At 40.2% G+C, this 288,358-nt stretch overlaps 1 protein-coding gene and 2 pseudogenes across 3 annotated transcripts; 1 reads left to right on the top strand and 2 right to left on the bottom strand.

Annotated features, from left to right (window-relative positions):
* Window positions 1-56,361: 56,361 nt before the first annotated feature.
* Window positions 56,362-163,326, bottom strand: LOC142454698 (WAS/WASL-interacting protein family member 2-like; annotated as a pseudogene).
* Window positions 163,327-172,667: 9,341 nt separating this feature from the next.
* On the top strand, window positions 172,668-176,998 carry LOC142454697 (NEDD4-binding protein 1 pseudogene; annotated as a pseudogene).
* Window positions 176,999-188,567: 11,569 nt separating this feature from the next.
* On the bottom strand, window positions 188,568-286,397 carry CCDC50 (coiled-coil domain containing 50). 3 transcript variants are annotated; one of them, XR_012785719.1, is made up of 13 exons: window positions 286,019-286,397; window positions 235,510-235,572; window positions 230,667-230,793; window positions 224,614-224,704; window positions 213,250-213,364; window positions 206,104-206,622; window positions 203,367-203,482; window positions 202,694-202,738; window positions 202,477-202,581; window positions 200,823-200,902; window positions 197,311-197,417; window positions 194,948-195,481; window positions 188,568-194,888 (listed from the first exon to the last, which is right to left on the bottom strand). XR_012785719.1 is itself a non-coding variant. In XM_075556213.1 (12 exons), exons 1-12 carry the CDS (start codon window positions 286,065-286,067, stop codon window positions 195,462-195,464), a joined length of 1,437 nt encoding a protein of 478 aa, XP_075412328.1. In that variant the 5' UTR covers window positions 286,068-286,397; the 3' UTR covers window positions 188,568-195,461. The 3 variants fall into 3 exon arrangements, 2 of the variants coding, with proteins under 2 accessions (XP_075412328.1, XP_075412329.1); XM_075556213.1 differs by having other exon boundaries at window positions 188,568-195,481; XM_075556214.1 differs by lacking the exon at window positions 206,104-206,622 and having other exon boundaries at window positions 188,568-195,481.
* Between the last annotated feature and the right edge of the window lie 1,961 nt (window positions 286,398-288,358).

Here is a 288,358-nt window from a genome sequence, read left to right as displayed (position 1 = left end):
AAAAATAAAATAATATGTGAAAGGGATGAAAGAGCAGCCATCAGCATTTAGAGCTGTTTGATTTATGAAAAAATAAAATGAGGCCAGCAATCCATGAAAACCTGACCTGCCAGGAGCAGAAAGGTGGACTACAGGATCCAAAAGTTATATCAAAGATATTAAACCTAAAATGAAAAAAGGCATAATTAAGCAAAGGACACCATATCATTATATGAATTTTTTTCTTTTTAAAAATGTGTAGCCAGTGGTGCAGACGGGAACTGGAAACACAGGGAAGCCAGGGCAGATGATCCCCTCAGGAGCAGTGGTGTGAGTGGCGATACCGGAAGGGTAGAGAGAAAGAGAGGGTTGGAAAGGGGGAACCTATTTCAAGGAGCTACATGTGACCTCCTCCCTGGGGGATGGACAACAAAAAGTGGGGGAAAGGAGACATGGGACAGAGCAAGATATGACAAAATAACAATTTATAAATTATCAAAGGTTCATGAGGGAGGGGGTGGGGGAAGGGAATGATGAGGGCAACGAATGTACAAATATACTTTACACAATTGATGTATGTATGGATTGTAATAGGAGTTGTATGAGTCCCTAATAAAATGATTTAAAAAACTAAAAATAAATATGTGTAACCAGAGGGTGTTTTTATTTTACTTGTCTTACTCTACTTCATAATTAGTTACTTCATAATAATTGTTCCCATTTTGACACGAGTGCCTCAGAGGGTTGTTGCTATATAGTCTTGAGAGTCAAGGTGCTATCATTCGTCATTTACTTGATATATCTGATCGCAATTCTTCTTTTCACTCGTTATTGTGATTTGGAGGTTATAGAGAAAATTGGTTTTCCATTCAATAATTCACACACATTTTTATGACCTGATATTGATTGCAATCTCTGTGATGTAATATCATTCTTCCCATTTTTTCCCTGTGATTCCTGATCCCATTCATCATCCTTTCCTATGCCTTCTGGCTTCTGAGATTTATCCCTGGACAAATGCTGCTCTTTTGATCTTGTGAGGTTGATTATCCTGAGGAAGGTTTATCTCTTTGTTCTTACTGGTCACCTCATTGATCTGTTTATTGCTTTACTGAAAATTGAGCTGCAGGGGTGAGTTCAGTTTCAAGCCTAAGGTGTAGCTAAGTCCTTAGTCTTAAGGGTTCCACCAGTCTGTGTCAGACCAGTAAGCATGGTGCTTTAAATGATGTTGAGGGCTTCTTTGTCCTGTATTATTCTCCCGCTCAATCTAGGATCTCCTCTTGGGGTCACATTCAAAGTTGTCAGTAGTGGTAGCTGGACATCATCTAGTTGTTCTAATTCCAGGGTTGTAGAGACTACTGAAAATGAAGAATGACCATTAGGATTCCCAGGGACTATGTCAACTAGACATTCTTGGGAAAAGGCAGGGGTGGAGCGGAATTTATCAATTGCATTGCAGCCTGATGAGACCTCTTTGATGTCATTCGCCTTTTTGAATAAGAGAAAAAAACTGAGCAAGGTCGACTCCTCTTTGACCCTTCACCTTCTGCTGGAGCTGGATCTTACATCTGGTTCCTCAATCTCCTGTTGTGTCATCTGCTAATACCAGGAGCCTTCAGCAGACTACCAACAGTGGATTTATTCATTCAACTTATAACCTCTGGAATCACCAGCCAGTGGCCTCTGCTGCCCCTGCTTTGTCATCTACCCACCTGTTCATCAGCTTCATTGAGTTCAGGAGAAACTGGACTTGAACCAGACTGGACATACCTATTTCTACAACAGTGTAAGTTACCTCTTGACCTAAAACTTTCTATGTACAACACATACAACTGTGCATAAGTAAGTGTGGTGAAGAAGACTGATGGTGCCCAGCTATTCAGAGACATAGTGTCTGGGGACTTAAAGGCTTGAAAGTAAACAAGCGGCCATCGTGTCCAGAAGCAACAAAGCCCACATGGAAGCAGCACACCAACATGTGTGATCATGAAGGGCCGAGGGGACCAGGTTTCAAGCACCAAAGGAGGCAGGTGGGGGGAGGGTGGGAATCATATCATCGTGAATGAGGAGAACGCGTGATGGGGACCCAATGCCCATCTGTAGACAGCTGGACATCCCTTGCAGAGGGGTAGTAGGGATGAGATGAGTCACTCAGGGTTCAGTGTAGCAATAATGAAACTCACAACCTTCCTCTAGTTCTTAAACGCTTCCTCCCCTCCAACTATCATGATCCCAACAGTACCTTGCAAACCTGGTTAGACCAGAAGATGTACAGCAGTACAGTTGGGATCTGGAAACACAGGGAATCTAGGAAAGATGAACCCCCTCAGGACCAATGATGAGAGTGTCAATACCGGGAGGGAAGGGGGTGTAGAAAGGGGTAACCGACCTCGGGGATCTACATATAACCTCCTCTCTGGGGCATGGGCAACAGGAAAGTGGGTGAAGGGAGACTCCTGGCAGTGTAAGATAAGATAAAATAATAATTTATAAATTATTATAAGTTCTTGAGTGAGGGGGGACCTGGGAGGGAGGGGGAGGCAAAAAAGGAAAATGAGCTGATTCCAGGAACCCAAGTGGAAGGCGAATTTTGAGAATGATGAGGGAAACGAATATATAAGGGTGCTTTACTCAATTGATGTATGTATGGATTGTGATTAGTTGTATGAGCCCCAATAAAATGATTTATAAAAAATAAAAAAACACATACAACTGTTAGTGGCTTTTCTTCTCTGGAGAACCCAACAATATCAGATAAAAAAAGTGACGGATAATTACATCACTACATAGCTGCTAAATTACATGACACAGCTGCCAAATCATGGAGACTCCTGGCCCAGCCAGGTTGACACATAACACATCACAGTCATTGTTACTTTCACCTACCATTACTCAGCAGTTACTAAAGCTAGTGATGAATAAATAAAGCAAATCTATGAACTGCTTAAGACTGAAATTGACCAAACAAGCAATTAAGGTGCATTGATAATTATTGGTGCTTGATATGGGAAAGTTGAAAATACAGAGGAGCAATAGCTGGAAAATATTGCCTTGGTGATAGAAATAAAACTGGAAATCACATGATGAAAAATCTCAAGACCAGCAACTTTTCATTACAAGTATCTTTTCCCAACAACCCAAATGGCAACTATACACAGGGATATCACCAGATGGATTAGAGAAGACCAAGGGGAATGTCAGAATAGACTCTAGCTTGCTCTTCAATGTAGACTTGTTAAAGCGATACAACAAATAAGGAAGGAAAGGAGCTGAAGAGAAGATTTCAAAGGTCAGTTTGAGAAGACAAAGTATTATATTGAAATATGTAACGACCGATGGCTGGGGAATTAAACAGGTAGAACAGGTGTTACCCAAGCTGAAAGAACTGAAGAAAAAGTCAAGCCTTGAATTATAATATGGAAGAATTCCTTGGTCAAGATGTTGAATGACCCTCGGAGCATCGAACGAAGATGGAAGGAATAAACAGAATCGCTGGGACAAAAAGAAGTGGTTGACTTTCAATCATTTTAAGAAGTAACATATGACCAAAAACTAATGTTATAGGAACAAGCGCAAACTGCAATAAAACAAGAAATTCCCTGTCCTGGGATCTATTCCAACTCATAGCAACCCTACAGGATGGAGTAAAACTGTCCCTGTGAGTTTCCAAGATTGTAAATCTTTACAGAAGCAGAAAAGCTCACCTTTCTCCCATTTCTAATTGCTAACTTGAGGTCAGTAACCCATCTTGTAACCAAATATTCCATTAGGGATCCTTAAGCTACATAAAAGGCATTAACAAAACAGAGGCAAAGGAACTGACAGAATACCAATTGAAATGTTTCCACAAGCTGGTACGGAAGTGGAAGGGCTAAGTAGTATATGCCAAAGTTTATGGACAACTACCAAGCTTAATAGACCAGAAGGGATCCACATTTGTGCCCATTCCAAAGAGAGATGACCTAGTTGAATACAGAAACAATAAAAATATATCATAAATATTATATGCAAGTAAAATTTGCTGAAAATGATTCAGAACAACTGTGCAGTGCATCAGCAGAGCAAGGAGATGCCAGAAATCCAAGTCTGATTCAGATATCATTGCTGACATCAGAGTGATTCTGACTGAAAGAGGAACTACCATGAAAGTATTTCCTCTCAGTGTTGCTAGGGGCCTTTGAGTCATCTCTGACCCAGAAGTGACACTATGAACAACAGACCAAAACGCCACATGGACCTGTGCCAATTTCACCATTGTTTGTATACCTGAGCCCATCATTGCAGCCACTGCGTAAATCCATCTCGTTGATGGTCTTCCTCTTTTTCTATGCCCTTCCACTTTACCAAATATGATGTCTTTCTCCAAGGACTGGTCTCTCCTGACAATACATCCATAGTATGTCAGACAAAGTCGTTCCATCTTGCCTCTAAGGAGGAGGCTGGTTTTACTTCTCCCACTGCAGATCAGTGTCTCCTTTAGTAGTCCGCGGTACTTTCAATATGCATCTCCAGCACCACAATTCACATGCATTGATTCTTTCATGGTCTTACTTACTCAATGCTCAACTTTCACATACATACGATTCGAAGGAAAATATCATGGCTTGGGTCAAGTGCACCTTAGTCCTCAAAGTAACATGCTTGATTTTTGATACCCTAAAGAGATCTTCTGCAGAAGATTTACTTTACGCAGCATGTCTTTTGATTTCTTGACTGTTACTTCCATGAGCACTGATTGTGGATCCAAGCAAGACACACCATCCTTGACAACTTCAAAGTTTCTTCCACTTATCATGATGTTACTTATTAGACCAGCTGTGAGGATTTGGGTCTTGCTTACATTAAGTTGTAATCCATCCTGAAAGATCCAATCCTTGATGCTCATCAGTAAATACCTCAATTTCTCCTCACTCTTTACAAGCAAGGTTATCATCTGCACACCACAGGTTGTGAATAAGTTTTCCCCTTCTGATGCTGAGCTCTTCATCACAGAATCTAACTTTTCTGATGATTTTCTCAGTAAATCATCTTTAAAGGTTTGGAAAGAGAGAATGTCAGAGAGCAGATAATTTTGTTAACACACAAATCAGAGAATGAGTAACCAAGCAGTAAGGAGTATCTATATTAGCATGATTTAATGCTGATGCTTACTTCTGTTTTAGTGGCTAAGGAAAGGCATTGATCTCTGTGGATCATTACAACCTATGAATAAATATGGCAAAGTATATGAATTTCAGAATAGTTTATGTGTTCATGCCAAACTTGCTCATAGAGAAGAGGCTGTTGTTTGAACACAACAGGGGAATACTACATGTTTTAAAATGAGGAAATGTTTGCACCTGGTTTATATCCTTTCACTCTACTTATTCATTCTGTATGCTGAGCCAAAAATTTGAGAATTTTCCTATATGCAGAAAATCATGACATCAGTTTGGAGGAAGGCTAAATAACAATCTGGGATATGCAGATGCCACAATTTCATTTGCTGAAAGTGAGAACTCAAAAATCTGGCTATTAGCACCCAAAATGGTGGCTTTCAGTATGGATTGTAACTCAATAAAAGGAAAATCCAAATACTCACAAATGGAAAATGTGTTGAAGTCAAGGATATCATTTTTCATGAACCCACAATGCTCTTGGAAACTGAAATTGAGAAATATATAGGCATCTGGTTGGAAGCACATATGCTCTTTAAAGAGCTCCAAAAAAACCTCTTTAAAGGGTTGTAAAGTCAGAATGTCAGACAGATTATTTACAATTGCTGTTAATACATAATTTCAGATAATGTGTAGTTAATTAGTAAGTAGTATCCATAATAACATGATTTGGTGCAGATAGTGCCCTAGTATTCATGATATGGAGATTCTCTTTCCTTTAATGGCACATATTAAGTGAATATCAAGATTCACTCGATTAAGTAAATCTAATAAAAATTTAATAACTATCTTTAAAATGCTTATGAGAAAGGGGAAGACCATATGTCAGCATAACCAACAAAGAGATCACAAATGTCATTATAAATAAACTGAATTCTGTCTGGCAAAGTATTTTTCAAATAGTAAGGCTTTGTCCTTTAAAATTATGATTGTTAGTATAAAGTTATTCATCTCAATTCCCAGTAAATAGAACATTTCACAGCATGATAGAACTTTGCACATGCAAGCATTCAAATGCATGGCCTTCCACTTTCATAACCTTTTCAAACTTTGCTCTGCCTTTTCTGGAAAAAATAATAAATTTGTAAGGAACCCTCTCATCTGTATGAGTCTAATACAGTATTGTTAATATTTTACAACAACTACTTCTTTGTCAGTTTGTTCTACTGTGGTCACCTGTGTTGTCTGTCCCTATGACATGGGAAACCATGCCATGGTTATTTCAAGTGCCAGCAGGATCATCCACTGCAATCACGTTTCCAGAGTAGGACACAAGTTAGAAAAAAGCAATCTGGAGAGCTACCTCAGTCTTACAAGTCACAACTGAATATTGCTTGACTCATTGGATTTTGATTATTAATCTTAGGAGAGCTCAATGGCTGGAGGAGTACATGGTATTTGGTGAAACAGAGCCCCAATGAAGGTAAGAGGGACCCTCAGTAAGTTGGGTCTGCTCCGCAGCTGCAAGGATAAACTCAAACAAGCCAGCAAACGTAACGGTGATACTGCACCAGAAAATGTTTGGGTCTGTTGCACACAAGGTGCCTATGAATGCGAGGGGAGTCTACAGCAGCTATTTATTTTCTGTCAGTGTTTTACCAAGGCTTGTGGCTTGGTGATAAGATCTATTTTTCCTGCAAATTATGTAGTAGGCAAAAAATGGTCTCCCAAAGACTTTAAATCTGGAAGCTATAGATACGGTAAGTAGATTGCCTGGCATAGGAAACTTAAGCTAACATATGAAATTAATGAGATTGATAGTCAGCCCACATTGAGAAGGGGAGAATACTCTGTACCACCTGACCAAGCACAGAGTTATCACTAAGATTCGTATGAATGGAAGACAGAAACAAAAAGGTCAGTGACAGGGTTATGCAATGTGAAAAAGACTGAAGTAGCCATTGCTACATTCCAGTTGGGAGGGGGTTAAAGTCACAAAACTCAGCCAGAAAAAAGCAAGGAAAAAGATTACACTCTACAACCTTCAGAAAGGAGCATAGACCTGTCTGATTTTTGCTCAATGACACCTATTGCAGACCTCTGACCACCAGAGTGGTAAGTTAATAGATTTGTTTCATCAAGACATTAAATTTGAGGCAATTTGTTACAGCAGCCATAGTGAACTAAAACAATGAAGATTTTCATTCTCATTTCATGAACCCCTTTTTTGAAAATTCCAAATATCAATATTCTATTACTTTTTTTTAATGTTTCATGGTAAGCTTTCAAGATATGGTAGCTTAATGTACCACCAATTAACTAGGTCATAAATTCTGTACCTTATACAATAGGCAATCTCAACTGGAGTTCCAAACTCAGAATGCCAAGTGGCTGAAATGAAGGTGTTGGCCAGCATAGGTCTTTATTTGGAGACTGTGGTGACTAATTCACTTTCACGTTCATTTAGGTTGTTACAAGGTTTCAGTTCCTTGCAAGTGTAGGGCAGAGAGCACGATTTCTTTGCTGAGTCTCACCTGGAGAATAGCCTCTTAGCTCCCAAAGGTTGTCTGTAATTTTCTCATCAAGCCTCTTCAAGCAGCACTGATAGCTTGACTCCTTATATTTCAAACTCGTCTGTCATTAGCCAAGAGGATACTCTGCTTTTAAGGCCTCATGTGAATACATATGACCTACCTAGATACCATAGTTTTACACACATAATACATGCCTTCTATGTTGGTTTGCATTCTTTCTCTTCTCTGTCAAGGTATTTTTGTAAGCATCCTATGCTATTTTTTACAGCAACATGTAAAAGAGAAAGAGAGAGAGAGAGATGGCATAGCAGCCCTTACAGAAATATCTAGAGAAAAGAGGGAATAGTTGGTAAACAAATATTATTTGCATATAAATAAGATAATATCTCCATCTCAAGTCGTATAATACAAAAACCAAACACCAAACTCACTGCCATTGAGATAATCACAACTGAGAGTGACCCTGTGGACAGGGTGGAACTTCCCCTGGGGTTTCTGGACTTCTGCTCTTTACAGCAGTAGAAGGTGCCGTCTATCTTCTGCAGAGCAACTGGTCGTTTGGAACTGCTGAACGTGCAGGCATCCTTTCAGCACACAACCACTACACTGCCAGGGCCCTCACATCATACAAAGGCTTGTCGGCAATTCTTGACAATTGAATGAAAAGATAATGGAACTTTTCCATTTTAAGTCTCCAATATAACAAAGATGGAAGCGATGTCTCATTGTATTAACAGATTTAAGGGCTTAGGCTGGAACATAATCGGTGGGCCACTTTATGAAAGCTGCCTGCTACATTTATTTCATAATATTTTATTATTTTAAATATTAACTAGCAAATGCATTTAGTGCTGTGGTCTGAAAAGGCTTTGGTTTGTATTCTGGTACATTTACTTTATGAAGAGTAGGGTACTAGTAGTAAAAATAATATAGTATATTGTATTGTTGTTTTCAGTTTCCATTGAGTCAAGTCTGACTCACCAAATCGCTAAGCTTAACAGATTCAAAAATCACCAAATCCTACTTAATCTCCATGAATATAACTCTAGGTACCTAGCTAGATTCAGGGCGAGGGGTTGTCCCTCCCATGCCTGCAAAGCCCCCCTAGAAAAGGTGGGAAGGAACTCACGCGACCATTAGATGCTTATGAAGATCCCAAACGGAGCATGCTCATAGTCAATTCCCAGCCAGGTGGGAGGTACACCTGGCCGGCCCAAACTTGGCCCAGCCTCATGACCCCACCCAGGTAGGCTTAAACCAGCCAATCGGGCCAACCAAGACCATCAACTACACCTCCCCAGCCAGAGGTTTGAAATACCCTGGGATTGGGAAGGCCATTCACTTTTTACACTGTTCCCGGTCAATGGCGGGTCTGAGAACAGGGTCACACACGTGCCACCAGGGCGTGCCCCTCAGGACCTGCTTCGGGTCCACATGCACCTGCTCTGAGCCTGCTCTGGGCCCACAACGTCTTGATTCATGTGACCTGAGCCTCTAGGGTTCTTAAGCTTCTGGCCTCCTGGGATTTCTGCCCTCCCCCCAGTTCTGCACACGGGGGTGCTCTCTTCCATGTGGTTGTTCGTGCCAAGTTGTGAACCCCAGTGCGGCTTCAGCATGGCTTGGCATGCTTTCCAGAAACTGTGCACCCTTTGGAGAAGGTAACACCTGACACGTCCTGTTTCATAAAAGCCACTTGCATTACACAACGGGCTTCAGCATGAATTCTTTCTTCATGTAAAGCCAAGAACCGAGGTATTAGCCCCTCAGGAAACCTTATGTATCTATCTTTGATCCCATTGACTGACCTTTGATTAAATTATGTTAAGTTTTAGATGCTAAGAATACAGAGATGATTAAGGCGGCCATAGAAGGATCTAATAGAAGAATTAAAAGAAACATTGGTAAATTTGAAGAATGTATATGTATGGACTAGATGACTCTGATACAAGGCTGACTTGGATTATAGGATAGTTACGTAACCAGGGAAAAGAATTTCACACTCTGATTTTGTCATTTTGTGATTCTCTCAAAACTCATAAAATTCACCACCTTTGTATTAAAATGGGGAGGAAAAATATTAATGCATATACAAAGATGGCTTTTTGAAGATCAGATGAAATAATCTAAATTTAAAAGTTTATAAATTTAGAAAATACTATTTAAATATGTCATTTGCACAACTTCTTATTTGAAATTTTCTCTACCTCATTCAGCAATGAGTAAAGTGTGTTTAACAGATAGTGCAATCAGCGGCCATCACCTTTGTGAATTAGTAAATATATGCCTAACATTTCACTTTTTACCATGAACCTTTTCTCCAAGCAGGCGAAGTAATTTCCTGCCTGTTCACCACCACCACCATCACCACCAACACCACAACCACCACCAACACCACCTGGTTTGCCTTTAGGCTGTACAAGAATTTACTTGCTTAAATGCTTTCAGATGCAGGAAACATTTCTGGCAGGAGGGGTGATTCAAGGCCAGACAAGGGTGGATGATGCCAACACTACTGACAAGGAAATGCCATGCTTGCCAGAATCAGCTAGGAGAGTTCCCTGTAAGATAGTTAACAGAGTAGAGCGTGGGCAGATGGAAGACATAAAACTGTGCTCCTAAATACCCTACTATGTGCAAGGGGCCTGCAGAGCAGTTTGGAAGCTGCCCCATCTATATGGTCCAACCAAAGACATTAATGAAATGTTTGAGAATTATATATGAGAATCATATACTGGAGGCCCTCAAAAAAGAGGGCTCCTCAATTTATTGTGCATAGGAATTTGGTGGGGTTTGCATATTCTAGAGTTACACTCTGAAAAATTCTGGTGCCTTAGGTGTAGGCAATGGAGGCCTGGTGGTCAATGAGTAAGTGCTCAATTGCTTGAAGAAAAGGTAGGATGGGATTTTAGCCCACCCAGCAACTCAGCAGGAGAAAAGTATTGACAATTATCTCACATAAATTACACAGTTTAGGGCCTCCTACATAGGAGCCTTGGTGGCATAGTTGTTATACATGTAATGCTAACTGCAAGATCAACAGTTGGAAACCACCAGCACCCCCTCTGGAGAATGACAGAACTTTCTTCTCCCATAAAGTGTTACTTTCTCAGAAATTCACAGGGCAGAGCTATCCTGTTCTATGAGGTCTCTATGAGTTGACATAAACTCGACGGCAGTGAGTTTGGCTTGTGATTTTTGGAGGGCCTCCTGCAGAACAGGTCCACTCTGTCCTCTAGGGTTGCTGTGAGACAAAATTGGCTCAGGATATAAAAGATGTAGGTGAGTGAAAGGAAGATGAGCTCTAGAAATCTTTTTTTTGTTGTTGTTTTCTAAAATACTCAATAGCAAATCAAAAAAGATATATACTTTTCTTCTTTAAGCACATAATCAGCCACACTTTTTAGAAAACAAAATAGATCTTGAGATTTTAATCTTCATAAGTCAGTCTGTACATGGATGCCACATTTGTTACATGCTCATTAACATGTTTTAAACTTTCTATATCTTAGAAATTGTAGCTACTGATATTCTAATGGGGGATAGTATTTTGGCTATTCTACTTATTTTTATTTTCCATACTTCTGCCCTAGGGTATTCATACTGATGTTTGAAAATTCTCAGGTTCTAGGAGCAGTACTTAGTATTTTTTAATCTTTATATTGGAAGCACATAATCTGGGAATTAGGGCTACATGGAGAAGAATGTGGCCTCCAGACTGAAGGAGGGCTCATTAACCACCTGTGTTTGCAGACAGCGCAACCTTGTCTGTTGAAAGCGAAGAAGGCTCAAACAATTTACTAATGAACATCAAAGATGACAGCCTTCAGCAGTATTGAACACACCTCAACATAAAGAAAACAAAAATTTTCACAGTTGTACTAATAAACAACATTAGGGTAACTGGAGAACATTTTGAAGTTGACAATAATTTAATACTAGTTGCATCTGCCATCCATACCCATGGAAGTTACATGAAGAAATCAAATGACGCATTACACTAGGAAAGCCTTCTGCAGGAAACGTTGTCTTTTTTATGTGACTCAAACCAAAGGTGGCAACTTGAGGGCTCAAGTACACCTGACACAAGTCAGGGTATATTCCAATTGCCTCATATACAAGAGATAGCTGGACAATGATTAAAGATTACCGAAAAATTGATGCACTTGAGTTACTAGGTTGGTGAAGAATATTAAATATATCATGGACGGTCAGAGAGCAAACAAACCTGTCTTTAAAAAAGACAGTCCTTAGAATCTAGAATGACAAGACTTAATTTTATGGATTTTTGATATGTTATCAAGAGGCACCACTCCCTAGAGAAGGACATCATGATTGGCAAGTAGGAAGTCAGTGAAGAAGAAGTCCATCACTGAGCTTGATTGACACAGGGACTGAAGCCATGGACTCACACGTAGACTCATTTGTTAGAATAGTGCAGGCCTGGCCAGGGTTTCATTCTGTTGTATACATGCGCACTGTGACTCGGAACTGATCTGAAGTCAAGTGACAACACTACCAATATATCAGAAGATTAGAAGACTCTTACCCCACTCCAATGGCACATACATAATAAAACTGCCTTTTGATTTTAAAAAATATGCATCTTGGAAACCTAAAAAACAATACAGTCAAACGAGAGTTAATTAAACCAAGACTATATAATCAAGGAATAACATCTTTGGAGCATAATCAATTTTTACAAACAATATAATGATAATCTATGGGTATTTTCAAAGACTAACAAATTTTAATTCAATTTGAACAATTTGATGCTCTGTCACTTTTCAGATTCCCTGCAGAAAAGACTGTTATATTCTTTACAGAAAACTACAAGCAGGCAAAGAAAAACTTGAAAATCTTACATGTTCACAAAATTTGCTAGTGTCTTTTTTTCTCCAAAATATATTTCTCATTAAGATGCTTTTTGGTCCCTCCCATACTATGCTTTTATATACTTTACATAATTTTTGGTACAAAAATGGCTAACTATATATACACAAATGAATCTTAAAATATGGCAGACACATTTAGTCATAAGTTGTTATCACTTATAGCTAAAGTTTAAATTACTGATTCTAGTGATGGGGCTTTTTCAGTGATCTTGCCCTTTTCTTGGTAGAGGAGAATCTCTAATAAAATTGACCCAAAGTTTTATTACCCTCTACACCAAGGATGTCCAATCTATAGTGTCAGTTGGTTCCAAATCCTAATAACCCATTTTTTCAGAGTAGAACTGTGCATCTTAGGTTTTTCAATGACTGGATTTACAGAAATAGATAAATCACTAGGTCTTTATTCCTGGGTCTGGGTCAACACTAACTTCCAACCCACAAACAAACATGTTAATTGTGTGTGCCAATTAAATCTACAGGAGCACCGCCCTAAAGTTGGTAGAGAAGTTGTTATTTTTACTCATCTTTTCCAGTAGCTTCAATAAGTCTTCATAAGTGCTTGACGGCAACAAAGTTTGATGCCTTTTCCCAAGGGCTTAAGACCTGTGTCACACAGGGAAAGCAAGCTAGAAGAATCCTGGCGGTTTCTTGATTTTCTTACAGCAGCTCCTGTGGCTGTCCATCAGTACTATTGCATAAGGAAGACCTTGTGTATAGTGTGGCCCGTCCTCAAGTTCTCCTGAATATACACTTAAGTCTTTGGGAAAGAGCCAGTTAGTAGATATGAATTACTATAGTCTCTGTGGCCCCCAGGTAGTCTATCATATCACGCTAGATTACATGTATCGATTTCTTAAACAGTTTACTAAAATTGTTCCTGAGTTAATCTAATCAGCATGCACAACAGTTTGAGGTTGCCTCAGATAAGCAATCGTAGAGAATCCTATATCTTATTAGGCTTTTAAACTAGTTTATGCCCTTCGACCTTAGCTCTGGTTCATTTAAGAAAAGTCACTATTTGGTAGACTTCCTCAATGTTGTTGTTGTTCTTGTAAGAATCAGGGAGACATTCTTTTCGCTTTCTATGTCTTAACTTGAAACCACTTCAGAAAGCTTTATTTAATTTTTAAGTTTTCCAGTTAAACGTAGATGTAGTGGGTTACATGCTGGACTGCTAACCACAAGGTCAGCAGTTTGAATTCACCAGGAGAAAGATGAGAGTGTCTGCGCCCATAAAGGCTTGCGCCCTCAAAACCATATACAGGGTGGTTGTGAGTCAGAATCAACTCAATGGTGGTGGGTTCCAGTTTGGGCTTTTTTATACAATATCAACAATACATTAGAATATAATAATGTATAATATGCTTTTATAATATAACAATATATAATATACTTTTACTAAGGATGTGTGATAAAATGAAATTTCTTAATATGGCTCTTCTATCTTTGTCTCTGTAATGCCCACCAACTGTTTGGGTGGGACTATATAAATGTGGCATGTGAAATATGAATACAGGGATTGGTCAGTTTTAGTTGCAATTCCTCTGGCTAAAAGAGAACTATCTCAGGAGCAGGAGCAGACAGAATTCCATCAAGGGAGAAGAGCCACCAGAAGACACCTTGGAAATTCCTGCCTGTAGGGGCAGAGGGAGGCAGAAGATGCTGCCACTCCAAACCAGAGGCTGAGGCAAGGAGACCATGACACAGAGTAGAGGAACAATGTGGCAATGATGAGACTGTAAAGCAGAGCCTTGAATGGGCTTCCTGGACCCCAGAGGCAGAGGCCAAGGGACCACGTGGCTAAGAAGCCGAGGACCAGAGAGAGACACTTGGCTCCTGGCTGAGGAGCTGTGGATCAGTGACTATATCCTTAATACTTTCTGATTCTAACTTTTGGTAACATGTTAACATCCATAAATAGCCACCCACCCTCCCACCCCTAAACATGCTCCCTCCCCCCCAGCCAGCTTAATTGTGAATATTGTCTGTGAGTTCTTTGAGGACATTGCAACTGATTATGGAACCCGGCATCGAGGTAGAAGGTGGTTGGAGGAATAGGGTGAAAAAGGATAAAGTGTGGAGGCATGACTTACCTCTCTGCCTTGAAGCTATTGGCCTTGGGCTGTTGTGAAGAGGGATGCTCTCTCCCTTCTGAAGCTGGAGAAGGTCAGAAGTGGTCTCCATGCTGTTTTCTCCTAAAGATGCACCCTCTATTTCTATATTAAAAAAAAGATGCAAAATCACCACAATCCAGATCATGACACCCCAGAAAAATATACCAGAGAAGTTTTAAGAAGACAGTCTTTGGTAAATACATCAGAAAAAGTCGACCTGCATTGTCTTAGAATGATCACAGTCACATTGTTTCCCAAAGAGTTTTTCTGCAGAAAACTAATTTTCTTAATTAGGTTTTAACTCAAAGCTAAGACATAAAGATTCAGGTGGAGGCCACATGTGGGGCTGACTGGGGCGCACATCTGAACTTCCCACTCTCTTGGCTCAAAGTTGCTTTGATTAAGCATCTGAGTCACAGAAAAGCCTGAAAGTTTTGAGGAAGAAGTGAGCTGTTCTTGGATATAAAATGAGTCTATTTACCAGACTCAAATCCTGATAAAAGATTTGGAAATTTACCTGAATGAGGCAGTTTATTGTGCCAACCTGGTTGATAAACACGTATGGGGTTACTTGAAGGACGGAAGGATAAATGACTCAGTAAGCCTCGCCTTTCTAGTTCTCGGGTCTCTTGCTTTGCGATGGTCGGACCAGGGTGCAGCTGCCTTAGCCAATTCCTGCTTCGACTGGAAATGCTCTCTTCCTGAAAAACATCCCCAAGGAGAGACCGCATGGACCTACCCCGATGCAGACCTGGGTGCTGGAGCAGCCGCGTGGAGACCCCTGCCAGGGCTGAGATGCTTACACATTCACTGACTTGGCTTTCCTCCTGCAAATAGTGTCATTGCATCTGTTCTGTGAGATGGAGGAGGACTTTGTGGGTTGGTATTGGACATATGGGTTCATGTTGGACTTGTGGGTTTGGACAGCACTGAGTTGGGATGTTTTCTTTGCTGCACATTTAACCTTTATATAAAACTCTGTGTTGATCATCCAGATAAAATGTATTTAGTTAAAGGCCCTTATGGATTAAGACTAAAGGCAAAATAATATCCTTTTAAAGCAAAGGAAGGCTTCGTATTAACATTTGTAGTAAGAAAATTAGTTTGATACCATCATTCAGAACATAGTCCAATGAAACTATGGAACCATTCAAATTTTGGAAGATTTATTTATTTATTTTTTAGCCTCATTAAGATAGCAATTACTCCCTGGGAAGAAATGGTGTGTTAGTCTGGGTACTTTAGAGAAACAAATCCACAGAAACTCATGTATAAGAGAGAGTTTTATATAAAGGTTAAGTGCACAACAAGAAAACATCCCAACCCAGTGCTGCCCAAACCCACAAGTCCAACATTAATCCATATGTCCAACACTAATCCACAAAGTCCTCCTCCATCTCACAAAACAGACTTAAAGATGCCGACTGCAGGAGGAAAGCCAAGTCAGTGACTGTGTAAGCTTCTCAGCGCTGGCAGGGGTCTCCACACGGCAGCTCCAGCACCCAGGGCTGCATCGGGGCAGGTCCATGTGTCTTCTCCTTGGAGATGTCTTGCAGGAAGTCAGTCTTGCAAGCTGAAGCAGGGAACTGCTAAGGCAGCTGCACCCTGGTGCGACCACCACAAAGCAAGAGACCCAAGAACTAGAAAGGCGAGGCTCACTGAGCCATTTATCCCTCCACCCTTCAATTAATCCCACATGTTTATCAGCCAGGTTGGCACAATAAACTAACTACCTCAAATGGTGTAGGAAGTTTTTTGATCATTCTGCATTAAAGGTAGATGAGTATCACTAAAGGGGAATAAGCCTTGCAATACAGTGGCTACATTATGAAATAATTATTTTATGCTAATTAGACATAAATTAGACTCTATTTGATATCCATAAGTCTGATATGTTTTCTAAGTCATATAAGAGAAACAAACATTTAGTTGTGAAGTAAAATAAGTAGAGATATAAGCAAAACAGCAAAAGTATTTCTGAACAATATTATGTACTAAAGATAGTCTCAATTTAAATTTAATCTATAGATATTAATCTGAGAGTCCATTTAAATTGAGAGCCAGTTCTTTAAAGCCTAACAGCTGCCTGGATAGTAAAGAGAGCCTTTTCATAAGGATCAAAAAGTGGGAACCAACAACACTGAGCACGAGAAGACACTATTCTGAAATTGTGGTAATAATTGCACAACTCTTCTTTTTTTTCACCTTTTATTTTATTATTTTTTTTAATTTTAACAATTTATTAGGGGCTCATACAATTCTTATCACAGTTCATACATAAACATACATCAATTGTATAAAGCACATCTGTACAGTCTTTGCCCTAATCATTTTTTCTCCTCTTTTCTTTTTTTACATTTTATTAGGGACTCATACAACTCTTATCACCATCCATACATATACATACATCAATTGTATAAAGCACATCCATACATTCCCTGCCCCAATCATTCTCAAGGCATTTGCTCTCCACTTAAGCCCCTTGCATCAGGTCCTCTTTTTTTTTTTCGCCTCCCTCCCCTTTCTCCCCTCCCTCATGTGCCCTTGGTAATTTATACATCGTTGTTTTGTCATATCTTGCCCTATCCGGAGTCTCCCTTCCCCCCTTCTCTGCTGTCCCTCTCCCAGGGAAGAGGTCACATGTGGATCCTTGTAATCAGTTCCCCCTTTCCAACCCACTCACCCTCCACTCTCCCAGCATCGTCCCTCACACCCTTGGTCCTGAAGGTATCATCCACCCTGGATTCCCTGTACCTCCAGCCCTCATATGTACCAGTGTACAGCCTCTGCCCTATCCAGCCCTGCAAAGTAGACTTCGGATCATGGTAGTTGGGGGGGAGGAAGCATCCAGGATCTGGGGGAAAGCTGTGTTCTTAGTGTGACTGAATGATGTTTGTAGGATATGGGAAGTATATTCCAATAAGGTTATTTTCAGAAAGGTTTGCAAAGGCTTCTTTGATAATAAACCCAGACTTTTAATGCAAATGTTTGTGCTAAAGAGAGGAGTGGTGACGGCAGCAGGGTGGTCTTGCACCTATAAAAGATACCTTCCTGCATACGCCATTCGAGATTTATAACACTGAACGGCATCACAATTTCCAATAGTGGAATATTCACAAACGAATTGAGTAATGGAATGGGCATTTCGAGTGTCCTCAGTTATTTCTAAAACTATGTTCTTGTTAGGTGTGAGTGAGTTGTCTCATTCAGAGCAGCCTTTAGAAAAACAGGATGAAACTTTCCGTGGTTCTATGTCATCTTCCAACTCATAGTTACGTTTGAGCCAATTTTTGCAACCACTGTATCAATGTATCTCATTGGAGGTATTCTTTATTTGATGATGCTATCCTTTAGACAGCATGATGTCCTTCCAGATAACCTGCCCACTGTTTGAGAGATAAATTACAGCCATCCTCACTTCTAAAGGACATGCTGGTTGTACTTCTCCGAAGAGAAATTGTCCAATGTATACCCAGGAGTCCTTGCCATCACCATAATTCAAAGGCATTTCTATTTTTGTCTTTCTCATTTATCCAGTTTTTCCATGCATCGAGTTGATTGAAAATACCATGCCTTGGATTGGCACACTTCAGTCTAAAAAGTGACATCTTTGCTTCTTAATAATAGATTTTTTTTCAATGTAATAACTGGTTTGATTTCCTGACTTCTGCTTCTGTAGGCTTTGATTGTAAATCTAAGTAAAATGCAATTTTGACAACATGAATGCTTTCTTTGTTTATCATGATATTGCTTATTGGTCTGTTTATGAAGATTTAATTTCTTTATATTAAAACATAATCCATATTGAAAGCTGTGGTCTTTGGTCTTCCTCAGCAAGTACTTTAAGCTCTCTAAACTTTCAGCAAACAAGGTTGTGTCAACTCCCTGTGGGTTTCTGAGACTGTGAATCTTTATGGCTATAGAACGCCCCATCTTTCTCCAGGGCAACATCTGGGGGTTTCCAACTGCTGACCTCATAATTACCAGCCCAAGGTGAAACCCACTGTGTCACTGGAGTTCAAGCTAACCCGCATAGTATCTCTTTGCTCTGTTGGAATGATTTCTTGTGTGTACAGTTCCACGTAACATAATTTACTGTTCTGAAATTCCTATTCTTCATAATATGATCCCAAACTTGTTGTGGCCCACACAGTCTTTCCATAATCCAGAAAGCACAGGGAAACATTGTTCTGGTCTTGTCTGCTTTAGTGAAGATTCACCAGCAGTGATATTTTTTAGTTCCGATACTCTACAGAATCCGCCTTAAATTTCTTGCAATAATCTGGAGATGTAATGTAACCATTTTGAATTATATGAAGCAAAGCTTGATGTTCATGTGATAATGTAATTTTTTCATGGTTTCTACAGTCTATTGGGTCAATAGACTGTATCGATACTAGTATGGATTTCTTCCATTTAGCTCCCTTTCAAATTACTTCCCATAAATATCCGACTCTTTATAGAACTGTATCGATTTGTTAAAACAACTGAATTCATGTTCTGTCAATTCCTAAAGCCTTGTTTTTCACCTGCAGTGTAGCTGAGATTTCTTCCTTCAGTATCACTGTTTCCTGAGCAAATGCTACCTCCTGCAATGATATCCAATTATTTTTTTAAGTGGAGTAACTCTGTGTATTACTTCCATTACTTTTGATGCTTCCTCTGTCACTCAGGTTTTCACCAAAAGAATCCTTCAATGTTTCTTCTCTTCCTCCTCCTCCTCCTCCTCCTTCTCCTTTTTCATTAGTTAGGACTTAATACACATAACATAGCATTCATATTTCAATCATGTCATGTAAAATTTTACAATAGCTACCAAAAATCAGTTTCCAAACATTCTTTTTCTACATGGACTCCTTAACATTGTCTTCCTTTTACCCTCCCATCCCCCACTGTACCCCATCCTCCTGAACCCCTTATTCTACTTGATATCCCTGAAGGTTCATCATTCCTGGGTTTCATATACCAAATCATGGAAAAGCAAATAACACAGAGGGCGACCTCCATTGACATGACACCTCTGAGATAAACTCTACTATGAAAGAACAAAAAGCAAACAGAACAATGCAAACCAAAAGTACTGAAAATTTTGGAAACCAGTTGAGGTCCAACCTGCATCAGCGAGAATTCTACTGACAAAGTATTAGCTGTTCAGGAAAGGTTTATGCCTTTGATCTTCTATTTTCCTCCCTCCAACGCACTCTGTTTAGGGACCGCTTCCCTCTCATAGCTCAATTTTAGAAACGAGGAGTTCTCTAGAGTCTTATTTTCTCCGTAGTTGCACAAATGAATCTTGTGCTCACACTGTTATCAATCGTCTTCTGCACACTGGATTCTCACAATTTAGGCTCTGATACTGATCCCTCCTTTGACTTTGTGATTATATGGATTCCAATCCATCAGAGACTCATGATGGTGTGCTTCTTCCGTTTGGACTTAGTTGACATCTCACTTAGATGACTGCTTCTTTGAAGACAAGCCTGTAAGATCCCAGAAGCTATTGTATCTCATAGCCAGGCACCAGCCAGTTTCTTCGCCACATTTTGTTTTAGCACCCGTGTCTTCTGTGTTCCCTTCCTGGAGGTGAGCAACTAGCATGGCCATGATGTAAGTGTTGCTCATTTTTGAGTTATAGCAAGGATTTAGTGCAAAGCCAAAATCCATTCCTGGATTTATGCTTATTTTTTGTTCTATATTTTAATTTGCTTCAAATTTTAGTTAATACATATGACAAATCATTCCATAGTTCAACATCAAATAGAATTGTACAATTGCTTCCATAGTCAGTCTCCAGACATACTTTTAATTTCTGGACTTTCTCACATCATCTCCCTTTTATCTACCCTACCCCCAGACTACTACCTCCCCCTGAAAAAAATTTGTTCTATTTGCTTTCCCTATATGTTCAATGTCATCTGGGTTTCATTTACCAACAAACAGAAAAACAAATAACACAGTTTTAAGAGGGTGCCTTCAGAAGGCAACTCACCTCTGAGATACACCTTAATATGAACAAGCATAAGTAAAATAAAACAGAATTTTTGTCACATGTTTGGTGGAATAATGTGTATCTTAGGATACCTTACAGAATGTTGATGCAGCAAGACCTGTTTTGTCCACCAACCAAGAGTACACAGTACAACACTCGACACTGCTCTCTTCTGCTTACTCAGAAACCATGTATTTTCTGAGATAAGTCCTCAGCTTCCAAGTGTGCCTGAGGCAGGGTCCAGTTCATCCAGTGGAGTTTTCACATGGGGTCTCACCAATGCATCCTTTGGGGCATTCTGTGTGCCCTGAAGATCCAAAATTCAGTGTCCCCGCATTCCACAGCACCAAGCCTGGGTTTCCAGGATACACTCAGACTCCCTAGTTCAATTTCATCCAGCCGATGCATACCACTAAAGGAATGCCCCACCTAATGTCCCCAAATGCATCCTCAGTCACTCCTTGCCCCACTTGGTGGTCAGCCCTTCAGGCCTCCACTTACGCAATGACAGGTACAACGTAGCTATCGCTATGGCAAATGGAATTCTGCAGTGAGATTTTATATCATCTTCCCAATTGTCATATGAGGGAACAAAACCAATGCAGGACATTTCTGCAGGTCTCTGGAACATGGAAGGCCAACATTATCAATATTACATGTGGTGACAGGGCTATAAATCAAAGGTATTAAGCCTGACCTAGCATGCTATGATGGCTTTATACTCGGGTTAAAACAATCTCTATGTTGTCAGTAACTGAAAATAAGAGCTGCTCGCTAAACCAAGAACATTCCGGAAAGAAGAGGCAGTTGAAATATTATGAAAAGTTAAAAATAAATGACCTGTCATGAACTTATATTCTGTGTACCCCAAAAAATATATGTCAACTTGGCTAGGCAATGTTTCCCAGTGTTATGTGATTATTGTCCTTTTTGTGATATGTTATAAATCCCAGCTTCCATGCCTATGGGTTATTAGTCTATTGGGGAGAAAATTGTCTATTTTTCTTGTCAGTTTCCTTAAGTGAGCACTGAGTTGTAAAAATTTTGTACACAACAAAACAAGACTGCCCAGGTCCGTGCCATCCCCAGAACCATTGCTCCATGAGCCCATTATTGCAGCTACTGTGGCAATCTATCTCATTAAGTGCTTATCTCTTTCCCACGGTCTCTCTACATAATATCCTTTTCTAAGCACTCGTCTCTCTTGATTACATGTGTAAAATATGTGAGATGTATCTGGCCATCCGCATTTATACAAAGAGTTCTGGCTATACTTCTTCCAAAACAGATCTGTTGTTTTTTTCTTTCGAACGTCCAAAAGACTTTAATATTCTTGGCCCACACCATAATTAAATTCATTGATTTTTCTTTGGTCATCCTTATTCAAAGTCCAACTTACACATGCCTGTGAGGTGATTGAAAATATCATGTCTTGAGCAAAGCACACCTTAGCCTTCAAAGGAGCACCTGTGCTTTCAGTACTTCAACGAGGTCTTGCACATCAAATTTACCCAAAGTAATGCAAATTACTGTCAAGTGGACAAAAAAATCTGTGCTCTAAAAAGTATGGCTAGAGTGATCCTTAGAGGCAAGGATGGGGAGACTTCATCTTATATACTCTGGACGTGCTGTCAGGAGTGACCGGTTCCTGAAGAAAGACACCCTGGGTGGTAAAGTAGAGGAGCAGTGGAAAAGAGGAGTGCCCTCAATGAGATGGATTGACACAGAAGCTACATCGATGGACTCCGAGCATAGAAAATTGTGAAGATGGTGTATCACCTGGAAATGTCTCTTTCTGCTGTGCATAGGGGTCACCAAGAGTTAAACGAATTCAATGGCACCTAACAACGATGACGTGTTGTTTGATATCTTGACTGCTGTTTCCATGGCCATTGAATGTGGATCCATATAAGATGAAATCTTTGACAATTTTAGTATTTCCTCATTGTATCATGATGTTAACCATTGGTCTACTCTTGATCATTCTAGTTTTCTTTACATTGATTATGTAATCCATATTGAAGTCTGTAATCCTTGATTTTCATCAGTAAGTTGTTCAAGTCCTTTAATTTTTCAGCAAAAAAAGTTATGCTCTGCATATTGAAGGTTATTAACAAGACTTCCTCCAAACGTGATGCCACATTCTGACTCATACAGCTCAGCTTCTTTGATTATTTACTAAGAATACAGATTGAATAAATATAGTGAGAGGATCTAACCCTGGCATGCACTGTTCTTGATTTTAAACCATGCAGCATTCTCTCATGGTTTCTCATTCTTTCTTCATTTTTTCCAATCTCTCCCATTTGTACTGGAGATGTGTATTTTGTGCCTGTCCTACCATGGCTACACTAACCAAATCATGTAACTTGCATTCCATATTAGTAGAAGATACATTTTGCTCCAAAATGGAATTTGGGCTTAGATTTAATACCTTTGTGATAATATTTTTGGGTGTAAGTTCTTTTCTACGTGGTAAAGAAATACATTAGATGGCATGAGGTAGGATGTCATGCATTGGAGTGTGTTCCCCAAAAATATGTGTGAATTTAGCTAAGCCAGGAGAGTAAGAATCACCTCTTAACACCTGGTATACCTAGAAAGCTCAAGATTCTGTTTCCCAGATACGTGCAAACAACTCACAGGATTGCTTTTCCCTGGTAATACTTATTAGGCATTTTAATGTTAGAATAATGTGGATGCGGAAATGGCATGGGGGTCACATATGCCCTATACAAGGGGCAAGGAAAGCACTGCCAGCAGAATCAGCTGGTCAAAGACAATGCTGATGAGACTGGTGCCTTTTCCTATCCTGACACCAATCATCCCTCCTCTGGCATTCCACGTCCGTGGCTAGGTTCTATAATTCATTGAAATGGCCACGAAGAATTCACAGACAACGTTCATGATTCCAGGGGTCATTAGGGAAGTTAACAAACTACAATTCAGGTGAGAAATGCTCAGGATATAATTTTTTAGTGAGGACAGTTTGTTATTCCCCGTGCCCACACGAGGCCACTTTCTGTCCTTCAGCCTCTTGACCTGGCCTTGCTTAGGCACTGTTACAAAGCTCCCATAGGACTGCTAATAATTGCCCAAGGAGCACGATTCTCCTCTACAAGCCATAGCTCAAAGACACACAGCTTTGGCTCCATAGGTCAGCCAACCCAGCTACCCCAATGAAGTGCAGAGTTTTCCCAGTCCACTAGTCATCCTCCCACCTCAAATCACCCAGCTGTTTTTCCTCTGTGTGTTGGGAAGTCCACTGCACTGTCTCATGTTCTAACCCATGGTTTTGCTGTTGCTGCATCTCTGTTGTTCCTCTGGTATCCAATCTGACTTCCAGATCCAGGCAGTTCAATGTATAGTGATTTGGGGGTCTAAAGAAGGTGCTCCCCTCTTGGCTAGTCTATGTTGCTGGTAGTGAGCCCCGTTCCTGCTTCAGAGATTGCTCATGTGATTTCCTATACTGAGAATGAACCAATCAAGAAGAATTTCCTTGCATTCATAATAAAAGAGTCATTTCAAGATTTATCTTCAAGTACAATGCTGTTGGTGATAGAATTATATCTATGCACATTCATGGAAATCCAATCAATAAGATATTATTCAAATATATGCACCAACTACCAGAGCGAGTGATGAAGAAGTTGAAGAATTCTACTAATATCTTCATCTTAAACTGATCAAACATGCAATCAAGATGCATTGATAATCTTTCACTATTGGAATGCAAAAGTTGGAAACAAAGAGGAAGGCAGAGGTGATACGTTCTTGAGATTTTGTTATTTGAATAAACAATAGTGTTATTTGCATATATACCATGTGTTTGCTGCAATGACTCTGGGAAGTTACAGAGAATTACATAATCCCTGATCACAAAGAGTTGCTTTGGCTGGAAGGTGGATTTTAAAGATTGTAAGAAAAAACATGAAAATAGCTTCTACTGGAAACTATCATTTTTGGCCCCTTACAGAAATTATACCTCTCATGCCATCAGTAGTCATAAAATAAAATTTCATTTTCAGAGAGAATACAGTCCTGCTTTGTTGTCTGCCTGAATCATCTAGAAAGTTTTATTACTATTTATATTTGAAGACAATGATCATTTATGTGGCCTGAAACATGATGTCATATTTCTATAGAATTCACTGCTGCTAGTAACCAGATTAAGACTGATTTGTGTATCTCCCTACCTGCAATTCCTTACTCTTTCTTTGGAGCATATCTTACTTGAAAAATTAATTCTATAAAGGCTTAGATTTAGCCGAGCTCTGAACATTCTATTCATGATAAGGATGTTAGAGTCAATTTGTGGAAACAAGGCAGTTTTATAAATAAGAAGTTTGCGGGGTTTTTTTGGATCTGGTTCTTGAGATATGAGCTTTTCATATTCAAGTTGTCCCTGAATATTAAGAGTAAGAGTTTATAAATATTCCTTTTATGCTGAAATACAAAGGAACTGTAGACATTTAGGATGAATTTTTCAATCGATCAGTTAAAACTCAGTAAGATGCATTTAATTAATCTACTTTATTCACTGAGCAAGAGTTAATATAATTGTGATCACCAGCTAAAGAGGTAGAAGGATATTATAGATTACTTAGCAAAGTTTAAAACTGCCCATTTATTTATTTTTGGCAAGGAAACTAAGGTTCAGAGACACTCATTTAAATGATTTGTTTTTCAGGGTTAGGTAGCTACAAGAAAACACAAATTTAAACACATTTCTTTTTTAATATAATGTATATTGGTAGATAATTTTAATAACTTAAAATTCACACCTTAATATGGCTATTCAGTTTTAATTTTTTTGACAAAAATATAAGTTGTATAACACCCCCACCACCACCACCACCACCACTAAGAAGACCTGGTGAAACAATGATTAAACCTTTGATGCTAACTAAAATGTAGGTAGTTTGAACCTACTTGTTCCTCCAGGGGAGAAGAATCTGTCAGTCATCTTCTGTAAGATTTGTTATTGTTGTTGTTAGGTACCAACAAGTCAGTTCCTACCTATACCAACCCTATGCATAACAGAACAAAACACTGCTCAGCCCTTCACAATCCACACAATTGTTCCTATGGTCAAATTTTTGTTGCAGCCATGTGTCAGTCCATCTCCTTAAGGGTCTTCCTTTTTAACTGCTCCTTTATGTTACCAAAGCAAGATGTCTTTCTGTTGACACTGCTCTCTTCTTACAAGTCCAAAGTAAATAAGAGAAGTCTCCCTCTCCCTACCTCCAAGGAGTGCTCTAGTTGCGCCTCTTCCATGGAAGATTGGTTGATCTCTTTGGCAGTCCATGGTACTTTCCATATTTTTTGCCAACACCACAATTCAAATACACTGATTCTTTTTCTATAATCCTTGTTCATTGTCCAACTTCCAGATGCATATGAGGCAATTGAAAATACCATGACTTGGGTCAGTTGCACCATAATCCTCAAAGTAACATCCTTACTTTACAAGAGGTCTTGGGAAGCAGGTTTACACAGTGCAGCTCATCTTTGGATCTCTTCATTGCTGCTTCCATGAGTATTGAGTATTGATTATGGATCAATGTTAGACAGGGTTCTCTAGAGAAACAAAACCAAAATGCTAATAAATAAATATATATATAGTTACATATCTTTATATATATTTAGATAGACAGATAACATAAGAAATAAACAGTCAATTAATCTATAAAGCAATACAAATGGCTCAGTGCAACTCATTCCTGTGAGACACTGGCAGTCCTTCAAGTCTTGAGGGCCACTGGGTAGTCCTCTATAGAGCAATTCAGACTATAGGGCCATAGGCAGCAAACAATAAGGCAGATAGATCACCAACAGTCAGCCAGATGACAGGGTCCTACAGACCCCAGTTCAAGAGATGTACGTTCTAATAATGTGATGAAGCAGGTCTTGAAGGAACCTCAAATTACAGCGACACAGTAGACAGGTTAGGTGTCCCACAGGTAGTGTAGCTTGCATATTGAGACACAGAACAAGCAAGGCAGCCACACACTGGTCCGATGATCAAAGAACAAGAGACAAGAAAGGTGAGGCTCGCCAAGCCATTTATCTCTCTGCCCTTCAATTAATCCCACATGTGTTCATTGGCTGTGTTGGCACAATAAACATTAACTATCTCAGGATCTTATGAAGACAAAATCCTTAATAACATCAATCTTTTCTCCATCAGGATGTCATCTACTTGTCCATTTGTGAGGATTTTTGTTTTCTTTACATTGAGTTGTAATCCACATTGAAGGATACAATTCTTGATCTTTTTCAGCAAGTGTGTCAAGACCTTCTCACTTTCAGCAAGCAAGATTGTGTTATCTGCATATTGCAGGTTGTTAACAAGCTTTACTCCAATCCTGATGCCATAATATTCTTCACATAATCCAGCTTCTTTAATAATTTTCTCAGCATACAGATACATCTGAGAGGATACAGCACTAATGCACACTTTTCTTGATTTTAAAATATGCAGTATTTCATTATGTTCCACATAATCAAATGCCTTGGTATAGTCAATAAAATACAAGTAAATATCTTACTTCTATTCTCTGCTTTCAATCAAGAGTCACCTGGCATCAGCAATGTCCTTTGTTCCATGTTCTTATTTGAATGCAACTGGAACCTCTGGCAGCTTCATCATCAATGTACTGCTGCAAACTTTATTGCATGATCTTCAGCCACATTTTGCTTGCATGTGATATCAGTGACTCTGTTCTATAATTTGAGCATTCTATTGGGTAACATTTCTTTTGATGGGTACAAATATGGTTCTTTTTCAATCAGTTTGCCAAGTAGCTGTCTTCAACATTTTCTGTAATAGATGAATAAATGCTTCCAGTGCTTTGTATCAACTTGTTGAAACTTTTCAATTGGTATTCAATCAATTCCTGAAGATGTCTTTTTGAAGAATACCTTTGGTTCAGCTTGAACTTCTTCCTTCAGTTTCATGTTTTTAATGCTGACTCCTGAAATGGTTGAATGCAACGAGTTCTTTTTGAGATAGTGACGCCGTACTTTTCAATGTTCCTTGGTTGCTTTTGCAGCATTCACTATTTTGTACATAGAATCTTTCAATATTGAAACTTGAGGCTTGAATTTTGTCTTTCATCTTTCAGCTTAAGATATATTGAGCATGTTCTTCCATTTTGATATTCTAACTCTATTTATTTTAATTAAAATATTTTAGCTTGTTGTCTTAAACTGCCCTTTAATTTTTTTTCCCATTTAGCTCCATTTCATAGTGATCCTCATAGGACAGGTAGACAAGGTAGAACTGCCTCTGTTGATTTCAGAGACTGTAACTTGTTAGGTAACTAGAAAATCTGGTCTTTTTCTCTCATTGCTTGCCTTCTGGCTACCAGTCCAAAGCACATCCAACATACCAAACAGAGCTTCTTATCTGATGATTGTATATCCATAATACTCTGTACAGGTCTCTCTTGTTACACTTTCCATGTTATATTAAAAATCATTGGCTTTATGTAAAACATTGTCTCTCATCCTCTTTATATTTGTAAACCTCAATCTTTAAAAAAATCTTATTCATCTTTATATCCACAGAAGAGTGTTGTGTACAAATACACTATAAATCCTTGTTGAATGAAGAACTGAACCAACAAATATTGACATATGAGTCTGATTTTTGCTAAATTAATGCACTTTCTGTTTTATTTTATGAATTCCTTTTAAAAGGAACACATAAAGAAAGTGGCATATAGATATCTGGGATAATATAATTGGATAACCTGATTTTTACTCCATAGATGTGTGTCTCATTATAATACAAGGCACATATTATAATCAAGTACATATGAAAAAAATGATTCATAAAAACCACCACTGTTTGTATGTCAACTGAAATCTTAAATTATACCAGAGAATCAGATTTACTTAACTTTGCAATAATAATAGTAAATTGGCAGAACTTTAATTGTATGCTTAACTACCTAAAAGATATAAAATGTTTCCATGTCTAAATTGCTTATGTGGTGTATTGCTCTGATTTTTAGCAGTACTTTGTTTTAAAGCAAAGAAAAAGAACAAAGAAAAATGTAGAGAAACGCAAGATCAAATATATCCTTAATTCAGAAGATTTGGTACCCCAATATGTTATTCAAGGTCAACTTATTTATATATAAGAAACATGTTGCAAACAAATTATAAAGGTATAAATTATTTATAACACGTGCTGTGTTGATTACATCCAAAAATACTTCACGAATTTTGCCTTTAGCATTTAAACATCTGTTGGTATATCCAAAAGATCCCTTAGATACCACAATAAATTAAAATTATGTTCACTTTGAAAAGAGTCTTGAAAATGATATTTCTGCTAAGGTAAACTGTCTTTAAAAGTGTTTCTGAAAGCTTACAATTTCTTTGGCATTGACTGATTTTTGAGATTTGTGATTTCTCCCTCTTGGCATAAATACCGATTTTCAAAAGGCCTATTGAAAACTAAAAATTATCTATACAAGACATTGTTTAAAAATCTAAGCTTAATATCAGCAATATAGACTAACCAAAATTATTTTGTATCATCATGACTAATAAACTAGGTATTTCCAAAGAGCAATGCTGCATTAATGTGACTAATGAGTTATTATCCAGTATCATATAATACTAATATATTATAATTGATATTTTCTATAATGTGATTGACTAAGATGCCATGTATGATATCAAAAACAAGACTATGGTCCTTAATCAAAAGTCTATATGGGAACAATAATATTAGTGAGGCATACACATCTAAAGAATTATCAAGCATTTGAGATCAAAGGGTCACCATTTACCCAAAGACAAAATTCAGAAATGTTAGCTAAAAAGGAGGGATGAACACAGGAAGCACATGATGGAAGTAGTATAAATGATGTCACATTGAGGGACTACAATCAAGGAAATGAAAGAAAATGTATGAAGTGTTGAATGGAAAGGTAAACTGTAATTCTTTACCAAATTCATAATTATAAGGCAAACAAGCAATAATTTACAACCAATTCGCACTACATATAGTTTCCCTTTCCCCCCTCAAATGGTTCCTTAGTACCTATTGTTGACAGACACTGTGCTCAACAACAAAGTGGAGGAGAGTATTCAGATATGCTCTTTCCAAAATGAACGCAGTGTTTTTATATCAATGTAAAGGGAAAGAGCTTAGGGATGGAAAGAACACTACGTTTAGCTGAACTAAAACAGAGTAAGTATTTGGAGCAATTGAAATAATATACTAACTCTATATAAGTGGGGGAGGGTGGGGAAGGAACCAGCACCAAACTCTCCTCTACAGTAATACAGTTTTAAAATCGTTAAAATCATTAATCAAATATGTAACCAGAATGATCACTACTATTGTATATTGGTCTATGGGAGTACCCTTTCTTTTTATGAGGCTGGCATCTTTAAAATTCAATGAATAGACAAATTGAGGAGGTGGAATAAGATGGCGTCCAGTTAGATTTAAACACCCAGATCTCCTGATGACAGACCAGAAAATTGGAAGGTAAGATGAAGGAGCCTGGGAGCTACAACACTGCACGCTGCAGAGGAAACCTGTCTGTCCTCTACAGTGATTTTGCTGACTAGGACAATTCCACACAGCAACGGTGGAACCCTGCATTAAAAGAGCACCCAAACCTGCCCCTTTGGGGTAGGGTTTAAACCCTTCTGACCCCATGCTGAGGTTATCAGGGTTCAGCTATCTCTTTAATCTTTATTTTTTCCCCTTCTCTTCTTATCTCCATGGTCAGGCTTAGCAAATACAGTTGTTTTCCCCCTTTCTTTCTCTTTCTTTTCTTTTTCTTTCTCTTCTCTCTCTTTTTCTATTCTTTCATGTTTTGCTCCACGCCCTCTCTTTACTTACACATGCCACTGCTAGCTTCCAGCCTCCTACACTCTGCCTAGGGCAACTCTGTTCACCCAGGGGGGAGAGCTCCAGCCTGCCACCTGTAGAAATGTTGCACACGTTATAAGGCAGTGTTGCACATGGCATGGCATGGGGCTCAGCTATCTTTTTCTTCTTTTTTGCTTTTTCTACTTTTTTCCTTTTCTTATATGTCTTCTCTCTTTCCTGTCACAATCTCAGCAGATTCATTTTTTCATTTTTGATGTTTTCTTTTATTTACTTTTTTAAAATTTTTGTTTTGTGTTTGCATTTTCAATGTGTGTGTGTGTGTTAGCTTCATTTTATTTTTGCTCTTGTCTTTATTTTTTCCTTTCCCTCTTTTTCTTCTCTTCTTCCTCCCTTTCTTTTCATAAGCCACTACTGGCTTCCCGGCCACTCCCCACCACCTAGGGTAAGTCTGAAGGCCCTGTTGGGTGAGCTCCTTCCAGAACATGTTGGTTTTACATGCATCTGGGGAAATCCTGCCAGCTCTCCACCAAACCCGAAGCAGCTGGGGGTATCTACCCTTTAAGAAGCTGGGGGAACTCCTACCTGCATGCCAAGATCTGACAAGTGACTGGGAGAACTCCTGCCCGCCATATGTAGTGCTCTATGCTGCTACAGGAACATCTGCCCAACCTAAACAGTGATCTCTCTGACTAGGTTAATTCCACCTGCCATCCACAGAACTCTACACCCAGGCGGGTACTCCCACATGCTCCTCTTGTCACTCAAATTACAGAGGGAAACACCACACAAGATCCAAGATGCTCCAAACGCTATGAGACACATCTTTGTGACTTCCTAGGAGATTAACCAGGGAAACGCCATCCTCCTGGGCCCACAACCTCCTGAAGAGCGTCCATTGAGAGGACTATCCAACTAACATTCAAAATAATAGCATAATCATTGGTTAGGATAAGAGTGAAACCACAGGAAGATAGAGGCATAGCCTGACCCCTCAGTGCAGCGACCTGCAGGTAGTTTGTACAAGCACTCATATTAGTCACTCAAGAGAGAACACAGTGCTCTTTGAATCTGGAAGATGGGGCCGGGCTCCTCTAAAACAACATGTAAACAGTAACCAGCCCCCAAATCCTCAACAAAAATGCAGGAGAAATAAAAGACAATGCTAAAAGAAGTCATGGATCTAACGATGTGCATAGAAGAAGGAGACATTGACCTTTCAGAGAAATAAATCTTCAGAATGTTGCTTGGAGTCATACAGGATATGAGAGAAGCAATACCGAAAAGGGATCAAATGATAGAGGAGATGAATGCAACGTTCCAAAGGGAAATACACGATCTATGGGATGAAATAACAAAATCCAGTAGCAAATTAACACTTTGCCAGCAAAATTGAGGAGGGAGAGAATCGTACCAGTGACCTAGAGGATATTCAAACAGACTTCAACAAATAGGAAAAGCAGTCAAATAACAATCAGAAGAGCTGAAGAAAACCTGAGAGCCATGTTTGATGCTATGAAAAGGAACAATATTAGAATAATTTGATTACCAGAACAAGACACAACAAAGTAGTAAGCAGCAAAAATAGTGAGGGAATACTTAGAGGAAACTTCCCAAGCTTAATAAATGAAAATCAGGCAACCATTAAGGAGGCCAAAAGAACATCAGCCACACTCAGTCCCAGAAGAAGTCACAAACACACATTCCAGTTAAATTATCTAACTATGAGGAAAAGGAGAAAATCATAAGAGCACCTAGGGAAAAGCAAATAGTCACTTATAAAGGTACCCAAATAAGAATGTGTTCAGACTTATCAGCAGACACGATGAAGAAGAGGGAGTGGAGTAACATATTCCAAAAATTGAAGAAAAATAACACAAACCCAAGAATACTATATCTGGCCAAATTATCTATTAAGTTAGATAGAGAAGTAAGAGTCTTCCAAGACAAAGAAAAACCTCAAAGAATACATAAAAAGAAACCCAACCCTACAGAAGATTCTTGCTGCCCAGTAGGGGTAGATGGTCAACACTCACCAAGGGCAAATAAGAGACAATCACCTAGAATAACATGTGAGATGCATCCTGGAGATGCATCCTGGAGATGCATCCACTGCTATTTGATTCACAAGACTTTGCACTCGCCAGCCTGTGATATGCCTGCATTCTTCATCTTTGCTTATGACTATGTGAGTCTAAAGAGGGACCTATGGACTACTATTGGACTTAGGGTTTTGAGTTGGACTGGGCTGGGCTGTTTTCCTGATAAATAAAGCTTCTGATATAAAGCTCTTTCTCACACATATATGATGAGTGCCACTGGCTTTGTTTCTCTGGTCAAGGTCAACCCAGCCTGACACCGTATTCTAGGCAGCAGTCATTTGGAACTGGGTATAACTGATGTTGACAACAACAATGATAAATTAGTCATGTTTAGCTTGTTACTATACTTAAATTTTTAAATTTCGATTGGCTTTTGTTGTCTTTGCCATTGTGTTTAACCATCTCATGTGATATAGAATAGCTCCACAGGGATTACTTGCTATAATATTTTTGGAGCTCTGGTGTCCTGGTAGTTAGGTGCTGGGCTGCAATGCAAAAGGTTTGCAGTTGGAATCCATGAACCACTCTGCAGGAGAAAGGTGTGGCTTTTTACTCCAGTCAAGAGTTACAATTGGGAAGTTCAGGAGGGCAGTTCTACCCTGCCCTAGATAGGGCCACTATAAACAGGCATTAATTAAATGGTAGTGAGTTTGGTTTGGAGTTTAATATTTGTGAACACAGATGATCAAACGGGTCTTTTTACTGTGATGTAACTCAGTGGGTTTGCATTACTCACCTTTCACTTAGCAGCTTAGCTCTTACACGTTGCACTATCCGCTTTCCTGGTACAGATTCTTAAAATCTCCTAAACGAGCCCCTAATCAAATGTGTAAAAAAATCTCCTAAACATTATTGATTTTTTAATATTTTAACTGATTTTTCAACACTTTTATTGGCATCTATTTCACATAGTATACAATTCAATAGTTCAGTTACATCAAGCATCATCATCATCATCGTCAGTCATGTACAATCATCATCACAATAAGTGTTAGAACCTTTTTTCATTCTTGTACTCATCATTATTAGCTCATCATTTCACCTCAAATACCCCCCCCACCGCACCACACCCCCAGGAACCATCGATACCCTTTCTATCTCTGTAGATTTACATTTTATGGACTTCATATAAAGAAAAACATTTAGAAAAACTAACTACTGGTAACAGAATAACAAAGTAAAACCTTAATCACAAAAAAACATAAATACTAGAAAAAGGGTATCTCGATTTTCTTCCCAGTTTTATTCCCAAGTAACTTATATACCATGTAATTCAATCATTCAATTATATCATGGAGAAATCAAACCATGGAGAATTGTACAATCACCCTCACATGAATTTTAGCGCATTCCCCTACCCCCCATGGTCAAATTGCCTTTAAATTGATTCATGTAATCATAATTCTTTCTAGTGCTCTCTCCCCATTCTCGTCTTCCTTAATTACTCCTGAAATCCCCTTCCCCTCCCTATATTCCCTCCACTCCTGTATTCCCTTGTATCCCTTATTATCATGATGCATTCACTCATCCTGTGTCTCACAGCTGGAGACCCAATAAAAAACAAAATCGCACTAAAATAGTGAGGGTAAAAACATAATTGTGTACAGATGAAAATACTAATAATGTGCAAGAAGGCAAAGACCCTCCAAAACTAATCAAAAGGCTAGGGAAGCAATTTCTGTCATGGTACCAGTAAGAGATACTGGCACCTAAATCAAATTCAATAGGGTGGTCACCTGGCCAAGTTGTGAGTTCCTTCCAGCATCATCAAGATTACAGTGGTCAGATAGTAAGGCTGATGATGAGTCTTGCCTGAGGCTAAAGCAGATCTACCAATGGCTCCGTGTGACCAGGGACTCCGCCGATGGGCTTGGGGCTCTCGCTTTCCCCCATAGCCCTCCGCAAATTGGGCGTTCATAACTTTTGCTCGGATGCTTTTCTCCTCGTCATCTTCCAGTTTTGTGATTGTCATGTGTGGATCACACCAGCTAGTGTGCTTTTCTGTGTGGATTTAGCTGATTCCTTGCTTAGATGGCTGCTTGTTTGAATACAAGCTTTTAACACCCTAGACTAGTTCGACTGATAGGTGGGCACCATCTACTTTCTTTGCCACACTTTGCTATGGCACCTTTATCTTCAGTATCATTTCATGAAGGTGAATCTGTAGCAGAGCTATGATGTAAGAACTGATTGTTCTTAAGTTTGAGCTAGTATTTAGTGCGAGCCAAACATAAACTTCTGTCCATTTTACAAAACTATCTTTTTAAATACATGCAACTTTTAATTGGCTATGTCATTCTGATTATTTAATCTTAAAGAGACATTGCTCTCTTTTTCTAGTAATGTTCCTTTGTTATTTTGTACTGTAGTAATAAAGCTACATTATCTATCTTGAAGCTCGTGTTTATATGCTTTATCTTTCTATATTTTAATTCTTTCAATTGTTTTGTTTTCTCTTATAAAAAACAGAGTAGATACTTTTAGAACCAGTCTGAAGATCTTTGTCTTTTATTTGGAGTATACAGTCCCTTTAAATTTAGTGCAATTACTGACCTATTTTAGTTTATATCTAATATCTTTCTATTTTCTTTAGCCTCACAGATTACATATTGTGTTTTCTTCTTTTTTGTTTTCGATTAAATTCATTGTTTTAATTATACCATTTCATTTTATTATAGTATTATTTTAGTAGTAACCACAGACATAACAATATCAATTTTTAATACAAGTTGCTATTTTACTACTTTTCAAAAAATGCTATAATCTTAACCTTTTTAAAAACATTTTATTAGGGACTCATACATCTCTTATCACAATCCATATATACATCAATTGTGTAAAGCACATCTGTACATTCTTTACCCTCATCATTTTCAAAGCATTTGCTCTCCACTTAAGCCCTTTGCATCAGGTCCTCTTTTTTTCCCCTTTCCTCCCTGCTCCCCCCTCCCTCATGAGGCTTTGATAATTTATAAATTATTGTTTTGTCATATCTTGCCTTGTCCGGCATCTCCCTTCACCCCCTTCTCTGTTGTCCGTCCCCCAGGGAGGAGGTCACATGTAGATCCTTGTAATCGGTTTCCTCTTTCCAACCCACACTCCCTCTACCCTCCCAGTATCGCCCCTCACACCCCTGGTCCTGAAGGGATCATCCACCCTGGATTCCCTGTGCCTCCAATTCCTATCTGCACCAGTGTACATCCTCTGCTCTGTCCAGACTTGCAAGGGAGAATTCGGATCATGGTAGTGTTGGGGGTGGGGGGCAGGGAGAGGAAGCATTTAGGATCTGGGGGAAAGCTGTATTCTTCATCGGTGCTATAATCTTAACTTTTAAACTATATTTATACCTCCTTACCTTTTATTTTATCGTTGTCATACATTTTTATTTTTCATACACTTTAAACCACACAGACTATCACCGTGCTTGTGTTTATTTCTTTGAGCGGCCATCGTATCAATTTGCCAAAGTTTTAAGCGTTTCTACTATTATTTTGTTCTGTTTTACATTTCTTCTGTAAAGTCACTTGGGGTGATTTTCTTTTGCCTGTAAATATCTCTTTAACGATTATTTTAATGAAGACCTGCTAATGACAATTTCTCTCATAGGTTTATATTTACTTTTGCTCCTTTTTAAAGACTATGTTTAGTATAGAATTTCGAGTCCATAGTTACAGTCTCCTGACTTGACTTTTCCCCTGAGGAGTGAATCATTGCTCCTACTGCAGCTCTTTTAAAGCACTTTAATTCTAGCTCCTTTCAAGATTTTTGGCTTTATATTTAGTCATCAAAAGTTTTAAATAGTATGCCTAGGATTTTTCATAACTTTGGATCCTGCAGCATTTTTCCCACGAGTATCTTAAAATCCTCAGTAATTCTCTTAAAGATTATTTCTATGCCTTTTCCCTCTCTTTTATTTTTACAGTTTCCAATTACATTCATGATATTTCTTTTATGTCCATTGGCATCTCTTTCTTTTTTATGTATTTTCTATTATTTCTTACTTCATGCAGTAGTTTATTTTTTACAAATCTATCTTCCAAATATATTACAGCCAATAAGTATAGTATGGATGCCATACATATAGATTTAATTTTTTCTATAACTCACATTTAAAAATAATAAAAATGTAACTAGTGACATTAATTTATGTAGGTCACAAAAATAAAACAGAAACTAGTTATTCTTTCCAGTTCCGATTTAAATGTCTGACTCACAGACTTTTGACAACTATTAAATTTTATAATTCTAAGGTGTGGAGTAATATATTTTGCAGTAATAATCATTGGACTTAACATCAATTTGAAGGTGCTATGATTTTTCCCTCCATCACAAACCAGTTTTATTGAACCAGTTCTTAAATACACAGTATAGATTTTGACTATCTATTTTAGGTAATATAAAAAAGTTGTAAAGGGAGAAATTCAGCATTTCCTGGATGCTTTATATTAATTATAAGATTTAAATTTTATGCATTTTGAATTGCTTACAACAGAGTGATGAATGAATATACGACTTCAGGTTTAGGGGCTCTAACATTTTTATCCAATTAAGAGCACAGTAGGTTGGAAGTTCAAATGAGATGAAACTGGAGTAAATATGTTGCTGGGTAAAGATAATGGAAAAACACGGAGTAGAGAATTTTGCTAAACACATAGCTTAAGGATTGTGGTAGTTACATAATTTCATGTCAACTTGATAAATAGAATTTAGGGATGGAGTCTAGCCTGTCAATCGGGTAACAAGGTAACACCCACCAGGAGGATTCTATGAACTTCTTCTTTTACTCCTGGAAAGAGGAACCCACTTTCTCTCTGCTTCACATTCCTGTTGACAAACCACATGAAGCTATGCTGATGGAAACCAGAGCCCTGGAACTGGAGATGCCACATGGAGAACTATGCCAGTGCTGAGATGCTTCCACTGCCACTGGATCCACAAGACTTTCCACCTGCAGGCCTGCGATCTTTTTGAATTCAGTATCAGTGCATGTGCTGCGTAAGTCTAATGCGGAATTTATGCACTGGTATCAGGCATATGGACTAATATCAGACTTATGGATTTGATCTAGAACAGGCTAGAATTTTTCTTAATGCAATATTACACTTTGATTTATAGCTCTTTCATATACATACATGAATGTCTCTGGATTTATTTCTCTACTCAACCCGGCCTAACACAGGAGTGGGGAATTAAAGCCTATGTGAGACAACCATTCAATGACCTTGTCATATATGGCTCCATTACATGGTGACCAAGGAGGCCTGATGATGCTGATGCTGTGGATTAGGCATAAGCCTGATAACCCCAGGAGCTGCTGTTCAAACCCACCAGCTGCTCCATGGGAGAAGTATGAGACTGTCTGTCCTACAAAGATTTAAAGTCACACAAAACCTGTATGGGGTTGCTATGAGTCAGATTCTACCGGAGGTCAGTGAGCAGGTGTAGGAAGTGGCAATGCAAAGGAGTAGAAGACAAAAGGTCATTTATCTCAAAAGAACAGAGTTTTTAAACATGTAGTCAATACCACTATGTTGGTAAAAAATGCTAGTGTCATGACACTAAGGGAAACAGATTACAGTGTTGTAGGTTTAGAGAACATAATGATAAATGGAGAAAAGATTGGCGTTGTCAAATACTTCATTTTGCTTGGATCTACAATCAATGCTTATGGAAGTAGTAATAAAGAAATCAAACAATACATTGCATTGGACAAATCTTCTCCACAAGACCTTTTGATATGTTAAGAGTTAGGGTGATACTTTGAGGACTCAGGTATGAAATGACCCAAGATATGTTATTTTCAATTGCTTATATGCATGTAAAATTGGACAGTGAGTAAGGAAAACTTTAAGATGAACTGGTGCATTTGAATTATAGTGTTAGCTAGGAATAGTGAAAGTACCATAACTTCCAAGAGAAGATATATATGCATCTTGGAGGCATTAAAGTCTGTATGAGTCTACATTGGCTTTGTCAGAATGCCCCTTGGAAGTAAGGATGGTGAGACTTTGCCTGACATTCTTTGGACATAATATCAGGAGAGACAGCTCCCTGGAAGGGAACGCCCTGCTTAGTAAAGTAGAGAGTTAGTGAAAAAGAGGAAGATGTTCAATGAGATGGATGGATATAGAGGCTGCAGAATGGACTCAATTTGACAATCACTATGCGTTGGAACCAACTCAGTGGCACCTAACAGCCACAGCGACGGTAGGTTTAGCTGATTGCACAGTTGCCAACATAATTCCTGGTGACTATTGGTGTCAGAGCCTGGATTAGATGTAGTTTTTCAGGAGTCTAGACATAAATGAGGAACATCACAGAATAAATGTTGTTCTAGGTCTCTGTCTGCATATAGGAAATACTTTAGCCTCTATTGAATGCTGAGATCTTCTTAGACATCTTGAATAAATCTTTACAAATTATATAAATGTATATAATTGTATTGATATAAAACAACTACAATTGTTTTGTCCATTTGTATTTTGGATGGCAGCCCAGCTCATAATCACTATCCCCCCAGGTCTCCTTCCATTTGTATTTTAATCCCACTATTTATTAGTAGTATAACTATGATTTACAGACATGCTTACTAAGACAAAAAATAACTATCTATATTTGATACTCATTAAACTTTAACTTTGGTGTGTCTCATATAAACAACAAAGATCTTTGATAATATTAGATAATTTTCGCTCCCATTTTAGGATCAATTTCACTTTTATATTTTAATAAAGCATGTAGTTTTCACATGTGCCAAATGGGTCTCTTGTGCCTATTTGTTCATATTTTCTCAGTGTTCTTTTTTCTTTGCCCTTATCACCTCTGATGATATGGAATGAATCCATCTGTTTTACTCCAAATTTGGTTTAAATTTTTCCTGAAACATTATCTAGGCAATATCTTTTATAAAGGTAGTTAATATATGAAAAACATATCGATCAATGACAAAAAGTATTTTTAAATATATGAACACTTGCTAAATAAAAGAAAATATCAGAATCAACCATAAACAAATTTTAAATCTTTTTCTTGTTTCAACAAAAAGAGAGCTGACAGGGTAGAGATTATGTGTTGGGCTTCAGTCTGCATGATCAGCCATTTGAAACCACCAACAGCTCCTTTGGAGACAAATTGGGCTTTCTACTCCCATAAATAGTTACAGTCCCCGAAGCCAATAGGCAGTCGCTATGAAACAGCATTGATTCGATGGCAGTGAGTTTGTTTCAACAATTAGTTGACTACAATGTTCATTTCTTCTCTTCCCTTATCCTCTTTTAAATATTTGTTAAGATTGTGTGGGATTTAAAAAATTGTATTATTAATTTTACTTTTGGAATTGTTTTGCTTGTATATTCGATGTCATAATCGGAATTTGTGCCATAACTTTCTCTCCCTGTGGCTCTTAAACTTGCTTATCACAAATATTTGGAGTCATTTTCAAGGTTTTACTGTCTTTCAGAAGACTATAATGGTGGCATATGCAGAATATGCAGGTGGCATATTTTCTGAGCCAATACATTTTTGAAGATGGCTTTCTGTTGCCTCAATACAGAGGACTATTTGGCAGCAGGTGGAAAATCTTGGAGGACAATGAGTTCCTTCAAAATCAATGATAGTTTCTCCTAGCATCAAATACTTCTAAATGCCAGAGGATATCCTGAGGCTTTGGTCTTTTAAAATGATCAATGTTGCTTAAAGAAATCTTGATGTGACTATATTTCTCATTGTTTAAGCTTGATGATATAATTTTCTTTTGATCTGCTGTGGCACAGCTCATGTAAAAAAAATAAAGTTTTTTTCTCTTTTTTACTTCTGATCCTTTTAATTTAATATTTCACTAAAAAGTGTCCCAGATTTGCAGATTAGCTTCACAGTTTAAAATTTCCACAATTATAGTTTTCTCATATTGTAATGATTTTTTTCTTTCCAATATATTCTATAAGGTATTCTCAAATATGTACTTCATATTATTAATATATGTGTATACATTCTCATAATAAGCTTTAATTTTTACCATTGCAGTGATAATTTGCTTCTGCTTTTGTGGTTTAGTTTTTCTTCAAATCTTGCATATCTCATTCATTTCCTTTCTGTCTACTATTCAGTTGACTTTTACGATTTCTGCTCCTGAGCCATGAAGTTCCTTATCTAGTCTACTGAAGTTGTCACCAATTTTCTAAAAAATCTCCCTTGATTATAAATTTTTTTTCAAAGGCATTTGTGCATCTGACTTTTCCTTTAATTTCCTTTGATTAACATCTTTAAAAAGATCTTTATACACCCTCGGACAATATGAAATCTGTGAAAATTTCATATTTGTTAAAAGATGTGTGTTAATTGATGGCAATTTGTCATCTACTCTTCTATTGATGCCACTGTTAAATTCCATTTACATAGAGTGGATTGAGCTATATACCTTGTAGTCCCCACAAGCCTTTGAATCAGGGTATGTTTGCTCACTGGTTGTATGAGCTTCCTGTGTTCATCACAAAATGGTAATTTGGTCCCCTTTGGTTCTTCCATTTCTCATGGCCAGTGCTACCAGGGCTCATCATGCTTCTGCTTTGGCCTTTAGTGTTTTTTCAATAACTAATATATAATTCACAGATATGTATTGTCTCTTGTATGCCAAGTATTTTACTTGGTACTGAAATAAAGTCATGGTCAGAACCTAGAACTATTACTCACTGATTCACTGGAAAACTGTGCATGCATTTTTTGTGCCAATTCCTACTCTAGGCTCTATGGAGAGAAAGTAACGAAAAGCAAGATTCTTATTCCTAGTAAATGTGTTTAATTCGAGAAAGGTAATTAATTGCTTTACAAAAAGCATATGAAGGTAATTCGTATGGCTACAAATTAATAGATACATTCATTAAACAAAAGATAACAAACGTGAAGCTATTGTTTCTCAGCATAGCCTCCATTTAGGTTAATACCCTTCTAAACCATTTCTCTAACCTTTCCTCAAAGGATTCTGCACTCTGATTGACCACTAATCAAAATGGCACTGTGGCATCTCCAAGAGATTCAAATTGTGTTTCTTTTCAAAGTTCTTCAGTTTGGGGAACAAAGAGAAGTTCAAACGGGGGCAAGACTAGGGTTGTAGAGCTGACGAGGTAAGACATCCCACTGGAATTCTCAGAGGAAAGTCTTTGCTGTGTTCAAAGATGGAGCAGGTACCTTGTGGAGCTGCAAAAGTATTCCTACAACTTTCTCAGTCTTTTTCTCACCAACGAGGTTTTCAATTTTCTTAAATAACTTACTAACAGACCTCTGTAATTGTCCTGTTTCATTTGAGAAATTTTATCAAGAATCAAAAATAAAATCATGGCTAGCACATTCTCAGCTAATGTATATATCTTGAATTTAACTAGCCCAGTGGATCTTTTAGAAAGTCACTGTTTTCACTGGACTTCTTTTTAGGCCCCCTCAAGAGTTCACCTGGAACCCTGGTGCCACAGGGGGTCTTGCATTGAGCTGCTAATTCCAAGGAGAGTCTTTGGAACCTACCACTCACATATCAGAAGAAGTGTGAGGCTAACTACTTTCTTAAAGATTTAGTCTCATAGATCCAAAAGGGCAGTTCACCCTGTCCTGCCGGTTTACTATGAGTCGGAATCAGCACCATGGCAGTAAGAAGATCCCAAAGTTGGAATCAACTCATAGTCATGAGCATATTGTTTACTAAGAGGAAAAAATGCAGCCTTCCACTGATCACAGATATTTCTTTAAATATATGTTTGGAATAAGCCCATGCATCTATGAAGTAAAACTCCAGTAAGAATAATTTTTGACTGGTATAAAATTTTAACTGCTCTAATCTGGGGTGCAACTAGGTTTTCTCTGAGTATGGAATATTTTTGCAGAAATCTGAAGTATCATTAAGAGCAAGCCTATTAAAAAGATGACCATTGTAGGTACCAAAAATCCCAAACCAATCCCACTGTCAGTGAGTTGATTCTGGTTCATATCAACCCTATAAAGGCTTTCTACTACTGCAATCTTTTTTGGGAGAAGCTTCATCTTTCTCCTATGAAATAGCAGGTAGATTTGAACCTCTGACCTGTGGTTAGCACCTCAACACTTAATCCACTATGCAGGCAGCACTCTTTATTTTAGTTACATGAAATACCAAATGTAAAGTTCACGAGGCAAGTGAGGGAAATTGGTATAACCAGAATATGTTCTGAGTAAGTATAAAAATATCTCTTAATTATTGCTTAACAGATTGAAGAATTACTTCCTATCAAGTTTCATTCTCAGTGTTGTGCAAACTATTTCTTCATGAAACTTTCGAGGAGTATTTGAACATAATCTATCAGGTCCGTCTACCCAGATCACATTTTGACCCAGGGATGCTAAGCCCTTTAAAACAGTAATTTCAGTTTCTTCACATTGTTTCTCATCTCATGTGCTTTGCCACTTTATTTCCGCCTCTCAGCAATCTGCCTTTGCATCTCAGTCTGCTATCTCAGATTGCTGCTTAATCTCATCTTCGGATTTGTTTCATAGGTTCTATTCTTTACTAAATTATATTGAGAACAAATATCAGTAGCTCTGCTAAATTGATTCTTTTTCCTAATATAAATCTACAAATACATGTTCTTGTTCTACCTCCCTTTAAAATGATATGCAGTCCGTTCTTCTAAATCGCATGATTACTTTTATAGATTATCAGGCATACTAGCCTGAACATTAATCATGTAGAAACACAAAGAATGCAATTTTGATTTTAATTATTTCACCAGAGAATAAGATTCTATTCACTATTGGGGGTTGAATCTGATCCCATATCATGAGTTAGAGTCAAAGAAGCAACTAAAGTGTACAACATGTCTCCCTAATGAACTTGACAAGAGAGTTTCTTAGTGGTTTTGACAAATACTCAGGAATGTTTCCGTGTTTTTGTGTGTGAGCTCTCATGGCTTAGCGGGTTATGCACTGGCTTCATCAACATTTCAAACCACCAGCTGCTTCATGGGGTTTTCTATTTCTGTGTAAATTTGTTTTGGGGGTATATATGCTTTATCCTTTGGAAATAGATTATATTCCCATATGTGTGTCAGGTGGTTACAATAACCCTGGGCACTAGGAAAGGGTGCTTAAATTTTATTTCCTTTGACATTCCACATAGTAAGACATGTCAAATCGCTTTTAGGAGAAAAAATTAAAATAGAAATCCATACATGCAATGAGATGAACTGGAATAAACAAAGTATGTGGGACACGAATGACTCCTTGGACTATACCAAACCTATCAGAACTATTGTCACGTCTTCCCCATACAAATGTTCTGATTAGTACTCTACTATTATTTTAAATCACTGTGAATACTCTTATGCCCCCAGGCACTTTAATATCAGAAAGGAAAAATCCTGTACACCAAAAATGAAATTCCAGTCACAGAGAAGTTAATATTACCACATATATTCATTTTCAAGTGAAACATTCAATATCAAATAATTTTGGTTTATAAGAATTAACTTCCAAAAGAAAATAACTTCTGAAGCAGCCCATAAATAAGGTTAGGTTTTGGGGGGGATTTTAAAAAATCATTTTATTGGGGACTCGTACAGCTCTTATCACAATTCATACATCCATCCATTGTGTCAAGCACATTTGTATATATGCTACCATCATCATTTTCAAAACATTTTCTTTTACTTGAGCCCTTGTTATCAGCTCACCCCCCTCTCCCATATATATATATATATATATATATATATATATATATATATACACACACACACACACACATATTTTTCATGTGTTACACTTACCATTGTCTCCTTTCACCCAATTTTCTCTTGTCCATGCCCCTGGGAAGGACTTATATGTTGATCATTGTGATCAGTTCCCCTTTTCTCCCTATTCTGGATTTTTTCTTTTTAAAAATAAAATATTTTATCGGGGGCCTTATCACAATTCATACATACATGCACTGTGTCAAACACATCTGTATATATGTTGTCATCATCTTTTCCAGAACATTTTCTTTCTACTTCAGTCCCTGGCATCAGCTCCTCCTTTTTCCCCTCCGTCCCTCAATTTTCCCTTTATAATTTATAAATTATTCTCTTTTTTTCATGACTTCCACCAACTGCCGTGTTCTTTCACCCACTTTTCTACTATCCATCCCCCTGGAAGGGGGGCCACACATCAATTATTATGATTGGTTCCTCCTTACTACCCCCCATTCCTACTCCTACCCTTACCCTCTTAGTATCACTGCTCCCGTTATTGGTCCTGAGGGGTTTATCTGTTCTGGATTCCCTGTGTTGTGAGCACTTATCTGTACCAGTATACATGTTTTGGTCTAGCCAGATTTGTAAGATAGAATTGGGGTCATGGTAGTGGGTGGGGGGTGGGGTGAAGAGAAGCATTAAAGAACTAGAAGAAGGTTGTGTGTTTCGTCGGTGCTATACAGCACCCTTACTGGTTCTTCTCTTCCCTATAGCCCATTCTAACAGGGGGTGTCCAATTGACTACTAATGGGATTTGAGTCTCCACTCTGCCTTCCACCTCATTCCCATTGATATGATTTTTGTTTGTTTTGTTTTGGGTCTTTGATGCCTTATACCTGATCCCATCGACGCGTCATGATTACACAGACTGGTACGCTTCTTTCATGTGGGCTTTGTTGCTTTTCAGACAGATGGCTTCTTGTTTATCTTCAAGCCTTAAGATCTCATATGCTATAGCTTTTGATAGCTACACACCATCACCTTTCTTCACCACATTTGCTTATGCACCCATTTCATCTTCAGCAATCGTGCCAGGGAAGGTGAACATCACAGAGTGCCGTGTTAGTAGAACAAATTATTGTTGAATTGAGGGAGTAATTGAGTGGAGGCCCAATGTCCATCCACTGCTGCAATACTTTATAAATAAATATGTGTACATAGATCTATTCCTCTGTCACTATATATAAATGTATTTACATATATACATGCCTATATTTAGACTTCTATAATTGTCCTTTGCCTCCTCATTCTTTCCTCTAATTCCTTTTACTTTCCTCCTGCCCCACTATCATTTTCGGCCTTCATTTGGGTTTTGGTAATTCCTTTTGGCTACATTGTCCTTGATCAAGCCCCGCCCCCACCCCCCAAGCATTCTATGTCCTCCTCCTCTCAATTTTAGACCACTTATTTTTCCCTGTCCTTACATTTGTAGGCTCCCCTTCCTTTTCCCCATATCCCCCTCTCCCATGGTCCCTCCACCCCATCCCCACTCCTGAACCGTTGGTTCCATTGTTCTCTCCTCTGCATTGCTCATCCTGCCTATCTTGTCCAGACAGACAATAATATGAGCAACAACATCAAAAAAAAGACAGACAATAAATCAACAACAGCTAATGCAACAAAACCAAAAAAATAGAGAAAAAAAAGAAAGAAAAACAAAACCAACAGCAAAAACTGAAAAACTCTCAAACAGGTCTGTCCATTGACCGTTATGAGTGTTTTCCAGTTGAGTACGCTGGGGTGCCACACTCTGGCCCCACCGTCCATGTTTGGCGTTCCTCGGTGATTTAATTGCTTTGCTCCCCTTGCTGCTCTGCTATAAATGCTTAGTGTTCACCCCTGTGGGGTGGAATTGGATCGGACACATCTCTCACACCGCATCCCGAGTGCTGTCCTCCTTAGTGCTCTGTGTCATTGAGGGACATCATCATGTGTCATGATGGGGCCGGCCCTGTGATCCTTTCTGTGCATTGGCTGCTCTGAGCTGGAATATTGTCCTTGGGGCTTGGTGGGCCAGGATGTGTTCCATTCTCTCCTTCCGACTTCCTTTGCTCCTGATCAGACAAGCCCCACTTCCTGAGCTGCAGCTTCAGCGCTGTCCTCTAACGGGCACTCTTCGGGGGTGGGGGTAGGGTGTGCCCACGCAGTTGGGATTGGGAGCCTGCCCCGCAGACCGCTCTATTGGTTCCCTGCTTCATGCCTGTAGGTTCCATTTACGTCTTGATGTGCCAGGTTGAAGTCTGTTAGTACCTTGTTCAGCCGCTAGTCCTGTCTCTCTCTCTTCCCACCTGCCATGGTACCTGGACCTCAGCCCGGGAATGTATGTTTATACTAGCTTTTCCCTTATGCCCTTTTTTGCATTTTTTTTCTTATCTCAGTGGACTCATGTTGTACTTATCCCTCTGTTCTTGGCTTACTTTGTTTAACATAATTTCACCCAGATCTTCCCATGTGGTGCTGTGTTTCATGCGTTCACCCTGCTTTTTAGGGATGCATAGTACTACATTGTATGTATGTTTCTCGGTGTTTTGATCCGTTCATCTACTGATGGAAATTTGGGTTGTTTCCAACTCTTTGCAATTGTGAGCTGTGCTGCGATGAGCGCTGGAGCACAGATGTCTGGCCGTGGTTTGTTTCTTGCCTCTTCTGGGTATACGCCCAGTAGGGAGATTGCTGGGTTGTTTGGTAGCTCAATTTCCATCCATTTCAGATATCGCCAAATCGATTTCCATAAAGTCTGTACATACCTACAGGTTCACCAGCTGTTGATGAGAGTTCCTATCTCTCCACAGCCTCTTTAACACTCGTTATTTTCTGATTTTTTGAAGGGCTATCTTTGAGAGTGTTAGGTGTTATCTCAGAGTTGTTTTAATTTGCATTTCTCTTATGACTATGGATCTGGAACATTTTCTCATATGTTTGTTGGCCATTTGGATTTCTGCCCTTGAGAAACTTCTGTTCCGGTCCTTTGCCCACCTCCTCAATTGGTGTTTTTCTTCTTCTTATAAGTTAGCAGAATATTGTAGATTATAGTAATAAGGCCTTTGTCTGGTGTGTCATTGCTAAAGATGTTTTCCAAGTCTGTGGTTTCTCTCATTGCTCTCTAGGTGATATTTTTTTCAGTGTACACAAGTGTTTTATCTTCAGTATATCCCACTTGTCAATTTGTGCCTCCTCTGTGTTTGTGTCCTTCCCTATTTCTGATAGCCTATGTGTTCCCTGAGTCAACAGGTTTCCCTGAGTTAACAAGTTTGTCCCAATTTCCTTATTGATGGCCCTGATAGTTTGGGGTTTTACCTCTAGGTCTGTGATCCACCTTGAGTTTATTCTTGTGCATGGAGTGAGGTAAGGGTCTTGCTTCATTTTTTCTGCAGGTAAATATCCATATTTTTTCCAGCACCACTTATTGAAGAGAACATCGGCTTCCCAGTTGATATTTTGGGGCCCTTATCAATGATCAGTTGTCTGTATGCTGATGATTTCATTTCTGGGTTTTCAATCTTTTTCCATTGGTCTGAGTTTCTATCATTATATATATCATTATATATATCATTTTATATATATATATATGTTTTGACCACTGTGGCTGTATAATAGGTGCTAAAGTCAGGTAAAGCAAGCCCTCCAACTTTGTCCTTCTTCTTGAGAATTTCTCTGTTAATTCTGGGTTTCTTCCCTCTCCATATGAAGTTGGTAATCAGGTTTTCCAATTCTTTGAAGAAAGATGAAGGTATTTGTATCAGAATAGCGTTCAACTTATACAGTGCCTTAGGCAGAAGTGATATCTTTACTATATTGAGTCTTCTGATCCATTACATGGGATAGCCTTCCATTTGTTGAAGTCACTCTTGGTTTCTTGTAATAGTGTTCTGTAGTTTTCCTTGTAGAGATCTTTTGTTTTTATTAGTCAGGTATATCCCTAGATATTTCAATTTTTGCTTGGCTGTTGAAGGGTACTGCCTTTTTGATCCCCTCTTCCATGGTCTTGCCAGCTCTCTTCACCATATTTGCTTATGCACCCATTTTGTCTCAGCGATTGTGTCAGGATGGTGAGTATCACACAATGCCACATTATTAGGACAAACCACTTTGTACTGAGGCAAAATTTAAGTAGATGGCCAAAATCCACCTGCTGCTTCCTTGTTGCACATGTGTGTGTATATATAGTATATATATAAATTCATATATGCTTATATGAATATTTATAAAACATATACATATGCCTTCTATTAACTTTACCCATCTTTCACCTTTCAGTAACTCCTCTCAGATAAAATTCAACTGTTCAAACATGAGAGGAAACACTGCATACTCCTCACCATCAATTTTAGCACACTTGCTATTCTCTTGTACCAGTCATTATTGTCTCCCCTCCCCCTCTCCCCATCTCCTCCCATCCAATGGCCCCCAGGAATTATTGGTCCAGTTGCTGTCTCCATAAGGTTGCCTATCCTGAATATCTTGAATAGATAAACACCCAAGAAAACCACCCCAAACATACCGGTAATCACAAGTCTAACAGGAATCTCAACACAGAGCAAATGAATACCTCTTTGTTAACGAGACAGGACATGTTAAAAACCATCAGTCGAGTTCTGCTTACCTACCAACACATACACCCTTTTAGTCTTCAGCAATCATGTCCAAAAGGTGAGCATTCCTACTAGTCCACATTGTTATTGCCATGGTCATGGATAGAGATGTCTAGTGCTCCCCAACCCCCCACCAATTGTGACTTTAGTCTTTCAGTGTGGACCCCTTGTATGTAATCCATGACCAGTTTAGGTGAGATGCCAAGTGCTGCCCCCCAGGCCAGAGGTTTATATTCGAATTTCTTTGGAAATTTGTGGTTTCACACGCATCACTGCTCTGTTACCCTCCCATCTCGGTTTGACCCTAGGTGGGCATGCTATCCCCAAACTGTACTCAGGGAGGTCCTTTGCCGTATTGTCATCTAGGGAGAGGACATCAGGCCTGGAGCTGAAACCAGTCCTGCACTCATCTCTGGGAAGGAGCTGCTCTGAGCGGGACCAGCACCCTCATGAATTAGCACACCAGGATGAAGTCTACTCTCACGCTCCCTTTTCTGTGGAAATAGAACAAAGACACACACACAACCTTAGGTGGGGTAGTGTCCTGATGCTCCTAGCCCCTTCAAAGTCCTGGGCTGAGGAATTTAAATATTTAATGGTCATCCACAGCATCCACTTATTAAAAGGGTGGGGAGGAGAGTGAGAAAATACTGTGGAAACTATGTAAACATCTGTGGTAATCTCAGTTAATAATTTGAGCATAACCAATGAAACATGGATAAAGAAATGTTTAACTTGAGATAAGAGTTATCTAGTCCATTTAAGAGTTTATCGAGTCCATTTAAGATATTTTTTTATGTTAATAACTGAGAAGCTCTGATGGTGCACTTGTTAGTCGCTCAGTTACTAACTGCAAGTTCAATAGTTCAAACCCAGAAAGCAGCTGTTCAGTAGGAGAAAGAAGGCCCTCTGTTCCCACAAAGAAAACGGCGCAGAGAGAGTACTGTTACTCTGTCCTCTAGCGTTTCTCTGAGCGGCAGGCTTGGTTTTAGTTTGTATGGCAAATGCAAACTCTATACAATTGCCATGGAAACATTAAATCATGATTTATATTTATCTATATTCCCACTAAGGTGCTATAGGGCTTAGGTGATATATAAGGTAAAGTATATGAATTGGGCTGCTTACTTCAAAGTCAGTGGTTCAACCCACCAGCCCTCTTAGGAATACAGATGAAGCAGTATGCTCCTACGTATATGTAGAGCTTAGGAAACCCTAGAGAGTCATTCTACTCTGTCTTATGGGGTTGTTATAAATCAGAATTGCCACAGTAGCAATGGATATCTTAATACTAATGAAATATTTTGAGTTAGACTCAAATTGTATTGCATGATTTTTAAGTCCTTAAGAATATGAAACTTATTGAACTGGGTGATTATAAGAATCGTCTTATGCACAAATAAAAGATTGTTTACATTCTGTTTTTCTTTCCTTCCTTGGAAAACTTACAATAACAGTTGGTTTTAAATATCATTTAATTAATAAAAGTCTAAACTGAAATGCTGAATTAGTTCCATTTGATGACCAAGAATTATCTTGATCTACCAGTACTTTAAAATTTTCAGATAAAAGAGGAAGTATCATTTAATGCAGAATCATATATTTTTTAATTAGCACAGACTTTATTAAGTAAACTATATTGATATCCTAAGTCACAACCTTAGGTGTGAGGTAGGGTAGGAGAAGAGTGAGGAGCTTTTTATCAAAGGAAAGAATCTCTATCATAGCTGTCAACTAAAGTAATCGTTTGAATTCTATTTAGCAATTCCCTTTTGAAACACCCTCACTTCAAATCACTGCAGTAATATTTCTCACCAAACTGATTTTCCTTGATGAGATTCTCGTGCAGTGTGAAGGTATCTTGCTGCTACACCACCTGGGGCAGCTAATTCTTTGTCATACTTCAAAGCAGCAGCAAGAAAGGCTTGCTTGGATGACTGCCCAGGAAACCAAATAACAATTGTGCTTGTTTGCCACTAAGTCACATTCTTGCTTGTCCTTTAGATATGACAAGGATTTGGGGTGGGAGAATAGAAGCATGAATTTCCGATAATTTCTACAGCTGGTCAGAATATTTTTTTATTTGGGGCATCAACTATAAGATATTAAAAGTACCATTGATGTTAGACTTCATACATCCATTACACTATTGCTGTGTTAGTGCTCAGTTTCCTGTAACTTAAGAAGCATGATTGATACGGAGAGCACTTTGGTCACTGTTTATCTGCCACAAATGTCTACAGGATAGCAATACCTATTTCTTCCTAATTTTGTGGTTTCATATTTTTTGTTGTTGTTACAATTGTATACATTGAGTTTTCTTTGTATAGATACTTTTTAAAAGCCAAGACAATTAACCTACTTTAGTAGAATACATTTAGCATATAATTTTTGCCATGAATTTCTATTGGCTGATACAATAGCTTCAATGAAAGGCTGAAATATATCAAGAATTTGGGAGATAGTGCAGAAACAAGCAATGTGATCACAAGTAACAACAAAATCATTTGCCAGAATGCATACAATAAACAGAATGCCTACAATTTTGTTGTTGTAGTTGTTGCTGCTTCAAAACAAGCCAATAAAATGCACACATAACATTAAACATTACTAGTACTGACACATATTACCTTTCTCCAAACAAATATTAAGTACCCATTATTATTATTTAAGAATGCATGCTCTAATTTTTGAATGTGAACATGTTAGTATCTGTGTACCCAAAAATACCTGTTCTGCTTATGTTTAGTCTAGATTGATTTAATATTCTCAGGAAGAGGAAGACATAGAGCTTTGATATTTTCACAAAGGAAATCACCAAATTATACAATACAACCAGATAGCAAAATAAGACAGTGTCAGCCTAGTAAAAGCAATGTGACAAAAAAAAGCAAAGCAAATCTCTGTGTACATCATCAATGCACAGGGTACATCAATGTGGACTTTTTTACGGAATAAAGGAAAATTTTACTCCTCTTCCATAAGGTCTCCAAGCACAATCTCCTTATAGTTATAAAAGTCTGGTAAGCAATGAAAACTCCAGTTTTCCTGTGTAGACATCATCTTCTCATGCGGGGGATTAGACCCGCTATCCCGCATCAAGCTGGGTTCGAAATGAGGTGTGCGGATGAAAGGAAAAGAAAGATATGTACAAAGCATGGGATTGACAGTCTGAAGGACTGAGTGTCCTCTATATTCTGAACTTGGTTTTTATACTTTTCTTACAAGGGATTGGTTACAAAACAAACATTAAAGAACTTAAAAAAAAATTCCTAAACTCTTATCTATTCAAATGTTACTTAACCAGTCATACTTTCTTAACCTTAGAATAATAAAAGCACTAAGTTCAAAGACAATCACATGGATATGCAAGATTCAAGAGAGCCTTAAAGAGATCACAAATAACTGAGTTATCTCTCAATATTTTTAGCAGCAAAGTCACAAATAACAGTCATTTTTTAATGCTTTTGTCTGCAAAGACACAGAGGCACAGGGGACTAAATGGTCACCCATTAGTAAACACCTTAATCAGCGGATGCCTCCTACATCCTCTATCATGAGGATTAAAATACTACCTTTAGAAAGGGGAGTGACACTGTGATAGTTAGGTTTATTGTGCTAACTTGGTAAAAAGGAACATGTGGGATTAATCTGGTCACAGTTTGATTGGAGGGCAAAGAGATAAATGGCTCTGCAAGAGCCGCCCCCTTCTCACTGGCTCTCTGGTGAAGGGAGCAAGCTGGAGTGCACTTGCTGCTACTGTAGCTAGTTCTCTGCCTCAACCTGTGTGCTGCACTACCTGTAGACCAGGCAAACTGGTGAATCTTGTTACTAGAGCTTGAAGCTCTTTTAAGACTTGTTTCACCATGTTGCTGGTGTATATATCACTTGAGCTCGAGGCTCATGGATCCTGCAGTCTTGCATTGCCTGAGTTTGATATCCCATTCAGGCCTGCTTGGCTAAGCTTCTGAGTTACTGACTATTGGTGACCCTCCCTGCTGCTTGCTTCTTGTGGGCAGACTCTGCTTGCCTTGCCCCAGGGAGGACTCTGTGGTCTGCTTCCTGGACCTTGGACCTGGCAGTCCATGTGTGCTGAAGGCCTTCCAGTATATTAACTGTTACATGGAAGTGAGTTGAAAACTGAACCCTCTCTACTGATGTGTGGACTAATTAGCTGTTATATTCATTCTTGCTGTATAAACCTATCCGTGTGTGTGTGTGTGTGTGTGTGTGTGTATTCACAAGTGTTCTGGTTTTGTGTCTCTAGAGAACCCTGCCTCACACAAACACTCATCAGTATCATAGAATATTGAGCTGTGTTTTTCTTGTGGCCTGCCTTGATGAGAATCTGCTAGCCATCTTTCAAAATCACAAAGTCTGTAAGAAGCAATCCAATTCTCTCAGATCAGAATTAGCAGAGATTTGATGGGCTTCATCAATGAATGAGAATCACTGACCTATAGAGTTTGGTTATTCTCCTAAGTTACATGGGATAGAACTAGATCTCATCATGTGATGCTATTTCATTTACACTACTAGTTTGTCTAAGAAAGAGCCTTAGTTGGAACTAGAGATCCAACGTACTGGAATTCTCCTGGCCTTAGATTTGCCTTCAGAGAATCTGCTACACTATGTTGACATAAGTAAAGAGCTCAGGTTCAGCCAAAAACCACAGCTTCATTTATTTCAAATCAATAGCTCTGTAATTTGATGTTTTCAATTCCCCATCCATATCATTGGGATAATACTTCTTCATTTACCAGTCCCACAGAATTATAGCACAGATAAAATAAGCTGCTTAAATTAAATAATTTTGTACACTTCTGAAGAACTATCAATATATAATCAACTGTTCTCTTGTATGAGGTAGTTCAAACTATTAATGGCTATTTTATTAACAGATCCTTCCAATATCTAACTTTTAAAAAATAGATATCTCAATATCTATCTATTTTTAAAAGTATTTTTTAAAAAATACCTTTTATAACAAAATTTGATTCATGGCATTCCTTTCTAATTTCTCATCCCTAAAGAGTGCTATGAACTGATTACACTCTGCTTATCTGCACTCATGATCTGACTTTTAGAAGTGCGGGCAGAATATTCTTTGGGAGCACAGGAATAAGAGTTCACCTACCACACTTTGGACACAGCAATTCTGAGGAGGGTGCAAGACTTAGTAGTGTTTCCTGGTGTTGCATATACAGTGGGTAGAAGTCATAACCACTCAGTGGCACCTACCATCCTAACCACAACATCTAAATGGGTTCTCTTTTTACCCTGCTGCTTTACAGTGACTATTCACATGGTTAATGCGTCAGGTAGTTTTCTACATAAAGCTGATTGGGGTGAGAGGGGTGGGCAAACAAACAAATTTCTTTTCAGACTTAGAGACAGAACTTGTACCATCAATATCCATGTGGCACAGTCAAAAGGCTGAGGCGTCCCAGGGACGGCAGGTCTGAGACCAGGATGCTGTCAGCTCCAAGGAAACGCTGGGGCTTGGCTTTGCCTCCGGACACTTATTTTGATGCTCTGTTTGCATCAAAACAGAGGGGGGCGGGGGACACTTTGACAGCATTGTACAAAAGCCATCCATTCCCATTTCAAAAATCAATGGGAAGACTTCACAGTCACAGTTCAGTAAGTTGTCGGCATCTACCCTGGAACCCAGTTGCAGTATCAACTTTTATACCCTCTCCTCTTCTAAGGATGCCCTGTCTCAGCTCAGACACATCAGGCTCCTGGGAACCCTTCTCAGAGACCCCTGCTAGCAGATTTGAAAATTAGAATGATAAATAAGAGCGATGAGAACAAGTCTAGTGTCTGAGTTGATCAGGGTTTATCTCCAGGGTCAGTGTGGCCCCAGGGAAGAAAAAGGAGAGCAGGCGCTGTAGATCACTCACTCAGCCCAAGCCCTCTCTCACCTAGCAGTGGGCAGCCTTGGATTACACCTGGCACCACACACTGCTCCTCACTTAGCCTAGGATTCAAGAGATTGGAGAGGTCCTTCAGGTGTTTAAATCTGTGAAGTGACTGGGGCACATTTTTACCTACCTCCCCCCTCACCCCTCATCTACTTCAAGGACTAGCCAAGCTCTTGCACCAGGCTCTGAGGAGCCTCTGCTCCTGGCCACAGCTGTAGCAAACCCTCCCAGCTGGCATGTAGAATCCACCCACGAGAAGGGGAAGCCCCTTTCTCCTCATCCATGCTCTTCCAACCGAGGCTGGAAACCTGCTCTGTGTTCTGTAACAAGAGCCTGGAAGATGGAGACACGTACTGCAGAGTGCCAAGGAAGAGCTCTTAGACTGAGGCATATCTCCCCAAAGTCTTCACACTCCCTGGCATGGGGGGATCCCCGGGCACCCTCATACGCTGCTCCTCACTGTCTTTCCCTTGTCTACTCTGTGGTGTGTGGGCCCCTGTGGTCCCCTTAGGAAGGTGAGGGTACTGGAAGAACGAACAGAAGGAGCCTGTTCGGTCAGATGGGCCGTGAACTTCAGAACAAACAGTCACAGTTAGCCTTTTCCAACCCCACAGAGTCAGTCCCTTCCGTGAGGTACTGCTTTGTCATGCTGGAGCACCCACCAAGGGTTAGCGTTTTCTGGAATGGAAGGAAAGGGCCACTCCCTTTCCTTCCTAAGGTCAAGTTCTATCTTATCTCCCAGGGGAAATTTTTAGGATTTGTGACACAGGATGAAATGATGTCTCTCATAGCATCCCCCCCCCAAAAAATAAAGAGTAACTTTTCTCTTGAGGACATGGGGGCTCGGAGAAAGAAAAAGGCCTCTCAGCCTCAGCACCCTGAGGACACAGGACAGAGTCAAATGCTTCCTGGTCCCTTTGTTGTCAAGGGACTGAGTAGCTCCAGGAGTCCCAGTCTATTCCACGCTTTCTTTGTATTAGATGATTACTTCTTAGTGTTGCTATTCAACTTGCCCCTGGGACAGGGGGAGGAAACAATACCAAAATATACCCCTGCAACTGAAGCCGAGCCAGTTTGCACTGTGTTTCCAACCCTGACCTTTAAAACAGATCACACCCCAACTCCTTTCCCACTGCACCCCTGAAAGTCCTGACCATGCCAGCGTCCCGAAGGATGGAACAAGCTAGACCTCCACGCTTCCCCAAGTGGGTAGGAGGTGGTAGGAGTCCCACTCTCCACCTGCCCCAACAATGAGTTAGCTCATCACAAGAAGGCACCTTTCCCCAGGAAGAAAGGTGGAGACATGGAAGCTTCGTCCTTATCGGGCGAGCAGGGTCAAGTCCAGAGAGGAGATACATAGATGGAGGGGAGCTGGGGCATGCTTGGAGTCTAGGGGTTGGGTGCACTGGAGAACCCTTCAGGAACCCTGTCAGGAACTCTCTTGCGGATTTCAGGGAATAGGGAAGGGCCCCTGTGAGCCGAGGAGAAGGTCCGACCTTTTCCTGAAGCACAGGAGCCAGCGAGGCTTCACTTGAGAATGGGTGGCGGAGGTGGGACTCCACAGGCGGCTCAGTGGGTTTTGCTGGGCTAGGTTCTCTGAACATGTTTGTATTCCTCTGGAGCAGGACAATCTTCTACTGGATGGAAGGAGTACTTTGACTCTAAACCATCCAAGAAAGATGGGACAGTGCTGATAGAATCTTTGTGGTCTTTCCTCAGGGGTGGTGGCGGAGGGGGAGGTGGCCCAGCTGGCATCCTTGAGGGTCAAGGTGAAGGTTTTCTTCGATTCAGGGGCTCTGAGCCATGCATTCCGTAGTGGGAGGGGCATCCATGGCACCATTGCGAATCATAGATGGTGAGGGTGGAGGAGCTGAAGGCTCTTGGCTGGGAGAGGTGGCCTACTATCTGTAGAGAGGGGGAGACTGAGGTGAGTGGGAGGAGGCATTAGACCACGGATGGGCTCTAGAGTCTTCCTATGCAAAGAATTGGGTCTCTGTGGCAGCCCAGGGGCTGACTCATTAGTGTGACTGCAGGGTCCTTTGGGGACCCCTGGGAGGCTGGTAGATAAGGTGGTGGGCGTGGGGGCCAGAGACTGGCCACTTGGTCCTGCTCTGATATTAACAGGGGAATGAGGTGGTTCGACTGGGGGTGGAGCAGGAGGTTCCTCTCAGCCAGGGTGAAGCCTCTGTCCAGGTGTCGGTGGCAAACGTTTCTCTCTATTGCAGGCTGGGATTTTACTGCTGCGCACAGGCAGAGGTATAGGGGGTGCGTTGGCATGCCGCCCTGGGAAGGACAGAGGAGGGGCGGAGGAACTATGCTTCATGCCAGGACTGCTGGTGGAATTAGGCCAAGAGAGGTCCAGCAAGGAGAGTCGCTGCATCCTGGGCAGTTCAGGGAGTGAGGTTTGGCTGCTGTTTGTGTGGCCTTGAGGGCGAGTCACTGGCTGCAGACACTGGAGGCCTGGGGGCAGCCACTTGGGAACTGGGGACTTGCAGCGTTGGTTTACCCGCTAGGTTCTCTGTGAGGTCCTCGGCTCGGACAGGTCTGAGTTTTGGCCCTTCTCCTTGGAAGAGCGTTCCCTTGGACAGCAGGGCAGCCACTGCAGAGACATTACCACCACTAATTCCTTTGGGTGTCTCAAGGATGGGACCAATTCTGATCATTAATGTTGGTCACCTTCTTCAGTTTGGTCCCTTTGCAGATGTCCTGAAAGAGGGTACCTCTTCCCTGCTGCTCATCTCTGCTTTGGTTGGACTGTACTGTGTTTGCCAAAAATCCCCAACCCTGTCCTTGTGATGAAATGAGTTTCTGAGGTAGTTAGTTTATTGTGTCAACCTGGCCAATAAACACAGGTGTGATTAATTGAAGGGCAGAGAGGTAAATGGCTCAGTGAGTCTCACCTTTCTAGTTCTCTGGTCTCTTACTCTCTGATGGTTGGACCAGGGTGCAGCTGCTTTAGCCAGTTCCCTGCTTCAGCTGGCAAGGCTCACTTCCTACAAGACGTCCCCAAAAAGAAGCCACATGAACCTTCACCAATGCAGCCCTGGGTGCTGGAGCAACCATGTGGAGACCCCTGCCAGTGCTGAGATGCTTACATGTTCACCGATTCTGCTTTCCTCCTGCAGTCGACATCATTGCGTCTGTTTTGTGAGATGGAGGAGGACTTTTTGGATTGGTGTTGGACATATGGTTTAATAGGTTAATGTTGAACTTGTGGGCTTGGGCATAACTAGGTTGGGATGTTTTCTTGATGTGCACTTACCCTTTATATAAAACTCTCTCTTAGACATGAGTTTCTGTGGATTTGTTTCTCTAAAATACCCAGACTAACAGTTTTTTTATGTGCTATTTGCCAGGGTTCTCTGATTAAAAATGAGAGGTGGAGGAGGACCAAGTGGGGGTCATGGGGGAGGAGATATTGTCACCCTTGCCCCACTCCCTGTTGACACGTCTCTCTCTCCATTTTAATTTGCTGCTTTAGGTCACTCATCTACCTGGCCTGCTCTGAGAGCAAATCCTCTGCCACCTCCTCTCGGGCTTCCTCCTGTCCCGCTGGCCTCTCCCACAAGCTCCGTTTCCATAATGGACCTGCTCCCACCATGCCCAGTCTTTAAGAGCATTTTCCCATGGGATATTTCTAAACATTTCTTTCTCTATTGATATAAAAACTGCAGTATTCTGGGATTGGATTCTTCATAAAATAGAAACAGAGGAATGTGGAAGCAGGATTCTTAGGAATAAATAAAATTAAAGTCTAATCCTTTCCTGTCATACCACCAGTTTGGTAGGTGACATTAAAAGATCTTTCGCAGTTTCAGATCTTAGTAACTTCATTTGTAAAATGGAAAGGTTCAAATTTAGAATTATTACATTTTTACTTGCTATCTTGTATGATTTTTATATATTTGAGGAAAAGTATGGAAAATGCTTAAAATTATGCTACATAAATTGTATATGAAAGAACTTACAAAAATTCTCCCTTTTTAATACAACTCTCCTTGTAGTTACAGTCATTTTTTTAACTGTCAGTCCTTAGGCATGAAGATTAATAGTTGAATTATATTTTGTTTCCAAGAACTAATAGCCTCTTAATTGTTTCTAATGAGGCAGTTTAGAAGAGCTTCATGTTTTCCATACTGCAGCAATGTTTAGGATTCAGCCCTGTATTTCACACAAGGTTCTTAATCAGCTGGCAAACGAAATTATTTTTAAAATACCAAAGAAGTTTTGTCAGGTAATTATTTTCACCATATTCCTGTGGCTCAACTGTGGAAAACGGAGAGAGCAATCGAAAGACTTGTTCCCTTCTCAAAGGAATAGTTTCACACCAGAAATGAAATGAGCCCTTATATCTATAGGTCTTTGTCTAATTTTAAATGACAATCGTATAATGTAGAAAGAAACAAAATGTTGCCTTTGTGAGCCTGTGAAACAAACAAGGAACATGGAGTAGCTAGGCAATGAGAACATTTGTAAGGGCAAGTAGTCTCATTAATGAATCAAAACAGCAAATGATGCCAAAAACAATGCAAAGGGAAAATATCAACATTTCTAAGAAAGTCCTAAGTGATTGTCCTGGGAATAAGATAGAAGTAAAAGTAAGGAGGCCTAATTTCAGATCTTGTTTCAGAAATGTGGGGTTAATAGGAAATCATCTACCTTTTTCAACCTTTGTGCACACATTGATTCCCCACGTCTTAACCCACAGACACTTTACCTCCATTTACTCTCATCAGGTATGTCCCTCCTCAGTAAATCACAGAACCATTTCCAATTACTCATGACTGGAAGTCCTACGTGATGAGGTGCCTCTTGTCTCTGTATCCTCCGCCCTGCCTGAACGCGACACTTGTTAGCCTTAGTGTGTGTATGTGTTTTCTTTTTTAACTTCTTAAACTCATTCCTATAACAGGTCTGTTTATTTCCCCCACCTCCATCCCAATGAATCCTTTTCTCTAAGTTGGAAAAATGGCTGCCATCTTTATTTTTTCTATTTTTTTAAGCTCACACATCTTGATGGTTCTTTCCTCTATTTAAACTAAGTGTTTATTCTTAAGTATTCTTAACATATATGTAAGTATTATTTGTATTCTTAAACATATATGTAAGTATTTGTTTGTATCTCTGGTTTCACTCTCCATTCAAAAAGTATAACCTGGTTGAGGGCTGAAACTCTCTCAATCATGTTCATGACCTTCTCCCAGAGGCACAGAACACTCCCAACTCATGATGGAGAATGAACACATATTTGTAATTCACTATGGCAGCAGAAACAGATAGCCCCTGAGTTTTTTTTGGATCTGCCATTTTTACAGCTATTTATAAAAAAGAAGAAATCTTGTAAACAGCAATGCCGTTTCCATTCCTATTCATTCTCTAAATGAACTCTGTCAGGGTGTGTCATGCTCTCAGACTCCATCCCTGTGAACTACTAGTAATTATGTATTTTCTTTCCATAAAAATGCTGATTCCTATTTATTACCATTTTATAATAAATGCAGTGTGTTAGTCGGGTTACTTTAGAGAAACATCCACAGAAACTCATGTATAAGAGAGAATTTTATATAAAGGTTAAGTGTGCATCAAGGAAACATCCCAATCCAGTGCTGCCCAAGCCCATAAGTCCAACATTAACCCATTAAACTATATGTCCGACACCTATCCACAAACTCCTCCTCCATCTCACAAAACAGATGCGATGATGTTGACTGCAGGAGGAAAGCCAAATCAGTGAATGTTTAAGCATCTCAGCGCCGGCAGGGGTCTCCACACGGCTGCTCCAGCACCCAGGGCTGCATTGGGATAAGTCCATGCGGCTTCTCCTTGGGGATGTCTTGCAGGAAGTGAGCCTTGCCAGCTGAAGCAGGGAACTGGCTAAAGCAGCTGCACCCTGTTTCGACCATCACAAAGCAAGAGACCAGAGAACTAGAAAGGTGAGGTTCCCAGAGCCATTTATCTCTCTGCCCTTCAATTAACCCCACCTTTGTTTATCGGCCAGGTTGGCACAATAAACTAAGTACCTCATGCAGTTTATACAGAGCTTAAAATCTAGAAACACCAAGCTCAAAAGAAGATAAACGAAGATGAGAAAACTTTTGGAGCAACAGTTACTCGGATGTAGGAAAGAAGAACTAAAAACCATGCCAAGAAGGTGTTTCTGTGTCCTAGGGAGGTATGAGTTGGGCTGCTAATCACAAGGTTGGCAGTTCAAACCTTCTGCTCTGCAGAACAAGGGTGAGGCTATCTGTTCCCCAGACATTTACAACCTCTGAACTTCTGTGCATGAGTTGGGTCGACTCAATGGCATTGGGTTTGTTTTTGGCTTAATCACAATGACCATTGTTGGTGAAAGGGCTTAAAACCATCCTCCATGTGTTGCTTAAAGAAAGCTGATAATATTCTGTTGAGCTTATATTGATATACTATGAAGGAATGCTAACATTAGGCATTTACTGGTGGCTAGTAGCTTTTCACGTGGTGGGGATTTAATCTGTAATAGTACAAGAAATGAAAAGGGGAGGGGTAGGCTGGTGATTCGAATGGAATAGTGTTGAAAAGAGCACATACCTCTTTTCAAGTTCAACTGAAAAGTATAGATAATACACAGTGTCTTAGCCTTCCTTGGCTTTAGAACCGTGGCGCTCAGCCTTCCTAATGTCGCGACCCTTTAATGTATTTCCTCATATTGTGACCCCACAACCATAACATTATTTTTGTTGCCACATCATAACTGTAATTTTGCTACTGTTATGAATTGGGTCACCCTTATGAAAGGGTCATTTGACCCCCAAAGGGATTGCAACCCACAGTTTGAGAAGCGCTGCTTTAAAATTATATGTTCAATATAGATAAAAGAAATACAATGACAGTATTATTGGATAGGTGAATATATTCACACCCAATATTACTGTCAGACATCGTTGTCTTTATGCAGTTTATAAAATTAAAGCTGTTATCTCTGTCGAATATTTTCTTGACATCAAACTCTTTCCCTATAACACTGATCTATGCCGTCACTCAGAAGTTTGGAAAAGGTGGGCTACATCCCTGACAAGATTCCAGAGAACACTTCCTGGAGGAAATCATAAGGTATGACAGGAGTTATCAAACGACCTTTTTAGAAAAGTCTTTAGAAGAATGTAATTCCCAGGCTGTGGACAGAAACACAGGCAGATCTTCAAAGGCTCATAATACAGGGCTTTCCTGAGAGAACAAAAATAAGTTTGCTGAGATGTGGAAAGAAATATGGGTCACATATTATCCTTCAGGCTTATGAATCCATTTTGAACTTGGGAGCTTTCATGCTTCCACTGTCAAAATGTTCTTTGCTTGTGTGGAAACATCTTTGTCATCAGTCTACATCTTTATAACCCACTGTAGGCCCCTAAACAATAATAATACTGAAAATTTATATATTGCTCGTGTGAGAATGATACACTAGAGTGTTTACTATAAATGGTTTTTCTTCTGAGTATAATGCACATTTTATTATTTTCAGTCCTAAAATCACTATTTTTCCATAATAAGTATATTTAAGCTCTAAAACGACAAATTGTTTGCCCCAGTTTCTTTCTTTTATTTATTTTTGCCCGAGTTTCTACATGTCTACAGAGCATATCTCTTAATTCTTTACCACTCTGCCAGAGTGTCTAGCTTAGATTAATACATAGATACATAGTTATATAATTATCTTCCCATGAATATTTGTAGCCTCAGAAACCCTATAGAGGGTCTCTAATCAGAATCAATTCACTGGCAGGGATTTTAACTTAAAAGCTTCAGTCTTTCCCCCAAACATTAAACTATAATATCTAAAAATCCTCTTTTCCTATTAAGGTCAGCTAGGTCAATGTGTCATGGGGTTTTAGTAAGGATAAACTAAAAATACGATTGTAAAATCCTATGGAATTGCTGAACAAGGTGCTACCCCATGCCGAAGTGCATTCTAGAAATTAATAAATCAGAGAGACATCCTGTGTTTGTTTGTAGCGGAGATAGGAAGGGAGACAGAACAGTGATTAATTATGAATTGTTTCCCAGAGTAGGACATAAATCAAACCACAGTGCCAAAGCCAGATTTTAAATATTCATGAGGATGTGGGTGGCTACTGAGAATAGGTTCCACTCCGGAGAAAGGCATCCCTTGCCTCCTTGTCACAGGATGCACAACGCCGTCTCACAGACCACAATAACCAGCAAGAGGGAAACCCTGGGTCCGCTTTGGTAGTTTCTGCTCAGAAAATAGCAGCAGCAACTGAGAAAAATTGTTTGTTGTGATCTGTAAATTAATTTCCTGTGAATGCAACCGGGGAGAAGATGGAAGTAGTGTATAACAGTAGGCTTCTGAAATTCACAATTCTCATCCTTTGCTTTGCCTGTAAGGACTCTTTCTAAAGGAGGAGGGAAGACATGGGTAGTGGGGGAACAGAGCACTAACTCATCCAAGGAGAGGGTCTTGTTTATATCGCCACAGGAGAGAGAGAGAGGGACCAGACTTCTACTAGGAGCACCAAGATGTGACTCCAACATGCCTGCATGAAGCAACAAATCAATAGAGAGGTCTGCGGGGCTGAACCCAATCCCAGATACATGGACATTCCCTCCCCGGCAACCCCCACCTGAAGAATGCACTACAGAGGACAGCACTGAAGCTACAGCTCAGGGAGAGGGGCACATCTGATTAGAGCACACAGGAGCAAACAAAAAGAAAAAGAGAGAGTAGAACAAAACCTGGCCCAACAATCTTGGAATACAATATTCCTGGTCTGAGCAGCCAATGCACAGAGAGGACCATAGGGCCAGCCCCACCACAGTCAGTGAGATACAACATCCCTCATTGACCCATAGCACCACAAGGGACAACACTGGAGCCACGGTGCAGGAACTGTGCCTGATCTGACCCCACCACACTAAGGGTATGCCAATAAGGGGTACAAAGCCCAGAGAAATACCAAAAATAGACTCTAGGGCCAGGACGTGGCACCCCATTATACTCAACCTGAAAACACTCATGAAGGTCAAGAAGCAGACCTGGAACTATTTATAGGTTTATCTTTTTGTTGGTGGTTTTGTTATTGTTGTTATTTGTTTTTTGCATGTCTATCTAGATAAGATAGGCAGGAGAAAAAATCAGGAGGAGAAAACAATGGGACCAATGGTTCCAGAGTGACATAGGAGAGGGGGAGGCTAGGCAAAGGAAGGGGCGGGGGTGACAACAAAACCAGGGACAAGGGAACAAGTGGGCTAAAATCGATGGTGAGGAGGTTGTAAGACACCTGGTGGGCCTTGATCAAGTCCAATGCAGCTCAGAGTAATTACTGAAAACCCAATTAAGGCTGAACATGATACTAGGACAAGAGGAGAGTAAAAGGAAATACTGGAAAGAACTAGGAGACAAAGGACATTTATAGAGTTCTAAATACAGGCGTGTACATATGTAAATATACTTACATATAATCATAATGAAATAGATCTATGTGCATATATTTCAATGTTATTAAGGAAGTAGATGCCTCCAACCCCCCCGCCCCCCCAAGTAAGGAAGGCATCAGCCTCCCTGGGACCTGTCAAGAAAGATCCTAACTATCCCTGCACCCACTGCAAGGAATACCTGGAAAGGAAGGTCCATGCTGTCCCTCCTCCCTCTCACCCCCTAGCAAGAAAGGTCCGAGAAATTTTAATACCCTGGCAATGCAGGCTCTGGGCATCCTTACCCCCTTATGAGGTCAACTTCAGTAGCCATTGTCCCTTGGCAAAGAAAGCTGCTGTCCTTGATCCCTGACAAGGAAAACTCCAGCTATCCCCGTGACCACACAAAGAATGCCCTGGCCATCCTTACCCCCCTCACAAAAGGTCCCCATTGTCCCTGAGACTCAACAAGGAATGTCTCAGCTATACCCAGCATATTAGCTATCCTAGCAGAATGGCAAGAATAGCCCAGGATATGTCTGTAGTACTGAAAAGTAGGCTTTAGCTATTCCCACCCCCAGGAAAGCAGGCTCCAGGCATCCCCATGATCTGGCAAGGAAGGCCCCAAATGTTCCAAGACACAGAAAGGGAGGCCCCAATTCCCCCGGTAACCTGGCAAGGAAGGACACAGCTATCTACCAGACAAGAAAGACCATGACTATCCCTACACCCCCAACAATTAAGGCCCTGGACATCATAACAACCTGGTAAGCAAGTCCTGGGCATACCTGCACCCTGTCAAAGAAGGTTTGAGATGTGTCAAAGACACAGCAAGAAAGTTTATGGCTGTACCTGCCACAGTCCCCAGCAAGGAAGGCCCCAGGTGTCCTCAAGACCCAGAAAAGGAGACCCAGCATGTCCCAATGGCACAGCAAGTGGTCCTAAACTCCCCCCGCCTCCCCACCAGTTCAAGAAGGTCCTGGCCATCCCATCATCACAGCAAGTGTCAACAAACCCCCAAGTCCCAGCAGCCCACCCAACACTAATGGCTGTACTACAATGCTGAGGAAATAGTAGTCAATCATGGTACACACACACATACACACACACACACAGACATCAGGAAAAACAGCCAAAAACAACTGAACAGCACCCAGATCCAAAAGATTACTCTGAAGAGCACTGCCACTGAGACAATGCTGACACACAGCACTGCTGTGCAACAGAGTGAATTTCCCCAGTGAATTTCTGACGCTGAAACTCTTTATAGGAATAAAAAGCTCGGAATATTTCCAAAGGAGCAGCTGGCTGAGCAGCTGGTCTTTTTGAAATACTGACCTTGCATAGTAGCCCAATTTATAACCTCAACAGCGCCCTAACTATTCTCTGAACAGCAAGGGGAGCAGAGCAACAAAGTTTCCAGGGAATACCGAAAAAAGACTTTGGGGCCCGGGCTTGGCACCCCATCAGACTCGACCAAAAAATACTCCAAAAGGCCAACAAACAGTCCTTGAACTAACGACAGGCTTTTCTTTGCTTCTGTTGTTTTTGTCATTGGCTTTTTGTTGTTGTTTTGTTTTGTTTTGTTGCTTTGTTTTGCTCTGTCTTGTTTTTGGCATCTTATTATCTCCACAGGTTTGTGTAAATAAGATAGGCTGGATGAACAATCTAGGGGAGAAAACAATGGGGCCGATGGTTCTGGGGGACATGGCAGAGGGAGAGATTGGGGAAAAGGAAGTGGTGTTAACAAACCCAGGGACAAAGGAACAACAAGTGATCCAAATCGGTGGTAAGGAGGGTGTAGGAAGCCTGGTAGGGTATGACCAAGATTAATGTAACCGAGAAACATTACTGAAACCCAAATGAAGGCTAAGCATGATAGTGGGAGAAGAGGAAAATAGAAAATAGATGAAAGAACTAGGAGACATTTATAGAGGTCTAAATAAAGGCGTGTACATATGTAAATATATTCATGTATGAGGATGGGGAAATAGATCTATGTGCATATATTTATAGGCTTAGTATTAAGGTAGCAGATGGACATTAGGCCTCCATTCAAGTACTCCCTCAATGCAAGAATATTTTGTTCTATTAAACTGGCATTCTATGATGCTCACCTTCCCGACACGATCACTCAAGAAAAAGGGGTGCACAAGCTAATGTGGTGAAGAAAGCTGATGGTGCCTGGCTATCAAAATATATAGTGTCTGGGGTCTTAAAGGCTTGAAGGCATACAAGTGGCCATCTAGCTCAGAAGCAACAAAGCCCACATGGGGCACACCAGTCTGTGCGATCATGAGGTGTCGAAGGGATCAGGGATAAGGCATCATAACAAAACAAAAAAAAAACTTACCATAGTGAATGAAGGGGGAAGTGCAGAGAGGAGATCCAAAGCCCATTTGTTGGCCACTGGAGATCCCCTTACAGGGGGTCTAGGAGAGGAGATGAGTCAGTCAGGGTGCAATGTAGCACCGATGAAGAATACAGCTTTCCTCCAGTTCCCAAATGCTTCCTCCCACCCCCAACTATCACGATCCGAATTTTACCTTGCAAGTCTGGATAGAGCAGAGGATGTACACTGGTGCAGATAGGAGCTGGAGGCACAGGGAATCCAGGGCAGATGATACCTTCAGGACCAGGGGTGTGAGTGGCGATACTGGGAGGGTAGAGGGAGAGTGGGTTGGAAAGAGGAAACCGATTACAAGGATCTACATGTGACCTCCTCCCTGGGGGACAGGCAACAGAAAAGGGGGTGAAGGGAGACATCAGACAGGGCAAGATATGACAAAATAATGATTTATAAATTATCAAGGTCTCGTGAGGGAGGGGGGAGCGGGTAGGGGAATAAAAGAGGACTTGATGCAAAGGGCTTAAGTGGAGAGCAAATGCTTTGAAAAAGATGAGGGCAAAGAATGTACAGATGTACTTTACACAATTGATGTATATATGGATTGTGATAAGAGTTGTATGAGTCCCTAATAAAATGTTTTAAAAAAAACAGATCTGGTTCTAATTGTCAACTCCAGCTCTAATTCAGAATAAACTCTTAGTCATCGGGGAAAAAAAAAAGACTTGAAGCTAAACAAGCGACCATTTAGCAGGGAAGCAACAAAGCCCACACTGAAGAAGCACTCCAGCCTGTGTGATCATGAGGTGTCAACGAGATCAGGTATCAGGCATCAGAAGATCCAAACCAAACCATCTATTTATATGAACAAGGGGGGGTCATAAAGGAGACCCAGAGCCTATCTGTTGACAATTGGACATCTACTCACAGAAGGGTCACAAGAAAGGGACAATCCAGCCAGGGTGCAGCATAGCACCAATGAAACACACAACATTCCTCTGGTTCTTTAATGCTTGCCCCGCCCCCTCTCCCCCCCCCCAGCCCAAATATCATGACCACAGTTCTACCTTATAAATTCTGCTAGTATGCCGGTACAAATGAGAGCTATCGACACACAGAGTCCAGGACAGACAACCCCCTCAGGTACAGTATGGGAGTAGCAATATCATGAGGGCAGGAGAAGGTGGGGGGTGAAGGAGAAGAAGGGGGAACTGAGGGCAATGATCAATGTTTAATACACCCACACACCTGGAAGCACAAACAACAGAAACATGGGTGAAGGGAGGCAGCAGACTGTGTAAGATATGAAATTAATAATCATAAATAATTTATCAAGGGTTTATGAGGGTGGGGGAGGAATGGAAAAAAGAGAAGCTGATACCAAGGATTCAAGTAGAAAGAAAATTTTTTGAAAATGAGGGCAACATATGTACAAATGTGCTTGATACAGTTGATATATGGATTGTTAAAAGAGCAGTAAGGGCCCCCAATAAAATTTATATATATATATGAAATATATATAAATATAAATCTTTGTTTTCCATTATATTCTCTATCTAGGTCTATACATTTTTGAAGTGTTTAGTGTTTAGTATTTCCATATATCTAACCCTGTCCTGAAAAAGTCTGCCCACTTCAATTCACACCACACTAAAACAGCAGTCTGGGCATTTTAAGAGATTCAAATTGTGTTCATTTTCAAATAATTTTGTGGAACAGAAAAAGTTCAAAGGGGCAAGAAGAGGTCTATAGTGGAAAGGGTAAGGTTTCCAAATGGAATTCTCATTTGGTGGTTCTAGCTGCCCTTCAATATTGTCTTGATGGGGGAAATGTTTTTTCTAGTTCCTTGTAACTTTCCTGCCTTTTTACCAGTCCAAATTTCAGTTTTCTCCAGACTTTATAATAAAACCCCATGGCTGTATTGTGCCCTTCAAAAAACAACCAAAAAAATCAAACCCACTGTCATTGAGTCAATATTAACTCACAGCAGCTGCTCTGTGGATTTCCAGGACTGTAACTCTTTATGGCAGTAGAAAACCCAGTCTTTTCCCTGATGGAGCCACTGGTGGTTTCAAAAGCTGACCATGTGATGCAGATCACAGCTCAACATGTGAGCACTGACTGCCAGGGCTCTTATGTCTTTTCAAAGAAGCTATACAGATTAATCTCCAAATCTGTTGTTGTAACCTTCTAAGTAGACCTCTTTGACTTGAATCATACTGGCTCAGCAGATCCCCTCAGAAACCACTGTTTTTATTGGACCCTTTTTTGTGAAGGTATCCTGTTGAGATGAGTGAATTCTCAAGAAAACTTGTCTGCAGCTATCCACGGGTTTCACAGGCATGTTTAACACTATTTGGAGAGAAATGGAAGTGCATGTATGGAACACTAGAAGAAATAATTGTGACTTACCTTTGTCTTTCTATTTTTCAAAATAAGTACAAAATCCCAGAGAGCTTGATTTGAAAAAGATGTTCTTATGACACCAAATATACGATTGTTATTTTCTATACTTGAATAGAAGGTAACATGGAATGAACCTACATTGTATTACAAATATTCCTATATATATACATATTTTTTTTTTTCAAATTGCACACACTGCCTTGCTTGGGCAGCGAGAAAGAGAAAGGCTCAACAAAGTGGACTGACACAATGGCTGCAACAGTGAAATCAACATGAGAACACTGGGCCCAGGACTGGATGGTGTTTTGTTCTGTTGTGTACACGGTTGCTATAAGTAAGAACCAAGTCAATGGAACCTAACAACAGTAACAACACCATCTTTTTTTAAAGTGGGTTTTTCAAAGTGTTCTATTGAAATATAAGATAGAAAATAAAGTTGTTTTGATAAGTCCCCCCCTCCCTGTTTTAGCTTACAAAACTAACTGTATATTTTTCATTCCATTGACATGTGGTCTATAGGTTCACCTGCTGATTTTCTTCAGATTAGGATTATGCTTTGCCTATGCCTTTTTAATTTTTACATTCTGGGTTCCATCCTGAAAGATCATATATCATGTGACCTATGTACGTTCCTGTAGCAGCGGATCAAAAGGCAAGTGGGCAGGCAAATCTCCAGTTGTTTCTGATTAGCTATGGAATACAGACCATTGCCTAATTTATGACTGTATGGCTAAGCCTCAAGTCCCTCTATTGGGGATATAATCCCCTTCAATTGTAATATAGCAATAGCTTATCTCTGATAAAGAACATTAGAAACGTTTTTCTCAGGATTTTTAGAATATATAAGGTTAATAAACAAAATCTGTTGCATTTATATAAACCTGTAGCAAAGACATGGAAAATAAAATTTTAAGAAATTTAATTTACAGTAACTTACCAAATTATAAAATGCTTAAATAAAAAAATGATATGCAATATCTTTATACTGCACATTATAAGGAATTGAGGAAATTACCAAAACCCAAATAAATGAAATGATATTCCTTCTTTATGAGTTTGGATAATCAATATTAAAATATTAATTATATTCAAATGAGCCTCTAAATTCAGGGCTGCTGAAGCAAGATGTACAAAGTGACTTTGCCTTATTTATTTACTATTGCTATAACAGAACTATCGCAAATGGATGACTTTAATAAGCAGAATTTTATTTTCTCACACTTTTGGGTCTCAGATCTAGGGGAAATCTTTCTTTCTCTGTCAGCTCAAGACTCACTGACAGAGTCCATGTTTACTCATAGTGCCCCTACAGGACAGAGTAGAAATGCTCCCGTGGGTTTCTGAGACTGGAACTCTTTACAGAAATAGAACATCTCATCTTTCACCCTGAAAACACTTGGTGGTTTCAAACTGCTGACCTTATGCTTAGTAGCCCAACTCTTAACCACTATGCCAGTAGAGATCTTTGTCAGCTCTGAAGAAAAGCTGTATCTCTTTTGAGTTTCTGTTGATTTTCCTGTGGCTTGGCATCTATCTTCACCTATCTCAGCTTCTTTTGCTTGCTTGGTTAATTGCTTTCATAATTAAAAAAATATTGGCTTAAACCCCACAGGCAGTCATCTAAGCAGAGAAACAACAAAGCCCACATGGAAGAAGCATGCCAGCCAATGTGATCAGGAGTTGTCGAAGGGATCAGGTATCAGGCATCAAAGAACAAAAGTCATATCATTGTGAATGAGTGGAGTGCAGAGTGGGAATCCAAAGCTCATCTGTAGGCAACTGGACATCCTCTTACAGGGAGGAGACGGGCTAGTCAGTGTGCAATGTAGCAATGATGAAACATACAACTTTCCTCCAGTTCCTAAATGCTTCCACCACTCCACCACCCCGGCCCCAACTATCATGATCCAATTCTACCTTACAAATCCAGCTGGACCAGAGGATGTACACTGGTACAGATAGGAATTGGAAACACACGGGAATCCAGGAAAGATGATTCTTTAAGGACCAGTGGTGAGAATGGCGACACCAGGGGGGTGGAGGGAAGGTGAGGGAGAAGGGGGGAACAGATTATAAGGATCTACATATAACTTCCTCCTTGGGGTGGGGATGGACAGCAAAGTGTTTGAAGGGGGACATCAAATGGTGTAAGATATGACAAAATAATAATAATTTATAAATTATCAAGGGTTCATGGTGGAGGGGTGAGCAGGGAGGGAGGGGAAAAATGAGGAGCAGATACCAGAGGCTCAAGTAGAAAGCAAATGTTTTGCGAATGATAAGGGAAGCAAATGTACAGGACTGCTTGACACATGGATGTATATGTGGATTGTGGTAAGAGTTATAAGAGCCCCAATAAAATGATTTAATAATTTTAAAAACCTATACTGATTTTATCTCAGCAAAACAAAGATATCCCATTTTCCAAAAGGGATTATTTCCACAGGTATATAATTACGATTTACCACACATATTTTGGAGAGAGATATTCAATAGATAAAATTACATATATTTTACATAAAAAAAACTTGTGTCTATACTGCTACACTGAACCCTGAATGACTCATCTCCTCCCCACTAGCCTTCTGCAAGGGATCTCCAGTTGTCTTCAACTAGAACTACAGGAAGATTGAAACTTACAACCTTCCTCTAGTTCTTAAACGCTTCTTTCCCCAACTATCATGATCCTAATTTTACCTTGAAAACCTGGTTAGACCAGAGGATGCACAGCGTTACAGATGGGAACTGGAAACACAGGGAATCCAGGACAGATGAAACCCTCAAGACCAGTGGTGAGAGTGGCAATACCATGAGGGAAGTGGGGGTAGAAAGAGGGAACCTATCACAAGGATCCACATATAACCTCCTCCCTGGGGGACGGGCACCAGAAAAGTGGGTGAAGGGAGACGTTGGGGAGTGTAAGATAAGATAAATAACAATTTATAAATTATAAAGGGTTCATGAGGGAGGAGGGAGCAGGGAGGGAGGGGGAGGGAAAAAAGGGAAATGAGGAGCTGATTCCAGGAACCCAAGCAGAAAGTGAGTTTTGAGAATGATGACGGCAACGAATGTATAAGTGTGCTTTACACAATTGATGTATGTGTGGATTGTGATAAGAGTTGCATGAGCCCCAATAAAATGATTTTTAAAAAAGAAAAAACAACTTGTATCTAGAGTGAGTAATGTACATTTTAGAATGTACTCTATAGATAATAGAGGTATTTCATACATATATCCACATATACACACTTATAATACAATCTAGAATGCAATTAAGTACATGTAGCAATACTCAACATCTTTAGTAGCCAGGGTAATGAAAACCAAGATATAAGGAGCTGCTACAAACAATCCATTGGAATGGCTAAATCTTTGAGATGGACAATACCAAGTGCTGACTAGGACTTAGAGCAATTAAAACTCTCATAAATTCTTTGTGGAAATAGAGAATGGTATAAGCAATTATAGAACAGTTTTTGAGCATGTGTTTTTTTTAATTAAAACCCAGAATACATTTGCCATGTCTTTAATCAATTCCACTCCCAGGTTTAGTATGCAATCAAAACAATAAAACCAGAAGTCTATGAAAAGAGTACACATAAATATTCATCAAACCTTCCTATGTAAGGAGTGAGGAAATGAGGAAATCCAAATATTCATGATAGTTAATGGAAAAAGTAAATGCTCTTCATTTAATGGAATACTACTCAACAATATGAATGCATGAATTAGGAATATATGCTATAAAGATGAATAACAAAATAAATCCTCTGAATAAAAGATATTGAAACAAGAGATTATGACATGATAGGAATACCAACTAGTCCATAGTGACAAAGAACTGAGAAGTGGTTTTTGGAGGTTAAGGAAGAGGAAAGGATGATTGCAAAGGTAAATAAAAAATCTTTTAGGGATGATGGAAATATTCTATAACTTGATTACATTAGTTCTTTGTGACATAGCTGTCCAAATTTATTTAATTTTAAATTTGTAATGTATAATCTTTTCCTCCCCAAAAAGTAATAAGAAAACTTAAATATTCACAGACACACACGCAGGATTGTCATCATGGAAAACCCATATGGTGAAGAAAAACATGGATTACAAAATATTTTTCACTAAATTAAACTCATATACTAATTTGTTACCTGTCTGAGCTGGCTAGTTTGAGGCAAAGGATAAGATATCTGTTTGAGAAGAGTCCATGTCATAGCAATATAAATTCTGCTAAAATTGAAGCAAGAATGAATATCAAATTTATGTTGAAGCTTGAGTAGAAGAATGGTGAAATAATGAATGTTTTACAAAAAGTTTATGGGAACTATGTCCCCAAAGAAATAAACAGCTTGAAAATGGATAACATGTTTTAAGAATGGATGAGACAATGTTGAAGGTGATCCCCACAGTGATTCATCCACATTAATTTATGAGGAAATAATTCATCTTGTTCATGCGTTAATTGAAGAGGATCAAAGATTAACAGTAGAAACAATAGCCAACGCCACAGACATCTCAATTTTTTCAGCTTACACGGTCCTGCTTAAAAATTAAAGTTGAACAAAAGTTGGGTGCTAAGATCATTGCACCCAGATCACTTGCTACAAGAATAGAGCTGTTAGAGGCATTTAAACAAACAAAAAATGGGAACAAGACTTGAAGGATTTCTTCAAAGAATTATAGTATGGTTTCAAAGTATGAGCCTGAAGATACCATCAATGCAAAACAAAGTCAAGAACAAAGGTCAATGTATGTGTGTGTGTGTGTGTGTGTGTGTGTGTGTAAGGAACTTTACTTGTTGACTTTCTAGGACTTTCAGGGCCAAGAAAGATAAATCTGCTTATTATTAGAGTGTTTTGAGAAAGTCAGCTTCAGCTTTAGTAGAAGACACTTGAGAAAGCTTTAGCTGAGGGTCCACTACTGCAATATTGCTCCTGCTTGTTTTTTTCATCAAACAAGGGAACATTTGTGAGATGTTTGATGGGAAATCATTGGCATCCACCTTACAACCCAGATTTAGCTTTTTTTGATTTCATTTTTCGTTTCCTAATCTTAAAACCTCTTATTAACCACCTGCAATATGCAGATGACACACCTTGCTTGAAGAGTGAAGAGGACTTGAACCACTTGCTGATGAAGCTGAGAATGAAAGTCCCCAGCCCCGGACCAGTAGATAACATCATGGTCCACGGAGAAAAAGTTGAAGTTGCCAAGGACTTTGTCTTGCTTGAATCTGCAATCGATGCTCATGAAAACAGCAATCAAGAAATAAAATGACACATTGCTTTGGGGAAATCTGCTGCACTAGACCTCTTTAAATAATTGAAAAAGCAAGGGTGTTACCTCGGGGTCTAAGGTTCACCTGACCCAAGCCATGGCATTTTCAATCAATGTATATTCGTGTGAAAGTTGGACATTGAATAAGGAATGTAGAAGAAGAATACATTCATTTGAATTGTTGTGTTGGTGAAGAATATTAAAAGTACCATGGACCGCCAAAAGAACAAACAAATCTGTCTTGGAAAAAGTACAGGCAGAATGTCCCTTAAAGGCAAGGATTACAAGGCTTTGACTCACTTACTTTGGACATGTGATAAGGAGAGACTAGTCCTTGGAAAAGGTCATTGTGTTTGGTAAAGCACAGGGGCAGCAAAAAGAGGAAGACCCTGGACAAGATGGATGGACACAGTGGCTGCAACAGTGGAACAATTGTGGGAATGGTGCAGGACCAGGCAGTGTGTCTTTACATTGTACATAGGGACTATGTACATTGTTCACAGTCACTCTTTGCCATGAGTTGGAAGTGACTCGGTAGCACCTAACAACAACAACAACAATAATCTTTTAAAAATCTTTAAAATGTACTAATTTTTCTCCAGTTGCTAATGTAAAACAACCACCACCTCAAAACACTGCAAAAAGCCGGTTAAAGGCTCAGATTCCCCAGTTCTTTGAGGATGGACTGATGACGGGTATCATCACTTGCAGAATATCTTGAATGGTGGACTTTATAATGAGAAATAAAATTTATATTTTTATCCTTTAGTTCCAATTTTAGAAGTGTAGAAAATTTAGAAGCCTCTTCCCAATGCTTTTTGCCTTGTTTTACTACAAAAAACTTTCGGTAATTGTAATCATGTTTACTCTTAATAATGATATATGGTAGACAAATCTACTAGCTTATTAAAGATCAACAATTCTCATATCACCTGGAACATATGGAAATGGTATTTAAAAACATCTACTTGAAGGTATCTAAAATATTCTAAGTCCGTTACCTGAGAGGCTAAAGAATCAGAAAGAAGCTCAAAGTGGCAAACATTTTAAATATTCTTTTCTTTATTTTTATTGCCCTTTATACATTTAATATCTTCTCTTGAGACATTTTTTGATTTGCAAGTTGCCTCTGGGGACTTTGAAACCAAGTCTACTTTGACCAGTTAATTTACCTTAAAACTCCTAAAGGGGTGCATTGAAAAAACTGGAGCACGTGAACTGCCAAGTAGGTTAAAACAAAACCGAATTTATTGCTAAAGATTGGATTCTAATTCATACCAACTCTGTAAACTCAGTGCTGGCAGGAGCCTCCACACGGCTGCTCCAGCACCCAGGGCTGCATGGGGGTAGGTCCATGTGGCTTCTCCTCAGGAATATCTTGCAGGCTGGAGCAGGGAACTGGCTGAAGCAGCTGCACCCTGGTCCAACCATCACAAAGCAAGAGACCCAAGAATTTAGAAAGGCGAGGCTAACGAGTCATTTATCCCTCCGCCTTCAATTAACCCCATATATGTTTATCAGCCAGGTTGGCACAATAAACTAACTACCTCAAGATATTAATGAATGCCTCTGCTTGTTCATTTTCTTCCTTACATTTAATCTACCCTTCTCCAGAAAGCAGAGTCAGTCCACAGTCGTTCTCAGTATAATAGCTGTCAGAAAGGAATTTAATGCTAAGAGAATGTGCATTCTTTTAGAGTCCGTTCATCCGCAGTTTCATTCTTCAAAAAGAACTAATTTTCAGTTAAATGTTGAGCAAGAAAAAAGTCGTTAGTTCAAAAATTAAAATGTAGACCTTAGGCAATAATAAAATGCATTTTGCTCTGCTATTATGCTACCTTGACCAGTTATTTTTTCTGCCTGGAGTCCTGATTCTTCTGACAATTTAATCCAACAAGAATATCATGCCATAGAATGGCATGCCTTAAATGACAGGAGAAATATTAAAATGATGAGTCTATTTCTTGCATATCATAACACCTGCAGTACCATTGTAAGTCAAAAAGTATTGCTATAAAGTCATAGAAATATTTGTTAAAGAAAAATAGGAACATGTAATTTAAAAAAATCATTTTATCGGGGGTCTCTTCTAAATCTTGTAACCATCTATCATTCAATGGTATTAACCACATTTGTACATAAGTTGCCATCAAGATTTCCAAAACAATTTCTTTCTTCTTGATCCCTTGGTATCAGCTCCTCTTTCTTCCCCTCCCTCACCAAACCCACCCCAACCCTCATGAAAGCCTTGATCAATTACGGTATATATTATTACTGTTCTTTTGTGTCTTACACTCTCCTTGTCTCCCTTCACTCACCTTTCTGTTATTCAACCCCCTGTGGGGGGGCTAAATATCCAAACTTGTGATGGGTTCCCCATTTCTCCACCCCCACTCCCACCCTCCCCCACCCTGATGATATTGCTACTCCCACTACTATTCTTGAGGATTTTATCTGTCCTGAATTGCATTTGTGGAGACCACTTATCTGTGCCAATATGTGTCCTCTGATTTAGCCAGATTGGTAAGGTTGTGGTAATAAGGGGTGTAGGGGGAGTATTCAAGAACCAGAGGAATGATGTGTGTTTCCTCAGTGCTATACGGCACTCTGTTTGAATCATCCATTCCTTGTAACCCTTCTGTTGGGGGATGTCTAATTGTCTACAGATAGACTTTGGGTCTCCACTCCAACCTCCCTCTTTCACATCAATATAATTGTTTCAGATCTTTTACTACCTGATACTTGCAACACCTCGTGATCACATGAGGCAGGTGTGTTTCTTCCATGTGCTTTGCTGCTTCCGTGTTAGATGGCTGCGTGTTTAACTTCAAGCTTTAAGACCTCAGATGCTACATATTTTGGTAGCCCGGCACGATCAGTTCTCCTCATCATATTAACTTATGCACCCATTTTGTCTTCAATGATCATGTCAGGAAAGTGAGTATCAAAGAGTGCCAGGTTATTAGAACAAAGTGTTCTTGTGCTAAGGGAGCCCTTGAGTAGAAGCCCAAAGTCCACCTGCTATCTTAATACTTAACAAATAAATATATGTACATGGCCTCTATCCTTTTCATTATAAAGTAATATATTTACATATATACATGCCTGTAGCTATACGTCTATAAATAGCTTTTGCCTCCTACTTCTTTCCTCTATTTTCTTTCACCTTCCTCCTATCCCACTATCATGCTCACTCTCCACTGGCATTTGGCTCTCATTAATTCCTTTCGGATACAATACACTTGATCAAACCCCACCAGGCATTATACACCCTCATCATCATCAATTTTTAAGATGTCTTGTTTTCCCTTATCCCTGAGTTTGTTGGTTCCCCATTCCTCCACTTCTCCCATGTCCCCCGGAACTTCAAGTTCAGTTGTTTTCTCCCCAGGATTGTTCATCCTACCTATCTTATATAGATAGACACAGGGTGAAAGAAAAAGAAACAAACAAAAGAAAAGAAAAAAAGACTTTAAAAAATATATATAATTCCAGATCTGTCTGCTGACCCTTATGAATGTTTCCTGATCAAGTCTTATGAGGTGCCAAGCCTTGTCCCTTGAGTTAGAAATCTATGTTCAGGATTCCTAAGGGGCTAGGTGATTTTGCTCCTTGTTGTACTCTCTTTGTGTTTCACCTCTCTGTGCATGGGCAGACCGGGCACATGTTCTGCACAGTGTCTCCAGTGCTGTCCCCTGCAGCACTATGGGTTAGTGAGGGATTGTCACTGCTCATGGTGAGGCCAGGCCTACAGTGCTCTTGGTGCATTGGATACTCTGAGCATGATGTCACCTAGGGTCTTGGTCCACGATGAGGTCCAAGCCCTCTCTTTCTCTCTCCCTCTGTTTGTTCCTATGTGGTCAGGACAATACCATCTCTCTCCCCAGGTTGTATCTTCAGTGCTGTCCTCTGTATTACCTTCTTCTAGGGAGGGTATCAACGTAGCTCAGTTTTGGCCTGGCCCTGTCATCTTCTCTGTTACTCCCCTGCTCCCTGCCAGTGTATTGCTATGAAGGCTTGGCCCTCTGGGATAGGCTCTGGTCCATATCTCCCTTTCCTGTAGAGATATAAATAATACCCTCCCCATGGGTGTATTGGTGCCCTGTTCCCCCATTACCCTCCTGTTGTTCCCTCTCCACTCTCTTTTCACCTCCTTTTTAGTTGGCTGCCATGTGCATCCTGAGTTGGGCGAGATCCCTGTCAAAGTGCCTGGACCTAAACTCTGGATTTACACATTAAGTAGCTTATCCTCTTTGCCCATTGTACTTTTTGAATTTACCTCAGTGGATTGCTGCTGTACTTGTCGCTCTTGTGCTTGCTAACTTTCCTTAGCAAAATTTCCTCCAACTCTTCCCAAGAGACAAAGTACTTCATGCATCCATCGTTGCTTTTTAGGGCTGCATAGTACTCCATTGTATGTCTATACAAGAGTTGTTTTTTTAATACATTCGTAAGTTGATGTAAATTTAGATTGTTTCCAGGCCTTCAAGACTATGAACTGTGCCACAATGAACATTGGAACACAGAAATCTGTTCTTGATCTGTTTCTTACTTATTCTGGGTGTATGCCCAATAGGGCCACTGCTGGATCATATGGTAGCTTGATTTCCATTTGTTTTACGTATCACCAGATCAATTTCCATAGTGGCTGCACATACCTACAGGACTACCAACAGTAAATGAGAATTCCTATTTCACCACACCCTTTTCAGTGCTTGTTGATTTCAGATTTTTTAAATTGGGCTATCTTTGAGGGTGGTAGGTGGCATCTCGTACACATTTTAATTTGCATTTCCCTGATGGCTAATGATTGGGAATAATGTCTCATATGTTTATTGACCATTCGTATTTCTACCCTTGTGAAATTTCTGTTCAGGTCTTTTGCCCACTTCCTCAGTGGGCTCTTTGTTTTTTATCTTGTTGTAGGTGCTCAGAGTATTGCGTATTTTAGTAATAAGCCCTTTGTCTGATGTGCCATTGCCAAATATGCTTTCCCAGTCTATGGAGTCTCTGATTAGAAGTCTTCTGATGTGCACAGGTGTTTTTCCAGCACCATTTGTTGAAGAGGGTATCCAATTCCTGTTTGATGTTTTGGGGGCAGCTATTGAAGTTCAGTTGTCTGTATGCTGATGCTTTTATTTCTAGATTTTCTGTTGTTTTGCATTGGTCTGAATATCTGTCATTATACCAATACCATGCTGTTTTGACCACTGTGGATTTATAATAATTGTTAAAGTCAGGTAAAACAAGCCCCCCCTGCTTTGTCTTTCTTCTTGAGTTCTCCGCTAATTCTGGGCTTCTTCCCTCTCCATATGAACTTGGTAGTCAGTTTTTCCAATTCCTTGAAAAAAACCTGTTGGTATTTGTATTGGAATAGCATTAAATTTATATAGTAGGATTTATATAGGTAGGATTGACAGCTTTACTATATTGAGTCTTCAGATGCGTAAGGATGGGGCATTCTTCCATTTGTGGAGGTCACTTTTGGTTTCTTGTAATAGTGCTTTGTAGTTTATCTTGTACAAATCTGTTGGTTTTTTTTAAATCAGGTATGTCCCTAGCTACTTCAGTCTGTGTTTTGCTATTGTGAAGGGTACTGCATGTGTGACCTCCTCTTCCATACACTTGTCCAATGTATATAGCAACCCAATAGATTTCTGTTTGTTTACTTTGTATCCTGCAACTCCGCTGTATTCCCCTATCACTCCCAGCACTCCTTGTGATTTTCAATATGTAAAATCATATCATCTCAAATAATGATGATTTCGCCTCTTTTTCCCCAGATGAATTCATTTAATGTCTTTTCTTTTCCGTATGCTGTTAGCTAGGACTTCCTGTATGATAAAGTTGAATAAAAAAAGGGTCGCCCTTTTCAGAGGAAATGTTTTCATCTTTTCTCCATTTACTGCTACTTTGGCTGTTGGTTTTTCATATGTGGCTTGTATTATACAGAGGAATTGTCCTTCCATTCCTAACTTCTTGAGTGTCTAAAACAGGAATGGGTGTTGAATGTTGTCAAATGCTTTTTCTGCATCTATCAATAGTTATTATGCGGCTCTTATCTTCTATCTTGTCAATGTGGCAAATAATGCTGGTGACTTTAAGTTGTTGAACCATCCCTCCATCCCTGGGATGAAACCCACTTGGCCATGATGAATTATTCATCTGAGATAATTTTGCATTCTATTGGACATGTTTTGTTAAGGATTTCAGCATCAGTATTCATTAGAGATATGGGTCTATCGTTCTCAATTCTTGTTGCATCCTTGCCTTCTGAGCTAGTTAGTTTATTGTGCCAACCTGACTGATAAACACACGTGGGAATAATTGAAGGACAGAGAGATTAAAAAGATTGGTGAGTCTCGCCTTTCTTGTCTCTTGCTCTTTGGTCATTGGACCAGTGTGCAGCTGCCTTGTTTGTTCTTTGCCTCAATTTGCAAGCTACTTTACCTGTGGAACACCTAACCCGTGGACTGTATTGCTGTAATTTGAGGTTTCTTCTAGAATTGCTTCGCCACACCATTGGAATTTACATCTCTTGAGCTGGAGACTGTCGGACCCTATCATCTGGCTGACTGTTGGTGACCTGCCTTGCTGATTGCGGCCTGTGCCCAGATAGCCTGAATTGCTCTACAGAGGACTACCTGTCAGCCCTCTAGACTTGAAGGACTGCCAGTGTCTCACAACTATCTCATGGGAATGAGTTGTACTGAGCCATTTCTACTACTTTATAATTTAATTAACTTTAATTTTTATGTTATGTATCTATCTATCTGTTTGAATATATATAAAATTATTATCATTCTGGTTTTGTTTCTCTAGAAAACCCTGTCTAACACATTTGGTACCAGGAATGCTTCTAGAGAAATATAATCATAAATATGGGCTTCTTAAATTGGCTCTACAGCCTGATTAGTCTTAATAGCAATAATAATCCTACTTCAAAGCCCCAAAGCATGGATAAATCTGCTACTCTTATTAATCCATGGAATGAAATAGCAAAGCTAATTACAGTGGCAATAATGATAGATGAGGTGCTGGTTAAAGGAGAGGCTCTGAATAATCGTATGTTTGATTTTTTCCAGGAGTTTTGTCAGGATGACAAGTATAGGGAAGCTGATTGGCTGGTTCTTCTTATAATGGAAAGTGTGATTAAGGAGAGGGATGGTCTCAGAGCCTCAGAAGCGCGCCTCAGGGGCAGGCTAACAGATTTGAAAGCTTCTGTCTGTGCTGTTAAGGAGAGCCTTCTCTCCTCTAGTAAAAGAGCTGACATTGCTGAGAACCAGGTCCAGAGTCTCACTATGCGAGTGGGTGAATGACAACGGCAGCTGAATTGCAGATCTAGAGCAGTGTCGGATACCAAAATGAGGGCATTGATCAGAAAAAGTTGGGACCCTGAAACATGGGATGGGAACATATGGGCTGATGATCCAGAAGAGGAGGATACTGAGCCCCTAGAAACAATTGACCCACCCCAGTCAATAGATCCACCCCTCCCAGCTGAAGGTATTAATTCGCTATAATAAACCAATCCACACCTGAGAAGATTAGCCAAACTGTTCAAGCTGAAATGCCAGGTGGAATGCATCAGTAGCATTGCCTGAGGGAGATGCCTTACAAGATATTGCTGAGAACACCAGGGAACACCCTCACCACCCATTATTTCTGCTAGATCTGTCACTAAAATTAAGTCTCAGAAAGCTGCTAAAGCTGAGGTTGAGATGACTACCCAAGAAGAAGCACACTATACTCAAAAAGATCTGCTCAAGTGTTCTAATACGTACAAGCAGAAGCCTGGGGAATATCCCTAGGGATGGTTACTGAGGGTCTGGGATACTGGTGCATGAAATGTAATATGAGACCGGTCTGAGTTTCTGGATATGGGTCGCTAAGCACAGATTCTTCTTTCCATATCTCTACAAGAGAGGCTAACAGAGGATATCATTCTTTATTTGGTTGATTCGCTGAAGCATGGACTGCCAGCTGGCCTCGATGAGACCAACTTGAAGTACCTGACTTACCTTGATACTCTGTAGAGGAAGGCATCCAAAAGCTTAGGGAAATTGGTATGCTGGAATGGATCTGATAGGTAGCTAGCATTAGGACTGGGATGTCCATTGACACATGCTCAGGAGAGCCAGCATAGGACAAAGCTGAATTTTCCCGCCAGTGGGCACAGATGGGCGTTAAACCTGGAGCAGCCCACCTGGGCCAGGTGATTGCAATTCAGCCAATGGGACCGACCTGGGGTCGTTCACCACGCCTCCCCGGGAATCCTTTAAAAGGCAGGGACCGAGAGGGAGCGGGGTCGTCTTTGTGGAAGGAAAACTTGGGAGAGAGATCTTTGTGTGATGCCAAGCAGTCTCTGCCAGGCCGCATGGACAAAAGGAATCCTGTGGATGCCGTGTAAAACCTGAAGCTTCTTGGAACTCTCATTAAATTCACTTGGATCGCGAGCCAGGCTTCGGCGTGAATTCTTTCTCGTGCAGAGCTAAGGACCGAGGTATAAATCTAGCCTGGAGAGAGGGACCTTACAGATCTATCAGAATATTTCCATAGACTCAAAAAGGGGGTGTCCTGAGGACATACCCTTTACCACAACCATAAGGGACAAGTTTGTGAATTGGGCCCCAGCATCTCTTAAGACTCCTGTAATTGCTATTTTATGTGCACCAGGATTAACAGTGGGCACTGCCCTAAGCGAACTCTGACATTTGCCCACAATGGGGCTGGTTGGTCCCCGTGATGGTAGAGGGCAGGTGTCAGCACTGAATCAACAGAGACAGGGTGGGTGTGGTTATAATAGACAACAAGTTTTCAATAATAATCAAAGCAACCTGTCTCGTGTGGAATTATGGCATTGGCTACTTAGTCACGGTGTCCCTAGGAGTGAAATAGATGGGAAACCTACTAAATATTTACGTGATCTATACAGGCAGAAGAATGGTAGATCAGGTGAACAGCAGAATAGACAGTCATGGTCATTCAACCAATTCCCAGACCTGAGCCACTTTACAGGCCCACAACCCCTTGAATGAGGGGGAGGCCAGGTCCCTTTGAAGGAGGACCCTGCTACATCACCGAAGGTTTGTACTGTTAGTCTTTCTTCTAGCCTTCCCCCAAAGGGACCTGAGGGCTTTCACAATAGTGACTGTTCTTTGGGGAAAGGAAGTAATCACACTTTTCGGGGATTACTGGACACTGGCTTGGAACTGACACTAATTCCAGAAGACCCAAAGTGTTTTGAAGGCCCACCAGTCAGAGTGGGAGCTTATGGAGGTCAAGTTATCAATGGGGTTTTAGCTTAGGTATGCCTGCCTCACTGTGGGTCCAGTGGGCCCCCAGACCCATCCTCTGGTTATTTCCCCACTTCCAGAATGCATCATTGGAATAGACATACTTAGTAACTGGCATAACCCCCATATTGGTTCCCTGAAATGTGGAATAAGGGCTATCACTGTAGGGCAGGCCAAGTGGACACCATTTGAATGGCCATTGCCTAGGAAAATAGTAAACCAAAAGCAGTGCCATATTCCTGGAGGGATTGCAGAGATCAGTGCCACCATCAAAGACTTGAAAGATGCAGGGGTGGTGAATCCTACCCCATCCCCATTTAACTCACCTATTTGATCTGTAAAGAAGACAGATGGATCCTGGAGAATGACAGTGGATTATTGTAAACTTAACCAGATAGTGAATCCTACCACATCCCCGTTTAACTCACCTATTTGACCTATAAAGAAGAGAGATGGATCCTGGAAAATGACAGTGGATTATTGTAAACTTAACCAGATAGTGACTCCAATTGCAGCTGCCATTCCAGATGTGATTTCATTGCTTAAGAAAATTAACATTTCTCCTGGTACTTGATATGCAGCTATTGATCTGGCTAATGCCTTCTTCTCAATACCAGTCTGGAAGGACCACCAGAAGCAGTTAGCCTTCACCTGGCAGGGGCAGCAATACACTTTCACAACTCTCCCCCAGGGGTACATCAACTCTTCTTCCCGGTGCCATAATTTAGTCTGAAGGGACCTTGATTGTCTACTCCATAAAATGTCACACTGGTCTACTATTTGAAGACATAATGCTGATTGGACCTATTAAGGAGGATGTATCAGAGACTCTAGATTCATTGGTTCATCTGCATACAAGAGGTTGTGAAATTAACCCATGGAAGATTCATGCACCCTCCACATCAGTAAAATTTCTAGGGGTCCAGTGGCGTGGGGCATGTCAAGATATTCCTTCTAAAGTGAAGGATAAGCTATTGCATTTGTCCCAACCACGTGCCAATGACTTAAAAGGAGGCACAATGCCTAGTGGGCCTCTTTGGAATTTGGAGGTAACATATCCCTCTCTTGGGTGTTCTACTTTGACCTTTTTATCATGTTACAGGAAAAGCCTCCAATTTGAGTGGGACCCAGAATGAGAAAAAACTGTTTTTTCAGGTTCAGGTTTCTGTGTGAGCTGCTTTGCACTGAGACTATATGATCCAGCTGACCTGATGATGCTAGAGGTGTCAATTGTAGGTAAAGATGCAGTGTGGAATCTTTGGCAGAATCCTATTAGTGAATCACAGCACAGACCATTGGGATTTTGGAGTAAAGTCCTTCCATCCTCTGCAGACAACTACTCACTCTTTGAAAGACAGCTGTTGGCCTGTTACTGGACCTTGGTGGAGACTGAACGCCTCACTATGGTCCACCAAGTCACAATGAGGCCTGAACTATCTGTCATGAACTGGGCATTGTCTGACCCATTGAATCATAAAGTTGGACATGCGCAGTAACACTCCATTGTTAAATGGAAGTGGTATATATATGTGATCGGGTCAAAGCAGGACCTGGAGGGACAAGTAAGCTGCATGAAGAAGTGGCCCAAATGCCCAGTCTCCACTCCTGTCACATTACCTTCTTTCTCCCAGTCTGCACCTATGGCCTCCTGGGGAATTCCTTACCATACTTTAAATGAAGACCGAAAATGTCATGCTTGGTTTACGGATGGCTCTGCACGATATGCAGGTGCCACTCGTAAGTGGACAGCAGCAGCACTACAGCCCCTTTCTTGGATCTCCCTAAAGGACAGTGGTGAAGGGAAATCTTCCCAATGGGCAGAACTTCGAGCAGTGCACCTGGTCGTTCAGTTTACATATAAGGAAAAATGGCCAGATGTGAGACTGCATACTGATTCATGGGCTGTGGCTAATGGCTTAGCTGAATGGTCAGGGAATTGGAAGGAACATGATTGGAAAACTGGTGACAAGGAGGTGTGGGGAAGAGGTATGTGGATAGACCTCTCTGAATGGGCCAAGAAACTAAAGGTAATTGTATCTCAGGTGAAAGCTCACCAAAGGATTACCTCTGAAGAGGAGGACTTTAACAATCAAGTGGATAAGATGACACGCGCTGTGGAGACTGGTCCTCCTCTTTCCTCTGCCACCCCTGTTATCGCCCAATGGGCACATGAACAAAGTGGACATGGTGGCAGGGATGAAGGCTCTGCATGGGCACAGCAACATGGACTTCCACTCACCAAGGCTGACTTGGCCACTGCTACTGCTGAGTGTCCCACTTGCCAGCAGCAGAAACCAACATTAAGTCCAAGATATGGGACAATTCCTCGGGGAGATCAACCAGCAACTTGGTGGCAGGTTGATTACATAGGACCACTTCCATCATGGAGGGGACAGGTGTTTTGTTCTTACCGGAATAGACACCTACTCTGGATATGGATTTGCCTTCCCTGCACGTGATGCTTCTGCCAAAACTACTATTCGTGGACTTACAGAATGCCTCATCCACCGGCATGGCATCCCACATAGCATTGCTTCAGATCAAGGAACTCAGTTCACAGCAAATGCAGTGCGGCAATGGGCCCATTGCCATGGAATACACTGGTCGTATCATGTTCCTCATCATCCTGAAGCTGCCGGCTTGATGGAACGATGGAATGGGCTCCTAAAGCACAATTATGGCGCCAACTAGGTGGCAACAACTTGCGGGGGTGGGGCAATGTTCTCCAGGAAGCTGTATACGCTCTAAACCAGCAGCCAATATATGGTGCTGTGTCTCCAATAGCCAGAATTCATGGCTCCAGGAACCAAGGGGTGGAAGCTGGAGGGGCACCACTCACTATTACTCCTAGCGGTCCCCTTGCAGCATTTTTGCTTCCTGTCTCAGGAACCCTGTGCTCCTCAGGCCTGGAGGTCATGGATTCCACTGAACTGGCAGCTGAGAATGCCCCCTGGGCACTTTGGGCTTCTCATGCCTTTGGATCAACAGGTCAGGAAGGGTGTTACTGTACTGAGTGGTGTTATTGGTCCTCATTACCAAGGAGAAATTGGACTGGTGCTACATAATGGAGGTAAATAAGAATATGTCTGGAATCCAGGAGATCCCATAGACCGACTCTTAGTGCTACCATGCCCTGTGATTAAAGTAAATGGTAAATTACAGCAACCCAATCCTGACAGGACGTTTAATGACCCAGAGCCCTCAGGACTGAAGGTCTGGGTCACCCCACCAGGCCAAAAAACCACAGTCAGCTGAGGTGCTTGCTGAGGGCAAAGGTGATACAGAATGGGTAGTAGAAGGTAGTTCTACCTACCAGTTACAACCACATGATCAATTGCAAAAGCAAGGTTTGTAATTGTCAGTATATTTTAATTTTTTATTTGATCATTGCATATCTTTCCTTTGTTCATGTATAATATATCAGATACAATTGGACTCAGTGTGTTTTCAATTATATGTATGATAGATGTTTGATGATAAGTATAAGTGTGATATCATTAATGTCCAGAATTTATACATAGCTAAAGAATTGTGTACAGGTGCCAAGTTGTCAAGGGGTGATTGAGGTATTTAGTTTATTGTGCCAGCCTGGCCGATAAGCACATGTGGGATCATTGTAGTGTGTGTCTGTGTGTGTGTTCATTCTTCCCTTATTTTCAATGTGGAATTAATTTTATCTTAGGGGCTGTTCTCACTGTGTTGACTTCTTGGTGGGGTTGCTCTACATGGCGGTCTCCTATTTGTGTTCAATGCATGTTGTTTTTATGACCACAGGGGGTCAGTAAAAAATTTTTTGTAGATCTGGGTTTCTTTTAACATATTCTCTGAGTTTTTCCCAAGTTTTTCCTTGTCTGGGAAGACTCATAACTCTCCATTTCTCTTGATGGGTAGTTTGGTGGGGTAGAGAATTCTTGGGATGGCATTGTTCTCTTTCAACTTTTTTGAAGATGTTACTCCACTCTCTCCTCTTCGTGGTGCCTGCTGATAGATCTGAGCATATTATTATCTGAGTACCTTTATTGGTGACTACCTTTTTTCCCCCTTGTTGTTCTTGTGATTTTCTCCTTTTTCTGAAAATTGGATAATTTAACTACTATACGCCTTTTGCCTTATCCCTGAGATTCAGTTTAGCAGGTGCCCTCTCTGCTTCCTGAATGGTTGCCTGATTCTCATTCATTAAACTGGGGAAGTTCTCTTCCAGGAATTCACGTTATTTTTGAGATTGACTTCTTGGTTGTGTCTTATTCCAGTACTCCAATTATTTGAATGTTGTTCCTTTTCATGGCAGCACACATTGTTCTTAGATTTTCTTCAGCTTCTTTGATTAACTTGTTTGACTGTCTTCCCCCTTTGTTGAAGGCTACTTGGTTGTCCTCAAGGTCACTGGTATGATTCTCTGTTTTTTCTAGTCTATTAACTTTTTATTTGCGTTTATTACTTCACCCCTTATCTCTTGTATTTCACTTTGGTTTCTAGTCCCTTAACTCTTGTATTTACCTTTGGTGCATGCCCTTTATCTCCTCTTTCTTTTCTTCCTATTTCTCTATTGCTTCCCTCATATCCTGTATGACTCCAAGCAGCATTATGGAGATTTCTTTCCATGGTAGATCAGTATCATCTTCTATGTATGCCAATGGGTTCAGGATTTCTTCTAACACTGTCTTTTGTTTTTCCTCTTTTTTAGTTGAAGTTTTGGGACTTGTTGTTGTCTGCATGTCATTTTAGAGGAGCTCTGTGCCATTTTCAAGAAGGTCAAAGAGCACTAGACTCTGTCTTTGGGAGAGTCTTAGGGATGCTTCTGAGGACTGCCTGCAGCAAACTGTGCCAGGTGTCAGGCTACCCCTTTATTCTACTGTGGTTTCACACTCTCCCTAGGCAACCAGTATTCTGTTATTTTGAGGGCAAGTTGGATGGCCCTCTCAGGAGATGTTGGTAGGATAGTTGTGAGCTGCAAGGAGGGTGCTGCACTGGATGATCACAGGGGAAGCTGTGTCAATGTGGCCCACAGTGGCTTAGATCACTACATAAGGCAGGCATAATTCCCCCAGCTGCTTAGAGAGCCTTGGAGGGTGGCAGGAGCTCCCAATCTGCCTGGAGGGTGGGCAAAGTTGCCCTAAGGGGAGAGGAGCACCCTAGAGGCCAGCAGTGGAATGTGAAAGGAAAGAGAGAAAGAAAGAACAACAAAAACAGAGTCAGCTGCTACTGAGGTGGGAAAGAAAGACGAGAGAAAAAAAGAGTGGATAAATTAATGAGTCGTAACTGCCTGACAGTGGGGCTGGAGGGATTTACCCCCTGTACAAAGGCAGTGGCAGCTGTGGAGATGTTGAAGTAAAGCCCTTGGTGCAGCCACTGGAGACTAGTGCCAGCCAGGACTGTGGTGGGGCTAAAGTTATGCCACACCTCTTCTAAACTTAGTGGATCTGAGTCTACTGATCTTGATGATGTTCTTCTTGTGACCTGGAAGAGTGGAGTTTCCCTCTCAGTGGCTCCCATGCATTGGTTTCTCTGGAGGCCCTCCAGTGTGTGTTACTCAGTTACTCAGTGTGTGTCACCATCTTGCTGGAACTCTGAAAGGGTGAAGTTTTGTTTGCCATCATGTCCTCTATCATCCATACATACACTCTGAAAGCAGTGTTTCTATTTCTCTAGTCTTTCCCCCAGAGAATTCTACATGGTTTTTTTTTTATACCACATCAACAAGTAAGTTTTAGCATCTTCAAGGGACTCAAATTGTGATCATTTTTAGTTTTTTAAGAATTTGGGAAACAGAAAGAAATTTGAAGGGACAAAAGCAGACCTGTTGGATGCATGAGGCCAGTTTTCCTAAAAAAAAAAATTCTGATAGAATAGCTCTTGCTACCCTTGAAGAATTTTCAGGTGCATTGCCATGATGGAGGAAAAGAAATATTGGCATAATTTTCCTAGTTTTTTTCTCACCAGTGCAGTTTTCAATTTTATTCAAACTGTTTCATAATTAATAAACTTGCATGGCTGTCCAGTGTCCTTTGAGGATATTTATCAAAGATACTTCTTTGGAATACCCTTCCCCAACCCCCATCTCCCACTAAAAAAGAGAATCTCCTAAACCTCTGGGCTGATCTCTCTGCCTTGAACTTCATTTTGCTCTTGGGATCATCTAGTTTACTTGAAGACTCATCCTCAGCTACAATTATTTCCATAAATTTATCTTATCTTCTGTCACTTAAAATGCTGCTCTTCTTTTTTTTTACATTTTATTAGGGGCTCATACAACTCTTATCACAATCCATACATATACATACATCAATTGTATAAAGCACATACGCACATTCCCTGCCCCAATCATTCTCAAGGCATTTGCTCTCCACTTAAGCCCTTTGCATCAGGTCCTCTTTTTTTCCCCTCCCTCCCCGCTCCCCACTCCCTCATGTGCCCTTGGTAATTTATACATTGTTATTTTGTCATATCTTGCCCTATCCGGAGTCTCCCTTCCCCCACTTCTCTGCAGTCCATCTCTCAGGGAGGAGGTCACTTGTGGATCCTTGTAATCAGGTCCCCATTTCCAACCCACTCACCCTCCACTCTCCCAGCATCGCCCCTCACACCCTTGGTCCTGAAGGTATCATCCACCCTGGATTCCCTGTGCCTCCAACCCCCATATGCACCAGTGTACAACCTCTGCCCTATCCAGCCCTGCAAGGTAGAATTCGGATCATGGTAGTAGGGGAGAGGAAGCATCCAGGATCTGGGGGAAAGCTGTGTTCTTCATCGGTACTACCTCACACCCTGACTGACTCATCTCCTCTCCTAAACCCCTCTATGAGGGGATCTCCAGTGGCCGACACTTGGGCCTCCACTCTGCTCATCCCCCTTCATTCAATATGGTATATATATAGAGAGATATAGATATATACACACACACACACATATATATATACATATATATATATTTTTTGCATTATGCCTTATACCTGGTCCTTATACCTGCTGCTCTTCTATGAGTGCTTCTGCTTAATGGCTAGGCTTCAGTGACCTTGCCTTAAATGGAATGCGTGTAAGGTTCTGATTTTTGAAGCTGATGTACCATAAGGCAATAAACTAAAAAAAAATAAAGACAACTAACACTCTTAGTATGGTAGGATTGGAAATTATTAAGAATCTGGGTGTTTAATATCATTAAAGTTCTTAACTCATCCTAGGACCAACCACTTGAAGACACACTATTACATGAGTCAATTAAATATTGTCTTTTTTAAGCTACAATTTGTCAGGCGTTCTGAAATCTGAAGTCAGAATATACATCATAGACATGTTTGTCTTAGTTACTGAGATAGTTAATGTTTATTGTGCCAACATGGCCAATGAACATGGCCAATTGAAGGGCAGAGAGATAAATGGCTCAATGAGTTTCGCCTCTCTTGTCTCTTGCTCTTTGATCATCGGGTCAGTGTGCCACTGCCTTGTTCTGTGCCTCAATTTGCAAGCTACACTACCTGTGGGACACCTAACCCGTGGACTCTGTTGCTTTAATTTGAGGTTCCGTCAAGACTTCCTTTGCCATGCTACTGGAGTATACATCGCTTGAGCTGTCGGACCCTGTCATCTGGCTGACTGTTGGTGACCTGCCTTGCTCTTTGCTGCCTGTGCCAGGATAGCCTGAATTGGTCTACAGAGGACGACCTGGCAGCCCTCAATACGTGAAGGACTGCCAGTGGTTCACAGCTGTCTCATGGGAGTGAGTTGCACTGAGCCATTTGTACTGCTTTACAATTTTTTTTAGTTAGTTCAAGGACTGTTTTTTTGGGCTCCCCCTCCCCCCCTCAGTTCTTATCTGTACCAGTGTACATCCTCTGGTCTAGCCATATTTGTAAGGCAGAATTGGGTAGAATAAGATAGAATCATGATAGTAGGGGGGGAGGAAGCATTTAGGAACTAGAAGAAAGTTGCATGTTTCATCGTTGTTATATCGCACCCTGACTGGCTCGTCTCCTCCCCTACTTGCACTTATATATTTGTATGATACTTAAGATTTTACAAGTTCATGACCAAATGCAAAGTAAACCTCAAAATGACCCTACAGCAATAAGAAAGATGTAGTTGTGTCAGTGATTTATACATAAGAAAACTGAGATCTCAAAACATTGAAATAACTTTCATGTCTGAAAATGGTAAAATACATGTCTTTTATAGGGTTTAAAATTATTGACTGAATTTTTCAGATGTAATACTGTGATAGTTTGGGTATACTAGAGAAACAATCCACAAAAACTCACATGTGTGTAGTAAAGAGTTTCATGCACAGGAGGAATTGAACATTGAGAAAACATCCCAACCCAGTCCAGTCCAAGGCCATAAGTCTGATATTAGCCCATATGTCTATACCTATCTATAAAGTCCTCTTCAGACTCATGAAACATATGCAATGAAGCCAAATGCAGGAGAAGCCAGTGGGTAGAAAGTCTTTGCGTCCAGTGGCGATGTAAGCATCTCAGTGCCAACAGGGGTCCCTCTGTGGCTTCAGAGGTCCGGCTGCATCCATGTGGCTTGTCTTCTGCAATGTCTCCCAAGAAGTGGCAGAGAGAGAGAAGTGTCTTCCAACTCCAACAGGGAAGTACCAGATTTCCCAGAATTCTCAGAAGGCCACGCCCACACAGAAGTCCCATTGGCTATCTCCAGATTGACAGCCCAGAATCCACCCCTACACTCTCAATCCTTAAATTGACACCAGATTGGGTGACTACCACAAATACCATGCAGTATAACTTCTAAACATCAAGGATAATGATATGACAGAAGGTCTAAATGTCAAACAGAAACACATAAGTACAAATATTATAACTGATTGCTATCCACATCAATACATTTTCGAATAATTTCTAATTTGTTGATATAAATAGTGAGCCATTACTGAGAAAACAAGAATAGTCATTTTATCATCATTCTTTTTATAAAAAAAACAACAAAGTGATTGGGATAGAATTAACAGTGTTCTTTGACTTCCTGGGTTTGTCACCACAAATGACAGGCTTTCTTAGACCATAAAATTAACTTCCTCTATTTCCAATTGCCCAGCTGCACGACAAGACAACCTACCGATCTTGGCTAATTGGACAAAATAAGCTTGCTATAGTTTTCTTTGTTCCTCGATAGTGAGACAAGCTATGTGAAGTTTCTAAAGGGAAAACCTTGCTTGACAAGACTTACTCCTGACAAGCTGTCCAAACACTGTAAGACCATGCTTATAAAGAGTTATTATAAATGAAGATTGTCATCCTGATTCTCCTATGCAATCAGGAGACTGCTTCTGGTCATGGATCCTTGAGCTATATGTTTGAGTTTTTAAAAATATATATAATTAATGTCTTAAGTATGAGGAGCTTGGAGGGACTATTTAAACATCACTCTATAATTGTACCAAAATATCAGCCTTTAAGTACAATGGTTCCAGAATACATCTTCATTACTTTGCATATTATTATTAAACAAATATCCACACTATTCTAGGAACTGAATTTGGTAGAATAATTGTTTTTGTTCTGTACTTAAGTGGCTATTGATTTCTACATTGCACAAGGTCATAGTCAGGAAGACACAGAGATTAGCAAGTATTGTTTTTGTGTCCTGCTGTGCTTATTGTCCTAGGAGTGATTAGACATTCATGTAATAGTTATAGAATGAAGAAGAAAGTAATAAATTTTATAAACACAAAAGGAAATTTCAAGTCCAGGGCATTTGGAAGATTGATTACTCTTATCTTAGAAGCAGGTATTTACAGATTTAAGGAGTCTATATTTCACATTTTATACACACGCGGAAATCAGAGCCCAGAGAAGAAAAGTAATATTTTCTAGTTCACCTAGCTAATTAGTAACAGACCCAGGAATGACTAAAGTTAAATTCACTGAGTTCCAATCTTTTTATACTGATGAGAAGTAGATATTCACAACAGGTAAGCATAGCAATTAGCCTTAGGGCTCAAAAGAATTGAACACCTGGATGGATTTCATACCAGGCCAATCCTGTGCCACATTGACCATTCAAAGTCTTGGCCACCTTCTCCTGCAATGTCTAATTCTGACTGCACTAGTTGGATCTCTTTAGGGAAATAAACCAGGCGTTAAGAAAAGAAACAAAAGTTAATTCCAGGCTTCAATAATCTGCAAAAACATCTACCTCCTAAATTGTGTTGTAGCTTTTTGTGCTGAAGTTATTTTTCATCATCTACCTCTGTCCACATTTAATACCAGTGGCTTTTGTAGTGATAAATATCCGTACACCAGCCAGTCTGTTCCTGTTCTATTGTCCACATGGAACTTGCCTGTACTATTGGAGAGTGCCACATAGACAATTCATTTGAACCACAAACACAAAGTCTCTAAAACTTAGTTCCTTATCTCTCTGCCTTGACATGTGCCTATTGTTCTATTCCATCACTGTGCAATTAGATATATTAAAATATAAAATGATTTGTGAAGTCTCCTCCTTTATTGATAATTAAGTAGCTAGTCTTGTGTTATCTTCTATAAAAGCTTTCCTTTCCCATCTTTCTTTTATGTTACACTGGTTACTATATTTGATATATTTTTTCTTTTCCCCCAAAAAAGTTTTATTGACCTATAATTTATATATCATACAAATCAATAGTTCAGTCACATCAAGAAGAGTTGTACAATGATTACCACAATCAGTTTTAGAACTTATTTTTCATTCTTGTACTCATTGTTATTTGCTTCCCCTGCCCCCTTGCCATGTTTCCAAGAAACACTATCCAGTTACTGTCTCTATAGATTTACCTATCATGGATTTCAGATACAGAAAAACATTAAAAAATAAACTAACTAATAAGAATAACAAAGCAGTACTTGAGTAAGGGCCCACTTCCCATCTGTTTCCTTGATACTAAACCTATAAATATATATACATAGATCTACTTTCCCCTCATCATATATTAATATGTTTACATCTGTATGTGCCTGTATTTAGATCTCTATAAATGCCCTTTGCCTCCTAGTTCTTTCCTCTATTTCTTTGTACTTTCCTCTTGTCCCACTATCATGTACGGTGTTCATTTGGGTTTCAGGAATTCCTCTCGGTTACATTGTCCTTCATCCAGCCCTGCCAGACCTCCTACACCCTCCTTGTCACTGATTTTGGATCACGTGTTGTTCCTTTGTCCCTGGGTTTGTTAACAACCACTTCCTTTCCCCCACCTCCCCCTCTCCCATGTCCTCCCAAAACTGTCACCCCATTGTACTCTCTTCTGGTTTGTTTATCTCGCCTATCCCTTCCAGGTACACATGCAGTGACAGCAATATGCAACACCACAAGACCAAGTATAACAAAGCAACAATCGAAAATAAAGCAATAGCTACACAACAACAACAACTAAACCCCCTTTAAATAGATAAAGGTCTATTTGTTGTCCTTTAAAGGTACTTTCCAGATGATTCTGATGGGGTGCCATGCCCTGGCCCACATCTATTGCTGGCATCTCTTGGGGACTTAAAGACCTGAAGATAAACAAGCAGCCATCTAGCTGAGAAACAACAAAACCCACATGGAAGAAGTACACCAACCTGTAAGATCAGGAGGCATCAAAGGGATCAGGTCTCAGGCATCAAAGACCAAAAAAATCATAGCATTGTGAATGAGGGGGAGTGTGGAGTGGGGACCGAGGGCCCATCTGTTGGCAATTGGACATCCCTTGCAGAAGTGTCATGGGGAGGAGATGAGCCAGTAAGGGTGCAGTTTAGCAATGATGAAGCATGCAATTTTCCTCAGGTTCTTGAATGCTTTCTTCCCAACTATCATGATCCCAATTCTACCTCACAAATCCCCTTGACCGGAGGATGTGCATTGGTACAGATAGGAACGGGAAACAGGGAATCCAGGACAGATGAACCCCTCAGGACCAGTGTTGAGAGTGGCACTACCAGGAGGGTGGAGGGAAGGTGAGGGAGAAAGGGGAACCAATTATAAGGATCTACATATAACCTCTTCCCTGGGAGAAGAACAGTGGAGAGAAGTGGGTGAAGAGAGACATCAGATGGTGTAAGATATGACAAAATAATAATAATTTATGAATTATCAAGGGTGCAAGGGGGAGAGGGAGTGGGGAGGGAGGGGAAAATGAGGAGCTGATACCAAGGGCTCAAGTAGAAAGCAAATGGTTTGAGAATCATGAGGGAAACAAATGTACAAAAGTGCTTGACACAGTGGATATATGTACAGATTGTGATAAAAGTTGTACAAGCCCCCAATAAAATGATTTTTTAAAAGAAAAGAAAAACCTGCATTAAGAAAGAATAACAAAGTAAAACAGATACAAACCTCAATATTAAAGAAAGCAGAAAATAATTAAAAACTAGAGCAAATTTTAACACATCATCGGAAGATCAAATGAGAGGATGCTAAAATTTAACTTAACTGCATCTGCAAGAATCCACTTTCCAATGCATTATTTTTTAAGTGGTATGTTAGTTTACTGTAGCATCTTTAATAAAGTCCTACAAATGGCAGGACTTAAAACAATATAAATTTATTCTTTTTTTAACATTTTATTAGGGGCTCATACAACTCTTATCACAGTCCATATATATATACATACATCAGTTGTATAAAGCACATCTGTACATTCTTTGCCCTAATCATTTTCTTTTTTTTCTCCTCTTTTCTTTTTTTACATTTTATTAGGGACTCATACAACTCTTATCACAATCCATACATATACATACATCAATTGTATAAAGCACATCCATACATTCCCTGCCCCAATCATTCTCAAAGCATTTGCTCTCCACTTAAGCCCTCTGCATCAGGTCCTCTTTTTTTTTCCCCTCCCTCCCCGCTCCCCTCTCCCTCATGTGCCCTTGGTAATTTATACATCGTTATTTTGTCATATCTTGCCCTATCCAGAGTCTCCCTTCCCCCCCTTCTCTGCTGTCCCTCTCCCAGGGAGGAGGTCACATGTGGATCCTTGTAATCAGTTCCCCCTTTCCAACCCACTCTCCCAGCATCGCCCCTCACACCCTTGGTTCCAATGCATTCTGTGTGTTAGCAAAATTAGTCACATCCCTGGTCCACAGTCAGCAAGAATTCATGAGGTGCTTAACCCAATTGTTTTTCCCTTCCCCACTCCCTCTGTAAAACTGAAACAGCTTTGAAATGGGTCAAAAGACAACCTAAATTTTTCCTAGTCTTAAATATCTCTCACTTTTCTGTCTTTTAAAATAGTATTGGTCATGCTTTCTTTCTTACTCTTTTTTTATTTCAATCTTTATATTATTGTTATTTAATTCTTTCTGTTTCATTTTGTTTTCATGTTTCATGATTTGTGTAATGTTTCCCAGTTTATGACACAGAGAAGAGTGGATGCATAGAGACAGTAACTGATGGAAGGGTTTATCAGGGACTGGGGTGGGGAGAGTGAGGGAACTTGGTAAGCAAACAATGAATATGGGAGAGGGAAGGAAGCACTAGAATTTATGATGACAATGCATATACAACTCTTTTTAAAAGTAGCTCAACTATGGAAGTGTATGATAGGTGAATTTTATATCAAGAAAATTCTAAAAAGAAAAGGAAAGCAAGGCTTCTCAATGGTTACCAAGGGTCAATGAGGGAGAATTTTTCTTGTTTATTTTATGGGACATTGAGTTTGTGTTATTGTTGGTAGAATAATTTGGGAAAAGATATTATATGAAACCCAAGATTTATGAGCCTATAGAGATAGCAAGTAGAATAATGGTTTGGGAGGAGGGGTGTATACTGGGGGCACTGAGGCTTGAAAGGGAGACGATATCGAGGAGTCTGTGTAGAAAAGGAATGTTTGGAAACTGTGGTAGCAAACTCTGCCGGACGTGATTCAACTACAGAATGATAAGATATATGTATCATTTCCCAATTAACAATAAATTAATTTTTAAAAAACAAAATGAAGTAAAGTAATAATCCAACATTTTAAAATGGTTGCACAACAGAATATAATCAACTGCACTGAAGTATATATGTAGAAGTTGTTGGATGTTTTATTGTGTATATTTTTACCACAATTTTAAAATTTGCAGTAATAATGAGTACAAAGAAAAAGACAATGTTCTAAAACTGTTGGTAGTAATGATTGCAAAACTTCTTGACATAATTGAATTATGGAATTGTATGGTATGTAGAAAAAGTGCCAATAAAACTGTAAATAAATAAAAGCGTAACACCAAAAAACAAAAACTGTAGCAAAGAAGTAATAGTAGCTTAAAATCCAAAGGTGATTTGATGGAATTCCTTTTGTTTTGAAGCAGCATATAATCTATCAATAAATAAATAGATGCGTCAAAAGGGAGATCGAATGATAAGATATTACATTTGACCTCACTGTCTGCCATCATCGACTTTACAATTCTCTGTCTGATAACAAGGCTGTGCACAGCTCTCAACTACGATCCTATGACTAGAGGGGATTCATTGGAAGCTAAATCCGTGTGTGGACTCTACCAATGAATTTTGGACTTCCACTGTTAACCGCAACCTTCTGCAAACTAGGTGCTCACAAATTAAGCTCTGATACCATTCTATAGCCATGTCCCTGGATCTGGGCATCTTTCATTATAAAACAGTGGCTACCATTTTTCCTAAGGAATAGGTTGGTTTACTTTGTACACAGCGTCAGAAGCACCAGTCGCTAGAGAAGAAGGTTATGCTTGAAAATAAGGGAAACTTTCAATGAGGTTAATTAAGATTGTTACTCATAATACCACGAGTTGGAGTCAACCCCATTAAAATAACAACAACAAGAAGGGATCTCCTGCTTTTTCCCCCTCTTACATCCTTTATATTTTATAAAATGTATAGTTTAACTTGAACAAAGAAATTAGAAATTAAGCAAAAAAACGCACCATGATCGTTGTTCATGTAATTTTAGTGACTATATTCAGAAATGTATTTTCATTGTTTTACATTAAAGTAGTAATCACTACCTATATAATGAAAATTAAATTATATCTATGAAAGACATTTCTAAAAAAGTCAACAAAATTCACTTAATCTTCTTCCTGAGCACAGAGATAGATTAGATTATAACATTATCCAGCTTCCTCGGTGTTTAGATATGGCCGCATGACCATTTCTTGGACCATAAGCAAGAGTTATATGCTTCACCACTCGGCTTGTACACGTGCAATTTTCCAGGCAGCCTCTTTCCCTCTCTTCCTTGTTCCATGTTCTCTTCTGAATCCAGCTTGAAAATCTGGCAGCAATGTCTCAACATACTGTTGCATTTGTTTTCACTGATACTTATAATATTGTTTGATAATTTTTAAATAAAGGAAAACTCTGGAAGTCACAAGGAGATGCTACAGAATAATACATAATCAGGCTGTGTCCCTGGGTGAATATACAGAACAAGAAATACCTATTACTCTCCACCCTATAATTCCAATTAGAGTAGCATCTACATGGATTGCTGCATAAGTAAAAAATTGAGGTCTCTTGTGTTTGAATCATTATGCAATTTAGGGTCTATTTGTTGCAGCAGGCAGCCCATTTTACCACAGGTCAGCTTCGCAAATTAATCACTCAGAGTCGTGAGCTAGATTCCTCTAATACTACTCTATTGATGTCCCAGCAAAGTAAAGCTTTCTTTTTTTTCCCACTGTTAAGTTTTTGCAAGTCTTGGTGACCCTTGGACACTGTCCTCTATGTGAGTGGGTTATGCATTTTGGCCCCACCTTTTCTATATGAATATAGTAAATAGAGAAAGAGATGGGACGGTTTGGTTTGGTTTGGGTTTCAGCTAAGAACTCGCTATCACATTATCTTTGTGAGAACTCACTTTAGGCTTCAGATAAACAAAGAAGTTAGGGAAGGATGAGATCTCATAAATCCAACAAGAGAAGGAAAACTGAATATTGGTAAACACTGGCAATGACTACATCATAAAAATTACCAATTTCTTATATAATTTTCTAGGAAAATTCTAGACACATGCAAGCTTATTCACAGAATATTAATTAAATGAGGGTTAACTATAGAAAATGTTTGTAGACTATTCTATTTAATGTTTTTTTGCAGATTATTCTTTTTCATGTGCTTTTATTTTTTACTGTGATAAAATTGGTCATCTTTTTACACATAAAATTCAGTGGTTATTATATTCATGTTGTATACTATCATCACTGAATAACTCATGCGAGGATGACCCTCGAGAAACAGTAGTGCTCGTCAGAAACAGCACAGTTGTGTCAGACCACATGCTGAGTCCACGTAAACACCTCTCTTGTTTACCACATCCACCATCCCCTGAACTGGACCTGACCAAGGCCTAGGGAGATTTGCCCTCTGAATCAGAGGGGTAGTGAATGGATGGCTGCAGGGTCTGCCCTGTGCCTGGGATCCAGTATTCCTCAGTTTCCCTCTCAGGAAGCAAAGGAAGGAAATGGTGGAGGGGGTGGGGTGGGTGGGGCAGGAGGGCACCTTCCTGGGCGTTGAGGTCTTGGATGCCACACTCAGAGCGGTTGTTGAGCCCTTATTTGACCTCTTCTATTTTCAGAGTATATCTTGGAGATTCCGTCCTGTGAATCTGCACCAGAAAGGTGTGATCTCGTCTGTATACAAAATCTGGATGGTCCAGAAGCACAGTCAAGTCAGTTTCAACCCATAGCAGCCCTGTGTACAACAGAACCACACACTGCCTGGCCTTAAGTTCTCTGAGTAGCTCATAAATGTCTCTATTTCCAGCTTCATATATCACTCTAATATTCTATCTCCATATATTCACACATATGCCAACACACACAGCATATGGATTAAAACATAAGCACAGACTAGACAAATATATACAAAAATTGCTGTCTCCAATTTAGCAAACCCAGAATATTAAGATATGTTCTACGACCTGTGCATTTGGACACATTATGGCATCTTCCTTCAAAGAATCCACAATCTAGGAATAGGGAAGAACTCCCACTGATACAGAGTGCAGTATAATTTAACACTGTTGTGTTTGAGAACATAAAATTTTAAACTATTATAGAAATGTAAAAGCCCAAACCAAAGTCACTACAATTAAGTCAAGTATGACTCATAGTGACTCTATTACAGGGCTTGCAAGACTGTAAACCTTACTGCAAGAGCAAACAACCTTATCTTTGCCCCACAGGGAGACTAGTGGGTTTGAACTGCTGACCTTTTGGTTAGTAGTCCAGTGCATAGGCAACTGTATATTAAGATCTTGAAAGATGATCTGAGAAGTTTTCAGGTGGGACATACACTGCACATGAACAATATCTCCAATAGTAGAGAAGTGAGGAAAGGTATTTCAAACAGGGGAAGCAATGCAAGAAGAGATGTAAAGAGATGAAAATGCAGAACAAGTGCAGAAATCATGTCCAAATCACTCAGGGGTGAAGTAATAAGGGGGATTGTCATTGACTGAATATGTCAGTTCCATATTCTGATGAGACTTGGCTGTCTTTTGGAGATATTTGTAATTTATTCTCTGCATAATAGGAAGCCATTGATAGATGTGCTCAGAGAATCAACATTAAACAGCAATTTTGTGGTCTTTACTATGAGGCATTATTCTATGAAATTGAATATTCCTAATCTTATTTAAACCTTTCAATACACCTTATATTGTAAAGTTGAGTCAGAGATGCTCAGAAAAGATGACCTGAAAGGGTAATACAGCTTAAACATGTAGGGAGTCATCTAAAAAAGAAGTCTCCTGGTTTCTGGTTCAGGGTTAAGTTCCATTCCATCCACCATGATGAGTACTGAAGTTTAAAACATTACTTATCTATAATAGACTATTGCCACACACACACACACACACACAAATAAAACACCGATGTGAACTTCTTTGGGGAGGTGCCTTCAAAAAGAAGGCAAACCCCTGGATATAAGGAGTGCTTGAACAGAACAGGAGAATCAAAATGAAAGGGCAGATGGACTGGGTAGTGTGAGGATAGTACACAGACCACTGGACAGCTGGGTATTTTCCCTCTGGGAAAGTTCAATTTCAAACGAAATACATGTAAAGTGCATCTCATTATTATTTATTTGGTCAACTAGCTTAAGGGGAGAAAACGTAAAGCAGCAGTAGGATGTAAAAGCAGTGGAAAAGAAAGACTTCTAAACGAAATGGGAACTGTGATTCTTTTTTCTTCTCTATTCTTTTTTTTACTGAAAAGTCACATAAAAGCTTTCAGTGTTTTACATTTACAAATCCACCCACTTAAACCTGTTCAGAAACATCTGTTTTCTTATAAAATGGAAATGGCAAAAGAAAAAAAGGCAAACTAATAATAACATGTGGTGAAGAGAAAACTTTGCTGTTCGTGTTCTTTTATTTTCTAGGCTAAAAAAAGTAAAATGTGAGAAATATATATTCTTAAAATGAATCAGATGAGTATTGATTACTGGTACTTCCTTATTTATTAATATAGATACTGCATCAGTTTTTTGTATATAGCACTCTTTTTGAGATGTGGGTATCCTGAGTATTTTATCTCACTCTTTTAATTATTAAATTTGACCAAATAAAGAATAAATCTCAATTTCTTATAGTTCTAGTCATAAATAATTATATCTTTTACTTTAAGGATGAAATTATCTGAGGAATACTAAATAGCAACCTAGTACAATACGGTACCTTAACAAGACAATGATTTGCTAAGTTGTCCATATATTTGGGAACAGGAGGGCAACCGAGTAGCACCCACTCTACAGAGAAAAGCACAAAGTAGTCACTGAAAGGGTTATCACAAGACCTTCTTGGAAGATAGCACAGAAGAAGGATTGCCTGCATGAACAGCTTGCTGTGTAATTGCCAGATTTATGGGCGAGGAGGCCAAGTTGGGCGATGAGGATTCAAGACCATGTCTTGAGGCACCCCGCGGTTCTCTTGTCAGTTCTCCCACGGAGAAAGATGTTCTGATCATGAATGCATTCCCTTTTCACAGCACCCACGCTCACTTTTTCTCCCTTATCTGTGAAGGGGAAACTTCCAGCCATCCCCCCCTACCCCTGCTCCCTACTCCGTTCAGTGGCTCACCAGTGTGGGGCAGTGGCCCAAGACATTCTACCCCTCAAAAGAACCCCAAGGAGACCCCTGAAGGCCCTAGATGCTGGAACCCATGGTAACCGGTGGAGTGCAGAACCCACTGGGGATAATCCTTGGTGGCAGGGGTGCACATGGACTCTGCAGATAGATAGCCCCAGGTAGTTGGAGAGGGATCAAGTGCCAGGGAGACAGATGTGTGGCTGGAACCCGCAGCACAGCAGGTTCCAGAAGGTTGTTGGATTTGTTCCTATCTGCTTTTGACAAAGGAAACATAGAACTCCTTACCCCGCCAGAGAAAACAGAACCTGGTATTTCCGGGTTTCTCTGTGATGTTCTCCACACAGGCTATGTAGCCTATAAAACATGGACCCATACTACTTAGCTAGCTAGAAGCCCCATCTCCCCGGGGAATCCATTATAATTGCCCATTTCCACCCAAGGACAACACATAAAGGGTGGATAGTTCTGAGTTGTGCAGGAATCCACTGTTATAAGCAGAATAATGAAGAATTGCATTCTCCTTAAATTACACACAGGGGAGATAAGGGACTCTTTTAGAATCGATATTGGAGATTTCATTTTAACATTTTTAATATATGCTTCTTTATAGAATCAGGTCATTAAAGCCATAGAATTTTTTAAGATTCCATTTATTTCTTGCACATACAGTTTATTTGTTTCTCTATGTAAGAGTAAAGTTTGGCCAAATGTGGTAGTAAATATAGCCAACTCTTTTGAATGAAATCTTACTTTCAATATAAAGAAATACCTGTTTACTTGGAATTGTGTGAATATTTTTTACTCAAATTTTCTGCTAAAGTCTGTTCAAACTCAAGTAGTGTCTGTGTAATAAGAGAGTCTACATTAAACTCTAATAAGAGTTTGCTGCATGATCATGACAATGATAATGGCTTGTAATTTATCACACTTGCCATTGAAGAAGCTCTAGGATTTTGCAAACAGTCCTTTATAAATCTATTCTTTTAGCTCCTTTCCTCTTGAAAGTTTCCAAAACAATTTAAGAAATTATTCAGTAATGTGGGAAGGGAAACAGAAAGGCTTTCCAGCATTCAGTAAGGGGAAAGAATAAAAGATAAAGAAGAATCAAATTCTAGAGAACTGTCACATATATATATGTCACATATTCATGGTTTATTACAATGAAAATCACCTTAAAATATTTAGATCAAGCCCTCATTGTGGTCGTTACATAATTTAATCAGGTCACAGCCTGCTTGATGCCTCCTTGTGGGTGTGACCCTCTCGTGAGGATTCTGGGAGTTTTCCTTTCCTCCTCCCTGGAGGCAGGACACAATCTCTCTCTGCTACATATTCCTATTGACAAGCAAAATGGAGCCTCGCCGCTGGCAGCCAGAGCCCTGGAAATGCTTCCACTGCTACTGGACCCACAGGACTTTCCATCCCCTGGCCTGGGGGTGCATCTGGCATCGTTGCACATGCTGCATGAGTCTGAAGAGGAGTTAATGGGCTAATATCAGACTTTATGGGCTAATATTGAGCTTATGAACTTGATCTGAACTGGGCTGGGATGTTTTATTGATGTGTAATTACTTCGTGATATAAAGTCCTCTCATGTATATATGAGTGTCAATGAGTTTGCTTCTCCAGTCAACCTGGACTCATACACACATTTGAGAGGTCGAGTGGCCCTATCTAGTTTTCTTTCTCATCTGCTGTCCCTAGTGAGGTGTGGACTAGGCTGAGGATCTGTCTCTCAGAAACAAATGATGGCATTACTGCAGGCCAAATTCACTGCCATCCATTTGGAACTATAGTATCCTCATAGGACAGGGCAGAACTGCCCCATAGAATTCCCAAGGCTGTAAATATTTACATAATCACATTGCCTCATCTCTTCCCTAAAAAGCCATTGGTAGATTGAAAATGCCAACCTTGTGATTAGCAGCTGAGCACTTTAATTACTGCATTATCAGAGCTCTTTGTATTGCTTCAGTGATGTATAATTCCATATTTGAGACTGTTTTCCATGTACCTAGAATTCACATTATGTGTATTCCTTCTATGCATGATATCTTAAAACACTCAGAATTATCTGAATTTTTATATGAATCTATATCAATATTTATATATATTGATAAGAGTTGAGTATATATAAATATATTCATTAAGGTATATGTATTTGGTACTTGTGCATACACTTATGATATCAAAAAATTGTTCATTGTTTTTATAATCTCTTTCCATATCTATTTACATCTCTGAATTCTTTATGGATTTATAAGTACTTACATAGCACCATGATTTGACAGACACTAAGTTGCCTGTATCTTACTGTATGTTGCCCCAAATTCTAATCTTTAATCAAAAGTTATGAAGAATAATAAATATTATTTCAGACTATTTTTCATTATTGAGAAAGAATGATTTGTATACCAAGATTTAAGAAAGCAAAGAAACTGAAAAAATTAATAATAGATTAATTAATTGATTTTCAAAGAATTACATTAAAAAATGTTTATCAGTAGTCAATTTGACGCCCCCTGTCAAAAGGTCACAAGGAAGAGAAGAGCCGGTCAGGGTGTGGTATAGCACCGATGAAAAACACAACTTTCTTCTAGTTCTTTAATGCCCCCAACCATGACCCCAATTCTATCTCACAAATCTGGCTAGACCAGAACCTGTATACTGGTACAAATAAGAGCTCACAACACAGGAAATCCAGAATAGAGAAACCCCTCAGGACCAATAAGGGGAGCAGTGATACTAGGAGGGTAAGTGAGGTGGGAGTAAGGAGGAACCGGTCAGAGTGATCGACATATGGCCCCCAGCCCAGGGGGACAGAGTGCAGAAAAGTGGGTGAAATGAAACAGCTGTTGGTGTAAGACATGAAACAAAAAGAATAATTTCTAAGTTATCAAGGGAGTATGGGGGAGGGAGGGGAAAATGAGGAGCTGATGTCAGGGGCTCAAGTAGAAAGAAAATGTTTTGGAAAAGATGATAACAACATATGTACAGCTGTGTTTCAAAAAATGGATACATATGTGGATTGTGATAAGAGTTGTAAGAACCCCCAATAAAATAAAATTAAAATAAAAAAATCCACCATAGAGCTGTATAGAAACCACTTTGAATAACACTGTTTAAAGTGTTTGATTTCCATTAAAATATTATTTGAAGTTCCTATGCTAGAAATGGCTGTATGCTATGAAAGACTTTCTGATTATTTTAAAAGTAAATTTGGATAGAGTTGAAAGCTGCAGACTGTCACGAGGAAACAGTATCCAACATATATAGCCAAATTATGCAAACATTTGGCAAACATCTGTAGGTGAAGTGGGTTGTACAGAATAAAATGTCCTCTTAAATGGAGGACAGTTCCATTTGGAAATGCTATATATAGATAAAGAAACTTTTCTGAATGTATAGAAATAAAGCACCCACCATATATACTCATGTATAAGCTGGATTTTTTTCCAGCATATTTTTAATGCAGTTTTTCTGGTAAAAGGTGTCTAAGCTGATATTTGGGTCAGCTTATACTCGAGTATATATGATATGAGGATTTTTTAAATAATACTGTTCAATCTGTGTCATATTTAGAAGAAAGTTTATTTTATGTTCTGTGGAAATAAGAATCCCCTTGGGGGTAAAATATTCTACTTAAAAAAACAATTCAAAACTTAATACTTCTGGCAATCAGTCAAAATCTTTGGAAGTCATGATCCCAAAGAACATTTACTGTAGAGAACAGTAAAAAAATACTCTTATTAAAATTCAACAATTTAAAAGTGTGTTACCTAAAAAGAATTTGTATTTATAAATATAACCTTGTCTATAGGTTAGTGTGTTTGACAGGGTTCTCTAGCGAAACAAACTAGGACACATGATTATATATATATAAGGAGAGGATTATATAATGAGAATGAATTCAATTATTTAGTCCACACAGTGAACAGAGGGCTCAGTCCAACTAACTTTCATGGGAAAGTTAATATATTGAAGGCCCTTCCACTCACTCCAGCTTCTAGTGCAAGATCTAGAAAGCAGACAGAGAAGTAGCTGGTGGGAGGTACAGAGTCTCCCTGCAAGCAAGATGGTCAGAGTCAGGCCTGCAGGTATGAGACATAGCAAGGAGAGGCAGCAACAGCAAGAAACTAAGATGTCCAGGTGTAGCAGAGGTCAGCAGCACAGCAACATAGTGAAGCAAGTCTCAATGTAGAGATGCACAGCATGGTGACTGACACAATCCACCAGTTTCCACAGGTTGGTTCAGCTCACAGGTAGCGCTGAACAGCAAAATAAGGCAGCAGCAACTGTTTCCATCACCAGTGATTCTATCAGGGAGATGAGCACACAATGATATGATTTTTTTGTTCTTTGATGCCTGATAATTGATCCCTTCGGCACCTTGTGCTGGGCTTCTTCCATGTGGACTTTATTGCGTCTGAGCTAGATAGCCACTTTGTTACCTACAAGTCTTTATGTATTCCCTGCAGCATACTGTAAATGAGAATTTGTTCTGTTCTGATGCCACACTCTTCTTTATATAATCCAGATTTTCTATGATTTTCTAGCGTGCAGATTGAGTAAGTATGATGAAAGGATATTACCATATCCTATACCTTTCCTGATTTTAAAACATGCAGTATTCCCTTGCTTGTTCACACAACTGCCTTTTGATCCATATACAAGTTCCACATGAGCACAATGAAGCAGTCTGAAGCCCCCCTTCTTTTCAAAGCTACCCATAGTTTGCTGTGACCCACAGAGTCGACTGCCTTTGCATATAGTCCATAGAACACAGGTAAACATCTTTCTAGTATTCTCTGCTTTGCGTCAAGATCCATCTGACATCAGCAATAATATCCTCTGTTCCACATCGCTTCTGAATCCAGCCTGAATTCTGGCAGCTCCCTATCAATACATTGCTACAATTACTGTTGGATGATATTCAGCAAAATTTACTTCCATGTGATAGTAATGACATTGTCTATAATTTGACTATTCTGTGGAGCCACCTTTTTTTGGAATGTGTATTAATATGAATCTTTTCCAGTCAGTTGGCCCAGTAGCTGTTTTCTAAATTTCTGGGCATAGATGAGTGAGTGTTTCCAGTGTTCCATTGTTTCCTGGAGCCTCGTTTTAGGTTAATGCTTTTGGTGTAGCTTGAGCTTCTTCCTTCCTGTTCTACTTCCGGGAATAGTGGAGTGCCAACTAGTTCTGGTTGGTGAAGTGACTGTATTTTTCCCATCTTCTTTCGATGCTTCTTATGTCGTTCAATATTTTGCCCATAGAATCTTTCAATATTAAAATTTGAGGCTTGAATTTTCACTTGAGTCCCCTCAATTTAATATATGTTGAGGGTATTTTTCCTTTTTGGTTTTATAACTCTAAGTCTTTGCACATTTCATTATATTTGACTTTGTCTTCCTGAGTTGTCTTTGAAAATTTCTGTTCAGGTCTTTGACTTTATAAATTCTTTGATTTTCCTTAGCAACTACGGTGAACAGCAAGTTTCAGAGTCGATCCTGATTTGTTTTGATATTTTCTCTCTTTTTAATGACTTATTGCTCCCTTCATGCATGATGAAGAAATTCGTGATGACTCCCCATACCTCTTCATGCCTTCTGTCATTAGTGTTGAATGCAGCAAATCTGTTCTTGAAATGTTCTTGAAATTCTGGTTATATACCAAAGGTCATTTTTTGTTGTTGTTGTTTTAAATTTCTTCAGCTTCAACCTGAACTAGCACATGAGCAATTTTGTGGTCTGTTCTGTGGTTATTAGCACCTGGCCTAATTTTAGCTGCTGATATTGCATTTCTCCATCCTCTCAACACAGGTGCAGTCCTGTTTATTCTTTTGTATTCCATGTAGAGAAGGCCATGTATACAGTCTCCTTTTGTGTTGCTGAAGAAGGTACTTTTAAAAAATAAGTAAATCATTTTATTGGGGGCTTATACAACTCTTATCACAATCCACACACATCTATTGTGTCAAGCACTTTTGTACATTTGTTTCCCTCATCATTCTCAAAACATTTGCTTTCTACTTGAGCCCTTGGTATTAGCTCCTCATTTTTACCACACCCTCCCTTCTCCTCCCTCCCCCATGAATCCTTGACAATTTATAAATTATTATTTTGTCATATCTTACATCATCTGACGTCTCCCTTCACCCACTTCTCCACTGTCCAACTCCCAGGGAGGAGGTTATATGTAGATCCTTGTAATCTGATCCGCCTTTCTCCCTCACCTTCCCTCCACCCTCCCGGTATTGCCACTCTCACCACTGGTCCTGAGGGGTTTATCTGTCCTGGACTCCCTGTGTTTCCGGTTCCTATATGTACCAGTGTACATCCTCTGGCCCAGCTGGATTTGTAAGGTAGAATTGGGATCATAGTGGGGGGTGGGAGTGGGGAGGAAGCATTCAAGAACTAGAGGAAAGTTGTATGTTTCTTCATTGCTGCACTGTACCCTGACTGGCTCGTCTCCTCTCTGTGACCCTTCTGCAAGAGGATGTCCAATTGCTCACAGATGGGCCCTGGGTCCCTACTCTGCACTCCCCCTCATTCACAATGCTATGATTTTTTTGGTCTTTGATGCCTGATACCTGACCCCTTCAAGCCTCGTGATCTCACAGGCTGGTGCCCTTCTTCAATGTGGGCTTTGTTGCTTCTGAGCTAGATGGCTGCTTGTTTATCTTCAAGTCTTTAAGACCCCAGATGCTATATCTTTTGATAGCTGGGCACCATACGCTTTCTTCACCACATTTGCTTATGCACCCACTTTGTCTTCAGCGATCATACCAGGAAGGTAAATATGTTTTTATACAATGAGGGGGAAATAGATCTATGTACGTATATTTATAGGTTTAGTATTAAGGAAACAGATGGACAGTGGGCCCTTACTCAATTATTCCCTCAACACAAGAACACTTTGTTCTAACAATTAAGCAGTCTAAGAAGGTATTTTTTATTAACAATTCATTGGTCTTGCAAAATTCTATCAAGAAATATCCAGCTTCATTTCTATCACTGAGACCATATTGTCCAATGATTGTCCCTTCCTTTTTGTTTCCAACTTTTGCATCCCAATCATCAATAATTATCAACTCATATTGAGTACACATTTAATTAATTTCAGACTGAAGACACTGGTAGAATTCTTTAATTTCTTCATTACTAGCTTTAGTGGTTGGTGCCTAAACTCAAATAATTGTTGTATGGATTGAGCTTCCTTGAATGGGATATATACTATTCCATCCAAGATAGTATTGTATTTCAAGTAGATCTTGAAATATTCTTTTGGACGATTAATGTAATGTCATTCCTCTTGATGATGCCATTCCCACCATAGCCAACCATCTGATTGTATGACTTCCAATGGCCAATACCAGTCCATCTCAGCTCATTAATGCCTACAATACCAATCTTTATGTGTTGCATTTCATTTTATCTGACTTCCTAAATTCATACTCTGTACATTTCATGTTCCAGTCACTAGATTTTTGCAGTTATTTCTTCTTATGTTGAGTCATGCCCTCTGAGTCCCATCATTTATTCCAGAAGGGCTTAGTCTAACAGATGTCTCTCCTTTCATGTCATTATGGTGAGCTCTGCATTGCGACGACAGCTCTTTCTCAGTGATCTTTTGAGTGCCCTCTAACCAGAGTGCTCATTTTCTGGCATTATTTCCGACAAAGTTCTGAGTCTAGTCATTAGAACTGAGTATCCGACAATGCTACGCATCAGGTTTCCAGTGGCTAATTCCTCCAAAGTAGACAGCTGATTCCTTAGTTCTGTTCTAGTCTGGACGTTCTGCTGAACCCTCTGGTTTTGAAATACAAACCCTGCTGCATTTGAAATACAACGGACACAGCTTCCAGCAGCACAACAACCCACAAACCCAAACAAACTGCAACTCATCTTACTTCTTTTGTAGATTATTTTAAATCATTTCTGGTGTAATATGTTGTTGTTGCTAGGTACTGCCAGTCAGTCCCAACTCCTAATGACCCAATGAACAACATAACTAAATACTACCCAATCCAGTGCTATCCTTAAAATCTCCATTATTCTTGTGCCCACAGTTGCAGTCACTGTGTCACTCTGTCTACTTGACAGTCTTTTTTTCTCTGTCCATTCACTTTATCAAGCAGGATATCCTTCTCTAAAGGCAAGTCTTTCCAATAACCTGGGATTCATGTCTCATTCTCATTTATAAGGAGCATTCTGGCTGTACTTTAACAAGACAGGTACATATAAATGAATAAATAAATGGGTGAATAAGCAAAAAATAAACTTTGTATAATTGAGGTAACTACTATCTTTATTTACTTTTGCTGTTTGGGAATGCAGCAAAATGAATGCTTACAGCATATATATGTGACCACTAGGTTTTTTTTCAGAGACAATAAGTAGAAAAGTGTTCCTAGCATGTGCAGTTGGGGAGGGGTAGGGTAAAGGAGAGCTGATATCAAAGAGTTCAAGAAGGAAGAAAATGTTTTGAAATTGATAGTAGTAGCAATTGTGCAACACTGCTTGATGTGATTGAACTATGGAATGGTATGATATCTGTAAGAGCTCTTAATTAAATGGTTTTGGAAAAGACAAAATTGAACAGTAACTATTTTTCCAAGCTACTTTCGAATAATTTTAAACAAGTAAATTAGCATTCCCACTTTACCAAGTACATTGGTTGAAGGAAAATTAGCATGTTTTGCATGTAAATAAACTAGATAACTCTGGTTTGTGTGGATAAGCAAGAATATTTTTCAAGTGTTCTCAGGGGGAACAGTTGATCCACTTTAGGCATTCTATATAACAAACATACTTTAGATCCCCGGGTGTGAAAGAAAGGCTAAAACATGAGAAGCACTTTTGTTTACATATACTGACCACTTCCTTCAAGTCCCTGACCCATCTCTTGATGTTCAGGTGGTTCCACCTCATTGTCAGCAAAAGACGGAAGAAAAAAAGAAACTTTAAAATATTTTACTATAAATATATGCACACAATTTGAACAATGTAGACCTCTGGCGTTATATTATATACAATAATCATTTATTCTATGATACCACTAGGTTAAACTGTTTTGTTGTTTGTTTTGCTTTATATCTGAGGGACTAAACAACCTATACATTTAAAAATGTGTGCCAGAACATCAAGAAAGTTGGTAGAATTGGATACACATTATAATTATTGAAGTACAGTGATATATTTGACATGGATATTTTAGCATCCTCAGTAGAATTCCCTCTGTGTTATAGGGTCACTAAGAGATGGAATCAACTAGATGGCTGCAACTTAGAGCCAGAGTCTTTCTTAGTTATGCCCATCAAACTAATAACTGGGTGGGACCAGAAAAATTAGGTGTTATTTCCTCTTTTGCTGATAAATCTGGGGAAGAGAAGGTGTGGGACAATAATAGATTATATTATCAGTGTTAGTGATTGTTAACCAGATTCATTGTCATTGCAAAAACTTCAAACTCTAATATGAGGATTGGTCAAATTTTCCATCTTTCTGGCTATAAAGTGAGACATCTCAGAAGCAGCAATGGGGAAATCTTACTCCAAGAAAGAAGAGCCAGAAGTGGTGAATGTCCTATTGTCTACAATAGCCTGGTACAGCGAACCTCTTCAAACCAGAAAGCAGCTGTGCCACCAGTGGTTGTTAGCTGCAGTCAGGTTAGGTTCTGACTCCTAGTGACCCAATGAAGAACATAAAGAAATACGGCCCAGTTCAGCACCACCCTCCCAATAGTTGATATATCTATTGGAGCCCATTGTTGCAGCCATGTGTCAATCCATCTCATTGAAGTCTTTCTCGTTTTTCACTGCTCCTCTACTCTACCAAGCATGATGTCCTTCTCCAGGAACTTGTCTCTCCTAATAACATCTCCAAAGTACTCAAGACAAAACCTTGCCATCCTTACCCTTAAGCTGCATTCTGGCTGTACTTCTTCCAAGACAACTCTGATTGTTCTTTTAGGAGTCCGTGGTACCTTCAATTTTCTTTTCCAATGCCAGACAAGCTGGCAAAAGAGTGATACAGAAGTAGCAGCAGTAGAATCAAGAACCAGAGCACAAAAGAGAACAATGTGCTTCCTGCTTCACAGACTGAGTGAAGCTGGGTACTGTTGAGTAGGACACCCACTGGTAGTTTGGGGGTGCCTCCATGCACTTAACTGGTGGAGCCTGGTTTATTGATTCACAGAGTTAGACTTGAGTGCCTTCAATAGAGTGGTTTGCCCTTTGGGCATCTATGAACAGTGCTAAGGGTTTTGTAACATTCATGGATCAATTTAGTTTTATTAACATTCCACTATGAAGTCAGAGGACGTCAGCAGCCATCTCTATGCCATTCTGGTAATCATTTAACCATATCACAGTGAAAATAAAATAATAATTCTTAATTGACCTTTATGATATTTATTACTTTATTAAACAAATAATTATTGGGAATTAGCTATGTGCCAGGCCCCTATCTTAGTCTCGGAGAATATAGAACAGTAAACAAATAGATGAATTACCTATCTTAATCTACAAAGATTCTAATAGATAACCCTGCAAATAAATGTATGATTATACTCATGAATTATAATAAGATGAAGAAAAACACTTCAATGCATGGCAATGAGGTAAACAATTCTGTTAATTTAGCTCAATTGGTTTAAAAAAAAACTTGTGTTTTGCTTCTATTACTTCATCCAATAGGTCGTGCATTGCCCTTTGGTGCGTGTATTTCACCCCCTCTATCGTGGACTTCATCTCCTTTGTCATTGCCTCCTTGCTCTTCCTTGCTTCCATCATCTCCTTTTTTACTCCAAGCAGTCTTCTGAAGATTGCTTTTTGTGGCAGATCCACATCTGATCCTTCTATGAGTGTCATTAGCTCCTCTATTGTATGTTGTCTATCTTGCTTTCTTTTGAGGAATGGCTGATGTGGTCACTCTGTTCCTCGCAGGGAGGGCAGTTTCAAAGTCCTAGACCTCAGGCACAGGGCAGCTAGCATTGAAGGTAACTCTGGTGTGAGGTCTTGTGGCTAGCTCTTAGAGGCTCTCTGCAAGCCTTCAGATATGACCACTTGGTAGACAGCAGTCTGGGGAAATTACTGCTTGCTAGAGTACTGGGGTGCCAGAAGGGTGGCAGACACTATTCTTCTAGACCTGGCAAGAGATTAGGAGAGCCCACAGGCAGACACAGTGAATTTAAGAGGGTTTCAGTGTGTTCTCGAATTGCTTCATGGGTGAAAATCAAGGGGGAGGTCTGAACTGGACCCTAATACAGAGTCTATTTTTAGCACCCCACCTCCAAGTGTTGGCCTGATGACCTCTTAATTTTTTGGTCTAGCGTCAGGAACATAGGGCAGGTGATTCTACCTGGACACTATCTAAACTCCTCCCTCTTGTTATTTTACTTTCTAAGGAACTTTGGCTAGAACAAGAGCAACTTTTGCAATGAATGGCTTTTATCCCTCTATTATAAGATGTTCATTTGACCTTTTATATTTTTATCCCAAATGCTTCATTATTCTATAAGTGGTTTGATACACCATTATGTTGGCTATAAAATATTTCATCCTGGAATGTACCACTTGCCCTTTCCTTAATTATTTTCATATATTTTATTCATTCACTTCAATGGCTGGAATCATTTCTATGGAGAAATACTCCCAGATCACTTAAAATATTGAATTACTACACCCAGGACAGTGCATTGATAAGGAAAACATTTAAAACTTGAAACATTTAATCACTTTTTCCAGTTTCACTGGCATATAATTCACATATCATTTATTTCAATAGTTTAATCACATCAAGAAGAGTTGTACAATCATCACTGCAATCAGTTTGAACCATTTTCTTCATTCTTGTACTCATTGCTATTAGCTCCCCATATCCCCCCAACTTCCCCACCATACCTCCACCAAGGAACCATGAATCCAGAAACGTGTTTATTGACCTCCCCTATGCCTCCAGGTACGGATATAAATAAAGGGGGAGAATTAGGGAAGAAAAGTCATTGACAATAGAGGACAGTGACAAGACAGAGCTCTGGCATTGGCGGGCACCTCTTGGCCACAGGAGAAGAGGGTCAAGGTGTTGTTCCAAGGAAGTGACGCTTTAGTTAGTAGCTGAGCCCTTAGCTATTTGATCATTTGCTCCAAACGTGCCCTTTCAGGGTGCTTGAAGGTCATTAAATGTGATGATAGGCAGCAAAAATATGTTTCTGAACTACTAAAAAGACTAAATGCTAAAGACCTGAACCTAGGCAAAAACAAAAGGCAAGGTAAAATCACAGTGAGGAATGCTGTGTACGTACAAAAAAGAACTTCAGAAGGCTCAGTATTATGCTAGGAACAATAAAATTACTTTCTCTGAGTAGCAGAGCAGGTCACCCAGAGGATACATATACGAACTTCAGGTGATGTCAATTCGAAGGTAAGGCATAAGAGGATAGAAAACATTTTAAATACAAATTCTCAAGATTTTCAATATTGATATTTAATTCAAATAAGTCTAGAATAGTAGGTAGCTGGCCAAAATAAAATGCATATGATGTTTTTGATCTCTAAATTAGAGTCATTGGAAAGCAACCAAGTTCCAATTCTAGAAACTGGATGTGAATAAAATGAATGTGACTATTGAGTTCAGTACCAAAAAAAAAAAAAATGTAAAGATCATTCAAGAAAACACTTCAAAACATTCCAATTCTTGACTGATGGGTTAGTCTGAGTTGACTAGAGAAACAAATTCATAAACACTCTTCAGACTCATGACAACACATGCAATGATGTCCAGTGCAGGGACATTATAGGCCAGTGGGTGGAAAGCCTGGTGGATCCAATGGCAGTGGAAGTATGTCCATGCTGGCAGGGGTCTCCATGTGGCTTCTCCAGCTCCAAGACTCTAGCATAGCTCCATGTGTCTTGTCAGCAGAAGACAAGGCAGAGGCTGTGTGTATCTGACCTCCAGTCACCTATTTATCTCCATGGTGCCTTCAAATGAGGTCATCAAGATGCAAGCTGTTTGACAGGTTAGACTCCACCCCTTCTCAAATTGACACCAGATTATGTAACTACCACAACGGACAACTAAAATAGTTTCTGATTATACATGTGTCTATTTATTCAGCTGAATTCAAATCAGAGTGTTTTCTTTGAAGATAGATGATGATAGATAGATAGATAGATAGATAGATAGATAGATAGATAGATAGATAGAGATACCTGGGCAGGTTTTGCAAGTGATTATATACATAAGAACACAGAAAATATTATGTAAATGTGTGTGAATATAGCATTAGAGCTCATGATGACCAAACACAAAACCAAACCTACTGCTATTTCGAATCATGTAGTTTCCAACCTGTAAATCTTTGAGAACATAACCTAAGATTCTCCCACAGATATGTTGTTGTTATCATTGTTGTTAGGTGCTATCAATGTCAATTCTGACCCAAAGTACAGCAGAACAAAACACTCCCCAGCTCTGATCAATCTTTACAATTGTTCACATGCCTGTATGCATCATTGCACTTACACGTCAGTTCATCTTCTTGAGAGCATCCCTGTCACTGCCCCTCCACTTTAACCCACATCGAATAGCCTCTTTCCAAAAGCACAATAAGGAAAAACAGCATAAATTTATACAAAACCCATTATCCCCTGTGGCCAGCCAACATGGCCAGTTAACTGTGGAATAAACCCCTGGGAAGCAAAGCACAGGGAGAAAGCTGCTGCCAGCCTTGGGCATCATAAGAAATTCTCCCTCCACAGTGACAGTGTGTAGGACTGTGAGGTAACCCTTGGGAGTTCTGCATAAATAATCTTTAGTGAGATGAGGTCAGCGTTCAATGTGAAGTCTGTATTTGAAAATGTTGCCACTTTCCACTGACAATGACCAAGACAGAATTTACCAATTGAGGAAATGGCAACAGAACAGGATATTTCTTCTCAGTTATTGTTAGGTGCCATTGAGACCATTTCTTTTGTGACCTGTAAAGAGGACTGTTATCTTGGAAAATTTAACTTCCATTTCCTCACTTTAGTATCCTTAACTATAAAATTAGGAGGTTGGACTGGGTGACTTTAAGATCCCATAAAGTTCCAATCTTCTGTTATTTATATGAGCTCACCAGATAATGCACCTTGGTACTGAAGTACAAAAGTTAATGTCAACTGTATCCCAGGATGCCAGAGAAAATGAAAGCCATGAAAAAATGCTTATGAGTGGTATTTCATTATGGCTTACCTTTTTCTTCTCTCAAACAGTCAAAAATGATCACTGCCTAAACATTTTTATATCATTTCAGGTAAGATGTTACAAAATGCTATTAATTCTATCCAGTCACTTTTCTGAATTAGGAAACTGAAACAATAGTGTACATATTTTATTTGTGTTTCGTTTAGCCTTAAATATGTTGGTGTATAAATTTTAGAGAGAAAAATAACCTTCAAAACCTACAATTCATGTGTAAACATATCTCTGTAGAACTATTTAAATAAATGTACAGGTTGAAAAGATTCTATGAAACATCAAACCCTTAAACTTGCCTTTGTAGAAATAGCCCAACACCCAATACTATAAAATCAGGTAATAACTTATGATATAGCCAACAGGAGTGATTTGATCTCTAATTTAAAATAGAATTTATTCAGAAATAGTGCCTTGTGGAAGGACATGGTTTGAAAATAACAAATGCTATATGATTTATTCATGTATTTCCATATGTGGAAGAATTGACAACTTGTCCTCAAGTGTCATGGTTTAGTTATTCCAGAGACCTGAAATTTACATGGTCACCTTTTTCTTTATTTTCAAAAATACTTTTAAAAATAATTTAAAATCTGGCCAACACACATATTAAGATTTCTTATCAACCAATATTATTTGGGTGCATTTTACATTGTTGGTGTTTTAGAAGTCTGAGAGTAGGAGGGTGTGACATTTTCTACTTGATCCCTAGGTATCAGCTCCTCATTTTTCCCCTCTGCCCCCCCTCCCTCCCTCATGAACCCTTGATAATTTATAAACTACCTTTTCATGTCTTACACTGTTCGATGTCTCCCTTCACCCACTTTTCTGTTGTCCGTCCCCCAGGGAGGGGACTATACATAGATCATTGTGATAGGTTCCACTTTTCTCCCCCACTTTTCCTTAGCCTTCCAGTACCACTACTCTCAATATTGCTCCTGAGGGGTTTATCTGTCCTGGATTCCCAGTGTTTCCAGCTCTTATCTTTACCAATGTACAACCTCTGATCTAGCCTGATTTTTAAGGTAAAATTGGGATCATGATAGTGGGGGATAGAGGGGAAAGCATTAAAGAACTAGAGGAAAGTTGTATATTTCATTGGTGATATATTGCACCCTGACTGGCTCATCTCCTTCCTGTGACCCTTCTGTAAGAGGATGTCCAGTTGCCTACAGATGGGCTTTGGGTCTCCACTCCCCACTCCCCTCATTCACAATTATATGGGTTTTTTTGTTATTTGATGCCTGATACCTGATCCTATTGACATCTTGTGATCACACAGGCTGGTGTGCTTCTTCCATTTGAGCTTTGTTGCTTCTCAGCGAGATGGACACTTGTTTATCTTCAAGCTTTTAAGCCACCAGATGTTATATCTTTAGATAGTCAGGCACCATCGGCTTTCTTCACCACATTTGCTTATGCACTTGCTTTGTTTTCAGTAATCCTCTTGGGAAAGTGAGCATCACGGAATGCCAGGTTAATAGAACAAAGTGTTCTTGCATTGAGGGAGTACTTGAGTAGAGGCCTAGTGTCCATCTGCTACCCTAGGACTAAACCTATAAAGATACACACATACCGTATATACTCATATATAAGCCGAGTTTTTCAGCACAAAAAATGTGCTGAAAAACTGGGGTTTGGCTTATACGTGGGTCAGTGGTGTCCCAGCAAGGTATAACATCTCACTGGGGCCCCCCGAGGTAACAGGACAAGCGCCCGTTATCTCACAGGTGATTGTCATTTCTCAGCTGTTCATTCAAAGCCCCCTGACACTTCAGGACTTTGAATGTTTGTTTACTCACATCTAACCAATCAGAGCCATCCTAAGATGTGTATCTTTGAATAAACCTTTTAAAGACCATGTGCGAAGGATGTGGCATGAGTGGATGTCATCTGGTCAAGCCTGACTAACAAAAGGAGGAAATCTCATGAAGCCTGACATAGAGTTAATAGCAAAGTGGGTTCGAGATGCATGGGAAGACATTCCAGAAGACATGGTGTGACACGCCTTCCAGAAATGCAGTATTAGTAATGCTATGGATGGCAGTGAAGACTGTGATTTGTATGAAAATGACAGCAGTGATGGTGATGACGGCGATCTCAGTGAGGACAGCGTCTATGATGACCTCACACCAGCTGCAGCTCTGCATTGGGATACGGATGATGATGAGGAATCCAGTTTTGAAGGATTTTAACTCTTTACATTTTAGCTTGGTTGCTGATTAAGCTCAGGGAATAATACTCTTAAGGTATCATTGTTGAGACCTTATTGTTTTTGTTGAACCTATTTTCCACTTACTGTGCTGGTTTACTAATGTTAAATGACTTGTCCCTTTATTTATGTTTTTAATTAAAATAAATATTTAAATACATTATCCCACTGATGTCTCCATTTTTAGTAATTTTATTTTTATTTGTTCTAATTATTGAAACTCACTAATAGCTTCTGCATGTTACACCCTAGGCTTATCCTTGCCCAGGTATTAATTAGGTACCTTGGCTTATACCTGGGTCGGCTTATATTCAAGTATATACGGTATACCTATTTCCCCATCATCATATATAAATATATTTACACATGTACATGCCTGTACTTAGACCTCTGTAAGTATCTTTTGCCTCCTAGTCCTTTCCTCTATTTCCTAATTTACTTTCATCTGTCACACTATCATGTTCAGCCCTCATTTGGATTTCAGTAATTCCTCTTGGCTACATTGCACTTGACCCAGGCCTCGTACACTCTCCTTGCCATCTATTTTGGATCATTTGTTGTTCTCTTGTCCCTGGATATGTTAACACCCAATTCCTTTACTCCCGTCTCTCCCTCTCCCATGACCCCCCAGAACTGTCAGTCCGTTGTTTTCTCTAGATTGTTTATCCAGCCTATATTATCTAGATAGATCTGAAGATGTAATAATATGCACAAAAACAAAACAAAGCAACAAAAATAACGAAACAACAACAAAACGACCAAAAAAAGAGAGAAAACCTTGTAAATAGTTCAAGGGTGTTTTCCAGTTGAGTTTGATGGGTGCCACGCCCTGGCCCCAAAGTCTATTTTTGGTATTCCCTGGGGACTTCCTTGCTCTACTCACCTTGCTGTTCTGTTGCACATCCTTAATGTTTCTCCTCAGTGTGGTGAGATCAGATTGGGCATAATTCCCACACTGTGTCTCTTGTCTTGTCCCCCACAGCGCTATGGGTAATTGGGGGACATCATGTCTCGTAGTGAGGCCAGCCCTATGGTCCTCTCCGTGCTTTGGCTGCTCTGAATGGGAATTCAACCTCAGGGGTTGGTGAGCCAGGATGTGTTCCACTCTCTCTTCCTCTCCCTTCATTTTCTCCTGTGTGCTCTGATCAGACATGTCCCTCTCCCTGAGCTGTAGCTTCAGTGCTGTCCTCTGAAGTGAATTCTTCTGCTGGGAGGGGGGATGTCCACATAGTTGGGATTGAGTCCGGCCCCTTAGACCTCTCTATTGGTTCCCTGCTTCATGCCAGTGTATATTGCATTCACATCTTGGAGTACCATACTGAAGTCTAGTTCTTCTTTCGCTGTGGAGCTATAAACAATACCCTCCCCTTGGGTGGGTTAGTGCCCTGTTCACCCATTACCCATGCCTTTTTTTTTCTCATTTCCCCCTCACCCTTTTAGTTGTCTACCATGCTTCCCTAGATTTGCTCTGACCCTGCCATACTACCTGGACCTCACCCCAGGAACCCAGGAATGTTTGTATACAGTTTTCCCTATGCCCCTTTTACATTTTTAAGTTTACCTCAGTAGACTCATGTTGTACTTGCCCTTTTGTGCTTGGCTTACTTCGCTTAGCATAATTTCCTCCAGTTTTACCCATGCAGCAGTGTGCTTCATGTGTTCATCACTGCTTTTTAGGGATGCCGAGCAGTCTATTGTATGTATGTACTACAGGTTTTTAACCCATTCATCTGTTGATTGAAATGTGGGTCTTTCCAAGTCCGGGCAATTGTGAACTGTGCCACGGTGAAGATTAGAGCACAGATGTCTGGCCTAGGTTTGTTTCTTGCCTCTTCTGGGTCTATGCCCAGTAGGGGGATTATTGGGTTGTGTGGTAGCTCTATTTCCACCTGTTTTAGATATCACCAAATCAATTTCCATAGTAGATAGCTACAGGTCCACCAGAAGTGGATGAGCGTTCCAATCCTCCCCACAATTCCAGCCCCTCCAACACTTGCTGCTTTCTGATTTTTTTGAATTGGGCTATCTTTGAGGGTGTTAAGTGGTATCTCATTGTTGTTTTAATTTGTATTTCTCTTATGGCTAATTATCTGGAATATTTTCTCATATGTTTATTGGCCATATAACAGTTTTTAAAGAAGAATAGCAAAAAGGGTTATGAAAAATTTTGTCTAACACAATGGCAGTCATTTCTGCATAAATCATAGCATTTAACTCCAGCTGTGAAAAGCCTGTAGAGCAACATCTGACACCCACATTTTCTCTTCGTTGGTATTTCTGATATAATTCATATCAATATAAGATGATTCAAGTCATCAACATATGTGTGGGCCCACACTGTGTGCCACCCCAATTCTGGGTAAAAATGGAATATTATAATGATTATTTTGAGAAATGTGTCAGGTTAAAGAAAGAAGAATTAAGATCCTTCATCATGAATCCATATAGCACTTCCCATGTATCTTGCTTTTTTATAAATTCAATATAATTATTGACTTTCCTATGTCTGTTAATAAATTAGTTGAAATGACAGCTCAATGCATGGAATGGATCATTTAAATTCATGCCTTTATTTCCCTCAGTAACACTGAGAGTCAAGAATGATATTTAAAGGTTAAGAATGTTAACATTTCCTGAATCCGGAGGGATTTTATATTCAGTCGATGCCTAATATTATGTTTTTATCTAGCTATCCAGAAAAAAAATAAGATTTTAAAAATCCATTTGTACAATAACCTTCAGTTTTTATTTTTAATGACAGCGGTATCCTATAATCCTAAAGCTAAAGCCATTTTATATTGTATTAAAATCATAATAAAGTAAGGTTGGATCAGGACAGTACTTTTTTTTTTCAACTTTCTGTCTCTGATTTCCTCCCAAATTATCATTTTACATTTTGAACTGCATGCCAAGCCGCAACCAAACACTTAAAGTGCCAGTATTGAGCACCTTCATCCTTGAGAGTAATGAGTACAGGAAAAGCAGAATGGACAGCATGAATTTATTTATTATCACTTCTGTGGTTCTGAATGTAATGTTACTTTAATTATTGACATTTATTTGCCCATTAGTTTAACAAAACCAGCATGTATCTTATATGCTCATAAGCACCTCATATAGGCATTATTTTCCCTCAAATCCAGTCCACGAAACAGAGGTAGACATAAGGGAATCTGTAATAACACCAGAACCAAATCATCATCATCTCTTCTCACTGTACCCTATCAGGTTCTGGCGTCCTAATTCAAGCAGGGCCTTCTTCTTACTATTCTATATTGATCTTACACTTAATAAGATTATTCAGTGATGATATCTGTAATTATGTGTTAACATCAGAGGCCTCTAAGAGATCACTTGCTTCCACTGAAGTAGAGAGCAAGAAACAAATAAATGGGATAAATCACTCACCTATCAACTTACTGCTTAATGCCTTTCATTTCAGACTAAATTCAGTTTTATTCCATCTGCTCAAAATGAAACACACTGGGCAACTTGCCTTATTCGCACCAATGCTGCAGAGTTTGTGACCTGATGAGCTACATTGAGGTTGCGAATGTGACGTAGATTTAGCAACAGAATGTCATGCACACTTGGCTCTGTAAACAACTTTAGTGGCTTAGGCTGCTAGCTAAAAATAGAAGAAATAGAAACCATAGGGTGAAACCACCTCCTTAAAGTTTGGCTCTCCTCGTGAGAACGTGAATATCCTCCATTACAACACACTGTATCAGGATCTACATGTCAACATAATTCCTAAGTGATTCTTCTAGATCTTGCTCCAAATTCCCAGCAGGTGGTCAAATCAGAATAAACCAGTCCAAAGTCTTGATAGAAAGGCCTGAATTTCTCTAGGTCAGTGGTACTTCAATCACCTGAGGGCCATTTGGAAAATGCCAATGCCCAGGCTGTTCCTAGCCTCACACCCAGAGATTCTGATTTAATTTGTCTGGCATGCTGCCTGAGCAATGAGGATTTTATAACCTCCCTGAATAATTCTAATGTGCAGCCATTGTTGAGAAGTCTCTTAACACTGGCCACACATTAGACACTACTGGAAACATTTTAGACAGATGCCAACCTTCCATCCCAGATCCAACTAAATCATTGAGTCTGTGCATTGGTAGTTTTTAAAGCCCCACGGGTGATTTTGATGTGTAGTCAAATTTGAGAATTGCTGCTGTGGAATGTTTACAGCTGAATATGCGGTCTATAAATTCACATGGGGGAAAATTGTCACCTGAAAACTTGCTAGACTTGAAGAAGTGTAGGCTCACCTTGAAACCTCACGATTCAGAATCTACATTTTAACAAGAGCCTCAGAGGATAAGCATGCATATGAAAACGTGAGAAGTTTCATTCTGAAGTTCTTTAAATGGACCTCCAAGCAGGTTAACGTGGCACAAGTCTCTCATTTCTTCTTCTCATTTGACTCTCTTCTTAAGGTCCATGTAGAAATGCCCTATTGGTGAGGATCTTTACTGATTGAATTGTTTACTATGTATGGCTAATTACCACAATGTACAACATAGCCAGCTTTCCTCTACAACCCTGCTTATTACTGACAAGTCAATTTTGACTCATAGAAATGACATAGGACCCCCAAAAATGTAAAAAAAAAATTAAGAAAGAAATTATATAGGACAATGTAAAGCGGTTCCTTGGGGCTTCCAAATGGTCAGTAGAGCATGCTCAGAGGGGTTTAGGCAGAAAGCCCTGGGACTGTCCTTGTACAAGATTCCTGCCATGAAAATACATGGAGAGTGCAGCTCTACTCAGCAGCACATCCGGTCACCATCAGTTGAAATCCACAGTAACTGGAGTATTAGAGAAGGATCCATGAGTAAGTCAGGGCTACAACATTACCACAGTGCCTTTTCAGAGCCATGTCTATGGTAATTATTTGTCTTTTTCTTATCAGTTTTATGCTTCACTAGTTCAGGGCAGTCTTAAGTTGATGTGATATAACAAACCATCAGTTGAGTCTGATAAATAAGGATGTGCTACTTGGGTTCAAATTACCCTAGGAAAACCTTGCATCCGTGGTTGTCTGGGATGTAATATATTCTAACTGTCTTCCTTGACTAAATAAAGAAGGGAAAAACAAAAGAGAGCAAGTGGAAAAATACTTTTCCTGCTCCCAACAGTCTTAGAGGCGTCAATTATTTTGAGACATAACAAAAGCTGCAGTGCCAACTGTAACAGACTGTAGTAATCAGTATCTTGCTCTGCATTGGAAATTATGTCCAAGTTGATGGGCTATTTACAGACATATGTCTCAGAAGTTGTCCTAAAATTACTCTCATAAATATTATTGGAATATTCCGGAGCATTTTATGAATGTTGAGGAAGCCAATAGAAAAAGACATAGTGATGGAGACATTTTATTATCATGTCCCAGAAAGGACGGCTTCCTGGGAAATTTAATGATAAAGGATCCCTCTATTTCCTACTGAATGACTTTAGAATGGAGGGTTGAATAGTATGAATGGGATGAGTTATTTGATCTGCATAGCTAATAGTTAAAAGAAATAAATCAGGTATAGTTATATTATTTCTTTCTGACATCTGTATTTATTCTTGGTGATGCCATACAGCTGAAAATACTGATGAGTCCATCCTTCCTTTTCTACTTACTACAAAATAATTTTTAAATATTTCTGGAGTATTTAACGTTGATGGTTCCATAAAGATGTGAACTAAAGTTATAGGATTTAAGAAACTTACATACTGTCTTTTCAAACTTAAAAAGAAAAAGAAAATCCAAGTGTACCTTTTTCATTGGTTGCAGTGGCGTTAAAAAATGTCACCAATCACATTCTGAAAGAACACAACTTTTCCCAGCCTTGGGATTTTGTTTTAATTGGGGGTGGTGGCGGGTCTTTTTTCCTGGGATTTTAATTTTAAATTGTGTTAATTCCTCTAAAATATATCTGCCAGTTGTATTGTCAGAGAATTTGGCCAATGTTCTGGCCAATATTTATACCAGTGACTCTCAAACTTGGCTACATCCCGAAATTACCTGAATGCTTATAAATATATTGGTATCTGGGCCCCACCTTCAGAGATCCACACAGGTGGAAAAACAATGAATAGAACCAGGGAAAGTTCACAGTTAGATACAGGATCTTTTGGTATTTCACTGATATAGAGACCTTGATTGATTTAGAGACATATTCATGCAAGTGAATAGAGTGTGCCAAATATTTTTTTGACAATTACTTCTTTTGGAAAGCTTTAATTTTATCAGTATTGGTTCTCATTTGTAGTAATTACCAATTTTTCAGACGAACAAAACACCAAATTCATCAAAGGGGAGAAATCTGGTGTTCAGAATAATATCTAGTAAAGATTTGATTGTAGGATGGATAGGTATGAAAAGGGATGGGTCGGAAACTTTTGGTGACTGCCTCTGGAGTACAGACTATCTGTTTAAAATATTAGTTTAATGGAATGTGCCTCCCCAATTATAAATGTAGACTCATGTGAGAAACACTAAACTCTAACAATAACAATAATATCAATGTTAACATATGTGTTGTGTGGTTGAGTTAATCATACTGTTGACACTGACATATTTAAAATGACATATACTCATTATAACAGCTACTGCTGCTTCTGTTATGAACACATGGTTTTTGCCATGTCTACCTCCATCACTTGTAGAAACCGCTTAAGGATTGAAATGCATTGCTTACTTTTGGCTCAAAAAGTGCGTGAAATGAAAAAGCAATGGAAAATTTCCATGAAAACTTTGAAGCTGCTTCCAACTAATTTAAGTACTCTCAAATTATTTGTGGAAGTATGAATGACAAAAAATAACACCACCAATAAAAAACCCTCAATGCCATCAAGTCAATTCCAACACCTGACGACCTTACAGAGTAGAACTGCACCTGTGGGTTTCCCCAAACTGTGACTCTTTACGAGATAGGAAGTCTCATCTTTCTCCTGCAGACCTGGTGGTGGTTTTGAACTACTGAGATTGTAGTTAACAGCCCCATGAGCAACCACTAAGCCACCAGGGAATAGTACATATAAACAAATGAGATAAGCAACCAAATGAACATATTCTAAGAATCACATACTTAAATCATGTGTTAAATTAAGGAACAAGCAAGGTAGCAAGAGGTGGGGGGGGGGAGAGAGGGGGAGAGAATTGTCATTATCCTTTTCATTCTGCAGCTTTCATCTCATTCGTGGTACATCTCGCTGTTCTCCTTTACTTCCATCCAATTGTGGTAACAGGTGTTTATTCTAAGACTAGTGAAAAAGACGGCAACTTGAAGAGTTACCTTTCTCGTTATGAAATCACTAATGGGCATTTCATGAGGAAACTGCCTTCAACCGCTGAAATTTGGTTGTCAGCCTAGTTATCCCTTTCACAAAGTCTTTGTCGCTGGTCCTTTAAGCACTTCTCAAAATATAAGTTTCAATTGTACTCTGCTTTGGACCTCACTATATTTTGGGTAGCTCCTACCACCTCAATAAAATGAGCAATTGTCTCTTATTTATCTCAGCCATTTCCATGTTCTATTTTTATATTTTGTAGTTCCCATTTCTTCACTGAGATTTCCTACATTCCATTTATAATGAGTGCATTTTCTTGCATCTCATTATGCATAGTTTAACAATTGCCACAGAGTGTTTAATATTTATCATTCCTAAAATTGATTGTGGTAATGACTGCACAACTCTTCTTGGTATGATATGTGGATGAAGTGCCAATAAAATGTTTAAAAGTAGAAGAAAAATTTATCATTTTTGTTTTAGCGAGAAACGAGCATGGTTGGCTATAAACTTATCTACTACTCAAATCTTTTGACTTTTGTTAATTTGCCTTATTAGCCTCAGCTAAGCTTCTGCCCACAGAGTAGAGTGTGTGCTTCCAAGGTAAATCAGAGATTTGAGCAGTTTACAGGCAGATTAGGGGCCCCTCATTTCTGTTCTATCGTCCCAGTATTTAATCCTCACTTCCCAGAACGTGATTACTTGAACACTCCTGCTTCCTTTGGGTAGAAAGTCTGAGACTTATTAGACTTTATGTCTTTTCCCATGGCACACTACAGGATGCCTATCCTAAAGTTAAAAAAAAAAGATGATGCTCCACTTATAAGTACTCCTTCTTTCAGGCTTCGACTTCTTATGCGTTTGCCCTCCCAACCTCTTAGGTGTTTTCTCCAGAATTTACAGTTGTTATCTGCAGAGACGCTGGTCTATTAAGAATTTACGTGACCTTACCAAAAGTATTATCTTGTCTGATTCTGTTATTTAAAACCAAGAGCAAGATGTACATAATCTTAAACTACAATCTAGCAACACTTAGTTCTAATGATGTGACCATGTTCAATTCTTGTCCTCATGAAGGTATTGTTGAAGATAAGAGTACTGATCAATTCTAATGTAACAAAGAGGAATTCTTGAGAGCTGAATGAAAGGTGAACACGATACTGGGTCCGGAGGAAAGTGAAAAGGAACTAGAAGAAAGATTAGGAGGCAAAAGCTATATAGAGAGGTACAAATATAAGCATGTGCATATGTAAATGCATTAATATATAAGGAGAGTATTGGTCTATGTACATATATTTTTATGTTAACATATTAAGGTTGCAGACAAACTTTAGGCCTCTACTTAATTCTTCCCCCAACACAAGAACACTTTGTTCTAATAACTTGGTACTGTGTGATACTTACCTTCCCAACAAGATTGCTAAAGAAAAAATGTAGTGCAGAAAGCTGATGGTGCCCGACTATTAAAATACGTAGTGCCTGGGTTCTTAAAGGTTTGAAATTAAACAAGTAGCCATCTAACAGAGAAGCAACAAAGCCCACATGGAAAAAGCACACCAGTCTGTGTGTTCATGAGGTGTCAACAGGATCAGATATCAGAAGATCAAAAACAAGCAATTATATTAATGTGAAGGGAAGGGGTCAGAATGGAGACCAAAAGCCTGTCTGTAGACAGTTGGACATCCCTTCACAGAAGGGTCACAAGGAAGGGACGAGTCAGCCAGGATGCAGTTTAGCACAAATGAAACACACAACATTCCTCGGGTTCTTTAATGCTACCCCCGCCTCAATCATGACCCCAGTTCTACCTCACAAATCCTGCTACACCAGAGTATGTACATGGGTACAGGTAAGAGCTTTCGACCCACTGAAGCCAGGAGAGATAAATCCCTCAGAAACAGTAGTGGAATAGTGATACCATAGTAATGGGAATAGTGGGGATGGAAGGGGGAGATAGGGGGAACTGATAGCCATGATGAATGTACAACCTCCTTCCCCTACCCAGGGGATAAACAACAGAAATGTCAGTGAAGGAATACAGTGGACAGAGTAAGATATGAATATATATATATAATTTGTCAAGGGTTCGTGAGGGTGAGGGAGGGAGAGGAAAAAGAGCTGATAAGGGCTCAAGTAGAAAGATAATGTTTTGAAAATGATGATGGCAACATATGTATAAGATTGCTTGATATAATTGATTTATGGTTTGTTATATCTGTAAGAGCCCCAATAAAATGATTTTTTTAAGAAACGAGTACAATAGTAAAATCTGATGAGGAAAGCGAATGGTGCTTGACTATCAGAAAGAATGGTGTCTGAAGTCTTAAAGGATAACCTTAAAACAACTGGCCATCTAATTGAGGTGCCAGCTTAAGTCCACACAGAAGAAGTACACCATGCAGAGTCATCAAAAAGTTATTAAAAATAAAATCCAAGATTACAGGGATAAATTGGATCAGAGCTTCAGTTCTAAGGTCTGAATTGGCATAAGGCTATGGAGGACAGTGAAAGCCCCGAATCCAATTACTGACATGGATTAAGTCTCCATTGAATTCCCTAGGTCCATTGACTAAGGATAGAAATACCCGTGGCTCCAGACAGAATGCATAAGAATGTGGGTTACAGCAGCTATAATTAGAACACTAGTCCAGAGCGTTGCTATGCAGATTGTACGAAGAACCATTTACAGACCTTTAAAACAGTACCTGGCATATAACACTCCCTTAACTATAAGTTACTGTTACTATCATCTAACTTTCAGTTTCATTCTGTGTTCAGTGGGGAATTCTATTTGACAAATTAATGATTCAAATGCAACAAAATGTGTATAAACGTAAAGTACAGCTCAAATTTGAGGAAAGAAGAACACTAATTTGACAATGTATGACTTTTGCTCATTTCTTGCTCTATATGTTATGTGATTTGTACCTTTATATTTGAAGATGATTTTAAGTGTGAAATTATGTTCACTTCTACTTCTGTTCATTGAAAGGCAAATCACTCTTTAAAGTTAAGCAAATATAATGTCAGTTTCCCCTAAAATGCTTTTTAATCTCACAACAAACAATCTTTTGCCACAAACCTTCCTAAATCTTTACTCTGTGGCACAGGTTACACATCTTCAGTTTTACATTTGTGGTATAATTTTCCTTTCAAATGTGATAGTATTGACAACAGTAACTGTAACGTACCTAACTTCAGAGTCTTATTAGTTCTTCAAACAATTCTTATACATGCAGTATCAATATATATGCTAAATTGAATTAAAACATAGCACTGAATTATGACATTAGTGAATAAAAATTGTGACTAATTCCCATGTGCTTAGTAGGAAAAGTAAATTTTAATATACATTATCATGTTGCTTAAGTGATCACCGAAAATGGCGTTATTTTCAATAAGAAGAGAAAAATTTCTCCTTTGAGCATATTTGGACACTTTGGCTGGCATGCAGTTGATTTTCATGAAATAATTAATGATATTATTTCACATTCTACACTCCTGCCACATGGCCCCAATTCACAGCTAGCAAAAAACTGCTTAGTACTGAATTTCACACCTGGTGTCCAGGGACTGGATGGAGGTGCAGTAAATAGTACTGAGAAATATCATATAGATGCCTGAGAACCATCTGTGCAGTGTATAAATGACAAAGCAAAACATTTCATCTGTCACCCACAAAGTTAACCTCCTACCCAGGGGACCAAGACATAAACAGACACAAAGTTTTGTTCTGCTGGCTTGGCAGAAGTTTGCCTTCCCATCTGACTGCAAAACAAATCCAAAGAGTGTAGTAAAAATTGCCTGTCCTATTATCAAGTGCTTGTTCCGACTGGAGCAATATAAATCTGTACGGTTATCCTTTCAAGCTGTTTTTCTGAGCTCCATCTGGATTGTTTACACAAATACAAATCTTATTTATTTACTTCTAGGAACCAGTACATGCTCTTTGCAGATCTAGTTATTGAAAGGAGACTGCTTCAGAAGGTGAGACTTCATCTCTCTCTTTTGGACATGCTGTCAGGAGACACCTGTCCCTGGAGAAGGACACCATGCTTGGCAAAGTAGAGGGGAAGTTAAAAAAATAGATAAGATGGATTGACATCGTGGCTGTATCCATGGACTCAAACATAGGAACGATTGTGTGGAGGGTGCAGACAGGCAGCGTTTCGCCTGCTGCATATGGATTTCACCATCTGTTGCATATAAGGTCACTATAGGTCAAAATTGACTCCATGGCTCCTAACAACGGATTGAAAAGGCATGGATAGTTTGCTTGTACTCCTTATAACTCCTAAAATGTTAAACTGGGGGCACTTTGAGAGGTTGCATATCTCTACAGGTTTGTTTTTCATTTATGGAAATATGCTTCGATGCCAAAATTATGAAACAAGTCCTTAACAAATAATGGAAGCACAATATAGACTACAGAGTCTAACTCCCCAATTCACCCGGTAGGTCTGGTTTTGTTGTTTGTTAAACTACTGTTTGTTCTGTTATTATATCCCTTCTAGCTTTAATCATCTAAATCAATTATCAAAGGTTCCATTGAAGTTGAGGCCCTGTGAGTTACAACTTTCTCATGAACACAGATCCTTTTAAAAATAGATAAGTGTTATGGTTAATACAGGAGATGAATAATAAAAATGATTTAATATAAATGGGTAAAAAAGAACAAAGAATGCATAGGACAAATACTAGATAAATATCAAGATGAGATATGAAATTTTATCATATCAATAATAAAATTGATAAAATCATAAGTATTCCAAATTTAAAAACCAGATTGTCAGAAGGAGAAAAAACAAGATTGAGCTACAGGTTGTTGTTGATAGGTGTTATTCAATTGGAAGTAACTCTTATGGAAGTAAAAGATCTCATCTTTGTCCCATAGAGCACCTGGTGGTTTTGAACTTGCAACTTTGTAATTAGCATCCCTGCTTGTAATCGTAATAATTATTTTTTCCCAATAAAAGATAAGAACCTATCTGATAGAATTGAGGTCATGATAGTGGGGTGAAGGAAGCACCAAAGAACTAGAGGAAAGTTGTGTGTCTCATCGGTGCTATACATCATCCTGACTGGCTCATCTCTTCCCTAAGGCCCTTCTGTGAGGGGATATCAAATTTTCTACAGATGAGCATTTGGTTGCCACTCCATGCCCATCCCCCAATTCACTTTGAGTATGGTTTTATTCTGGGTCTTAGATGCCTGATACCTGATTCCATCCACACCTAATGATCACACATACTGGTGTGCTTCTTTGATGTGGGTTTTGTTGCTTCTCAGCTAGATAGTCGTTTGTTTATTTTCAAGACTTTAAGACTCCACACGTTATATCTTTTGATAGCCGGGCACCATCAGCTTTCTTCTCCACATTTGCTTATGTACCTATTGTGTCTTCAGTGATTGTGTCAGGAAGGTGAGCATTACAGAATTCCAGATTGTTAGAACAAAGTGTTCTTGCATTGAGGGAGTGCTTGAGTCAAGGCCCAATGTCCATTATTTACAGCCTTAATTCTTAACATATAAATATGAGTACATAGTTCTAACCACCTTACATATATACATATATATATACATATGTACATGCCTGTATTTATGCCTCTACAAATCAGATTAGACCAGAGCATGTGCAGTGTTACAGATAAGCACGCGCAACACAGGGAATCCAAGATTGATAAACTCCTCAGGGCCAACAATGAGTGTAGAGATACCCAGGAGGATTAGGAGAGGGTGAGGGGAGTAAAGGGGAATTGATCACAGGCATCAACCTAGAACCCCCTCCCAGGGGGGTGAATAATGGAAAAGTGAGTGAGGGGCAATGGAGGATGACGTAATATTTGGAAATAATAATCTATAACTAATCAAGGGTTCGTGAGGGAGGGTGGGAGGGGGAGGGAGGAAGAAGAAATGGAAAGCTGATATCAGGGGCTCAAGTGGGAAGAGAATGCTTGAAAATGATGATGGTGGCATATGTGCAAAGGTGCTTGACACACTGGATGAATGTATGGATGTGATAAGAGATGTAAGAGCCTCCAATAAAAGTGTTTTTTTAAAAGAACCTAACTGATAGCACACTGAGATGCTCAGATTGCTTTTATTACTCTGTGTATGTTTGGTTTTCTCTCCTGGGCTCTGGGTCTCTATGACATCCATCTTACACATTTAAATATTATTAAACAAATCCTTGTCACACAAGTCCAAATTCTCTAACCTCATGTGTGTTGGTTGACCTGTTTATACTTTACTCCCACACGTTAGAGCTATGGAATCTCGTCTTTATCTTTGACACCTAAAATGTTCCTTTCTTGCTTGGTTCATGGTTTCATTCTAGACAACAGCCCAGCATTATTTTTTATTTCATCTAAGTATAGAAAGGTGAAAAAGAGTTGAATATGGAAAAACATCACCTTTTAACATTTAAAACTATAGTGAAACAAAAGGGGCCTTGTGGTTGTAATTGTTACAAGTAGGGCTGCTAGCTGCAAGGTCAGCAGTTCAAAACCACCAGTCACTCTGTGGGAGAAAGACGAGTCTCTCTACTCCCATCAAGAGTTACAATCCTGGAAACCCTCAGGGGCCATTCAGTTCTTCCCTGTCCAATAGGGGCAGTGTGAATTAGGATCAACTGGATGGCAGCGAGTTTGGTCTGAATAGTGAAAAAAGTCTAGAAAAGTAATGAGTTCTCCATTATTAATGTAAGATAGGCTATAGATTGTAAGATAGGATACGAGTGAATCTACCTGGGTAACTGAATCAGTTCTTTTTTGTGTGAAAAGTCAGAGAGTGTTGATGTTATTGCTGTAAGGTGCCATCCAGTTGGTTCTAAACCCATGTAGAACAGAATGAAACACTGCCTGGTCGCCTGCCATCCTCGCCATCATGCTGTCGCCCATTGTTGCAGTCACTGTGTCAATCTAGCACATTGAGTATCTTTCTCTTTTATGCGCACCAAGCCTGGTATCTTCTTCTAGTGATAACATGCCCAAAGTATATGAGGGAAAGTCTATCCTTCTCTCTACAAAGCATTCTGAAAATTGTCTAGGCTACTAAATTTCAATTTAATTATCTAAAAGTATAGATGCAACATAAAGATGTTTAAAAGCCAGATAAAGTCCATTTTCCTGCCTATAAATCTTTGTTTCTTTGGACTAGTCACTTTATTTCCAAGCATCATATTGTTACTATCAGTAAAATAAGATACAGATAAATGTATCTCTCAATTGTATAATTTTTGCAATCTTATGACTATCAGTTTTCTCCAGTTGACTTTACGTAAGGAAAATGTCTAGCAAAAGTCAATCCTGAACTGCTGACTGAAACACTTACATGATTTTTCATGCCTATAAAGTACATTTAAGTACTAGAGAAAATGACTTTCTCTGACCATGGGATTCTCTGGCCATCCAATTTGTATTAGAACCAAATGTTACACTCATTTAATTCGAATAAAAATTCAGATCCTCTACATGGCTTCTCAGCTTGAAAGTTTAGTTTGTATTAAACTGTTGGGCAGAAAAGCAGACATTTTCCTGATCTTAGTGATCAGCTGAGATTGGCAAGAATTAAAAGAAAGAAGCTTTTTGTTAGCAAACCATTTAAGCACATCACTCATCACAATGCATTTTAATTATCTGCATTCTTCTCTGTCTTCTGACCTAGCCTGGAAAATGCTAGAGGACAGCAGTTGCCATATGTCCTGCAATATATCTCTAGCATTGATACAATACTATATTATCTAAGGTAATTGTGTTGATGTATGTAGTTACTTGACAGCTTCCATTTAAGAGAGGTTGAAATATTAACCCAGATTAAAAAAGCCAAGGGAAAGGCTAAATAAATTATTTTATATTAGTAAAGACAAGATTTTCAATTTTTCCTGACCCAAAACCTGAGTTTTGTATCAACATAAAACATTATCTTTAATGTTACCAAACCCGAACCAAACCAATTGCCATGTAGTTAATTCCAACTCATAGCAACCCTATAGCACAGAGGAAAATGCCCCAAGGTATCAAAGCTGTGATCTTTAAAGAAGCAGGCTGCCACGAGTTCTCCATAATGAAGCTGGAGGATAGAAATCAGCAACTTTTCAGATATCTGCCATGAGCTTAACCACTGTGCCACTGTTTGAATGTTCTCACTGCCATTGAGTCAATTCCCAGAGAGGCCCCAGAGGACAGGGTAGAACTGACCCTGTGGATTGCTGAGACAGTAACTATGGGAGTAGAAAAACTCATTTCTCCTGCCCAGTAGCTGGTAGTTCTGAACTGCTAACCTTGCAGGTAACAACCCACTGTGAATTAGTCTTAATGTTGATAGCATATATTTACTTAGACTTAATAATCAATTAAATAAACCATCATTTAAGTTGCAGTTGGGAAGATATGTAATGGGATTCCTCCTTCTCCTTCCCCCAATTTGATGAGGAATAATGTTTTGAGCACCTGGTCTGAGTACCAAGTACAGGTATTATGGCAGACAATAGAGAAAACATAGAGATAAGAAAAAAAGTAGTTCCTTCATCATAAGTGTTCAGCATGTAAAAGAAAGAACATGACTTAATAAATTTTAATTTAATATAAATCAGAGAGATTAAAGGTTGTAAGAAAATCACAGTGTTTTGGACGGTCAAATCAAGGAGAAATCACTTTCTTGTGAGACAGAGTTTACAGCAGCAATAGCAATTAAAAACATTTGATGACAGATAAAAACTGGATAGGGGTCCTGCTGGTGCCGGGGTTAAGCACTTGACAGTAACTGAATGGTTGGTGAGTCAAACCCACAGCTTCCCTCTAGAATAAAAAGATATGGCAATCAGCTTGTGTAAACGCTGTTTGGGGAACCCTTTGGTATAATTTCCATTCTTTCCTGACAGGATAAGAATATGATTTTAATAAGAGGAAATATGATGAAGACTGAAGATGGAATAATTCAATGCCCAGAAAAAGACTGTACCACATGAGCCCAAGCACAGGGTATTGCTACTAAACAGGGCTTCTTAACAGTTCATACTGGCATGAGTTCCTGATGAGAATTTGCATTTTCACTCAAAATATGTGATTCAGGATGAGAATTTTAACATGTTCCAGGGTGGTTCTTATGTATATACCTTTTTTTATGTTGGTGTGTAATCCATATTAAAGTCTGTAGTCTTTGATATTAATCAGTAAATACTTCTTCCTGATCTCAAGGGAAAGCTTTCAGTCTCTTAAGCAATTACGTAGGATGGTAGCTGTGAGGTTTTCATGCTTGCATTTCAATGATATTTTATTGAATTGTGAGTAAGAATCTATACAGCAAACTAAGTTTCCACTTTACATGCCCACACGCATCGGTGAGTGATATTGCTTACATTTACCACAGCACACCAACACTCTCCCCAACGTGCTCATCTCTTCCCTTTCCAGTACTCTATGTTACCTCCTCCCTTATTTTCTTATCTTTGAATTTGGGAAATTGTTCACCCCTAGTATCATAGTAATAATTTGTAAGATAAGCACCTCTCTTACAGGTGGTATCCTTTATTTGTGTGTCACTCTGCTACTTCACTAAAAAAAAATGAGCTCAAATGGAAGAGGTTCTGTTCTAAGTTTAAAAAGTATCTCAAAGTGATCATCTCAGAGGATCTCCTGTTGACTAGTTAGAAATTTTAGTGCTGCCCATATTTTCTCCCATTATATCCTGACTTGTTCATAGCGAATGCTTTTTGTTTTACAATACAGAAGGCGATGGCATGCATGGATTTTCCAAGGCGGAATACACAGAAATCAAATTAACTACTTCTGTGGGAAGTGACAATGGAGAAGCTCAATATCATCAGCTAAAATCAGGCCAGGCAGGACCGACTATGGAACAGACCACTAATTTTTCATCTGTAGATTCAGTTTAGAGATGAAGAAAATTCAAACAAGTCCATGAGACCCAACTTATGACCTTGAGTTTGTCCCAACTGAATTTCAAGAACACCTCAAGAACAGATTTGATGACAGAAGACCCGATGCGCTGTGGAAGTATATAAAGGACATATTCACGAAGAAAGCAAAAGATCATCACAAAGACAAAGGAAAGGAAGCATCAAAGTGGATGTCAGAAGAGACTCTGAAACTTGTTCTTAATCAGAGAGTAGCTGAAGTAAACAGAAAGCATGATGAAAATGAGGAGCTGAATAGAAAGTTTCAAAGGGCAGCTGGAGAAGACAAAGTACAATACTATAATGAAATGTGCTAAGACCTACAGTTAGAAAATAAAAATGGAAGAACACGGTTAACATATTTTAAACTTAAAAAAAACTCAAGAAAAAAATTGAAGCTGATGGTGGAAGATTGTGGCATCTGGTTAGACTCACCACCACCACCCCCCACCCCCGACTCCCACAGCTCTTACCAGACCAGAAAATTGGGAGGTACGGTGAAGGAGACTGGAAGGTGGAGTCCTGAAATTAGAGTCAGTGTTAGGGACTGTCCTGAACCCTGCTTTTAAAAAAATTTCCACTCAAGAACGCACTAAATAACTCTAGGTTCAGCGTGCTGGGCTGTGGGCTCCAGCTGAGTGAATATCAATTTCCCCAGACAATCCCAACACGAGGAGAACCTCTGAAAGCTAATCACAGGACCCCACAGCAGAGCTCCCCGTGTGGTTCGCTGCCTTGAACTCATAGCCTGGGGGCCAAGTCGGTGGGTCGCCATGAAGTAAGGAAATTTACCTGAGTCAGGTCACGGTGTGGAGAAAATAAGCAGATAGTCATAGTCCAGGGGGCGAATCAGTTCCAGGTGGCCCAGAAGAAAATGTTAGGCAGATAGGCAGGGATGGGATGTCGCATGCCAAGGAGAGCCAAGCATAGAACAAAAGCCTAGGTCTTTCCCGCCGGTGGGCATGGATGGGCTTTAAACCTGGATCAGCTCACCTGGACCAGGTGACTGCAATTCAGCCAATGGGGTTGATCTGGGGTCGTCCACCACGCCTCCCCCCGCAATCCTTAAAAAGGCAGGAGCCAGGGGGAGAGAAGAGAGAAATGAGGGAAACTGGAGGAACTGGGGAGAGAACTTGAGACAGGGCTTTTTTGGAGGAAAACTTGGGAGAGAGATCTTTGCATGACCCCAAGCAGTCTCTGCCAGGCTGCATGGTGGAAAGGAATCCTATGGGTGCCCTATAAAACCTGAAGCTTCTTTTAACTCTCATTAAATTCACCTGGATCATGAACCAGGCTCTGGCGTGAAAGCTGAATTCTTTCTCTTGCGGAGCCAAGGACAGATGTGTAACTCTAGCCCAGAGAGAGAGAGATCTTATAAAAGCAACCTCTCGGATAAACTGGATCTCCTCTTCCAGGGGTCAGCATGACAGCCCCCAAATCAGCGCACTCCATAAGCCCACTATAAAAAAAGAGAGAAAATATTTTCTCAGTGAAAACTGAAAATTCTGGGATCGTTGTTTAACTCCCAGGCAACTGATAGAACAATGCCTTTAACGTACATCAGCAGAATAAGGGAGCCTGTGCCTAAGGAAGGCCAGAAGTTGGCTACAGAGCCCACAGGCTATCAACATAACAAAGACCCCTTGGAGCAAGGCTCAATTTCAGAATAACTTAATTCAACTCCAGCTGGCCAAGGGGGAAAAAACAAAAACAAAACTTCTGAGCTATTAGAGCATCAGTGGTCTTGGCACAAGGCACAACAAAAAATCCAGCTCCCAATCAGTAATCCTAAAAACAGCTGGGGAGGTCCTGCCTGTCCTGGGGCCTTACATGGGGCTGAGGGAACACCCACCGCCACTGCAAGGCTGCACACAACACAAGGCAGCTATACCAGTGAACTCGCACTCAACACTGCTATACCCCTACCTGGCCTCTTCTGTGCTCTTGCCTGTGAGGCTAATTCCGCCCAGCATCTGTGGAACCCTATGCACGCGGGTGCACCACCCTGCTACCTTGAGGCAGGGTTGGAACTCCTCCAGCCCTGCAGTCGGGCGATCAAGCCTCAGTTATCTTCTTACTTCTTACTTCTTTTCTTCTCCCTTTATTCCCTCGCCCTTCTATCTTTCCCCCCACAGTCAGTCTCAATGGGCCCAGATTTGTTTAGGGGTTTTTCCCCCTCTTTTCCTTTCTGTTTTCTTCTTTCTCTTTTCCTCTCTCTCCCTCTCTATCTTTTAATATGCCACTCCTGGCTTCCAGGCCAAAACCCTCCGCCTAGGGCAACTCAACCCAAATAGCTACACACCATGCAAGGCAGCTGTGACAACCCTCTACAGGGCTCTGCCCTGCTGAGGACATTTCAGTCTGGCCTCTACAGTGATCTTGCCAACTAGGGCAATTCCGCCAAGCATTGGTAGGACCCTGCACTCAAAGGGCACACCAAACTGCCACCTTGGGGCAGGGTTTAAACCCCTCCAGCCCCACGTTCAGGCAATCAGGGTTCATCTATTTCTGTAATCTTTATATTTTTCTTCTCTCTTTCCAACCACAGTCAATCTTAGCAAACACAGTTGTGATGTTTCCCTTCTTTCACTTTCTTTTCTTTTTCTATTGTCCTTCTCTCTCTTTTTTCTCTTTGTTCTTTCTTCTTTTCCGTTTCTCTCCTCTCCCTCTCTTTCCTTCTACAAGCCACTGCTGGTTTCCAGCCCCCTCCCCTCTCCCTGAGGCAACTCCACCCACGCAGTGGGGAGCCCCAGCCTGCCCCAGCCTGCCCCATGTGACATGTCAAGAGGCGGTGCTACTGACAGCACAGCAAGGGGCTCAGCTATCTCTTTTTCTATTTTTATTTCTTTTTTCTTCACTTTTTCTTCCTTTTCCCCTTCTTCTACCTCTTCTCTCTTGCACACCATAGTCTCACCAGATTCAGTTTTCCTTTTTTTGACTGTTTATATTTGTGTCTTGTCTTTGCATTTTTGGGTACATATGTGCATGTTAATTTGTCTTTTATTTTTAATCTTGTCTGTTTCCTCCTTTCTCTCTTTTCCTCTCTTCTCCCTCTACTTCCTTTCACAAGCCACTCCTGGCTTCCAGGCCAATCCCCTCCACCTAGGGCACCTCTGAAGGCCTCGTTGGGGGAGCTACCGCCCACACTTGCTGGCTTTACACACAGCTAAGGAAATCATGCCCCTCTGCACCGTACCCCAGGTGGCTGGGGGATTCTACCCTCCAAAGAGTTGGGGGAACTCCAGCCTACATCCCAAGGCCCTACAAGTGACAGGAAACTCCTGCCCAGCATTGGTGGAGCGCCAGGCTGCTGGGGGAACATGCGCCCAAACTCCACAGTCATCTCTCCAAGGAGGGTAATCACTCCTGCACACCCACATGTACAAATCTGTTGGGTTTTTAATTAGGTATATCCCTAGATATAGTCTGTGCTTTGCTATTATGAAGGGTAATATAATTTTGGTCTCCCCTTCCATAAATTTGTTCAATGTATATAGCAACGCAATAGATTTCTGTTTGTTTACTTTGTATCCTGCAACTCTGCTGTATTCCTCTATCACTTCCAGCACTTCTCTTGTGTTTTTCAATATATAAAATCATATCATCGTCAAATAATGATAATTTCGCCTCTTTTTCCCCAGATGGATTCATTTAATGTCTTTTCTTTGCTGTATGTTGTTAGCTAGGCCTTCCAGTATGATAAAGTTGAATTAAAAAGTGTCCCCATTTTCAGATGAAATGTTTTCATCTTTTCTCCATTTGCTACTACATTGGTTGTTGGTTTTTCATATGTGGCTTGTATTATATAGAGGAGTTGTCCTTCCATTCCTAATTTCTTGAGTGTCTAAAACAGGAATGGGTGTTCGATGTTGTCAAATGATATGTCTGCATCATTCAATATTATCATGTGGTTCTTCTCATTTTTCTTGTTAATGTAGTAAATAATGTTGATGGACTTTCATTTGTTAAAACAGCCCTCAATCCCTGGAATGAAACCCACTTGGTCATAATGAATTATTCGTCTTATATAATTTTGTATTCTATTGGACAATGTTTTGTTAAGGATTTCGGCATCAGTATTCACTAGAGATATGGGTCCATAGTTCTCAATTCTTGTGGGATCCTTGCCTGCTGAGCTAGTTAGTTTATTGTGTCAGCCGATAAACACATGTGGGATTAATTGAAGGGCAGAGAGATAAATGGCTTAGCGTGCCTCACCTTTCTTGTCTCTTGCTCTTTGATCATCAGACCAGTGTGCGGCTGCCTTGCTTGTTCTTTGCCTCAATTTTCAAGCTACACTACCTGTGGGACACCTAACCCATGGACTGTGTCACTGTAATTTGAGGTTCCTTCTAGACCTGCTTTGCCACTCCATTGGAATTTATATCTCTGGAGCTGGAGACTGTCGGACCTTGTCATCTGACTGACTTTTGGTGATTTGCCTTGCTATTTCCTGCCTGTGCCCAGATAACCTAAATTGCTCTACAGAGGACTACCTGGTGGCTCTCAAGACTCTAAAGACTGCCAGCATCTCACAACTGTCTCATGGGAGTGAGTTGCACTGAACCATTTGTACTGCTTTATAATTTAATTAACTGTTCATTTCTTATGTATCTATCTATCTGTATAAAGATATATATAATTAGAATTCTGGTTTTGTTTCTCTAGAGAACCCTGTCTAGCACACTATATCCTATTTGCTCTTCGACTCAAAGAATTATAGCAATAAATAGGTTGGAAAAATCATAGATACTTAAGAATGGAAGATGCTTTGAATCTTTTCCATGAAGTTCCAGTTCCTATTTTCTAAAAATTTTCTACATCTAAGCTATTTAAGATAAAAAGATGCCTAGTGTGTTCATAGGAGTCCCTTAGTGGCACAAACAATTAAGCACATGCCTATTAACAGAAAGATTGGCAGTTTGAGCTCACCCAGAGTCACCTCAATGGATAGAACTGGTGGCAACTAACAACAGAGTCTTCTTAGAGTTCTTCATTTGGTGGGGGTGGGGGTTGGGGGGGATCTCAAATGTTTCTGTAGGTCACATGTTCCTTCCTTCATTATAAAGTATGGAAATGAACTTCAGGTTCTGATTTGGATTCATATTTAATACTTTCTTCTACCAAGAACTACCCTGTGACATCAGAGGTGTCAAGAAGGATGGGTTGTTCCTTTGTGATTTTGTGGGAAATTGAGCTTGTTATTTAGAACCACAGATGGTATGGACAGAAAATGAGAACTAAACACCCAAATCTCAAGAAATTCTCCTCTATTAATAATTGCTGTTATATACCATCAGTCAATTTAGGGCAGTGGTTACACTTTGACTTATGATCTGAAAGATAATGCAGTTTGAAACCACCATGGGAGAGAGATAGGGCTTTCTACTGTTATAAAAATCTACTGCGGCAGTTCTATCTTGTCTTGTTGTGTTACTTTGAGCCAGCATCAACTCAATGGAAGGGTTATAGAGTAAGACTTCCATGTAGGGCTGTCTTGGTTGTAATCTTTACTGGAGTAGATCATCACCAACCTTTTAGTTCAGTAGCAAAGTGCTTAACCACTGCACCACCAAGGTTCTTTTTATAATGATAGAGTCAAATTACTTGTGTCTTTTAAGTTCCCCCCACCCCCAAGTGCAAAAAGCTAATTCCACTTTAAAAAATTCTTTGAGATACCTCCGTAAGTTAAAGTAATAGTGTAAGTTAAAATTAAATAGCAATAAAATCTCACTTGGACACAGAAAAGCCTACCAACTTACATGAAACGCAGCTTAATAATTTAATCATCTTATTTTCTTACTTCTTCTTACTGTAATAGGATTTAAATTCCAGGAGGGCAGATCTATATCTGATGGAAGTCTAATTCCTCCTATTTTCCAGTACAAATTCTGGCTCAAAAACATTTCAATAAGTGGAATTTTTCCGTGTTTTATTTCTTGCCAGAATTTGCATTTAGGAGGCCTTTATTAAATCTGTGGCTATGTTATTTGAATTTCCTTTTTTATTATGTCGCTCACAATGTTGGCATCATCACTTGGCTGCAAGAATTACTATTTAATTATATAATTAATGTGAGCAACATTGTGCACTTGCAAATAATTCAAAAGCAAAATGTTATTTCCCCCCAAATTATTTAGAAATTCACTGACAACTAAAGTAAACAACATTATTTTAGGACTTTCATACATAGTGGCAATTTATTCCTTTGAATTAAATAGTATTCTCCTTGAAAAGTAGGTTGGATTAAAAAAAAAACTTGCCTTGAAGTCACTTCTGACTCATAGGCTGTCAATGTGTAAATCTGTAATGTTCCAAGAGAAGAAATTTGACTTGCAAAACATAGATGATACGTGTTTTCTAGGATGCTAAAATATGTTGGTATTTGAAATCAACACTATCCCTTTTGTATCCGTCACAGGATTGTGCCTATTTGGATTCAATGGCTTTCCCAGACACAAAACAAAAATTGAGAAACACAATAAAGTCTCCTTGTTTGCATACACTAAAGCTTTCTCCTTGGTGACATAATGAATAAAAGAAATCAGACCAACCTCACCTTCATCGAGTCAATTCTGACTCACAGTAATCCTATAGGACAGGGTAGAACTGCACCTTTGGTTTCTGAAATTGAACCTTTTATGGGAATAGAAACCTCATCTTTTTCTTGATGTGGAGCTGGTGGTTTTGAACTACTGATATTTTGGTAATCAGGCCAACACATAACCCACCACACTAGTGGCACTGTATAAATAATGAAGCCTACAGGTAGCATTCAAACTTTCCAGGTAAACACTCATCCAGAAACTACTTATATCCTTTATTACTGAGAACTGATACTACTCTGACCCTCTATGAAAGAATCACAAGAAATGTAAGTTTTATTAAACAACGTACTCTCTCTCTCTTATGCTGTGCACAGCATTGTAGCAGTTTTCTTACTAAATTAAACCACAAGATTGAGCTCAGCCCTTAACACAAGAATACTTTGTTCTGATAATCTGGAGCTCTTTGATATTCATCTTCCTGACACAATAGCTGGAGACAAAATGAGTAAATAAGTAAAAGTGGTGAAGAGAGCAGATGGTTCCCAGTTATCAAGAGATATAGTGCCTGATGTCTTGATGGCTTGAAGTTAAACAAGCATCCATCTAGCAGGGAAGCAAATAAGCCCACATGAAAGAAGCACACCAGCCTGTGTGATCATGAGGTATCCATGGGATAAGGTATCAAAAGATCCCAAACAAACAACTATATTTATGTGAACTAGGGGGGGTTGGAGTGGAGACCCAAAGCCCATCTGTGAACAACTGGATATCTGCCAACAGAAGGGTTATAAGGAAGGGATGATTCAATCAAGGTGGAGTATAGTACCCACAAAACACATATCATTCCCACCACCACCACCACCACCACTACCATGACCCAGTTATACCTTACAAATCTGGCTAGACTGGAGAACACACATTGGTACAGATAAGAGCTCTCAACACATAGAATTCAGGAAAGATAAATCCCTCGGGAATATTAGTAGGAGTAGCAATAGCATGAGGGTAAGAGGATGGTCAGGAAAGGGGGGAAAGGGGGTACCCATCACAAGGTTCGATATATAGCCACCCCCCACCAAAGGAGAAAAATAACAGAAATATGGGTGAAAGGAGGCAACAGACAGTGTAAAGTACAAAATAACAATAATAATATGTAATTGATCAAGGATTTACAATGGGTGGGGACGTGGCGGAGGGAGAGGGAGGAAGAGCTCAAGTAAAAATGTTTTGGAAATGATGACAGCAACATATATAAAAATATGTGTGATACAATTATTTTATGGAATGTTATAAGAGCTGTAAGAGCCCCCAATAAAATAATTTAAAATAATAATAGCTATTTGTTGTATATTATTAAAGATTTTCTCTTATAAATCTACCTAGAATCACTCTTCATGTATAAAAAGCCACTCCCACAAAGAATTCTTTTAAAACTTTGTAAATTATGAACATAAGATATTAATTTGGGACATGTCACAAGCTCTGAGACATCAAACACTTTCTACTTCTATTCCAGTGATAGGAGGTGGGAACATCACACAGGAAACTTTATTCTACTTAGAAGTGACCACTTCATTTAATAAGCACAATTTTAATTGATATGTCGACACATTTCAAAAGAGCCAGAAATACACCTGTGTTGTGCTCAGGTAACCAGGAGTAAGTCTCAAATAGCAGTTCTTTCCTTTTCCGGACCCCACACGTTCTGAGACATCCCTATACAAGACATTGAAACATACAACCAGAGTTGTTCAAGAGGAACTATATTTTCATCTATGTATTCTTTTAAATATAAAAGTATTCTAGTGAATATATATATAATCAGCCAACCAATTATATACACACACACACATGCACAAACACAAATGCATATAACACTAGTTTGAGAGCCAGTAGAATAAGCCAGAAAGACATGAGGCAGTGTAGCCAGACCACCTGACTTCAAATTCTAGTTCAAGCATTCACCAATGACATGTGCTTAAACAAATTAGCCTCTGTGGGCAATAGTTCCTCATTCACAAAGTAGGAGTGATGGTCATATAGTAACCACCTCTCAGATTTGTGTGAGAACTTAATAAATTGAAATAGTCTAAGCAATGAAAATAATGCTAATATAAAACACTTTATAAGTGATAATGATTAAATTTCAAATAAAAATAACTGCCTTTTTAAACATTGATGTTGCTTATTCTTGTCATGACATGGCAAACTTTTTCATACATATGGTATTCATAGATTCTATACCCCAAAAAAAAGACCTCTTTAATTTCTAGGACAGAGCAAATAATTTAAACTTTCAATCTCACTCTATTTCTATGAAAAGAACTGTGTGAGCACTAGACAGAGCATGCTAACTAGAAGTTTGAAAGAAATACAAAGTAATAGTTTCTTATAGTGCAAAGAACATTACAAGCGGGATAAGTAGACCTTATTATTGGTATCGGGTCTACTCTAGATTTTGGGTGTAGCCTCAGATAGGCCACTTGCTTTCTCTTTCTCTTGGCCTTTACAACTTCTTTCTCCATAAGATAAAAGGTTTAGACTGAATTATCAGTATTTGTTTTTCAACTCATCTGTTCCTTTATACATCAAGTAGGGAGAATACTGACTTACTAACGGCACAATAAGCAGTAAAGCATGCAAAATATCTGTTTTCCACATGAAATACCTTAGTGCCTTGCACTATAAATGTTGGTCCTTGAAACACTTCTATGATTGAAGAGCTACCTGCCCATGACATAGATGTTAAATAACTTAAATTGTGAACGTTTAAATTTAGACATCCTACAGCTCTCATCAGAGAGTACAGAGAGTGACAGAACATCTGCTAAAGTGAATCCAGAAATCAGTTGACCTCTTTCCAAAAGGACATTTAAATGACTCATTGTCTTTGCCTAGTAATCTAGGACTCTGTGTTTCACTGCTTCGTCATGCCTGCTACTTTTCAGCTAAGAAGAACATTTAATATACTAATAAGTATTTCCCAGACTTAGTCCCAGAGATGTTCCTGCCCTTGAGGAATCTGGTGTCCAACAGGAGGATAGACAGGTATGCCAAAGATGTAATTACCAATCAAACATAGCAGAGTTCAGGTTCTGAAATGCAGGGATGCTAAAACAATTAAGAAAATGTTAATAAAAAGAAACCTCTTTACTTTGATTTACGGGAATTCAAACAACTTTGATCCATTGTAACTGTCTTCTGGGAAAGTATTTCTCAAAGTATTGACAATGAAGCTAAATTTTTTCTTTTTTTAATGCATCAAATGCTGATAATCTTATAAATTACAATATAAATAATTACTTCTGTAGCTAAGAGAAAGATATAACAAAAATGATTTATTATATAAACATGTTTTCAGACATGGTAGTAATGCTATGAAATGCCACCAATTTTAAAAAGCATACTGCCATCAATTCTGCTTTAAAAATTATAATGATTAAATATCAGTCATTTTGGTGGCATGGTGGGTTACACGTTAGAGAACAGGGGTAAATTTTCACTTTAATGTTATATTTGTTTTCTTCTATGTTGCTCTTCAATTATTCATATAAATTAACACCTATATCCATAGTAATTCTAGATATGAGGAAAAGAAAATTGTAAAGACATATGTGTACCCTCAGATGAGAAGCCCTGTAGCTGAACTTTATAGAACTCCTTAACTACTTTTATGCTGTCCTTTTGATACTCAAGTCTTAACTTTAATTTAGAAAAGAGATGAGCAATGATCTTTTCATATCATAAGATTAAGGCCATGCTATCTCATCATTGAAATGAGCAGAGTCATTACTACCTGACAATTGTGATTTATCTAATATTCAAAATGCTTCCAATATTTATAATACTAATCCCAAAGATTCTATCATTAACTCTTGATATCTCTTTCATTTATTCTTGACTGCAATAGTCATAAAATTATAAGAAACCAAGAAGAAATGATATCCCTTCAATATGAACGCATTTTATTTGCAGTTTTGTATTTGGTAGTGCAGCACAAAACTAGCTGAATAAAAGGTTGAATGGGAGGAGGCAAATAGCACATATTATGCTGTGCTTCTTTCACTTCCTTCGATCAAAAATTCTCGAACGTTTGAGAAATAGGGCTTTATAGTTCTGTAAAAGACTATGTATGTGCTGTGGTAGGATTCACCCAATTTGCACTAGTTTGGGCAGAACTGATACCAAATTTATTCTTAAGTTCAGAGAACTGATTGTTAAAATTACACTTGTATATTCCTTATTCTTTTTTTATGTTCATCTGCATAAGAATACAAAAAACATATCCTAAGCATCCGCAGTAAGAATATTCATTCATCTACGAGTCTAAAAATTTAGATAGAACTATGCTTGTTATTCATTTCATAAACCTCATTATGCTGTATGAAATAATAAACTACTCTTCTGTATGTCATTTTTTAAATCCTTAAGACTGCCATTAGGGGACTTCCAGCGAGATGGCAACTGATTAACACACACCAGAGCGAATCTGCTGAAATTGGTGCAGGAGAGTCACTGGGAGGGAAATTCTACACTGAAGGAACATCATAAAGGTAAGTAGGCACAGATCCACTAGGTTTTGAGGATCTGGGGGGTTTGGCTTACCAATGTTGAGGCCAGCTAGGGTTTAACTTTAGCCCTCCACTGCCTTGGCCAGAGCCAGGAACTTTTGGAGCCAGCCCCGGGGCTTTATCTCAACACATCCACAGCTTGCCGCCACCTCAGGGCAGGGTTCAAACCCCTCTAACTCCACAGTCATGGATTGGAGGTCAGCTATCTTGTTACTTTTGTTTCGCTCTCCTCTCTCTTTCCCCCCACAGTCTCAGCAGGCTCAGTTTTTTTTCTTTTTCTCTTACCTTTTGTCTCACACATCACTGCTGACTTCCAGTTTACTTCCCTTAGGCTAGAGCATTTACACCAGCCCCCCACCCAGCTGTGGGAGCACCACCTTCAAGCATAAAACAAGGCTGGGGAAATCCCGCCCTCCTTCCACCGGGGGAAATCCCACCTGACAGCCTCTGCCATGCCTACAACTAGCCAGCCCACCTTCCTCCAAAGGAAATCCTGTCCACCTTCCTCTGGGGGAAATTCTGCCTGCCTGCTTGCACTCTGAAGTGCCTAATATGTGGTTGGAGAAATTCTACTCACCTTCTACCTAATAGCAAAAGAAAACAAATTTTAAAAATCAGGGCTGAGATTCAGGAGAGGGAAAATAAGAAAACTATGGGAAAAAATAATGCTGCTAAAAATTGGTTCTTTTAAAGGATAAAAGAATCAGCAAACTTCTGGCAAGCCTAACCAAGAAAGGAAGGAACAAATTTCAATAGCAAGGATGAGGGACATTACAACAGGCCCTCATGAAATCCAAGGATAATTACTCAGTACTACAAAAGACTGTACCCCCAATGAATTCAACAAGTTGGAAGATATGGACAAATTCTTGGAAAAACAATCCCTCCTCAGACTATTGCCGATGGATTCTAAGAATTTTAAAGGACCCATGGCAATAGAAGAAATAGACAAGGTTATCAAGGGACTACCAACCAAAAAAAAACAAAAAATTCCCTAGACCGGATGGCTTCACAAGAAAATTCTCCTAAGCATCCAGGGAAGAACTGACACCAAACCTACACAAGTTCTTCCAGAACATAGAAAAAGATGGCAAGCTCCCAAACTCTTTCTATGAAGCAGTACAACTCTGATACCCAAACTGGGCAAGAATCCCACAAAAATTGAAAACTACATACCAATATCCCTAATGAACATCGATGCGAAAAAACTTTAACAAAATATTGGCCAATATTATACAAAAGTATATAAAACAAATAATTCACCATGACCAAGTGGGATTCATACTATGGTTGCAGTGATGGTTCAACATAAGAAAGACCACTAGTATCATTCGCCACATTGACATGAAAAGCTGTAAGTACTACATGATAGTATCGATAGATGCAGAAAAAGCATATGACAACATCAACACCAATTCCTGTTTAAGCCACTCGAGATGATAGGAATGGAAGGAAAACTCAATATAATACAAACTATATATGGAAAAACTAATAGCCAACATGGTAGTCAATGGAGAAAAGACTAACACAATCCCACTGAAAAAGGGGACCACACAAGGATGCCACTTGTCCACACTCTTATTTAACATCGAACTGGAGGTTTTAAAGGCTTACAAGTAAACAAGCAGCCATCAAGCTCAGAAGCAACAAAGGTCACATGGAAGAATCACACAGCCTGTGTGTTCAAGAGGTGTAGAAGGGACCAGGCATCAGGCATCAAAGAACAAAAAAAGGATATCAGTGGGTGCCCACCTTCCCAATATAATCACTGAAGCTAAATGTGTGAATAAGCAAATGTGGTGAAAAACTGATAGTGCCTGGCTGTCAAAAGATATAGCATCTGGGGTTTTAAAGACTTGAAGAAAAACAAGCGACCATCTAGCTCAGAAGAAACAAAGCCCACATGGAAGAAGCACACCAGCCTGTGTGACCATGAGATGTTGAAGGGATGAGGGATCAGGCCTCAAGGACCAACAAATCATATTATTGTAAATAAGGATAAGTGCAGAGTGTAGACTCAGAGCCAATCTGTAGGCAACTGGACACCCCCTTACTGAAGGGTCACAGGAACGAGACAATCCAGATAGGGTGCAAGGTAGCAATGATGAAGCATACAACTTTCCTCTAGTTCTTAAATGCTTCCTCCCCCACTATCATGATCCCAATTCTACCTTACAAATCTGGCTAAACCAGAGGATGTACATTGGTACTGATAGGAACTGGAAACACAGGGAATTCAGGACAGATGATCCCTTCAGGACCAGTGGTGAGAATAGCGATATCTGGAGAGTGGAGTAGAAAGGGGAAACCAATTACAAGGATCTACATATAACCTCCTCCTTGGGGGATGGACAACAGGTAAGTGGGTGAAGGGAGGCATCGGACAGTGTAACATATGACAAAATAATAATTTATAAATTGTCAAGAGTTCATGAGGGATGGGGGAGCGGGGAGAAATGGGGGAAAATAAGGAGCTGATATCAAGGGCTCAAGTAGAAAGCAAATGTTTTGAAAAGGATGATGGCAACAGGTATACAAGTGTGCTTGACAAAATGGATATATGTATGGATTGTGATAAGAATTGTACAAGCCCCCAAAATGGGTAAAAATTCAATAAAGCTTAAAAATGAAAAATTGAAGAAAAAAACTGTGGTACATAGATATAGTGGAGTACTACACATCCCTAAAAAGCAGCGATGGATGAATAAAGCACATCACTGATGCCAAGAACTGGCGGAAATTATGCTAAGCGAAGTAAGCCAAGCACAAAAGGACAAGTACAAAATGAGTCCACTGAGTGAGCTTGAAAATTCAAGAGTCTTAGGTGAAAAGCTACTGTACACATCCATTCCTGGTGAGAAGTCCAGGTAGTGTGGCAGGGGCCAGACCAAATCTAGGGATACATATGGTAGCCAACTAAAAAGGAGAGGAAAAAAATAAGACATGGGTAACAGGGCACTGCCCATCCAAGAGGAGGGGATTGTTTACATCTCCACAGGGAAAGAGGGCCACACTTCAACTTGGTGTTCCAAGATGTGAATGCAACATACCGCATGAATCAGGCAACCAATAGAGAGGTTTGAGGAGCCGGCCCTATTCCCAACTATATGGACAGCTCCCTCTCCCAGCAGAAAAATTCACTTCAGAGGACAGCATTGAAGCTACAGCTCAGGGAGAGGAACATGTCTGATCAGAGCACACAGGAGCAAATGAAGTGGGGGAAAGAGAGAGTGAAGCACATCCTGGCCCACCAAGCCCTGAGGACTATATCCCTGTTCAGAGAAGCCAATGCACACAGAGTACCATAAGACACGAAGTCCCTCTCTGACCCATAGCAGTACTGGAGACAACACTGGATACACAGTGCAGGAATTGCACCCAATGTGATCCCACCACAATGAGGAGAAACACTAAGGGCATGCAACAGAACAGCAAAGGCTACAGAGCAAGGAAGTCCCCAGGAAATACCAAAAATAGACTCTGTGACCTTGGCACCCCATCAGACTTGACCAAAAAACACTCCTAAAAGTCAAAAAACAGACCTTGAACTATTCATCTCTTTTTATTTATTTTATTTTTAATGTCATTGGTTTGTTGTTGTTATTTTGTTTTCTTTTGTTGCTTTATTTTGCTGTCTTGCTTTTGTGCATATTATTATCTCTGCAGGTCTATCTAGATAAGATAGGCAGATTAAACAATCTGAAGGAGAAAAAAATGGGACCAAAGGTTCTCAGGGGACATGGAAGAGGGGGAGGTGGGGGGAAGGGAATGGTTTTTAACAAATCCAGTGATAAGGGAACAGTGATCATTGGTCAATGGCAAGGAGGGTGTAGAAGGCCTGGAAGGGCTTGATCAATGGGAATGTAACCTAGAGGAATTACTAAAACCCAAATGAAAGCTGAGCATGATAGTGGGACAAGAGGAAAGTAAAAGGAAATAGAGGAAAGAACTCATAGGCAAAGGGCAATTATATAGGTCTAATTAGAGGCATGCACATATGTAAATATATTTATATATGATGATGGGGAAATAGATCTATGTACATATATTTATAGGTTTAGTATTAAGATCAAAGATGGATATTGGGCCTCTACTTAAGTACTCCCTCAATGCAAGAACACTTTGTTCTATTAACCTGCATTCCATGATGCTCACCTTCCCAAAAGGATCACCGAAGACAAAATGGATGCATAAGCAAATGTGGTGAAGAAAGCTGATGGTGTCCGGCTATCAAAAGAAATAGCATCTGGGGTCTTAAAAACTTGAAGATAGACTAGCATCCATCTAGCTGAGAAGCAACAAATCCCACATTGAAGAAACACATCAGCCTGTGTGAGCATGGTTGATGGAATCAAGGATGAGGCATCAAAGAACCAGAAATTATATCATTGTGAATGAGGGGAGTGCAGAGTGAAGACCTAAAGCCTTTTTGTAGGTAACTGGACATCCCCTTACAGAAGACTCATGGGAGGACATGAGCCAGTCAGGATGCAGTATAACACTGATGAAATATACAACTTTCCTCTAGTTTTTTAATGCTTTCTCCCCCCACTCCTCAACCCCACTATCATGACTCCATTTCTACCTTACAAATCTGGCTAGACCAGAGCATGTACATGGGTACAGATAAGAGCTGGAAACACAGGGAATCCAGGACAGACCTATGGATTGAGGACCAATATTGAGCGTAGCACCACCAGGAGGGTAAGGGAAACGTTGGGGGAGAAAGGGAGAACCAATCACAATGATCTACATACAATCCCCTCCCTGGTGAATGGACAGCAGAAAAAGGGGTGAAGGAAGACATTGGTCAGTGTGAGACATGGAAAAATAATAACAATTATAAATTATCAAGAGTTCAGGAGGGAGTGAGGGAAGATGGGGGAGGTGGGGGGAATAAGAAGCTCATACCAAGGGCTCAAGTTGAAACAAAATGCTTTGAAAATGATAATGGCAACACATGTACAAATGTGCTTGACACAATGGATGGATGGATGGATGGATGGATGGATGGATGGATGGATGGATGGATGGATGAATTGTGATGAGAGTTGTAGGAGCCCCCAATAAAATGATTTTAAAAAAAGACAGTCATTAGGACAGAGAAGAAGCTATTAAATTATTGTAATCTTACCACTGGCCTAGGGGTGAGGGACTTTACCACTGAGCTTCCTTTCCCCTTGTTTTCTTATCTCTGCTTCAAATTGTTTCAGTTCACACTGTTTTTTTCCACAGACATGGGCACAGCCACTAATGGGTTCTGCATTTTACATCTTGCTTCTTCTGTTTTCAAAATTTCTGCTTTATTTGTTCACTGTTGGGCCAATTAACTAAGGAGGAAGTGAGAGCAGAAGACAAGGAATTGTAATTGCCTAGGTTTATCTTAATGTCCACCTCTGAGCCAATCAAATGTGATGAAGGAGATAAAATTTGAAAGATGAAAGCAGTACCCATTTGAACTTTATGACTGAAATTCAGGAGGAGAATCTCCCAGAAAAGAAAGTGCTATTTTAGTGGAAGGGAGAGGTTCTGGAATAACTAATAATTTATCTCTATTGTCAGTAGAAATAGGAGCCCTGGTGGGTGCAGCACTGTTAATCACAAAATCAGAAGTTCAAATCCACCAATAGCAATACTAGAGAAAGATGAGACTTTCTGTTCCTATAAACATTTACAGTCCCCGAAAATTGCAGGGAGCAGTTCTGTTTGGCATATAGGGTCGCTGTGAGTTGGAATCAAGCAGATGGCAGTGCGTTGGGGTTTTGTTGTAGTTTTGCTTTGCTTTTGATTGACACAAATAAAGTGATTTCAAAAGAGCTAGTAAGTTTGAAGTGGAGAAGATACGATTACTCTGTCTATAATTTAGAGTGAATAGTCTGATCCTCATCTTAGAGAATAAAAGTGTGATATCTTTAAGACAGCAGAGTCTGACTCCTATATGCTACCAGTATGTGTCCTTAGTAAATTAATCCACTAGTCTGTGTTTTTTCCTTGTAAATTGAAAGAATAATCTTTCCCTCAGAGTGATGTTAAAGGGATAAAATAAAACAATATACACAAGCATCTGCAATGACAAGTGCTCAATGCATGCTTATAACCTTCTGTTGTCAGTGTTAATCCAGCAGTGAATTGATCCCAGCATTCCTGACTTAGAGGTAAATAGCCTTTTCCATTCCAGTACACAGGGTCTTTGAACTATCATTGCTCCCCACCTGATGAACACGTAACCACACGTGTAGCTTTCACTGATTTCAAGGAGGGCCATTATCTTCAAGGGCATATTAGGTCATCTTCTCCTGTCTTCCCCCCTAACTTTATACACAGTAGTGATGGAGCTAAAGGTAATGGAAAAGCTGAACTTTTAAACTAAGTAATTAATGATAGACTTGTGTGTCATTTATACCTTTACCAATCAATGCAGGACTGAGCAAGAACTTTTGGCACACGGAGGTCCTGTCTCTTGACTGAAGAACATTACTTTGAAAAAAAGACTGGACATGAGCAACATTCAAATAAAAGGGAGACCATTGAGACTAATTTGGCATTCCACTGAAAACAAGATGACAAAGCAGAGCTTCCCAACTGTGAATGTATGTTTGCAGAGGATGTTTAACCTCATTCAAACTCATTGTCACCATCACTAAACTAGCATCAAAAAATTTTAAAAAAACACATACAATAAACTTAGATAAACCTCAGGAAACTATAGGGAGCATGTCTATGATGTCCCCTAGGTTTCTTTGAGAGTCTATTGGTCTCCCAGTAACTCCCAATAAAGGAGGCAAGCTGTACTATGATCCTGATCTGTGCCTAATCTGCATATTTGATCAAGAAGGTGTGGCTTTGTTAAAGGGTGCCATTGTCATCAGGTTGATTTTGACTCAAGGAAAGCATTTGTGTTCCAGAGTAGAGCTGTCCCATGAAATTTCCCTGGCTATACTATTTATGAAAGAAGATTGCCAGCCTTTTCTTTCATGGAGCCACTGGGTGAGCTCCAGTCAAGTAGCAGTTATGTCACCAAGGGACATTGAAAAGTGTGTAGAAGGGTCTTAATTTCTATAATGTGATGTGTAATTGTGAGGTTTCTCGAATGGGTAATACCTTCTTGGTTCTTGGCTTCCCACAAGAAAGAATTCATGCCGAAGCGCGTTTGTAATCCAAATGTGTTTTTATGAAGAAAGAGAAGAGTTTCAGGTTTTGCAGTCTCAGAACAAACTATTTCAGGGAAGCATACCAAGCCATGTGGAAGTTGCGGGCAAGTTCACAACTGGACACGAGCAACCTCATGGAACAGCGCACCCACATGTGCAGAACTGAGGCCAGAGAGAGTGCAGCACAGCTCAAGTGGGCGCTGGCTCGGTGAGTAAATGAGAAGAGAGCCAGGCACGAAAGACTGTGGCCCCAAATAGGCCCATGTGCGTGAGGGACACCTGACCCTCCAACCTGCCACTGTGACAGAAATGTGTTCCTGAGTAAGACATGTCCTTCATCCTCAGGGCTTCTTTCTCAAAGTCTGTCATAGTCTGTCCCAGTATGATCCTTACATTCTTCCAAGCCAAGTCATCGGCTAAGATGAGGTGCTGAAAGGTCTTTGTGTACTGTTCGGACTGTCTGAATAACTGCCTAGGTCCCTCTTAATCTGTCTGAGTTCACTTGGGGTGAAAGGCTTGTGAATGGCCCAGGGACCAAGCTCCCCAGCTGCCTCTATTAAGGGTAGGACTTTGATGGGGCTACCTGTTCCCCCAGCTTCTACAGGTTCAGGGACTGAGTGTGGTATGGCTGGGCTGGAGGTAAAGTAACCTTCAGCTTCAGGGCCTCTTAGGGGGCCCTTGGTATACTTGGAATGAAGGTATTTACTGCTTCTCAAGAGAAAAACAATGCCTTAATATAGGGAACTCCTCCCGATTCCCCATCCACTTGCAGAAATGTTCTAGCTGAATCCTAGCTGGAAAGGAAATATGCTGTTCTTTGGCCAGGATAGCCCATCACCTAGAATGTACTTAGGCCAGATGGTGCTGCATAACTATGTAAATTAGACAGGATGCAATGGGGACAGATCCTTCATTGCTCATCTGGAAAACAAAACAGAGAATTTGGGAAAGCCTGGTGCCCCAAGGTCATAAATGTAGTCCCAGCGTGTGCCACATCTAAATATGGCACCATGGGACCAGAACCTCAGATGCCCCTGTTCAAAGGAGGTGGTCGGGGGGGGGCCCAGTCTCTGCCGGCAAACTGGGCCTCAACTGTTTTCTAGATGCAAGTGAAGGGTTGGTGGGTCACTGGCTCAGACGACCTTACAGGGCCCACAGGGGGAATTAGTGGCATGAGTAATTAACCTGAACCTCTGACGACAGGGCCACTGCTTGGAGTGACCGTACAACAGCCTTCAAAGGTGACCACTGGCATGAGCCTTTTCTGCAACCTTTGAAGGAGAGACCTGTCAATTGGCTCAGAGTACATTCTAGGGAAATTGGGATCCTTGGCTGGACACAGATGGTCACAGAGGAACTGTACCTGGAACGTGCATGGCCCAGCGGCCAGAGGGCTGTAGGCAGTTGTGCCGAAAAGCCTTTCCTAACAGCAGGGTTAGCAATTACTCAGTGGCCCGGCTTCCAAATGCCTTTGCCAAGGCTTGGCAACAGGAAAACCAGCCAGTGGAAAACCAAAACAACACACGAGAAGAAAGCCAAAGCAAAACACCAAACAGGGCCAAGCTGCTTGTTTGTAAACAAGAGAAAACAGCGGTGCATCCATGGGAAAACCCAGGGCAACCCCGTGGGAGCCAGGTAGGGCTAGCCAGAAAATACCACCCCCCTCCCCCACCCCCCACCCCACCACCACCATGTATGTGGAGCACTGGGCACCATCTAGTGGAGGTCAGAAGACCATGTGCTCCGTTTCCCAGCAATAAGATGGCAGCGGACACTGGGAGGTGGCATCTTGGTAGGGATCAGTAGAGGATCACGTGTTCGGCTACCCTGCAAGAAAAATGGCGTCCGCAGTGTGAGGCAGAGTTGGGGTCAGCGGGGAGCAAGCAATGGGAACCAGAGTCCTGCTGCGGCCCACAGGGTACACACCTACGCACGCGGCAGTTTTGCCGACAGAAACACGGATGGACCAGTGACAAGCAAAAGGCTTTGGGGACTGAAATTCCCAAACACTGCAGTTTTCTGACTGCACCAGAGGAAGTGAGGCTTCCGGAAGCGTGGGAGGCAAGGATTGCACCAGAAGAGCAGACACGCAGACACGCAGTCACGCAGTCAAGCACAGAAGCAGGACACACGCGGGAGAACAGGAAGGCAGACACGTGGGGAGGGAGGGAAGGGCCCCAGGGTGAAGTCGATCTCACTTAGCCCCAGGACGAGCTGCCGCTGAGCTGGGCTGCCAACAGCTTCAAAAGGCAGGATTGAATCCAGTAAATTCTACAGGCAGACCACTGGGGGGGGGGGGGGGGAGGAGGAGGAGGAGATTCCATCTCTCTTAAAGAGGCTGGAGTCTTCTGCACCATGCACCTCACGGTTTAAGTCCGACCAAGGGGCCAGTTTCTCGGTCCCTCAAGTCAAGGGTGGTGACGTGGAAGTCCGGCGGCACGGGAAGAGTCTGTGAAGCAGGGAACTGTGTGCCCGTTCCCGGGCTTACCTTGCTGTACTCCAAAAGCTGATTCCGAGTCAGTGGCACCACGTTTTGTTTCTCAAGTAGGCAATGCTTCGGTTTTTGCTTCAAACGAGAAACAATTCATGACGAAGTCCATATGTAATCCAAGTGGATATTATAAAGGAAGAGAAGTTTCAGGTTTTACAGTTTCAAAAAGATACACGCTATTTCCGGGAAGCAGGCCAAGCTTCACAACTAGACGTGAGCAAGCTCGTGGAACAGCCAACCCACTCGTGTGGGAACTAAGAACAGAGAGAGCACTGCACGGCACGAGTGGGAACTGGGGGGGGGGGGAGGAGAGGAAGTGACAGGAGACTGTCCCCCTCTGACAAGGCATAGACTCAGAGTAGGGTAAAAGAGAGATGGCCTTCGGCCACCAGGGTATTTCAAACCTTTGGCTGGGAAGGCATGGTTGAAGGTATTGATTGACCCCATTGGCTGAATTAAGTCCACCTGGGTGATGTCAGGAGTCTGGGCCTAGTTTGGGCCCCAGGTATACCGCCCACCTGGCTTGGAGGCTTGAAATGGAGCATTTCCAGTTAAGGGGTCCTGATAGGTGTTTAATGCTCACCTGATTTCCATCCCAACCTTCTTTATGGGGGTCTTCACAGGCATGGGAGGGACAAACCTTGTCCCTGTCTCTAGATACCTAATCTAATGTGTCATCTGATTGCAAACTTGTGTCCAGAAAGAAAACCAAAATTCCTTCCCCACCTCAACACTAAAAGATGAGATAGCAAATGTCAGGTATACCCTTTGTGTGGCTTCAAGACATCCTGTGCGTGCCCGCTGCAGGCTAGAAGATGTAAGGGCCCATTCGTGTTGAGGGTTGATGTGCTAAAGAGCTACCTCCCCTCCCTGAATGTCAAACCACTTGATAGAGAAAACGTGTAGTCAGCTGAGGTCATGGTTGACTGTCTTCGGTTTTATTTCTATGCTCACAACCACGGGCATGGGAAGACTAGCCCTATTTTGGAAAAGATCTCCATTGTTTCAAGATGGAAATGTTTTCAAAGGCTCTCTCTCCAGGCCTACAATGGGCCTCCATTAAGGAACAACAAAGGAGCTGCCATGAATGATGTCTCATACCAGTGTCTGGCTGTCCACAATGCCTAAAATTTATCTGTAGAGGAGAGCAATCTAGTTCTATAGCCAACCCCACCAGAAAATGTAGAAAACCCCAAACCCTCTTCTGATGTCTCTTTCTGATATAGATTATAGATTGCTCCCCTGGGGATGGTGGGGGTGGGGGGGGAAAAGGCTCTCAGGTGTCTGAGGTCAACTAGCACTAGGTCAAGATGATGACTCACCTAATTGCCTATCATGTTACCTGCTTATAATATTACCCATTGACTATGTAATATGTAAGCCCTATTATATATTATACCCATAGGAAAATACATTCACTCTCTTGGTCCAGAAAAGGAACCGCTGTACCCTTCTGTCTACCTGTCTGTCTTATTTCCCACACTCACAAAGTAACTCTTTTCGACCCTTTGGGCTGTTGGCGTCTGGTACCCCGACTGAAAAAAGAAAAGAACAGAGTGCAGCGAGTGCAGCATACTATGCTTACTGCAACTGAGTTGCCACAGTGGATTTTCCAATACTGCACCGAAGAATAAGGCAGACCATTCACGTTGTCCCAGCAGGTCTGAGGAGGTCTCCCCACTGGGAGAAGAGACTTTACAGAGAAGCTAACCATATGGCAGAGTACAATCAGAAGATATACTCAAAAAGTAAGGAAACTGGAAGTGGCTGGGCTAAACCTGCCCAGTGTTTCTTCCCATACACTCTCAGCACACTGTCCCAGTTCCCTGCTTGGAGGGCAGGAATGAGGTATCGGCTGGGATGGGGTAGAATTCCCTTCATGAATATTAATTTGTGTATAACAAGCACCAGAGTTTAGGAGTAAGATTTCCTCTTTAACCATTTTAAAGTGGAAAGAAGAGAGTTGGTCTCTGTGTGTGTGTACTTGTTCATGTGTAGCTACACCAATGCTAACTGTCCAATAACAACATTTCGAAGCCATAATTTTTCTCATATTTTACCTTGTTAAGTTATCAATATTGAAATAGCATCATCAAATTTATCTTCAAAACTGGAACACATCTGGGTCAGTCATCTGAAAGACTAAAGTCTTTTTAGTGAATAATAAACCTCACTTCTTTTTTCTCTGTAAAGATTTTAGCATTAGACTCTATTCAAGGTAGTTAAGATCCAGAGACGCCTCTAAGTGCAGCCCTCTACAAGTCTGTTTTTAGGCTTTCCAGGTTTGAGAAAGTTTTTGGTTTTGTTTTGTTTTAGAAAGGCTTATGAGGTCCATATCAATCAATAAGAGCATGAAAAATCAATGGAGTTGCAAAGTGAGTATCATGTGTTATCGTGACAAAACAGGCTCATGCAAAAGGAAAGCATTGGTACTTGATCCCCCCAGAAAGATGTTTGTGGTTTTCTTTTTATTTTTGAAATAAAAGAAAATAACCAAAGATACCTGATCACACTTCTAGCATATTATGCAGAATTCCTAGGAGGCTGTATTCCAACTGAAAATCTCATTAATTTCAATTGTTAAAAATCCATAGTCATACAATATTGGTCCTGTAAGTAAATCATCAGTTTTAAAAATGGGAGAGGAATAACCCCAAAAGAAAAGCGATCTCACTCTTTACACAGCTCCAAAGAAGCATATATCGACTAGGCAGACAGGTAAGCAAAGTGCGACATTTTCAACAGGCTAAAGGGTTGCTGTTGAGGGTGCTAGGTTTAGCTGCTGTCAAATTGACTCTGGATCGTGACAACCCATGTACAGAAAGAACAATATTCTGCCTGGTTTCATGTCATCTTCATGAGCTAAAGTGCACTGTTTTGTTAATTATACATTTTTAGTTCTTCCAGCACTATACTGAACAATGTATTGTTTTGATCCATAGGGTTTTCAATGATTAATTTTCAAAAGTGGTTTCTAAGTTTCTCTTCCTAGTCCATTTTTCCTAGGCTGGAAGCTCTGCTGATATCTGCGCACCATTGGCGACTTTCCTGGTATTTGAAATATGGGTGGTTTAACACTCCGCCACCAACATTAAATGCACCTGGAAGCCACAAGTTTCCAGCGGCAAGCTGTGTGGAAGCAGAATGACCCTTGGGGGCCCTGTATTTACAGCTCTGACACTAACCACATATGCATGTATCCACCAGCAAGCACACACACAAACACACACCAGAAAAATTGTTACCAACCACACATGCACACATATATGCGCCCAAGTACCCACCAGAAAGCCTGATGCCCACCCACCCCCACCCACCAAGCGTGTTATAGGTTAACACCACAGCAGACTACATATACACTCAACAGGAAGACTGCAATCACATATATGTCTTCCTGCCTTGAGCATTATTTCATGTGTCACATGAGTCTAAAGAGGGATTTATGGACTGGTATTAGACATATGGGCCGATACTGGACTTATAGACTTGATCTGGACTGGGCTGGAATGTTTTCTCAATATACAATTGCTCTTTGATATAAAGCTCTTTATTAAACACATATGAGTGCCTAGGAATTTCTCTAGTCAACCCAAAGTAACACACACATACACAACACACACACACCAAGTAAACTTCCCCCACGTAGATACACACACATACTGCATCTACTAGGAAGACTACCACAACCACTCACACTCCACACACATGTAACCACCAGGTGGATCACCACCACATATGCACTTGTACTCTTCAGGAGGCCTGTCACCAAACACACACATATATGTATCCACTAGGAGGATTGCCACACCACCACCACCACATGCACTCGAACTGCCACCACACACATGCTACCACAGATGGGTACAGGGGGGAAGGGGGTCTGGTGGCAGTCTTCCTTGTAGGTTCATTTGTGGGAGTTGGTGGCAGTCCTCCTGGTAGGACATGTGCTGTGTGTGTACATGTGTATATGAGGGACTGCTGGCAATGCTTTTTATGGGTATGTATCTGGGGGCAGGGGGAGCTGGTAGCAGTTTTCACAGTGAATACGTGTGTGTGTGTATACATGTGTGTCTGATGGAGATCATTTTGGTGAGTACGTGTGTCTCGGGGTTGGGGAGTGGATTGATACGGACACATGTTTGCATGTAAATGAATGGTTGGTTGGTAGCAGTCTCCTGAAGCGTACACATTATGTATGTGTGTGTACGGGGGGGGGGCTGGTGGCAGTCCTCCTTATGGTACATGTGTCAGGGGTGAGGGGATCGATTGGATTGCTAGTGGCAGTCCTTCTTATGAGCACATGTTTCTCTGTATGAATGTGTATTGGGGACTGGTGGCCGTCATCCTTATGGGTACATGTGTATGTGTATGTGCATGTGTATGTGTGAGGGGGGAGCTGGTGGCAGTCCTGGCAGGCATGCAAATGTCTATGCATGTGGGTAAGTGGTGGCCATCCTCCTGGTGGATGTGTGTGTGTGTCCACGAGAAATGCATTATTGGTTGCTGCCCCCCTGATGGATGTGTGTGCATGTATATGTGCACATGTATGTGTAGTTGGTGTCTGTCCTCCTGATGGGTTCATGTGTCTCTGTGTTTGTGTAGGGGGGACTGGTGGCAGTCTTCCTCCTGTCATGTGTGTGTTGTGTGTGTGTTGACAATGTTTTTATTGGCTACCTTTGTGTGGTGACAATCCTCCTGGTGGATATGTGTGTGTACATGTGTGTGTGAATGTGTGTATATTGACAGTGTGTCTGCTGGTGTTTCTGATGGTTACCTTTGTATGGTGGCAATCCTCCTGGTATATGTGTGTGTGCATGTAGGCTGCTGATAGCAGTCCTGGTGCTGGTGTGTATATGTGTGTGTGATTGATAAGAATCTCTTTGGTAGGTATGTGTTTATGTGTGGCAGTCCTTCTGATGAGTACACGTGTGTGCATGCATGTGGGGGGGTCTAGTGGCAGGACTGTAACTAAGGAGGCCCTCAGGGGTCATCCTGTATCCGTGTCGTTACAGCTGCTAGAAGGTTCTGTGGTAGATTGGTGTTCCATACATCCCTTTACATCTTGGGAAAGGTTCTGTGACCTCTTGGTGTGCTTGACTTATCCTGTCTTTACAGATGGTAGAAGACTCTGGCATCTTGCTGTATGATCTTTGTACAGATGGTGGAACGTTCTGTTGCTTCTGGGTGCCACAGAGGTTGAAAGTTCCATGGCCTCTTCATGTCCTTGATGTATCCTCTCTTTGCAGCTGGTCAAAGGTTCTGTGACTTCTTATTATCCGTGATATATCCTCTTTACTGCTGGTGGGAGGCAGTAGTCTCTGAGTATATTTTACTTATCCTTGTCTTGACACCTGGTGGAAAATTATGTAGCTGCTTTTATTATTGATAAGCTTTGGATTATTGATAAGCTTTGGTGGAAAAAGGTTGAGTTTCGTTCCATCAATTGACAGTCAGAGAACCTCACCAGCAGTTTTCCCTTCTGTTTGCCCCACCTGGCATTATGGGGCTTCCCTCGATCTCTGGGGTGCTTAGCCCCAGAAACTGTTAAAAACCAGAAGGACATGAAGGGTGAAGCCAGGGTTCTCTTTGGAAGGTGGGCCTAGTTGGTCACACATTGAGAGAACTTGAATGGGGCCTCTATCACCCCAAATCTGTGGCCTTTGTTAGGAATTTGGTTATAGCTAAGGATACATGCTGCTCGATACCCCCCAAAAGACTTGCTTGAGAACCCTGTGTCCTCAGTCCCAATTGGGGTCTGAAAGGCAGGCTCTGTTTCCAGTGTGACTGCATGTTGCTGATGATGATAGCTCTCCAAACCTTCCCAAAGCTCTTCAAGTAGCAGACATGACTATTTCTTCCCACATAAGCTGGTCCTGGGTGTTCGGGTCCCCAGGGAAGGAGGGGAAAGAGTCTGAGTAGGAAGTCTCTGAGGGAAACCCACTTAACATGAGGCAGTATCTGTACTAATATGAACACCTGCTTCATTGTGATGGTGTCACGGATGACAAGGGCCCCCGGGGGGTGCCAAGGGCATGAATCTGGAGCCCAGCCGACAAGTCCAGTGAGCAAGTGAGGCTAACATGCATACAATTATGACCTGTGTGAGACAGGTTAGGGAGCAGGAAAGTGGAAACCATGTTTGGAATGGCAGGCCTGGTCCTCAAGTGGACCAGCCAGTTGTAGCCATTGCTGAGTGGATCCCACTACATCTCACTCCATACCTTTGCCACCATCCTCTACACCGGCTTCTTTTGTGCTGACTAGCTCGTGCATCCCTGTTCTAGCTGTGTCCATTTGACTGCTCTGTACCATTCCTTCTCTTGCTGCCTGAGCAGTTGGAAGGGTCAGCCACCCTCCTAGCCCCTATCACTGACCACCGATGATGAAAGGATTCCCACTTTCACATGAGCAGGGCCAGTTTAGGGATGTGTTAGAGTTAGGGTTAGGGTCAGGTTTAGGATTAAAATTAGAGTTAGTTTTAGGGTTAGCCTGAGGGCTGGGATTAGTTTTAGGGTTGGGATTAGGATTAGGGTTTAGTGTTAGGGTTATGGTTAGGTTTAGGATTAAATTAAGGGTTAGACTGAGTTGAGGGTTTGTGTTAGGCCTATAGTTAGGGTTTGTATTAGCATTAGTGCTGTGGTTAGGATTAGGGTTAGGATTAAGGATAAATTTAGAATTAGAGTTAAGGTTAGGGTTAGCATTAGGTTAAGTGTTGGTGTTAAGGTTAGTGTTTTGGTTAGGGTGAGGTTAGGGTTTGTGTTAGGACTAATGTCAGGGTTAGGGTCGGGGTTCAGTTTAGCATTTGTTTTAGGGTTAGGGTCAGTTTAGGATTAGGGTTAGGGTTAAGGTTGGGATTAGGGTTAGTGTCAGGGTTATGGTTGGTGTTAGATTTAGAGTTAGCGTTAGCGTTAGGTTTAGGGTTGGGGTAAGGTTAGGTTTGGTATTAGACTTAGTGTTGGGGTTAAGTTTAGGGTTGCTGCTAGACATAGGTTTAGGGTTCCTGTCAATGTTAGTGTTTGGGTTATTGTAATGGTTGGTATTAGACACACTTTTAGGGTTAGGGTTATTATTAGGGTTAGGACTAGAGTTAGTCTTAGGGTTAGCTTTAGGGTTAGGGTAGGCTTGATGTTAGACTGATGGTTAGGGTTAGGGTTATGTTTGGTGTTAGAGTTATGGTTAGAGTAAGGGTTGGTGTAGCTTTAGGGTTAAGGTTAGATTTGATGTTAGACTTATGGTTTGAGTTAGAGTTGGTGTTAGATTTAGGATTAGGGTTAGTTTTTGTGTTTGAATTAGGGTTCTGTTTGGTGTTGCACTTAAGTTTAGTGCTAGGGTTAGGGTTAGCATTAGGGTTAAGGTAAGGTTAACCTTGGTCTTAGATTTATGGTTAGGTTTCGTGTGTGAGTTAGGGTCAACTTAGGTTTAGGGTTTCAGTTAGGGTTAGGGTTTGTGTTAGATTTAGCATTAGGGATAGGGTTAAGATTAGGTTTAGGGTCAGACTTAGGGTAAGTGTTACGGTTAGAGATAGGTTTAGGGTTGGTGTTTGATTTAGGGTTAGGGTTATGGTTAGTGTTAGGATTATGGTTTGTGTAAGACATAGGTTTAAGTTTATAGTTGGTTTTATAGTCAGGGTTAGGGTTATTTTTAAGGTTAGGGTTTGGATTGGCATTAGATTTAGGGTTAGGGTGAGGGATGATGTTAACTTCAGGGTTGTTTTTAGACTTGTTTAGGGTTAGTATTAGATTTAGGGTTAGAGGTATGGTTAAGTTAGTGTTAGGGTTATGGATTGTGTTAGAATTAGGGTTAGGGTCATGGTTGATTTTAGACAGCATTAAGATTATTTTTAGGGTTGGGGTTAAGTCTAGGATTAGGGTTTGTTTTAGACTTGAGAGTTAGAGTTTGGTTTGGTGTTAAACTTAAGGTTAGAATTGGTGCTGCACTTAAATTTAAGGTTAAGTTTAGTGTTAGGGTTAGGGGTATAGGTAGGGTTAGGGTTACAGTTTGTGTTAGACTTAAAGCTAGGGTTATGGTTGGTTTTAGATTTAGTGTTAAGGTTAATTTTAGGATTAGATTTCGGTTTAGGTTTAGAGTTGGTATTAGACTTAGGGTTAGGGTTAAGTTTGGGTTTAGGTTTAGGTTTAGGATTATATTAGGGTTAGAGTTTGAGTTAGGGTTTCTGTTAGGTGTAGGGGTAGGGTTAGGCTTGGTTTTATCCTTAGGTTTAAGGGTAGGGTTAGGGTTGGTGTTGGATTTAGAGCTAGGGTTTGTGTTAAACTTAGGGTTAGGAAGAATGTTAGGGTTAGCATTAGGGGGTTTTATGTGTTTTTGTTTTGTTTTTTTACTTACAGTTTTGGTTAGAATTAGCGATAGGGTTAGGGTTCCACTGGTTTAGCATTCGGGTTAGAATTACTGTTTGTGTTAGACTTAGGGTTTGAGTTAGACTTAGGTTTAGTGATAGTTAGGATTAGATTTGATTTAGGGTTGGTATTACAGTTTTAGTATTAGAGTTGGTGTTAAAGTTAGGGTTAGGGCTAGGTGTAGGGGTAGGGTTAGGCTTGGTTTTATCTTTAGGTTTAAGGTTAGGGTTAGGTTTGGTGTTGGATTTAACTTAGTGTTAGGATTGGTGTTAGTATTAAGGTTAAGGTTTGGGTTATAGTTAGGCTTGGTGTTAAACTTAGGCTTAGGGTTAGGGTTGGTGTTTGACTTAGTGCTAGGATTGGTTTTGAATTTCAGGTTAGGATTAGTGTTAGTGTTAGTGTTAGTGTTAGGGTTAGGGTTAGGGTTAAATTTGATGTTGGAATTAGGGAGAGGGTTAGTGTTAGACTTATTGTTAGACTTAAGGTTAGGATTAGTTTTAGGTTTGGCGGTAGAGTTAGGGCTAGGGTTAAGCATAAGGTTAGGGTTGATGTTAGATTTAGGGTTCATGGTATGGTAAATGCTATGGTGACAGTTTGTATTAGAATTAGGGTTTGGGTTAGGGTTGGTTTTAGACTTAAGGTTGGGGTTGTTTTACAGTTATGTTTAGGTTTAGGATTAGGGTTGGTGTTCCACTTATAGTTATGATAAGGATTGGTGCTAGCTTTAGAGTTAAGGTTAGACTTAGGGTTAGAGTTACGGTTGGTATTAGACTTAGGGTTAGAGTTAAAGTTGCTGTTAGACTTAGGGTTAGGATTAGGTTTGGCTTTTGACTTAAGTTTAGGGTTAGTGTTGCACTTAAGGTGACGGTTAGGGTTAGGATTTGGGTTAGAGTTAGGGTTAGGGTTATGATTCCGGTTAGGGTTAGGGTTAATGTTGGAGTTAGACTTAGCCTTAGAGTTGGGCTTGGATTTAGAATTTAGGTGAGGTTTAAGTTTAGGATTAGGTTTGGTGTTAGACTTGTAGTTATGTTTAGGGTTGGTGTTAGTCTTAGGGTGAGGCTTAGGTTTAGGCTTGGAGTTATGCTTATGTTAGGTGTTACACTTAGCTTAATGTTTAAGGGGTAGGGGTGGTGTTATACGTAGGGTTAGAGTTAAACTTAAGGTCAGGGTTGAGGTTAGGATTAGGGTGAGGTTTAGGGTTAGGTTGATCGTTGGGCTTCGGTTTGGTGTTACACTTAGGTTTATGTTTAGTGTTCGTTTGGGTTAGTTAGTTGGTTTTGGTGTTAGACTTAGGGTAAGATTTATGGTTAGGCTCACGGGTAGGTTTAGAGTTATTCTAAGGCTTAGGGGTAGGTGTAGGGTTAGACTTGGTGGTAGACTGATGGTTAGGGTTAGTTTTAGGTTTGGTGTTAGAGTTAGGGCTGGGGTTAAAGATAGGCTTAGGGTTGTTATATTTAGGGTTATGCTTATGGTTATGGTTAGTGCTATTGTTATGGTTTGTGTTAGACTTAGGGTTCAGGTTCAGGTTGGTTTTAGACTTAGGGTTAGGGTAGTTTTAAGGTTGGGTTTAGGTTTAGGGTTAGGGTTGGAGTTAGAGTAATGGTAATGGTTGGTGTTAACTTTAGAGTTAAGGTTAAAGTTAGGGTTAGGGTTACTGTTGATATTAGACTTAGGGTTAGAGCAGGGTTGCTTTTAGACTATTGTGTTAAGGTTAGTTTGGTGTTTGACATAGGTTTAGGATTGATGTACTTAAGTTTGGGGTTAGGATTAGTGTTAAGTTTGGTGTTAGACTTATGGTTGGGTTAGGGTTAGGTTTGGTGTTATAGTCAGTGTTAGGTTAGGGGTATGTTTAGGGTTAGGGTTACAGTTTGAGTTAGATTTAGGGTTAGCATTATAGTTAGGGTTAAAGTCGGTTTTAGACTTAGGTTAGTCTTAATTTTAGGGTTAGCAACCAGTTTAGGGTTTGAGTTGGTGTGAGACTTAGATAAAGGTTAGGTATAGGGTTATACTTAAGGTCAGGTTTACTTTTAGGATTTGTCTTAGGGATAGAGTTAGGGTTAGCAATAGGTTTAGGGTTATTGTTTTATATAGGCTTTGAGTTAGGGTCATTTGGAGAGTTAGGGTTAGAATTAGGGATAGGGTTAGTGTTAGACTCAGGTGTAGTGTTAGGTTTAGGGTTAGTGTTTGTGTTAGACTTAGGGTTAGGGTTTGTTTTAGGCTTGATGTTAGCCCTACACCTATCTCAGGTCCTAGCCCTAACCTACCCCTAGCCATATCCATAGCCTTAACCTAAGGCTTAGAACTAGGCCTCACCCTAACCCCAACTTTAACCCTAGTCCAACCCCTAAACCTAACCCTAAGTCTACTGCAAAGCCTAATCCTAAGCCTAATACTAATGTTAACCCGACCCTAACCGTAACCCTAACCTTAAGTCAAACACCAATCCTAACTCTAACCCTACGTCCAACACTAAACTTAACCCTAAACCTATCCCTAATCCTTCTTCTAACACCAAATCTAACCATAACCATAAACCTAACCCTATCCTTAATTCTAACCTGAACCTAAACCTAAACTTAAGTTTAACAGCAACCCTAACCCTTACCCTAAGTCTAAAACCAAACACAATCCAGTTATACACCAAGCCTAATCCTAACCCTAACCTGTCTAACCTTAAACCCTACCCTAACCCTAACCCTAACTTGAAGCCTAAGACCAACTCTAAACCTAACCCTAAATCTAACACCAACATTAACTCAAACACTTGCCTCTAAACCAAAGACTAACACCAACCTTAAACCGAAGCAACCCTAATACTAAGTCTAACTCTTATTCTAACTCTATCCCTAATCCCACATTGAATGCCAACCCTAACCCTAATCCTAACCTTAAGTCTAACTCTAACCCTAAGTCTAACGCCGATCCTAGCCCTAACCCTAACACCAACACTAACCCTGACCATAAATTTAACACCATACCTAACCCTAACCCAGACACTAACTTTTAAGTCAAACACAAACCCTAATCTTAAACCTAAGTCTAACACCAAATGGAGCCCAAACCATAACCTTAATCCTACCATAATTCTAACCCTAACCGTAATGCAAACCCTAACCATAAGTTTAACACCAAACCTAACCCTAACCCTAAATCTAACACCAACCCTAAATTTATCACTAACGCTAAACCTAATCTTAATTCTAACTCTAAGGCTATGTCTAACACCACACTACCACTAACCCTACCTTTAGCACTAATAAAAACCCTAAGTCTAACACCATGCCTAAGCCTAACTCTAACACCAACCATAACCTTAACCCAAACCCCAAACCTAACCCTAACACTAAACCTAACCCTAACACCAACCCTAATCCTCAGTGTAACACCAACGTTAACCTTAACAATAACCCTAACTCTAAGCCTAACTTTAAGTCTAACCCTAACCCTTACCTAACCCTAACTTTAAGCGTAATACCAACCCTAACCCTAAATTTGACATCTACCATAACCCTAACACTAAGTCTAACATCAACTTTAACCCTAACCCTAAGTCTAACACCAACCCTAGCATTAGCCCTAACGCTAAGTCTAACAGCAACCTTAACATTAACCCTAATCCTAAATCTAACACCAACCCTAAGGCTAACACCAACCCTACCTCTAAACCTAAATCTAACACTCACCCTCACCCTAAGCCTAACCCTAAGTCTAAAACCAACCTTAACACCAAATCTAATAGCAAGCCCAACCCTAGCCCTAACCCTAACCCTAAACCTAAACCTAAGTTAAACACCAACCATAACCCTACCCCAAACCCTAACACCAATCCTAACCCTAATTGTAACCCAAACCTAACTCTAACCCTAACCCTAAGTCTAACACCAACCCTAACCCTAACCATAAGTATAAAACCAAGCCAATCCTAACACTAACCCAAAACCTAAAACTAATCCTAACCATAAACCTGACTTTAACCTTACCCAAACCCTATCCTTAACTGAAGCCTAACATCAACCCTAACACTAACCCTAAATCTAATACCAACTGTAACCCTAACTGTAAGTCTAGCACCAAATATAACCCTAAGGAAACCTAATTCTAACACCAACCCTAACCCTAACCTAACTCTAACCCTAAATCTAACACAAACCTTAACCCTAATCCTAATCCTAACCCTAAAACTAAGTATAACTCCAACCATAACCCTATCCCTAACCCACAGTGTAACACCATACTTAATCCTAAATTCAATCCTTAGCCTACATCTAACACCAACTCTAAATGTAACCCTACACCCAACCCTAACACTAATTCTACTTCTAACCCTAAACCTAAACTTAAATCTAACTCTATCCTTACCTAACCCAAACCCTAACTTTATGCCTAACATAACCCTAATCTTAACCCTAAATCAAAGACCAACCATAACCCTAAACCTAAAATAACCCTAAACCTTACATCAACTCTAACCATACCTTAATCCTAACTCTAATCCTAACACTGTCTAACCCTAACCGTCACTGTAAGCCTAAACCTAACCTTAAGTCTAACTCAAACTCAAACCCTAACCTTAACCTCAAGCATAACCCTGAGTCTAACACCAACCCTAATCCGAAATTTAACCCTAATCCTAACCCTAAATTTAACCCTAAACCCACTTCAAACATCAATCCTAACCCTAAACCTAACCTTAACCCTGTCCCTAACTCTTACGCTAACCTTAAATTAACAGACTAACACTGGGTTAGTCTGGGTACTTTAGAGAAAAAAAAATCCACATAAACTCATATGTATAAGAGAGAGTTTTATACAAAGGGTAAGTGCAGATCAAGAAAACATCCCAAGCCCAGTGCTGCCCAAGCCCACAAGTCCAACATTAACCCATATGTCCGACAACAATCCACAAAGTCCTCCTTCGTCTCACAAAAGACAAGCAATGATGCTGACTGCAGGAGGAAAGCCAAATCAGTGAGTGTGTAAGCATCTCAGCACTGACAAGGGTCTCCACACAGCTGTTCCAGTACCCAAGACTGCATCAGGATAGGTCCATGTGGCTTCTCCTTGGGGATGTCTTGCAGGAAGTGAGCCTTGCCAACTGAAGCAGTGACTTGCTAAGGCAGCTGCACCCTGGTTTGACCATCACAAAGCAAGAGACCCGTGAACTAAAAAGAGGAGGCTCACCAAGCCATTTAGCCCTCTGCCCTTCAATTAACCCCACATGTGTTTATGGCCAGGTTGACACAATAAACTACCTCAAACACCAATCCTAGCCCTGGCCCTAAAACACCAACACTGCCCCTTATCCTGAATCTAACATCAACACTAACACTAAAACTAACTTTATGTCAAACACAAACCCTAATCCTAAAGCAAAGTTTAACACCAACCATAACCCTAAACCTAACACCAACCCTAAATATATCCCTAACTATAAACCTAAGCTTAACCTTAACTCTAATACTATGTCTAACAACACACCCTAAACTTACCCCTACCCCTTACCCTAAACTTAAGCCTAACACCATCCCTAACCCTAAGTCTAACACTAAGCTTAACCATAACCCTAATCCTATATCAACCATGAACCATAACCTTAACCCTAACATTAACACTAACCATAACTATAACTATGCTCCTACCCTAATTCTAACACCAGCCCCAACCCTAACACTAACACCAACCCTAATCCTCAGTCTAATACCAAGCCTAACCCTAACACCAACACTAACCCTAACCCTAACCTTAACTTTAAGCATAACACCAACCCTAACCCTATGCCTGACACTTACCCTAGCCCTAACCCTAATCCTAAATCTAACACCAACCCTAACCCTAAATGTTAGGAATCCTCAGGGGGCAATATCAACCTGAGAGCAAAGAGACTGCTGAAGGCACTCTTGCACTGAGAACCAGGATCCTGCAGGAGCCCTGTTTCCCTCAGGCGCTGGGCTAGAAGAGCCCTGATTCAGAATTTTAAGGAAACTCCGCCAAACTCACTGAAGTTCATTTTCTCCGGAAACATCAACGTCCCGAGTACAGTTTGTTCTGTGACACCAGAACTTCCACGATAGAGTGTGAGCCTGCGCGCTTCACCATTTTCCTTAGACTCGTGAATCTCCAGACTGTAAAGTGGAACTGAGAAAAATGAAACTGCTGGAAGCACCATTGAGCAGATGCTTGTTAAACTCAGGGAGGCAACTTTGTGGTGAAACACCTGAACTTCCACAACAAAAAAAACCTTTCCTGGGAATAAGGAAGGGATTTTCAGGAGCCACGTTGATCTGAGAAGAAAGCGACTGCTCCAGATATGCTTGCACTGAGACACAGCATGCTACAGGAGCTGCGCATCCCTCAGGCACTGGGCCAGAAGAGCTATGATTCAGAATTTTAAGGAAACTCCACCAAACTCACTGAAGTTCATTTTCTCCAGAAACATCAACATCCCTAGCACAGTTTGTTCTGTGACACCTGAACGTACATTTCTACGTACAACCGTACAGATGCACTGCTGTCCTCAGTCGCTGCAAGGGCCATGACTCAGCACATTAAGGAAACTACTGTGAAACAACTGCACTTCCATGACAAAGCGCTTTCATGAGACTCAGGAATTTCACAGGGCAATATTGTGCCTACAGAAAAGAAACTGCTGGTGGTATGTTTGAACTAAGAAACAACAGGAGCTCAGTTGACCTCAGGCCCTAGGAGTGCCAGGACTCAGCATTTTAAGGAAACTGCCAAACTCACTGAAGTTCAGTCTTCTGTGGAATCATCCGTCTCCCCAGTTCTGTGTGATCTGTGACAGCTGACCTCCCACGATAGAGGGAACCTGTAGAATTCACCGTTTGCCTTGGGCTCATGAACCTCCAGAGGATAAAGTGGAACCAAGAGACATGAAACGGCTGGAGGCACCATTGAGCAGAGGCTCATTATCCTCAGAGAGGCAACTTTGTGGTGGAACACCTGGACGTCCATGTCAAAAAGTTTTCTAGAGAATAAGGATTCTTCACAGAGCAATGTTGATCTGAGAGAAATTAAACGGGTGCGTGTATGGTTGTACTGAGAAGCATAAATGTCCGTAAATCCATGCAGTTGGGAAGCCCAAGTACCTCCATGATTCACTGTTATTCTTAGATCTATCAAGCCCCAGAAGTTAACATTGAAGTGAGAGAAATGACAGGGCTGGAGGCTCCAGTGAACACAGGCAGGTGAACCTGCAAGATCATGTGTCTCAGAACTACATTGACTCATGTAGCTTTATGTGTCCAAGGACCTGTGCTGCGCGGATATTCATGTCGCAGAATGACATCGCCCCATGGAGTTTCAACTGTCTCAGGCCAACTGTGCTACAAGGACTTTGACCAGTTTATCTTCTCTCAGAAACACATTGCCTCATGGAGAGTCATGGTCTCAGATGAAACAGTGAATCGCGCTGCTTCCTGGGTCTCTGAACTCCATAGGTTCATGAAGGTTCATGTCACAAAACCACTGTGCCTTCTGGAGGGTCATGTTGCTAGACAAAAGTGAACTTCTCGGGGTTTCACTGCGTTTCCATAAAATGGAGATTAAAGGAAATCGAGTTTCTGGGTTAATGTGCTCCTTGAGGTTGATATTTGCAAGTACAACAGCGCCTCCTGCAGTTAATTTCTTTTCCTTCAGAATTACTTTTTGCCTCTGAGAATCATGTGAAAACTGTGAATCCTGCAGATTTCTCAGTTCAAGCATGCCTCCTCCGGCGATTTCATTTCTCTCCAAACACTACTGGCCCCATGAACTTCGTGCGTCTCCTGAAAACTCTTTGCCATGGAGGTTCAGTTTTGATTTCTGCTTCTTTTTTTATTTTTATTTTCAGGAAAACGTGGCCTCTTTGAGGTTCACTTACCACTGTACAATGATGCAAAGAAATTCACTGGAGGAAGCGCAGTTGTTCTGGCAAATGTTAGGGTTAGGGTTTGTGTTGGACTGTTAGGGCTAGACTTAAAGTTAGGATTATGGTTAGCATTTGTGTTAGACGTAGGGTTAGAGTGAGATTTGGGGTTAGTGTTAGGGTTTGTGTTAGAATTCGAGTTTAGGGTTAAGGGTCCCGGTTAGGTTCAGGGTTAAGTTTAGGGTTATGGTTGAGGTTAGGGTTAGGGTGTCAGCACATCACTGAATCGAATTGATTCGTGTGTCTCCATTAATGGAGATTAATGGACATTCTTGAGCTTCCAGGGCTAATGTACTCCTGAGGCGGTCATTACAAGTACAACTGCGCCTCCAGAAGTTACTTTCTCTCTGGACAGCATTGCCTCATGGGAATCCGTGGGTCTATGGAAAACTGTGAACCCTGCAGGCTCCCAAGTGTCAGAAAAGAAAGTGCTCCAGGCACTTTTGCAGCGTGCTGCTGAAGCTCTGTGGTCCCCAGGCACCTCTGTGCCATGACTCACCATTGTAAGGACACTGTCAAACTCACTGAAGCTCAGTTTTCTCCAGAATCATCAACCTCCGTGAGATGTTTGTTCTGGGACACCAGAATTTCCATGATAGAAGGTGAACCTTCAAGATGCAGTTTTCCTTGGATCCATGAATCTCCAGATGAGAGTGCCGAATCCTAACCACTAGACCACCAGGGAGCGTAAATCTCCACATGCTTAAGTGTAACTCGGAGAAATGAAAAGGCTGGAAGCACCACTGAGCAGAGGCTCATTAACCTCAGACAGGTAACTTTGTGGTGAAACACCTGAACTTCCACCACAATAACTTCTCATGAAAATAAGGAATCTTGCGCCGAGGGCTGCGGCGAAGGGGTGGAGGGGCTCGCGGAGCCGCGGTGGCCCCGGCGATGGCGTAGTCGGGACTGAGGGCCGGTCGCGAGGACACCGGCGCGGGGCCAGGCGGCGGGCGAAGGCTGAGGGCACCTGACGGGCCCGGGGGCACCGGCACCGGCCCCTGGCGCCGCTGCGGGAGGCCGCACCCGCCTTGGCGGCCCGGGCGGTGCTGGAAGAGTTCACTGCGCCCGCCGAGAAAGTGGCGCTGCAGGAGCGGAGCCGCGGTCGCCTCGAGGGCCTGTTCGGCGTGACTCTGGCCGTGCTGGGCGCGCTGGGCGCCCAGGAGCCCCTGCCCGCACACATCTGGCTTCAGCTGCGCGGAGCGCAGGAGGCGGTGTACAGCGCCAGGGAATATATTAAAGGAATCTGTGAACCTGAATTGGAAGAGAACTTTACCCCAAAGCCATGCACTGCATTTTTGTTGGGGCCCAGAGCCTCTTTCTGAAGAGCCTGATTCAGGATACCTGTGGCGACCTCTGCATCCTGGACATGGGTCTTCTGGGCATCCGGGGAGCGCAGAGGCTGCTGTCATGTCTAGGAGTCACATTCAGCAGTTTGTAAAACTCTTCCAGAGTAATGAGAACCTACCCAGCAGCCAGAAAGAATCAGAGGTGAAAAAGGAGTTTAAACAATTTGTTGAAGCACAAGCAGACAATTACACGATGGGCTTGTTGATTTTGCCCACTTCCTTAAAAAAAGAACTTTTGACTCTCACACAAAGTGAAGGGAATCTCTTTGAAACTGGAGAAAATGATGTTATTGAAATAAGAGATTCTAAACAAGCAGAGTTTACACCGAATATTGCCACAGGGATGAATATTACCAGAGATGCAATAATTTTGCAGGATGATGCAAGAACTAAAGCTGGCACTCCAGTGTCTGAGCTCACACAAAAAATGGACACAGTCCTTTCTAGTTCACCAGATGGGCTTTTTGTTCCGGCAAATGGCCTGACCCCAGATGAAGAAGAGCTTTCCAAAGAGAGAATTTGTCACAAAAGGAGATCTTCTGATTCTGAAGAAAGAAATACCAAGAAGCCGTTTTCTTTGGAAAATGTTGAAAAGGGGGAACTTTTACATGACGGAAAGACAGCCGCCAGCTGTGTAATCATTGACCTGTCTGATTCTGATCCCGATTCTGCATATCCCAGTCCAGATACAAAGGACACTAGTGAGGAAATGGAGTACAACATCCTTGTAAACTTTTTTAAAACCATGGGCTATTCCCAAGGAATTGTTGAAAAGATCATTAGGGAATTCGGACCATCTACTGAACCATTATTGCACTTAGAAGAAATTGAAAAAGAAAATAAAAGGTTCCAAGAAGACAAAGAATTTTCATCTGATAACATGTATCCAGAGACCAATAAAACCAAAAATAAAGGCATGTGTAGTCATGTAAATGCACTTACTGTGGATTCCACTGCAAAAAAACACAGATTCAGACACAGAAAAACATGGCAGAAAAACTTTCTGTTACCATTTAAAGTAGTCAAAACCATGTGTCTCCAATTGCAAAATTAATACTTTTAGAACAGTGCCAGCAGAACAGAAACCAGAACTCTGGGGTACAAACCAGAACTACATGTGTAACACAGACCTGGAAACTGATGGCCTGTCATCCTCTGTTACTCCTTCAAGTCCCAAAGAAGCTGTCCATTTTGTTCCAAGGGGTGCTCCCCATCATCAGCCCAGACTCCCAGATTTTCCTGAAAATGGTTTGCAGCATCAAGCAGAACCCTTGCTCCCAAATAATATGAAATCCGCCTGTGAAAGCTGCTCAGGATGTGCTAACTCTCCTCAGTCTAAGCCTATTCACCCACCGCGCTCTCCACCCATTCGATTGCCCCTGTTACCACCTCCAGTTACTGACACAAGACTAGCAGGACCATCTGAGCATATTGATTCCTCGGTTACGGAAGTGCAAAGGTTTCAAGCTACTCTAAAAGTACCCTACAAGCTGGAATTAAAAAATGAACCAGGGAGAACAGATTTGAAGCACATTGTTATAGATGGAAGCAATGTTGCAATTACGCATGGTTTACAAAAGTTCTTTTCTTGTGGTGGAATCGCAATGGCTGTTGAATATTTTTGGAAGCTTGGCAACAGAAACATCACTGTATTTGTCCCTCAGCGGAGAACAAGGCGTGATCCTAATGTCACAGAACAACACTTCTTAACCCAGCTCCAGGAACTTGGAATATTATCTTTAACACCTGCACGGATGGTCTTTGGAGAAAGAATTGCTTCGCATGATGATACGTTCCTTCTACACTTAGCAGACAAAACTGGTGGCATAATTGTAACAAATGATAACTTCAGAGAATTTGTGACCGAGTCAGTCTCTTGGAGAGAAATTATTACAAAAAGGTTGCTTCAGTATCCTTTTGTGGGGGACATATTTATGGTTCCTGATGATCCCCTGGGAAGAAGTGGGCCTCGATTAGAAGAATCTCTTCAGGAAGATGTCTTCCTTAGAGGTTTGCAGCCCCTACTCAATGCCCTGCCTAATGTCGGCATGTTTGACCCCAGTTTCAGAGTCCCTGGAGCCCCAGCAGCCAGCACCAGCCACCAGCCTCCAGCCCGGATTCAAGGAGCCCTTCCAAGCCACCGGCTTCCTCAGCAGCCCCACTTCCCCCTCCTTCCAAATATACAACAGAATCTCTCCATGCCGACCCAGAGATCATCTGCAGAAACCAGCGAACGGAGGGAAGCCCTTCTGAAGATCTTCCCTGATTCTGAGCAAAGACTGAAAATCGACCACATGTTGGCGGCCCACCCGTACATGAAAGCCCTGAATGCACTCTCTGCCATGGCGTTGGATTGAAGGGGTGTGTGCTGGTCTTACGGAGTTAGCGCTCAGGGCTGAAGGGGCGACGCAGGCCACCGTCTGTCTATACCTGACGAGGAGCAGCATAATGTGAGGACACCCACTTCCTGTAAAGTGCTATTGAGGTTATAGAAAAACGACCACGTGTCAAAGAAACTGGGGTTTCCAAGCCAGCTGTTTTCTACACATAAATGATGCTGCTGTTACAGATTTACCATTTTCTGTAAAAGGAAAGTACATTTTCTGCCTGCTCAGAATTGTTTAATAGCAGTTTCTTCTCGAGTGTATTTTTATGTTTTTTAAACTATTTTCCTGAAAGCTGAAGACATTGACAAATGGGTAAGATTAGCCTTTCTAAATAAATTTTTTTTTAAAAAAACAAAAATCCCCGTGAGGCTATGCAGTAGCAAAGCACAAGAACCCTGCAAGATTCACCGATTTCCATGAACCAGTGGACCTATCGAATGTAATGCTGAACTCAGAAAATTGAAACCGCTGGATGTATGGCTGTACCGACTTGCATCCATTTCTGTCGTCAATGCAGACGGTAAAGTGGAACCACGGGGAATGAAACTGCTGGAAGCACATTGAACAGAGGCAGGTGAAACCCTGAGAGCCAACTTTGTGGTGAAACATCTGAACTTCCACAACAAAAAAAGTTTTTCATGAGAATAAGGAATCTTCACGGGGCAAGTTTCATCTGAGAGAAAAGAAACTTCTGGAGGCAAGCTTGAACTGAGAAATCTACAGGGTCCAAGGTTGACCCCTAGACACAAGAATCTCAAAGACATCATGTAATTCTGAAGGTAAAGAACTATCTTCAGGAGGCGCTGTTGTACTTTCAAACCTGCAGGATTCCTGTTTTTTTTCCCCTTAGACCACAAATCTGAGGCTATGTAATTCTGATGGAAAAGAAAGTAGCTGCAGGAGGCGCTGTTGTGCTTGCAAATATCAACCTCAAGGAGCACATTAACTCAGAAGCTCAAGATTTCCATTAATCTCCATTTTATGGAAATGCAGTGAAACCCTGAGAAGTTCACTTTTGTCTAGCAACATGACCCTCCAGAAGGCACAGTGGTTTTGTGACATGAACCTTCATGAACCTATGGAGTTCAGAGACCCAGGAAGCAGCGCGATTCACTGTTTCATCTGAGACCATGACTCTCCGTGAGGCCACGTGTTTCTGAGAGAAGAGAAACTGCTCATAGCCCTTACAGTTGGCCTGAGACAGCTGAAACTCCATGGGGCGATGCCATTCTGAGACACCTGAATATCCGCGCAGCACAGGTCCTTGTACACATGAGTCAATGTAGTTCTGAGACACATGATCTTGCAGGTTCACCTGCCTGTGTTCACTGGAGCCTCCAGCCCTGTCATTTCTCTCACTTCAATGATAACTTCTGGGGCTTCATAGATCTAAGAATAATAGTGAATCATGGAGGTAATTGGGCTTCCCAACTGCATGGACTTATGGATATTTATGTGTCTCAGTACAACCGTACACACACCTGTTTAATTTCTCTCAGATCAACATTGCCCTGTGAAGAATCCTTATTCTCTAGAAAACTTTTTGACGTGGACGTGCAGGTGTTTCACCACAAAGTTGCCTCTCTGAGAATAACAAGCCTCTGCTCAATGGTGTCTCCAGCCGTTTCATGTCTCTCGGTTCCACTTTATCCTCTGGAGGTCCATGAGTCCAAGGCAAACGGTGAATTCTACAGGTTCGCTCTATCGTGGGAGGTCAGCTGTCACAGATCACACTGAACTGGAGAGACGGATGATTCCAGATAAACCTGAACTTCAGTGAGTTTGGGAGTTTTCTTAAAATGCTGAGTCTTGGCACTTCTAGCGCCTGAGGTCAACTGAGCCCCTGCAGCATGTTTCTTAATTCAAACGGGCCACCAGCAGCTTCTTTTCTCTTAGCACACGATTGTCCGGGAAATTCCCGAGTCTCTTGAAAACTGTCATGGAAGTGCAGTTGTTTCATGGTAGTTTCCTTAATATGCTGAGGCATGGCCCTTGCGGCACCTGCGGATAACAGGGCATGGTGTAAGGTCGTACTTAGAAACGTACGTTCAGGTGTCACAGAACAAATTGTACTAGAGACATTGATGTTTCCGTACAAAAGTGAACTTCAGTGAGTTTGGCGGAGTTTCCTTAAAATTCTGAATCAGGGCTCTTCTAGTCCAGCGCCTGAGGGAAACAGGGCTCCTGCAGGATGCTGGTTCTCAGTGCAAGAGTGCCTTCAGCAGTCTCTGCTCTCAGGCTGACATTGCCCCCTGAGGATTCCTACTTCTCCTGAAGCCTTTCAGTTCCACTTTATCTTTCAGAGATTCAGGGGTCAATCATGGAGGTACCTGTGCTGTGCATCTGCATTGACTAACAGAAATTATGTTAATCAGCACAATTAGACTTAAGTAGAGGGTTAGCATTGGTGTTAAACTTAGCATTAGTGTTTGATTTAGGGTTAGGGATAGAGCTAGGATTAGGGTTAAGTTAAAGGTTAGGGTTAGGTTTGGTGTTAGACTTAGGGTTAGAGTTATGGTTAGGGCTGATGTTACACCTAACTATAGTGTTAGGGTTAGTGTTGGGTTACCGATTATGGTTAGGGTTTGGGTTACGGTTAGGATTTGTGTTAGGCTTAGGGTTGTGCGTTAGGGTTAGGGTTGGTTTTAGACGTATTGTTCAAACTTGGGTTGGTGTTGGATTTAAAGTTAGGGTTAGCATAAGGGTTAGGGTTAGGCTCCGTGTTAGACTGAGGATTAGGGTTGGTGTTAGAGTTAGGATTAGGGTTAAGGTAAAGGTTGGTGTTAGGATTAGGGTTAGGGCTAGGGTAGGTGTCACATTTAGGGTTAGGGTTGGTGTTATGCTTAAAATTAGGATTAGGTAAGGGTTAGGTTTAGATTTAAGGTTAGGATTAGGTTAGTGTTAGGCTTGTGTTTCAGGATTAGGGTTGGTGTTAGAGTTAGGGCTAGGGTTAGGGTTAGGGTTGGTGTTAGAATTTGGGTATGATTATGGTTAGGGTTAGGTTAGGGATAGTGTTTGGATTAGGGTTAGGGTTACGGTTATGGTTGATATTTGATTTAGGGTTAGGATTAGGGTTACAGTTAAGCTTGGTGTTATTAGGGTTAGGGATGGTGTTAGTCTTGGGTTTAGGGTTAGGGGTAGGCTTAGGGGTAAGTTTGATGTTAGACAACATTAGAGTTAGGGTTAAGGTTAGGTTTAGAGTTAGCAATATATTTCGTGTTGGTGTTAGATTTAGGATTAGTGTAGTTGTTAGACTAAAGGTTATGGTTAAGGTTATGGTTAGGTTAGGGTTAATGTTAGAGTTAGTGTTAGACTTAAGGTTAGGTTTGGGGTGAGGTTAGGGTTAGACAACGTTAGGATTAGAGTTAGGGTTATGGTTAGAGTTGGTGTTAGATGTAGGTAGGCTAAGGGTAAGGTTTAGGATTAAGTTTGGTGTTAGAATAAGGTTTAGGGAGAGGGTTAGGCTTAGAGTTATACTTAGTTTTAGGGTTAGGTTTAGGGTTAGGCTTGGTGTTAGACTTATGGTTAGGGTTATCGTTGGTACCAGATTTCTGGTTAGTGTTAGGGTTGGTGTTAGGTTTAAATTAGGGATAGGGTTTGGATACGGTTAATGATAGATTTAAATTCAAGATTATGGTTAGGATTAGCTTTAGGTTTGGTGTTAGTGTTAGAGTTAGGCTTAATGTTATATTTATGGTTAGGGTTGGTCTTAGACTTAGGGTTAGTGTTACAGTTAGGGCAGGGTTAAGGTTATCATTAGGGTTAGGATTAAGTTTTGTGGTAGACTTAGGTTTAGGTTTAGGGTTGGGGCTAGGGTTAGGGTTAGGGTTAGCACTGGCCTAGTTCCAAGGCTTAGGTAAGGCTATGGATATGGATAGACCTAGGCTTAGGGCTAGGGCTTAGGTTAGGTCTGGGTCTAACACAAAGCCTAAAACTAACCTTAAGACAAACCCTAACCCCAAGTCTAAGACAAACACTAACCCTAAACCAAAGCATAAGTCTAACACCAACCAGAACCCTAAACCTAACCCTAACACTAAAGTTAACCCTTACCTTAAGTTTAAAACCAACCCTAATCCGAACCATAATACTAACCCTAAATCTAACTCAAACCGTAACCCTAACCTTAACACTAACTATAACACCAGACCCAACCCTAACCCAACCACAAGTCTAACACCAAGTTTAACCCTAAACTTAAGTGCAGTACCAACCCTAAACCTAATTCAAACACCAAAACTCACCAACCATAAACCTAACCCTAACTCTAACCTTAACCTGAAAGTTAACACCAACCCCTACCATAACCCTAAGTCTAACACCAACACTAACCCTAAACTTAAACCTAACCAAAAAACTACCTTAACCCTAAGTCTAAACTGAACCCTAACCCAAAACCTAAGTCCAACACAAACTCTAATCCTAAAACTAATCATAAGCATAACACTAACCTTAAATCTAACACCTACCCTAACCCTAGCCCTAACTCTACCACCAAACCTAAAACTAACCTAACCATAAATCTAAGACCAAGCTTACCCCTAAGCCTAAGACTATCTCTAAACCTAACCCCAAACCTAACACTATGTCTAATACCAAACCTAACTCTAAACCTAACCCTACATCTAATACCAAACCCAACTCTAAACCTAACCATAAACCTAACCTAAACTCAACACTAACCTTGTCTACTCTAACTCTAACCCTAATGCTAACCCTAAGTTTAACACCAACTCTTATTCTAAACCTAAGTCTAACACCTAACCTAATCATAACTCTAAGCTTAACTCTAAGCCTGACCCTAACGCTAACCTTAAGTCTAACCCCAACCCTAATCCTAATACTAAGTCTAACACCAAATGTAATCCTAACCCTAAACCTTACCCAAAGACTAATAGCAACCCTAACTCTAAGCCTAACCCTAACCCAAAGTCTAAATCCAACACTAAACATAACTGTAACCCAAAGTCTAACACCAACCTTAACCTTAAAACTAACAGTAAGTCTAATTACAAGCCAAACCTTACCCTAATCCTAAACCTAACACTAACCCTAACCCAAAATCCAACACCAACCATAATCATTACCCCTAACCATAATCCTAACCCTAAGCCTAAATCTTACAACAACCATAACCCTAACCCTAAGTCCAACACCAACTTTAAGTTTAGGCCTAATGCTAAACCTAACCCTAAATCTAACACCAAACCTACCCCTACCACTAAATCTAACACAAGGTTACCTCTAACTGTAAATGTAACCCTAACCCTAACACTAAACCTAACCCTAATCCTAACCTTAATCTTAAATCCAAAAACAACCCTAACCCTAAGTCAAACACCAACCTTAAACCTAACTCTAAGTCTAACACCAAGCCTAATCCCAAATCTAACCCAAACCCCAAAATTAACACTAACCCTAAATCTAAAACCAACCCTAACACTAACCATAACCTTAACCCCAAGTCTAACATAAACTGTAACCCTAACACTAATGGCTTTCTTAACTCTAACTCTAACACCAAACCTAACCTTAAGGCTAATGACGAGCTTCACCCTCACCCTAACCTAACTCTAACCCTAAACTTAAGTGCAACACCAAACCTAACCCTAGGTCAAACACCAAACATAACCCTAACCCAAAGTCTAACACACTGTAACCCTTACACTATCCATAACCATATCTCTAACCCTAAATCTAAAAACAACCCTAACCATAAGCGTAAATTTAACACCAAGCCTACCCTAAACATAAAGCTAGACAAAAGACGAATACCAACCATTAAAGTAACCCTAACACTATCACTAACCCAAACCTTTACTCTAGCACTAATTTTAAACCTAAACCTAATCCTAACCCTAAATCTAACACCAATACTAACCATTACAATAAGTCTAACACCAAGTGAAACCCTAACCCTGCTCCTAACCATAAGTCTTACCCTAACCCTACATTTACCTCTAACACCAACCCAAAAACCTATCCCTAACTCTAACCGTAACCCTAATCCTAACCCTAAATCTAATCCTATCCTTAACTCTAAACCTAACCCTAAGTATAACCCCAACCTAACAGTAAACCTAACTCTAACCCTAACCCTAACCTCTAAATCAAACACCGACACTAACCCTAACCCTAACAATAACTGCAACCCTAACACTAAGCATAACACCTACCCTAACACTAAATCTAACACAAACCCTAACCCTATCACTATCCCTAACCCTAACCCTCAGTCCAACACCAACCCTAAACCTAACACGAACACTGGGTCTAACACCAATCCTAATCATAACATTAACCTAACTCTAACCCTAACCCTAACCTTATATCTAACACCAAACTGAACAATAACACTAAGACCTACACCGACACTAACCCTAACTCTCAGTTTAACACCAACCCTAACTAAATCCACCCTATCCTTAACCATTAGTCTAAGTCTAAGACCAAGCCTAAAACCCTAAACCTAAAACTAACCCTAACCCTAACCAAAAAGATAAGTCTAACACCATCCATAACACTAACAACCCTAAACCTAACACTAACCATAACACCAACACTAACCCTAACACTACCCTTAAGTCCATCAACCCTAACCCTAAACTTAACCCTGACCCTAAACCTTACTCTAATTCTAACACCAACCCTGACCATCACCCTAAGTCTAACACCAACCCTAACACTAACACTAACCTTAACCCTAATCCTAAACCTAACCCTAACCGTTTCCCTGACCCTAACCCTAATGTTAACTCTAACCTTAAATCTGACATCAACCCTCACCCTACCACTAAACCTAATACCAACCCTAACCCCACCCCTAACACTAAGCCAAAGCATAAATGTAACACTAACCCTAAGCCTAACCTTAAATCTAACATCAACCCTAACTCTTTTCATAACCCTAATCCTAACCCTGACCCTAACCCAAAATCTAACCATAATTATGACCCTGACCTAACTCTAAAACTTACCCTAAGTCTAACACCAACCTTAACACTAAGCCTAAACCTAAACTTAACCCTAACTCTAAATGTAACTGTAGCCATAACCCTAACTCTAACCCTAAACCTAAGTCTAACAACAATCTAAGCCTAACACTAACCTTAAGTCTGACAAGAACTCTAACCCTAACCATTAGGCTAACACCAACCCTACACTAAACCTTACCCTAAAACAAACCCTAACTCTTAGTCTAACACAAACTATAAACCTAACCCTAACAATAACCCCAACCTAACCCTAACCGAAGTCTAACACCAACCCTTACCCTTATCCTAACTCTAAAACTAACCCTAACCACAAACCTAACCCTAATGTTAACCGTAAGTCTGCCACCAACCACAGCAATAAACTTAACCCTAACCCTAACCTTTACCCTAACACCTACCATAATGCTACTAACTCTAACCCTAATCTTAACCCTAAACCTAACTGTAACCATAATCCTTAATGTAAGTCTACCCATAAATTTAAGATCAACCCTAACCTTATCCCTAAACCTAACACTAAGCCTAACACTACCCCTAACAGTAAACCTAACACTACAGTTAACACCAACCCTAACCTTAAGTCTAACTTCAACCCTAACTCAAGTCCTAACCCTAACCCTAACCCTAATATTAAGTGCAACGCCAACCCCTCACCTTACCTTAACACAAACTCTAACCCTAACCCTAATGGTTACTCTAACCTTAAGTCTAAAACCAACCCTAATCCTAACACCAAGCCTAACCCTAATGTTAACCCGAAGTCTCAAAACCAACCCTAACCCTAACTGTAACACTAACCCTAACCCTTAACCTAACACCACCCTAAACTTACCACTAACTGTAAGTCTAAAACCTAGACTAGCCTAACCGTTAGTCTAACACCAAACCTAGTGCTAAACCTAACCCTAACCCCTAGCCTAACACAAAATCGAACCCTAAACCTAACAATATCCCTAACCCTAACACCAAATCTAACCCCAACACTAAGTCTAACACATACCCTAAAACTAACACTAAGCCTAACTCCAACCCTAACCCCACTCCTAAATGTAACACCAACAAAAAAATCTTACCCTAAACCTAACTCTAACCCTAACCCAAACCGTAAGATCAGCCCTAACCCTAACCCTAACCCTAAATCCAACTCTAACACTAACCCTAATCCTAACACTGGCTATCACCACCCCAACCATACCACGAACCCTAAGTCTAAAACCAATAATAACCCTTGCCATTAGTGTAATACCAACCCTAATCCTAACCCCAACCCTTACTCTAATCCTAATTCTAACCTTAAGTCTAACACCAACCCTAAACCTAACTCTAACCCTAAACTTAAATCTAACCCTAAACCAAACCCTAACCCCAAGCCTAATAGAAACACTAAACTTAACTCTAAAACCAACCCTAACCCTAACACCAACCTTTGTTTTAATCCTGACCCTAACACTAACTTTAAATCTAATCCTAAACCAAATCCTAACCCTCCATCTAACACCACCTCTAACCATAAACCTAATGCTAACCTTAAATCTAAAGCTAATCCTACCCTGAAACTTAACCCTTCCACCAACTTTTACACTAAGTCTAACACCAACCCTCACCCTAAGCCTAACACCAACCCTAACACTAACACTAATCTAAACCCTAAACCTGACCCTAACCGTGACTGTAAACCTAGCCCTAACCATAAATCTAAGTCCAACCCTAACCCTAACCATTATTGTAACCCTGAATCTAACATGAATGCTAACCCTAACCCGTCTAACACCAATCCTAACCCAATCAGTAAACCATACCCTACCCCTAACACTTACCCTAACCTTGTCTAACATAAATCCTAACCCAAACCCTAAATTTAACACTAATCCTAACTTTAAATGAATCCCTAATCCTAACCCCAGCCATAGCCTTAATTGTAACCCTTACCCTAATCTAACCCTAACCATACCCTAATTTAGCCCTAACCCTAAGTCTAACACCAAGCCTAACCCTAACCTTAACCCTAATAATAACACCAATAACACTAACTGTAAATTTAACACCAACCCTAACCCTAAAAATAAACCAAACCCATATCTAACATGAACCCGAAGATGAACACTAATTCTAACACCAACCTTTACCTTGACCAAGACCCTAACACTAATCCTCACTCTAACCTAAACCTAATCCTGACACTACTTCTAACACCAACTCCAACAACCCTAACTACTACCTAAGTCTAACATCAACCTTAACCCTAACACCAATCCTAACCATAACTCCAACCCTAACCCTAGTCCTAACCAAACCTCAAACCCAATTCTAACCTTAATAACCTTAACCCAAACCCTTACCTTAAATCTAATACTAATCCTAATGCTATCACTAACCTTAATCCTACTCCTAAAAAACCGTAACACTAGCCCTAACACTAAATATAACCCTAATCCTAAATCTAACACCAACCCAAACCTGAAACCCAAACCTAATCTTAAATCTAACACTTACCCTAACTCCAACCCTTAACCTAAATCGAACACCAACACTAATGCTAACACTAACTCTAATCCCAACCATAACTGTGACCGTAACTCTAGCCCTAACCTTAAATCTAACTCCGAACTTATCCCTACCCCTACCTTTAACCTTAAGTCTAACACCAACCCTAACCCAAATCCTAATCTGACACTAACCCTAACTCTAACCGTAACCCATATCCTAAACCTGTTTTCACCAAATCTAATTCTAACCCCAAACCTAACCCTAGTCTAAAACTAACCATACTATAGCCTTAATGGTAACCTTAACCCTAATTCTAACCCAAATTCTAACACCAAACCTAACCTGAACATTAACCCTAATCAACTCTAATTCTCAGTCTAACATCAAGCCTTACCCTAAACCTAAACTAAGCCTAACTTTAACCCTAACACTAAGCCTAACACCAACCTTAAACCTAACACTAACTGTAAGACTAACACAAACCCTAAAAATAAAAACAATGCTAACCCTAAGTATAACAAACTCTAACACTAAAAATAACCTCAGCCCTAGATCTAACAACCCAAACCCTATTGGTAAAACACCAAACCAAACCATAACCATAACCCTAAGCCTAACCCTAAACATAAACCTAAGTATAACCCTTGCTGGCGAGAAGGGTATAGGATGCCTGGTAGGGCCTGATCAAGGGCAATGTAACTGAGAGGAATTACCGAAACCCAAATGAAGACTGAACATGATAGTGGGACAAGAGTAAAGTAACTGGAAATACAGGAAAGAACTAGGAGGCATAGTACATTTATAGAGGTCTAAATATAGGCATATACATATGTAAATATAGTTATATATGATAGGGAAATATATCTATGTGCACATATTTATAGGTTTAGTATTAAGGTAGGAGATGGACATTGGGCCTCTATTCAAGAACTCCCTCAATGCAAGAACACTTTGTTCTATCTAATAACCTAGCATTCCGTGATACTAATCGTTCTGACATGATCAGTGAAAACAAAATGGGTGCATAAGCAAAGGTGAAGAAATCTGATGGTGCCTGGATATCAAAAGATATAATGCCTGGGGTCTTCAAGGCTTGAAGATAAACAAGTGGCCCTCTAGCTGAGAAGCAACATAGTCCAGATGGAAGAATACCAGCCTGTGTGATCATGAGGTGTCAATGGGATCAGGTATTCAGGCATCTAAGACCCAGAATAGAAAAATCATACCATTGGGAATGAGAGGGATTGCAGAGTGGAGACCAAAAGTCCATCTGCAGACAACTGGACATCCCCTCACAGAAGCGTCAAAAGAACGGGACGAGACAGTCAGGGTGCAGTATAGCACCGTTGAAACATACGACTTTCCTCTAGTTCTTTAATGCTTCTCCCCCACTATCATAACCCCAATCCTACCTAATAAATCTGGCTAAACCAGAGCATGTACACAGGTAGATAGAAGAGCTGGAAACACAGGGAACCCAGGAGAGATAAGCCCCTCAGGACGGATATCGAGAGTAGCAATACCTAGAGGGTAAAGGGTGTATGGGGGGGCAGGGAGAAAGAGGAAACAGATCACAATGATCTACATATAACCCCCTCCAGGTGGATGGAAAACAGAAAAGTGAGTAAAGGGAGACATCAACCAGTGTAAGACATGAAAAAATAACTTATGAGTGATCAAAGGTTCATGAGGGAGGAAGGGCAGAGATGGAGGGGAAAAAGAACCTGATATTAAGGTCTCAAAGAGAAAGCAAATGTTTTGAAAATGATGATGGCAACAAATGTACAAATGTGCTTGACACAATGGATGGCTGTCTGGATTAGAGTTGTACGAGCCCCCAATAAAATGATTTTTTAAAAAGAATGTCAATAAACAAGGAATCACTATCACCTTATATGTGCTTACAGAAAGTGTTTTTGGCACAGAATGAGAAAACTGTTAATAAACAAAGAGATCTCCAGATTAATTTTCAAGGGGTAGGGCAGGGGGCCAAATGTAAACACTAATAATTTCTCAATCCATTGAGTGAAATAAAGAGAACACGCATCAAAGCGGACTGATGTAACAAATGGATGACTTTATTGAGAGAGAAGATTGGTGTTCGCCCCTAACCAACCAGAAAAATCAAAGCAAACAGACCTACAATATGCTGGTTTACAAAGTATTCATACTATAATGTTAAACCTGATGTTTACAGAACCAAATGGGGAATAAGGTATAAAAAAGAGAAACCCACAGGCTTGCATAGATGAATTAACGTAGGTGTGTTACTGGCATTTAAGGAAGGCTTGACCACTGACTGGCACCTAAGCATGTTGACCACCTAAACCCCTAAGTTGCAAGAATGGCACCGCACCAAATTTCTAATCGTCTTTGGTGATGTCATGAAGAGAAACAACTTGTGCTGTGTGAAAGTGAATTGAAACAGACTCTATCCAAAACCCTAGTCCAGATGGGCTGATGCATCCCACCGGTATGCACACTGGCCATCTTTAAGGCATCCACAAAGTGTCCTTTACAATTTAATCTCTAGACAGGCAAGTGGTTTGAGGCAGCCTCTTCTCTGTTCTCTCACAGGCAAATGCTTCCCAGATCCGGGTTCCGTTCAGTTCCATGAATTAACTATTTTAAAGCTTCCAATCATTCTTGGGTAGATATTGATGAGCACTTGAGGTAACAAGTCACTGTTTTTTCCCAAGCATAACATCCCGAATGTTAAAGGGTCAGTCAGTGGTACCAGTTGAGAGAGCACTTCTCAACCTTATAAAAGCACCACTTCAAATTTCCTGAGAGCCTTGATTGATATGAACACATAACTCTTGTACTGCTTAATTCAGAATCTTGTACTGCTTAATTCAGAATTGGAGGAATTCTCAATTTGGAACATAATTTTAAAGTCTCCACATTATAGTTATTGTTAAAAATCATGAACTGATTACAACTCATAGAGACTGCGTGTGACAGAGCAGAGCTGCCTCCAGTGGTTTTCCAGGATGTAATCAGTACAGAAGACACCAAATCTTTTTCTTGGGGAGCCCCTGGGTGGGTCTGAACCCACATTTTGCTTACAGTTTAGCCACTACACTCCCAGGGCTCCTTGGGCTTTGAGAGTAAGTGGAGAACACAGCTCTGTCTGAAAGCAGGCATCTGGGTTTGAGTTGAAAACAGGAGCTGTGGCCTTAAGGGGTTCAGACGCGAACCCCGTAAGTAATACAAAAATTCTGGCATCAAACCCTGCAACCAAATTTAAGAGCTGTGAACTACGTCACTAAATATAGTCTGAAGTCGGTGCCACTGAAACCGATCTTTAGTACACGATGAGTCTCAGTCGATTCATCACCTCTCAACTGTCTCCTCTTTGCTGTTTTTAGGACTGGCTCTTTTTTGATGGGAGTACCATTCCAACCCTGCCTTCTCTTTGATGCATGAACCTCAGCAGTGAGTAAGAGGGCACTGACCTGTCCAATTAATTTTGCTCTTAATCTGAAATACTGAAAGCAGCATAATAGTTGGCTCCTTACACTATGAAATTACTCAAAAAGATAAAACATTTTCTAGTGTACTAAAAGTACAGAAAAGCATTATTAAATCCACTAGAAACATGGAAGAAGGCAGTCACACATACATAAGGGAAACTAATAATAGTCTGAAGGAACAGATATTTCCACAAATTGACTTGATACGATTGTATTAGTCTGTGGCACCAAACATGAAGGGTCTTCACAAAGTAGATGGAAAAAATCCAATATTTTAAAATTTCATTTTCCATAAAGTTTTTGAAATCCCAGAACCTGTAAAAAACACCAGTGTGACATATTCCCAATACAGTATAAAACAAAAGTTTTCCAGAGAAAATCAACTCATTAATTTTCTCTTGTAAGTAATAAACCAGTCTTTACATCCATAAATTCCTCATTTCACGTTAATATCTGCTCAGGTTTTGTTGTTGTTGTTGATGCTACACATTTCAGTACACAAGGGTATTGGTGAAATTCTTACAAAACAATGAAGGTAAATGTCTCCACTGTACCCTACAAACTTTGGAAACATCTATATAGTCACCACAGATGGGGAGGACAATTGGCAAGTATTCAGGAAATGATCCCCTTAGTGTTAAGAAAATTAGTGCTTTCCTGCTATCAGCAATGTTAGCCACGCCACTGTTCATTGGTGGTTTGATCTATATCTACCCCCACCCCGACACACACACACGAAAACATTGCCATGGAGTCATTTCTGACACATAAAGACCCTACAGGGCAGAGCAGAACTGCCCTGTCTGTGTCCACGGCTTTAACCCTTATGGAAGCAGGTAGCCATCGCTCTCTCATGATGGGCTGTTGGGAGTCTAGCTGCCAACTTTTTGGTTAGCAGTTGAGTGCTTAACTACTTCCTTACCAGGGCTCCTTTTATGGGCTTACCAAGCAACTTGAAAGGAAACAATGCATCTATCAACGTTAAAGGCTCGTCATTACTCAGTAGGTGAAATGGTTCACAGTTCCTGATGACAAGGATATTTAGGGATCATTTGAGAATTTATGCCTCCAAGAATTGTTGGCTGGCATTCACATACAAGAGTATATAGTACACTGACCTTGGTTGGCGTCCAACTAATCTGAGGCATACTGCTCCTCACAGACTCTACAAATATAAGTGCAGGGGTCACCAGAAGAGGGTCATTTGAGAAGAGAGGTTTCCCCAATTTACCCATTTTTTTTACTTCCCTAGGATTAAGTTATAGCATTTCTAAGGATAGTTGCTAAATGCCAGGAGTAACAATAGCCTGATTTTTAAATTTTAAATATTTTCATGGAGAAGAGATTCTTCTACTAAGAATTTAACTGGTATTATGCTCGTGCAGCATTATCAGGACAGTGTCCAGTCCCTTCTTGCCCACATTGCCCATCCTGGTCTAAGAGGTGTGTGTGGAGGGGGGTGGGGTGTGGTTGGACCGGAGGGGAATCAACCAATAGTAACGAAGGCAGATATGACGCTAGGACACACAGGCACCCCCAGAGAAGAGGGAAAATGGGACCATTTTAAAGAGTCACCTTTCTGACAATGAACAATAAATTAGGGACAAAATACTTAATTTGTTTCTCTTTGCTGGAACATCAGGTTTTATTTAAAGTTTATGATATTTCTAAATGTCTAATTTGTGAGAATATGGCAAGTACGTACAATGAAATCTATGTGAACACTGCTCTTGTACAATATTAATGTCCCCTACAGTTTTTCCAAAAAGGAAAAAAAAAGAATTTTTTTACTGCATGCTCTGTTCGCTTCACTGTCAGAAAGTGGCAACTATCTGTCAGGCAACTCACTCTATTATTACACTGAAGATCTTACAGCCAATCACCAGATACCTTTTAAGAAAAGGATCACTAAATAAATGAATAATCTTGATATTTCTCACGTAATTTTTAAAACAAAGGCAACACAAACTAAATATCAAGGTCCTGAAAAGGTACTCACTTGTGTGGTAAACTCAATGCCTGCTTTTGGTGGGACAGTCCCGAGTTTTAACAATTTTTCCCACGTCTCACGGCATTTTAAAAAAGTCCCGAGTTTTAGAAAGAATGCACAAGCTAGGGTATGTGGTTTTCAGCTGCCATGTGGCTATTACGCCAGGATAGGAGTTTGATCAACGGTGTCCCGCTGGTGTCTGCCTTACCAATGTTAAAATCTGGTCACCTTACCCCTACCATAGTTGATACATATAATAGAAAATTTGGGAAAAGACAAAATTTAGGGAAGATTTCAACATTATTAAAGAAAAATAGCATTCAGTTAAAAGCTATTAGTTTTACACTAAGCTACCCCCTTGTGCTGCAGGAGAGTGGTGGGAAATTGTCAGCAATGAATTTATTCACCACACAGCTCAGCTGCAGGTCACAAGAAAACAAACAACAAACCAAATATGGGTATATTGTCACTTTAAGCATTTTCTAGAGAGAATTTTCTAGCATTCTGTGAGGACCAGGGTAGCAATTTGAAACACGATGATATAAATCTGAGTGGCTTCGTCTATTCTGCACAGTGGGTTCCTCTTGGGGGAGTCTATTCGTGCACACACAGGGGAGCTTCAAAAGGGCTGTGGACATTTTTCATGTCTTTGAAGCCTTGTGTGCACACGTGTTTTTCTCCTAATTTAGAAGCTTCTATCATGATCAAAAAAACCAGATAGACTGGGTTTTTGGCTGTTGGATTTTTCATGGGGGCGTTAGGGCTTGGAGTTCATTAGCCTGCTGCTAGTTGTTACAGAAGTTTGAGAAACAATAACTCAATGCCATGGAAGTAACTTCTTAAAATTTTACGTTTTTTTTTTAGCTTGTGAAACAATTGTCTCATCACTCAATAATGTTTGTCTAAAAATGACTTGAACTTCAGCGCTATTTGTTGTTTCATTTTTTAAAAAAAGGTTGGAACACCTTTTGTATGATCTTATCTAAGCTTCCTGTTAGATAATTGATTACAAAAGTCAGAAAGGAAAAGGGAAGGTGTACAGGTTAAATGGCCTAGCTTAAGGCAACATAACACATTGTGCTCATTTAGGAATTTAGGTTGTTAATGAGGCCTGGCCTCCAAGAAAAGAGGTATAGAAACAACAGAAATTACTTCAGAGGCCAGGTACATTGGTTTACATCAATAACAAGAAAGCACGCACTTGTGGGCCTGAAGTCAACCAGTGTCACAGAAGAACAGAAACAAAGCAGCACCCTGACACTTACATTAAAGTGACAAACTTTAAAGCAAAGAACAAGTAGAGTGTTTAGCACTTCATTAAAATACAACTGTTAGTTACTTCTATAGCCTCAAAAGATTACATGAATGTAAAAGAATAGAGGATTTAATTGGCGGAGTTTGATTGTTTTTCTCCTTATTCATAAGGCATGAAATACACTAATACTCTTAAAAGAGTATTTGCCTAAAGATAATTTAAGCAAATCTTTTTAAATCTTAAAAAAAAAGTTCACAAAATTTCAATACAAATGTTGAATTGGATGCCGCAGGGAATCACCACCTTTGGTAAACTAAGACAGCGGAAACACTTCTTTCTGGTAAGGTGTTAAATTGGCCTAACAAATTTTGAATACAGTATCTCCAGTTGGCATGTTATAATAAATATGATAAGATGAAGCACATGAGTTAAGAGAAATGCAGAATTCATTAAGTAAAACCAATTGTTCTATAAGATAGAAAAATAAACATTTATAAAATAAAAATATTACAAATGTGGTTGCCCATTTGCCTAAAGTACCAAATAAAAATACACTATGTTTTGTTTTTTCTTTATAACAACCATAGAAACTGTTAAAAGCATGAAGCACAATCACAGGGCAGACAAGAAAAATATAGCATTGCTGTAAGTCAATATGGCCTAAGCTGAATCCCACTTTAAAATTGTAGCCTCCATCCTTTCTGCCATCTCCTCGCCAATGGAGCAGATTTTCCTTCATTAATTTCACTATTGCTTGTAAAGTTCTATTATTCTAGAGTCTTGTTTCTTTCTGGATTGGCATTTCTCCAAAACTTAATTCTAAGTCTGTAGGATAAAAATATGATGAAACTAAAAATCTTTCTTCTAAATACATCCAGAGAACCTATTTGAAATTGCTTCTCAATAGGAAAAGAATGGGTTAACAACCACTTCTCTACTCACCTATATGTCTTTCCTGCATGAACACCATACAGGGATGCCAAACGGTCAGATTCATACAATGAAATCTGACAGCAGATCAAGCCAACGGCTGTATTTTATAAGCATAACTTGATTGCCCTTGCTTTTAAAACTGGTAGTGTGAGAAAATAAGCATTTCCATGAAGTCAGCAACTAAATGATGACCCTAAATTACTTATAAAAGAGCAGCCTAAAAGAACGTATACCAAGAAAGTTAATACCATGTATCATTAGCAAAGCTACCAAACACTGGGAGGAAGACTCTTTTATCAACCTTAAGCTTGGGTTCAACTATTTATAAGTGAGCAAATCACTATTGAATAGTGTCCTGCAAATACAGTATAGGTCTTTTCAGGAAGAAAACTTCATTCAATCTGTGGTCAGAGTGAATGATCATATTACATCGTTTAATGTCATCTTCCCATCCCCTTTGTTCTACAATAAGTGTATCCATCAAGAGAAGGCATGCAAAGATTTTCATTTTCCGTGAATTTGCATAAACCTGAATAAAATTTCCATGTAGTGTTGGCAATAAATCCTAATAAATGGACCCTGGTCTGGAGGCCGCAGCACGCCTGCTACTTGGGACGGAACTGCAGACACGTGCTGTGAGAAGGATCTCAGGGGGGCCTCGGAGACCGAGTGTCTCCACAGCCCTGGAGGCAGAGCAAGGGCTCTCAGCAGCCAGGACGCTTACCTGAGTGTCTCCACAGCCCTGGAGGCAGAGCAACGGCTCTCAGCAGCCAGGACGCTTACTTTACTACTCTGAGAGACACTCCAGGTTTGCGATTTCTTCCCCTGTTCCTGAGAAGTACAAAGGCCAAAAAGCTCTCGATACTTCAGTACATACACTAATGCACCAAAAGTGTTCTTTCATTTATTTTTGTATTATACTTTATATCCAAATGTTACTTCTTTTCTTTTGATCACTCACTTTTATAAAATTCTAACAGCTATATAAAGTGTAGTCCCTAAATATCAATGCTCCAACCCTAACAAAAACTACACTTTATGGAACTTTTAGATACTAAATCCCAGGATGCATATAGAGGTGGCCAATATTCAGAAGCTAGATTTTCTTGTATTGCCCAAGTGATCAGGAATAACCAAAACATTTCAAATGTATTCAAATTATTTATGTTTAGAAAAACAGGCTGGGACAAATCCTAGAAATGCAAATATAGGAGGAAAAAATAAACGTGGAATGCATTCTGTGTTGTCCAGTAATATGTGCAACAGTGAGTCCGTTTCAAGGCAGAATCCTAGGATTTTACTGCTTGTAATGGAAACCTGGAAAGGGAAAGAATAAACAAAAGACAATTAAGAAAAAAATTATTTGAAATTCTGACAGTCTTTCTCTTGCTCAAGCTAAGTGATTTATCTTTATTTCTGTATATTTCAAGTGGTTCCTACTTTTTTGCTCTTGATTATAAAATATTTATATAGAGAATCAATTTTTATTTTAATAATATTATTTGTCAGATATGTGAAGGACAGGAAAATAGCTAATACAAAGTGATGCATACATAGTTTGAGTCGGTTAAAAAAACAAAACGTAACTTACTCTGAACATATTCAAATTGGCTAGCAAAGCAAAACTGGAATGCACTCCAATTTAAAAAATTTGGGTAATCCTGAACCATAACTGGAACTGAAAAAAATCCCCAGAGCTCAGAGGAAGCATACTAAATCCTCTGAGGAGCTTACCATGTGGTGTGTATGACTGCATTATTGATCTGAACAACACACACAGAAGGCCGCATAATCAGTTGCCGTACTTGAAGAGCGATGATTACCACTATACCCAAAATGTGACAGGCATATATCTGTGTACTCTACTCTGCCTTTTGAGGAGGTAAATTAAGCTACTAATTAGGATTCAACTGGTAATTTCCCCCCCTACATTCTGGTTATCCTTTTGTTTCACCTTCACTTTAAAAATTGAGTCTGCTCCAACTTTGCTTTCTAAAGCCATGATTGGACCAGGAAGAACTAGTCCAAAGCCCAGTATCGACTTACATCAAGATGGTGAAAATGCTACCAACTGATGCACGGTGTGATGGGTCGGTTGTTTATTAAGCTATGTGCAACATCCACGTAATCCCATGTTTTAACTTATGTCTGTCACCGCTGCACAAGGGAATTCAGGGAGCTTTTAAAAACAATACCAATGCCTAGAACTAATCACCCAGATATCATAGGTTTTGGGTGAGACTGACTCGGACGCTTAAAGAAATTTAACAAGTTATTATTAGATCCAGAAAGATGATGAAATATTTCCCCTAAGGAGTCACCAAAACATAACAGGCAAATAAGTTTCATTAATTAATAAAGCCAAGTATTTATAAAGCTTGTCGGTCATGAAAACCCACAGGAACAGCTCAACCCCGTCATACAGGGTCACTATGAGTTGGCACCATCAATTCAGTGGCAGAAAGTTTGGATTTTGGTTTGGCAGTTTTTACAAAGTCTATTTCAATCTGCAAACTGCTTTTACCTATTTGATCTCATCCAACCCTCATAATCTGGATACTTAGTACTTGCATCATCTCCATGGTTTAAATTAAAAAATTGAAGACACATTTTCATTCTCTCTTTTTTATAACTGTCATAAAAACACAATAGTGAATGGTTACCCTTGGAAGAGCAGACGACCTTTCAATATTAAAGATTTGGTCCAATGAGATCTCTGTATTTTCTTACCTTGATTTTATTTTGTATGAGTTTTACCTGGTGTATGCGTGCTTATGTGTTTTTAATCTAATGAATAGGGTCATGAACAGATTGGTCAAAAAGAGCTAACAATCTAGAAGTGGCCCAGTGGTTCTAAGTATTTTGTCGTGATAAGGGTGAACTGTATGTGTGCCACAGTTCCCTTTAGGAATAAGATGAAATCTGTGAACTCTCTCGAGTAAAATGCAGATCCCTAACAATTATTTTTTGGTTTACATTTGTTAGTTTTGCTTTTTTGAGAGGAGGATGAAGATTAAGAATCAGCTTCAAGAAAGGACGTTTTTATGCTCTAGTGATCTATAGAAGAAAGTATTTCTTCTTCTTTTTTTTAACACAACATGAAGATGATAAAGATCCTGAAACATGACTACTTATGTTGTTCTTACCTTTATGGGAGGCTTCTGATTTTGAGAAATGGCGTGTGGAACTATGCTGGTTTGTAAAATGCGTATAATCCACATCCTCAGCATCTGTCAGGGCAGGGGGCGGGGGCCTGAAGGAAAGCCAGAATTTAAGAGGGATTCTCAGAAACCATGGTGACAATTCCATCACTGACTGCAGCATATGATGTATGTTTCTATGTGTCACAGTCCCCTCTAAATAATCAATAGTTCCTGCTGAAATGCAAAGCCAGAATGCTTTGGAATTTGTTCCTAGTTAGTTGTATCAGTTTTGATAAAATGATTTTATTATCATCCTCCTTGCTTTTGATTTACATAAATGAACTTTCTAAAGTATTTTGTGAATACATAATATGGGTATGCATTATGCTAAGGGCAGGAGAAACAGAGATTATTGAAATCAGTAAGATACTTGCAATAACAAGAAAAAGAAGAGAAGAACTACAGAAGGGGAGAAGATATTAAAAAGCAGCGAATCACTGAAAGGAATAGGGCAGACAGGAAGAAGGAAGGGAAAGAAAAATGGAACGAAGGGAGGAAAGGTAAGGATGAGGGAGGCAGGGCAAGGACTTTAGTCAAAATATGAAATTCTGTGAGCAAAGTCCTTGCTCCACTAGGAGGCAAAACAAATCTTTAGTGATGGTAAGAACAGTAACACAGCTTGAAGGTTTTCATGTAAGAAGCAGAGAAAAATGCAAAAAACACTGGAGAAATTTCGCACTTCAAACCTGTAATTGTTTTAATTTCGTAATATAGATTGAGTGGGAGAGATGTCTCTGACCTTAATCAAACTATGACGGCATGTATTTAGTGCAATGCTTACTCCAGCTCCTCTTGCTTTCTAAAAGGGGAATTAAGCTTATTCCCTGATCAACGTAAACACATACGTTTACATTCCATTTCACGGAAACAGTAAGAATCAAGTAATTCTAAAACATCAAATCAAAAAAGAAAAAAGCTGAGTGGAATTCACAAAAAGCTCCCTGGTTGTTGTTTTAAACCATCAATTTATTTTCATGAAACAGGGTGCTCAAATTGTAAATCAGCACACAGGACAGAAGCAAATTCTCAAAGAGCTCCAGAAAAGATAAAGAAATAGACGTGAACGTCCTGTCTCCTAGTGTGTTGTTCTGTTTAGTTTGGTGATCTACAGTTCGAAGCTTGGCTTACTTGCTTCTAGGGTCTCCATCAAAATATGTTCTTACAGTGGAGAGAACTGTTTCAAAATAAGGGCAGTTATAACCACAGATGAAAAACTCTTTTTAACCAATAGCCTCTCAATAGTTTTTGATACATTAGGCTTCTCTGATTCTTTTCTTGTGAAATGGAAATAATCGCAGTGATATAGATGAAAACCTCAGAATTCAGTAAGAAAGTCACTCCTTCACAAGGTCTTCCCTTTTTTTTAAAACTGATAATCTGTGCTCTTCATCCATGTCTCAATAAAAAGGTAAGAAATGAAATGAAAAAGCCTTCCTAAGGTACCAACACTAAGTTAAGCACCTACTTTTATATAGCCATTACTTTTCATCCTGTGGTAGTTACATGTTGTCAATTTAAGACTATTAAGAGCGAAGGAGTGGAGTTTAGCCTGCCAATCAGGCCTCAGCTTGACGACCTCAATTGGAGGAGCTACAGAGAGAAATAGCTCGCTGGAGCGTGGGGGCACACGTTGACGGCCTGGGAAACAGTCCTGCTGAGGAGACTTGTGGAGCTACATTAGAGTACGGAGCTGGAGGAACCACGTGGGGATGTGCAGACCCACGCCAGCACTGAGATGCTTTCCCCACCACGGGAGCCACAATAATTCCCACCCACTGGCCTGTGATCTTTCCGCATGGGTTTCACTGCACGGCTGCTTGATTTTAAAGAGGCATTTATAGACGAGTATTGATATATGGGGTCATATCAGACTTACAGACTTGATCTGGACTGGGCTGGGCTATTTTCTTAATGAACAATTACTCTGTGATATAAAGTCCTCTCTTACACACGAGTGTCCATGAATTTGTTTCTCTAGTCCACCCAGACTAACACACATCCATAGCGCTTAACATGGGTCAAATTTTATTTTTTAGATTATAACTTTATGAGAACAGAAAACAATTCTTGTTAACTTCAGGTTATCCTAGTTCTAAGTACTTACTAGGGTGCCCAATAATATTTGATGTATAGGAAAAACAAACTTCATATTAATAAAAATTCCCCAGAATCTAAAAGACTTATCAATAAACATTTGGTGAATGAGTAAGTGAAGACATTGTACTTCAAATTAAGAATGCTATAGAATCTAGATTTATGAAGTTTTAGAAACTAAAAAGAAAAATAGCAAGTAACACTACAAAAGAATATACAAAATTGTATAGGTAAGAGAGAGAGCTGGTGGCACAATTGGTTGACAGCTGAAAGGTCAACAGTTCAAACCTACTAGTTGCTTCCCAGGAGCTATATGAGGCAACTTGCTTTCATAGAGATTTATGGCCTTCTTGGAAACCCTAAGGAGCGTTTCTATTCTGTCCTATAAGTTTGTTATGAGTTGGAATCAACACAGTGGCAATGGGTTTGGTTTGGTGTCTAGAGGGAAACTTTCTCCATTTACAATGGCAGGAATTTCAGTAGAGAGTCATTTGGAATGACGAATGTTTTGAATGAACTCAAGGTTTACAACTAGTTCTCTACTCCCTTATAAATAAATAGATGAAGAAGTTGAATTTTTGACTATGAACATTATATGTACAGAATTTGTTTCTGTTCTACTAAAGTGAACCAACAACCCTAGCCTTATAAGCTTTCAAATTGATATTGTCAAATGCAAACTTCATCTTTTGTATTTTGTGTCCTCTTCTCTCTCTCCTACACCAACTGTATTATCTTTTGAAATGCAATAAAGTGCAATGAAAAGCAAACAGTTGTTTCTCTAGGGACTTCAGTGCTTGCACCCAGAGGTCAAAGGCAGCAGCTGCTCTGTAACTATGACCCAAGAGTGCTTGAGAGAAATCATCAAGTCGCAGAATGCAGATTCCACAACCACCTGACCTTGTGGGACTTAGATACCTGCCTACTACACTAAAACTCAGACAAAAGTTAATGTGATCACAATGTAAATGTCGCACGCACATGCGCACACACGTATGATTATAAACCCCAAAAGAAATGTAAAACTTTTGAATTTAAGTAGAATTTAAAATTTTACTCAGAAAAAAATGGTTCTTTTCATCCCTTCCTACTTGGTAGCATCAATTCAGTGAATCCAGAAGGAAGGATCTATCCTAACAAAAACACATCCTTCCCTATTAAATCCAGTGTGTGCAGAATTCCCTAGATTGTTGGCGTGACCTGATTTGACTTGTGCAGTGTAATTTAAAGTTGGAAACAAACATTTCAAAATAAAATCCCAAATGTGATGCCACGTCCCAATTGTTGGCTTCTGTCTCCTACATCTCCCCACTCACCCCACAATCAAGTGCTTCTTTCTTCTGTTTTAGGTGTCAGCTTACCGTGCTGGCCGGTCATTCTTAGAACGGTGAGATTCAGCACTTTCTTTTGAATTTGGGTGTGTTGATTTGGCAGATTTTGGCTATGGACAGAAAATTGGAAAAGAAACACACACACACACACACACACACAAACATACAACGAGAAAGATTAAATCTCTAAAATATATCAAATTTTTCTTATGTAATTTCAGAAAGCGTACATTTCATTAAGCAACAAAGTTTTTTGGTTTTTTTTAATACAGCTACTCAGAAAAAATATATACCGCCAAGGCAGGCGAGTGTGCTCACATGCATGAACATATCACCCACATGTGTGTGCTTGGCTTTCCATGGTTACCACAGCAGCTGCACGGGCACCGGTAAGAAGTGGCTTCTCACGGCTAAGAAATCTCGGCTTGTACTCTCAGACTCATTTCTCAATACTCAGCTTAGGGCCGATGATTTTCAAGTGAGAAAACTCACGGAAGCCTCACAGCACTGTTCTCGGGAGCAAGTGTGCCCTTACCAATACTGGAATCTGGAGAACACAGCGGTCCTTACCCCTCGGACCTTCCCGATCAGTCACCTTTCAGAAATCTAATTAACATAGAATCTGAGGAGCATCCAGGCAGTTCATTTATGTTGGACAAGCATTTACAAACCTTTTTACTAAAATGTTTATTAGGAAAAACTCTAAATTACTATATTAGAGTAAAAGAGGGGAGACTAATACACATAACTAAAATAAAAATAAGACTTTCATTTGTTTGCGACTGCTAATTGTGGAACTAAGCAGTAGGAGATAGCAGAAAAATGGCACTACCACAACTCGTGCCTCATCTTTCCCTTATACCCACCGCAGAGACCAGGAAATGGTACTAGAAACACTTGCAAAGAATTTTTCCAAGAAAGCAAACAACGCTAAGCGTCAACTGTGCCATTAACACACCTCGGTGCTCCCTGCGGGGCCTAGCCCAAGTGTTTCTTTCAAAAGGTTTTACTGTGACTCTCCTTCGCTGCTCTTCTTTCACATCGCTTCACCCGGTGTGAACTTAGCGATGTGAGCCTGTGTGTGCTTATACACAGCCTGTCGTCCTCTCTACAGTATACACTATTATCTCTGAGACCAGAGAGGTGCTGGAACTCATGAGGAAGCTTGTTCAGTTAAACTTTTAGATCCCACCAACAAAAATCAGATTTTAGAATGACTTGCGGTCACTGCCTATTTTGTCAACTATTTCTGATTAACGAGGAGAAAGTCGATGCTCATGCTACAAAGTCCTTGTACTCTAACAGAAGCAGTGACGTCGGGTGATAGGGATCTTTGTCAGTCTGTCAGGAATCAGGTATGCCAGAGAATCAAGAAATTGGAGGTACTTTATAAGATAAGCAAATTAGGAAAGAGGGAGACAAGGACACTGGCAATTTGAAAGCATGTGAAAATACTCCATTTTCTCTACACTGTTAAGTATAGTAAAACTGAACTTGCTCATAGCCATAGTGTACCTCAGCTGATCTTAAAACACATTGACTTTTTAAAAATGTTCGCAGTTCATTATAGGTATAAGAAGTCTGTATTATTTTTCATTGTGCAACAATTATACATCCAACATATATGTACAGTTGTCTCTTTTTTGTGTCTCAGCGAAACAACAATAACCGATGCTCTGCCTACCTTCAACTCAGAGTCATACTTGCTTCTGTCCAAGGATGCTTTTTCCCGTTCCTTGGCTTTCTGATATGCTTTCTTCTCCTCGGCCATTAGCAGTCGAGCAATTTCCTAAAGAAGAGCATGGCATTATCTTTACCTGCACAGAGTTGTGGGTAGGAAGTTCCTGGGGCAGTTTCCAAGATCGGTGGCTAGACAAATGCAGACACTAACACACACCTACCTCATCCTGGGCTACTTGAGCTGCTCTCATGTCCACCTGCGTAGCCTGTGGGATAAAAAAGCCAAGAGAAGCGTAGGTGAAACCTACACGTCCTATTTTTATTTTAAATCTTATAGAAAAAATAAACTGGTATTTGAAAGTACCAGTGACGAACACGCCGGAATGAGTGCATATTCACCAGCCTCAGCAGGGTTCATCTTACCAGACTTTTCTGCAGGTTCTTGGGAGCAGCAGAAGAAAGAGTGGAGACAGATACAGACACCCGTGTAGCTAATGCATCTTCAATAAGGAAAATGAGGCACTCACTCGATTCCTTTGGTCTTGACATTTCCCCTTGTTAAAAGCACTTTCAGTTTCCCATCTCAAACTTCACACCACATTCACCACCTTCACGTTGATTCTGACTCATAACGACCCTATAGGACAGAACAGGCCTGCCCCGGTGGTTTCCGAGACCGTACCTCCTTAAAGTACTAGAAAGCCTCCTCTCTCTCCCATGGAGTACCTGGTTTACAACTGGTGACTGTGCAGATCACAGCCAAACGCAACCCATTAGCCTACCCCGGTTCTGACCAAATATCTCAAGGTTGCCTCAATTCCAAAAAAAGGGGGAAAGGGGTGGTGAAAGAGAGACTACTAAGTCACTTCACCTTTTGCCTTAAAATTTACTCACCAAAAGTTCTTCTTCTTGCAGCTTTCTGGCGATTTCTGCATCGTACAACTCCTGGTCCCTATGGGCCACTTTGGATGGAGTATAAACAATTTCTTTCACTCCTCTTGACTTCGTTCCTAGAAAAAACTCATTGTGATCAGGCAACTGAGGTTGTTTCTTGGAAAGCTTCACAATTTAAGATAAGTATGTTTTTCTTTGGTATCTAACACTGGAAATACTTTATCCTCCCAGAATGATAATGTCCGTATGGGGTACACTTGAAATATTCCCCCCTCTCAGACAGATGGCAGTGCAAACAACAAATACCTTTAGATAAAGTTACCTCTCTCCAAACATGCCTGGTAAAATCTCCCGTCTCACAGTTTCTTTAAGGACAAAAATCACACAAGGTACCAGATATCATCACGAAATAAGAAACAAAAAAGGAAGAAAAGTGTGAGTTTAAAAGGGCTCAGCTGAAAAGATCTACAAAGAGGCTTTCCTTCTATTTAATTCACTCTGGAGGGAACAGAAATAGGTCCATCCTGTTATGTGATCCTGGAATAGGTGAAGCAAAGGGCCACACACAGAAGAGTGTTCTAGAAGGAGCTAGGAAGTTCCTACATTTCTAAATTTGCACATAAGATACATAGATGAGATTTTGATAAATATTTCAAACTGAAATCAACCAAAAAAAATCAAAACCAACCACTGTAAGGATCTTCAATGAGTCATTCTCTGTGTAGGTAAACCCAAAAGGTGTAAGGGGCGGTTTCTTTCGTTTGTTCTAAAAAGACCCTCTTAATCTGAACAAATGCTTTGTCTGTGTCAAAAAAATAGTGTTAACAAAAAGGTGGAAGATGGAGCAAACAATAGAGGCCAGCAGCACCCACACTGGTCGGTCGACCAGCCCTGCCTTGCTTTGGCTTCTGTCCTGATGGCCAACACATTCACTTGCTTTAGATCTTCCATCTTTTTCTTCCTACTTATTGTAGTGTGCCTTGGACCACGGATACAAGCTCTGTAGTTATGAGGAACCTCAGACTGGGCAGAGTAAGGGTGTCATGACAGAGAACACGATTTTTTTTTAAGTTAAGAGTTCTATAGTTATGAGGGAACCTCAGACTGGGCAGAGTAAGGGTGTCATGACAGAGAACACGATTTTTTTTTAAAGTTAAGAGTTCTATAGTTATGAAGGAACCTCAGACTTGGCAGAGTAGGGGTGTCATGACAGAGAACACAATTTTTTTTTAAGTTAATCGAAGGAAATCACCAGACTGGCTGCCCAGAATCAGAATGTAGAGTTCACTGGGATCGCTCTTCCTGCCACACTTCCACCTGTAGAACTTCAACTGGTCTTTAGAAAGCTGGATGTAGTGTAACCTCCTCACAGAGTCCACTCTAGATCGGTTTTATTGCTTCCACTTCGACTGTCTTACAGCTCACGGTTCATGTCTAACAGATAATAGCTACTTTGAGATTCTTTGCCTACGTATCAGTCATTTTGGCTGTTAGACCAATGCATTCACCCTATGAGGTTCAGATCCAGGTATAGAATCTTTTCTTTATTTTTTACTTGTCTCCCAAATATAAAATCAGACGGACATGTTTGTCAATCTTGCATTATTTGGGGATTTCTGTTGCACTGGTAGACTCTTTTCTTTATAACAAAGTCCTTTAAAAAGAGAAACTGAGAAGAAGAATCAACTGCATTCAACCCGAATCTGTAACTTGGAAACCAGTTTTCAGACTAGAAACACAGCTTGATTGGGCAAAGATGGGATGGTAATGACAATGGATGTCTTTCTGGTCCTTCTCTAGCAGCGATTCTTTCCTTTTTATAAATGTAATAGGAATACAATGGAACTAAGACAGACAAGTGTGGCCTACTTGAAACACTACATAGTATGATGCTCTAACTTCCGGTGTAGGAACCACATGAAACATCATTGCAGCAGCTGGCGGGGATGGATAGAGAGCCATTGTTGTGGGCTATGGCGGGCTTTGGAAGTAAGCCTCAGCTATACCAGGACTTTGAAGCTTGATTCTTAATATTCACCTCATTCCTAGATTGGTACCAAGAACTTACCTGGTATTAGCACTTTAGAACAGCAATTATAGAGTTAAGAGTTCGAGGAAGAACATGAATATTAACTTATGGCCATTTCAAACTGATAGCACACAGGATTCAGCCCTAGATTAAAACATGTCAAATTTAGTTGACCATGGGTGAGATCCAGAAATCTCCTTTTTCATCAAACAGCCAAGCTGATTCTGATGAAAATAAACTGAAGCTCAAATTTGAGAAATGCTGTCTTACAGCATTGACTATGCCGTCTCCCGTTTTACCGATAGTAAACTGAGAAGGCCAAGAGAATCTAGTACTTTCAGTCCTGCTGGCCTTTTGGTAAAGCAAACACTGTGGCATCTTTTGACTTCACTGAAGTAAACCTGAAATTCAAATACTGATTTGGTACCACAGTGTCTGATGCATGATCCTCCTAACTTGAAGCACTGGCGCCTTCACTGGACTACCTGGGATTCAGAAGAGCCCTTCGAGGATTTGGTTCATTTGCTCAGAAGGCAAAGGGAAAGATATAAATGTTTTCCTTCTTCCTACATACCTAAGATTGATACCTTTGTCCTGTGTGCTCTAGGATTTATTTCAAACCCATACGCATCAAGTCAAGAACAAATTGTCGAAGACGCTTATGAAACACAGCGATCTGTAGGGCGCCCCGATTTTGTCCTCCATTACCTGTGGCATTGACGTGGAGCTGCTCCTCTCTTTCTGAAAAGGGAGGAGTCCTTGGTCTGGGTCTCCTTTTGCTGCGCTCACCCTTCCCTTGGCCCCTCCCATATACAACATGCTTGCAGCGAAGCCCAGCTTTCTCTGAGGACTTGGGTGAAAGCCGGTCTTGAAGTTGGGACTGTTTTTCCCAATCCCAAGTTTTACTCTGCCGGTCAGCCTCCCAGTCATCAGACTCAGTGCTGAGATACACCTCTCCACCGATCCTGGGAAGCAGAGGCCTCTCGTAGCCACATCGCTTCCTGTCTCGCGGTTCACTGTTGATTTGGGAATTGCCCCTCTCTCTGTCCTGGTGGCAGGAAGGCAGGGATTGCTCAGGTGAACAGTGCTCTTCCAGGTCTTCCAAGTGATCCAGTGGCATTGTTGGTTTCTCCCTCCTCTGCTTCCCAGGCTTGCCATCGCTTTTGAGTCTACCAATCCTTGAGAGTTCAGAACCCAACGCCCTGGCCCTCCTTGACCTTGGTTGGTCTGAGAGGAGATGGAAGGATGCAAAAATAAAAAAGGCATGTTAACTTGATGAGAGTATGAGCTTCGGCTACAGGGAAGAGACAGGGCCCACGCTTAATCTATTTTTAAAAAGAAAAAAACTTGTGTTTCAATTAAGCTGAGAAGAGGCGATAAGCATGTACTGTAATGGTCCTTATATACATGAAGGATCTGGGAGAAAAGGCTCAAACGTATCAACAAAAGAGCATAAGCCCAAAGGAAGAATTGAATCATGATTAGGAAGAATTCAACAGTATTTTAATATTTGCCAATAACAATAATTATAACCATTGGGTGCTAATTCTACTTATAAAAACAACTTAGAACAAGTAAAGGGAAAAATGGGTGGGTGGGGAAACAGTAGTGAAATGGGGGAAAAATAAGCTGTGTGATTTTAGGCAGAATTTTTCCAAGTCTTCTTTTTTGAGGTGACAGTAAATCTTTGTGATGCTTTACAGAATGTTGCTAACTTCCATTTACTTACAAAATAACCCACAGTGGGATTGTTTCTCCCTCCCTCCCTCTGCTTCACAGGGTTAATTATGAGACACAAGTAGGCAAGACAAATACTGCCAGTCATATCAAAATATAGCCCTATATTAAGGTTCAATATCAACCGGGATAGAGTAAACGACTTTTTTTTTGAAGTAGAGGAACTTTAAAGGAACAAATGATCCTATATTGTCAGATGACCAAACCCTAATCTTAATTAAACCTTGGCAGAAGAAAAAATTTAAAGGGATGATATAATGGGGAAAAAAGGGTTCACTTATTAAGCACCTTAACCAACAAACACACAAATTCTGATACTGTATTCTTTGTACAAAGATAAAAAGTAACAACAATAAAAAATCCAAACCCACTGCCATGAAGTCAATTCCCACTCACAGGGCCCTAGAGGCCAGGTAGAACTAACTGTCTACTTAGGTTTCTAAGACTGTAACAGTTTATAGGAGTAGAAAGAGCTTAATCTTTCTCCCATGGAGCGGCTGGTGGTTTTTAACTGCTGAACTTGAAGTTAGCAGCTCAATGTGAACCAAGGTTCTCTGTATAAAAACAGGCTGTAGTATAGGCCAAATACATAGACCTTCAAGTTTAAATGAATCTTTAAGAGTAACCCAGAAGCAGGTGCTTTTGTCAGGTCTCATTTAGACTTGATGTTAAAGTAAAACTAACGGAAGCAAAATAATCCACAACTGGAAGAATATACTTATTTTAATACTTTTAAAAGTATAAGTAGTTTATAAAAAAAATCCGAAGTCCGTGAAAAATGTGCTAAGATTGCTACCTATTTATGTTCCCTACTTGCTGACATGCATTTGAAAGAGTCACCATAATTTATAACTTGATGGGATGTAGAGAAGATAAATTGCTTAGTTTTGAGGATTTTATTTATTTCTACTTTGATATTGTTAATCGGATAATGGGACAGAGCAAGGGGGTTATGGGCTACGGCTTCATGGATGCCGATAAGCCGTCACTCAAAAACCTAAAATGGTTGTCTCCTGAGTTTTCTTGTGACCAAAGATAACATATTAATTAAAATATTTCTTCTTAATAGTCTGCAAAAGTATTTATTCTCTCGTTTATGGTTTTACATGAGAGAAAATGAAACAGAATTATTACTCTCTGTTAACTGCTCTTTCAACTAAACTATGATTTTATGAATTTCTTGACAGCTGGGAAAAAAGTCAACCAGTATTGCTAAGAATAAACGCGACACTGACCAGTTACTAATAAATGGGAACTCTGGCTTCCAGCATTAACACCAACAAGCACACAGACCTGTGTGAGTGCAGGTCCTGGTTCCATCTCAAAATACAGGAAGAATTTTGTTTAATTTTTCAGATGAGTCTGTGGCACAATGATGCTCATTTACTTTTTAATTCCTTCTTAATAATTAGCATTAATAGTTTTATGTTAGCAAAACATGCTTAAAAATTTAAAAGGAACTGTCATATTTTCAGAGTTGATTAAAAAAGATTAGTTCATCTAATAGAGCTAATAAGACTATTTTTAAACTTGTGAAGACAAAAAAGAGAGGGTTGGCATATATTTGAGTCCTTTATACAGATATATACCAGTTGAGGGATGAGAGTTAATAATTTCCTGAGATCAAGTTATTTGGCAAATATAATTAACACTCTCATAATCAAGATACATGTTCCTTACATGTATGATCCCATGTTTGTCTTTCAAAATGAAATTATTTTTGTTTAGAAATACAAAACACTACATAATACATAGAAAGTATTAATATAAATATGAGGATAAAACAAAAGGTATTGCTCTGAAAGCAGTGGTTAGCAGTGGCTCTCAACATTCCTAATGCTGTGACCCTTTAATAAAGTTCCTCATGTTGTGGTGACCCCCCAACCATAACATTATTTTTGTTGCTACTTCATAACTGTAAGTTTGCTACTGTTAGGAATTGGGGATCCCTGTGAAAGGGTCATTCGATCCCCCAAAGGGGTCGCGGCTCCCAGGTTGTGAAACACTGCTCTCAAAGCTCCAGTTCACACAAACCTGGGTTTATTCTAAGCAAAACATGCTTAAGCACGTCTGTGTTTAGTGGTTGGCTGGTGCCAAGCTCTCTCAGGAATACACTTAACTCAGTCTCACTATGGTAACTTCAAAGGACAGGTCCAAGTATAATCGTGACTTACAGGGAGATCTGCTGGGCCAATTAAATCCAAGGCAGAGAGGTCAGCTGAGAAGGTGACAGGGACCATTTAGTGGGGGCCCAAGGGACCAGCTTAGTAGGCTTTTCTTGTCCAACAGAGGACTATCTTGAAGCTTATGAAACTTAAGTTTTAAGAAAACTGCACTCTTGAGGAAAGGGCCAGGGCAAGTGCATCTAGACATTTTCTTTCCGTCACACGCACTTTCTCGTTCCGTAAGGCGGTGAGCAAGGGCAGTCTTAGAATTGTGGTGGCAAGCCTTACCCCATCCCCCAACAGCCCTCGTCATGCCCTGCAGGTTTCTTTTGGTTCCCAAACAGAAAGGACACCTAGAAGGAGCCCGACTCAGGTCCTGTGAAGATGGCAAACTACCAATGTGATGTGAGGGACAGGGTCAGAAAGGGGCAACACACCACTTTCAGAGAGCACAGACCTAGGTGGCAGATAGGTCAAGAAGCAGCAACTTCAAACTTTGGCAGCTTTTAAAAGTTTCCATGGTTTTGTATACAGGGTCACTATGAGTTGGAATCAATTCAAGAGCAGTGAGTGAGATGGTTCTACAGCAAACCTTTTGGACTTAACCCTCATATAAATAATAGTACTTTAAGTTTATCCTTCACCAAAGTAATATTATGTGATTTCTTCAACCTCTGTATAAGGATACATTTTTAGAATATCTAGTTAACAGATGAAACCAGAGGCTTAGAGAGATTATGGTACAAAGTGTCCCAAAAATTTCTCTTTAAAGAAAGGATAAAATATGTACTGAAGTCTTATGAATCTACAGACCATGACTTTAAATACATACACATATACACACACCTGAAAGAGCTTCAAAACGTTTGTGAAAACTTTGTCTTTTATTTCCATTTTTTCCATAAACTTTTGAACTCTCCTGTATTTATATATAAATACAGGTAAGTGGTTTTTGAAAGAATAACATGGACTCATAAATGAACAGCTATAGAATTTCATAGTCAATATAAATTTGGCAGATATTTCAGATCATTTCAAATTTTCAGAAAATGTACATGATTGTTTTTAAAGCTTGAATTTAGTACAGATTAAAAATAAGATAATAGCTTGAGACAAGATATTTCTGCAATGTTAAACTGATGTCATTATGTAAGGCAGAAGCACAGAACACATAACTCCGGAGAAGCACGCCCCATCTGTGTTGGGAAAGGGCCCTGCAAAGAACGTACGGACTGTTTGATAAGCAGAAGCTGAACTGTGATGCGGTTTCTGTGCGGTCCAAGTCTGTCCAATTTGAAAGCATGTAAAAGAGGATGACATGTTTGGTAGCACACAATCTTCAAATAACAAATCTGGCACAGGAGAAATTCTAATTCTTACACATACATCCTTAGGAAGATCTAATTTCCCATTCCTTAATCTTCCTCCAACTCTAAAAAGTAAGTATATCTGCCATTCTCTACAAATCTACAAAAGTCTGTACAATGAATACTTTTTCTTTTAATTTTTAGATGCCCTTGATAAGTCACTGAATTTTAACTACACACTCGACCTAGAAATACAAATCAGGCAGGTAACACGCTGGTCAAAATAACCAGGTTAGAGTACTGATCAATAAGCTTTTATAATTTATCCAGGGGTCACAAGGATGGGAAGGAAAGGGGGAAGGAGCTGATACCAGGGGTTCAAATAGAAAAGTGTTTAGAAAATAATGACAGCAACATATGTACAAATATGTTTAATGCAATTGATGTATGGATTGTTATAAGAGCTGTGAGAGCCCCCAATAAAATGATCTTCTAGTAATGAAAAATATAAATTAATAGGAGTCTTTAATAGAGAAAGGCTAGCATTACTACTTTAGTTATGTTTCATTACATGTATTCCTACTGTTTTATAAATGGGTTCAAAATTGTTACTTTGTTTGCAACAACTATGCCTCAGAGAAGAAATAATAAAAACCACCAAACTGTGTTTCTAAGATTTTAATTAAATCCAAAGAATAATAATTTGTTTATGTCTATAGCAGAGGGGGTGGAGATAATGTGTGCCCCCGGCCATCCCATGCCTCCATAAGGAGGGAAGAAGGGGGGCTCTTTTTTTTATGCTCACTTTTGTTTTCTACTTTGTTCCCCCTTCCTGCTACATTTGGGGACCCTGGGGTTTTGACCATCATCTCCCCATTTGACTCCTTGGACTGTCTTTTTTCCTTGTCTGTTGATTCTAACTTGTAAATAAAGAAAATACTATTCAAAAAAAGTCTATAGCACAGCAAAGTATGACAATGAATTCTCTTTTAAAATAATCTGCTTTCATCAGCAAAAAACAGCGTAAGAAAGATGGTTATCAAAGAAGTTGAGGTTTTCACTTGCAGAGGAAGAGCACATAAAGAACAAATGACCTGTTATTATGTAAGGCAAAATCACACGACACACAAATACCGAGACGTGAAGGAAAGAACACCCCAGACGTGCTGGGAAAGGACCCCTTATTTACTGATGTCAGAGAGCTGAGCTCCGCTGATGACACTGCATTTAGACCGGCAAGATAAACTGGGCAAGAGTCATAATATTTCTCCCACCTACAAATGCAGCTACTTACCTATTTTTCAATGGCATTACAGAGAAGTGGCTCCTGATTACTTTGTAAGGCTTTTTGGAATCTTGGTCCTTACTAAGTCTACTCTCTCCAGAAGTTGCCCTAAGTTTCATTCACTTGTACTAAGTCTGCTCTTCTGTAAATTCGGAGTGTAGGCACTACAGAGATGTCTTCTTTGTAAGCTCTTTGTAAATGAACTCCTTTCCCAACACACTTTAAGATAGAGAATCACAAGTCACGCATCCGCTGCCACCACATCATTCTCACCACCAGGTTGCAAGAGCAGGCGCTAGAGAAGCCAAACTTCAAAAAGATTTGTCTCCTCAGTTAGAAATTATTCTATATTATAATCAAACAGTGAAATACAGCAACAGCAAAGAAAGACAGGAAACCTTGAATTTCAGTATGAGTTTCCATCAGCACAGACTACTTCATTGGCATAAACAGAAATGTAGAAAAAAACTCTGTTACCCAGTAAGTGAAGCATGGTGCGCTTTATTTATTCACGATACTTTGTTACTTCTATCAGTTCCCCCAGATTTCCTTGAGAAAACTCAGGTCCAAAGACTTTTTCGCCATTTTGCCTGGACTTTGAACCAGTTAAAACAGTTCAGTCACGGCCAATGCAGCATACAGATTGCAAAGCAACCGCATGTCTTTTCTGGGGTTAGAACCCGAATAGGAGTCCATGTGGGGCAGCAGGGTAGGCACTGGACTGCTAAATGCAAGGGCAGTGGTTCAAGCCCTTAAGTCACTCCACAGACAAAAGTGAGGCTATCTGCTTCTGAAGATGCACACCACCGCGGAAACCCCACCCAGGACCATTACGAGTCAGAATCCACACAAGGACACAGGACTTGTTTAGGCCTTTGTGTGCATGTGTGGTTGTTTTTAAAGATGGTGACCAACATATATTCCAAGTGACAGTCAGCCACCGTCTTTGAGTGGGACACTGTTGCTTGTTTCCTAAATCAGGTCAAGACCCTACATACAAGAGATGCGGCTGCAATGCAGAGTGTACCCTGTTGGTCAGGACTGAATTATTTTGGACTAGGCGGAAGCCCTGCACACCCCTCACTATGTGCTTCAAATTTGATGCCATATTCTGAGTGGCTAGAGCACAGAAAAGCGCAGGCCGAGCATCGCAGAGCTATACTCCAAGTTTCCACAGCCATAACAAATGGCCCTAGTCAGACCAGGCACCGAGGAAGCCACGAGATACAGACATCAATCTAAGGAACTTACGTGTCTGCAGTTAAAAGAAGCCTTCCCAGGTGTAACTGTATGAACAAACTTAAAAGGTGGGTCTTGTAACTGAGTTGGGTGGAGAAGGTTAAGATGTAGGCATTATTACCTTCATCTTCATAGTAAGTTTGTCCATAAGCATTGGCTCCCGAGGATTCTGGAAAGTGTTTCTTTCGCCTTTTTTCCTCTTGTAACTCCTTTTCTTGCAGAATTCGCGCTATGTCCTAGAAGCACAGAGAGAATGGAACTAGGTATTTAGTAGGAATAAACAAATCCCAGGGAGTGAGGCTACAAGGGTCCACTGACACGCTTTTATTGGTTCCGCCACATCTGACTCATCATAATTTCTGCAATTCCTAACATAATTTCCAAATGCCACAGGTGATTGCACTGTAGGAGTGGCATATGATTCAGATGAATGAATGACTATATTGAAACTCTTATATTGAAGTTAAAGTCAAACTATTTCTGAGGACCTCCAAATTTAGCACTTCATCAAGATCTACCACAATCACTTTGTATATGTACAGAACAAATGTGTGGGTCCAATCTGCAAGTTCAATAAGTTGGCTGAGAAAGGCCCTAGGGTGCATGAAAAAGTTAATAAATTATACTTAATTTTTCAAAAGAGTCTTATTAGTGATTCTGATTCAGTTTTGCATTAGAGCATAAATTTCTTAACTGAGAAAGAGAAAACCATCACCAGCAGACTGACCTCAGGCTCCTATCTCTCCACCCATTTCACTCCTAGCAAGTTTTTAACAGTTATTGTGTCCTGGTAAGGAGACTTGGAGGTTCTGAACTGATTCCCAGGGTCAGTAGTTCAAAACCACCAGCTGCTCTGCTGTGCGAGAAAGATGGTGCTTTCTACACCTGTAAAGAGTTACAGATTTGCATACTCACAGGGCAGCTTTCCCCTGTCTCATAGGGTCCCTATGAGTTGGCAGCAACTTGAATGGCAGTGAATTTGAGCGGTTTAGTGAAGTAATAGGTTACATATTGGGCTGCTAAGCACACCGGCAGCATTTCAAACTGCTCTAGTACAGATTTTGCATTTACATTAGGTTTTAAACAAAGAACAAAATTCCAAGAGGCAAAATGGGAACAGAAGACATTACTAAACGCATAGACACTTAGTGGGCACTGATAGAGGGAACAGCAATGGTCTTTTTTGTTGTTGTTAACAGTTTTTATTGGCACATAATTCACATATCATACGATTTAATACTTCAATCATATCAGAAAAGCCAATATAGTCTTTTAAAATATAGAGTGTAATATATTGTAGGGAGGGGTGATGTTGGAAAAGTTTGGATTCTATTATGTAGAACAACGTTTCCAAAAGTTGGCAATACCATGGGAGGGGCAGACTGATCAGACAAGCTGCAGAGGCAGACCCTGACCCTTTCTCCTGGATTAGGGCGATAGCACAACAGGTTTTAAATTACTGGGTGATTTATTTTTCCTGAAAAGGGGGTGGTAGGCCAAATAAATTTGGGAGCCTATGATGTAGAGGAAGAATAATGAATAAAATTGAATATGAAGATCATTTCTATAGAAGTATACAACACAGGAAATGCACTTCTATGTTCACATATGTGTTTCTGAAGAGGAGGCTTACAGCTCTCATGAGATTCCTAAGAACGCATAAATATAGCAACTGGCCAAAAAAGGGGGGGCCTTTTGGTATTTATAATAAAGTGTCCAAGGACTGTTTAGAGATTGAAATATTTTGAATAATTAATTTTTCCTCTATAAATTTTCTAAGTAAATCCAGTTAAAGACTGCCCTAATTCACTAAGAGGTTGAGTTAAACTTACTCTTAAAGGGTTCTTATGTAAGGTAATCAGATGTCCTGCTTTTGGCAGGGCAGTCCTGATTTTGGAAAATTTGTCCTGTGTCCCGCGGCGGTTTAAAAAAGTCCCGATTTTTGGAAAGATTGCACGACAAGCTAGGGAACGGCGGGAGAACGGGAAGGGAATATATGGTTTTCGGCTGCCATGTGGCTATTTCACCAGGATATGAGTTTCATATTATTTTGTTAATTTTATCATGTAAAACTTTAATAATAACAAATAATTGTTGAGAACTGATTATTGAGAAATGCTTATCAAAGTTCGCAATGTTGATCAGTTGTTAGAATTTGACCACTATTGTTTGGACTTAATGAACAATGGCATTTTTTGGCATTGGCAACGACGAAAACATTTTGCAACTGTCTCTCAGACGATACACATCATCCTGCGTGCTAGTGCTAATTAAACAAGTGAGGTCAACAAATCAGCTATTCTGCTAATGCTAATTTCTTTTCTTCATCTCCATAAGTTGTTTTCCAAAAAAAATTCCTCTATTTTGGAGGAAGATGCAGCAGTATTTAAATATCTTTTATGTTTCTGTGTCTCCAAGTGCTTTGAAATGTCATTCTTCCTGCCATGCAAAAATCGTTCGATCATATTACTCAAAATTTCCCATACAGTAGTATTTCCGAAAATGATCTTCTGAATGAGATATCATCATTAAAAATATATATTGATAAGAAAAAGGTTAAATCTTGGGCATCAGCAAAAATCACAATGGTTAGAAATATTTCATCATTTTGAAACAAACCATGTTCCATACAATAATGCACTAAAAATTGTGGAATACGTGCTGTCCTTACCAGGAACTAATGCTGCGACTGAGAGTGTTTTTTCTACGGTAAATAAAGTGTGGACATCAGAAATATCACAATTAAGTGTTGAGACTTTGAAAGCCATTTTATGTGTGAAATATAATTTAACAAATTCTTGTGAAAATTTTCATGACCTTTCAAACAATGACAGCAATCTCCTAAAAAATTCACTCAAATGAGAAATATGCCAAAGAATAAAATAATGGCATACATAATTTTAATGTATTAAATTTGTAAATTGTACTTATGTTGAGATTAAAAAATATATATTACAATACTATTTTTGCGTTCCATGAAAATTTTTGTTGCTCCATATAGACCAAATTTTTAATCAAGAACACCTCCCACCCCACCCCCCATCAATGGTGTCCCGCTTTACCAATGTTAAATCTGGTCACCTTATTCTTATGGCTTAACTATCTTTTACTCGCTAATGAATTATTGTAATAAATCTCGAGTGTCTCACTGGCATTAAGCCTATTCATCATCTCTGATGCCATACAAATTAATATATCAATTAATCTATGTAGAAGAAAGATGGATGGACAGGTGGTTATTCCTGACAAGCTATCATCTATACAGAACAGTTTCCCCAAATCTCTGTTTGCGATTGATTGCTGGTTTGCTTTATTGCACTTTGCAGATCTCATGATACTGTCACATTTTTAATTCTCACAATTTTATTGCATACTTATTAGATTAGTGTCATGTAAACATAACATATACACTGGAAAATGAAAAACTTCTGTAATACCTGCTTTATTGTGGGGGTCTGGTAGTGAACCCACAGTATCTCTGAGGTATGTTTGTATTTTTACATAGAAAACTTCAAATGCTTCCTTGAACTGTCATACTTACTAAGCACCCAATATTATATATTGCTAAAGTGTTTTGCTTCACAACAATACAAAAAATCTCCTCCTGCTCTAGCTTATGGGGAAAAATATATGTAACAAAATTTCCTAGGCTAAACTGTCAGCAGAAATGACTAAATTACACTCCAGAGATCTTACAATTGCTTTCTGCTACTGACTTTAGGTTCACTGGAGATATAATAATAAATCGCACTTCTCACGTGAAAAAACGGGGGAGAAATAAGAATGAGACCTCTTCTCTACACTACTTTGTTTCACTAGACAAAGGAAGTGCTTTTAATCCGGCAGAATCATAATAATGATGCGTCGTGCACCTTAGCATCCAAGTTTACTTCCTCTCCCAAGCCTTCAGCTCTCTTCTGAGTAATGCCTCACCAGGTTAAGAATGGGTTTCCAGGTTAGTGGGGGAGAGAGATAAAGAATCCAAGTAAACCTTGTTGCTGGATGACAGCTGGAATTCGGCACTGGCCAGTTCGCCTCCGTTCTTTACACATTACTGTGCCATGAGTTCAGTAGGTGAGGTCAATATAATTTCTCTTCAAACAAGCTAAAAAGTGGTGATTACTAGCCACAATATTTAGATGTCGTTATCTAAGCCTTTGACATAAACAGCTTCTGTCTCCTCACTTTCCTTCCTGTTAAACATTAGTCTAGAACAGCACTTTCCAAGTTGTGTTCTGGAGAATACTGATCTCAAAAGATTCTCCAGACAAACACCAAGCTTTCAATGGAAAGTGTGAATCATAAGTAACTCTTCAAAATGTACATTAGAATATTAAAAACTACGACGATTAAAGCAAACCTCTTTGACGACGTAAGCCTCTTTTTCACATAAACAGTCAGACTTACTGGAATGGAGGTTGTTGTTAACTCTGGAGTCAACTTTCAGACGCAGGTGGCAAAGTAGAATCGCGCCTACAGGGCTTTCTAGACTGTGAGTAACCCTTAGGAATGTGGGTTGCCAGATCTTTCTCCTGCAGGACTGCTGGGTAGGTTCAAGCTCGTCAACTGCTTTACAATTAGTATTCCACAAACACAAGTTGGGAAAGTACCAATCTAACAGAACTCTCGTGGCTTTTTAACATCATTTTCAGTTATTTCCTAATTAATCAGGTAGATACATTACAGAGTATTAGGCAAAAACAGTTCTGTTATGTAGAAGAATTCCCAGTAGCTACAGTTATTGGAATAGCTTGTATCTCTTTTCACTTATTTGTTATCCAAGTTCAGTTAACTTTGGAACTGTGTGTTGATTTGTAGACTGCTAAAAAAGAGTTTTAATAAAAACCTAGATGTGCTGATTCTCTGCCATGGGGCACACATTCTGCTAAGGTAAAGATGTGGAAAATGAAAATATTATATACTCAGGTCAATGTTCTCAAGGTTTTCAATCTATTAAATTTTAGAGGCAGCAAGACAATCAGCATAATGTACAATATACAAGATATGTATGTGCCTTAAGAGAGGTATGAAGATGAGCAAGGTTCTGGGGAACTCCATCGAGCCCCATACCTTTCCTAAGTAGATGACAAATTAATGAAACATGAAGATGGGTTCCTGATGATAATTTTATAGTTCAAGTCATTTACAGCTGGGTTACTTCTCTTTTAAAATTCTTACCGCTATCCTATAATCATAGCTTCCAAAGCAAATAACCTCGGACATTAAAAAAAAAACGTAAAAAGGAGATCTGAAAATGCGATCGTTGAATTTTTGCCAGAAAGGAGGGGGATGGGGTAACAAAAGTCATTCCATTAGATTGCCCACTTTCTTTATCAACCGGCAACTAACATCTCAGTAGACAATAAGATTCTAAAAGGCTTACTCCCCCAGATCAGGAACAAAGGGAATATCAGTCTGTGGATGCGAAAAGTATCAGGGCAGATTATATGAGAGAAAAGAGTTTTCTCAACCAGAAGTCTCTTTCTAGCCATATATGTATAAATGTTATATTCAAAGTGTCAAAATACATGGAAAAAATGTTAATGGCTAAAATACACTCCTCTTTGAGCTGGTTCTCTAAATGTTACCAATGTATTCATAATCCTTTTCTAGCATGAAAAAGTAGCACGGTTGACTTACATAGCTTTTAACACAAACTAGTTACTAAATCTATCCTTCAACAGTTCATCTTATAAACAGCTTCAAATTGTTGGACAAGCAGCACAAACTTTTCTTAACATATGTTTACTTAAGAAAAAATGCATAAAATATCTTCACACTAACCTATATTTGGACTATAATAGCTATAGGTATTCATATGCAAATGGAGTCCTGGTAATGCTTTGAATGATGTACTCTGGTGCTAACTACAAGGTAGTTCAAACACACCAGCCACTTCATGGGAGAATGCTGGTAATGATATATCACCTTGGAACAGACTTGATGGCTGGGCTTTGTGGCACATACAGAGTTCTATTTAAGAATATTTGGTTAAATCAGCTAACACTCCTTAGTTTTATTAGCTATGTAGCACATACACATTTATGCTATGACTGAAAAGTAAGATTCTAATGGAATTTACATGATTATTAATCACAAATTCATACAATAACAGGAGGGCATCAAAAAGTTCTTAGAAAATTTCCATTATCTTTTGATTCCCTTTTTCTATGAACTTTTAAAATCCTTTTTGATACAATCTTCTTCAATAGGGTGCTTAGAAAGAAATTCAACTAATATACTCAAGGCACTGGACAAAATAATCAAAAAACCAAGAGAGAAAAAATGTCACAAGTAAAGAATATGGAAGAAAACGGGTCACACTGCAAACAAGAAGGCAAAAAGACTATTCTTTTTAACAGCTCTACCCGTCTCCCTGTATAAAAGTGCTACATTCAAGCTCTCTCTGGATAAATCGAGACTTTGAACTCTAAAAGCCTGGTTCAGTCACGGCACAGGACAAGAAACCAAACAGACCTGGATTTTCAAAATGTGAGTGAACCAGAACACTAACTAGAATAGGAAAAATCAAGGTCAAGGTCCTGCTAGAAATTTAGTCTTCCTCTTAGAAAACAAGGGCAGAGTATATTCACTGCAGTCAAATCTCTTGCCTGGGGGTGAGTAGAAAACAATGGTGCCCAGCTCCAAGAGAGTGGCATACTATAGTGACCTAGCTTAACAAGAGGCAGTCCATCTTAATTCAAACTGCCTCTAACACCTGCTAGCAGTTAGTCCCCTCTTCTCCTCTTTCCTTTCCTGGCTCTCCCAATAAGACCATGACTCTTCTAAGATGTCTCCAAACCCTACTACGCAATTAGCAAGAAATGTGCACTATCTTGTAAGACCTTGATTTAGCACCTGCAGCTGTGCTGTTCCCCGGCCCCCCATTACCTGCCTACCTGATAAGAATGTAAGGTCTAGAATATCCCTTCCCTTGACTCAGTCTATAGTTCAAAATAAATTATTTTGGAATTTGTTTGCTGTGGATTCAGAGGTTTCCAGGTGCTAGCTTACTCTCAGTCCAGCTGTTTCATAAAGGCTTTAATTGTTAATATAGTGGTATGGTTGATCACCCCATGTAAACAGTACTATACTGCTTTGATTGCTTGTCATGCTCCAGTCTTGACAATCACCCAGTGGCGCACACTCAGGCTCCGGAAAGGGCTCACTGTGCCTCTTCGTCTCTTCTGAGTCTCCCATTTCGGGGCTCCAACTTGTCATTTTTCCTGTCCTGCAATTTGTAATTTTTAGTTCCTGATCACCTGAATTTCAAAAATTTGTGTCTGCCCGGTTTAACTTTTTCACCCATGGCTAAATTGGTTCAAAATTTTATTTTAAAAATGCAATACAATTTTACTAAATTTAGCCACGCAAAACTGTAGAACTGCATTACTTTTATACACTTGTTTTTCACACAAAAATCTGTGTCCAAAAGGAATAACTACATTTGGTTTAGGTTTTATTGTTGTTGTTGTTTTCTTAAGGAAAGGAGCAGTATACAATAAGTTCTAAATTTCTTTAAGAGCTGACCCCGGGACGGAGCATGATAGTGGGACAGGAGAAAAGTCAAGGGAAATAGAGGAAAGAGCTGGGAGGCAAAGGGCATTTATAGAGGTCTAGATAAATACATATATATATATGCAAATATATTTATATATGAGGATGGGGAAATAGATCTATAAGCATATATTTATAGGTTTAGTATTAAGGTAGCAGATGGACACTGGGCCTCCACTCAAGTACTCCCTCAAGGCAAGAATATTTTATTCTATTAAATTGGCATTCTATGATGCTCACCCTCCCGACACAACCTCTGAAGACAAAGCGGGTGAATAAGCAAATGTGGTGAAGAAAGCTGATGGTGCCCAGCTATAAAAAGATATAGCACCTGGGGTCTTAAAGGATTAAAGATAAACAAGTGGCGATCTAGCTCAGAAGCAACAATAAAGACCACATGGAAGAACACACCAGCCTGTTTGATCAAGAGGTTCCAAAGGGATCAGTTATAGGGATCAAAGAACAAAAAAATCACATCACTGGGTACACAGCTCCATGATACGATTGCTGAGGAAAACGGGTGCATAAGTAAATGTGGTGAAGGAAGTGGCAGAGTAGAGACTCAAAGACCACTTGTCGGCCTCTCGATATAGCACGGATGAAAAACACAACTTTCTTCTAGTTCCTAAATGACCGCCCCCCCGCCCACTATCATGATCTGAATTCTACCTTGAAAGTATGGCTAGACCAGAGCATGTACACTGGTGCAGATAGGAGCTGGAAGTACAGGGAATCCAGGGCGGATGATACCTCCAGGACGAGGGGTGTGAGTGGCGACACTGAGAGGGTAAAGGGAGAGTGGATTGGAAAGAGGGAACCGATTACAAGGATCTACATGTGACCTCCTCCCTGGGGGACGGACAACGGAAAAGGGGGTGAAGGGAGACGTCGGAGAGGGCAAAATATGACAAAATAATAATTTATAAATTATCAAGGGCTCCTGAGGAAGGGGGAAGTAGGGAGGGAGGGGAAAAAAAGAGGACCTGATGCCAAGGGCTTAAGTGGAAAGCAAATACTTTGAAAATGATGAGGGCAATGAATTTACAGATGTGCTTTACACTATTGATGTATGTATGGATTGTGAAAAGAGTTGTATGTGCCCCTAATAAAATGTTTAAAAAAAAAAAAAAAAGAGTTGACTCCAGGAATCTCTTACAGAGATTTGGATGAATACCCAGAGAGGAATTTTCCACAACCCTGACACTGAAGAATAACTTATTAACCAAGCAGACACAAAAGAACAGAGAAGAACATTTAAACACCAGAAACAAAAAACACCAGAATTAATACTAATATTCTTGAGAATTGGCAATATTCTCTTTGGTTTAGCAAATATTTAACAAATAAAACATCCTTCAATAACAAGCTTTATTAATGCAAACTTTGTTTATTGACTAATAATGACATACCAGTCAGGTAAATGTCACATTTTCTATGTCACATTTTCTACACAGTAGCAATAGTTTGAGAGCCCAAAAGTCTGAATGAGGTTCTTAATGGTTAACTACGCCTCCAGAGCAGTATTTTGACTCAGTATTTCCAGTCTACTAAGGGAGAACATTTCAGTAGGCCAAACAGCAGTGGACGCCAAGCTAAAGGTAAGCAGTAAGTTCTTTATTCACTGACATCAAGTCAATGTTGCTTCTTAGCAACCCTACAGGACAGGGTAGACCTGCCCCCATGGATTTCCAAGACTGTAGTGCTTTATGGGAATAGAAAGCCCCATCTTGGTCCCCCTTAGCAGGTGATTTCAAACTGCTGACCTTGAGGTTAGCAGGCCAGCATGTAACCACTACACCATCAAAGCTCTTTATAGATTCCTCAAAAGCATTTCATGTAGGAATACGCTTGTCCTGTTTATTTTTCCCCTATCTAATTTTGCACATTTCTCACTATAAAGAAATCAGGGCTGTTAAAAAGAACAGCTTAGAATTGAGGGAAAAACACAATTAAGTGCCCAAGAAATTTTATCTATTATCACATTTAAGCTTCACAATTAACACCTCAAGGAATGTACAATTATCATGACTAATGCCATTTGGAAACTGAGGTTCTGTTAGGCTCAATCATTTAACAAAAGTACTGAGCACCTTACTATAGTGTTTTAGCCCTGTCACTTAATTATTTAAGACCTACTTTCCTCATCAGAAAAAATAAAATTAATAATCAGACTGCTTACTTTATAGTATGTACAGCACCATGAGATTAATTACTGTGATTTTTATTTCAATGTCCCATGAAAGAACAATATTTGCCTAAAATAAAGTGTTGAGGCTTTTCTGTCTATCCTGTTTTGCCCTGAGATGGGGTGTGTGTGTGTGTGTGTGTGTGTGTGTGTGTACACGCACGCATGAGCCTGGGGGTAGGGGAGAGCGGTTACTGGACACAAGCAACATTTATAAGAAGCTAACTTCAGTACTCCAACGTCTTTAACATAAAAGCTTTCCTATCTACAGTTCCCAGTTTCATTTCCAAAGCAGCATTGACTATAGAGAATCAATCCATCCTGTAGTAAGGAGAGCCTCCTGCATTAATAAAAAAATTCAGTTCCAATTACCACATCATCATTGCACGTTTCTTGAATAAGTAATTAAACACATTCATACCAGGTGTCTCACACTCACCTGGCATTGAAAATGAAAGCGTACAGAACAGAAGGGTAGCTCAGTGGAGCACCAGGTATAGGCTAGCTTACTGATGACCCTGGTCATTTAGTTGGGTGACCATGTGTTCTGGTTTTCCCAAGATAGTCCCATTTTATCTAGTTATTTAGAGTGTCCCCTTATGGCAGCTACGTAATTTTCTGTCAACTTGCGAAGGAGTGGAGTCTAGCCTGTCAATCAGGCCGCAGCTTGATGACCTCATTTGGAGCTGCAATGGAGATAAATAGCTGACTGGAGGCCAGATCCACGCAGACACTCTGCTTCGTCTCCCTGGTGACAAGCCACATAGAGTTATACTGATGCAGCCAGAGGCCTGGAACTGGAGGAGCCATGTGGAGAACCACACAAGTATTGAGATGCTTCCACTACCACTGGGCCCACAATACTTTTCACCCACTAGCCTGTGATCTTTCTGCATTCAGCATCATTGCAAGGTTGCATGAGTCTAAAGAGGAATTTATGTACTAGTATTGATATATGGGGTAATATCAGACTTAAGGGCTAGATCATGACTAGGCTGGGATGTTTTCTTAATGTACAATTGCTCTTTGATGTAAAGTTCTCTCTTATACATATGAGTGTCTCTGTATTTCTCTAGTCTATCCGGACTAACATACCTCATTAAGACCCCGAAGTGTTTTTGTGTAAACAATAAATCATATATGGCTAACAAACTATTAAGTATGACAATTATTTGCATTTCTGTTGTAAAGTACAACAGGAACCAAGAATAGATGAGGTGTGAAAGAATGTAAATGCAGGATAATGTGCAAATTGAAATTTCTTATAAAAGTACCCAAAAGTACAGCAAAAAAGCAAATATAACAAACAGTTCACTGCAAATTCAAGCCTTCTTAAAATCTAAACACTACTGTTAATTTCATGTATTTCTAGCTTTAAAATAATTCAAATTAAAAACAAATATGTATATATTCAGAATCTAACATTTTAGTTCTTTGAGCTAGTGACACTGGTAAGAAACAAGAGCAATATGCAATTCTCATAACTCCTGGCCCTTACCACACTCAAGGCCTGCTTTTTTGCAAGCTGCTAAGAATGGCCATAGGCAGACAAACACACAGATCACATGACCCATTATCACTACAGAGACAACTGACTGTGAGGGTATAAGTAGTGATCCGGGAGGGCAGTAATTTGGATTGTTCCCCATCTTATCCACCATTGAGACTAAGATAAGAGGAAGTATTTGTGCTTGGGCTGAGTACACTTTCTTTATGGGTAAAGGGGCATTCACTAAGCTGTACCTCATCTTTCTTCTCTTGAATGCGGCGTCTCTCTGCCTCAATTGCCAGCTTCTCCTGGATTTCCTGAGCAATTTCACAGTCTTGTTGTTCACTGAAAAACAAGAGGTAAAAATTACAAAAAAACTAAGGAATGGTTCTTCATTAAAGTAATAAGCAGCCCTGGATATTCACGATGAGTCTATATATATATTTACCTCACAAAAGCCTCACAATAGGGAGGCAATTAAGTTGATATTGTCACATCTTACAGATGAGCAAACCAAGGCTCAGACAAGCTCACTCATTTCCCGAAGGTTGTACAGAAAATAAAGGACTGAGCTGGAATTGGAACCTCGGCGACAACAGTGGAAAGCAGTATGTTTTTCCTACACTGCCATCTCACCTCACTTTAGTAGGACTACTCCATAGAAGACATGTTTTCTGGAGAGACTGCCAAAGAGGTTTAGACTATGAAGTTAATGTCAACAAATATATATAATATACCAGGGGAGATGGAAGAAGATGATATCTAGTTAGATTTACTGGCATGGAGTGCCTGCTGCCAGACCAGAAAATTGGGAGGGAAGGTGAAGGAGACTGGGAGGCCGCATCTTCAAATTAGAATCAGGATACTAGGGTCTGTCCTGAACCCCACTGATTTAAAATTTTTGCTCACAAAGTGAACTGAGAATGCACTGAAACACTTTAGGTTTGGTGTGCCAGACCAGGATGCCCCCTGTCCCCCACTCTTATTTAACATCATACTGGAGGTCCTAGCTAAGAGCATAAGGCAAAGAAAAGACATCAGAGGTATTCACCTGGGGAAGGACGAGGCGAAACTATCATTATTGGCAGATGATATGATTTTATATATGGAAAAATCTAAGCTCCACAAGGGGAGTACTGGAAGCAATAGAGGGTTTGGCAGAGTGGCAAGATACAAGATCAACAAACAGAAGTCTATCGGACTGCTATATACATAGGACATGACCACAGAATAGGAGATCAAAAAGGTGGTATCCTTCACAATAGCCAAACATAAATTGAAATATGTAGGGATATACCTGACTAAAAGAACGAAATCTGTATGAGGAAAACTACAGAACACTATTACAAGAAACCAAGAGTGACCTCAACAAATGGAAGAATATCCCATGCTCATGGACTGGAAGACTCAATATAGTACAGAGGCCAGTTCTACTCAAGGCACTATATAAGTTTAAGGCAAGCCTGAAACAATTACCATCATCTTTATTCAAAGAATTGGAAAAACTGATTCTCCACTTCATGTGGAGAAGGAAGAAGACCAGAAGTAGCAGAGAACGCCTCAAGAAGGACAGAGTGGGAAGGCTTGCTTTACCTGACTTTAGCACATATTATACAGCCATTGTGGTCAAAACCACATGCAATGGTACAATGACTGACACTCAGACCAAAGGAAAGAATGGAAAAACCCAGAAATAAAATCATCAGCATACGGACAATTGATCTTTGATAAGGGCCCAAAATATATCAACTGGGAAGCGGATGCCCTCTTGAACAAGTGGTTTTGGAAAAAATGGGTATCTACATGCAGAAAAATAAAGCAAGACCCTTATCTCACCCCACACACAAGAATAAACTCAAGGTAGAGCACAGACCTTGAGGCAAAACCCCAAAACTATTAGGGAAATCAACGAAGGAATTGGAACGAACCTGAGAACTCTAGCTCAGTGAATGCATAGGCTACTGGAAATAGGGAAGGACACAAACACACAGGAGGCACAAATTGACAAGTGGGATACACTGAAGATAAAACACTTATGTACATCGAAAGAATTCACCAAGAGAATAATAAGAGAGCCCCCAGACTGGGAAAACATCTTTAGCAATGATACGTCATTACTAAAATCTACAAGACTCTGCTAGCTTCCAAAAACAAAAAAACTAATTGCCCACTGAGGAGGTGAGCAAAGGACCTGAACAGAAGTTTCACAGGGGCAGAAATCTGAATGGCCAACAAACATGAGAAAATGTTCCCGATCATTAGCCATAAGAGAAATGCAAATTAAAACAACTATGAGATACCATCAAACACCCTCAAAGATAGCCCTTCAAAAAATCAGAAAGCAACAAACGGAGGGGCTGTGGTGAGAGAGTAACTCTCATCCACTTCTGGTGGACCTGTAGGTATGTACAGCCACTATGGAAATTGATTTGGCGCTATCTAAAACAGATGGAAATTGAGCGGCCAAATGACCTAGCAATCCTCCTACTGGACCTATACTCACAAGAGGAAAGAAGTAAACCACAGCCAGACATCTGTGCTCCAATGTTCATCGCGGCACAGTTCACAATTGCAAGGAGTTGGAAACAACCCAAATTTCCATCAAGAGATGAATGGATTAAAAAACTGTGGTACATACTGTATATACTCGAATATAAACTGATCTGAATATGAGCCAAGACATCTAATTTTACCACAAAATCTGCATAAAAATGTGCTGAAAATCTCGGCTTATACATGAGCTTATATAGTACATAAAATGGAGTCCTACGCATCCCTAAAGAGCAGTGATGAACATATGAAACACATCACGGCCTGGGAAGAACTGGAGGAAATTATGCTAAGTAAGTGAGCCAGGCACAAAAGGACAAGTACAACATGAGTCTGCTGAGGTAAACTTAAAAATGCAAAAGGGGCATAGGGAAAAAGCTACTGTATACATAAATTCCTGGGGCGAGGTCTAGGTAATACAGCAGGGGCCAGAACAAATCCAGGGATACCTAAGGCAGCCAACTAAAAAGGAGACGGATTGAAAAAAGATAAAAAGATCGGTTAACAGGGGAACAGGGCACTAACACACCCAACGGGAGGGTATTGTTTGTATCTCCACAGGGAAAGACCAGACTTCAACCCAGTGCTCTAAGACATGAATACAACATACTGGCATGTACCAGGGAACTAACAGAGAGGTCTGAGAGGCCAGTCCCAATCCCAACTATGTGGACAGGCCCTCCCTCCCCCCCAGAGAAATTCACTTCAGAGGATACCACTGAAGCTACAGTTTAGGGAGAGGGAAATGTCTGATCAGAGCACAAAGGAGCAAATGAAGGGGTGGAAGAGAGTGAAGTACAATCTGGCCCACCAAGCCCCAAGGACGATATTCCTGCTCAGAGAAGCCAATGCTCAGAGAGGACCACAGGGCTGGCCCCACTAGAAGACACGATGTCCCTCACTGATCCATAGCACTATAAGGGAAACACTGGAGCCATAATGTGGGAATTGAGCCCGATCTGACTCCACCACACCGAGGTGAAACACTAAGGGCGTGCAACAGAACAGCAAGGGAGCAGGGGGATGGACAACAGAAAAAGTGGGTGAAGGGAGACATTGGTCAGTGTAAGATATGAAAAATTAACAATTTATAAATTATCAAGGGTTCATGAGGGATGGAGGAAGGATATGGGGGACGGGGGGAATGGGTAGCTGATACCAAGCGCTCAGACAGAAAATGTTTTGAAAATGATGATGGCAACAAATGTACAAATGTGGTTGACACAATGGATGGATATATGGATTGTGATAAAGAGCTGTATGAGCCTCCAATAAAATGATTATTTAAAAAAAGATTGTTTGGGTGATGGAACAGCTCTGTATCCTGAGAACTGTCATGACAGTAAGATAAAATTATGTGTAACCACACACATACACACACTACATGTAAAACCAGTTCAATCTGAATAAGCCGACCTGTCGACTCTACTAATGTGAACTTTCTTTAATATTTTACTATAATATTATTTTAATATTGCACTATATATCTATAAGACACTATCATTGAGGGAATTGATCACAGGAACACCTCTGCATATGATTTATACAGTTTTTTGTGAATCTATAATTATTTCAAAATAAAAAGAAAAATATTTTAAGTTGTCAAAAAACAAAAAGAAGAAGCAAGCCTAGATTGAGGCAACAGCCCCAGTATCCATGCCTGGGAGAACTTTTCGTCCAAGTACACTAAAATTGGTAGCATTCTTCCTTCCCTGTCACATGTTGCCAGTGAAATAAAAATTAAATATCTTCGTCTTTCTCACCACCTAAGAACACCTCCATAACCCTTAAGTTCCAGATATATTAATATTTAATCAATATATTAATTGATCCTTTTCTCATTTGGAACCCATAATTCATCAATCTCTAAGTCCTAGTTTATATATCTTGCTAGCATTTATTGTTATTGCCTGACTGGGGATCTGGTCTTCCTAAGAGAACATTGTGAGTTATGAACAGGGCAATAATTTCAAACCCTGGAATATTTGAACCCACCTTCTCGTACTCCATTTGTAACAAAGCCGTAGTGCATCTCACTTTGTCTCTTCCTCTCAGAATAGCCAACTCCCATTGCCGATGCCTCACTTTCCTCCTCCCTCAATCTTTCCCAGTATCTCTTAACTTGACCAACACTCATTAGCCGCTTGCAATCTTGCCTCCTCCAATCCTTCACTCACCTGACCCCAGAGTATGTACCAGAATAAAAATCTCAGACTGCTGCAAGAATTCTCTATTCCTTATCATATAAAATTTGTAAAAATGTGGATTCCTTAGCATGATGAAAGTGACCACTATGTCTCAGCAGCTACCTACTTTTCTAACCTCACCTCTAAAATGCGCCCTTGATCATAATTCTCTCCATCGTCGAGCAACACTGGTCTTCTTCTTCCAGTTAGATGAGAGACGAAGCCCGTCACTCCTCTGCCTTTCTGCACGCTACTACTGCTAGCTGCAATGCCTTCCCAAATTATCGTAATGAACTCTTAACAAGCAACCGAGGTTCATCTTAGCTTTCTTGTGACGCTTTTCCCAGCCTCTTCTTCTCTTCACGGGCATGAAATTTACTACTTAATTCTCTGTACCTTGTGAATACAACTCTAGGTGTAGAATGCTCGAGGGTTCTCTTTCTGATATCTTTAAGAGCAAAGGCTATGATTTCTTCCTGTGGTAGTCAGTGCATACAGCAGTACCAGGTATAACACACTAAAAAAATTATTTACTTACAAAGTAATACAGTTGTACAAAGTGAAAAATAAAACCCTCTCTACAAATAAGAAACCAGAAAGATCAACTCTCCCTCAAAATTACAAAGGTGATTTATTTGAACATAACATTAAGGTAGATTTAGAGGTCCCTTCGTGTTTCCCTTCACCACTTCTACTTTCATTGTAATTACTCATAGTTAAATCCAGCATCAGAGCGTTAGGACCCAAGAGCTACTTAGAAAAGGAGATGTACTCCATGAGTTTTAAAATCCTGGGAAAAAGTAAAAAGTCATTGTTTTAGAATGGATTTTAGAAATCATCTTTTTTTGTCTATGTATGCGGGTAAGTCATAAGTGTTGCAATAAAATTGTTGAAACTTTATTGAAAAAATACCAGAATGTGCCGTCACTGTTTCCACTGGACCTTTTTGTGAAGTCATCCTTACAAGACAGAGACAAGTCTATTATTACTAAGAGAACTTGTCTGCAGTTACCCACTAGCAGAGACCTGTCTAAAATGTTTTACTTGTATGAACTGGAACTCTGCTGGCAATTCTCTTGCCTTACCTTCACATCTAATAAGAGACTGAAAGAAATTACTGGCAGAACATTGCTTCCCAGAACACCCCACCTCTACTAGCAAAGCAAGGGGTTCAAGCATCAAAGGAAGGACAAAGAACCAGGAAAAAGTAACCATTAGGTCTGCTAAAGTTCTTTGATGGCTATCATGTCTCCGGTCTCCCCCTAACCGTCTCTAAGGGGCAGAAGGCAGGAAGGAAAACAAAGTCAGAGGTGGACCAACTGGATAAAAGTCATACAGCTATAAAGTGTTAAGTTCACCCCAGAATCCACATGTCCCAAACTCAGCCAAGCGTTTGAACTCTGAGTAAACATTTGAAAAATAAAACGATTTACTACCTATCACAGCATTTGATATTGAACAGTGAAAGGATTCAGAGGCACCAGAGATGAGTCTACCTCTCCCACACCTGGCTGCGTGCTTCAAGAGAAAGTCAGTCCTAACACTACTCCCTCCCATACCCCAATCCTCACAGGTCTTTGTAGCGCTTCTGGAGTTGAGCCTGGGCTTTTAGATCTTCTTCTTGGAGTTGCTTAGCCACCTGGAGATCATGTTGGACCAAGCGGTTTCGCTGAACGTTCGATGCTAAGTGATGCTCAACTGCACAGAAATATTGAGATAAGAAAAGTTACAGTGGTTTGGCACATTAATAATAAGCTCCACAGTAAACCTAAATGAACCTAATCATTAACAAAAATTTTACATCTATTACTTCATGTTCTGCTCTCAACAATGCTACATGATAAACAGCATATGAATTATTATTCCCATTTTTGCCTTAAATTAAAAAGGGCAATAAAGTCCAATGCTTTGATATTGATTACATAGTGAAAGAAGGACCAGACAGATATATTTTCTTTTTAATATTTTATTGGCATTATTTCACACATCAAACAATGTAGTTGTTCATCTACAGTGAGATGGGTTGTACAGTAATTACAACAATCAATTTCAGAACATTTTCTCTTGTATTCATTGTTCTTAGGTCCCCATTTCCCCCCATCCTCTCTTGCCATGTCCCTAGGTAATTATTAATCCAGTTACTATCTCTATTGATTTACTTATCCTGGATTTCAGATCCAGAATAGCATGCAAAGCAGGAAGCAAACAACATAAAGCAATAAGGACTAAACAAAACATAAAAAATTAGAAAAGGAAGCAGAAAATTTTAAAACAAACAATTTTTAAATGGTGTATTCACCATTTTAGCTCTCATGGCATTCCCTTGTTTGGATTTGGAGTTTAATATTTACAATCCTTGGATCATGCAGCTTGGTGTGTTTCTTCCATGTGGGCTTAGTTGACACCTCACTTAGACGACTGCTTGTTTGAAGACAAGCCTTTTAGAGCCCATTGTTATTCTTTCTGAAAGTGAGACACCATCTGGTTTCTTCACTATACTCTGTTATAGCACCCTATATCTTTAAACGATCTCTTCATAAGGATGAGTATGGAGCAGAACCATATCAAAAGAATTAATTGTTCTTAGATTATGGCTCAAATTAATATACATAGATTATGGCTAGCCCAATATACATTCATATACCGCTGGCTCATATATGTCTCTAATTCACTTTAGAGATTTTGGACATAATTTTCATTTTATAATAGAGAACATTATAAATCATACATCCCTAAGGCATGAGGTAATTATATTGATAGTGCCATCAATTTATTCAATAGTATAGAATTTTAAAAACTATCAAGAAAAGGAGATTATATAAGTATAAACTGGCTTCAGAGAGAAATACATGAATTGATGTGTTGTACAGATTAAAATCTTAAATGACTGGGCACTATTTACACAGACAGTGAGGATTGGTGATAGGGCAAAACTTTCAATAACACCCATTTGCAAAGGAAGAACCATGCCTGCCATACTGATACATGTTATAAGAAAGCAAGGAGGGCATTAAAATCATAAACATATTGTAGTCCTGGTGTACCTTAATTAGGCACCCTCAAAACAAGACATCTGAATCAAAGTCTAATGATCACCAATTACGTAATCTAGACTTGGCCGTCATTTGCTTCTTCTCACACTAGGGCATTAGTCCAAGGGAGTAAACCCATTCCTTAAATCTGCTCCGAGTGAGTTTGAAGTAAAGCCTCGTTCGCTTAGTGGGGTTTCCACATCAAATCCTTCTTGTATAGTCTATGAAGGAGGCTGTGTGTTCCAAAAAGGATAGAGTCTAAAGTTCCAGTAATCTGTACCATTCGGCCCGTGATACCAAGGGCCGACAGAAATTATATCAAAAGTGTCCAACTAGGAACACTGTACCAGGTATATTTTCTCCTGGGGTTCTACATATTGTTAAGCATTATTTCTTGATGGGAGGTTGCTCCCCCCAGTTTACCCACCAACATAAATGTAATCACCTTTTCCCACACATACAGATCCCCTCATCTTTTATGAGTTTCCAAAAAAATTCTTAGGCTACTCTTGTCTGTTGATTTGGGGTGACCTTAGAACAGTGTTGTACAGCAAAAACAGAATGGTCTTCTTCGTTCGTCTCCCCTTATCTTGAAAAACTGAGCTCAGCTGGCGAGAGCGCCTCTGTCAAAAATGCTTTTTAAGATAACCATAGAAAGGGGTGATATATGGTTCCTGGATCCTAGGCAGGCGCTCTAACTCACTGCTTGGGAGACTGGCTTACAAGATTACATGACCTGAGAGCAGGAGCCTGTCTTCATCTTGGTGTTTATCCTTTCAATAGTGGACTCATAAAATAGTTGTCCTTTCGGGATTAACTCATTTCACTCAGCATAATGGTTTTCCGGTCTATCCATGTCATGAGTTGTTTCCTGGCTTCATCACAGGTTTTTAGTTATGCACAGTATCCCACTGTGTGTATGTAGCAGAGTTTCTTTATCCATGAATCTACTGAAAGGCATTTGGGCTGTTTACAGCGTCTTGCTATTGTAAAGTGTGCTGCAACGAACAGGGGAGAGCACACATCTTTCTCTTATTTCTTTGTGTTATATGCCCAGCAACGGTATTGTTGGGTCATATGTTATTTCTATTGCTAGTTATTTTAAGTAGCACTATATTGTTTTCTAGAACGTTGTGCATATTTACAAGTCCACCAGCAGTGTCTGAGTTCCAGCATTTGTAGTTCATTGTTTTGTTTTGTGTGGTTTTCTTTTAATTGGGCTAGCCTTGTTAAGTTCAAGGAAATATCTCATTGTTGTTTTAAATTGCATCTCCCAGATGGCTAGTGGCCATGAGTATTTGTTAGTCATTCAAGAGTCCCCCCTTGTGGATTGTCTATACACATCCTTTGCCACATTTTAACTGGAATGTTTGTATTAATTTTGGGATTTTGCAGAATTCTATAAACTTAGGTAATTAGTCCCTTGTGCATTGTGTCATTAGCTAAAAGCTTTTCCCAATTTGTAGGCTCTCATTTTACTTTTGATGTGCAAAGTATTTTATTTCCAATAAGTCACAGCCATCTATTCTGTCTTCCATTGTGCATGCTTTCTTTATTATATTTGGTAGTCTGTATATGTCTTTCAATAGGACCCTTAATTTTGTTTCAATTTTCTCACTGATGATCCTTATAGTTCTGAGGCTTACATTTAGGTCTCTCATTCAACTTGAGTTTGTTTTTGTGTGTGAAATGAGGTATGGGTCTTGTGGCACTCTTAAGCAGATGGAGATTCAATTTTTCCAGCATCATTTAATGTTTGCCGGTCCTTTGTTGAAAATCAACTACCTTTAGGTGGGTGCTTTTATTTCTGGGTCTTTTTATTTTTGCATCCAGTTCTATTGGTCTATGTATCTATCACCATACTAGTTGTTTTAAATACTGTGGCTGTGTAGAAGGTTTGGAGGTTGGTCAGTGCAGGGCTTTATTCATTTTCAAAAGGTCTTTGCCTCTCTCCATATAAAGGGGATTTTCAATTTTTTTAAGAATGATGTTATGATTTGCATTATTTGCTATGTGTTTATAGATTACTTTAGGTAGTATTGATATCTTCATTATTAAATCGTCGTATCCATGAACACAGGGTATGCTTCCATTTGTGTAGGTTTCTCTTCCTTTCTTGTAATAATGTTGTGTAGTTTTCAGATCTTGTTTCTTTGGTTGGATGTATTCCTAGGCATTTCATCTTTTGTGTGGCTATTGTGAATGGTATTGTGTTCTGTATGTCTTTTTCAGAGCTTTCCTCATTGATATATAAAAATCCAATTGATTTCTGCTTGTTAAACGTGTATCTTGCTGCTTTATCAAATCCCTCACATGTTTCAGTCTTTCTGTGGAGTAGTCCTTGAGTTTCTCTCTATATATAACCCTATCAGAAAATAGGGAGAGTTTCATTTCCTCTTTGCCCAGTTGTAGTCTCTTGAATTCTTAGTTTTCTGGTGGTTTTGGTAAAGACTTCCAGCATGATACTGAATAAGAGTGGGGATAATTGGAACCATTGTCTAGTTCCCATTTTCAGGGGAAATGTTTCCAGTTTCCCCCCTTAGAGTATGATATTAGGCACTAGTCTTTATTATATAGAACATATATTCTGAAACCAGAGACAGTGTTCTTTCTAGTACCATATATCACTGTTCTATTTATTAACTACATTGTTCAGTATTTAATTTTAACATAAAAAATGAATTAATGAAATCAAAATTATTTGTAAATGGTGGTGGTGCTTGTGAACAATTATCAAGTCAACTCCAATTCATGGCAACCCTATGTATTAGAAAGTGTATCTGCTACAGAGTATTTTTTTTTAGTTGTAAAGTTTACAAAAGCAATTCACCAGTATTTCTTCCATGGTACCACTAGTCAAATTCAAATCTTTACAATAAAACTTTTTTTCCAATTAAATATTTAAGGAAAGTAGGCAATCACAACCCACTTGTGTCACCCAGGCTTCTATTCATATGGTAGATGAAATAGTAAGTGCTTCTAAGTAACACATTCTGTTCCACTGTAAACACACAGATCTTCAGAAAGATCAACAATGTGGCCTAAACTAGCTACCCCTATTGCCTGGAAAAGACATTTAGTTCACTATTCTAGAAGGATGAACGTCCATTTTCTGTATAGCCCAGATCCATCTACAAACACTGTCCCCTCCTACAACACTGAGGTAAGTGGAAATATCAACTTCACGTTTCTTCCGTTGTACACACAACAGTCTTCTACTCCCAAGCAGCTTTTACTTTAAAACACCGAGAACTTCGTCCTAGGTGTCATTTAACAAATCCTTCATGGGGAAGGGTGTTATAGCCTGAATTATGTTCTTGCCTCGCCCTGAGAAACTAGCTTCAAGGTATTACTGAAAAGAGAAGATTGAAGGCTTACTCACTCTCTTGTTCCTGCAGACTGTGAGCCAGGGTGTGGTCCTCCAGAACAGCGAAATCTCGGCAGACTGCAAAGGATGAGGGAGGAGGAATAGAAGACGGCTCACTTAGTAATATTTTAAAATAAAAAGATTGTGTTCATTTCCACAAAATGAGTATTTTAGGATGATCAACTTCATAACTTGCTCACAAACACTCACTAGTTAGTACAGTCTTTATTTACAATCATCAACATGAAACCAGTTCAGTGCCAATTACGTGGTGTCACAAAATAATGCTTAGCTCTGATTCCTGACCTGTGGAGGAGAAATTAACCACAAGATTAGGTAACTAGCTTAGGGACATGGGGGCTGTCTATCTTATGCCTGCAAAGGCTCTCATTAAAGAGGTTGGAAAGACATGCGGCAACCATTACACACCTATGAAGACCCCAAACTGAGCATGCTCATACTCAAGCCGCCAGCCAGGTGGAAGGTATACCTTGGACATGCCAAACTAGGCCCAGGCTCATGACATCACCCAGGTGGGCCTAACTTAGCCAGTGGGGTCAACCAGTACCATCAACCACACCTCCCAGCAAGAGGCTTCAAATATCCTGGCTATGGGAAGGATGAGCTCTCTTATCCTGCTCCTGGTCAGAGGCAGGGGGCGCAGGAGGGTCTTCCTCCCCTGTGCAGGTGACCATGTGCCTGCTCCAGACCTACTCACGGTCCGTAGGCTCTGGGACCCATAGGCTCTTAGCCTCTAGGGTTCTTGAGCTTCTGGCTTCCTGGATTTCCAAACCACCACCCCCACCCCCCTGCCCTCCAGTTCTGCACATGTGGGCACTCATTTTTGCGTGGTTGCTTTTGCCAAGTTGTGAACCCCTTGGAGACTGTAAAAGCTGCAAATTCTCTAGTTCTTCATAAAAACCCACTTGGATTACAAAATGGGTTTAGGGTGAATTATTTCAGGATGCAAAGCAAAGAAAAGAGGTATTATCCACTCCAGATACCTAACATCTTGGCACTGTGACTTGAAGGAAAACCTTTGAACCACACATTTAAGCTAAGCCCAGCACGGGACACCCTTCTGTCCCTGGAGCAGGCACACATCTCTGCCTCACTGACTCTGGTGCACTTTTCATTTTGGATTTGGCCTCACCACCTTTGAGAGATGAAGAAGCTCTGGTGGCTGAGTCAAACTTTCTAAATGGTGGGTTTAAACTGCAAGGTGCGCAGTCTGAAACCACCAGTCTTTTTAAGAAGGCGATAGGACCTTCTACTGCCTGGCACGGCTGAAGACGTCCCCTGGCACCATTCAACTCTGTCCTTTAGAGCTGTGGCCAGTAAGAACAGTCTCCTGGAGCCATGAGTCCCTCATTCCTCCACTTCCCTCCGCCATGTGTATGCCTTTTTGCTCTCCTGTATTTACCTCCAGGTTTCAATCAGCCCCCCTTCCTGTGGTGTGATCAAGTTTCATGGCACCTTAGGTGTGGCACGCGCTGGGACTTCAGGTTACGACCCAGGGGCACCATCCTCTCTAACATTCCTGTTTTGCTTTCTAGATGGGCGATGAGAGATCCGTTCCCAGGGGAACAGCATTACACTGCACCCTGTCTAAATGGCATAGATTTGACCTGCAGATGCTAGAGCGACAGAAGCTAATACTTTTCTGCGACATTCTCTGGCCTCAGCACATTCTAGGGGTTAGGAAATCCAAGCCAAAGAACAGCGCACTTTTCTTTCCGACCCTGATACAGCTGGAATGTTTCTGCAAAGGGATGGGGAAGTGGACGGAGTCCCCTTAGGTGAAAACATTTTTTCTCTTGAGAAATAGTAAAGACCTTTGTTCCAAGTTTACCAAGGACCCCTTAAGGGGCCCTGGAGTGGAAAGTCTCTCTACCCCCAGCCTAGCCAGACCACTTCAGTCCCTGAACCTAAGAAGCTGGTGGGGAAAGGTGGCCCCGTCAAAGTTCTACCCTTAATGGAGGCAGTTGAAGAGTTTGGTTCCCGAGCAGTTCACTAGCCTTTCGCCCTAACTGAACTCAAGCAGATTAAGAGTGACCAAGGCAGTTATTCAGACAGTCCGAACAGTACACAGAGAACTTTCTGTACCTCATCCTAATCTATGACTTGGCATGGAAAGATGTAATGATCATTCTGGGACAGACTATGACAGACTTTGAGAAAAAGCGAGTGCTAAAGGGAGCTAGGAAGTTTGCAGAAGGTTTACATGTGATGAAAGAGAATTATCCAATTGGAGAAACAGTTGTGTCTCCACCAACCCCACCTGGGATTATAATGATCCCAAAGACAGGTGGGCATGGGAACATTTTCTAGTGTGTATCAAAAATGGACTAAAATTAGGGCAGCAAAAGGCCATCAACTACACTAAAGTGACGGCTATTTACCAGGGACGTAGACATACTCTTTAAGGGCAAATCCTACTCAGAGACAAATTTCTCACAAGGGTGCACTAGAAGTTAGTGCGAAAGCCTCAGGGGGTTACCTTAGAAGAGATGGTCACTAGCACCAATACAACCCCTTACAGTAAGTACAAGTACAAAGAGCAAGAAGCCCAAGCTCAGGAGGAGAGAAGGCATGCCCAGGTACTGGTTGCAACTGCTAACCAATGCCCATTTACTGCCTCCCAGGTTTCCAAGACCCCTGAACAAGGCACCAGGTATCACGTGTGCCGTCAATCTGGTCACTGGGCAAGGGATTACCCTAACCGGAATATGCCTCCACAAGGGCCATGCTACCACTACAAACAAACTGTCCATTGGGCATCACTCTGTTCTATGGGAGACACCCAGAGGGGCGGGGGCACCCCCAGGCGAGTGTGAAGCTACTAAACTGCGGATTGAAATGGCCCAGCCTGGATGACCCAGCAGCAGGAGATCACTATTACTGGTCTGGTGCCTAGGGTGAGTAGAGATGTGGCAGGTAGGTCAGTAAGTTTTCTCCTAGATACTGGGGCTGCATACACTGTCCTTACCTCCTTCCCCAGACCCCTGGCATCACACACTTGCACCATCATGGGAGTGTCAAGAAAACCTGTAGTCTAACACTTTATGGAACCTTATGGTGCCTCTGGGACAATTTTTACTTCTCTCATAGATTTCCAGTAGTCCCTGAATGTCTAGCTGCTCCTCTAGGCTGAGATGTACTGTCCAAGTTACACACCTACATAGTGATAGGGCCTCATCCTAGTCCCACTATAGCTTTCCAAATGTTCTTTACTGCAGAGGAGCCGCTAAGCCCCATACAGGCACAATTGGAAAGTGCCATAAACCTTGAAGTCTGAGACATGGGAGTCCCTGGCAGGACTAAATTTGAAACCCCTGTAAAGATTTTCCTAAAGACCCCATCCAGTTTCCCTACCAGCAACAATACCCTTTAAAAACCTGAAGCCATCAAAGGATTACAACCCCTTATTAATAAATTCCTCAAGCATGGACTTTTGGTCCCTGTTAATTCCCCATGTAACACCCCAATATTACGAGTGAAAAAGAAAGATGCATCTTACCGGCTAGTTCAAGACCTTAGGATAATAAATGAAGCAACAATCCCACTGTACCCAGTAGTCCCTAACCCTTATACACTACTAGGGGACATTTCTAATTCCACACAGTGGTACAGCTTCCTGGACTTAAAGGATGCCTTTTTCTGCATCCCGTTGAACCCTCCTCAGAGCAAGTTCCCTTTTGCTTTGAGTGGAAATTAGAACAGGGGTAGTCACATCAACTTTCCTCGACTGTGCTGTCAATAGACTCCTGAGATAGCCCCCAACTGCTTGGACAAGCCTAAGCAAGGACCTGGCTGGTCTTACTCTAGAGGCAGACACAGTCCTACAATAAGTAGACAACCTCCTCATCCACTCTGCCATTCGGGAACAGTCCACCCATCACTCATACAGTACTAGTTCTAAACTTCTTGGCAGAAAGAGGCTACAGAGTCTCTAGGGCCAAGGTCCCACTAGTGCAGTAGGAGGTAACATACCTAGGACTAGTCACATTAAAATGAAAGAAAGGACTCTCCTTAGAACAAGTAAGGGCAAGTGTGGAGCTGCCTGAGCCAGAAACACAGAGACAGCTTCGAGCATTTCTACGCCTTAATGGGTTTGTAGAATCTGGACTCCCAAATACAGACTCCTAGCAAAACCCCTACATGAGAGCCTGAAAGGGAAAAGTGACTTAATATTGTTCCTGTGGGGCACTGAGAATGCTCACAAAGTGTCTAAAAGTTTATTTCAGGAAATAATCCCTCGATTTGGGGTTCCCAAATCACTGCAAAATGATAACGGGCCTGCTTTCCTCTCCCAAATCATTCAGGCAGTCTCTCAACACTTCGGAATTACTTATCATCTCCACTGTGCCAGGAGGCCTCAGTCCTCAGGGCAGGTAGAGACTTAACCAACTTAAAACTAACCTTCAGGGTTTTAAGAATGATGATGGCAACAAACATACATATGTGCTTGACACAATGCGTTTAAAGCCCTATGAAGTTTTATATGGGCGGCCTTTCTTGTAAGAGAACCAACTACATACTCCGAGGTAGCTAGAATACAGCAATATGTCATAAGGGTACCCAAATGCCAGGAGTCATTCCATCAGTATGGGGTCATCCAGGCCCAAGGGGAGGAAAAGCTACCAGGGTCCTCAAACTTTTTAAACAGGGAGCCAGTTCACTGTCCCTCAGACCCATTGGAGAGCCGGACTATAGTTTTAAAAAATACTATGAACAAATTCCTATGCACACTACACATATCTCATTTTGAAGTAAAATAACAAAATGGGGCAAAAACACCGGCAGACTGGATAAATATCCTTGGCAGGTCGCATGTGGCCTGCAGGCTGTAGTTTGAGCTACACCCTTGTACCTGGCTGGAGACATAGTTCTTATAAAAACCTGGAAGGATGGGTCTCCCAATTTCCAGTTCCAGCCAGTCTGGAAGGGTCCTTTGTCAGTAATTCTGTCTACCCCCATTGCTGTTAAAGTTCCAGGGCATTCTCATGGGAAAGCCATGGAAGCCATCGCAACCACGCCCCTCAGAAGCAGAGCAAACAGACAAGTACTCCTGTGAGCCATTGCTTTTAACCTACAATCGTCTTTAGTTCGTAAATGCTTTCACAAAACTCCTGTGTTAAGAGTAAACTGGCATCCATGCCTTTCAGTCCTCAGATTACTTTTTCTAATTGTCCAGTGTCACACTAACCCATACTTCCAAAGGCACTGCTAACTCACAGCTGTGTCCCAGCCTTACTATTCACCTGTTTTGTTTCTTCCAGCCATCATCAGCTTACCAATGACCCTAAGCCAAGCTTGCCAACCCCAGGATCACCAGCTCCTGGATCATCCCAACCTTATCCACCGTGGGCCCTATAAGTGGACAACCCCTCCCAACAGAATAGGAAGGGTATGAACCCAAAGGCCCCATATCGTGTCCCTTTTGACAGCAGGAAGCAGCCAGACATCGTTACCCAGTACCCACAAAGATTTGGGTCCATAATCCTTCAGTGGGGAACTGTTAGATAGCTAGCTTAGGAACAGGCGGGTTGCCTCATCTATGCCTGCAAAGGCCCCAATAAAGGAGGTTGGAAAGATATCAGGCAACTATTAGGTACTTATGAAGAAACCAAACTGCGCGTACTCAAACTCATAGTGGGAGGTATACCTTGAACACGCCAAACCAGGCCCAAGCTCATCACATCACCCACATAGGCCTAACTCAGCCAATGGGGTCAACCAATACCATCAACCATACCTCCCAGCCAGAATTATCAAATATCATGGCTGTGGGAAGGCTGCTCTCTTTTACCCTGCTCCTAGTCAGAAGCGGGGTGGCAGTGGGGTGTCTCCTTCCCCTGTGCAGGAGTACATGCAGCCACTCCAGACCTACTCATGGCCTACAGGCTCTTAGCCTCTAGGATTCTTGGGCTTCTGGTCTCCTCGGATTTCCCCCTACCCGACACACCAGTTCTGCACACATGGGTACTCTTCCGTGTGGGTGGTTGTGCCCAATTGTGAAACCCTGAGAATGTTAATCCTGAAACTTATCCATCCGTCATAAAAACCCACTTGGAATACAAAATGGGCTTCAGTGTGAATTCTTTAAGCGTGCAAAACAAAGAAAAGAGGTATTATCCACTCTAGAAACCTAACAAACTGAGCAGTTCAGAAATTCTAATGCTCTTTTATACTAAACGGTGGTTTGGTAGTGCAAATGGCTTAAAAAGTTCTTAGAAAAATTCCAGTTTCCTTCCATTCCATTTATGGAATTCAACTCTTTGAAGACCCCTCATAAATGAGTCAACAATGCTTTATATCTTGCTAATAAGAGATGGCTGAGTTCTTATTTTATCACAAGGATTAAAAGAAATCTGGTCTATACCTAATTGATTGTGGAGTTCTAAAGGATCATTTCCCAAAGGCTAACATCTATCTGCGGCCTTCAAGAGAAGTATGCCTTTATTCCATCACATTCTTTAGTCCATATGCTTTGACATGATTCTGCTGTCTAGGGTTCTCTCTAAATCTGAAGCTCCCGTACATAATCTGCAAGTGAAAAACAAATGAGAACGCCAGCCCTAGGCAAGGGAAATGATGAATTTTCTCCTGATTGCATGCTCCTGGAGAGTCCAGCAAACACGTTTATGACCTGTTTTCTAGAAAATGTAATAGGAAGAGGTCTATTCTATCCGAAACCCCAATTCAAACTCCTGAATCTTAAAGAAACAAGAGAAGACATAAGGAATGCTATCACAAAAAGTACAGTTCTGTTCACTTGTCTAAAGGAGGTGACACTGAGGGGATGTGGCTTCCACTCTTTCCAACATGTAACTCAAAGATTACCCAAAATCAAAACTCACTGTAGTGGAATCAATTCTGATTCATAGAGTGAACCTGAACAGGGTTTCCAAGGTTGCAAATCTTTACAGCAGCTAGTCTCATCTTTCTCCCATACAGTGGCTGGTAGGCTTGAACAAGCAACCTTGCAGTTAGCAGACCAATGGTCTTAAAGCTCACCAGAGATTAAAGATTTTTCTGAAGATTTAACTTTGCCTGTGAGTACATTAAATGCTCTCTCGCCATTCTCCGAAGGAGTCTTGGTGGCATTTAGTGAAATGTTGAGCTGCTAACCAAAAGGTCAACTGTTCAAGCCCACTAATTACTCTGGGAGAAGGATTTGGCAGTCACCTTTCATAAAAACTACAGGCTTAGCAGTCCTTTGGGATAGGTCTATTCGGTTCTATAGGAACACGATGAGCCTCAGCACTCAGGGATATTCCACACTTCCTGGTTTCTCACTAAGAGATAACCTTTAAACAACGGCAAGACGGTCCTGGTAGTGCTATAGGGTTAGCATTGGTGGCTAACCACAAGGCTGATAGTTCAAACTAGAATGATGAAGCTTTTTGATCTCCTAAAGATTTACAGCTTCAGAAACCCCTAAGGGCAAGTTTGTTCTGTCCTACAGTTACTGAATTGGAACTGACTCACAGTCAGTGTGTTAAAGATTGGCAGATCATGGGAATGTCAAGGTTACATTGGTATCTACACTTTTATAATGGAAAAGGCATTTTGGATGAGAATCATATTAAACTAAACATGACCTGCCAAAGGAACTCTGGTGACACAGTGGTCACATGTTGAGCTGCTAACAGTAAGGTCTGCAGTTCAAAACCACTAACTGCTCCGAGGAGGAAAAGATTAGACGTTCTTCCCCCATAAGGATTACCGGTCTCATAAATCCAAATTCTATCCTGTCCTATAGAATTGTTTTGAGTCGGAATCAACTAGATGACAGTCAGTGAACTTGGCTTAGGACACTTTACTCTAATGAAAAGGTTATTGACAAAATCAGTCATTCTTATGGAAAGTCCCTTTTGTTCTCATCAGATATACTGATGAATTCTGATGAACTGGGGCCAACCCATTCTGTAATTCACAGAAAAAGTCATTTTAGGGTGAGATAATAAATGGCTTCATTTGGAAGGTGGAGAAACTTAGGGGCAGTAGGAAGAACTGGCTTACTGAGGCTGTACAGTATGTTGCTGACAAGGCTGGGGATTAAGGTCTGAGCCTCTGGATTCCCATGCCAGCAAGAACACATCCTTTCCCTGATACTATGAGGCTCACTTCATTCCAAGGTAGCTTTGGTCAGAATAGACTCACAGGAAATATTTTATAGTGGCCAACACATGAAGGGGCCCCAAAAGGTTGAGGAAAAAATTTCACTTTCTTGTCCTTCCATTTATCCAAAATCTTTTTCTTGAAGCCACCATATACATCCTCTAAAGCCCTTCAGGTAATTTATCATTTTTCATTGGTAAGACATTGTGTTAGTTGAGTTGCCTAGAGAAACAAATCCATAAAACAAATATAAGAAAGAGCTTTATATCAAAGAGTAATTGTATATTAAGCAAATATCCCAGCCCAGACCAGATGAAGACCATAAGTTCAATATTAGCCCAGAAGTAAAATATTAGCCCATATGTCCAATACTAGTCCATAAATTCTATAGAATCACGCAGCTCATGCAATGATGCTGAAAGCAGGGAAGATCACAGGCCAGTGGTGAAAAGTCTTGTGGAAGCATGTTAGTGCTGGCACGACTCTCCATGTAGCTCCAGCTCCAGGGCTCTTTATTGTTGCATTTCTCCCACTTCCAGTAGATAAGTGGATCCAGGTAGTCCCCTTATCAAGCATTTCAGGCTGCCTGCAAGCTCCCTTTAATATTCAATCTTAGAGAGGAGAGTTTCTTCATGGCTCTGAATTTTTTCCAGCTTCTAACAGAAACCACCAGTTCAAAATTTTAAAAACACACACACAAAGGGTTCCTTTATTTCTTCAATCTGTCAACAGCCCCCTAGGAAATTCTCTTCACCTTTGAATGTCCTGAGCACTCAAGACACTGGGTAGGGCTTATCTTTTCAGAGCCTTCTTTGCAGGCATGTCCTACTCCCATTTAAAGATTCAATTTCAATGGCTGAAGGCAAGAAGTCTTACAAACTCTCTATTTTAATTCCCAATAACCATTTCTATTAAGTATTACATAAATAAAAATAAGAAGAAAATAGTGTAACCTACTACAGCTAGATCCTAAACTCAATTCTTCAAATAGTCAAGTCCAATCCTTAGCTATCTTATCTTAATCCTTATATAAACTATTCCATTGAAATGAAATATGGCCTTAGGCCTCTGACTGAATTAAGCTAGGGCTGGATGGGCCTTTTGTCAGTCAATCTGTCCTTCTGTCATCCATTTTTACTAAACAGCATGGTCTCTGAGAAATTCAAGGGGTGATTTCACCCCCTGAGCTCAAAATATACATTAATCACATTCATTTTCACCATTTAAAACAGGAATAACCAAAGACAACAACCAAACAAATTAATCAAAACTTGAACTTTCCATATTCTTTTCAGGAAACAACCCAGTAAACTACATGGCCATATCTGACCTCTGGCTAGCCAAAGAAAAACTACTATCAGGCAGAGGTCAAACAAGCATGCATTCTCCATCTTCATGATTTGTGTCTCTAGTACAAGAGTCCCAAGGTACCATAATGTGTTAGTCTGGGTTAACTAGAGAAACAAATCCATAGACACTTACATATGTTTAAGAGAGAGCTTTATATCAAAGAATAATTGTATATTAAGAAAATATCCCAACCCAATACAGATCAAGTCCATAAGTTTGACATTAGTCCATAAGTCCAATATTAGCCCCTATGTCCAATACCATTCCATAAATTCTTCCTGCAGCACAAGCAATGATGCCCACATCAGGAAGATCACAGGGCTTTGAGTGAAAGTCTTGAGGAAGCATTGGTGCAGCTCTCCGTGTGGCTCCTCCAGCTCCAGGGCTCTGGCTACCATCAGCATGGTTCCAAGAGGCTTGTCAACAGGAAAATGTGAAGCAGAGAGATTGTGTGTCCTGCCTCCAGAAAGGAAGACAGGAGGTCCCAGAATCCTCAGAAGAAGGCCATGCCCACACAGAGGTATCAGTGGCTATGAGTTTATTGACAGGCTAGACTACACCCCTTCACACAAGGTGACAGATTATGTAACTGTCACAGACATGCATGGACTTGTCATATGACAAATATTCAGATTTAGCCAAAGGAATATAAATACATTTTATATATAATATTAAAAATGTTTTAATACATTTTTTATTATTTTAAGCATCTTTATATGAAAAAACTTGTTTATACATTAAAATAGATAAAATACCCTTAGTGATTTTCATGTTGTGACAAAGTGAAATTACTTGTGGCTCTTGTATACATTTGTCTCTGACTTTCACTAAAGGACAGTCAAACTCAGAAACCAAACTCATTCCCATCACGTGATACTGACTCGCAGCAACACTATAGAGCAGGGTAGAACCTCCCTGTGGTTTCAGAGATTGAATATGGGAGTAGAAAGTCTCATTATTCTTCTATTGAGTGGCTGATGCGGCCTAATAAATAACCACTATACCACCAGGGCTCCTAATGATTGGGTAGGGCCATGCAAATGATGTGTGGAGGATTTTATAACTCAGGGATTGGTCGGTTTTTGCCCTTCTGCTTATAAAACAGCTATCTCAGAAGCAAGAAGAGAATTCCCAGGGCCAACAAGGAAAAAGCAACCAGCAGAGAATGTTAGAAACCCTGCCTGAAGTGAAAACAGAAACCATTCCATGCTGAAACCAGCAGCCAACTCCAGGAAGGAGACCACACAAGACAAAGCAGTAGAGCAGTGCCCAAGACCATGGGAGTGTGAGGCAGAACAGTGGGCAGGCTTTCTGGTCTGTGGAGGTAGAGGCCAAGAGACCACAGACTGAGAGGTAAAACATCAGATAATAAAACTTGGCTGCTGTCTGAGAAGAGAAGCTGCTGCAGGCAAGCGACTGCGTACTTAGTGTTGGCTGATCCTTTTCACTTGCCTATTGCCTAGTAAGCCCCACTCCAGGCATCCTCGAACTGCGGCCTGCCAGGACATTTATCCGGCCCGCCGGGTGTTCTTGCCCCATTAGTATTTTTACTTCAAATTAAGATATGTGCAGTGTGCATAGGAATTTGTTCATAGTTTTTTAAAACTATAGTCCGGCCCTCCTACGAGTCTGAGGGACAGTGAACTGGCCCCTGTTTCAAAATGTAAGGACCCCTACTTATACTTAGCAGTTGTGAGTTATGTGGGGCCACTGTAACAATTTCTTGAACACAGAAGTGAACTAGAATATTGTAGGAAGAATAGGTGGAGATGGAGGCCTGTGGGCCTCTACCTTGTACTAATCATTCCCCTTTCTGTAGTTAGAAGAGGTCAGGTGCTGCCTTCTCTCCCCACCACACCACCACCATTTACTCATATATCACAGGTAACAATCCATTGTTATATCATAAAACCAATTTACCATATTTGAAGGTGGACATTTAAATAATGAAATAAATAATTTGACCAATAATAGTATATTACATCTAATATAGTAAAGTATGGTTTAGAAAAAACCTTTTTCAAGTTTGTATACTGAAACATACATGTACATACAACATTGGGTCATAATGTAAAACATGTATCACTCAACAGAAAAAGTTAAAAAAAACATTTAGATTGCATGCTTTAGGACAGAAAGTAACATCAATACGTTTTTAAAGTTGTGCTGACTAAAATAAAAACTTACAAAATACACTGTTGTTTTCTAAAATTCTAAATGTAGATTGAATCAAAGAAAAGAAAGAGGAAAGAATGGAATAGTTGGACCTTAACTATATAAAAAGGCTTTAAAAATCCATGAAAGACAAAAAAGAAATGAAAATTTTCCATGAACTTTTTGAAGTTCCCTTCTATAAGCTCATTTATTGGTTTAAAAATAGAAACAAAAACTGAAGTAAATAAGGCAAATATAAGCATCTATTGAATTGGGGAGGGGAGCGGGTTTCTGGGCATATATTACATTATTTACTGTACCTTTTGTAAGGGTTTAGCTATGAAGGCAAGTAAATAATATTGCTATAAAATAAATATTTTATTAAACAAAACATAAACCTTTTTTTTTTCCCCTCAACACATCCTCCAACAAGGCCTTTACACTTCATAAGGTGATGGTTCAATCTCTGAACTGGGCCACCAAAACGTTCTGCCCTCTTTGATAAACAACACATCGTAACACCACTTCTGGCATACTGGACAGACTCCTCTGAAATGTTCTTTGAGTTTGGGGAACAAAACGAAATCTGAAGAGTGAATGAGCCAAGGTTTTCCAATAAAATTCTAGCAGGGCAGCCCTTGCTACCCTTGAAGAATGAACAGGTGCACTGCTGTGATAAGAGAAAACATCCTAAATGCAGTTTGCCTGGCCTTCTCACCACCACCATTTTCCAATTTTTTTCTTAATAAGCACCCATGATCGCCCTGTGTCCTTTGAGAAAATCTATCAAGATTTTCCTTTGGGGCACCCAAAAGACAATTGCCAGAACCTTCATAGACCATTTGTGATTATGAGCTTTATTAGGGAAGTTAACAGGTTATAATTCAGGATGAGAGATCTCAGGATACAGTTCTTCCAGTCAGATGAGTCTCTTCTCTTTATGTCCCTGCAAGTGACCTCTCAGCCATATATCTCCTGCCCCGCTGGAGTAATGATACAGAGTTTGTTGAATACTGCCATAAATGTCCGAAGACACTAAGCTCTAGCTCAGTGGGCAAGTAAACCTATATCCCTAATTAAGTGCCTAAAGGCACCATACTCTGCAAATGAGCCTCCTGTCTGAAGACATTCAGCTTTACTCACACTGTGGGCTTGCTCTGGATTCTCCTGCTGCTGCTCTATTCCCTATCTCGGTTGCCACAATCAGACATCCCTGGGTCAAGCAGTGTTGATGTACAAGGATCTCATGGTCCAAAGGAAATGTTCCATTCCTGGTTCTTTTTGTTTAATGGTAGTGGGTATCACCCTTCTGCTGCTAAGATGATGCATTTTATGTCCAGAAGGATGGCAAAATTGACCAACCCCGGTAAGTCCAAAGTTTTTACAATCACAATTAGCTCTCTTACCAATCACTCACGAATGAGTCATGGAATTCGATCAGCATCTTCCCTCATCATCTCTTATCTAGATCCTCAAGAAAAAAATTAATTCACTGCACCAAAGAAGCCATAAACTAATTACAAGGACATGTTTAAAGTGTTTTGCTTGGAATAAGTCTGTGAATAATTAACTAGAACCATAATAGCAGTACATTTTGACTTGGCCTTTTTATTGCTTCTTAAATAAGTGTTTAAAATAAAAAATACTTTGAAGTCTACTTAACTTCACTTTATCATAATCATAAACATATACACCAAATCATCAAAGATAAAAAACAACAACCGTCATAACATTAATGGTTCTAAGGAATCGACTTCGTATAACAATAATTCTTAACAATTTCTGTCTAAAGAACCAGACTGAAGTGTATTTAATCATTGTGACTTGATCCTCTTTCTTCTTGTATCAGGCTGAATTAGTATCCCTAAGCTAGAAGTGGGGCCTCACCCAGGAGATGTATAAGAGCTTCAAAGACTATGAAGTAGTATACCATTCATGCCTGCACAAAATTCTACTTCAAAAGACAGTGGTTTAGCACTTCTGAGTTTAGGAACGTCCAAATAAACCATTTCATTTAGTTTACCAAAATGCTATTTGCCCAATGTGCAATTTCTGTGTCTACCCTAGTTCTTTTCCAGAGCTGCTGCTGTAGGCTCTGCATGAGAAAATGTAAACCAGGACACAGTTGCCCAACTAGTTCTCTCTCAGTACTCCACAAAGGCGCCTTTAGTCTTAGCTCCTCGTGTACAGGAATCGACTTTGGCATGAACACCATCCTGAGTATAAACAGCATAAATTCACTTTACCACCTTTCCCTATATGCATAGGTAAAATGAAGTGCAGGATCAAGGGCATTCATTCGCCCACTTCTCCAACTCTTACCGTCCCATGTTTATGAACTTTAACTCACCCAAATCTCAGGTTGATGACATTGTCATTTAGACAACTGTATTTATGCCTTCTACTGTTCCTGTACTGCTACTAAAATGAGTTATTTCCCCCTAATCAATTCCCTAACTGCTCTTCATTTCCATCCACACCTCAAGGAGCCCATAGCCTCATCCTTTAGCCTCATTTCCCCCAATATTAAGGCATGATGGCTAAGTCTTTTGATTCTAATACCCATGCAACTTGTTCTCCTTCCTCAGAGACCATTAATACAAGAAATTCATTTTTATTCTTCCATGTGTGCCCAGATGTGCTTCCCCATCCAATTACCAACATTGTAGGGCAGGGTTTCTGTGACTCATCTCTGCACCTTTCACACAAGTAGTCCTGAGTGTAGCATGCAGTAAGACTTACAGGTATGTTCATTGCAAAAATGACTTATTTTAAGGATTAACACAATGCTGATGCCAAAGAGGTGGAAGTCAAAGATTTCTCCATTGTCCAGCTTTTGGAAAGGCTTTTATCTGTCTTAGAGACTTATGGTGGGCATTAATTTTGGAGAAGGAGGTCCAGCAAGAACCATAATTGCCTTGAAAACCCTAAATTAGACATTATTTGAGAACCTTTGCAGTTAAATGATGATATAATAAGAAATGCAATATATTGTGACTATAGAATGCTTATACACTGCTCTGTAAATTAATAGGTTTTTCCTTAATTATGAGATACAGCTTTATAAATTATGAACATGATGATGGTGGGAGCCAAAAATCAATCTGAAGGGTCCACACATAGTTTGAGCCTCTAGAGCAGTGGTTCTCAACCTTCCCCATGCCGTGACCCTTTCATACAGTTCCTCATGTTGTGATGACCCCCAACCATAACATTATTTTTGTTGCTACTTCATAACTGTAATTTTACTACTGTTATAAATCGGGTGACCCCTGTGAAAGGGTCATTCAACCCCCCCCCCCAAAGGAGCCGTGACCCACAGGTTGAGAACCGCTGCTCTGGTGACTCTCCTGTGCACATAGTCCAGGGATATGCACAGCCCTGTGATCAGACACAGAGCATTGTAAAATTGGCTATGGCGGATGCAGTAAGGTCAAAATGTAGCACCTTACCATTTGATCTCCCTTTTCACCTGCTTCAAAGTTGTTTAACTTTTTAATATTTTATGCTTTCTTTTCAATTGAAGTTTTTATTGTCACTGTTGTTTTGTGTGTGTGTTTACTTCCTGTTGGTGTTTTGTAAGATTTTATGTACATGCAATCCAGGATAAGTAAATCTATAGAGACAAAAGCTGGATTAATAATCACCTAGGGGCATGGCAGGGGAGGATGGGAGAAGTGGGGAGCTAACCACAATGAGCATGAGAAGAAAATGTTCCGAAATCGACAGTGATGATTGCATAACTCTAATAATGACTGAGCGATTAAATTGGAGAGGTGAAGGATGTGTGTATTAGAGGTGAAGGAAAGGCATAGCCTTGGGTTGGCTTGAAATGGGGTGAGGTGAGAATTAATTTCCAGATCACTGAGACATGTCATGTCAGCTGTGTAGTTGGAAAGGCTGTAGAATTTAGAACCAGTTTTCCAGTGGGGTTTGCAGGACCTTTGCTACCTACTCTCTTATTGTGAGGCAAGCATAAGCTTTTGTGCTTCTGGGATACAGAACTCCTGTGCAGTTTATGCATGCTTCTACTGTTTTAATCATTGTGTCTTTTTTCCCCCCATCATTATTCCCTTTACTCGCATCTGCCAAAAGGAATTTTAATCTTTTTTCTTTTCCCTTCAGATTGCATTTTGCTTCCATCTCCTTACTTTCAATCATTTCTCTTCACACCTGTTTTTCAATTACACCTTCATCCCAACTTTCTCTCTCCCAGCTCCAGACACAATCATTCCTCCTTTCTACCTAACAATAACTCTTTATATATTTTAGTTTAGGAATTAATTCTGTTTTCATAGAAAATATCTTCATTTCCCTTGATGGTTAGTCATGTGTCACTTCATGTTCATGATGTTGTGAGATGCCATGAAGTCAGTTCAGCTTCATAGCAATTCTGTGTACAAACAGAACAAAGCACCGCCCAGTCCTATACCACCATCAAAATTTGGTATGTTTGAGCCCATTTTTAAAGCCACCACGCCAACTTTCATTGAAATAAAACAATGCCTGATTTGGACTCAGACCTGTGAGAACACTGTATCTTAGTTTGGTTTAAGCATCTCCAATAAGCTTCGGGCCTTAGCTATGATCATCAATGTGCTGAGATTCACTTTTGTGCTGGTTCACAATCTGAGTCATTAACAATTTCTTCATATTTGATACAGATCCTTTTCAAAATTTTTCATAGAGCCTTGTAGCTTCAAAGGAGCCCTCGTTAGTACAGTGGGTCCTTTTAACAATTTGTAGAGGTTTTTTGTTTTTTTTAGAACTGTTGATTTTCCACTGCTCTTCCTAATACGGAAAACAAGCTTTCACTCATTTTACATCTATGTTGTTTAATATCCTTCTTTTTCACTTCTAAATGAAGACTTCTTTTATTTTTTGCAGCTGCCATCACTGGCACTGATTTTGCTGTATTTGGGAGCCAGTATGCAATTCACAGTATCATTTTCAAAGGAAAATTAAACAGAAAGATAATGCTACAAACTCGAGAGACACATGATACACAGGAGTGGATGTTTTGTCTACAAGTTGAAGCAAAGGCTGCTACATGGCACTCTTTTGATGTTAAAAAGTAAGGTATCGTATGGTGCCTGGCTAACCTAGTAACACAGGTGTCTCTTGTAACTGTCAAGCCCGGGAGTAGAGTGGGTTATGTTTTGGGGCTGCTAACTGCAAGGTCACCAGTTAGATTCAACCAACAACTTTGACGAGAAAGATGAAACTATCTGCTCCTGTAACAATTCCGAGCCTGGGGAGCCCTGTGGAGCAGTTCTTTCTGTCCTGTAAGGTTGCTGTGAGTTGGAATTGACTGGATGGCAGTGGGTTTACTATAACCTTATGGGGCCACAGACATTCAAGAGACTGCACATTGCCCAGATGGACATCACAAAGTGTGTGACTAGACTAGAAAAATAGATGCTAAATCATCACCTTCTAATAACCAACACTTTAAAGCAAAGAAGAAAACTGTACATCACTAAATTGACTGGCCCCAAATTTTTGGCCCAGTGTATCAAAATTGGAATTTTAAAATAGTATTTTAAAAAGTATTTTCTTAGCCATATTAAGATCTCACCCCACACACACACATTTAAGATTTGTTATTTTCGAAAACTCACTTTAAATCTAATCCCTCTCTTCTTCACTCAGAAACAAAATATTCTCTCTCTTTTTATATCCCTATTTTAGAGAGGTGAATGAGATTTAGAAGCAATGGGACCTTATTAATTTATTTATTTATTCCCATAAAAAAAATCTGAATCCTTTCCAGTTCCTCCCCAACACCCTGAATAATGAAATAAAATAAACTTGCAGGACACCAAGAATTGTTTATTCTTCCACTAAAAGAACAAACACAAATTTTAGCCACAAATATAATCTGTATTTACATTAGCAGCATTAGTGAGAAAAACTTAGGGGCGGAGTTTTTATTAAATTAATTGAGTTCAAGAGTTTAAAATTTCTAAGCTAGCAGTAACAACTAAGAAGAATTACACTGAGCTTTTTCCAGGGCTCCAGGGAACTTTGGGCTAACTCAGCAGATCAAGACTACCAGTGGCTCTCAACCAGAAAAGACCTGGGGATCTATTTCCACAAAGATTACAGTCTAGGAAACCCTATGAGGCAGTTCCACTGTGTCCTGTACTTACATGTAATGAGTACAATTTGACTCAACAGTACAGAATAACTTGTTAGCAAAAACGTCTTCCCTCACGCCAGTAAAGTATGCTGAATAAGAGCCTATCATCTAACCTCCACCCCATTAAAACCAAATCCAGAATTTTCTGCCACAAAGAACAGTAATACATATCACACTCATGCATTATTCAAACAATAAGCACAATCCCGAATTTCGGTATAAAACAGAAGAGAAATAACTCATTCCTTTCATTTATCCATCGTCTAATCCATTATGTAAAAAGTATTTCATAAGTTTTGCACCCACATAAAAATACCTGGGGTAAATAATACATCCAGCAGAGGCGGTTTCTTTCAGTAGGATCTGTAATGTCAGTTATGAACTGGTGGAACTTTGTGAATTGTTTTGTTTTTGTACAAATGCTATTAGTCGCAGATGGGATACACAGCCATTGCTTTCAGAGCAAGAATTATATTTACTTTCTTTTGTGCTATGAAAAAAATACCCGCTATGATCAAAAAGATGTTCCAGAGACACATTTTATCTTGAGACTATATACTGATGAGCAACAACCCTCTCCCCCACACTACCCAAAAGAAAACAACCTCAGTGCCATCAAGTCGATTCTGACTCACAGCAACCCTATAGGGCAGGGGTGAACTGGCACCTGTGGGTTTCCAGGACAGCAAATATTAATGGGTGGAGAAAACCTCACCTTTCTCCCCAAACAGACACTGATGTTTTCACACTGCTGACCTATACTAACACAAAACCCACTCTACCACCAGGTAGCTATAATTGACTAATAATTGAAAATTTGTAACCTTGGAAACCTTATTGAGTCAGAATGACTCAATGGCACTGGTAAACACCTGGAAGGATAAGTTTTATCAGCACCCTAATTTATTTCCATAAGGAAGCAGGAAGGCTCAAAGTAGTAATGAATCCAGCTCTTCAAGTTAAAAATACTTTTTGCTCAAAAAACTGGAAGTAATGTATGTCTTTCCCAGTATGTCACCAAGTGCAGTATTGTTAAATACTAATTAAGATACAACAAATGTACATTGGGTTCTCTGAAATTGAAAATTAAGTTAAATTTAGGCAAGAGTTGAATTACATTTGGGAACATGTGTTCATAAGGTGGGTTCCAGGCTCATAACAGAGCAGGTATGTGACATGCTTTCTTTCGTCTTGTTATCTCGCAAGCTTCCAGAAATCATAGTCAGCCTGTATTCACTCTTGAGGAAGTAGGGTAATAAAATATTCCCTTTATTCATGTAGCATTTCATATATTACAAATTATATACACATTCATTATCCCATTTGAACTATACAAAAACCGTGAGTGCTGAGGGAAATTCCAATAAAAATATACTCTTGGGACAAACCACTTCCCTTCTCTCTGTAACAATTCAATGAGCTTTCATCCCTTGAACACAAGAGAGTATGAATAAGTTTAAGAATAACATGCTATTCATTAAGATATCAAAGGCAATTTGAACTAGAAATAGAAGCATGTATAAACTCACATGCATTTACTTGCTATCATACAGAGGAATGTACCAAACCTCACAGCCATTGAGTCCCTCCGGACTCACAGCAACCCTGCAGGACACGGCCTAAGTGCACCAGTAGGTTCCATGACACTTTACAGGAATAGAAAGTTTGTCTTTCTCCCAAAGTGTGGCTGGTGTGTGTCAACTGCTGAGCAGGCAGTTAGCAGTCTAATGAGTAACCATTAAACTAACAGGGCTCCTTAAGGAAGGCATAAGGACTTAAGAAGTTTGTGGGAAAATTCCAACACCTTTTAATTCATTTTCCTTTAATTTTCTGAAGTTCCCCCATACCTCTAGTTTATTTTTTAAAAAATTTTCTTGCTACTTAAAGTTCTAATAAAATTGCCTAAATAAAAGGGAAATGAGATGAGAGTAGACTATGACTAAATGTTATGCTATATCAAATCCTCTACTTTCTCAGCCCTAACAAAATTATATAAAAGGACGAGGATGATACCAACATCACCATTACCAATACCGACATCAACACGATGTCCACCACTCACCCCTGGCTAGAACAACAGTCAAGGAGTTTCTAAACACTCTCTTAACCACCAACACCAATTATGAGCACAAAAAATACAACATCCTACAGTAAATGACTGAGCAATCAAATTGCAAGGGAATGAAGGGCAAATGGACCATGATCCTTCTCTTTTAGTGTTCTAAATCTCTATCCCACTAGAAAATTCAGGAGAAATCAAAAGGGACAGCATCTAATTTGGGCTAGAGTTTCACCCTCAATTTCTTTGTTCCTTAATAAGATAGTCAATGACAAAGCTATTTTTCTAAGCAAGTGCCCAGATCCTCTATTCTTTCCAAAACATCATGGCTTACTCCGTCAGTCTGGAAGGTAAATGAACTGAGTATGATTCATCAGATAATTAAATCTGGTCTACCTTCTGCTACTTTCTACTCTTGATATAACAATCCACCTTTACTAAATGCCTCACAACATGCACACCAATTTCTGTAATTCCTTTGTGAAAGCTATGGAGGTATTTGCTAGCGATCAATTAGTGGTTAATTAATTAATAATAAATTAAAGCATCATACATCCTTGATCATTGTTTCAAATGATTGGAGATTTTTATAGTTACTGGTAGTATAATGGTTAAGTGTTTGGTCAGCAGTTTGAAACTGTCAACAGCTCCTTGGGAGAAGACTGGGCTTTCTACTCCTGTAAATAAAGTCTGAGAAACCAACAGGGGGGGCCACTATGAGTCAGCACTGACTTAATGGCAGTGAGTTTGGTTTTTTGTTTGGTTTGATTTCGTTGTTTGGTTGCTATGAGTATAAACTTGCCAGCACTCTGAACTGAAGGTAGCTGAGTCTTTCTGTTCCATAAAGATTTACAGCCTCGGGAACTCACAGAGGCAGTTCTGTTTCATCCTATTGGATTGCTATGAGTTGGGAGCAACTCAATGGCAATGAGTTTGTTTTTGTTTTTACTTCTTGGTTTAATCAATCATCTATGAAGCTCATGATACTGGCTAAAGCCCAGGTTGAGGTCTAAAGTGACTCTTCATTCTTTAAGCAGAGACGGGGCTGATCCATCTGTAGAGTCTACTGTCAAAACAACTGACTTTATAAAGTATATTTAATTTAGAAAATATAGAATATCAAAATCCTAATATTGAGTGTATTGTTTCTGTTAGGTTGCGCAGTTTATGAAGCACAGAAAGAGCAAATGCATAGAAAACAACTGATGCAGTGGTTTATCAGGGATGGAGGATGGGGAGGCCGAGGGGGATTTGGGAGCAAATAATGCATGCAAGAGTGGGGAGGGACCACTTGAACTGACTGTGACGATGTATACAGAACTCCCTTTGGCTCTCTGCCTTTCCTTATGCAACAGGCAGCTGCATCTTCCCTTGCAGTCCCAGCTGCATCTCAGAGACACAATAGTACATGTCAGAATAAAACAGATTTGGCCGAACTAGGCACCTGGTTACCAGGGCTGCTTGCAAGCAAAGGGAACACTGTTGCCATGAATTACCCTTTCATTAAGCTGAATGACATGGTCTATCCGTTCCAGTACAATTCTGCCCATGGTAAGTTCAATGGCACCATCAAGACTGCCATCAAACAGGAAAATTATCATCAATGGGAAGCTATCTTCCAGAAGTAAGATCCTGCCAGCCAACATCAAGTGGGGTGAAGCTGGTGTTGAGCATTTTTCAGGGCCCATTGTGTCTTCATACTCATAGAGAAAGTGTGATGTCAAAAGGTGATCACCTCTGCCCCTTCGCCAGATGGCCGCATATTTGTGTTGGGCACAAAAAGTATGACAACTCCTACAAGATTGTCAGAAATACCTCCTGTACTACCAACTGCTTGGATCCGCTGGCCAAGATCATTCATGACAACTTTAGTGGGACTTATGATCACAGTCCACACCACCACTGCCACCCAGCAGACCGTGGATGGCCCTCGGGGAAGCTCAGGAACAGCGGCCATGGAGCTGCCCAGAACATCATCCCTGCATCTACTGCTACTGGTGCTGCCAAGACTCTGGGCAAGGTTATTCCAGAGCTGAATGGGAAATTCACTGGTATGGCTTTTTATGTCTCCACCCCCAATGTGTAGATCATGGATCTCCTCTGCCGTCTAGAGAAAACTGCCAAATACTGTGGGAAACAGATTTCTCCCAAGTTGTCTCCCCCAAATATATACCAAACTTAGCTGCTTGCTATACATGGCAAATGACTATACACTTGGAGGTCAACAGAAATAGGTCAGGGGTTATTCTCCCTAAGGGTTATCAGCCATCCAGACCAAGCAGACACCACTCTTTATCCCACAACAAGAAGGGCCCACTCCCATTTGGTAAGGATAGTAGTAGAATGTTTCCCTGAAGGAGAGCTCAGGGAGGTCAAGCCCATGCAAGAGTGACCAAGGATAGGCTGCCATACTGAGTCTAGGGTCCCCCCTCTTGTCACATGTATACTCTAGTCCCTCCCCTTCCTATGTTACCAAAATTGATTGTGGTAATGATTGTACAATTTTCCTTTATAAGACTGAACTGCTGAAGTGTATAATATGTGGACAAAGTGCCAAAAAAAAACCCAAAAAAAGAATGAAAGAAACTTCATAAATGTGACATAACAGTGTTATGGAAAGAGTTAAGTATGAATCTTAAACACATACACATGCACACACACACGGGCTTCCAAAATACACAGGAAGCTGAAAACAATATAGAGATATTTAATGAAAAACATTTGCTTTAGTCCCAACCTTTTACTCTTACACAACTTATCAAGCAGTTATCTGAGGGGTTTTGTTTTGTTTTGTTTTTAGAGCAGCCATATTCAAATTTAATGAAAACTCTAAAGATTCAAACCACTTGTTTGGCAAACAGATATAATGTAGAGAGCCACAGACACATCATTGGGCTGGCAAGCAGGTTTTGGAAATGCTGACATAGTATAACTCCTCAGATCAGAAATCAGATGGTTTCGTATCACAAACCATCTACATCATTCTCAGAGACCACAGAGTAAGTGAATAACATTGGAAAAGAGAAAATGGTTGAGTCAGAAATTTCCACCAGACAAGGATAAATGATTAGGGGTAAAAGTGATGGACTGGAGGTGAAAGCATGGTAGAAAAAACAATTTTTATTCATACTTGTAGAACTGTCAGAGATAAGAATTTCCATAGGAAATGGTTTCACTCAAGTTAACATAAATAACAAAAATTAAAAAATAAATTTCACACACAAATAACCAAGCTTCCTGGCTTCAACTTTATGGATTGATTCTTTTGAACCAAAACCTCATTGTGTTGGCAGGATCAAAACAAAAGCTACCCAAGGAAAGTCAAAATTCTGATCTTACCTATTCTCAGAAAATTCCGGTGCAGATACTGACACTTATCACTAAGGTAGAGCTTTCTTTCTTCCTAAAAGCATCCCATAATCTCAACATGAGCTCAACCTCGTAGTCAGACAGCTTGAATTCCCATCAAATTGAGCTTGGATTCTCTTTTAGATTCCTATAAAGAAGTAACTAGGGTTTTCTTCAGAATTCCATGTGCTGCCCACTCAACAAGGACCATTGAGTAGATGGAACAGAACAGTACAACATTTTCTCTATTAAACTCGAATAAAATTGGTATTTTCTATCAATCCTCTGGGATAAATAAGAAGTTGTGTGTAGCCCTACACACTGTATATGAACAGTATGACTGATGGCTCATTTAATTTATCAAATCTAAGCTATAGTGTCAACTGTTTAGTCTACATGTTGCTACAACAGGGTAGGAAGCAGAGAGTACCCCATTCCATATTACCTGTGTGACAAAGCTTAAGAGTCATATCCTCTGTTTTGACTGTCTATTTGTAGCTCACTTGTGGTCAAGTGCTGCAGGAGTCTGGAGAGAGGTCTTTAAAATCATTAATCAAAAACAAAACTCACTACCATTTAGTCAATTTTGACTCACAGCAACCTTATGGGCAGGATAGAACTCTCCCAGTGGGTTTCCAAGATTTTAACTCTTTAGGGGAGGAGAAAGCCCAATCTTTCTCCTGGCAGCAAGCTGGTGATTTCCAACTGCTGACCTTGTAGGTAGCAGCCTGACATGTAATCATAAGAGCAGCTAGGGAAAAAGGCAGTCACCTATAATCAGCAGATACCACAAACAAGAGAGTTGAGTTACATACTATGAAAATTGAAAGAAAATAATGCAAACCTAAGAATACTCTACCACCCAAATTATCTATGAACATATACGTAGAAGTAAGAGTCTGCCGAGAAAAGGAAAAACAAAACAATACATTAAAAGAAATCCCAGCTTTACAAAAATATTCTTACTGACCCAGTATGGGAAGAAGAACAACATTCACCAAGCACCAATACAAGATCACCACTATAGCAGTTACATAATCTGCCAACTTGAGAAAGGTGTAGACTCTAGTCTGTCAATCAGGTCACAGTGTAATGACCTCATTCGGAGGCATAATTGGAGGCCAGACATACTCTCTCCGCAAAACATTTCTATTGACAAGCCAGATGGAGCTATGCTTATGGAACCAAAGCCCTGGAGCTGGAAAAGCCAGGTGGAAATCCATGCCAGCACTGAGGTGCTCCCACCGCCACTGGACCCACAAGACTTTCCACCAACTGGCCTGTCATCTTCCTGCATTTGGTGTCATTGCATGTGTTGCATGAGTCTGGAGAGGAATTTATAGTTTGGTAATGGACATATGATCTGGACTGGGCTGGGATGTTTCCTCAATATACAATTACTCTTTCTACAAAGTTCTTTCTTATACACACAAGTCTCCCTGGAATTGATTCTCTAGTATACCCAGACTAACACAAACAAATAGAGCATCTCCACCCAGAGGTCAACACATTGAGCCATAGCACTGGCATTAATGAGCCACACACCGCACAATACACCGATAAGATAGAAGGTAGCAAAATACCCAACACAAAAGGTATGAGATGACATTACTTAGTCCACAGATGGATGTAATAACTCTGAGTACCAATGGACTGAACACGCCCATTAAAAGAGACTAAGCGGACTGGCTTACAAAATACAACCCATCAATCAGCTGCCTGAAAAACAGATCCAAGCTTGCACACAAAAATGGGCTGAGAATCAAAGACTGGAGAAAAATATACCAAGCAAATGGCATTCAATAAAAAAAAGCAAGGGTTGCAATCCTAATCCCTGACAAATTGATCTCAAGGTGCAAGCCATTAAAAAATAAGAAGGGGCACTATATAATGCTCTAGGGAACAGCAGACCAAGAAACAGTAAGCATAATAAATATATACATACCCAACAAGAGACCTGCAAAATTTGTCAATCAAATGCTCCAAAAGATGAAAAAAGAAATGATGGGCTCAACAATCATAGTAGGTGACTTTAATGCACCACTCTGGGAAAAATATACCAGGGAAGGAAGCTTAACAAGGAAGCTACAGAACTAAATTGTACAACTATGCAACTTCATTGAAATTTTCAGAGTTCTCCATCCACATGCAAATAAAAAAAAAAATCAAGCCCACAAGCACATACTCGAGAATAGACCCTATCCTGAAGCACAAATTGAGCTGAGCCTGTGTAAATTCAAGCACATAGAGATCCCTCATACTTCCTTCTCAGGCCACTATTCCACAAGGCTGAATAAAAACAAAAGGACAATTAAGAAAACAGGGGCAAACAACTAGAGGATGAATAACCCTCCACTGCAAAATAATAGGGTACTGGTCCAGATTAGAGATGCAATTAGAAAGTTTTTAGAAACCGATGAAAATGAGAATACAATGTACTCAAATCTTTGGGACACACAAAAGCATTTGTCAGAGGAAGTTTGCTAGCAATAAATGCACACATGGAAAAGGAAGAGAGACTTCAAATGAAATGCTGACACAAAGCCTCCAGCAATTAGAGCAGTCATCAGGACAATCCTACTAATAACAAAAGAAATAATAAAAATCAAGGCTAAGAAACAGGAGAAAGAGAACAAGAAAACAATTTTTAAAAATCAATGTAGCTAAAAGCTGGTTCTTTGAAAGGATTAACATAATCAATGGACCATTGGCAAACCTAACCAAGGAACACATCTCAAAAGCCAGGATCAGGGATGAAACAGAGGACATTACAACAGACTCTGATGAAATTAAAAGGCTAATTACACATTACTACAAGGACTGTATTCCAATGAATTCAACAGCTTGGAAGACATGGTCAAATTCTTGGGGGAAAAAATCCCATCCTAGATTATCCCATGAACATCAAGAACCTCAAAAAACTCATAGCAATAGAACAAAGACAAGAAAATAGACAAGGTTATCAAGGAATTACCAAGAGAAAAATCCCCCAGGCCAGAGAGCTTCACAGGAGACTTCCTGTGTCAAACTCCCATACTCTTGCTATGAAGCTAGTTTAACACTGATACCGAAAATGGGCAAGGATCCCACAAGAATTGAGAACTACAGACTGATATCTCTAACGAACATTGATGCAAAAATCCTTAACAAAATACTGTCCAATAAAATACAAAAGTATAGGAAATGAATAATTCACCATGACGCAGTGGATTCATTCCAGAGATGTAGGGATGGTTCAACATCTGAAAGTTCATCAGCAATATTCACCACATTGACATTAAAAAGGATAAGAACTATAGGATAATATTGATAGTTGCAGAAAAAGCATTCAATAACACCCAACACCCAATCCTGTTAAAGACACTCAAAAATATAAGAATGCAAGGAAAATAAATGAAAAAACCAAGACCAATGTGGTAGTCAATAGAGAAAAGATGACAATAACCCCACTGAAAAAGAGGACCAGAAAAAGATGCCCCTTGTCCCCACTTTTATTCAACATTGTACTGATGGTCCTAGCTAACAACACAAGGCAAAGGAAAGACATCAAAGGTATTCATCTGGGGAAAAAAGAGGTGAAACTATTGTTATTCGCAGACACGATTTCATATACAGAAAATCCCCAATGCTCCACAAGAGGAGTGCTGGAAATAATAGAGGACTATGGCAGAGTGGCAGGATACAAGATCAACAGAAGTCAATCGAACTGCTATATAAATTGGAAGAGACCACAGAGGAGGAAATAAAAAAAGTAGTACCTTTAAAAATAGCCAAGCACAAATTGAAATATTTAAGGATATACTTAACCAAAAATAAATAAATAAATGCTTGTACAAGGAAAACTACAGAACACACATTACAAGAAACCAAGAGTAACGTCCATAAATGGGAAGAATGTCCCATGCCTGTGGATCAGATGACTTAATATAGTAAAAATATCAGTCCTGCCCAAGTCACTACATAATTTTAACGCTGTCCTGAACCAAATACCATCTTCCTTCAAAAAAATTGGAAAAAATGACTACCAACTTCATGTGAGAGGGAAGAAGCCCAGAATTAGCAGAGAACTCCTCAAGAAGGACAAAGTAGGAGGACTTGCTTCACCTGACTTTAGCAACTAATATATAGCCACAGTGGTCAAAACAGTATGGTACTGGTAAATGAAAAATACTTGGACAAATGGAAAATACTGAAAACCCAGAAATGAAATCATCAGCATACTGATAAAAGATCTTTGATAAAGGCTCAAAAAATATCAAATGGAGAGCAGATGCCATCTTCAACTAGAGGTGCTGGAAAAATTGGATATTGACCTGCAGAAAAATGAAGCAAGACCTTCATCTCACTCTATGCACAAAAATAAACTCAAGGTGTATCACAGATCTCGAAGTAAAACCCTAAAATATTAGGGTCATTAATGAGGGAATTGGGACAAACCTGAGAACTGTGGTGCAGGGAATACACAGATTATCGGAAATAGAGAAGGACACAAACACAGAGGAAGCACAAGTTGACAAGTGGAATATACTGAGGATAAAACACCTGTGTATATCGAAATAGTTCCCCGAGAGTAGTCTGTAGAGGACCTACAGACTAAGAAAACATCTTTAGCAATGACACATCAGACAAAGGGCTTATCATTAAAATATACAATAGTCCGCTGGCCTACAGTAAGAAAAAAATAGCCCATTGAGAAGGTTGGCAGAGGACCTTAACAGAAATTTCGCAAGTGGGGAGAAAAGCAAATGGTCAATAAACATATGAAAAAATATTCCAAATCATTAGCCTTAAGTGGCATGCAAATTAAAACAACTATCAGAAACTACCTAACACCCTCGAAAATAGCCCAATTCAAAAAATCAGAAAGCAACAAATTTTGGAGGAGTTGTGGTAAGATAGGATCTCTCGTCCACTGCTGCTGGACCTGTAGATATGTACAGCTGCTATGGAAACTGATGACTTCATTTGGAGACGTTAAAGAGATAAATAGCTCATTGGAGACAGGACACAGGTTAATTCCCTGGGAGGCATTCCAGCTGAGAGAAACATGGAGCTACGCTAATGCCCTGAGCTCCAGTAGCCACGTAGATATAGTGGGAGGAGAAAGAGGGAACCAATCATAATGTTTGACATATAGCCCCTCCCAGGGGGATGGAGAACAAAAAAGTGGGTGAAGGGAGACAGCGGTCGATTTAAGACATTAAAAAATATATTATAAATCATCAAGGATTCATAAGGGAGGGAGGGCAGAAAGGGGGGAAGGAGCTAGTACCAAGGGCTCAAGTAGAAAGAAAATATTTTGAATATAATGATGGCAACATATGTACATATGTGCTTGACACACAATTAATTAATTTTTTTAAATATGGTATGTAGAACTGTGGAATTCTCACATTACTATTGGTCACTCTTGCCACCCCCCTGGGTTTAAAATGGACCATTTCAGAAACAGGATAGGTGATCTCGCTACAACAGGAAAGAACAGCACGGAGTGGAGACTTCTGTGAGCTCTGAGATTACTGTGTAATAAGCACCTCAGCCCCGGAGAGAGAGTTGTGACACCAGGTGAACACCAGCAGAAAGCCGACAGCAAGGCAGGAACACTGAGAACCTCCTCTTCTGAATCCAGCATGAATCTGGGCCAATTCTCTGTCAATGTACTAGTACAACAGTTTGGTATTACCGTCTGCAAAATTTTACTTGCATGTAATATGAATACTTTGTTCAATAATTGCTGCATTCTTTTAAGTCACCTTTATTTGGAATGAGCACAAATACAGATTCCTTCCAGTGGACTGGCCTTGTAGCTGTCTTTCCATGTTCTCAGAAAAGATGAGTAATCATAAACAGTGATCCATCCATTTTTGAAACATTTCTATTGGAATTCCGTCAATTCCATGAGCCATGTTTTTCATCAATGCTTTTTCAGTGAAGCTCAGAATTTGTCCTTCAAATATTACTAGGCCTTGCCAGATAGTATCTCCTAAAATGGTTAAATATCAACCAATTCTCTTTGTACTGTAACTCTGTGTATTAATTCCAATGTCTTTTAATGTTTTTTGTGTCATTCAATATTTTGCCCTTAGAATTTTTCAATATTGCAATTTGAAATTTAATATTTTTTCTTCAATTAGCTATCTTCAGAAAAGCTAAGTATGTTGTTGCCTAGGCTACATATGCATACAATATTTTTCTGAAGGTGATTATTTGGTCACTCCATCACCATACGAGGGGGTACCCCCCAAAAGACGGATTTGTGCTAGGTCAAGTGGATCTTTTGTAGTAAGGCATTTTTCCGCCGGGCGACCATTGATCAATTGAGCAAATCACATTGCCTGGAAAGGTTCTCTCTGATCACAGTGAATTTTTTCATAAAAGCAGTTTTGCTTGAACCTCGTGTTTTGAGAACTGCATGTGGCCATGAAATTTGTTTTGTGCTCGGGGGGAAAATGCTGCAGAAACTGTTGTGATGTTGAATACAGCTTACAAGGACAGCGCTGTGGGAAAAACTCAAGTGTACGAGTGGTTTTCTCACTTCAAAAAAGGTGAAATGTCGAATGATAACAAACCTCATTCTGGACTTGGGTCAACTTGCCAAATGGATGAAAATGTTGGCAAAATCCATGCACTTGAGCTCAAAGAAGGATGTTGGGTCATCCAAGAGATAAGTAAATTATCTAGATTATCTTGGAGCTTGGTTCAGTAAATTTTAATGGAAGATTTGGGAATGAGAGGGTTGCTGCGAAATTTGTTCTTCCAGTTCTGACTGACCAGGAAAAAGAGCATCAAGTGGAAACCTGCTGTGCTTTGAAAAAAAAACTCTGAAGCAACCCAGGCACTTTTTCCTAGGTCATTACTGGTCCTGAGACATGGGGTTATTCTTACAACCCTGAAAGCAAACATCAATCAAGCTAATGGAAGATGCCATCATCACCTCGCCCCAAAAAAGTGAAATCAAAGATCAAGATGATGCTCATTTGTTGTCATTTTTTATATGACCTGAATGCGCATTTGAAGTTCATTCAGGCTGTTATTCAAGCTTTCTATTTAGAGATTCCAAAAGCACTGTAACAGTTTGTGGTGCCTAGCAATTAGAAGATATAGCATCTGTGGTCTTAAAGGCTTGAAGTTAAACAAGCAGCCATCTAGCAGGGAAGCAACAAAGCCCACACAGAAGAAGCACACCAGCCTGTGAGATACAGGATCAGGTATCAGGCATCGAAGACCAAAAACAAATAATCACATCGATGGGAATGAGGGAGTTCAGAGTGGAGACCTAAAGCCCATCTATAGACAATTGGACATCCCCTCACAGAAGGGTCACAAGAAAAGGATGTCAGCCAGAGTACAGTATAGCATTGAAGAAACATACAACTAAATTCTTTAATGCTTCCTCCCCACCATCGTAACTCCAGTTCCAACTTCAAAGCTGGTAAGATGAGAGCATGCACACTGGTACAAATAAGAGCTCTCAACACACATAATCCAGCGCACATAAACCCCACATGTAAAGTAATGGGAGTAGCAATACCAGGAGGGTAAGGGTGCAGTGGGGGTGGGGGGGATAGGGAGAAAGGGGGAACTGATCACAATGAATGACATATAACGCCCCCCCCACACACACACCCTGTCCCGAGGGGGATGAACAACAGAAACATAGGTGAAGGGGGACAGCAGACGGTGTAAGATATGAAAATTAAAATAATTTATCATTTATTAAGGGTTCACAGGGTAGAAGGGTGGAGGAGGGAGGGGGAAAAAGAGGAGCTGATAACAAGGCCTCAAGTAGAAAGAAATGATGATGACAACATATGTACAAATGTACAAATGTGCTTGCTACATGTGGTAGTTACATGTGGTAGTTACATAATCTGGTGTCAATTTGAGAGAATTATGAGTGAAGGGGTTGAGTCTGGCCTGTCAATCAAGATATAACCAATGAGACCTCTCTGTGGGCATGGCCTTCTCCTGAGAATTCTGGGAACTCTGGTATTTCCTCCTTGGAGGTGGGAGACACTTCTCTCTCTTGTGGCTCACTTTATTGGAAACTCTATACTGACAAGGTTGACTCCTGCGAAACATTCCTGAGGAGAAGCCAAATGGACCAACCCTGATGCAGCTAGAACCCTGGATCTGAAGAAGCCACTTGGAAACCCCTGCCATCATTGGGATGCTTACAATGCCACTGGATCTACAAGACTTTCCACCCACTGGCCTGTGATATTCTTGCAATAGGCATCACTGCATGAGTTTCATGAGTCTGACGAGGACTTTATATCGCATGAGTTTCATGAGTCTGTCGGACATATGGGCTAAGATTGGACTTAGGGACTTGATCTGTACTGGGATGTTTGCTCAATATTCAACTACTCTTGTATACAAACCTCTTTCTTATACACATATGCATGTTTATGAATTTGTTTCTCTGGTCGATCCAGACTAACAGTACAATTGATGTATGGATTGTTATAAGGGCTATAAGAGCCCCCAATAAAATGATTTATTAAAAAATGAAAAAAAGTTATCGGACCTGGGGGGGGGGATTTACATTCGCAGAAACTCAAAAGGCCAGTTCTGTGAGTCAGAATCATCTCAATGGCAGTTGGTGATGCTGTAGAACAGCAGTTCTCAACCTGTGGGCCGCAACTCCTTTGGGGATTGAACGACCCTTTCACAGGGGTCACCGGATTCATAACAGTAGTAAGCTACAGTTATGAATTAGCAAAAAAAAATCATTTTATGGTTGGGGGTCACCACCACATGAGGAACTGTATTAAAGGGTCATGGCATGAGGAAGGTTGAGAACCACTGCTCCAAACAATTATTACTTTGCTCGGTATGACAGGGATAATTTAGGCAACTAGTCCACTGATTAAACCTGTACTCAGATGTGGCAGCACTTAAAGACATTTTAACCATATGTAATGGGTGTTTATGTACATGCACATATATTTAAGTTTTAACCACCAGAGAACTCACATTGTTAATATGAGCCACCAAGGGTTCGGGATATATTACTGGTCTCATGTTGGCCAGAAAAGGAATCCCGAGGGCTAGGCCTTGGGTTACTAACTGTAAGGTTGGTGCTTCAAACCTACCAGCTGCCTGGTGGGAGAAAGATGGGGCTGTCTGCTTCATAGAATTTACAGTCTCAGAAACCCTTTATATGGTCACAATGCAACCATAGACTTGATGTCAGTGAGTCTATTTTAATTTTGGTTTCATGCTAGTAATTTATCTTCAAAATGCGTCTAAGAAGATGTTTTTGCCATGCTTCTTTTTCCTCAGGCCTTAAAGTGATGGTTTGTTTGTTTTACTGTGGCAGCATATTGCCAAGATACTTCACATACCGCTGGGTCACCAACGGGGAGATACATTTACCCAATGTTTGCACACGAAGACAGACTAGAAAGAAAGGTCTAGTGATTTAGTTCTGAAAATTAGCCAGTGAAATCCCTATGGATTTCCTAATATAGCACTAATATAGCCTAATATAGAGCTAGAAGATGATCTCCTTGGGGTGCGAGGCACTCTAGTACTACAGTGACCAGAACAAAGGACTCAGCATACTCTAATCGTGGGGACGGTAAAGGAGAGAGCTAGGTTCTGTTTACACAGGGTTCCCGTGAGCTACAATTTGTCTGGACCACTAACAACACTGAAGAAGTGAGGGCAGTGTTGCTAACCTCAGCAGGGTAAAAAGCTGAGAGCTGTTGATAGCAGTGTGCATGCATATAATTGAACAAGTAATCACTATGCGCACAAAGCTGCAGAGCCAAAGTGAAAACTCTTTGGAAAAAAAGTGAACCATGGACTCACTATCGTACAGAAATTCAATTCTGGGAAATATAACTGCTACTAAATATACTCTATAGATCTCTAATACTTCACTAATCTTAACACTTACTAATCTTTTAACACTTAATTAGCACACATCTGTCCAAGTGTATGTGTGTTTGTGAACAACTGGCTTTGAGAAATAAACACATCAGTTATCAGTACCTTTTTGAAAGAGCAATTACATTTTACGTAAGTGTGCTCCATTAGAAAAATTCAGGAATATCCTACTTAGAAAAGTTGCTTCCCTCAAAAAAAAATTTTTTTAAGGAAGCCCTCCTGCTGTCTATAATGAGTCTGTGTCCTTTTTAGTGGATTTATACATTTTCATATTTAAAATGGAGAGATAATTAACAAAATAACAAAGAACTTGGGGATACTCAGTGACTTCTTCCTGCATAAGGAAGCAGTGCGGTACTACCGACAAGAGTACTCATACTTTGGAGTCAGACAAACCTAAGTTCTAATGCTGGTTCTACCACTCCCTAGGCAAGTACAGTAAGTCTTTTTCAACAAGCTATTAAACATCACATATCTTTCTCACTTATTAAAAAAAAGTTTTGACTACTGCATGGAATCTATTTTTAAGGGACAAATAATTCTGACTGAGATGAACAATCTCTTCCGTCAAAACAACAGGTAAATAGACCCTTGACAAGCAAAGCATCCTTAAGAGGTTGAATACCATTATATTAGCCATTCTACTGCCATCAAGTCAATTCTGCCTCATTGTAATCCCACACAGGTTCACTGCAAGGCTTTATGGGAACAGATAGCCTCATCTTTTTCCGACAGAGCAACTGGTGGGGTTGACCTTGCAGTTAGCAATCCAATGCTCACCCAATAAAACCATCAACAATCCTGGTTATATAAACCATAGCAGAATTTTTTTCACAGCAATTTTGCACAAGACAATCCAGGTAATAACCACTTATTTCTTCTATTTTCATTTCTATATGACCCTAAAGAAACACCAACCCCCTATTTGAGTGGAACTTTACCTGGCATTTCAATAAGCCCTTAAATGGTTTGGCAGCCAGTTCTCTGTTTGCCTTAGCCTAGAAAGAAAACCCACCCATTTCCGTACACCTCTGTAGGAAACTCAGGCATGCCCATTAAACCCAAAGATCACATCCAGCCCAAGTTAAGTACAAGTTTACACCAGAAGAAGAAAACCATGTTGGTTGATTGGCTTCATATAGATTTTCTTCAGTCTGAGTCCCTGTGAGGTCTATTTATCCTTGAGTCAGATGTTTCCATTCTCTACTTCTGCTTTGAAAGTCAATACTTTAGCTAGCACCCACATTTTCTATTACAGCAATAAATGTATTTCAATTTCAAAAAGAGTAAGGTCCCACATTTCCCAACAACTTTATTTCAGTAATAGAGGTCACGGATAAATAGGTATGGCAAAAATATTCTCTTAGAATCTTCCCAGTCCATGAAACATATTGTAATACTCCATGCTGGTTATCATTTTTCAATACTCTTGGATTATGTAAATTAAAAAGAATGAGTAGAAAATAAAAGGGTAATACTTAACAAACAAAGTTCTGGAATTTTACTCCAGTGTGCTGTCATATGGTAATGCTCACTGGTAATGCTCACTGATAGAAATGCTCACTGGTAATAACTGGTAATGCTCACTGGTAATGCTCACTGATAGAATAACTGGTAATGCTCACTGATAGAAATCTGTTTCTTAAATGTATTGAGATGATGGAGAAATTCCTAGAATCAAATTGGGGATTTACACTAACATAAGGGGGCAACTCAAATGATATTCACTCTCAGATGATCAAGACATTTACCTTCCTAATTAAATAAAGAAGGATCAACTCAAATCACATTTCATCCCCTAAGAATAGAGTCTATTCTCCAAAAGGAGGTAACCTAAGAAAAGAATCAAAACTGTGTTTCAAAGTTGATCCCAAATATTACTCCACAGCTGTACAATAGCATAGATTTTAAGAAATGATGTGTCAATCACTTCTCTTCCTACTTAGTATGTATGTATCAGAGAATTTGTTTGCTTCAAGTTGAAATATGAAGTCACCTTAGATGTGAATTTTTTATGGCTCTCATTTCCAACGAAGGCTGTGAACCATGGGAAGTGAGAGCTGAAAGTGAACTTGACAGGCACCGTGAGGAAACTCCAGTAAGGAAAACACTGAGACTTCTTAATAACACTTCAAAGTTAGAGGAGCATAATGGGACGGATATGCGTTGGGCTACAAACCACAAGATCAGCAGTTTGAACCATCAACCTCTCCTAGAGTAAAACATGACGCTTTCTGCTCCCATACCAACTTGGCTTCACAAACCCAATCGGGCAGTTCTATATTACTGCATGGAATCTACGTTTTAAAGAACAAATAATTCTGACAGAGATGATCAATCTTGTCTGTGTAGAAAACAATAGGCAATTTTCCCTTGACAAGCAAAGCATCATTAAGAGGTTGAATACCATTATATTAGCCATTCAACCCCCACCAAGTCAATTCTGCAACCCCAATACATGTAAGGACTGACATAGCTATGAGTAAAAAAAAAGTCTGCCATTCAAGAAGCATGGAGCTCAATAAATTGAACGTCATATTGTGAGCCACCGTGAAGATGGCTCGGGCACAGACGGCAAAGTTTTGTTCTGTAACATACAGAGTTTCTGATGGTTACTTCACTCTCATTTCCAATGAAGGCTCTAAATTCAACTAATACTTTGGGAAAAGATAGCTGAAAACAGAAGTTGACATGCGTAGTGCTAACAACAACATCATTGGTGGTAAAAAAAAAAAATCGTTATCCACATCATCAGTTAATGAATTCTTACACCTATTTTTCCTTTAAGTATTTCTTGCAATTGGGTCTCACTGACTAACACAGAGACAGTCCCTTTTCCAGTACAGAATTTAAATGGGAATGTACAAGGGTAAGAGCAAAAGTATGACAAGCAGGGTTCCAACTGATACATGCACAAGTTTATTCAAAACAAAGCATGTTTAAACATGTCTCGATCCCTGGATAGTTGCAGACAAGTTTTCTCAGTCATACCCTTGTCTTAGACTTGTTAGGGGTTCTTCAAAGGAAACCCCAATTACGTTTTTTATTATGGGGGGAGCTAATATGAGGTCAGAGCTAATATCCAACTTTTAATGAACCTCAAGTGGACCTTTTCCCAAAGCACTGAAGCCTTGCAACAGGTTTACAGGAAACCTGCCCCACATAAAACAAGTGTTTAGATGGACCAAATGCTTTAAGGAAGATCAGGAAGACTTGAACAATGAATTCAAAGCAAAAATTCAATTCAGAAGGTTATAGTGACTGTTTTGAGATTCCCAAGGAGAATCTCTTGGTAAACTTCCCTCAAGTTGGTAAACTTCCCTCAAGGGCACAGGATGACTACAGGGGCTTACTGTCTTTGAGAATCCAGCCAGCCTAGAAATTATAGGGCTATATAAAATGTAGTTGATGTGAAACACATTTCCCTCACATCATCTAAACATGCGACAGGTACAGGTTCTATAAATTGAATATATTCCTTCAGGATCCTTGGACATTGATGACTGATATATTAATGTCTTCCTGAACCAAATCTTGTGATTCCTTTGTTGTTGCTATGTGTTTCATTACTTCTACCACACAAAATAGAAAACATCTATTTTTATACATCTGTATAGTAGCTTAAACCACCAGTAAATCTTAAAACCACCTTTCATTCAATGAAGCACCTTATAAAATTGTAGACGCTTCCTGTCTTCAACTAGCAATGTTCACAGAACCTTCTGTATCAGGGTAAAATGAGACCGCATTATCAGTTGCTAAATGTCCAGTGAATACAACTGCAGACTGTGTCATTTACCCAAAGGTCTTTCTGGGCCAGATGACTGGCCTACCGTCTTGAAAAGATAAGACCTTCCAAGGTTAGAAGGCTCCTTGAAGATTGCCAATTTGGTTCTGTTCAGCCAGAATGGGTTCCAAATGCCCTTTTACTAAGTGCCCAACTGCCGAATGCATTCCCACTGACACTGGCTTCAATACCCCCTACAGTATACTTGGTTAACATCTAGTCCCTCTGTATGGAGGAAGTGAAGTCAAGTCAGGGAAACATGCATCTGTGAACTGGACGAAGTCAAGATGCCAAGCATCTTTCTTCTCTAAAGTAAATCACTAGCGTCTGCTGCTTTTCACAGAATCAAAAATTACTTGTGCCATGTATGAAACCAATATAATGTCCACATACCAACCTGAGGCCCACACTCGTTAATAACTTCATACTGACTTATAATGACCTGCTCTCTCAGGTTTTCAAGGCTGTAAATATTTACAGAGTGCTACATCTGCCTCCTCCAGAGTGGCTGGTGGATTCCAACCAGCCTGGCAAACTTTAAAGACAGTGTTAATACACCACATGAAATGAAAAAATAATTAATAATATGCTCTACCTTAGAAATAATAACAATCAGTGTGAGACTGGTGCAGGACCAAGTAGTATTTTGTTCTGTTGAATATCGGATTTGCTACAAGGTCAGATCTGGCTCCCTGCCACCTAACAACATTCTAAAATAAGTATGAATTAAACTCAAAGGAAAATATATATATATAGTCATAGAGAATAAGGAATATATATATATATATATATATATAGTCATAAAGAATAAAGAGAGGTTGAAATAATGGAGTCACACACATTTCATGGTAGCATGCTCACCTCAGCCCCACCTGGTGGGAGATCAGAGGCAGGAGAGAGGGGGAGGGGAAGGAGGACAAGGGGAAAGGGAACAGGGGAGCGAGCATGGGTGAGATTAAGGGAGTGCCCAGAGAGCTCTTTATTGCTAACCCAGGCTTATATCTCTTTGGGAGATATGCAAACCCCCTAATTTCGGGTAAAGACATATGTCACAGGAAGGGGTTGCACTATAGGTTATACAGTAACGAGAGGGAGACGATCTAGGGGTGTACTCAATAGGAAGGTAAGGGATTGGGGGCACACATGTGACAAGATGGGTGGCTCCTAGATACAGGATGGCAGCCTAACTTTGGATGTCACAGAGCAGGTCTGACCTGTTTTCTGGCTCTCCATGGAAACCATTATCAGTGTGAACCCTACCTACAGAGAGCAGACTGATGGCCACAAGCCTTTAGGGAGAAGTAGCCACTGTCCTTAACAGCAGGGAATGGGCCCTACCTGTGGTGGAACCAGACTGTAGAGTCTGGCTACTGACTGCCTTCATGGAGGATGCCTCTAAGCATCTGACCTCCCATCATGTGTTGGCAAATAGCCTCTAATATTTGGCATATCTTTGGGGGACACAAAGCTGGGTTAAAGTCTTTTTGTATTCCCACAATTCCCCATTTTGTTTAACATATAAAATTTAAAAGAGCCACAGGGGTTAAGCTTACTCTCTATACATTGAAAGTTGTCAAACTAAACTTAATGACCAAATTAATATACACAAAAATTCAGACTTATGGCAAACATTTTGAATCCGGGCATGTGGATAAAGTCCCCCTAAGCCCATCTACTATTGGGCGAAGGCCTGAGAGGGATTGGATGCCGTGGAGGGAAGAAATGGAGCCAATAGAAACGTCTGCTTTTATAGGGAGATAGAACCAACCAGTTGCTTATTTTAAGGCAGCACAGCATTAAGGGGAGAAACTGTGGAAATGGTAGACTACTGCAGGAAAATGTACTTGTACCATATCTCCAACTACCAGAGTGGCAGTCTTCCTGCCATGGAACACTAGTCTTCCAGATTCCCTCGGTTCCAGTCAGGGAATAAGTCCCAGTCCTATTTCCCTCGGTGTTGGTTTCCCACAGGTGAGAAAAACAATTTTTATTTTCTGAATTACAAAGACAAATAAATTAAATCTTTCCGAAAAACAAAAAAAAAACACTTGTGATTGTGGCCGTTAAGGCTGAAAATTCCTAGTATAACAAGAAACAGATGACAACAAGATTGTAGAATAGGCCATTCTTGGGCTTCAGTTTGGATCTCTTGCTTTGAGAGTACCCAATAAAAGGTGGCGCATACCACCAGATATTCACAATACCCACCTTGCTTGACCAGGACATGTTTTAACCTGATAGGCATGGTTCTGTCTTTGTAAATGAGTATTATAGGAAATTTTGCCCTACCACCACCAATTCACATGGTTAACGTAAGTAGTGCCCAGTTGCTTAAGAGTTAAATTTGTGAAAATTAACAGTTCATGTAATTTTACTTTGGGTCTCCACTCTGACCACCCTTGCTCACATTGATGATTGTTTTGGATATTCTGATGCCTGATCCCTGATCCCATCGACACCTGTGACCACATAGGCTGGTGTGCTTCTTCCAAGTGGGCTTTGTTGCATCCCTTCTAGATGGCCGCTTGGTTAATTTCAAGTCCACACGCTCTATCTTTTAATAGCCAGACAATATCAGCTTTCTTCACCACATTTGCTTATGCACCCATTTTGTCTTCAGTGATTGTGTCAGGAAGGTGAACATCACAGAATACCAGGTTATTAGAACAAAATCTTGCATTGAGGGGGACTTGAAAAGAGGCACAATGTCCATCTGCTACCTTAATAATTAACATTTGAATATATTTACATAGACCTATATCCCTATCATTATAAATTAACATACATATATATCTATACCTCTATAAATATCTTTTGTCTCCTAGTTCTTTTCTCTATTTCAAAAAGCTAATATTTTAAGTACTTCAAATAATTCCAAAAGATAGTACTCAAAAATTAGTGAATGCACTGCTTTTTTAAAAGTAAATCAAAGACTCTTCTATAGTCATCAAAGGAGCCCTGGTAGTGCAGGGTTTAAACCACTTAGCTGCTAGCCAAAAGGCCAGCAGTTCAAATACACCAGCTTCTCCTCATGAGAAAGATGTGGCAGTTAGCGTCCCTAAAGATTTACAGCCGTGTAAGCCCAGTGGCTCAGCAATACACTAACCCAGGAATCTAAGTGAACTGCAAGGCAGTGTTCCGTTTTTTGTTTATATATATTATTTTGCCTACATGCAGTTAAAAGCCCTAGTAGATGTAATAAAAAGTGACTCCGTCTTTATGACTCATTAGAAAAATAAAACCCAGAAAACTCCAGTGGAGACTCTCAGAGTATTAGGTCAGTGAAGAGGCATTTCCAGGCTGGAAATGGTAATAAACATACCAAGCCATCACTGTACAGTTGGTAAATTAACTGACCTTTTGCTAACGCATGTTTCCAAGAAAATAAGTGACATTTCATTCAATGATTGTCAGCAACAAGATTTAAACAGAACCAATGATATACATTTTAAGGGCAAATTGAAACAAACAAACAAAAGCCACTTTACTCAAGGAAGTCCCACAAATTCAGAGCTGGCATATAACATACTATTATTTTGGATAGCATTTCTACCTACGCTGAAAATTAATGTTAAAGTTACTAGAAATTGGTATGGATTATGAATTGTTTCATCTTTCCTTTAAAAGACAAAAGAAGAAAATGTTAAAATAAAAATTTGTACTTTCAATCACTAAAATGACACAAAACAAATTAACATGTTAAATCAGCAACTGTCTCTCAGGGTACCATAAAGAAAGGTATGGATGTTCACGTTCATGGGTTATTCTTTAAAAAGGGTTAAATTAAGTTTAGAAAGAGTTTATGCAAAATGGCTTCTACAGTTTGGGTCTTCCGAGTGGGGGTCAGCAAACTTTTTTTCCTTTTTGCTGTATAAAGGCAGATAGTAAAAATGTTAAGCGTTTCAGGCCATATGGTCTCCATCACAATTACTCATCTCTGCCTTGAGAGCACAAAAGCAGCCACGATTAAAATGTAAATATGTATGACTGTATTCCAATAAAACTTTATTTACGGACATTGAAATTTGAATTTCATATCATTTCCATGTGTCACAAGCACTATTCTTTCCTTTTTGTTTGAACCATTAACTATTGTAAACAGATGGCTGGTGAACCCCACTGGTCAATCGTCATAGTTTAGAGAGCCCTTGACTAGAAGAAGGAACCCTGGAGGTGTAGTGGTTACACCTTTGGCTGCGATCCACAAAGTCAGCAGTTCAAAACTACTATGGGAAAGAAATGGGGCTTTCTACTCTGGTAGAGTTATAGTTTCAGAAACTCACGGGGGCAGTTCTACCCTGTGATACAGGGTTGCTATGAGTCAGCATCAACTTGATGGCACTGAGTATCCTAGAATAAATAAAGCTTAGTGCAGCAATGGGTTAAGAATTGGAATGCTAACCACAAGGTTGGTGGTTCAAATGCACCAGTTGCTCTGAGAGGAAAAATGAGGCTGTCTGCCCCCATAAAGATTTATTGTGTCAGAAATCCTACGGAACAGTTCTAATATGTACTATAGGGTCACTATGAGACAGAACTGATTCTATAACAGTGGGTTTTGTTTTGTTTTCTTAAGCTTAAAAAAAAAAAAGATCCCTAGGTAGCACCAGTGGTCAAACTCTTGATTATTACACTATAAGTGTGGGTTCAAGGCCACTCAGGAGCACCTTGAAAAATAAGCCTGGGAACCTACTGTCTAGCCCATCCCAACTCATGGCAACCCACATGTGTGCAGAGTAGAACTGCTCCATGGAGTCTGCAAGGTTAAAGTATTTCAGCAAATAGTCAACCTTGTCTTCTTAGGTGCTTAGGTGCCTCTTAGTAGGTTTAAGCAGCTTTTTAGCAGTCAAACTATTAACTATTTGTGTCACCCCAGGGTAGTAATAACTCATATTCTTCCATTTTGGTTTTGGGTCTTTAAAGTTGCAAGGGTGTCTAAACTGAAGTATCAAGGCATCAATAGTCTAAGTCAGGAGTGGGGACTGTCCCGCCTGTGAAATCATCAATACTAGTTAACATCACACACCTTACCAAAGAGAAGCAATTCCAGCCATCACACTAAGTGCGAGTTAAATGAATGTTTGACCAGAATGGCTGGCAAATAATGATATATCCAAATGATCCCTGGCAGAAAAAAGTTCCCCACCCCTGATCTAAATAATCCCCAAAGTCTTTCTGAATATAAGAATTAATTATCCTGTGCAGGTCTTAGTCAAGATCTAGGATATCCTAATTTTACTTTTTTGGGAAATGCAGCACACCCTTTAATAAGCCATCAGTTAAAAAACATTAATGGCACTTCAATGACTACCTCTAAAAAATGGCAACATCACTGTGGTTGGAGTTCCATGGCACTGGTAACTCGTTTTAAAATATGTTCCTGGGCTTAGAGAAGTGAGATTTCAAGTCGTGAATAGTAATGCACTCCCATTAAAAATCTGTTGCTGCTGCTATGTGCAGTCGAGTTGATTATGGCTGTCAGCAAACCGACAGGATAAAGAACTGCTCCACAGGGATTCCCAGGTGCAAATCTGAAGAGATTGGCAGGTCTTTTCACCTGAGGAGACACTGGTGGATTTGAACCTCTGACCTTTAAGTTGGAAACTGAGAACATAACTATTGTGCAACCAGGGCTTCCCCTGGAAACTGTATGGGGTAGTTCCACCCTGTCCTACGGGGTTGGTAGTAGTCGGCACCAGAACACAAAGTTTAGTGAGACAAAATTCACATTTCCTGATTTAAAATGTATCCATCCTTGCAAAAAATTGTAGAAAGGCCCTGGCTGACACTTTCTTTCAGTATCTGTTTCATCTTAAAGTGTGTAAGAAGTTTTTAAACACTGGCTCTTCCAGTGTAGCATGGAAGAAATGTATTTTAGGGTAATTATCAGGTAGCGATACTAAAACAGGAGCGTCACTTGTCCAATAATCATTTGCAGATTAAAATAATACTTAAAAAATTGTTTCTAAAATCAAAAGATAAGATGAAGCCCATGTTAATCATTTGCACATATATCACACAGTATCTCTAGTACATCTAATTTATGAAAACTCGGAAATGGTTTGGTCGTTCATCATTTTCACTCAGTATTTTAAACAAATGGCAACATTAATAAGACATATCAGGGATGAATCTTACACATCTACGAGAAAACTTTAAAGCAGCCGTTCTCAACCTGTGGGTCGTGACCCCTTTGGGGGGTTAACTGACCCGTTCACAGGGGTGGCCTAGACAATCGGAAAACACATATTGCGGATGGTCTTGTTAGGTAGTGAGCATAGGGACTGGGTATCCATTACACATGAGAGGTTCGAGCATCTGGCCAGGAAGGGGTGGTACACCTAGGTGGGCGTTACACCTGATTGGCCCATCTAAGCCAGGTGAATTTGATTCAGCCAATGGGGTCGACCAGTTTTGTCAACCACACCTCCCAAAGGAGCCCCTGAAAAGGCAGAGGTTTTGCTCTAGCCTGCTCTTTCCCAGAGGCTGCTACACAATGTAGCACAGCCCCGCTGGAGCAGTCCCAGGACTGCTATGGACTCTGTCTGGCTTGTGTTCCATTTACTGTAGACCCTGAAACTGCTACTATTCTCTATAAACTCCTGGGATCACAAACCAGGCTTCCCCATGAATTCTTTCTCATTTAGAGCCAAGGACCAAGGTACATCTCTCCCCAGACAGATCTAACAGTCAGGAACTGAGACACAGCTCCTCAATCCGGCTCCAGCCAGGTCTGCCCACATGCAGACATGGCCACATAGGAGTACCCGGCATGAAGACTGTTACCCATGCTACACCATGCTTCAAGACAACATTTCATTTATTTGTCATTAGAAATAAGTATTTCTCAATATATAATTACATAGTTTTTTGATTTATCACTAAGATTTAATTATGTTCAATTTATAATAAAAATACATCCTGCAAATCAGCTATTTACATGACATTCAAAATAGTAGCAAAATTACAGCCATGAAGTAGCAACGAAAATAACTTTATGGCCGGGGGTCACAACATGTGAAACTGTATTAAAGCCTTGTGGCATTCGGAAGGTTGAGAACCACTGTTTAAAGACTGAAGACAAGCTAGTAGCAGAGAAAAGGGAGGTGGAAGCAAGAAGAGATGACTAAACTGTGTTAATATTCAAAGTTCTCAAATTTTCTACCTCAGGCTCCAAGATGCTAATTCCTAGCTTTTCGGCCTTAGAAACTTAGTCCCACTCACTTCTCTCTGGACCCCAAATTTTCCTTGGAAAATGAGGAAACTGGCTTACATCGGTGGTTCTTAAATGTTTTATATTATGAGATCTTTTAAAAATATCAATTAACTCCAATTTCCTACATAGAAAACATTGTTCTCTTAATACCAGCTGGGGTTTGTTTTTAATGATTTCAGAAAAACTTGATACTTTTTAGTAACATCTATATTCATTTAAAATAATTTATTCATTTAAAAATTATAGTAGAACTGCATTCAGCAGCAAGCTTGAATTTTTTTTCCATTTTATGGGAGAAACATTTTGAGTGCACATATAAATTTACACCACACCTAACGGCCTCTCCCCACAGGGAAGGCCATGATTTTAACTGCACGGTCCTCCTGGCACAATATGAGGGGGCTTTTAAAACATTTTTGGACAAAATGAAATTTTGGAGTTTTCCCAGGACCTTTTGGAAGTTCCCTCATATATGGCACTGAGCAAATAATTTTTTTTTAATTGATATCTCTGAATCTTCCCAGCTGCCTGATGATGCGACTTTGTTGTCACTTAAGAAAAAGAAAGAAAACAAGGTGGCACAGTGGTTATGTGTTGGGCTGCAACCTGCAAGGTGAGCAATTCAAACCCACCTGGCCTCTCCTTGGAGAACGTAGAATGAGTTGTCCGACTTCCATAAACAGCGAGAGTCTCAGAAACCCACAGGGCAGTTCTATCCTATTCTACAGGAGCATCATGAGCCAAAATCTACTTAATGGTAGTGAATTTGTTTGCTTTATTTTACTGAAAAAAAACAACAACAAACCCCAAATCCACGAAAGGAACATTTAAGAAGTTTCACTAAAATTCTGCAAAACCAGATGGAGTACAGAATTACTTTTTTCATATTCCATGTTAGACACACATATATTGGGTGTGTTCTATTCACAAGATGAATGCATGAAAAATAATAGAAATAAGTAGATTAAAAGCATCTATAAACTTAGTGCTGGTATTATGATGGTCAACTACATACATGGAGCTAAAATACTGTTATCTTTGCCCTTTAAGAGTTTCTACTCTGAGAGGATAATGAAATAATTATGATACAGATAGGATTTCTTTGACAACACATTATCTATTAATGTCTTCATTCATGCATGCATTCAAATATTTAGTGAATATTTGCTGGCTTGTAAAAGACATGAAACTAAATTAGGGTAATGAAAGATAAATAAAAGACAAACCTTTTGGAGACCCAAGGCCCAAGTGGCGGCCACTGGAGATCCCCTCATAGAGGCGTTTAGGAGAGGAGATGGGTTAATTAGGGTGTGAGGTAGTACCGATGAAGAACACAGCTTCCCCCAGATCCTGGATGCTTCCTCCCCCCAACTACCATGATCCGAATTCTACCTTGCAGGCCTGGATAGGACAAAGGCTGTACACTGGTACATATGAGGGCTGGAGGTACAGGGAATCCAGGGTGGATGATACCTTCAGGACCAAGGGTGTGAGGGGCGATGCTGGGAGAGTGGAGGGTGAGTGGGTTGGAAAGGGGGAACTGATTACAAGGATCCACATGTGACCTCTTCCCTGGGAGAGGGACAGCAGAGAAGCGGGGAAGGGAGACTCCGGATAGGGCAAGATATGACAAAATAACGAGGTATAAATTACCAAGGGCACATGAGGGAGGGGGGAAAGGAGAGGGAGGGGAAAAAAAAAGAGGACCTGATGCAAGGGGCTTAAGTGGAGAGCAAATGCCTTGAGAATGATTGGGGCAGGGAATGTATGGATGTGCTTTATACAATTGATGTATGTATATGTATGGATTGTGGTAAGAGTTGTATGAGTCCCTAATAAATGTAAAAAAAGAAAAGAGGAGAAAAAAATGATTATGGCAAAGACTGTACAGATGTGCTTTATACAATTGATGTATGTATATGTATGAACTGTGATAAGAATTGTATGAGCCCCTAATAAATTGTTAAAATTTAAAAAAAAAGGGGGAAAAAGAAAGAAAGAAAAGAAAATGATTAGGGCAAAGAATGTACAGATGTGATTTATACAATTGATATATGTATATGTATGGACTGTGATAAGAGTTGTATGAGCCCCTAATAAAACGTTTAAAAAAAAGACAAACCTTCCTATTTAAAAAGATGCAGTCATAATTTCATTAAACACTGTTAACAAACTACTGTGGATTTTGAAGAGAGAAATTGAGCTTGCCCTGAATCCACAAAATGCACATCTCACCAACAATGCAGTCACATTAAGTGCCTAGAACACACGTGTTAAGTTCTAATTCTCTGGAACTTCCTTTGTTACTTATTGTTGCCCACTCATCATCTGATATCTTCCCTTTGAAGTCTGAATACTATGACATCAACACAAGGTGTCATGAACCAAAGATGCTATCACCGCTTTCAAGGTTTAATTCCCTTGAATTAAGCATAGTTTTCTCTACCACTAAAGGAAAAAAGATTTGCTCTCAGATTAGCTAGATAGCAAATCTGAATTTTGAGAAATAAATCACTCACATAGTTTGGACACATTGTCAGGAGGGGCATGTCCCTGGAGAAGGACCTTCGGTTCTCAACGAGATGGACTGGTGTCATGTCTGCGGCAATGGGCTCACACACAGCAACTGCTGTGGGGACGGGGCAGGACTGGGCCGGGTTTTGTTCTACTGTACATGGTGGCGCCACTATGAGTTGGCCCTTCTTATCACTTAATAACTACAATACCAGTCATATGATTACAGATATTAAACACATACACAATGCTACCACTTTCGAGACAATACAACTTTTACCCTGAACAACAGTAGGATAATAATAATGAAATAATAACAATAATAAATGAGATCTGAGGAACTGCTAGAAGGAAAGAAAGGAGATGGGTCCTGGGGGTGGGAAGATGGGAGGGTTGGAACAATCAAAGTCTAACAGGGACTTGGGCGGAGGGGGGTGGGTGGGACGGGGATCCTCTCCATGCCTGAAGGCCCCTACAGGAGGTGGGAAGAGCCTTAGCCAAGCATAAAGACTAACTGGACATGCTCCAATTCAAGAGAGCCAGGTGGTGGTACAGCTGTGCGTGCGCCCAAACTAGGCTCAGGTGGACTTGATTCAGCCCATGGAGGTCAATCAATACCTTGGACTACGCCTCCCCTCCTGAGCCCTCAAATACCTTGACTGTGGGACAGCCGACCCCCTTTTTTTCTTCACCCTTTCCCTCTAGCCCCAGAGTCCAATGGGTGTGCATCTTATGTGCGGTTTGGCACACTTTCCTGAACCTTCAACCTCACTTGCATCACAAACCAGGGTTCGGGTTCAGAGTTAACTTTTTCTTGTGCGAAGACAAGAACCAAGATATTTCCCACCCAAGAAATCAAACAGCTGAAAATGGAAACACTAATTCTTAAGAAACTGTAAAAACTGATAAAGTTTAAAGCAGTCTAGAAACGGCTTTGATCTGATTACGGCAATATTCTTAGACCAAAACCTTATGACACGATGAGTTTCATTTGATGGGGAAAGGGAAAAGTTTACACTGGTGAAAGGGTAATTCAAAGTAAACAGCAATCTCGGGCTGTATGTGAATCGACCACTGACAAAAGTGGGAAGTTTTTATTGCTAGTTCAGAGAGAAGATTCAGAGACTAACTACACTAACTGATTAAAAGCGTTCAGTTTTTTTAAAAAGGAGAGTCCACGCCCTCAATTAGAGAACAGTCTTCAAATCTACCTATTCCTTTACCAGCCTTTCACAATTTACACATTGCTCTTTGGCTATGGATCTATTAACACAAATGGCTAGAGATTACTTTCGATCTTTTTTGAACAGGACCTTAAATGTTTCAGAAGAAATAAAATCAATTAATCCTAAACACTGTCAACAGTATTTTCTATTACAAAAAAATATGCAGATGTTCCAAATATGTGCTTAAACCAGAAATAATGATATATCGTGACATTTAGCTTACCTAATTCCTCTCACCCAAGATTTCAAAAAAATCTATTTTAAAACAGATTTCTCAAGGTGGCGTTGTCCAAAGAACAAGAGGCTGTTCAAATGATGAATGCCATTGACCTCCTTAAAACTAAATAAGCACAGCACTGGATTGTAAAGATTTCAAGTATTCATTTCCTGATGTCAGCTGTTACTCTGACCGAGACTGAAAGTTCCCCATGGCAGTAAAGAAGTGGCAGGTGGAAGGGATAAACATTTGCTACATTCTCAAATCTTTTGGACTCTATCTCAATATCTCAAATAGAAATTATATATAAACCTACCAAAGGTATAGATTAATAAAAGGAGTAGGGACAGTAATGGTTTTTTTTTAAAATGGGACTGAAAAATCAACCAGAATGTTGAATGAATTCCTAAACCTTCTCAAACTGAGTTTGATTCTCAAATATAAAGTACAGTCTCAAAACGTTTGTGCATGTTTTACCCAGATTATAGGCACCAGCCTTTCTTCATTTTTAAGTAGGGTCCAAAGTGATCATTTGGAAGGACTACCTGGACTATAATTAAGATATATTAGAAGCAGCCATGCTTTATTCGATGTTAATACTTCCCAAATCGCTTTGCCACCATTAGCAGTTTCCAGCAAAGGGATCATTTCCTTTGACAATCTTGGACTAGAAAGAGTCAGACTCTTCCAAAGATAATGATCTTCTGCGCCATATCTGACAATCTTCAAGATGAATAAATATTTCATTTTGGCTTAGTGAGGGCACATGGCAGTCATACGAAATCACCTTACCAAAAAACATCACATTATGAAAAAACAGAGAGCCAACTTGAATGCGTGTTTGTGTTCAGGAATGGAAAAATTTGTTTTTGGATGGAAAAGTTAGCATAACTCCTAGAGAATGAATGCACTAGAATAAATCAATCAGAATTTACTTACTAATAAGAAAAACTAAGTAAATTAAGGGTAATGGAGAGGAGACAGGGTAAAATCCCAGTCCTACTTGATATATACATAAACAGTTCCATTTGGAATCTCTCCGGACTCGAAGGCTGTGAATTGGCTTTTAGTTTGGTTTTCAGAGGCCGTAGTCTAGTAGCCAGAGCTACTAAAATCACATGTACATGTGAATGCATGAGTCTTTACCCAGAGGCTCCAGAACAAAAAGGTTAGAAAAATACTAGTTAAGGAAGTAGGCCTGCATTAGAGTGCTCCATAAAACCTTCAGGTGTTTAGAATTCTGGGAAAGAAAACAGTCAAGCATCACTAATTTTCTTGGGATTTCTGGCCTAAAGTAACCACCAAGAACCCTGGTGGCGGTAAATTAGACAGCGAGCAGCAAGAAGTTTGGGTTCCAACCCACAAGCTGCTCCCAGGACCAAGTTGAGGCTGTCTGCTCCCAAGACTGACTTACACTTTCAGGTGCCCGGTACTTGGAATTGACAAATCAGCGGTTATACACCCACGCGGCAGTTTTAAGTTCAATCAAACTGGCAATGGAGCATGGCTTCAAGAAAGAAACAATTCTGGTGATCAGTTCTACCTCGGGTCACATTGCTCAGTTGAACCAAATGCCATCTGCACGCAGCCTTTTCAAGGCCAGGCAACACAACACTTCCTAGGGCCTAAAGGCCAGACCTAACGAAAGCTTCAAATGATTCAGTGCCTAAGAGAGACAGACAGACAGACAAACACAGACAGACCAAAGAAAGGAAGTTAAGGAAAGGCCCACTGGCCAAGGCAGGCGCTAAAGGATCTTTATTTTCCCAGATGTGAGCGGTGCAGGGAACTATGAAAAATCAAAGTCACCCCAACCTTGCAGGTTCTTGTAAGAAAATGCTGGGGGGCTTCCAGCCGTCCACCCGCTGGGCAGTGCCAACGCTAAACTTCTCCACCAAGAGGAAGGTGGGGGCATCCGTCGGCCAGCCCCAGCTTGAGGCAAGAGAGTCAAGTTTCAAAACAAAGTCTCCGCCGGGAAACGCACGGTCACCTCGTCCCCGCCACCTGGTCCTCCCAGCCTCCCAGAGCAGGCCCTGATTGTTAAGACCTTTGGGTTCTTTTTGCCCAGCACGGCGGCGTCCACCTAGCGCTCGACGAGTTATTCAGGCGACCGTTTCCCGAGCCCTTGCTGCGGACAGTGCTTTCCGGCCCTCCCTAACGGAGGCAGAACCTGGGACGCACAAGCCAAGGGACAGGCGGCAGGTCCCCAAGCGGAGCATCAATCTAGCGTCCAGCGCCGCCCGGCCGGGCCAGCAGCACGGGGAGGTGACACGGCGCGAGGGCTCGGGGCTCGCCTGCACCCCGAAGGCTCTGCTGGCGCGGAGGGCGCGGCTGTCCCTTCCCGAAAAAGCGCGCCGCCTGGGAATGCCGCCCAGGCTGCTCCACGCCGGCCCTCCAGGGCCGCGCGAGGACAACGCGACCCCAGGGCAGGGGGCGTCTGCTTTGGCCGCGAACGAAGTGGGCGTCGCGAGGAGGGCGCGGCCCTACCTTCCTTGACTCCGGGCAGCTTGGACTGGTCGATGCTGACTTCGGCCATGTTGGGGCCAGGGTCCCGGCTGCCGTCACCTCCGCTTCCCGGCCGCCGCGGGCACCGAACGCGGGCCCGGTCGCAGCGGCGGCGGCCGACGAGGCGCAACGCCCCGCAGAGCGCGCGCGGGGCCTCGGAGCAGGGAGCGGGCCGGCCCGGGAGCGCCCGCGGCAGACGGACCCCGGAGCACCCAGCCGGCGGCCCAGCTGCCCCACCGCGGCCACCTGCTCCCCCGCCCCCGGCCCGGATCGATACCCAGCCCTCGAGCCCGGAAATGCAGCCGGGCCGGCCAGTACGGCGGCCGCGAGGAGACAGAAAGGCGGGCGGGGGGCGGGCCCGGGAGGGGCGGGGAGCGCGGGGCTGTCACCGCAGTGGAGAGAGGTGGCGAGCGAAGGTCCGCTCCCCTCCCCGGGGCCGCGGCTCATGGCTCCTTTGTGCGCAGCGCTGTGCCTGCGGCTGGGGCCCTGCTAGGCCCCTGACCCCCCCCCCCCCCCCGGAGGGTCGCGCCTTTAAGTAGGGGATTGGTGGCATAAGGGTCTCAGTAAGAAAGCCACAGGGCCACCCAGCAGCTTATCTTCCTTACAATCAGCGGTGTGGTCAGCATCTTTGCTCTATCTAGTTCTGGGTATCAGGCAGATTTAAGTTACAGGCTTGATTATTTATTTTCCTAGTGTGTGTGTAGAGGGGGTGGGGTGTGTAATGCCTCTCCGCACCTCTTAGTCATTTGCGAAATAAGCTTTTGAATTAGATGACTTTTTTTAAATTAGATGACGTTTAAGGGCTCTTTTAGCTCTTATCTGTACAGATTTGCTCTTGATTAATTCTCACATCTACCATGTATCTTTCTGTTTGTCCTCTTGTGGTGACTTGCACTTTGCTGGGATACTGGAAGTTATGCCACTGGTGTTTAGTGGTATAACTGGTCGCCCCTGGTGGCCCAGCTTTTCAGCAGAGATTACGGACTAGGAAGATTCTAGAAAGAAAGTCTTGGTTGTCTACCCCTCAAAATTGCCTTTGGGTACTGGTGGATGAAAAGACATATGCCAAACAAATCTGTGTCAGAGCATGTCACACCACACATTGCACTGCAATTGTGACATCTTCTAAATAGATAACCTCTGTACATCTAATAGCCACAGAATCTCTCCGCCCTTTGAAATAATGTCCTGCCCCTTCCTCAGAGAGCTCTGGTCCCCACTTCAGCTATCAAAAAAGAGCCCCTCCACACCATCACTCTCTCTTCCCACTCTCACACACATTCATTTAAACTTTACATTTGAAAGGGTGGGTGTGTAGCCAAGGTCAAGAACAACACTTCGTATTTATTACACAGAAAACAAATATTCAATGTCCCTCCTAAAGCCTGCTCTCTTCACACAATGAAAGCAACCCGAAAAGAGATAAAAAGCCAATGTACATAAAGAGAGGGAAGAAGAGACTGAGCTCTAACGGTACTCCTGCAAGGGCGCTGAGTGATTTAATGTGGATCTTCTAGCCTCTTACTCCCACCAAACGGCCTTTTCCTGAATGGGTCTGGTAAGAAGCCAGGGGGGGAGGGGGGCAACAATGATAGTGTATTCACTTGTGAATAATTATAAACAGGATTCCCTGGAGTGCCATCCGGCTGTGTATAAAATGAGCTTCTGAGAAGCAGGAAGAGGGAATCCCATTACCAGGAATAGTAAGGAGTAGAGCTTCAAAGTCTTAAAGTATTTATCACAGCTGTCTAGAGGCCAGATCCCTGCACAGTGAAAGTCTCGATCAAAGACAGCTATACTGCCAAGAAGACAGCTATACTGCCAGGAGAGCAGCAGAAGAACCGGGAGCCAGAGCATAAAACAGTACTGGACTGTATATAAAGACAAACAGGCACAGGATGAGTGAGAGGTAAACCGAGGCACAGGGAGACAGACAACGATAACTGACAGGACAAAGGGAGAGCAGAAGCAGAAATGGCTTTATTAGGGGGAAGCTCCCAGGCGAAGCCCCATGATCTAGCAAGTGGTCCAGGGGAATTGGCGGATTTCCCCGGGGTCTGGAGTTTTTAAAGGGAAGTGGGGAGAGGGAGGCCCATGCTGCAGCAGCAAGGTTGATGGCCCAGGATGCAGTTTATCAGTTCTGGCAGGTAGGGTGTCCGGTTATCTGGGAGTCAGGCATCCCTGGCACAGTTTCTTGGTCTCCTGATTCCAGGGGTCATCTGCTGACCTTCAGAAACATGCAGGGAAGCGGGGGTTCCCTGCCTGCTTAGGCTTAGCCCAATCACTTTACAACCCACAAAGCAAGTAAAGCTGAGTCCTTTT

Source organism: Tenrec ecaudatus, chromosome 8 (assembly GCF_050624435.1).
Source record: "Tenrec ecaudatus isolate mTenEca1 chromosome 8, mTenEca1.hap1, whole genome shotgun sequence".
Lineage (NCBI taxonomy): Eukaryota > Metazoa > Chordata > Mammalia > Afrosoricida > Tenrecidae > Tenrec > Tenrec ecaudatus.
Note: the sequence above shows the minus strand (reverse complement) of the source record. Positions and strands in the feature narration are given on the sequence as shown.

What these genes read in the sequence shown, in the direction of transcription:
- CCDC50 (XM_075556213.1), bottom strand. Translation starts at nt 286,067, where the DNA reads ATGGCCGAAGTCAGCATCGACCAGTCCAAGCTGCCCGGAGTCAAGGAA. An exon ending in CAGAAGCGCTACAAAGACCT is followed by an intron (nt 224,705 to 230,666) that starts GTGAGGATTGGG and finishes CTTGTTTTTCAG; the next exon opens with TGAACAACAAGACTGTGAAA. An exon ending in AACTTACTATGAAGATGAAG is followed by an intron (nt 206,623 to 213,249) that starts GTAATAATGCCT and finishes ATCTCCTCTCAG; the next exon opens with ACCAACCAAGGTCAAGGAGG.